The sequence below is a fragment of the Eublepharis macularius genome, chromosome 2, assembly GCF_028583425.1.
Source record: "Eublepharis macularius isolate TG4126 chromosome 2, MPM_Emac_v1.0, whole genome shotgun sequence".
Taxonomy (NCBI): domain Eukaryota; kingdom Metazoa; phylum Chordata; class Lepidosauria; order Squamata; family Eublepharidae; genus Eublepharis; species Eublepharis macularius.
In genome coordinates, this window is record NC_072791.1 from 232,227,990 (window position 1) to 232,516,347 (window position 288,358).

General features: G+C 44.0%; 2 protein-coding genes across 13 annotated transcripts; one reads left to right on the forward strand and one right to left on the reverse strand.

The window, feature by feature from the left end:
* Positions 1-28,996: 28,996 nt before the first annotated feature.
* On the forward strand, positions 28,997-139,072 carry RAPH1 (Ras association (RalGDS/AF-6) and pleckstrin homology domains 1). Of its 4 annotated transcripts, none has more exons than XM_054970864.1 (16): positions 28,997-29,126; positions 67,942-68,061; positions 69,796-69,901; positions 71,207-71,733; positions 83,576-83,656; positions 94,619-94,693; positions 113,199-113,276; positions 113,974-114,133; positions 116,646-116,767; positions 118,063-118,128; positions 118,933-119,076; positions 120,165-120,275; positions 121,025-121,123; positions 126,079-126,199; positions 131,466-131,611; positions 132,751-139,072. In XM_054970864.1, the coding sequence occupies exons 2-16, from the start codon at positions 67,942-67,944 to the stop codon at positions 134,740-134,742; spliced, it is 3,948 nt and encodes a 1,315-aa protein (XP_054826839.1). In that variant the 5' UTR covers positions 28,997-29,126; the 3' UTR covers positions 134,743-139,072. The 4 variants fall into 4 exon arrangements, with proteins under 4 accessions (XP_054826839.1, XP_054826841.1, XP_054826842.1 ...); XM_054970865.1 differs by lacking the exon at positions 28,997-29,126 and adding an exon at positions 66,411-66,493; XM_054970866.1 differs by lacking the exon at positions 83,576-83,656.
* Positions 139,073-142,032: 2,960 nt separating this feature from the next.
* Positions 142,033-239,334, reverse strand: ABI2 (abl interactor 2). 9 transcript variants are annotated; one of them, XM_054972269.1, is made up of 12 exons: positions 239,203-239,334; positions 194,374-194,541; positions 179,519-179,695; positions 177,103-177,120; positions 161,337-161,434; positions 160,316-160,462; positions 159,171-159,292; positions 156,325-156,510; positions 153,896-154,054; positions 149,882-149,968; positions 148,375-148,548; positions 142,033-146,434 (listed from the first exon to the last, which is right to left on the reverse strand). In XM_054972269.1, the coding sequence occupies exons 1-12, from the start codon at positions 239,317-239,319 to the stop codon at positions 146,259-146,261; spliced, it is 1,629 nt and encodes a 542-aa protein (XP_054828244.1). In that variant the 5' UTR covers positions 239,320-239,334; the 3' UTR covers positions 142,033-146,258. The 9 variants fall into 9 exon arrangements, with proteins under 9 accessions (XP_054828244.1, XP_054828243.1, XP_054828245.1 ...); XM_054972268.1 differs by having other exon boundaries at positions 159,171-159,295; XM_054972270.1 differs by lacking the exon at positions 177,103-177,120 and having other exon boundaries at positions 159,171-159,295.
* Between the last annotated feature and the right edge of the window lie 49,024 nt (positions 239,335-288,358).

Below are 288,358 nucleotides of genomic sequence, written 5' to 3' on the forward strand. Positions count from 1 at the left end.
TGTACTAGACTCTAAAGTGAAACGTGGAGAACTGTTCTATCTGATTCAATGGGTTCATTTTGACAAAAGTAATGTGGAGTGGGTCAGGGCTTCTGATGTGCAGTCTCCATGATTAATTCATAAATTTCACCGGAAATACCCTGACAAGCCGGGGGGTGGGTGGGTGCGTGAGTCTTTGGGGGGACAGTATGTCAGATACACCCTGCATATCTGCCACGTCATTGCATTTGCATTTGATTTGTTCTGCTATTGTATCCTGAGTAAGTGCAGAATGAAGCTGGTTTCTAACGTGCTGTGACTAATTGCTTATCCTACAGGAGAGGTGTTTTCATTTCGAGTTCCTGCCACGCTGGGAACTCAACTTTGGAGAAGCTGAACTCCTTTTCACCTCCTCCCTTCTTCCCAGGCCTCCCTCAGGCCTTACCTGCCAAAATTCCCCCTGAACCGTTTCTATGTTGGGGGTGGGGACCTCCTCCTTTAACTGTCTATGCTCTATCACCTTTGGGCATTCCAGCCAATTCCATTGTCTGAAGTGCTTGATACTGGCCTTAATCCTTAATAAACATTTTAACTACTTCACCCAAGTGATGCAGTAAAGTGTTTTGGGGAACCACCTGGCAAGTCCACATGCCTAGGCAAAATGAAGAAGGTGGTGTGTTTGGCTTCCCCAGAATGATTCCATTGCTTCCAGCACAACCATATAGAGTTAGGGGCAAATAAGAGACTGTGCCCTTCTCTATCACAATCACATCCTTTCAAAACTGGATGTCCTGAGTGACCTCCCCCATCTCCCACTGGTTGCCAGCCCCTGCCTGGCATCTCTAGGAGTTGCCCAGTCTCTATTACAAAAGATCCAGAATATTGCTGGCCTGTATAATGTATGGAGCCAGTTCAAGGATGTAGGCTGTACTCTTCAAATTGTGACAGAATGCAACAGAACTGCAGCTTATACAAAGGTCTATAGTGCATCACGTTTGGAAGAAGGGCTCGGTTTTGGGCCCGGTACTTTTCAATATTTTTATCAATGATCTGGATGAAGGAGTGGAAGGGCTGCTCATTAAATTTGCTGATGATACCAAATTGGGAGCGGTAGCAAACACCCAAGAAGATAGAATTAAAATTCAACAAGACCTGAATACTCTGGAGAAGTGGGCAGCTGTGAATAGGATGCAATTCAACAAAGACAAGTGCACAGTATTACATCGGGGCCACAAAAATGAGAAGCACAAATACTGGATGGGGGATACACTTCTGGGCAGTAGTATATGTGAAAGGGATCTTGGGGTAAGAGTGGACTGTAAACTAAATATGAGCAGTCAGTGTGATGTGGTGGCAAAAAAGGCTAATTCAAACCTGGGTTGTATCAAAGGGGCCATAGCGTCGAAATCGCAGGAGGTCATAGCCCCTCTCTATACTGCCTTGGTCAGGCCGCACCTGGAGTACTGTGCGCAGTTCTGGAGGCCTCACTTCGAAAAGGATGTGGCCAAAATCGAGAGGGTGCAGAGGAGAGCGACGAGAATGATCAGGGATCTGGAGACTGAGCCCTACGAGGAAAGGCTGAGGGCCTTGGGAATGTTTAGTTTGGAGAAGAGGAGGTTGAGGGGGGACATGATTGCTCTCTTTAAATATTTGAAAGGCTGTCATTTGGAGGAGGGCAAAGAACTGTTCCAGTTGGCAGCAGAGGGTAGGACGCGAAGCAATGGGCTAAAACTACATGCACAAAGGTACCGGCTGGATATTAGGAAAAACTTTTTCACGGTCAGAGTAGTTCAAAAGTGGAATCAGCTGCCTAGGGAGGTGGTGAGCTCCCCCTCACTGGCAGTTTTCAAGAAGAGGCTGGATGAATACTTGTCAGAGATGCTTTAGGCTGATCCTGCACTGGGCAGGGGGTTGGACTAGATGGTCTGTATGGCCCCTTCCAATTCTATGATTCTATGATCTCATTTCTACAACTGATCCTTGTATGATGGGGTCCACTGAGGCCTAACTTTCTGAAGATTTGAACCAATGTGGCGTCAGTTAAATGGGGGGAGGTATGATTTATCCTGTTTAATGTTCCCCAATTCCATTAAAGTTCAAAAGAATCCTAAATTCAAATCACACCAGAGGAATCACGTATACTTAGGCTATTGCGATCTTCATTTAAGGGCAAATTAAATTTTCTTCCATGTCACTTAAGATGTGAAATAGTAAAGAGTCCAGTAGCACCTATAAGACTCTACTATTTTGTGACCACAGACTAACACGGCTAACTCCTCTGGATCTATGACTGAAGCTATGAATTGCATGGACACTTTAACCTTGGATTGGAAGTCCCCCAGTCCAAAAAGTATAATTCAAGGATCAGATGGATATTTGACCTTCCCTCAACATGAGGACAGCAGCTTGAACAGAACACAGAATTCCGGCCTCCTTGACATCAGCTAAAGGTTCCCAGGGGCCTCTCCAGACAAATTTCTGGGAATTAAGCTCTGAGCACAGAACTCCCAGAGCATATCTGTTAAAAGTATCTGCAGTAGACACATGAAGGATATGACAATTTGGGAATGTGTAAATTAGCCTTGACATTCTAACCATTACACCACACTGGCTCTCCATACTGGGAGAGCCATTTTTCATACGTGGGGAGAAAAGTGGTTACTGGTTACAGTTCTGAAGTCTAGTTCAACTATGAGGAAAAGGGAGACGATAGAGCCCTTCGACGTGATATCATTTCTGTACAGAGGTAACTTTTTGTACCGAGTCAGTCTTATGAAAGCTGTTCTGCACTCTAAAGCAATGCTGTGCAGATACAGGCTTGTGCCTCGAGGAGGAGCCATAGCAAGGTAGGAGGTGGTCTCACTCTTTTGCCCCTCTGGGATTATGGAATGGGATCTCTTTACAGCTGCAGCTGCAGTTCTTTCTGTCTTCTATTTTTGTAAAATTGCACAACATGTTGCCTGTTGCACAACACAGTTGGACTTCAGTCTCACCATAGGAGGGAAAAAAACCCCAGAAGTATCATAATGTTGCGTGTTGCAGTTTGGAAGCAGTATTGTACATTTCTCCTCCTTTAATTAGACTGAGAGTATGTGGTAAGAATGATTAATGCCAGCCACAGAAAATATTTCCTGTTTTCAAATGCTTTCAATAAATAAACACTGATTTTTAAAAAGAAACTGTACCAAAAAGACTTTCCAAGCCTTTGACAGAAGATCTTAACATTCATATGGTTAAAGAAACAAAATCTGTAGCTTTCCAAAGTGTTACGCTGCCATCCCGAGTAGCGAAGTTCTCCTCAGAATCCTGGTCAGGTAATCCCAGCAAATGTCCTAATACACAGTAATTCTCATCCTTTCCTGCCCATAAGCTTTGGCGTTTCAATGGGCTAGTTAAATATTGTCAAGTAATGGTTATATGTTGTCAAAGCATTCACTGTACTCAGGGCTTTTTTTCTGCGAAAAGAGGTGGTGGAACTCAGTGGGTTGCCCTCAGAGAAAAAGGTCACATGGCTGGTGGCCCCACCCCCTGATCTCCAGACAGAGGGGAGTTTAGTGGCGCGGAGGGCAATCTCAACTCCCCTCTGTCTGGAGATCAGGGGGCGGGGCCTCCAGCCATGTGACCATTTTCAAGAGGTTCCGTAACTCCGTTCCCCCGCGTTCCCCCTGAAAAAAAGCCCTGACTGTACTAGAGCAACACATATACTTTAAACATCAACATGTTTGATTTGGAATATGTATCAAACATGTTTATGTTTAAAGTAAAAAAACAAACAAGCAATCTAAGCAGGTCACCTCAGAAGTAAATCCCATTTTAATTCATGGTATTTACTCCTAGGAAGGTGCTGTTAGGATTATAACTCATGTAAGCCCCAAAATATTGTCATGGGAATTAGGGATCGCCACAAGAATAGCGCTGGGCACAATGTAGCGGTCTGCAGAAGGAGAGGAGAAACTGGAAACTGGAAAAAATCTCACTCCTCTTCACGGCCCTTTTTCTGTTGGTCTCCCCACCAACAGAAAAAGATGTCTGAATCCAACCCATTTGATTTATATACCGCCCTTCAGGACAACTTTTGCCCACTCAGAGCAGTTTACAAAGTATATTATTATTATCCCCACAACAAACACTCTGTGAGGTGGGTGGAGCTGAGAGAGCTCTGAGAGAGCTGTGACTGACCCAAGGTCACCCAGCTGGCTTCAAGTGGAGGAGCGGGGAATCAAACTCAGTTCTCCAGATTAGAGTCCCGTGCTCTTAACCACTACACCAAACTGGCTCTCTGTTAGGCTCCTAAAATGTCAAAACAATTTACTAAACGGTTTTTCTCTTTGGCTTTTCCCCCTAGAACGCCAGGGTCAGCTTATAGTTCCAAATTCGCACAGAATGAAAGCAAAGCTCCAACCATCTATGAGAAAGCAATTTTTTAACAATAGCGGGACAAATGGAGGGCAAGTGGAGGGCAAGTGAACAGGGAGGAATACATGTGAGTCTGTTCACTTGCCGTTCAAGTGTCATTCGTCACTTGTAGCTTGGCCCTTAGTAAAACCATTCAACAAGCACTTCTTCATTCTAGTAGTTTTCACACTGCTTACCAGCCACGGAACATTGCGCCGAGTTCCCAGAACAACAGCATCTTCCCGGCACGCTTTTGCGCGACAACAGCAGTTCTCATGTGAAATCGTGCCAGGAAGATGCTGTCATTCCGGGAGCTCGGCGCGATGTTCCGTGGCTGGTAAGCAGTGTGAAAATGGCCTCTGTCTGCACATCATATTCTCATATTCTCTGAAAAACAGAGTGAGCCCCAAGCTTTAGCAGGCTTTCCATGTACTTTTGCAATAAAGTACTTCAAAATTATTTTGGCTTCCCCCAGTTCTCCGTAATTTATAATACCGTTTGCAGAAGTACCTCTTCCCTGGTTCCTGCAGGGAGCATGACGATGGCCCCATGGGTGCTTCTAGGCTCAGGAACACCAACTTGTGCTCCTGCTCCCAACCAGAGATGCCTGCAGTTGTAGCTGATGATAACCAATAAGAGAATTTATTTAAGTAGATCCTATTCAAGTGTCTCAAAGAAGGCTCTGTTTGTGATGGACACTAACCTGGTTAAATATCTCGCTTACGAATTCCCTCCTTCCTCCCCTCCTATGACACAAACAGACAGATGAGGAAACTCTGCAACTATATCCAATTAGTCATAGTTCCTGGATTAATTGGGATTAGGTTCCTTTCCTTCTGTGTAAACAGAATTCTAGGCACCCATATTTGGACAGGATGATTGTCGGAAGAAAGGAAATAGTTCCATCTTCAGTCTTTGTGTTCCACATAAGGGGAGGAGGGAGGGTGCTTGTGAATATCACAACAGTTGTCCAGTTAGTGCCTGTCACAAACTAAAGTTTGTTCCTGGGGTCTGGATATAACTGTAGAAGATATTTAATCCACCTTTCTGCTATGAAGATCACACTCAGGGCTTTTTTTCTGGGAAAAGAGGTGGTGGAACTCAGTGGGTTGCCCTCAGAGAAAATGGTCACATGGCTGGTGGCCCCACCCCCTGATCTCCAGACAGAGGGGAGTTGAGATTGCCGAGCGGCGCGGAGGGCAATCTCAACTCCCCTCTGTCTGGAGATCAGGGGGCGGGGCCACCAGCCATGTGACTATTTTCAAGAGGTTCCGGAACTCCGTTCCACCACGTTCCCCCTGAAAAAAAGCCCTGATCACACTCAAAGTGAAATACAACCTAAAAGTAAATCAGCATGCAATGATGACAATAATGCTTTTTTAGTATTATCAGACCAGAAGAATTATAAAAATAATGGATAGGAATTGCAAACAAAAAAATTAAAAGTGCAAAAAGCAGCCAATAGATAAACTCAGCAGTCAACAATAAAGCCAACAGTGCTGACTGAACAGCAGTATGCATTTTTTTTTAAATGAAAACATCAGATCAAGAACGAGAAATACCAGGTGCCCCTTGAAGTAAGATGGTTTTGACTGATCTCCAGAATGTCCAAAGCAGGGGAGCAGGAGGGCCAGCTTCTCAGGCTAGGAGGTTCCGTAGTCAAAACTGACAAGGCCCTGTCCATATCACACACAGCAGGGTGCCCATAGCCAAGCTTAAATGCTGGGCAGGCAAAGATCAATAGAGGCAGGCCTTCAGACACTCCATTCTTTAGGTGTCCTTAATTGGGCTAGGCACAGATTTGAAACCACAGCGGTGAATACAGCCCTAATGCCATAGGGTGGGCTCCAGCATGAATCCTTGCTGTCATGTTTTAAACCAGTTGTTTCTGGACACTTGTTCAAAAGCAATCCCACACAGAGAACATTACAGTAATCTAATCTGAATGTGACCAAAAGCACGTGTGACTGGGACTAGACTAGCCCTGTCCAGGAATGGCCCCAGCTGGTCAACCAGCTGCTACATTTTGTCTCTGATGGTTGCAAGGTTGGAGGCTAGCCACTCTCATTCCCTCTGGCCCACAAAAAAGTAAGCTGGCACCTTTACGTATTGTAATTCTTGCCTGGGTGGAATCTTTGATATTTTTGACCAGGCAATTGATCAACATGCCAACCTTACTCCCGGCAGTAAGAGCCTGATGATAGCTACAGAGGCCTTTCTTGCAGCATGAGGTGCTGTTGAGACTCGATGGGTTTGCCAAGACTCAACGTGTTTGCCGAGACTCGATATGTTTTGGCTGTGCTGCTTGGGAGGACCTGTATTAATAACCTTCTAATTTCTGGTCCAGTCAAGATACATTCAGAGTGTAATGCAAACAGACAACCAGTTGCTGAGTGTTCACTGTTTAAAAATGTGGCAGCTCTACCCACGTGGGGAACAAAATATCTGAGACCTCCAGACGCTCAATGGAAGCTGCAAAATCACACCGCAAGGCTGGAATCAACAGCCGGCTGCATGAGTCCCCATGGAGCCAGAAGAGACATGAGGGACATTTTTGAAGAAGAGTCATGTAGCAAATGGTCCCACCCAAGAACGAGAGGAATCAATGATGAGTGTGCTTTTGCCCTGCCAGTTAGGTAAGACTTAAGGAGGTCTGCTCGAGCCCTCAGGGTTAATCAATGCAGTGTCCTTCAAGGTATTCATGGTGTCTAATATGGGGGTTAGCCTTTTTGTGTCCTCACAACCATCCTGGAAGGAAGGCTATGCTAAGAGACCATCAGTTGGGTGGGGATTCAAGCACAGGTCTCCCATATCCAACACTCTGAATCCTACACCACAATGGTTCTCACGTTTAAGCCCAGTTCACAAGTTACAGTGAACACACATACATCATTCTCATGCCACGGTCAATGCATGTACAGTGGAACATGTGAGTCAAACCCTACATTTATCCAGGAACTGGTCCCTAGTTTCATAAGTTAACACACGTTGGCTCTTTCTTACAAACAGCTGAACGCATATGCGTAACATGTGAACAGGGCTTCCATCTCCCATTCTCCCATGGGTGATCCTTTTCCATGAAGGTTTTAATCAAAAGGGAAATTCATCTACCGCAATATTCTCCCTAAAACACTTTGGGCCTGGGGCATCCAAGAGCTGTGTAGAAAATAAATAGCACCTCAAACTGTCCCACCAAAGCATCCCAGCCATCATAATGTTCATATTGTGATAAAGAACTAACTTGTATACAGTCGGAGTGTGAATCATTCTCCCCTGCTGTGTAGGAGGAAATGGTTGTGTCTTGTGTGTGTGTGTGTGTGTGTAGATGCAAGTATTTCATTACCTTAGGGGCAAATGAAACCCAAACTGATTTAGTATAGAGGAGGGAAGTGGCAGAAACACACAATGTAATGTACAGAATGCCATTTGTTTTGGTCAAGAGGAGGCCTTGGGGCGTTTACTGCGTCTGGGTGAGCACCCACACATCCCTCTCCCCGTGGCTGTGCCTTTTTCAGTTGCCACCGCCAATCCTCTAACCAGTTTGGAAACTGGTGAGCCTCTGACAATGCCCAATGCCAGCGATGGATGAATGGCTAAACACGGTGGTGAGGGTGCCTTTTGGCACAGCCTTGTTCTTAACCAATAATAATAATATTATAACAACATTCAATTTATATACTGCCCTTCAGGAGAACTTAATGCCCACTCAGAGCGGTTTACAAAGTATGTTATTATCATCCTAACAATAAACACCCTGGGAGGTGGACGGGGCTGAGAGAGCTCTGAGAGAGCTGTGAGTGACCCAAGGTCACCCAGCTGGCTTCAAGTGGAGGAGCGAGGAATCCAACCCAATTCTGCAGATTAGAGTCCCATGCTTTTAACCAATACACCAAACTGGCTCTCAACCAAACTTTCTTAACCAAAGAAAGATCTTTATTGTGCTAAACTAGAGTATAAGATAAACAGCATGCAATGTGCAAAGAAGGTTCTATCGTGACATGGAGGTTAAGCTGCAAAATAGAAAAGGAAAGGAAAAGCCACACTGCTAATGCCTAGCTACATTTGTTAAGAGTCACTTCTGTTACCTCAGCATCCTAAAATGGTTCTTTGACCATTAAAGGTTAGGAAAACACCCATTCCACCATGATAGGTCGAGTTAGAGCAAAAGAGTGGAGACCAGCTGTCCCAGTGGTTTATCCTGGCCGATCAGGAAAGATCTACTAGATATTTCTGGGTCACAGCAGCATCCATAGTAGGGATCCCATTCCCCTAGTGGGGGTGAGGGATTCCCCGCTTTCACCCTCCCCCCCACCTCTAGGGAAGGAAGGGGAACGGGCCTCCCAGGGTGCACTCCTGGACCGGCGTGACGTCATCACTCCTGGGAGTGACATCATCACACCATCCCGAGAGCGCTCCTGTGCTTTGCTTCAGGCTGATTTGGGTTTCAAACAGGGCTTTTGGGGCCCCTTTGAGGCCAAAAGTAGCCCAGATGTGATGCACACGTGCATCCCCACACCTGCCAATGATGTCACTTCCCTGAAGTGACAGCATCATGCGTGCGAGGAGCATCATGGGCCTGCCTGGCAATAAGGCCAGACCTGCGGCCTCCTGTCGAGAGGCTAAGGGGACCTGGGAACCCTAACTCAGAGACAGGATTGGGTTCCAGTGTCGCCGGTTGCTGGCTACTCTGTTGCAGCATAATTTGTATTTTTTATTGTTGTTATTTATTAATTGTTTCTCTACCCCTCCTCCACTACCCCTTGAATGTGTGGGAATTCTCCTCTAGACTTTTTTTAGTGGCAAATAGCGGCCAGTCCCCGTTCTCAGTGCAGAAATGCTCCCCTGTTTTGTCCTTTTTGTTTATACACTCATGCAAAAAATATTTTTTAATGCCCTGCATCCCTTTTCATATCCGTATCTGGACAGATGGACAACGTACATTTAATAACAACAACATTTAATTTATATATCACCCTTCAAGACAATTTAACGCCCACTCAGAGTAATTTACCAAGTATGTTATTATCCGCACAACAATCACCTTGTGAGGTGGGTGGGGCTGAGAGAGCTCTGAGAGAGCTGTGAGTGACCTAAGGTCACCACTGGGTACAAGTGGAGGAGTGGGGAATCAAACCCGGTTCTCCAGGATAGAGTCCCGCTGCTTTTAACCACTACACCTAACTGACTCTCTATTTTATCCATAGCTGGACAGCTGTAACTCAAGGCAAGTTACAAAGTGGAAATCAATACAACAAACTGGATGGGGACATCTCAGAGTTTTCCTTGGTTTCAGATTTCTGCAATCCTAATTCCATAATTTTTCATATTGGATGTTGTTTTTACTCTGTTTTTGTATTTGTATTTTAGCTCTGGTTCTAACGGTTTTAATTATGTGTTTCTTGTTGGTTTTAATGGTTTTTACTATATCGTTTTATTAAGTACATTTTAATTTTTTAGTCACCTGATCCATAAGGGGTAAAAATTTGTAATAAATAACAACAACAACAACAACAACAACAACATTCGATTTATATACCGCCCTTCAGGACAACTTAATGCCCACTCAGAGCGATTTACAAAGTGTTATTATTACCCCACAACAATCACCGTGTGAGTTGGGTGGGGCTGAGAGAGCTCCAGAGAACTGCGACTTGCCCAAGGTCACCCAGCTGGCTTTGTGGAGGAGTGGGGAATCAAACCCGGCTCTCCAGATTAGAGTCCTGCGCTCTTAACCACTACACCAAACTGGCTCTCAAATAGCAAAACATAATGTTGATTCCTTGTTGAAAATGGCTGCCAAATATATGGCTGTTCCCCAAATGGTAATGCTGCAAAGGAAACCTGGTTTCCTTCTTTGATTGAGTGATGAGCTTACTGGATCGTGGGAACTCTGTCGACGTGATTTACCAAGATTTCAGTAAAGCTTTTGATAAGGTCCCCCATGACATTCTAATGGGTAAACTGGAAGACTGCGGACTGGACTATAGGACAGTTTGGTGGATAGGGAACTGGTTAGAGGACCGCACCCAAAGAGTGGTGGTCAATGGCATTTCATCAGATTGGAGGGAGGGGACAATGGGGTGCCGCAGGGCTCGGTTTTGGGCCTGGTACTTTTCAATATTTTTATCAATGATCTGGATGAAGAGGTAAATGGGCTACTCGTTAAATTTGCTGATGATACCAAATTGAAAGGAGTGGCAAACATCCAGGAAGATAGAGTTAAAATTCGACAAGACCTGAATACTCTGGAGAAGTGGGCAGTTGTGAACAGGATACAATTCAACATAGGTAAGTGCACAGTATTACATCGGGGCCACAAAAATGGGAAGCACAAACACAGGATGGGGGATACACTTCTGGGTAGTAGAGTATGCAAAAAAGATCTTGGGGTAAGAGTGGACTGGAAACTAAATATGAGCAGTCAGTGTGATGCTGTGGCAAAAAAGGCAAACTCAGTCTTGGGTTGTATCAAAAGGGCCATTGCATCGAAATCACAGGAGGTCATAGTCCCTCTCTATACTGCCTTGGTCAAGCCGCACCTGGAGTACTGTGTGCAGTTCTGGAGGCCTCACTTCAAAAAGAATATGGACAAAATCGAGAGGGTGCAGAGGAGAGCAACGAGAATGATCAGGGGTCTGGAGACTTAGCCCTACGAGGAAAGGCTGAGGGCCTTGGGAATGTTTAGTTTGGAGAAGAGGAGGTTGAGGGGGGACATGATTGCTCTCTTTAAATATTTGAAAGGCTGTCATTTGGAGGAGGGCAAGGAGCTGTTCCAGTCGGCAGCAGAGGGTAGGACTCGAAGCAAGGGGCTTAAATTACATGCAGAAAGGTACCAGCTGGATATTAGGAAAAACTTTTTTATGTTCACAGTATTTGAAAGGTGGAATCAGCTGCCTAGGGAGGTGGTGAGCTCCCCTTCACTGGCAGTTTTCAAGAAGAGACTGGATGAATATTTGTTAGGGATGTTTTAGGCTCGTCCTGCACTGGGCAGGGGGTTGGACTAGAAGGTCTGTATGGCCCCTTCCAACTCTGTGATTCTGTGATCTTGTGTAACTGACACTAGATCAAAAGGGAAAAAATCGTTGTGAGGGGGGTGGCCTGGATTGGCCCTGAGGCTTCATCCGGTTCCTCATGAGATCATAGCCTGGCACCACGAAGTGGAACTTCCTGAGTTCCTATTTTTTATAACCAGATGTTATTTTACTTTGTTTTGTATTATGCCATGCAGAGAGAAAGTAGTTGTCTTGATTATTTTCACTTGGTAATTTGCAAAAGATATAACAGTAGAAATGATTTTGAAGTAGAGCTTTTAAGTGCCATGGGTGTAATTATCAATTAGTATTTATTATGTCATTAGTTGAAGAAATGCATGGAATAAAGTGAAGGGTGACAGACTGGGAGGGACATGCAGTTGACTGTATAAGAACAGCTAGTATTGTTGACAGAGAAAGCAAACAGATAAGAAAAGGAAAAACTCATGTTGTATGCTAAGTCCAGTAGAAGTTAAGAGAAGCAAGGCTCAAAAAATTAGGGCCATAGGGAATTCTTCCAAAAAGTAACTAAAGAGATGCAGTGGTGGGCAAAGCATGTAAACTCTAGTGGGAACTCTTAAAACTGAGCTTCCCCCCAACTTATCAATAAAATTTATTCTCAATGTAGCCCCATCTGTGGATACATAAAGCCAGAGACTGGGGCTGTGGACAAACAAGACAGATATTTCTACAAATGAGAAATCTTTCTACAAATTAGAAAAGCCCAGGTTTGCAGAAAAATCTGAAATGTTATTTAAAAAACAACAACATTGTGAGGATAAAAAAAAAACCCAAAATGATAAAAGAGAGCCAGTTTGGTGTAGTGGTTAAGAGTGCGGGACTCTAATCTGGAGAGCCAGGTTTGATTCCCCACTCCTCCGCTTGAAGCCAGCTGGGGTGATCTTGGGCTAGTCACAGCTCTCTTGGAGCTCTCTCAGCCCCATCCACCTCACAGGGTGTTTTGTTGGTTAGTCTTTAAGGTGCTACTGGACTCTTGGCTGGTCTTTAAGGTGCTACTGGGGATAATAATGGCATACTTTGTAAACCGCTGGGGATAATAATGGCATACTTTGTAAACCGCTCTGAGTGGGCATTAAGTTTCCTTAAGGGCAGTATATAAACTGAATGTTGTTGTTGTTGTTGTTATAAAAAGAGTATGCGTAGCTTTAAGAAACAGAAGCCCTCAGGGCCATTACTAGGTAACCACAACAGTATTCAAGTTTTGGTTTCTGTCAGGAGAAGGCAGGGGAAGCAAACAGGGCTCGGTCCAGGGCTGTTTGGGCCTTTAAGGGAGAACTTGGTGGGACGAGACCCAATAGTGGCCACTGGGTGACTTTCTACCATGTGGCACAAATGACTCACTCAGGCTGAGATGCTTGTTACTATTCAACAGTAGCCACCCCATCAAAATAGTAAAGAGTCCAGTAGCACCTTAAAGACTAACCAACTTTATTGTAGCATAAGCTATCGAGAATAAATATAGGCAGATAAAAGATAGGTTGACTGGTAGGCGAGGAAAAGAGAAGGAACAAAGGAAAGGTGAGGGTATAGGGGCTGCCAGGAGGAAGAAAAGAGGAAAGGGATTTAGGGGAAACTGAGATGCCCCTCACAAGTTATTTTGGGTTCCTTACCATGCAACTGGGCCTGCCTGGCAGCCAGCACTGCCCAACTCAGCCAGACTTTTCCCAGGTAGAGGCTGCCAGGGGTAGGGAAGGAGGGAAAGCTGAAGACAGGGAGGCAGAGACAGGCAGCTTGGCTGGTATGTGGGAAAGAGAGAAGGAAGCAGAGAAAGTGGAGACGCTATGGAGGCTACCCAGTAAAGGAAAGAGGAAATAGTAGGGGATGGGTTAAATGAGATGCATCCCCCTTCTCACAAGTCCTTGCAGGCCTCCTGCTTGTATATTTCTATTTGCAGAATTACACTGCTATAGAAAAAATAAGCCAAACAGTTTGGTAGAATTATATCTTTTATTTATTTTATTTAAATTATGTATTGTCCACTTTTCTCATTGAGACCCAAGGCGGGTTACATAGTGTAAATCAATACAATCAACTAGACAGGGACATCCTATCTGGCAAATTAGGAATTAGGACTGCAGAAATCTGAAACCAAGCAAAAATCTGAGACAAAGCTGAAACAAAGTGCATGTATGAACATGGCACAATAACCAATACAGAAATTACGCAGTTGGATAGCCAAACAGGATTTCTACAGCTGGATCCTTTGAGTCCAAACAATATTAGGAACAACCAGGCTACAGAAGCTGATGGCCTTGAACATCAGCAAAAAACATTTGCATTGCCCAAAACAATGGGCACTGGAGACGAGTTCCAGTCAACGAAGGATTACCTCTGCCTGCCTTACATCTGCACGGCTCGTAGCCCCTCACACACACATTATGTGGCGCAGCGGCTGCTGGCTTGCTGCTGTAGTGGCCCCCACCTGCCTGCCTCGTGTCGCGTGGGGCCACCGGGTCCCACAAGGCTGCCAGCTTGTAGGTCAGGCAGCAGCTCCCATTCCTGTTGCAGCCGCCGCCGCCAGCTCACTCACTACACACGTGGCTCCCACATAGATAGCTCAAGCGGGTGGCCCCAGGCCATCAGCCCACCAGGATTCTCCCCTTAATGGCCAATTCACCCTTGCCAAGGGGGTGACAAATGCGTATTTAGCAGCAGCCAGCCAGCCAGCCTTAGCTCGTATGTCTGTATGATAAATACAGCAATAAATACATGTGCGTTGTGCAAGCCTGTTACAGTTTTACGCATAAGAAGCTGTGCACATTGAAAATATAAGTCCTTAGATGTCCTCGATCACTAGTTAACAGGAAATCTGAACTAGACAGAGCGATGCTCAGATAATGGCTATCGTACTACAGGTATGCATCTGCAAGATTGTTCGGATTAAAAGAATGAAGGAAAGGAATGTATTGGTTTCCAAATGAGAACTGATTAAACTCCATGCAGTAAAATAATTGGTTGGATCCAAGGAGGAGTTCCAAGTTTTGAGGTCATTTCCTGACAAATGACTTCTATAACTTGAGACAGGATATTGACCATGCTGGTTTTTTGCAAAGCAAGCTGAGAATTTCTTTCTCAGTTTACCATCTTGAAAACAGTGGTGGTTCATCAAGCACTATTCCCATGCAATCTGCCAAGACCAATATGAGAGCAGTTGCTACATTTGCGAGTAAGAATTACTTACCCAAACTGATACATTTGGGAACAATAATCCCTGGAAACAAAATCACAAGGAACTTGAAAGCCACAGGCCCTAATTTCAGTCTAATCTGATGGGCAACATCTGGAAATGCTGAGGATTCAACCTGGGAACTTCCGCTTGCCCTCCTTAGACAGAGCACTCCCTCTCTCTCCTGTTCGCCTTCCATTTATTTATAAAGAGTTGTCTTACCAGTTTCTAGTCTTGGCTTTCTGAACTCATGGTCACAATCCTTTAAATCCACCCTATTAAGAATATTTTAAATTTCGCAGACAACTTTGGTTTCTCTTTGCATCAACCGTGTCTAAATTCTTCTTGTCTGAACATGGCAGATGAAACTGAGACCCAGCAGACCACAAATAGCCAAACTATCTTGTATTGCAGTATCAAGGATTTCCAAGCCTTATTTGGAGAATGTTATCGTTAACAGAATTGCATTTTCCTCCTCCCTAAATCATACTGGTGACACAAAATCATTTTTTTTAATCAGTCGAGAGTCCTAGATCTTCCTCCTTAGATGAGGACGGAGTCCATGCCCTTGGGGACCATAAGATATAAAACACTGCTTATTATTTCCCTAAGGATACAGCTTTGCTCTTTGTACCCGTTCAGTTTAATGCCATTTCAGTTATTCCAGTCCACAAGATGGCCTCTTTCATTCAGTTTAACGTAAATGCCTTATTGTGCTTAATGATGCCTTCTGATAGGGTCACCTTATTTATATCACCAGCTTTTGAATAAAAGGGACTCCACAACTGATCTTGAAAGAATTCTTACTGATTGTCTTTCTTGATCTATTTTTGTGGGTTTTGCTGTCCAGTTACTGTCAACAGAACTATCGCCATAATTTGGTTTAACTGTGCCGCCTGATGGAAGCCAGGGATTGTATGAGGAATTAGTTTTCCTTTAATGGCTGTGGATATTTGTTCAAAGAACAATGCAGTTCCAGGGCTGGGGCCTCAGTCTAGTGTTCTACCGCTGGTGCGTGTGCATGCACGCACATGTGTGAGAAGGAAACATTTGTAGTTTTGACTAGACTGAGGGTCTCTCTACACATTACTAAATACCAAGGGATGCTCAAGTGCAGGATCTTATGTGTGGTCCTCAATTCACGTGCACACTGTCCTTGCTCGGCACATGTCCATGTTGCTTTCCTGGGAGTTCCTTTTGTGTGACTGCATCTGCGAGTGATTCCAGAGGACACAGCCTCTATTCAGCTCCTTTCCCCCCCCCTCTGCGAGAACAAGTACTGTAGGTCCCTTTGACTTGACAATCTGCATTTCCTTAAGGTGCAAGAAAGTATCAAGATCTGCATTTCAATGAATGGATGTGGGGGAAACTCAGATACTTTTAGCAGTTGAGGAGGAACTGATATCGAATGCGTGAATGCAGAGCAAATTGAAGCGCTGCGATCGAGTGCATAGAAAGTTGGAGGGGGGGGGGACACGTGAAATGAGGTTCATTTGAGCATCCCTGAGTACTTTATAATGTGTAGAGAAACTCGGAGATCAAGGAACTAATGGATAAACAAGAGTTTCTAGTTGGTTCATGGGGAAAATGGGTGTACCAAAGACTGTCTGGGGATCTGCTGCCTGCTGTGGGGAGATCTTTTTGTTTCCAGTATGTTAACCGTAATCGTGAGTAGTGGGTAGCGTGTCAGACTAGGATCTGGGAGGCCAGGTTTGAATCCCTGTTCCGCCGCGGACCATTGCTGCTGGGTGACCATGGGCCAGTCACACCCTCTCAGCCCAACCAACCAGGGCCGATTCCAGACGGCCCTCCCCATCCCGAAACGTCGCATGTAAAAAGCGATATTTCGCGTTTTCCGCGCGACGTTTCGGGATGGGGAGGGCCGTCTGGAATCGGCCCTGTTGTGAGGATAAAATGAAGGAGAAGAGAATGATGTGGGTCCCTGTTGGGGAGAAAGGTGGGGTAGAAATGAAGTAAATAAACAAATACTTATGTATTCTTAGCAGGATTTGGGTCCAGTGGCACCTAAGATATCAACAAAATTCTCAGGGTATAAGCTTTCAAGAGCTGATGCTCCCTTCTTAAGACACAATCTGAAATGGAGATCTCTGAGCCTTTACACCCCAGCTAAAAGGAACGGTACAATGCAGCTTGATTAAAGCAGAAATCAGCATCTACAGTGAAATCAATTGAATTTGTGAATAAACTCCATTTCAGCAATCTCATGTTGTAACCTGCCCTTGAAGTTTCTTTGTTTGAGGACAGCCACATTTAGGCCAGCAATGAAATGTCCTAGAAGATTAAAATGTTGTCTCACTGTTTTTTGAGTGTTGTGATTTCTAAAGTCAGATTTATGTCCATTTATTCTTTTGCGTAGGAACTGACCTGTTTGTCTAGTGTAGAGAGCAGAAGGGCATTGCTGACACTTGCTAGCATAGATAACATTGGAAGATGAACAAGTGAATGAGGCTGAGATGGAATAACTGGTGTCGTTAGGTCCAGGGATCATGCTGTCGCAGTAAATATGGGGACAAAGTTGGCATCTTGGTTTTTTTTACAGGCCCTAGTCCATGTCAGTGTTGGAAAGTAATTACGAGCAAAAAGTCGTTTAAGATTAGAGGGCTGTCTGTGTTGGTCAAGAAAAGGTTTGCTTCTTAATGCTTGGGAGAGAAGAGAATCGTTGTCCAGCATAGCTTGCAAGTCTTTGATGATGTGTTGAACTGGCGGGAGTTAAGACTTGTATGTGACCACCAGTGGTGTTCCATTGTGGTTTTGTCTGGGCTCATCTTGTAGCAGGTTATCCCTTGGGCCGTCATGTGACGTCACGCAAAACTCGCACGAGGAAACGCAATATTTCGCATTTTCCCCGCAACGAGGCGCGACATCCCGTGTGAAGGTAAGCAATCTGGAAACGGCCCTGGTATCATTCTGGCTTTGTCAATCTGTTTCCTTACTACATCAGGTGGGTATTGTAATTCCAAAAATTTCTATTGTAGATCCTGCAGGTGAGAGAAATTGGAATAGATGTGGCTGTAACGTAGAGCTTGGCTGGAGAGACAATGGATTTTTTTTGGTGTGTTGAAGATGACCTCGGACCTTGGGTAGACATGCTTGCTGATTGGTAGATTTATGGTATAAGGTGGTTCTTATGCATCCCTTATCTATTTGTACAATGGTGTTTAGAAAATGTACTCCCTGCGTGGATTGATTCATTGTCAGGTTGACGGTGGGGTGGAAGTTGCTTAAGGCCTGGTCTTTGATAGAGATTCTCAACTCAAACCAGAAAGTGAACAGTGCTAGCCTATGAAGAGCTACTCCCATCTAAGCACATTGATTTCAGTGGATTTAGGCTGGAGTAACACTGCATAGGATTGCACTGTAAAACTAATAAGTCTGCCCATGGAACTTTTCACTGCTATGAAGTGGGGATTGCGTAGCAATATCCCTCTCAGCACAAACATTTTGCCGCAGCTTCTAGGAGATCATTTTGCTATCACAATACTTCCTTTGCTGCCACCCCCTCCCCATCCATCTTGCAATGGTGTAAACTACGTTTTTTAAAAAATGATCAGGAATTGTGTGGCATCAGTTCCGGAAAAGTCATTGTTAGTCTTCTTTGTGCAGCTAAAGCACCGTCAGTTAAGTCCTCCTATGAGTTGGATCCAGGTTTTCCACTAATGAAAGATACTTCCACCAGCAGAAGAGAACTTTTCTGCCTCTCCCCTGCCTGATGCAGCCCCTTGGTCTTCCTGGTATGCTGCTCGAGGGGGACAGAGTATCCTCGGGGAGGGAGGCTGGGCAGCAGATATTACACTTTCCCTTATGTTAGCAGCAGGGCTTTTTTTCTGGGAAAAGGGGTGGTGGAACTCAGTGGGTTGCCCTCGGAGAAAATGGTCACATGGCCGGTGGCCCCGCCCCCTGATCTCCAGACAGAGGGGAGTTGAGATTGCCCTCCGCGCCGCTGAGCAGCGCGGAGGGCAATCTCAACTCCCCTCTGGAGATCAGGGGGCGGGGCCACCGGCCATGTGACCATTTTCAAGAGGTTCCGGAACTCCATTCCCCCGCGTTCCTGCTGAAAAAAAGCCCTGGTTAGCAGAAAATTTAGTCTGGATCCAACACACTGTAATGCAGGGGAATTGCATAAGACCGCAGGCAAAAGAACTTCTCAGTGGTTTGTTCTCCACGCATCAGATGTGTCCATCTCCACCTCTCATACAGTGCCATCCTAAACACAGTTAAACTCTGCTAAGTCCAGTAACTTCAATGGATTGCACTGTTAAAAGCCCACGACACTTGCCATCTGCCTTGCTGTGCCATCTGAGACAGCCTTGAAAGTGTCTCTGTGTTTGTTTGTATTGTATCTCAGCTGCTTCACTGAAATCCAGTTGATTCCATCAACAGTATCCCACCGATCCAGTTAGGTTGAAATGGCTTGCTTCTGACTGAGCTGTCCATCATTTCCCACTTGCTATCTCCCCCCGCCCCTTGCAGAATTCCACTTCCCCTCAATACTTATAGCTGCAATTCTTTCACTTGCACAGAAAACATGAATGATTGTTTCATTTGCATTGCAGCTGCTGTGTCCCAAGGCCGGTTTGCCCTGATATATTTCAGCCTGCTGTGTACAGTAGGCAGAATGGAGATGATTTTAAAAAAGAAGAAAATACCTATAAATCTACTCAGAGTATCTGAATAATTTATACTGCTATAAAGAAACAAACTGTGCGAGTTTATTTTAAATACAGCCTCATGTGTTTAGTAGATGTCCTCGCCAAAGAAGCTAGAGGAGAAGTTTGCTGTGCTTGGCCTTTGAGTTTAAAAGTTGCAAATATTGCAAAGGAGAGGGAGTGAACTCTCCTTATCATGTGTTTCAGGGCCTCCCAAAGTGGCAGACGGTACAAATACACAAACTCCTTACACTCCCACCTACATGTATCCATCCAGGCTCCTTATTTTTACACACAACACTTTACGAGCCGGTTCTGCAACACTATCAGTCTGCTGCAGACTCCAGTGTGACTGTTTGCTAAAGAACATCTGGCATGCTGAAGAGTTTGGCCAGTGCAGATATATAAGCTTTTAGACAGAGATGCTTTCTGATATTGTCCCTGGTCTGCCCTTCCCGTGTGCTCCGCTGTATCTCATAATTCATTTATTTAAAACCCTTTGTACCCCGCCTTATCTCTGCAAACTCCAGGTGGCTCACAAACCAGGGGCCTCTGCAGGACACAGACATCACAAGGGCCCGATAAGTTAAAACCAGCACAGAACTATTTTATTTATATAATAATTTTGCTTCATTGATACCTTACTGTTGTCTACTAGGGGGACCCAAAGTGGCTTCCAATATTTTCCCCTTCTCCATTTTGTCCTTACAACAGGGGTAGGCCAGGCTGAAAGTATGTGACTGGCCCAAGGCCGCCCAGCAAGCATCCACGGCAGATTGAGGATTTGAACCTGGGTCTTCCACATCCTAGTTCAAACTCTAACCACTACCCAGCATTGGTTCTTGCACTACAGGATTAAAAATCAGTACACAGATTTAGTACCCTGACCTGGATAGCCCAGGTGGGCCTGATCTCATCAAGATCTCAGAAGCTAAGCAGGGTTGGCCTTGGTTAGGAATTGGATGGGAGACCTCCAAGGGAGACCAGGATGGCAGAGGCAGGCAATGGCAAACCACCTCTTGTTAGTCTCTTGCCATGAAATCCCTGCCAGGGGTCGCCATAAGTCAGCTGTGACTTGAGGGCATTCACCACCACCATACAGATTTAACACAGCCAAAACAGTTTACCCTCCTCCAAATGCTCTCTGGAACAGAGCAGTCTCGCATGCCTTCCTGAATGCACATCTGGGGAAATACCCTCCAAGAGGTATGAGGCTCCCAGGTCACGAAGGGCCTTAAAGGGCAAGAATCAGCACTTTGACACAGTACTGGTGTGATACATTCCTGGCATCGGGTTGCCAGCTCCAGGTTGGAAACCATCTGGAGATTCTGGAGGTGGAGCCTGGAGAGGGCAGGGTTTGGGGAGGGGAGAGAACTCGGTGTAATGCCATAGAGTCCCTCTCAAAGCAGCCATTTTCTTCAGCGGAACTGATCTCTGTGGCCTACAATTCTGGGAGATCTCCAGACACCACCTGGAGGTTGGTAACCTCCAAGCAGCTGACCCCAGCCAGGCGTCTCACTGCCACATTCTGCAGCAAGTGGAGCCTCTGCAATGTCTTCAAAGGCAGCCCTGCATACAATAGACTAATCTGGAAGTTACAGGAGAATGGATCGGTGTGGCCAAGTCAACGCAGGTGCTTATGAGCGAGATGTGTTTAAAAGAAGCTGTTCCTAGTAACAGCACTGACCTGCTTATCTACTGACAAGGCCACATCCAGCAAATCCCTCCATTCCTAAGGACAGTTATTGTTGGTACGCTCATGCCAATGTACCCAGCTGTGCCTGCACAACCACCGTACAACTCTGAAGGCCAGCTTGCCCCACCTGCTACAAAAGCATGTGTTGTGACGGTGCTGTAAACTTTGCATACAAGTTGATGGGCCTTCTTAGTTCATAGGATTGGATTGTGATGAATCTGCTAGTTCGGGGGCGGGGGGAATCTCATTTTAAAAATTTTGAGAAACAAAAAGGCAAATGCAAAAACGTACTTACACAAAAACTCCAATCACCACCCCCGACAGAAAAGAGGCATAATAAAAACATTAGTAGACCGTGCAAGACGGATATGTGAACCGCACTTTCTCAACGAGGAAACTAATCATCTAAACCACGCACTTCAAGTAAATGGCTACTCCAGAAATGAAATCAGAAGAGCAATTAAACCAAGAATAAATCAAACAACTAAGGGAAAATAGTCTCCAACAAGAAAAGTGTTTTTGCCATATATCAAAGGAATCACTGATCAGATGGGAAAGCTTATGAAAACGCACAGCTTACAAACAGTATTCAGACCCACCAGAAAAGTACAACAGATGCTACGATCAGCAAAAGACAGTAGAGACCCCCTCACCTCTGCAGGAGTATACCGCATACCCTGCAGCTGTGGACAAGTTTACATCGGGACCACACAGTGTAGCATCCAGACAAGAATAAAAGAACATGAAAGACACTGCAGACTTGGCCATCCGGAAAAATCAGCAGTGGCTGAACATAGCCTAACTCAAACAGGACACAGTATCCTACTCCAGGACACTAAAATACTGGACAACACTTCCAACTACTTTGTCAGATTGCACAGGGAAGCCATTGAAATTCATAAGCATAAGCACAATTTCAACAGGAAAGAAGAGACTTTAAGAATGAATAGAGCATGGTTTCCAGTCCTGAAAAACACCAGGCTAACAAAATACTCTACACCCTACAATAGCCCTGCAGAGAAGATTAGCATATCAAGCACCAATCCATATGGAAAAGAACCTCCTCAGGATACAGTGAAGCCTCCCTCCATTAGCATTCCACACCCTGGGAAACTTACAGGATGACTCAGCCCAAACCCACCTTCCTGAGTAGATATAAATGACCTACCAACATCTTCTCCACACTGTGACACTGAGAGATCTCTGTCTTTTGGTGCTACACCTCTGAAGATGCTAGTCACAGCTGCTGGAGAAACATCAGGAATTACAATGCCAAGATCATGGCTATACAGACCGGAAAATCCACAACAACCATCATTCTCCGGCCGTGAAAGCCTTCGACAATACAATAAAAATTTGAAAACAAGAAGAAATCCAATACAGGGCTGAAACAATGCTGAAGCAAAACATAAGAAAATTGACATGAAATATTAAACCTTGTGGAGAAACTAGCCAGTAGGCACATACTTACAGCAACAGACAGTACACAGTTGTATAGACTAAAGTCCCAATGCATCTCTCTGTGTCTTCACATCACAACCTTGTTTCTTGGGCAAAAAGCCCTTCTGAACAATTCAAGTTTGCATAATTTGCAGACAGTGAGGACAGTGGGTGCTTTTCTGACCTCTTCAGCAATAAGCCTCTGTGGGGCACCAGAGAGAATGCACATGTACAGGCAGCCATTGTTTCTAAAAGTACAGTGAGAACACAAAGGTTTTGGTTTTTTTTAAGTTTTCAAAGTGAGGTCATAATTTTGATGGCATTGTTTTGATGACCTCATTTGTCTAACATGCATCAGACACTTTTGTCAAGGAATTGTAGATGCATATTTCATTTTTGGTGAAGATAGCCAGCCAGGAAAGCAGATATAAGAGGGGTGGGATGGGGTGGAGAGGGGTCTTTGGTCGAACTTATGCTGAACCAGCTGAAAACTAGGCTTTATTTATTAATCCCATGTTGCTGTTATCATGAAAGAAATAAAACGGAAATCAGAACGAAAGGAAGAAAAAGAACACGCTAAAAAAAAGGACCCCTTTGAGGAAAAAAATTAAAGATGTTGTAAAAGGACATAATCACATAGCCGCCTTTAGGTCATAGTAACCCAGTTCAGCTTATAAACGTCAATATCCCATTCTCAAGGCTTTTTTTCAGGGGGAACGTGGGGGAACAGAGTTCCGGAACCTCTTGAAAATGGTCAAATGGCTGGTGGCCCCGCCCCCTGATCTCCAGGCAGAGGGGAGTTTAGATTGCGGAGGGCAATCTCAACTCCCCTCTGCCTGGAGATCAGGGGGTGGGGCCACCAGCCATTTGACCATTTTCTCCGAGGGCAACCCACTGAGTTCCACCACCTCTTTTCCCAGAAAAAAAGCCCTGTCCCATCACCTGACGATGTTTGAAAATTTCTAGATTAATTCTACTATTTTCATACATTTGGATACTGCCTTTAGAGGTAAAATCAGATTCTTTATAAGCCAATATTCAGTGTTTTTGCAACATATATTAGATTTATACTTAAACTTTCTTCTGGCACTATGAAGAGAAAATATATTAGAGGGAAAGGTTCTGTTTCTTCTAATTGTATAGTGGGAGCACCAAATGGAGAAAACAAAGCCTTTGAGAAAATGTCCCAATTAACACAATGTTTGTATGGGTTCAGAATAGGTTTTGGGGGACGAAATATTGCTGTCATAATGCAGTGCAGGAATGCATACTTAAGATTATGTTCTAATAACCAGACCAGAAACTAGTTAATTGTAATAAATGGCAGCTGTGGAGGTCCCCAGGTGTGTGTGTGAGGGGGGGGTTACTAAGAAAAACCAGGGCAATCCTAAAGAGGTCAAAAAACAATTCAGGGGCAAATTCACATTACTCATTCTAAGTCGCATGTTCCCCGCATTCCCCACGCAATCCTGAGTGCTGGTCACATTACCTCATTAAACAGATGCATTTCATTCGCATTTCTCCTGAATATGTGGTCACAGGTTTTCAACGGGAGTTTCACAGTGGCCATGAACAGGCCAATGCGCAATTTACGTGTTTTTTTTAAAAACCACCCCCCTTCCTATCTCTCCGGCCGTTCCGAGAGTTCCTATTGGCTGATTCAACTTGCAAGTGCTCCGTAGTCTGCAAAAGACTGTTTTTGACTTCATAGCATTGGATTTATTGATTATGCTGTTTCTGAATCAAATCTGGTAGTTTGAAAAATCATTTTGGGGTGAATCCATCCTCAGGACGGACTCGCGAAACTTCCTTTTTAACTGTTTTTTATTTTTTTTATTTTATATTACTGTAATATCGAAATTACGAAATATCGAAATAATGACACTCCAAGGAAGTGAAACTTCAGTAAAATTCAGGCACTGAACTGTCCTGCATAGGAAATGCCCACGAAAGCTTCCCACATGCTTCCAAATTTCCAAAAAAGAAACGGGAGAGAGCCATCAGTGCTGTCAGTGGGGGAAAGAGAGGCATCATTATCTTCAATGATGTTTCTTTATAAGGCAAGATCGAAATAACGGAAAAGTGCGCTCAAAAAAATAAAAAAAAATGGGTGGGAAAAAAAGGTCCCGCCCAAAAGAGCAGTTTTCGAGCGGCCGTGTGACCGGAGGAACGCGCGAGAAAGACAGATTGGAAGCAGGAATGTGAACGAAGAGGAAAAAATCGCGGATTGGAGGCAAACGGAAGATATCTGATAAATATGCGGGTAATGGGTGAATGTGGATTTGACCCAGGTCTATTCAATGGGTCTTCCTTAGTATTATGTTGCTGCTGAATCCCCTTGTTTTTCCCAGGGGGGATATGAAAGCAGAAAGAGTTCAACGCTTGGCCTTCTACACCATGCCAGCTCTCCCTCAAAAATGGACAGAGAATACCAAGAGTTCTGTGGGATAGTTCACTCTAATGGAGCACGCCTAATGGAGAAAGTAAAGAGGTGCAACTTTTAAGAAAAATTATTTCTACAGGTCACCAAATGTTATACAAGCAAACCACCGGCCTCCAGCAAGCGGAATCCAAGAGAGAACAGAAGAGCGAGCAGACAGAGTCCCCGCCCTTGTACAGAATCAAATCAAAGCTCTCCCCACGTTAGTGCGAGAGCCATCTGACTGATGTGAACACCACTTTGGAAAGGAACGAGAGAGCACAAAACAATCCCTGTGGGTGGCATGATCTGAGTGTAGCAGGGAAGTGTATCTTGAACTTGGAAAAGATTTGCACCCATACCCAAGCCCACCTTTATCATTTAGCTCAAGCCTTCATAACTTACTAGGAGTATAACATTAAACTTCTTGTGGTTTTTTTCCTGCCTGGCAGGGACTGCAAAACAAGAGGTCCTACTGTGAAATCCTAAACAGAGTTAGTCTAAGCCCTGGAGTAAGATTTCACTGCTAGAAGAGGAATTTGTATGAATGCAGTAGATGTCAGGCTCCATCAGAACAGAATCCAAATTTGACACGTAGTCGCTGAATTTTTCTATGACTCAAATGTGCAAAAATAGCCGCAACAGGAGAAAAAAATGTTTTTAATTGCCATCAAGTGTTGGTGTAACATCATTTCCATTTTACCATAGAGTTTCTGGCAATTCCTAGAGGAATGTGATGCCACTTCTGGGTTTGCCCCAGAAGTGATGTTAAGCTGTCACCTGATGGTATCCCCCATGTCTCCACCTCCCCAACTCCTGTCAGTTGCTTGCCAATATCCTCTTAACTTTAGCCTTTCTGCCCCCCTCCCCCAAATATGCAGGATTTATTATTTATTTCTATTTATTTACAGTCTACCTTTCTTGCTGAGACTCGAGGCAGATTACAGGCTATTAACAGTGCAATAGTGTAATCAGACAGCATAAGACGCCTGTTTAGAGAGCAGTAAGAACAACAAATTATCTAAGGAAAAGATAAATATAAATATAGAAAAAGGATCAGAAGGTAAAGACAATGCGCTAGAAGCAAGTGAAATTTAAGTAATCATTGTGGTGGACTACAGTAGCAAGGATTACTGAAAAGTTAAACATGAAACCCTCCCAAAGTGTCCTATAAATACAAGTGTTATACTGGATTGCTACGTGTGACAGAAAAACATTCACTCTATTTCTTTTCACACTGTATTGATTATGGCAGGAGGCTGCCATTAGGTGTGTCTTGGTCGAGTGGATTCTTTTTTTCTAGCCCTGGAGGATGTTTATTCTTGCCTGGGCAATGCTCCATGGGTGTGCCGCCTCTTCCCTCACTTGGCCAGCAGGCAAGTGGTTCTGCATGGGTGTGCCCTTGGCTTGGCACCGCCTGATGCCTTGCCTTTGAGCAGGCCAGAACTAGACGTGGATCTGATCCGTGCCACAGTAGCAGGTGGGTCAGGAGGAGTCACAGGGCTCAGGTTTCCAGCCCAAGAGAGCAGAAAAACTGTACTAAAACTTTCCATTCCACTCCACATTTAGCAATATGGAAATTATGGTTAAAATGGTTAGTTTTATTACTAATTCCATTTATGTGTAACCCACTTTCTTCACTGGGTGTAATCTAAAGGGGGTAGTATCCACTATTACATTTTAACCACTGCTGTTGTACACAACGAGTAGTTATAAAGGTGAGTGTGGCCTGATACAAGAAGGATGGCAAAAGGGGGAGGGATAGGTTCAGGGCTTTTTTTCAGCTGGAACGTGGTGGAATGGAGTTCCGGAACCTCTTGAAAATGGTCACATGGTTGGTGGCCCCGCCCCCTGATCTCCAGACAGAGGGGAGTTGAGATGGCGGCGCGGAGGGCCATCTCGACTCCCCTCTGTCTGGAGATCAGGGGGTGGGGCCACCAGCCATGTGACCATTTTCTCTGAGAGTAACCCACTGAGTTCTGCCACCTCTTTTCCCAGAAAAAAAAGCCCTGGATAGGTTTATTTCCCTGTCTGTCATGCGGTCAGGGGTGATACAAGTGATTAAGAACATAGGAAGAGCCCTGACGGATCTAGTCAGTGATCCACCGAGTTCAGCATCCATTTTCACACAGTAGCCAAACAGTTGCAAGGAGGGGAGGAGGGAGGGAATAGCTCTGGGATTTGGGAAGGTGTTTTTTTTTTAAAGGATAGTTCCCTCTCCCCCCCCCCCCAATATCTTTCCATATTTAGTTTATTTATAAAGTGTATATGGCATCCACCTCTCCATAGTCCTGCTCAAGGCTGCTCAGAAAGTTAAAAAGCCATACAATAAAATAACTACAACTTAAGATCGTTTATTTGTTGGATTTATATCTTGCCCTCCCTGCAAGCGGGCTCAGGGCGGGTCACAACATCATAAAACCGCAATTTCAAAAAATACACATGCAATAAATACAATAAATTACAGTTTAGAATCATAAAACAATATCAGTATCAAAACTTGGCCGAGTTTATAGTATATGTATTCTTTATTTTAATACTGAGTAACTCTGATTAAGTTATGTTTTGCATACTCTGTATTTTAATAACTCTTGTAGTGCAAAATCCTACCCGTCCTTTGACCCTGTAACTCCCCCTGTTTTTTCTGTACCCTTTTTATTTTGGAAATATTAAAAAATTTCAAAAAAAAAACCCTTGGCCGAGTTTAAGGTGGCTAGCCATGTTGGTCTGTAGTAGAAGAGCAAGATTTGAATTCAGTAGCTCTTTAAAGACCACCTAGATTTTCGGACTTTCAAGAGTTAGAGTTCCCTTTGTCAGAATGCAGAGCTCTGACTCTGGAAGGCTCATACTGTGGAAATCTAGTTGGTCTTTAAGGTGCTACTGGACCTGAATCTCGCTGTACACATTAAGAATCACCCCGCTATCCAAAAGGCAAGCTGTATTGGAGAGGACTCACTTTTTATCCACGCACGGGCGCATTGCCGACGTCTCTGGCCTTGAGGCTGCTGTGAAGCGCCTGCTTGCTGCTGCGAGGGGGCTTGCTGACGTCCTAAATACTTCGCCCTGTGTCTCCCCCCAGCACCCTCCTGCTCTGGCCTTGAGGCCGCTGCGAAGCACCTGCATGGAGCGCTCAGGCCGTGGATTCGCTGGGCCCTTTCACGGTGGCAAGCAGGTGCTTCGCAGCAGCCCCCAGGCCAGAGCAGGAGGGTGCTGAGGAGGAGGAGAGCAGAATACAAATATGAAAAATGAAAACTAAAAAAATGACCACCAGTTTTCTAGAGCCCATTGTGTTTTTTCACACAGGGAGCTTTGTTGCTAGTCAGTTATAAACAAGCGGCAAACATAAGAAATAGGGTTGCCAGCTCCTGGAGATTGGTGGGGGAGCCTGAAGGCGGCAGAGTTTGGAGAGCATCTTGGCGGAGTTTCATGCCCCAGCCTCACCCGCCAAGGCTGCCATTTTCTCTGAGGCCTGCAGCTCTGTTGTCGCTCTGGGGAGATCTCCAGGAACCCCCCAGGAGGCAGGTTGGCTGCCCTCAAAACAGGCCTCTAGCCAGGGCTTCCAGGCAGGATTTTATTTATTTTATGTATTTCTTTATGGCGTTGTTTATGGAAAAGTCTTTGACACTCTATGGGAACGTCCTTGATAACGATTGTACTTATCTCCCACTATGTAATCTGCCTTGAGTCTCAGTGAGAAAGGCAGACTATAACTGACATAAATAAATAAATAAATAAATAAATTCCCGTGTAAAATTTATGCTGGGATTTTATTGTATGAGAGTGTATTTTCACTGGCACTGTGTAATTCCCCTTGAATCTCAGTGAGAAAGGCCGACGGTTGAATACTAGTAGCAGCAGCAATGACAGCAGCGGGAGGGTCGCCTCCCGCAGCCGCCCCCGGAGCCGCGTCTCCTTCCCGCTCCTCAGCCGCCGGGCGGCCGCGCTCTGCACGCGCTCAGAGGGCCCGCGGCCTTTGGGCGGGCGGCGAGGGCTGGGCCGGGCCGGGCCCCCTGGGCGGGCGGCGGGGCGGCTCCGGCGCGGTGGGCGTGAGCGAGCGGGGCGCCGGCCGGGCCGAGGCCGCTGCCGCAGCGGGAGGCGGCGGGGAGGCGCGGCCGGGCGGGCGAGGCCTGCGCGCCGGAAGTGAGCGCGGTCGGAGCCGCCTGAGGGACGGAGGGAGCCCGGCCGGCGGCAGCGGCGGGGCTGAGGCGAGCGCGGGGACGGCGAGGGGAGCCCTCTGAGGCGCCGGGCCGCGCCAGGGACGGACGGACAGCGGGGGAGAGGAGCCGGAGCCGCCGCCTCGAGAGCCGCCAGCGTGAGCGCCGCTTCTCCCGCCCCCCTTCGCCCCCTTTCCCGGGCGCGCCGCCCTTGGGGGGCTCCGGCCGAGCCGTGGGGGGGGGGGGCGGATTCGCGGCTCCCTCCTCCCCACCCCTCCCTTCCCCTCGCCGCCGCTTTCCCAGGGGCATGAAATGGTGGCCGGTTGCGCGACAAGGTGTGGTGGCTGAGGGAGAACCCGGGGGGGGGCGAGAGAGAGAGAGAGAGAGAGAGAGAGAGAGAGAAGCGCCCCCCCCCAGCTGTGGGGAGCGGGCAGGGAAATCGGGCTTTGCAGCCGCCGCTTCGGAAGGGGGCGGCGTGTCAGGGGCTTTCAGACGGGCGAAAGGCGTGTCTGGGCTGGGGGGGGGGGGGCTGGCTGTGCTTCTGGGTGGGAAAGGGGGGCTCTCCCTGGAGGCTGGCCCTGGAGGAAAGGGCGAGGGGCGGCGGCGACACCCCCCCCCGCAGCCGCGCGGGGAAGGGGGCGGCTTTGCCCCCCCCCCCCGCCCCGAACAGCTGGCGGCCCCAGCCTCCGCCCTGCCTGCTCCTCGGGGCGGTGTGGAAGGAGGGCTCTCCGGCTCTGATGGGCAGCTTCCCCTTTCTTGCCTCCATCCTGACATTCCCGCAGACGCAGAGAGGCTGGAGCATCACCACCGGGAAGCCGCCCCCGCCCAGGTTTCGAAATAAGGTTGCTTCGGGGGGTGGGGTGGGGGCACAGGTGAGGGGTGTGGGGTGCGGCGGCTGGGGAGGGTGTCCCCTCCAGCTGGGACCCCACCCTGTGGGGCTGGAAGCAGCCTGAGTTCCTAATCGTGCGCCTGCAGATGTGGCATCGTTCCGGAGGGGAGACTGTTAAGGTCTGGGAAGTGTGGATTGATTGGTGTGTCTTCACAAAGCTATCCAGAGCATAGCCTGTTGGCATATTGTAGAAAAATCTTAGGGGCTCAGCTTTGATTTCCATTGAAATGGAGAGAGATTTCTAGTACAGGGTGAAAACTATCGGTGGGAAAGGTAGGAGGAGTGTTATGTGTTCAAGAACCTATGTTCTGGTGTTGACGCCTCTCTCATTAATTGTCCTTGGCAATTGCCAAATCGCAATACTTAATGGTGTCCTGTGCAAAAAGAAATACAACTCGCATTTAAATGCAGTTTCGTCAGTTACTACACCAGTTTCTGGATCTTGTGTTGGTGTGACCTAGGAAGATGATGGCGTAATGAGAAAAAGCATAAACCCTGACACTCCTGGAAAGCTAACGAATGTATTTGAAAGTTCTTCTAAAGCTTAGTACTCTCCCTGTTTTTTAAAAACAGCTGAGAGCTATTGTTTTGATGCATAAAATAAATCTAATAATAGACTAGGATGGATTTCATATCTGAAAAGCAATCATTGGCTTGGATATTCTGTGGCCATCGGTTGCTCAGCAGGACATGCCATCCTGTTGAGGCATCTGGAGACAGGAGTGGTCATCAAAGGATGTGCCTTGAACTGGTTTAAATCTTTTCTCATGGAACAGACTCAAAGAGTTGCTGTCGGAGGTCGGCTGTCTTCAGAATGGGAGCTGTCTTGCAGGGTTCTGCCGGGCTCAATCTTATCTCTCATGTTATTCAGCCTCTGCATAAAGCCTTTAAGAGAACTCATTCACAGCTAAGGTGTTGGGTGTCATCAATATGCAGATGACACTCAACTCTATTTCTCAGTAGCCGGGTCTCCTCAGGACGCAGTAGAAGTCTTGGATCACTGCCTGACAGCCGTGGTGAAATGGCTGAAAAATAACAAATTGAAATTGAACCCAGACAAGACTGAAGTGATGCTTGTTAGGAAGGCAGATCCTGAAGGACATCGTACTCCTCACTTTTGATGGAGTTCGTCTGACCCTTGCAGACTTGGTAAAGAGCCTAGGGTTTATACCAGTGCTATTACTAGAAAAACAAGTTAAGGCAGCTGCAAAAAATACTTCCTACAACCTCTCCCTAGCCTGGAAAATGGCTTCTTACCTCGACCTGGCCACCCGAATCCAACTAGGAGACTCCAGTTGATGCAAAACTCTGTGGCTCGACTGTTATCAGGAGCGAGCAGGAGCATGAACATCACCCCCATCCTGCAGTCACTCCATTGGCTGCCCATTAGTTACCGTGCTCAGTTCAAGGTATTGGTTATCACTTACAAAGCTCTTCATGGCCTTGGTCCAGCATACCTACAGGACTGCTTCCCTCCCTATGCTCCTCCACAGCAGCTTCACTCTTCCAAACAGGGTATCCTGCAGGTGCCACCCTGCACATCAACAAAATTGACAGCAGTCCGTACACGGGCTTTCTCTGTGGTGGCCCCCACCCTGTGGAACGGCCTGCCTGAGGAAGTCAGTAGAGCCCCCAGTCTCCTGGCTTTCCACAAACGATGCAAAACTGAATTATTCAAAAAGGCTTTTTACTTAGATAGGAGGGCTGTATTATAGGGAGGGGATCTCAGATGATCCACTAATGAGTTAGGAACCAGAGACCTCACCACTATGTTGCATTGGATTCCTACTAATGCTATGTCTATTTTTCCTATGGCATTGTTCATGGAAATGTTCCTGATATTGACTGCACTCATCTCACACTGTGTAATCTGCCTTGAGTCTCAGTGAGAAAGGCAGACTATAAAGGACAAATAATAAAATAAAAATAAAATATTCTAGTTTTGTCTAGCTGAACTGTAATAAAATGGTTAAATTTAATAAAGCAAATGTCTTAACCCTAGGTAGAAGGAACCCTAGGTAGAAGGAAAAAATGGATGAAATCAAATGTGTGTAGCATCATACTGAGAAGTACCCAGTTTGAATGGCTTTTCTGCTCTGTGTGTGTAGCCTGCTAAATTACAGTCCTTTGCTTGCTTGAAGAAACCTTTGTAAATGATGGGGGAGGAGAAGTTTAAGAATGTGGAAAAATGCTGAATCAGAATCCAGCATCTCAGTATTTTTTTTCCCTCCAGTGACTAAATTTAACAGCATTGGCTGTTAATGTGCCAGTTTAGGCTATGAGTGTGTGTGCAGAATATAGAATGAACGGATTTGCCATGCTTTGGTTAGCATGTAGCCCTTCTCTTGTGTGTCACACTGGCTTCAAAAGCGTATCTGAGAACAACCAACTTCTGTGCAACTGTTGTGGAGAAGTGTTGTATTTGTGGCTATTTTGCCACAATGAGTAGGCAGAGAGACAGGCTGCGATCCTGTGCATACTTACATAGGAGTGAATGCCATTGAAAATGCTCAGACTTGCACCTGAGTAAGCATGAACAGGATCAGCCTGTGACTACAATGTGGCAAATCTTTTTTGTAACTTTTGCATGACATGCCTGTACCTGACCTGTTATAGCTGCTATGTAGTTTGATTAAAATCTTCCAGATTTTCTGGGTGTGTTCTCCATGTGTTTAATGTATATGAAGATGTCTTGTTTCAAGCATTTCTGGTGATGTACTCTTGTACGTTCTAAGCAGCCTTTCAGAATATGCCATTTGGTTCTTGGGACATATTGCTAGTAGGTTTGCCGTGCACAGGATGAGAACTTGGCTGACACATCCAACTTACATTACATATAATGCTCTCTGTACCACTTTTTCATGTGTTGCCAAAACATTTTTGAATTAATCCATATGTTCTTTTTAATATTCTGTATACATTTTCAACAGCAACTCTGTGTGAACTCTGCATCTTTTTATTTTTAATCTGGTACTACCATAACACTTTACAGGTTTATTGTTTCCTTCAGCTATCTTGAGATTTATTATTGTGATGAATCTAAAAGGTTATTCCTCACTGGGGAGCAGGAACATGATCAAATCATTTTTTGGAAACAATATTTAAAGGATTGGCTCTTTCTACACGAGTATAACATCTTCAGAGTGCTGTTCTACACATTTTCCCTTTATGTCATTTCTGTTCCTGTGAAGACCCAGAAAATGTTGTAATGGAGCTCGAGGAACATTTTTAACTCTTTTTGAGTTACAAGAAGTATTTTGGAAATCTTTCTTCTGTTGCAGCCAACTGCATAATTCTTCTTAGAGAACGTTTATCATATTCTTTATTCTGCCATCCATAATGTTTCTTTGTCTACATCTTACTAACCTCCTGCATGTGCTGTAAGTTGGATTAGATGACCCTAGAGGAGGTCTCTTCCAAACCTATGATTCTGCTAAATTAGTTTGATTTTTTTTCCTCTGTGAAGTTGCACCCTCATTGATCATTTGGATAAACGAATGCAGTCACCTTGATTTTCTCTAGTTTTCAGTCATCTTTGTCTTGTCATACAGCTTACTGTTGTCTGAAGAAGGGAGCTCGAGCTCTTGTAAACTTACACCCTGAGAATTTTGTTGGTCTCTTAAGGTGTCACTGGACTTAAATCTACTCAGACCAACACAACTACCCACCCAAAGCTTGCCCCTTTCAAAGGGGTAATACGCACATAGAAGATGAGCAGGTTTGTGGATAACAAAATCTGTCACTCTTGTAGATCGTTTGAACAGACAGTAGCCTTCTTAACCTTTTAAAATTGTTCTTGCTGCTGCCCGCGTCCTGACAGGAATTCCATTCAGGGCACATGTGACTCCAACTCTGCAGCAGCTGCATTGGCTCCCCGTGGAATTCCGGATCAGGTTCAAGGTTCTGGTTCTAACCAATAAAGCCCTAAACGGACTGGGACCAGCATACCTGAGGGACCGCCTCTCCCCATACGTACCTTGGAGAGCTGAAAGATCTGCAAGTAAACACCTACTGGTGGTCCCTGGCCCCAGGGAGGCTCGGCTGGCCTCAACTAGGGCCAGGGCATTTTCTGTCCTGGCCCCAACCTGGTGGAACTCTCTGTCAGAAGACACTCGGGCCCGCCAAGATCTTGTATCTTTTCAGAGGGCCTGTAAGACAGAGATGTTCCGCCAGGCATATGGTTGAGGCCAGCACTGGATCCATCTAATTAGCCTCCCTGCCAGTCTCTTGTCAGGGGTGGGGGAGCATATGGTCCATCTGCCTCCCCATGCTTGAAGAGTTAGAGGTTCACCAACCCACACCTCCACCCTTTTCTTCCCTTGTGTATGGTGGGCAGGGAAAGGGGGAAGGGCGTCCCATTTGGAATGTGGATATCAATGAGATATTATTTTATTGGTTTTAGTTATTCTGTCTTATTTATGGCTGTGACCCTGCCTGAGCCTGCTTGCAGGGAGGGCGGGCTAAAAATCCAATAAATAAATTTTCTTTTGTGCTCCAGGTGGAAATCCATGCTAAATACAGTCATCTCTTCCAAGCTGTTGCTGTTCTGCTTCATCCTTTATTTCGGAGGTCTTCATGTGGAGCAGTGCCTGTATTCAAAGCTCAAAGCTTTTGCCCCTTAATTTTTTTTAACCTTCAGACCATCTTCAGTCAGTTACACAAATATCCTTGTGCAAATGGACTGCGTAGCTAATGCTTATTGACAGAGAACACATCTGCATACAGGGCTGACTCAGACCAGCTGAATGTGACCCCTGAATTTTTTTGAGTGTACAACACCTTTGTAGAAGTTCTTGCTATAACTGCCTTTCACTTTCTGAGCCACATTTTCCCCTCTTTCTTGTTAAAGAGTTGATCCATATTGGGACCACATGTTGGCAATACCACTCAGCCTTCAACATGTGTCTTTCCTTCTTTTTCTTTGATGTATAGCTGAGCTTTAGTAAGAAATTTAGTATGTGTTTCATTGTATGGTATGGGCTCATAGATATATGACCATCACTGGCAGTTATTGCTTCTTTTTTGGTCTTACATTCCATATATGTAAGTTAGGTGAATTATAGCTCCTTCTAAGATAAAGTAGTTGGGCAGCATTTGCAGCAGTGGATAATTAGATGCATCTTTGTGCAGCAGTTAGTAGGCATAAGAGGAGTTGTAACTAGGCACAGTTGATCTTGGATTGGGTACTGTCTACTTACCGTCTATGTAGTTACTTTAGTAACTAGCACTTAATTGCTCTTGTCAAAAATACATACTGCGTATAGAATTTCTGTGTGGATGCTATTCTGTGTCACAGATCTCTGTCAGATATATTGCTGACTTGGGTTGCCATCACCAAGTTGGGAAATTCCTGGAGATTTGGGGGTGGAGCTTGGAGAGGTCAGAGTTTGCGGAGGCAAGGAACCTCACCAGGGTATAATGCCATAAAGTCTCAGTGATTTGAAGTTTGATTTATCTAGCAAGGAGTAATCCTGCATGGTGTATTTTCTCTTTTAGACAAAATACATATGAAGCTGCCTTATACTGAATCAAACCATTGGTCCATCAAGGTCACTATTTTCTACTCAGCAGTGGCACTCCAGGGTCTCAGTCTTTCACATTACCTGTTACCTGATCCTTTTAACTGGAGAATGTGCATTTTCTAGTTGGCAGGGCAATCGGGGATTAGGGTGGAAGCTATTCAAAGGCAGGGGACTTTATCCTGCCGTTCTTCCAAGGATCTCAGGTAGCTGACGTGATGCCTCTCCTCCAATTAAGCCCTCACAATCACTTCAAGGTAGGGTCTGGTGGTCTCCTACAATTACCAGACTACAGATATCAGTTCCCATGGAGAAAATGGCGGCTTAACGGGGGAGTTTTTATGGAATAACATTCCTGTGCTGAACAGCCTCCCAGGCTCCCCAAATCTCCAGGGATTTTCCAAGTCAGAACTGGCAGTCATAGACTGGCCCAGGGTCACCCAGTGAATTTTGTGACATGGGGGGAGGGGGAGTGGAAGCTGAACCACGTCCTAGTAGCCCAACTCTCTAATCACTGTATCACACTGGCTGCCTAAAAGAGGGAGGGATTCTGTGGATGGTTTTAATCGCTGAACCTGGGATCTTTTGCGTGCCTAGCAGATCTACTGCCTCTGGGCCGTGGCCTCTCCTCACAGCCTCTCCCCTTAGCCTGATAGATAATATTCGTCTGCTGGCCAGTTGATTAAATTAGGATTAGGATAGACATGTTCTTGAAATGATCGATAAAAACTGGCTGAGTCACATTTGTTAAATTCTAGATAGGTTTTTAAACTTTAAATCGAGTCTAATAGATGATATACAGACATATACATGCTTTTTTGATTTTAAAAAACAGAAACTTGATGATTGGCGATTAGCCATTTTAAGGATTTTCTCCAGTGACTTCCATCTTGACCACCTGAAAAACAAAAACCACTGAAGATATTGTGCTCTTTGCATGGGAAAAATTCATATTTGCTTCCACCTTATAACATCTCTTTCGGTGCTATCCTAAGCAGAGCTACTCCATTGAAATCAATGGGCTTAGACTGGCATAACTGTGCTTAGGATTGCCCTGTTAGTCTTCAAGGTTTAGTTTTAATCTGCCTTGAGTCTAAGCAAGAAAAGTGCCCTGTAAAAGTAATTAAAATACTCGAAGACAACTTCACTGTTTAGCTGTATGCATCCTAGTTCAATTCAGGGCTTGAGTTTTTTAAGAACAAAGGCGTTCTTTGTGACCAGGGATTCATGTACCTGCAGGTACACCGTCTCTTTCCCAGTATGAACTTTCGGGCCAGCTTAACACTCTTGTGGTCACCCCGCCTCCTAAATCCATTCGCTCTCCCACGCATCAAACCACCTTCTTCAGCCGTGGCTCCTGTTTTCTGGAACAGGCTCCCAGAAGAGGCCAGGGGAGTGCCCATATTGATACTGTTCCAGAGGCCATGAAGTCACTCTGCTTAAAAAGGCCTTTGAGGGCAACCAGTTCTGGGGTGGGCCAAGTGGCTATGGAAGGTCTGTGTACAGGGCTGCTTTTCTGTATTTTGTGATGCCAGCGCCGTAACTTTTTTTTTTTTTACAATTTGTTTGCATTTGCTTTTGTAAGCTGCCTTGAGCCACTGCCGATAGTTGGAAAAGTGGGGTATGAACATTTCAATATTTATGTTAGACTTCATTTTCAAAATCTCATGATTAATTTTTGGGTTGAACTTACTTTGTATTCATACACATCGAAAATTTTTGACATGAGCTCTCTTGAAGATCCATTTGGAAGAGCATGCTGTAAACATTTACGTTTTTGTCCCACCTTTGTTCTGTGGTGCTCCAGATAGCATACACAGAGTGCCCAGGTGGTCTTCCATCCAACCGTAGACCACCTTCCTCAAGCCTGGTAGACTGTCTTATTGTGACATCCTGTTTAGTTTGCCTGCTGTATGTAGATATTGAAAAGAAACATGGGTGAAGAAGACTCTGAATTCCTCGTTGAGACTCAGTGAGAAAGGTGGACCATAAATAAGGCTAATTAATTAATTTTACTCCAATATCCTGTGGTACGCTTTATTTAAAATACTGATTTTGTGGCATCTTAGATGCAAGAATTAGTCTGCAAAACCCCCAGCTTTTCTCAGTGCAGTGGAAATCAAGTCTACACCACAGTCTGTGGCAGAAGGAAATGATCTAAATCAGGCTTTCTATTTGTACTTCATATTTCTGAATGAAATGGTATATGACTTGCTTGACAAGTTGACATAACCATTAAAAAGTTGATTTATAAAGCTGATTGCTTCTACACTTAAAGAGTATACTACATAATTTCTTTTATTAGTGTAGAACATAAGCATCTCCTGGAGCCAGAGGGTGGATCACAATACTTGTGCTGACAAGTTAGCCTGTACTGCTCACCTCCTAGCCTCACAATACTCGTCCATGGTCCTTTGCGCAGAATTTCTTCACGGCTGTTATCCATGGTGAATAAACGGACTCTCCACGTTTAGAGATGGTAGCCCTATAAATATTTAGCCCACTCTGGCTACATTTGTGAATATATCTACTGCATGTGTAAGTCAGGGTACATAATGTCAAACACAGATAGCCGTTTGTGTTTGGCAAGGCTGTCAGAGCTACAGTTAGCCATTTATAATTCTTAATGTATTTGATTCTGTAGAGTATCCTGAGTTGTTTGTGCCTCTTTTGCGGTAGGTCTTGGGCCTCTGGGATTTACCTTAGGCCTTTTTTTGACCTATAATGTCATCAATAACTTCAGCTCTTTGGAACTTCAAATGCATCCTTTGGTGGGTTGCCACACATAAGCAGCTAGAAAGAACATATTTTGATTTAACCATTCAAGCAGCAAAGACTTGCCTAAGTGACCATGTGATTACTTGGTGACCCAGCTCACCCCACCCCATAGCATTGTGAAAGCCTTTTTCCATAGGTATCCCACAGTCAAAATCTGTATATATTTATAAAGTGCTTTTTGGCTTGCCTGTCATTGGCTGGGTTTAATCCAGGTAAACTTTAATTTCAGTACAATATATGTAGATGTGGTGTTCTGTGTTTTTTAAAATCATTACTCTTGACAAAAGGAAGATCAAATAGGTATGTAATAAGGTAAGAAAGAGCTGTTTCTATCAGTTTCTTCAGGAAAGATAAAAGATTAAAACTTTTTTTAGTTCTATCTCTAATAAGGTTAAGTCTAGACTTCTTAAAAGTCAGTTACAAATTTCTCTTGTAAGCAGTAGTAGTTGCTCTGTTTGAGACTGTTGAAAGAGTAACCTGAAATATTGTACCTTGAGCTGAAAAGTACTGCTCTTTCACTCCTAATGCAGTATGATAATTCTTATGAAATCCCAGCATTTGATTACATCTTCTCTTGTCTGTAGTTCAGGACTGCCTCCTTTATAGAACCTTCAAATGATGCACAAAGAGTAGCTAGAGAAACCCTTATTTAACTTCAACTGCATATTAAAAATCTGGGCCAATTTCACAGGGATCGGGTAGGGCGCTACTGGCAAGAAATATCTTGTCAGGCTTACCCTAGACAGAAGAATTTTGCTTGCCTTTAAAGCACTGTGAAAACATTCAGTTCAGTCCTGATGGTTGATAACTCTTTAAAAATAAAAGACGAGATTCCTTTTTAATAGCTTAAGCTCTGATTGAGTGAAGGAGATTGCAGTGGAGAAGGGATTGAAATGTGTTCTGCCCCTCTTAGAACTTGTGTTTTAGAAAAATGCTTCTCAACCACTGAGATGTTTTTTGCCTATATGATGCCTTGACGCTTGTTCTTCTTTACCATTAGAAACAGATGATGAGACACAAAGATCTAATTATCTTGTCCATCCTCCCTCCTTTTCAAAATAGTGCAATAAAAAGTATCAATCTTGCCACCTTCACACCCAAGTTAATTGTTCTAAGCATAATGCAATTGTTTTTCCTTCTCAGACTTTTGTATCTCTTTATATAAATTAGTTAATATGTAAAAGCTTACCTTTTAAAAAAAGTTTGCTTCTACTTAGCAGTTTCCTGCAAGATGCATTTTCCACAGCTTTTTCTTGAGAATGAATGGGTAAAGTATTATGAGCGTTTCACAAGGAAAACTGTTAGGCAGGGATATCCCTTCCAGGAGAACCTCTGTCATCTGGATAGATGCCTATTTTTATTCTTGCTTTATAAAAATCTTCCAGCTGTATTTAAATTAAATTAAAACATGGATATATACTGGTGGTTCTTACATGAAAAAGATTCTGTCAAGATGTGTTTCTTTGTTGGAACATTTCAACTTCTATGCAGAAACAGCTCTGGTTACTATTATCATGGGATGTAATAATACCGTGCCAGTTGTAGCAACACAGCACAGTTTAATAAAGAGAAGCTTCTCTTTATTAAACTATTGGACTATAGGACAGTTTGGTGGGTAGGGAACTGGTTAGAGGACCATACCCAAAGAGTGGTGGTCAGTGGCGTTTCATCAGATTGGAGGGAGGTGTCCAGTGGGGTGCTGCAGGGCTCAGTTTTGGGCCCGGTACTTTTCAATATTTTTATCAATGATCTGGATGAAGGAGTGGAAGGGCTGCTCATTAAATTTGTTGATGATGCCAAATTGGGAGGAGTGGCAAACACCCAAGAAGATAGAGTTAAAATTCGACAAGACCTGAATACTCTGGAGAAGTGGGCAGTTGTGAACAGGATGCAATTCAACATAGATAAGGGCACAGTATTACATCTGGGCCACAAAAATGTGAAGCACAAATACAGGATGGGGGATACACTTCTGGGTCGTAGTGTATGCAAAAGAGATCTTGGAGTAAGTGGACTGTAAACTAAATATGAACAGTCAGTGTGATGCGGTGGCAAAAAGGCAAACTCAGTCTTGGATTGTATCAAAAGGGCCATTGCATCAAAATCGCAGGAGGTCATAGCCCCTCTCTATACTGCCTTGGTCAGGCCGCACCTGGAGTACTGTGTGCAGTACTGGAGGCCTCACTTCAAAAAGGATGTGGACAAAATCGAGAGGGTGCAGAGGAGAGCGACGAGGATGATCAGGGGTCTGGAGACTGAGCCCTATGAGGAAAGGCTGAGGGCCTTGGGAATGTTTAGTTTGGAGAAGAGGAGGTTGAGGGGGGACATGATTGCTCTCTTTAAATATTTGAAAGGCTGTCATTTGGAGGAGGGCAAGAAGCTGTTCCGGTTGGCAGCAGAGGATAGGACTCGAAGCAACGGGCTTAAATTACATGCACAAAGGTACCGGTTGGGTATTAGGAAGAACTTTTTCACGGTCAGAGTAGTTCAAAGGTGGAATCAGCTGCCTAGGGAGGTGCTGAGCTCCCCTTCACTGGCAGTTTTCAAGAAGAGGCTGGATGAATATTTGTCAGGGATGCTTTAGGCTCATCCTGCATTGGGCAGGAGGTTGGATCAGAAGGTCTGTATGGCCCCTTCCAACTCTGTGATTCTCTGTAACATGTATATTGGCAAGTAAATATTTTTCTTGACTGTGCATGGCTGAAAATATTTTAATGTGGAGTATCCACAAAGAGTAATTGAATATGAGTATTTGTTGTATGGGACTCGCACAGTCAGTCTTGGAAATGGCACAGGGAATGTACTTTTTAGTGTTGTGTAGCACACTTTATTTAAAATCAAAATTGTTGTCTTCCCCTCATTGAAGAGGGCTGTACCAATTTTTCTGTTCCTGTTTGCCTGTGTCTTTGGTTGAGTAGTCACTAGTCAATAGGTGAAGCCAGTGTTTCTGGCTATGAACCCTTCTCAAATCAAAATATGTCTCATGTTTTTCAATAGAAACTTAGTTGTCATCTTAGAATACAACACACTTGCTTTGCTAATTTTGAACCTCTGAGTATCAAGTTATTGAGCATATCGTGAGCGTCCTTGGTTGTATCTCAAGGACGATAGTTGGGCCAAGGGAGGCCTTGAAATGCTATTTTCATGTCTTCACAAGAAATCGTAAACTTTGGGTTAACTAGCACTCTGTCCTTGTGAGAGAATAATCCCAGCTATGGCCAGTATCTTTTTGTGGCTGAATGATTAGCCAGGGAAATCATGTGCTTATCGTAGATCTGATTGCTTCCCCATCTTCTTCTATATCAGTAGGCAGCGTTAATGGGAATTGAGCCACCCTGCTGAACTCTAGGTAGGCTGCATGCAGATTTTCTAAATAAATGAAGATAAGACTGATTCAATACTTTACACTCCTTATTCAGACTTATGTGACTGCAGGGAATGCAACGCGGGATTAGAGGGAAGCAACAAATATTTATCTTGCAAATGCTTGCGTATCATGCTATCTGTCACTCACTCATCTGGTTTTTCTTCTGGGGAGAAGCCAGATGCTACGGTAAATGTTGGAAGATCCTACACAATACCTGAATAGTATTTTTAAATATGGCTGGGCAAATATGCAAATATTGTTCCCCCTACTCCGTTCTGGAACACCTTTCAAAACTACGTTGTGAAAGCATACTGTCCTTATAAAAACAGTGATGGTCTGTTTACCTTGCAAAATTTAGAATGAATCGGTGACTTAATTCTTTTCTCATCCAACTCATTAAGACAGACATGTTATGTTATGGTGCATTGAGATTTTAGCTCTTAGGTGAGTGGCAGCGCAGACCCAAGCAGGTATGCACAGAATCTTTCTGGTTTTAGGATTGCACTGTGGGGATTATATTTTTAAATAAGTGTGTTATCCCCATGTAAACTATTCACCTTCTCAAGTATTCATCACAGGCAGAGGCCAATCTGAATGATATCAAAATCGGATGGTGTGAGTTAATTAAATTTCTAATTTTATATGACTCTTGACTTTTTTGTATTCTGTGCCTCTTATATATGCAGACCTCAGCTGTGCTCCTGGAATGGATGGATTCAATGTGAGTGGCTTTAGCTGCAGAGCACTAGTAATAACTAGTATTTTGTAGTGATAAATTGTACTCTTATGAAAATATTAAATTGCAGGCTATACTGTGCCATTGCTACTCCTGTGTGCCTCTTTGGATTAGATTTAAATATCTGTCTTTGTAATTGAGCATGTTTTTGCTGTAACGTGTCTTAGATACAGAAGGAAGGTGCTTACCTGTTCTGTTTCCTTCTAAAAATGTAGGGCTGTATTAGTGTGGTGGTTGCGTTAGGCAATTTCAGGTTTGCAGACGTGGCCAGTAGGATCATTTTGTTGGGATGGAGTCTGGTTGGCATAGTTCCCAGACGATGGTAGTGGAAAGTGTGTGGTCCAGGCAATACTTGCTTTAGGATATGCTGCTAACAACAGTAATACATTCTCATGTCTGGATTAGAGGTATGCGATCTGGGGTTCGTGGTTCTGCTTTACATCTGGATTTATGCCGATCCAGCATCTGACTATAAAGCCAGATCATGCAGGAGAATCCCGGATTGGATCTAGAGAACTGAACTCTCTGGAGGACTGAATTATTCAGCTGGAGGCAGCCATAGCAGAGGCAGGCAGGAGAGCTTAGCAGGCAGGAGGGGAGCAGTGTGAGCAGATCTAGACTAGAGGCATGTGCCAAAAAACAAAAAGGGAGAGCAGGAGGAGAGCGGTGCACGGCTCGGCTCGTGGGCAAGAGAGCTGGCCAGCTGGAGGTGAGCAGTGGGACTGACTTGGCCAGAGGATGCCTTCGCGTGAGGTTTCCATTTGTCTGGAAAGCCTTGGAAATGTTTCCCCTGTAGGAAGCAATGAAGAGTGGCCGGGGCAGCTTGTTCAGGGGCCAGTAGAATCGGACACCAGGATCCAAGCTTCCTGAAACTCGAGGGGGGGTCTTTAGTGAACAAGAAGGAGCAAGTTCCCTGCAAATTTGGCGGGATTTGCTTGAAAAATGACCCCCTCCCAGATAGCTTCCCCCGTTATTCCCCACAGAGAATAGTGTTGTTTGGTTTTTGTTGGGGTTTTTTTTTGTATCCCTGAAACCCAGATATTTTGTTTTGTTTTGTTTTTTGGCACATACCTCTGGTCTTGATCTGAAACCAGTCTTTAAAGCATATTAGTATAAAAGGAAGTAATCTGTGGCTATGATCCAAAGGGGGCATATATACACTAATTTGTTCTGTAGAATTCGCCCCCTCCAACTTGCAGTGGTGATCCTGTAACAACAGGGGACAGCTTCACTTCTGAAAGAGTATTTTTCTCTTTTCATAGCAGGTTTTTTCTGCTAATAGTGCGTTTTTCCACCAGTACAAGGGGAGTTCCCGCCGGTGCACTTGGTACACTGACGAAGGCTCTTTGCAGTGGAAGAAAGAATGGCACTGCAGAGTCCAGCCCCTTGTTTCTGTTATGAAAAACACGTTGATTTACTCAGTTACAACAAGCTCTATAGATACTTTCAAAATTAAAACTAATCTGAATGTCTCTTTTGTCCTAGAATTGGCTCATATAATTCCCACAAGGCACATGTCTTCATACCAAAGAGGATATTTTTGAAGAAAGGAAAATAATTGTTCTTTTGGGATGTTATTCAAACACAGACAAAAAAAAAAATCTGTCGGAAGCATGCCAATTTGTTACACAGCTGTTAAAATGACATAATGTTTTTTTGTTTCACTAAGAGCGTAAATAAGAACTTCCTTCCTGCTCCATTCATACTTGTTTTAACTGTATGTAGAAATGTGATTTAGAGATTTATCATGCAGTTACTGGTAAAACTATCTTACCAACTTTTTTGTGATTCATCATAAGAATTTTTAACTTGTGACACACACACACCAATTAAACACTTAATATATTGTGGATCTTGCATTTGGATCCCTTTTCAAAGTGCAATACATAACCCAGATAACCCAGTACATAATGCAGTACTAAACATTCACACCAAGTATGGTGGTCTTGCATTTTCTTGTTCGAGGATGTGAACAGAGACTTGTTTTTAGCAGGTTGCTGTTCATAACTATCAGAATAGTAAAAGATGCTTTTCTGAAATTGTAAACAATTTGCCTGAATCCCAATACAAAGGTGTGGGTCAGAAAATTGCTTATGCAGCGTGAGCTTTCCTTCTGGTTCCGCTATAGCACTTCCCACTGCCAAAGATAGACATTTTTTCTAAAAGCAGATTATCTTGAACGGCTGAATGAGAAACTGTCGCTTAACTTCATTGCCATGCGTATATAACTTGACATGATCACGGTTCTAGCTTCTCACTATCAACCAAAAGCAGATTTTTGGCTTCTAACCATTTTTGTAATATTACTTGGTATTTGCTATGCATCATCGTACTTGGTGTGAAAGTTTAGTGTTTCATCTGGAGTTACGTTTTGTGCTTTGAAAAGGGATCCAAAGGACCATGCCTGGAGTTCTGAGCATGCCCCCATGCTTGTCAGCCCCCCCCCCCCGCAGTCCTTCTAGTCCCATCAAAGTTGAGAGTCCTTTGGGCATATTATGAGGTGAAAATTAGGTAAGTCCCTAAAGACTTTGATCCCAGTCTTGATCCACAAAGGTGTGAAAAGATGATGTTACATTTTCCATGAATATTAGTGTGCTGGGATATTTAAAACATTATATCAAAAAGATACTTCAAATTTTTATAAGTATCATAACATATTTTTAACTGATTATAATTTATAATAGTATTAGGATTCTGAATTTGTTTGAATAAATGTCACTGCCAGATTTTTTTTAAGCAGTTATTGATTATATGATGTTTTTTGTGTTAAAAAGTAAATCCCTGTGTATTCTTTATTGAAGACATTGGAACTAAGCATCTCCAAAAATGGAAAAGGTATCATTTTTGGTAGTAGCAGAAAATTATTGTGACAGTCTTCTCCTTTGTAAGATATTTATTGCCACATTTCCAAGCCCTGCTTTTCCAGGGAAGGTATCCAGGATGCAAAAAATCCACACACACCCCAAGACAAAAAAACAAATCCAAGTAATGTTTGCATTGTGGCTTACATACTTTTCATTGCTAGTATTCCTCTTCACACCTTCAATGATGTACTTAATTTCTTGCAGATGCAATGATCTAATTTCTTAAATATATGTTTAGATTTTTTTTTAAAAAATGAGTTATTAATGTAATCCAGATTATGATAGTTCTGAATTGCATAGTGTTTAGCACTTAGATGGGCCTTTGGCTCTTCACTAGAATTGTGAGAGTTTCAGCTTTTATTCTGTTAAAATGCGTTTCTGGTTGTGAAAACAAGCTAGGAAGCAGCTCCCTAGTGATTTTGAGCAACTCCAAGTAAAATGTTCCTAATTTTTATGCTTGATTTTGATGCTGTACTTTGAAGAAATGAATTTTGATTTGAAATATATTTCATTCTGCATTGATTATTCTGCCAATAATTCATTCTGGTTTGGTCATATCAGCCTGGCCTTGATACATTCCATACCTGAATAAAGTGGGATTTTTCTGTTACGTTCATGCGAATGATTTTATATATGAGTCAATTTTAAAATATGCAAATCAGATGCAGACCTTAGTTTCAAAACATTTTTCTCGTATGGATTGTTTTGGTGACTTAGCCATTTGTCCTTGAGTTTTAAAAAACACACAAGTACCTGTAAAGGCATGTTTTAAAGGATATTGTTGAAACTGTGCTAGCCAACATGTCTTTATAATTCAAAGCAAAGTAGAAGGACTTGCTTCCTTAAGGCTGCCTTCTTTTATTGAATAAAATGATTCCTTTTGCCTAGAGCAGCAGTTCAATAGTTGCAGCTCTGTTATTGCTTAATAATTACCTTGGTAATTATGCAGGAAGAATGGTTGACTTAGTCTATCGCAGGTGATAATTTAAAATCACAGGTGTCACCTTCTGGGATTTTGGCCTCCATGTTTGTCTGTCAACTCTGCATCATTATTAAGCAGTCAAGCTTTTGGGTCTGCAGATCATATATATGATACCATTTTCCTTTTTGGTAAAATATCTACATGTGTCTCCTATTTAAAAAAAATAGGTTGAGAGAAGAGAGCAAAGGTGATCTAATATCAAGGTTGAAGTGGGGAAAGAGGAGTCACATCACTCACATCTCTTTGTATAGCCCTCTTGTCTCCTCTCCTCTTGAATTGATCATCACTAACCGCCCCCCCCCCCCACACACACACCTGTGCATTTCATGAGCCATATTCTGTACCAGGGCTGAATAAATCCCAGGTGCCGGCTCACCATGGTGCCTAGGAATTTCATTGCTGCATCTAGCATTAGAAAATTAAAATACAAAGTCCTGAAGACTGGAAGGCTTCTTAACATTTGGGGCTGGGTCCTAGAGCCAAAGAAAAATTGTCAAGGGCTGAACTTGGTACATAGTGAATGTTCAGTATGAGCAATAGAAAATATGAAAAAAAACCCTAGAAAATATGAAAAGATACCATTCTTAACTGGGTTGCTGTGAGATGCCTTAGGGGTGTGAACCTAGAAAATGGGGCCAGCCTTTCTAGAGCCTCGTTCTGTCTGCCACACCTGAGCTGCCTGCCTTCAGGGAAGAGCCACTGCCCCCATCTCCTCTGCACCACACCACTGTCCTGATGATGACCAAAAAACTGCCTGGGAGCAGCTGACTGAAAGTCTCAATAAGATCTAGCCTGGATGTAGAAACTGCTGACTCCTGACTGGGCCCTTTAGTCTGTGCTGTGAAGACCGTACTTGCTCTACTGGTGCTGGTTCCTAACTGACCTTTGGCCTTGAACTGCCTTGCGCATTCATGCTGGGTCTGGTTGGGGACCAAGGAGAAGACTGGACATCTAGGCTACGTGGTAGCTGGTATCATTTGTGATTCAGTGTTTTGTTTTTTTGTTGCTGTAAATGATTTGGATGTGTGGTGGTGGGAAGTGCCATCAAGTCATAGCTGACTTATGGTGACCCCTGCTGCGGTTTTCAAGGCAAGAGACTAACAGGTTTGATCCTTCTTGCTTTTGGTTTTCTTTTCCAAAAGGAAATATGTAGTCTCCATGGCTCCGCCCAATGAAGAGCCGGCTTGCTCCGTTTCAAGCCCTTTAGCATTGATTCTCCAAACACTGAATCCTCATTATGACCGTCTGAGGATTCAGTGTTTGGAGAATCAATGCTAAGGAGTCTTGATGAGCAAGAAGGATCAAACCGATTGCAATATTGATTATTTATGGACTTACCTATGATGTCTTTGATGAACTATGTCAGTTTATTATTAATGGTCTTACCTTATGGTGGTTTGAATGAGCCATATCAGGTCCATGTGAATAATGCTGTTTATATGCATTTAACCTCTTACTGCCTGTTTAGGGATTTATTAATATTTATTCACCGAATACTTTAAATTGGCGCTTTAGGAAGAATTGTGGAGGTTGACTACTATGGAAACTTTTGATCTCTTCGATACATATTAATGATCGTATATTTCTGCCTTTGAACTGTGATTTGTGAACTGTGAACAAGATACTGTGTAATCAAGTTTCTTATTGCTTGTAGTTAATCACGGTGGACTTTCCCCCCCTTGTTACCAGTGCATGTTTCCGTGGTTCTCCTTTCTATGTGTAGCTTCTGAGATCTGACAAGATCAAGCTAGCCTGGCCTATCCAGATCATGCCGGAAGGAAGGGCATATACACACAGTTTTTTGAAATACTTCTCTTTTTTAGTGAAAATGTACAATAGCTGTAGCTCAGCAGAAAATAAGCTGTTAGAGTAACAAGAATTCTTAGCCACAAACTTGGATCATATTGAAGCGGAGTTTAACTCACTGATATTGGGCCATAATTTTATATTGTATATGAATATATAAACAATGTATGGGGGAAAGTTGTTTTTATTATAGTGGCTTAGAAGACTGTCCATCTTTATAGAAACAAAAACAAACCACAGTTGAAATGCTGATACTAAGCCCTTGTTGAAAGGAATTTGGCAACTCCTCAAGAGTTTTACTGGATAAGTACCCACATTGTTAGTTTGTACACTGTCTCACATGGCAGGGAATCTAAAAAGTGAGCCCTGGCACAATTGCCACTTAAAGCCTTCCATAAAGAATCCCTTTAGCAAAAATGAAAGAGGGTTTTATTGATGTCTTTTGAGAAAGCTAAGTCTTTATATGGTTCTTTATAAACTAGGACCATATTTGCTAATAAATGTTACATTTTCTAAAATGGTATTCCCCGGATACATCTTTTTTTTGTAGTAATCCAGAATCTTTAATTTTAAACCAGTAGTTCAAAAATAATTTACTTATTATATATACCATTTATGGTGATTAAATATTTGAAAGTGTGTATGAGAGTGCTAGGAATTGAATGAAGGGATGTTGTGTTACCTTTTAGGTGGTTTTACATCAGTTCTGTGGGGGGTTTTTTGCTTTGTGTTGAGGGTATTGATAAGTGTTTACTTTTGCGTGTCTTGAACACTTCAGTGGACTTAAAAGGAACTTTTCAGTGGCTGTAAAACTCTGCTTAGGATTGCTCTCTGCGAGCAGTTAGGCTCTCCACAAACTCACTCAAGAAGAAATTGAGGAGTTTTTGAACTTAGCTGACTGCTAAATTGATGCTCAGTTTCCGATTTTACAAGCAGGGGAGGGGGTAGGTTGGAAGGAGTGAAAATTGCCTTGAGATTCTAGCCCAGATGTCTTCTTTCAAGACCCTGAGTGTTTATAGTATCCTAAATGGAGCAGTTGTCTCCCCTTTCCCCTTTTAACTGGTCCTCAACTGTTCTTGCATCTTGTTGGGCTGTTTCTATAGACAAATTTGGAAAGTCATATATGTCTGCCTACCTGGTGAGGCCCTCTATGCAGAAACCCCTGTCTCATCTTTCGTAGTCCTGTTTTACACTTATACTGTAGGTATACCAAGCATCACTTGTTATTAGAAGGAAATCCGCTCCTCCTACACAAGTTTCCCCCTCCAGGACATTTCCATCTCTTAGTAACTTCAGCAGATGGATTTCCCCATGGGCCTCTGCCTGTTCTTTTCTTTAAATTGACTTTCAACTATTTTCAATAATTGAACAGCAATGAGATGTTCAGTCCCTAATCATGCTGGGTTGGTTTGGGGAGGAGGGGTCTGCTTTTTATGTATAAAGTAATATTTGTCTTCATACATAGAGAATCTCTTAGACGAGATTCTGACGAAGAGAACTGTGATTCTCAAAAGCTTATGCTACAATAAAATTGGTTAGTCTTAAAGGTGCTACTGGACTCTTTTTGATTCTCTTAGAGATATGAAGGCAAACTATTGGGGGGGGGGTCAATTTTTTCTGAGGACTTTTTCAGAAAAAAATGGAAATTTGGGTTAGTACTGAAGAATCTGTCAATTTTCTCTTTTGGAATGAGGGAAATATTTTTTTACAAGGAGGGGTTTCTTTCTCAAAATGCATAGTATGAAGACTTTCACACAAGACAAAGTATACCATTTTATAGTTCCTGTGTATACTAGAAAAATAACATATTTTCAAGGACGTCTTGTTTCACTGTGACAAATTTGTTATAATATGTAGATCTGAAGAATTCAACATTTAACTCAATATCTATCCATGTAACTAGTCCTGTTGTGACTGTATGAGACTGATTCTGATCAATACACTTTCTCTTGTTTACTATGACATTTGTGTTTCTTATTCAGCTTTTATTTTTCCCTGCCTCTCAGATAACTAAGCTATGTAACACAGGTACTCGATTTGCAGTGCTCTCTCTAGTATTGTCTCTTTTTTTAGTTAGGCTAAGGCATTTATTCTTTAAACTTCATAAATATACCAAATACTAGTATTTTATATACTGACTAATTTACATGCATTATATGTTAATGCATTATATTAACCAGTTTGGTGTAGAGGTTAAGAGCGCTGGACTCTAATCTGGAAAGCTGGGTTTGATTCCCCACTTCTCCACTTGAAGCCAGATCAGTGACCTTGGGCTAGTCACGGCTAGGGGTGTGCAGGGGCAGGTTGATTCAGGTTTCCCGCTTTGGTTTTACCCGAAGCAGGGGGGGAAATTGGGAATACCATAATTCCAAAGTGGCAAGATGCTTCGGAATCATGGTATTTTACTCGCTTCAGTATGCTCCGTAAATATTCAGAGCATACTGAAGCAACTCCCCCACCCCCACCTCCCACCCACCCCTGCGGCACCCCCTCCACCCCCACCCACTTACCTTGCGCGAGAGGGGGAGGGGATCAGCTGAGTGGTGGTGGGCTGCTGCGGTGGCATCACTCAGCGTTGTCGTCGCTCAGCAGCGGCGGTGGCATTGCTCGGCGGCAGCGTTGCTTGGCAATGGCGGCGTCGCACAGCGTTGTTGTCGCGTGGCAGCGGTGGTGGCGTCGCGTGGCAGCGGCGGCCTGGAGCCAGCTGGCTCATCTGCTGCCATACCACCTCCTGCCGCACCACCTCCTCCACCCCTCCGCAGTCCCGTGGGCGGCAGGGAGCGCCAGAGTCACCACTGACCACGGGGGCAAGGTAAATGGGGTGGGGGCTGTTTGGATAGTGTTTAAAGGCCCCCGCCACTGCTTGCAAACAGCGGCAGGGCCCTTTAAAGTAAGCCCTGAAGCTTTCTGAGGCATTCCAAATGCTTCGGAAAGCTTTGATTCAGGATTTCCGAATCTGGCCCTGATTAGGAAATTTTTCCCGAATTGGATTTCTGAACCGCACACTCCTAGTCACGGCTCTCTGGAGCTCTCTCAGCCCCACCTACCTCATAGGGTGTTTGTTGTGGGGATAATAATAACATACTTTGTAAACCGCTCTGAGTGGGCATTAAGTTGTCCTGAAGGGCGGTATGTAAATTGAATGTTACTATGTTATTGTTATTATATGGTAAAGAAGTAAAATAGGTTCAGGACTGATAAACAAGTAAGGTTTGCGTGTATTTCAGATTTTCCTCAAATTTCCTTAGTTTTTTTTTATGGATGTATAATTTCCTAGAATTTAACATCTCTAGAGTTGCCCAAGTGTATAGAATATCCTTGTTTTTATTTTCAAGATGGCACCAATAAATCAAATTGTACTGTGATGTCAAAGAAACAGCAATATTAAGTAGTGTTGAGTGCTGTAAGGAACAATCAACAATCGTAGGCAGGTATGCTCAGTGGAGCTTACTCCCAGGAAAGTGTTCTTATGATTGCAGCTATCATTATTTCCTGAGCAAAGAACTTCAGTAACATGGGTTGGGTTTTATTCTTTCTTTATTTAGAGGATGTTTCGGTTATATTAAGCTCAAAATATTTAGATACATACATAAAAATAGTTATCTGTGTGAAACTTGTTTCATCCTGGCTTCCTGATACTAAATTTATGTTCTTTGATGTGTGTCTCATGGATTTCAGCAGGGCTTATTTCCAAGTAGGTGTTCTTAGTATGTTGTAATGATTCTTTGCTTTACAAGGTTTATCCATGCAGCTTCCTTCATGCACTTTCAAGATGAGGACTGTGTGGTTGTTAGATTGGGCTTATAATAAAAGTGTTCCTATTTATGTTTCTGTTGTAGTGAGGAGGCAGTTTGAAGAACTTTTGTACCCAAACCTATAATATAAATTACAAGAAGTTGGAGAACTGGCATTGAAGTTTATTTATTTATTTGCTTCATTTATACCCTACCTTTCTCCCCAATGTGGAGCCAAAGCAGCTTACATCATTCTCCTCTTCTCTCCATTTTATCCTCAACTATTACGTAGGTTATATTGAGTGTGCATGACTAGTCCAAGATCACCCATCAAGCTTCCATGGCAGAGTGCCGAGAGCGTCAACCTCTTACTGCCTGCTTAATTTTAATACCGTACACTTATAAATTCTGAGTTGTCAAATGCCCTAGTCACCTGTCTTAGTGTTCGGTTGAATTCAGACAAGTCAGGTGATGCTGACGGAGCAGCTGCTATACCTGGAAGAGGGCATTTTCCTTTGGGTAGTGGCATTGTGATTTCTCTTTTTGAACAGGTGCAGAACTTTGGAGTGCTTTTGGACTTTTTGATAAGCAGTTGGGTGTGGTGACTATCAGTGAAATCCTAAGCAGAGTTACTCCGGTCTGAGCCCACTGAAATCAATGAACTTAGATCAGCGTAACTCTGCTTAGGATTTCACTGTAAATGTGCTTTTTGCTAACTACATTTCTTATGTAGGCTCGACTCTTTTGTGCAGAATGGATTTTACTGTGCTGATCCAAGCTTTTGGATGTCCATGGCTTAGTCACCATAAAGCTTTCTTTGTGGGCCTGTTTTTTAAGATCACCTGGAAATTTCAGCAAGTGCAAAGTATTGCTGCCTGCCTTCTTCTGAAAATGGGGAGGCAAGAGCATTTTTAGCCTATATTTCTATCTGCCGCCTTGGCTGTTAATGTGCTTCTAGGCCCAGTTAAAAGACATGCACTTTGCACCCTAGAATCCAATCCACATACTGTAGAGATTCCATTCTGTTGGTTCCAGCACCAACTATATTGATCGTTCTAGACCCAACTTCACATTCTGTCAAGGAGTGAGATCTTCTGATGCTAAGAGAAGGATTGTCACACCAATGGTGGAATGAATTTTTCCAGAGATGTAGTTCTTAGGCTGCTTTTAGGAAGTCCCAGAGTGCTCCTGTTCTTTTGCCTCTCTCCTTAGGAGCTCAGCTTGGGCAGGTCATCCATTAAGGCCACTGGGAAGAGTCCTAGGGCGCTGATGGTTTGGTGCAGTCATATTCTGTTTAGATGGGGAAGAGGGGCTGCCTGTACTGCCCCGGTGAACTAAGGATGGATGTAGGTATGTGGGCATCACCCTTAACATTTGCCATCTTTAAAAAATAATTGTAAAGATAATTTTGTGTAGAGAGAAGACATGCACGAGTGACAAAGAAAAAATAAAGACGGCAGTGGTGGAAATGATTGAGAAGAAAAGGGCAACAAGCTCAAATACAATACAGTTTTATTTAGTAGGATATAACTGCTGAGAATGCTTGCTGACTATGTTCACTTTTGGTTGAAGTTTTACCAAGTTAATTAAATTCAGTGTAAACTTGAGTAATTAGTATCTGTCACTTTATAAATTCAGTGGCAAGCAGCACCATTAAATACAAAGAGAAGGCATAGGTGTAAGTTTAAATACGAAAAGAACAGAATAATATAGAATTAACGTCTAGGGGGGTGGGAAGGAGCTGCATAAAAAGCCCCTGTGCCCTTCTTACCTTCTAGTGGGAGGAAAAACAGTTTGGAGGGGATTTCTTATCTCCCTGTTGTAGCTTGTCTGTGCATCCCATTCTGCTCAGCTTTCCCAAAAAGCAGCTGGGCAGAAGAGTAAGACAAGTATTTTCAGATTGTTTCCTCCCAAAATTGGTTGGTTTGAAACTTTTGTCTCACACTCCTGCACTAACACATATCTCTTACAAAACACAAGATCTTGTACATACATTAAATATTGACCAAAGGGAGAAAAAATACAAACTCATTTAATACTTGCATAAACTCACCTGGTAATGAAAGCTTAACAAGTGCGGCACCAGGTGATTAAATAAGGGGAGGTCATTCCATAATCTGGGTGCTGCAACTGAAAAGGCCCTGTATCTTTTTTGTTGCTCATCTCACCTGGATGAGATCCAGATTTGGATGGAAGTAGGTGGGGAAATGTTTAGGCAAAAAAAAAAATGACCAAACCAAAGTTCTGTTTGAACAGTAGCTCTCTGCCTAAGCCTTTTAAAAGCATTTGACACAGTGTGTTTTAGACAGTTTCATGTGTTCAGCCGTTTAGTGTTGTTCTCCATCTTGAACGATATCTGACATTATGTGGGACATACGTATATTCATTTGAAGCATTCACCTTTGTTCCTGAAATCTCCTATCTTTGAGGAAGAAGGATTTTAAAAATTGAACCTGTGTGTATTTATGGATGGAGGTATACCTGCCTGTCATGGGCAGCGTTATGCACAGTGCTGATGTTCCACAAATATTCTTGACAAGTGCTGGTTTGGGAAGTGTGTGAACTAAAATTGATTCATGTTCAAAGTTTGACATACAACATTCTGTTTACAACTATTATAGCAAGAGAGCCTTCAAGATATATTAAAACTTCAGTAGTTCCCATGTAGGGCTCGTTTGCACTGAGAGCAACTTCAAAGCAGTGTGAATAGCAGGAGAGGAGGTGCAGCTTCTCTTACTGCATGCCCACACATCTAAAAGTGAGATTAGTAACTACTTCTGTAGCTGCACATTTCTTTTGTGTAACATGCTTTAGGGTGGATGCATGAAAAGAGGTGTTATGCAGTCCTGTGATGTAACATCTGGAATAACTTGGAATTGCAATTAGGGGTGTGCGCTTTGAGTATCTGATTCGGGTGAAATTGTCAGTTCTATGGATGACAGGCGATGGTAGATAGGTCCCTGTACCCTCACGGCCATGGTCTTGGTTGAAAAGGCTTTATTCAGGAATCAAATCATGTTCATAGCTATGTCCACAGGTTGACTAGAAATTGACAGGAATGGTAAAATTTGTAAAAACGATTGTCATATAGGTCCCAAGCACTCTCCCCTCTCCCAATAGGAAAACATAACTTTTGATGCGAAGCTGTCCTGAGAACTCCCCAAATAGTTTACATGCTTTGTCTAGATATAAGAGAGGCAATAGATTAAGAATGAAATATGGTATTCTTCCCCCTGAGAACTAGCAGGTTTGCAAGGTCAGAGACACAGAGCTTCAAAGCACAAGAGATAAGACACCCTGGATACAGCAGGCCCATGAATACAAGGCAAGTTATGGCATCAGCAATATGATATCAAGGCACAGCACAGAACCGTGGCTCATAGCAATACATCAGCTGAAATTAATGGCATGGAGGGGTGCAGACATGACAAAAATACCCAAATCGGGCTTGATTCGGAAAGCTTCGAGATTTCCAAATCGAAGCCAGCATACTGGCCCCAATTCAGAAATCCCAAATCAAAGCTTCCCGAAGCATTCATAATGCTTTGGGAAGCTTCGGGACCCTGGGGGTTAAGTTTAAAGGGCCCTTTCATAAGCAGCAGGGCAGGTGGGGGGAATTCCTGCAGCTTGCAAGCAGCAGGAAAGGGCCCGTTAAACTTTCCCATTCCCTACCCTTACCCCCTGCCTCCACTTACCTGGCACTGTGCTGGAGGAGGAGGCCCTCCTGCCTCCCCACTGGCCTCCGGCCACAGCAGCCCTCTCTGCCAGCCAGCTGGCCGCACCAGCCATGGCTTCACGACGGCGACGGGGAAAGCTCTCTCTGCTGGCCAGCTGGCTGCGCCGGCTGTGGCTGTGCAGCAGCAGGAAAGGCCTTCTGCCCATGTGAATGTGGTGGCAGACTACGGCAGCGGCGGAGAAAGCCTCCCCTGGCCAGCGTGGCAGTGAAGAAAGCCTTCCGCCTGGCCAGGTAAGTGGGGTGGGGGGTGGAGTTTAAGGGTGAGTGGGAGTTTAAGTGTGGGGATGGGAGTTTAAGTGTGGGGATGGGCCTCCCCCTCTGCATCACTTCAGTATGCTCCGAATCTTTATGGAGCATACCGAAGCGACTTAGCAACCCGCATCCGAAGCGACATGCCGCTTCAGATTTCAGGTTTTTCCGCAGCTTTTTCCTGCTTTGGGTAAACCTGAGGCAGGAAACCTGCATATTTTTCAGCTCCCCCCCCCCCTTAATTGCAATTGCACAAAAGTTCAGTGCATGTTGGTTTATCTAGCAGAGTATCTTCTAAAACAGCCCATTCTGGTTCAGTGTTGAGAACTAGCTGGCCAGAGCGTAGTATATGTGGGGCTGCTTTAAACAACTTGGAAGCTTCATTAGGTTCAAAATGTGGTTGCCTGCTTGTTGACTAGGCATTTACGGGTGCATTCCACCAGTGCTGAAACAACTATATTGTTTGCCAGTCTGCTTCTGGGTTTAATTAAAAGCTGCTTGTTACCTTGAAAGCCCTTAATGATCTGAGGACCCCAGTGAGCAGATTTCCTCTCTTATTTAGAAATATGAGCAGTCTTCCCTCCTAATGCAAACAAGTACTTGTGGAGAACCCCTTTTGAGGTGGTTCGTTCAGGCTTCTCTGTTTGCGTAGAATCTTTGGTTTTCAAGAATGAGGCCACAAGATATTATATAGTATGGACAAATCTTATCTCTCCACCCCTCCTACTGCTGTGTGGGGTCTGTGTGTGTGTGTGTGTGTGTGTCAAATTTTAAAAATTGTGTATGCCTCTTTGTAAAGATCTTATATCCAAAAAGCAGGATAGCAATCTAAACTTTGACTCTTGAAAGCTCGTACCCTGGAAATGTAGTTGGTCTTTAAGGTGCTACTAGAGACCAACACAACTACCCACTTGAAACTAGTGACCATACTATTACTTAGCGGTAGCATCACTTGCAGTATATCATGACGTCTTGTCCCCCGTTGTAGACAGGGCTTGCTACCAAAAGTTGAAAGATTCAGAGCAATTATTAGTGTTAGTCCAAGTGTATGCCTACTTCAGAGTTCACACTTCTTGGTCTAGTAAAAATAATTATTTTGAATAATAACACCCATTGAACAAAAACAAATTGTTTGCTTTGGGAAGAGGGCCATTTGTCAAAGTGCTAGCATATGCTGTAAACTTCTCAACCTATAACACATTGCTAAGCCAGCATTATCTCTAAGATATAAGGCACTACTTGGGCTTATTTCTGTTTTATTTAAGCAGCTTTAGCAAAAGTGAGCTTTCATGGCGAGCCTTAGGCAGGCAGATGGTGCCAAGAAAGATGCGACTGTGGTTTTTTTAGGTCTATGAATTTCAAGTGGGTTTGGAGGCATTCATGATTTCTAGTAGCCATTGGGGGTGGGGGCTTCTCTTTTTGTGCTCCACTGAGGTAGAGTGTGGCTCTTCACTATTTGCTGCCTGGAGAATGGCTTTTATAGAGAATAGCAGCTGGGATACAGGCAGCAGCGCCACAGCCTGGCATCATTTTGAAATCTCTGCTTTCCAGTATTGTAGGCAGCTTATTAAGAGTTTACTGTTCCTGTGGTGGAGTGTGATGTGGAATTTCCCCTGCTGGTTACTAGAATTAAATTTTGACGGTGAATCCCTGACACTGGCAAAACAGAACATGGCTAGAGATTATTAGCCTTGGGACGACTGTCAGTGTTAGCAACAAGCGACAGATTTGAAATCTGCCTAAATGGACCAAAATACTGAATAAAAGTGTGTGTTGTAATATTTCCAGTGAGGAAATCTATAGGGCAGTGATGTAATTCAGCAATTATTTTGGCGGGATAACTTGATTATTGACTACATTTTGATGCAGTGTCCTTCACTTTCATGAACATGACGTTCTCCAAATAAGGAGAAACTACCAGTGGCTTTAGAAATCTTTTCCGAAAGACAATAATGAGGCGCTCCTGACAAGGTAACACCTGTCTCTAGCTTCAAACAAACGAAATCCATGCTGTGCACACATCCTGCCTGAATTTCCTTCTTTATATTCCAGAAATAGCTTAGTGGAAACTATTATTAAAACTGTTAATTTATAGAAGAGGCTTCACTAGGAACTTTTGCCCTAAATTAAAAGTATTGGCATTCAGAAACTTTAATTCAATGGAGTAACTGTGGCTGCTCTAACAACAGTTGTCCAGAAAATCAAGAGAAATTCATAGGTTTGGCAAGCCAGTATATCAGGATTTGGAAGATGCAGGAATAAAGATTTTCATTGTATACATTTTCTGTGGTACAGACTTTTCTGCTGACATTCCAGCAATTTGAGTCTCTATGTTAACAGAAAAAGAAGTGGGTGTTTTCAGATCTTTGGAAATCACTCGTTCCTTTATCTAAACAATATCACGGGAGATAGCTGTTAAGGTCAGCCTTACTTTGAACGATGGCAGATTTAACTGTAATCAGAACATAAACTTCCTCGACTGCCTTGTATGCGTATGCACGTTTGCTCACTCTGCATTCATTTAGAATTCACTTCTCCCCAAAAAATTAGTTCTTGCAGTAGCAGATACTAAAAATGTTCCATGTAGCAAAATTGCTAGGTGTAGCGTTCAAAAGTGCACCTCTAAGAGCCGATCTTGCCTTGAAGTGACTGGTCTGTACAGTGAATACAAGCACATTCAGGTTTCCAGATTCCCTGTGACTGATCAGGATTCTGGAAAGCTTCTGTGCCCTTGTTTCTGCTCATCTGATGGAACGTGCCACAAAGTCAGCAAGTGTTGCTTGCGCTGTATTGAGTAGGCCAAGGAGATAAACTTTTTAAACCACCCATTAAGTGACCATTTGAAACCTGGCCCTTCTGCTTATGTAAATATTAAGACTGGTAAGAACATCCAGCATATGCCGTTCCTTCTCCCAAGGCTTGAGAAGCCAGCTTTAGTAGGGACACAGGATCTATCCACAAGCAGGGCTTTTTTTCTGGGGAAAGAGGTGGTGGAGCTCAGTGGTGGAACTCAGGACCGCACAGTGACATCACTTTGGGTCAACTGGAACAAGGGGGGAGGTTTTTAAAGTTTAAATTGCCCTCGGCAAAAATGGTCCCATGGCCGGTGGCCCCGCCCCCTGATCTCCAGGCAGAGGGGAGATTAGATTGCCCTCCGTGCTGCTTGGAGGTGCGGAGGGCAATCTAAACTCCCCTCTGTCTGGAGATCAGGGGGCGGGGCCACCGGCCATGTGACCATTTTTAAGAGGTGCCGGAACTCCATTCCACCGCGTTCCAGCTGAAAATAAGCCCTGTCCACAGGAATACTTTGTCTTTGAAGTGTGCATGAACTAGGATGCTCAGGCAAAGTGTCCAGTTCATCAAGCTTATTTTACTGGTACTAAAGTATCTAGTACTTTAGAAGTCCATTATTCAGAAACTCGAGAAGAGAAGCTAGGAGCCACTGAAGCATTGTATAAATATGCCATTTCAGGAATCTTCACACTGTTAAGTAGAGTGTACCTCCCCCACCCCCAAGTGCTTTATTTGTAGATGCTGATTGAAGGTACCCCCGCCCTTTTGCCCAAGATGCTGGCTAGAGCAGCTCCTTTTCTTTCAATGTATTTGGTTGCAGGCCCTGATAGTACCTATAGCTTGGAAGTTTCCAGGTAATGCATTCATTAGCTAGTGCGGCTGGGGGGGGGGGCTTCATGTTGTCTCTCCATGTGGTAGATTACTTGCTTGATGGGAACATTATGTCTGCAATGTCATCAAGATCCACCCACATTCAAGAAACATTGCTTCTGGCGTTCCAGGTGGTCATCCAAAGTTGGAAGGGGTTCAGATGGTATAAATGCATTGATGAGTCAAGATGCCGTCCTCCGCAGAGGCGCAAGGCGAGGAGGGTTCACTGACAGAGCCGCCACACTTGGAAGACTGTGTTCTTCTGGCCAGGGAAGAGGTCACGCGTATCTTGGGTGGTGCTGACTCCAGTTAGAGTTCCTGATCATGTAACCAATTGGAGGGAAAACATGCAGTGCTCTCCGGGTTGAGCCCAGATTAAAATTTCCTGCTTCTCAAACAGCAGAAATTAAGAGACTTGTGCTGTTGTAGCACAGGCTGCAGCAGATTGTAACCGTTCTCAAGTATTGAGTCTACTTGCAGTTTTCCTTACAAAATATAAAGACATTTATACTTCTAAATTCCTAAATAGTACAGTTTTATATATTAACTAATAAATGGATTGTCTTATGTTGTTAAATAAGTAAAAATTTAGGTGGGACAGGAAAGCATCACACATACTTCAGTTTCCCCCCCAAGTTTCGGTTTTTTCACCAAAAAAATACTTCAGATTTTTCCGAAATTTTACATCTCTTCTTGTATGTGGCAAACCCTGATGTAAAAAGTTGTGATTGGGTCAGGATAGCAGCCAGTTTATGGTGTGGCTGCTTTGGGAGTGATGCAGGAAAATCTTTCCTTTGGGCCAATTTTATTTAGTCCGCTCCTTCTTCAGGCCCTGGTCCAGGTGAACCTCTTTATTACGATGTCAGGCTGAAAACCAAGGAGAGCTCATTGAAGAAGACTAATATGAGAGCCAAGCTACACGAGATGAATTGCACGCATATGACATGTGAATTCACTTACACGTGTTTCCACATTGCTGTCCTGTTCACTCGCACAATGCGGCTACACTGCACTTGATCCCGTGCTCGGATTGGCACGTGTTTCTTCCCCGTTCCTCCCAGACGAGAGATGGTATCCCATGATGCACTTTCTCTTTGCGTATGCTGAAATCTTCCTCTGCAGCTTTTCTGAGAGGGAGACTTGTTTACTCAATTGGACAGATCAGGAAAAAAAACCACCAGGTTTCGCGGGGGGGGGGGGGAGCTGAAAAAGGGGGTTCCACATCTCTGCTGAGATCTTGTAGCTCAGCATGTCAGGAAGGGGGGCATCTATGCAAAGGGGGGTGGGCACTCCCCATGTCAGAAGCCACGGCAACCTTTCTTGCTGTGAGCCAGAATCAACTCTTTCCTGCCTGTTTGTCCTCAGCCACCTCCAATCTCCATTATTATATATGGGGAAAACTATGGGGGCTATCCAGGGGGATGAGGGTGGCATTTTGCAAAATAAATCTACAAAATTTTCCGGGAACCAACTGCTAACTGTCCTCTAAAGACCCCCCACCCAAGTTTCAGGGAGATTGGAGTTTGGGGAGCCATTTTAGCCCCCCCTTCAAGAAAGTTCCATCTGCCACCCCATTGTTTACTATTGTGAGGAGAAAATGACAGGAACTGGGGAAACCCATCGATCTTGCCTTTCCCGGGGTTCAATCTCCCTGAAATTTGGGGGATCTTTAGAGAACAGTGAGAAGTAGGTCTCCTCCAAATTTGGGGGATTTTGGACCTTGAGGAGGTCATTTTGAAGCCCCTCAAATTAAGTGGATTCAGCTGCCCTGTTTTTTTTACTATTTTGAAGAGAAAATGATAGGAATGGGGGAAACCCATGGATCATGCCTTTCCCAGGGTCGATTCTCCCTGAAACTTGGGGGGTCTTTAGGGGACAGATAGGACTAGCTCCCCTGCACATTTGGTGAGTTTTGCTTGGAAACTGCCACTCCTATCCCCCTAGACAGCTCCCCTAGTTTTCCCCACAGGGGACTAATGGAGGTTGAAGGTGGCTTGTTCAGATGCTTAATTGTGTTGCCACGATCTTTCTTCCCACCTCCTCCTTATCCCGACCGAAGACGCTGCATGAAGAGGAGGAGGAGGAGGAAGTTAAGAGGGAGGGAGGGTGCAGGAAAGAGGAGTAGGGAGGCAGTGGCGTTAACTAGAAAACGGGAGAATTTAAAACTTGCCAGATTTAAAAGCAAAACAGTTTGAGTGTAAGCCGGATCTAAGAGCAAAAAGAGGGGAGAGGGAAGCGGAAGCCGCTCAAAATCGACGCTCTGTAATGGCAATTCGCTGATTATTACTATGGACACTCGTAACTGAGACTACGCCAATCACCTGACACGTGCACGTACTAGGGCTACCTGACACATGTTCATCAGGGGTAAGATGGACACGGGAAAGTAGGAACAGACATGATTCTAGACACTAGCATGGCCTTGTGTAATTCGTCTTGTCTAGTTTGGCTCTGAAACCTGGCCCACAGAGCCGCCTCTATGCAAGAGACTATAGATACCTGAAGTGGTGCCAGACACATGAGGTCTGCCTGGGCTGAGGCCAGTGCCTGCACTGCTGGCTTTGCACTCTTTCTGGCGGTAAGCAGAATTTCTCCTGTGATGTGTTTATAATCGTTCCCAAATGTGGGAGGTGCTGAGAAGGGTGCAGAGGACTCTTTCTGGATTGAAAATGAGGTTGCCACTTGGACATCTGGCAAGGCAATGGCTCTGGTTAGTCAAGATGATGAGAAAATTGTCCAGGTAGCCATCAATATGTATCCTTTGGGTCTTGAAATAAAGCACCCAGAGAGGATATGACTTTTTGTGAACAGCCAGGGTGCTGATGCCAGGCCAAAGGGGAAATTCCCAAGTTAGAAGTGCTTTTCCAGGTGTATAAATCAGAGGTACTTTTAATGTTGATAGTACACGACTCCTCTGGTGTCTCCTGATTGCTGTTTGAAGGCTTCTGGTGTCCTTGTTTTTCCAGTTACAATGAGTTTGAAGAATAAAGAAATCTGGTAGGAGGGGTTTTCAGAGTTCTGTAGAGTACCCGTGTTGAATGGTCCCTGAGACCCCGCAGTCTAAGGAAGTAGTCTTCCTGTCCTTAACCTTCTGCAACATCCCCTTCCTACTCAACTGCCCACATCCTGGCAACATTTTGGGGCCTGACATCCTTGTATCATGTTTCCTCCATACTGGTGCATCTGTTCATTGGAGATGAGCTTGGCCTGTGAAACAATACAGGCGGACACCACGGGGTAGGGAGGGGAGGAAAAGCCTGGGTTTTGGACCCTCTCGCCTAGAGGAGGAAGATGAAAATGGCATCACTGTTTTATCCAGCACCACAAAAAGGGAAAAACCAACCCACAAACACCTGAAAACGAGAGAAATTGAATTTTTTAAATTTGTGTGTGTGTGTGGTGTGTTTGTGTGTACATGTTAAATTATAAGTCCAGTAAATTCTAAACTAAATATCCTTTAATAAATACAGAATAAGTGTAACAAAATAATCAGAGTTTTAGAAGATAAAAGACCTTACATTTCGAGAAAGTTGTTTTTATCCATGCTGAGCTGTACCTTTTTTCCTTAAAAAGTAAGCTGATTTCTGTGTCAAAAATACAATGCAATGTAAAACAAATTATTGTATACCTAGGATATAACCAGGATTAAAACTTCAGTCATATGGATTGTGCGTGTCTCGTTGGAGGCACAGCCTATTCAAACCATTTGTTTGATCCATTTAGAGATCCCTTGGAGCAAGGCCAGTTTTAGTGGCCGAGTGGAGGTGTGGGCTAGAGGGAGCTACGCCAGGCACAGAACTTACTTGCTCTCTCTGGGTTATGTCAAGTCTGACTTCTGTGGCTCACTGGCGAGTGGAAGCTAATTAGAAAGCTGACTAGAGCCCCCTGCAGGTACTGCTCTCACTTTGAGGCAGGAGAAGGAGGAGGGACAACCCATTAAGACAGGAAATGAGAGAAGCTTCTTGCCTTCCGATCCCGATGGAAAGGATCACTGATCAGTCAGAATCCTCTGCTCTTCCTGGGGAGATCTGCTTTGCTTTGAGTTCTTTGGAGTAGGGGCAAGATCAGATTGCAAGGAAATAAATCAGAGGCTACATATTTGACGGGTAGCTTTCAGGGGCATAAACTTCAGGGGGGTAGCAGGGCTCAAGCCCCCTTCAGGATTTCCTGGCGGGTGCAGTGTCTCCCCCCCCCCCCCATGACTGCCAGGTAGCTTCATAAAGCTGCTCAGGCTGTCAAGTTCAGTCCGTGCTGTTGGTCTCTGTAGCAACTTAGCAAGTTCTTAGGCGGCACCACAAGCTGGTTTTGTTTGTCGGTTTTTGCAAAGGTAAGAGAGGGAAGGGACCTTCTGCGAAGAAACAGCAAGAGGGAGAAGCCAGGAGGGGAGGGGAAGATTAATAGAACTGGTGGGATCCATCTAGCAATCAGAAGGCCTCAGTAGTTAGGCTGAAGAGTGAATGTCCCGTAGTCTGCAACACAAACCCTGGTGTAAGTAATGGATCAAGAGAATTATGGTTTGCCTTCAGAGTCGTGTAGAAGGGTAGTAGTAGTTTCAGTATTCCTGTTACCTGATGAGCCCGGCCTTAGACAAAGAAATGGCCCCACGTCCCTTTTATCTTTAACTGTGGGTGACGGGAGAAAAACTGGTTCCCCAAAGGTGGCAAGGTTATTCTACTACCCAGACCCTCCTTTAAATAAAGAAATGCTTCCATCTCCCTATTATATTCAGCCTGGTGTGTTTGGGGGTTGCAAAAACCTGTTGTACAAATATTGGAAAGTGGGCGGTGGAGGGAGCAGAGGCTGGTGGACCAAATGGTGGAAGTTAAGTTGATTTTAGTTTCCTGTGACTTGCTTTAGAGAAAAAGAAATGGGGAAGATGAGAATATTTCTCTTTAGCCATTTTTGTTTGTCTCTGTGCATCTGTACATTGGGCGGAGGGAGAGGTATAAAGCTGTTTCCCCAAATATAGAAAGCAAGGTGAATCTGTTGTCCTGACCCCTACTTGCTGTGCTGGTTCATTTTAAAGAACCTAAGGTCCTGTTTTCAAATGGTGCGTTTCTTTAAAAAAATTTATTGACTTAGCTCACATCACCAACATCCAGCTGTTCAGTAGCCTATTTCTGGGGTGGGTAAGAATAGCCCAGACGAGCCTGATCTTGTCAGTTTTCAGAAGCTAAGCAGGATTGGCCTTAGCAATTGGATGGAAGACCTCCAGCGAAGACCAAGGCTGCAGAGACAGGCGATGACAAACCACCTCTGTTCGTCTCTTGCCTTGAAAACCCCACCAGGGGTTGACATAAGTCCGCTATGACTTGATGGCACTCTCCTCCACCACCAAGAAGTATTTATCCTGTGGCTCAAAGGAGGCACAGCAGCCATTTTAGGACTGAGGAAAAGAAACTGAAGCAACATCTTCAACCACTACCTTTTGGGCTGTTGCTGAGAGAGAAGCGATTGGTTTTCATGGCAGAGTGACAGAGTGCAGGTAGAGAAATGCCTGACCTCTTGGAGACTTACTTGAGTCTGCTGGCCAAGCTTAAGTTTTTGGCAGCCTGTATCTGGTGGTGGTGGAAGTTTTCTTGAGGGTTACTGTAGCCTGAAAGAGGAACAGCAGCCAGAGCAGAGCAGCATAGGGAGATATTAAGGATTGCCCTGAAGTACTACGTTGGTTGCAGCCGCCACCCAAAAAAGAGTGCAGTTAAATTCTGTGCCGCATGACAGCAGCATAGAGGGTAGAGCTTCCCACCCCCCACCCCCCAGAGACTGATAGCATCCAACGGCTGAGCATACACCTTGGCAATCGGGGGGCGGGGGCGAAGCTTACATTTACCTTACGGCCTCTGCAAAAGGTCAGCAAAAACAAATGTGACTGCCTCTTTGGCCTTGTACTAAGGTCAAGATTGCTAAGCATTGTGCTTTCTTTTTTAAAAGTATTATTATATTTATTTATATATTTATGATTTTTAAGCTATTATAAGGGCAAGGTAAAAAAAAAAACCCAAAACTCTTACAAAGACTAAAATCTCTTACACAGAAGGTCTTTGGAACATCTCGAGGGCAGAATTGAAAGCCAGCAGATAGGGCATGAAAGAAGTCAGCCCCTTGCACATACCCCGAGTTGGTGCTCTTCAGCTGTTTACATTTATCATTCTGGACAGTCCCTCTGACATAGATTCGGATTGGTTTTCTCACTACAAAATGTAGTTTCCTCCCCAATTGCTATGCATTGTATTAATATTAAGTAGTTTATTCACTATATTTGTGTTTTAATATTCTACCCAAATGTTTGATCTGTTTTTGGAGTAATCAAGGTCTGTCTGTTTTTTTGTTCCCTTGGATTCTTAAAAGGATAGGCCCGAGTTAGTATGCTACTGTCTTTTCAGGCTATTCTGCGCATGGAATGACATGCAAGGCCTGTAAAGTTTGGGCCAAATAAAACACGCAAGATGCCACAGCAATTTTCTCTGTGTGTTCCTCATTTTTTTGCAGAAATGTCCTGTGACTTGCAGCATGTGGGATTTGTAAGTCACATTTTAGTATTTGTGCTAATTCTCATGATACGCTGATCATGAACTTTTTTCCATTGAGAGACCTGTGGAAAATATTTGGAAAACTTTCAGCGCTTACTGTTTAATAACAAAGCATTTCCTTGGCTATGAGAATAGTACTTCTTGGACTATATAATAATAATACTTAACAGTCCTTCCTGTTGGATAGTTACCATAACTCAGTAAAATCATGAGTGAAAACAGATGGTAAAAATATCTTCTGCTGTAACTGTCTCTGTTTACTCTTAGGCTTTGCTTTTCTATATTCTTGTAAGAGGTTGTGCAGCGTACTGTAGCTGAAGAAATCTGCACAGCATCGAGTATTTAAACTATCTGACAGAATGTTATCAAGGCATTCTCTGTCTCCCCCTTAAGCAGCATTTCTAGAGCACAAGGGTAGTCAACCGTTTGAGAGGATGCATTTCCTGTGGTTTGGGAGACGTTGTGCAACTTGTGATCTGCTTGAATTCCCTGGACTTTTCCAGTGCAAAATGCGTTGCTAAAGGATACAGTCTCGCAAGAGCCATGGTGTATGCTTGAATTCTTTTGCTTATTATTACGAACAACGGCAGGGACATCTCTTTGGAAACACATCTTGGTATTTTTCCAGTAGGAAGCTCTCACTACTACTTCTAGGAAAGTAGGCAGACAAATGTAGGTATTGTCTTCTTTCTAGGCTTCTGAGCTGTATCTTTAGCACTCTGTTGAAACTATTCTAATGCTGCTTTCACACTCCAGCACAGGAATCCTTTTACAGACATTGTTGTGGTTCAGGAGAGCTTTGCACATTCAGTGATTCAGCTGTCCTCTTGATCTGGGCTAGTGCATACTCGTGCATTTAGCCAATTAATTATGCAGAGATCTTCCATACGATTTGTTAAAGGTATTATTTTCAATATGATGTGTTTTATGAAAATGCTGTTTCATATTTTATCTGTGAACAAGTGTTTGCACTGTGCAGGTGCATCCAGTGCTTTTATAAACTCTTTGCACAGTTGTGATTGTGTGGTGAAAAGGATATCTTTTGTAGTACACAGTGTATAGGGCAAACAAAACAGCACAGTAAGCACTTTGCATTGGGACAAATATCCATGAAACAGTGTCTACTTAAAAATTCTAAACTACTGTTCAGGAACTAGCTTTTCAGCTGGGTCTCTTTTTCCACTGAGTGAGGAATGAAGGACTAGCAACATCTCTTCCCACTGATTTACTCCCACAGAAGCTGAGGCACAGGGAAGGGATTCTTTAACACTGTGTAAATAATAGACATTTTGGCAGAGACCTTCTTTTAAGCACTTTTTAGTTACTTGCTGTCATTTTCCTGTGTCTTGGCTTGCATATGGAGCCGAGTTAAGCTGTCTAAATGTGAGGGCTCTCTGCCAAAGCCTCCCAGACTATTTGCCACGCAGGGAAAGGTGTTCAGGAGCCCATTGCCTGCACCTCAGCTTGGAACCGAGGACTGAGCAGTTTGGGACTAAGTGCGTGTGTATTTGGAGGTGGTCAGTGACGCTGTTGGGACTGGAAGTGTTTGAGGGCTGGATTTGATCCCTATGTCTTCAGTTACCTAGCCCTGTTCTAAACCCAAGTTCTTAATGTAACACTAATTTCCCACCATACCAAATAGATGTAACTGGTCCATAAAATTCGGCAGAATTCCTCTTACTAGAGTTACATTTGATACATGCACAATTTTTAGACGTGACCACTTACTGCTCTGGATGTAGTTGGGGTTTTGACAACTTTTGTGTAAAGAAAAGGTGTACATGTGTATATGTAGGTTCTTATCATGAGAAAGGAAGAAATGCTTTTTTTTTTAAGAGAAAAGAATGGAAATTGTGATCTAATCATCAAGCTGAATTTCAGTATTAGGACTTTCTGGGAATAATGTGTCACCAAGACACATTATGAGGCACATTTAATTATGAGGTATTTGAGGTCCACATTATACATTCTACTGAACTAATGATGCCATCTACCAATAACTGTATTGAAGAAGTTGGTTGGGAAAAAAGGATGTTCAGCAGCAACTTAGTAAAGTTTTCTCCATGAAAATGGCACTGTTCCGTTCAAACATTCCAAGGTCTATTTCTTTTGTCTCTTAGATGGAGCAGCTGTCAGATGAAGAACTCGATCATGGTGCAGAGGAAGACAGTGATAAAGAAGATCAAGATCTGGACAAGATGTTTGGGGCTTGGCTTGGAGAGCTGGATAAACTCACACAGGTTGTGCATTTCATAGTAAAATAAGCTTGCCGTTGATGCTTGAGGCTGTGTTTGAGTAATACTGGAGGGATGTGTTATAAAATTGTGGCATAACGGGGCCTTTCCTCCCACTGGTAGACCCCGCTCTGCCGACCCCCCCTTTCCGCCTCTGGCCAGGCACCTGAAGGGGCTGTCTCCCTTTTCTGTCTCCGGGTAGTTGCTGCCACCACTGTCCCTGTATGGCAGGGGTGGGGAACGTCTGGCCTGCGGGCCGTATATGGCCTACAAAGTCATTTGGACTGGCCTGCGGAGAGCGGCGGGCGAACCCTCCCCCCAATCCCACCCTTCCCCCCCACTCCCACTTACCCACTTGGCAGGAGACGTGCTCCCACATCGCGAGAGCAGGCGGCGGTGGCAGTGAAAGCAGGCCGCTCTTACTGCTGCCACTGCCACCTGCTGTTGCCAGTGCCGCCCACTGCCACTGCTGCTGCCGAGAGCGACCCGCAGCACTGGTGAAAGCAGCCTGTGACACCGCGGCGAGAGCAAGCGGCAGCGGCGGCAACAGCGGGGGGGGGGCACTAGTGCTGGCAACAGAGCTGCTGCCGCTGCTGTGAGCAGGCTGCAGTGGTGGCGGCAGAGAGAAAGGGGGCACAAGCACACTTTCTCCCGCCTGTGTAACATCGCTCCCAGAAGTTCATGCACGCTGCATGATGACGTCATTTCCGGGAGCGACACCACGCGCACGGGAGAAAGTGCCCTCCCTGTGCAGGACAACATAAAGTTGGTCCTCGGCGGGAAAAAGGTTCCCCACCCCTGATGTATGGGGTCCTGGTTAGGCGGGACAGCCTCCTAACCTCCCTCCTCTGCTAGTGGGCCCAAGCAGTTGGGGGACTATGTGGAACAGAAGAGCTTTCCTCCGTCATCAATTCCAAAACTCATTTATTTAACTTCTAACTATACACAGGCAAATATACAGTGAACGGAAGGAATAATAAAACCTAAACAGAAACCCCTACTCTGTCTCCCTCATGCCCTGATTAGATGTTGTGTAGGGAAGGCCCGATCCTTTGGTACCTGGGGTTACATTAGATCTACCTCTCCCCTCAGAGCCATCTCTCCCTCCACTCTCCAGCCACCAACTGTCCACTCCCAACTCCCTTCCACCAACTGACTCGCTCTCTCTCCAATCACATTCTACTCCAGAACTGGCCCTTCCCCTCTGCAGCCCATAGAAAGTTAACTCCACAAACAGAATGGCGTTTCTCCACAAAAATATTTTGTCTACTAACCAATACCAAGAGAAGTGCAGTGAGAAGGGTACAGGGCCAGCTGCTACTGTATAATGCACTAATATCACAGAGTGGTTAACTGCTTAGTGCACAAGCTGGATCATACTTGCTGCTCAGATGTTTTATAATAATGGTTGCCTTGCAATGAAGTTTCTTGCGTCTGATAAATGGACAAACTAAGACTACTGTGAAAAAAGAACAATAAAACAATTTTTCAAGTAAAATTGCGGTGGTATTGTTGAGTAGGCTTTATTTATTCCTGCGTATAAAATGGAACATGAGCTTAATCTGTGTGTTTCTTTGGCCTAGTGGGTAGACCCATATTGGTTTTTTTCATTTTGCACTCTATCAGAATGCTGTATGTCTAGAAGAGCTGCTCAATTATGTGCCTATGTTTTGAAACATTCCTTTTATTTTTAATACAAATGAAATTCTAGCTTATGTTCTTCCCAATTCCTTCATTTAGAGTCTGGATACTGACAAACCCATGGAGCCAGTGAAAAGATCCCCTCTTCGCCAGGAGACAAATATTGCCAATTTCTCCTATCGTTTTTCAATGTATAACTTGAATGGTAAGAGGTGTTACTAAAAGCAGTGTTAAATAGCAGCCTTGAGAATATGACTAAATATTTCAAATATTTTTGAAATAATATAGAAAATAATTTGTCGTAGTTCATTTTAATTTTTCACAAACCCCACTTCGGTGAAAATGCAGTATACTATCTTGTTGTGAAGTTATTCAGTTGTTGATCTTGTGTAGAAAATAACATTAAGATATTAATAAATTTTGAGCAATTTTCAGAATCACAAAAATATGCATTAAATAATCCCAATAGTAAACAATGTTTGTGGTAAGAGTGTGTGTATATGGCAAATCATAGGACATACTTTACCATGGAAATCAGATGTTCTCCTAAGGAATCTTGCAGCTTCAGTCCCTGAACGGGCATTTAACTAGCAAGGATTTGAACACAGAGACTAAAACTTGCTTCTAAATTGGGGTGTGGGTGTTTATTAAAGAGAGGATACTGAAGTTAGAGGGCAGAGTACTCTTTAATTATTAAAGTAAAATATAAGATCCACCCCTCTCCCCAAAGTGACTCCAAGAATTATGCAATGACACATTTAACAGCACTATACAAGAAAAATCCAGGAAAAAAATCTTTCTAAATGATTGATATTTTGAATCACAAGATACAGCTGAAAGGCTTACCCAGATATTTAGGAGGTTATGAGGCAGGAGTGTGTAATTAATGGTGCCAATCAAAATTATAACTGTAACAAAACGTAGCTTGCTCTAATAAACTTACTTTGTTGACTTACGGTTCCTCTGTTAATTCTTAAGACCAGTTATTTTTAAACCGTATTCCTGTTAACCCATATTCCTTGGAAGTTTACTGAGAAAATTCATCAGGGGCCATTTTCACACCACTTAACAGCCACGGAACATCACGCCGAGCTCCTGGAACAACAGCGACTTCCTGGAGCGATTTCGCACAAGAACTGGAAGACGCTGTCGTTCCGGGAGCTCGGCGCAATGTTCTGTGGCCGGTAAGCAGTGTGAAAACGGCCAGGGATTCTCCTGTTTCCTGAAAGATGGTTTCCCCATTGTTAAAAAGATAATTCCCCTGCAATGCTCAAACAGAGAAGAAAATTTTATTTGTTCTAGGGTGTGCATGCAGTTCATGTGAACCAGCGGTAAGACCAAATAGGTATCATTTGTGTCTCTGGGTTTCTTATCACAGTTCTCTGAAAGTAGAAAGTCACTGCTTTAGACAGGCAAAGCAAATTAGGCTCCAAAACAATGAAATGTTTAACACAGTGGGACATGCAAATAGAATTCTGACTGTTGATCCTATTCCTGTCGTTCATTGCAGAAGCCCTGAACCAGGGAGAGACTGTAGATCTGGATGCTCTCATGGCAGATCTTTGTTCCATAGAGCAAGAGCTCAGCAGCATTGGGTCACAGTCTGCAAACAGTACATCAATGAAACGCTTTACCACAGAAGGAAAAATGGTCCAGAAACCACCTGGTGGTGGTAGGCTTGCTGCCAAGCACAGTAGTATGAAGGGATTGTCTTCTTCGTCATCTAGTCGGGTAACTAAGCCTTCACACGCTATCTTTTCTCTGGATGACATTACTGCTCAGTTAGAAAAAGCCTCTCTAAGTATGGATGAAGAAGCTCAGCAACCTTTGATGGAAGATAATAAGCCTGTAGTTACTTCTCAGCACAGAAGGACAGCATCGGCAGGCACTGTGAGTGATGCTGAAGTCCGTTCTATCAGTAATTCCTCGCGTTCCAGCATAACCTCTGCAGCCTCAAGTATGGATTCCCTGGACATTGATAAGGTGACAAGACCTCAGGAACTGGATTTGACTCAACAAGCACAACCAATTAGTGAGGTAAAGTAGGACTCATTCTTCACAGTAAGTCTTTAAAATACTGGGTTGGAGCCGGGCGTTCTGCTCAGCTACATGCAAATACTTTCCCTGGAGGAAGAACTGCCCCTTGAGCAGGAAGAATGTTCCACACTGTGTGGGGTGGGGTGGAGTGGAAGGAGCCACCCTATAATTTGAAAGTCCCACTCCTGTACCTTTTGCAAAATATGGCAATTCTGTCTGCATAATGATACTACACTTTAACATTTCTAGAAAAAATGGCTGTCTTCTGTATGCTGAAGAGCTAAAACTGCATTTCATTTGTTTCAATGCTTAAAGGTATAATAGTATAGTGTCAAGGAGACAAAACTAATATGAGATCCCGGGCAGAATTATCCCTTTTATATTGAATAGTAACCTTATTACAACCCGCCCCCCCCTTATATACTTGCACAACCAAAGCCTTGGATAAAACCTTCCACAGGGAACAAGGGCATCCATTCCACTATGATACGGTGTCTCACTGATGCAGAACTTGAGACATCCTCAAACGGCTGAAATTGGGATGTACAAGTTGGGCTCCCATAGAATTTGTCCTGTTTGTTGGGCCGCTGCAGTTGGTTGGCCATTGTATGAACTAGATGAACCGCTGGTCCAATCTAACAGGGCTCTTTGTATGTTCTTTAAAAGTATTACAGTAACCAGGGGAAAGCTAATAATTGGGAAATCTTGCCTATCATGATACTCTGACTTGTTGGGGTCAGAGTATCTACACCCCCTTCTACACTCCCTCCCCACTTAACAGGCAGCTGCCCTTAAAATTCTGAGCCTCTGAGAAACCATGACCTGGTCTATTGGTGGACCTGTTTTACCTTTTGTATTTGACTATGAACTTTGTGTTGTTGAAATATTTTGGTATTGTATCTCTGGAGTATATATATAATCAGTAATAAATATCTCTTAGATACAGATTGTAGTAATGAAGCCTCTTGACACCGGTCGAGGGAGTGGGTTGATATGAAGCATTTCAACTGCTTCATTTTAACCGCCTTAAAGCAAAGAAATTCAGCCTGGTCTCCTGGGAGGAGGTGGACAGGATCCTATGGCTGGTGAGGCCCACTACGTGCTCCCTGTCTCCCTGCCCGTCGTGGCTGGTGAAAGCCAGTGCCGATGGGTTGGTGGCCCAATTGGAGGTCATAATTAATACATCATTGAGCTGCGGGGGTTTTCCCGGGGCGCTAAAGGAAGCCGTAGTGAGGCCTCTTTTGAAAAAACCATCTTTGGTCCCCACTGACCCGTCCAGTTACTGCCCGGTATCGAACCTCCCGTTCTTGGGAAAGGTGATAGAGCGGGCTGTGGCAGATCAGCTACAGGTGTTTCTGGACCCATACCAGTCTGGGTTCTGTACGGGTCATGGGGCAGAAACAGTGTTGGTTGCCCACACGGACGATCTCCGTAGGCACCTGGATCGGGGCGGGGTGGCGCTACTCATCTTGTTAGACCAGCACCGTTCGACACGGTCGACCATGAATTGTTGGCCCACCGCCTCACCGATGTGGGGATTCGTGGGACGGCCTTGCAGTGGCTTGTCTCTTTTCTCCACAGTCGGGGACAGAGGGTGGTGCAGGGGGAGAGACTGTCCGCACACCAACCATTGGAGTGCGGCATCCCACAGGGGGCGATACTTTCTCCCCTGTTGTTCGATCTTTATATGTGCCCCCTCGCCCAGTTGGTGCGGAGTTTTGGACTGGGTTTTCATCAATAGGCAGATGACACCCAGTTGTATCTGTAGATGGGTGGGCAACCTGACTCTGCCCCTGACACCCTGTTGAGAGCTCTGGAGGCCGTATCTGGGTGGGTAGAACAGAGCAGGCTGAAGTTGAATCCCGTGAAAATGGAGGTCCTGTACTTGGGCCATGGACTGTTGGAGGCAGGGATCCTTCTCCCAACCTTTGGGGAGGGGCAGCACTTGTGTCCATACCATCGGTTAGGAGTTTGGGCATGATTCTGGATTCCTCGTCTATGGAGGGCCAGATTGCGGCTGTGGCTCGGGTGGCCTTATTCCACCTTCGGCAGGCCCAGCAACTGGCGCCCTACCTCTCGGTCCTGAACCTAACGACAGTGATCCATGCAACGGTCACCTCCAGGTTAGACTACTGTAACTCGCTCTATGCAGGGCTGCGGGTCCAGAATGCTGCTGCACGTGTCCTAACATTACGCCTATCTTGCAGCAGCTCCACTGGCTCCCTGTAGAGTTCCAGATCCAGTTCAAGGTGTTGGTTTTGACCTATAAAGCCCTGAACGGACTGGGACCAGCATACCTAAGGGACCGGGTTAAAAATAAAATAAATAAATAAATACCAGTATTGACAGTAGTACATGTGAAAAGGATCTTGGGACTGCAGTGTAACAGAACTGGAAAAAAGGCAAAAGTGATTTCAGACTGCGTTTAAGAGAAGCATAGCATTCAAATCACGAGAAGAAATAGTTCGATTCGAGTCTTGTGTTTAATTCTGGGTGCACACGCTGCAGATTCCTGAAAGATTCTCACATGGAAGAGAGCAAATACTTGGTCTCTTCTGTTCCAGAGAGACTCTTAGACTCTTGTCTAAGGGTCTGAGTTACAGGAGAGTAGATCTCGAGTGTACGTTAGGAGAAACTCCCCTAGTGGTGAGAGTAGTTTTGACAGTGGAACCAGTCACCGAGGGGCTGGGCTTGTCCTTATTGGAGGCCTTCAGGCAGATCAGTCAGGTCTGCTGTAACTTGACCTGCGTTGAGCAGGGGCTTGGCATAGGTGGTGTACATGGCCCCTTCCAGCTTTAGGACTCTATTCTGAGAGCAAAACAGCTGGCAGCAACAGTAACAAATCACAGTCTCTATCTTGTGAGAAAAGGGAACTATTTCTTCCGCTGCATTTAAAAGTTTGTCTTGAGGAAGAAGAGGCCCTCGAGGTAGGGAGAGAAACTGTGTGGAGAAGAGGCCATGGGCAGAGGAAGGGGACAGGGCAAGCAGTGCAGTGTAATGAAGTGCCCTGAGGGAAGGGCAGACGGATGGAGAGGGGTGCTTCCTCTAGGCTAGCAACTCAAGAGGGAAGAGCATTGCCAGGTCTGGATCCTGGAAAGCTTCGGGTTTTTAAGAGATGCATAGGAAGGAACTTGATGCTGGCTGTTGCTTCTGCTATGAGTATGATATCAGTGACCTGGCACTCTTGAGCACGATGGCTGAGAGGCTGCTAGACTGGACGGGGTGTTGAATTTCACATACGGATTTGAACTAAGCAGCCAGTTTTCTGGCTGCAGACCTCTGTACATAATTGTTCTTCTGTGTGTTGGGGAAGAAAGCTTTCAGCGCTTATCATCTTCCTTCTATCGAGCTTACATGGGCAGCCTTCTGGGTTAGATACAATGTCGGAACATTCTGCTTCTAATGTGGTTCAGAAAATCTGGGATTGTTTAAACTGCTGAGAACATACATAATATGGGTGACTTCCCTTGTGCTTTAAAAATGTTGATTCATGGAAGTGCAGCCTCAGTTGTCTGATGGTGGTAGTCTTGCACAAATTCTACTCCTTAAATTAGCTGCAAAACCGGATGTATGCAAAATATGTCTCAGTAACTAGTTTTACACGTGATATCACAGCTGGTATTACAATATTCATGTTTTAAAAGATGCTTAATATATATTCATGGTACTTGTATTAGTGAGATGCTCTAACCAGGCATGGCATATCACCTGGGCTGTATCTGTACCCCCCAAAGAAGCCATAGCCAACCAAACCTTCCAAGCACGTGTACAGTATTCCCTGTCGAGTATGCAAACTTTTCATGTACATACATTCTGATGTTGGTATAAATGTTTGTACAACTGAAAAATGTAGTGCCTAGAGCATGCTTGGGTTAATTTCTATACCCTGACAGAGATCTTAGCATGGCTTGTCATGCAAACCTCTTCAGAGTTTTCCAGTCTAAGCTGATTGATTTCAGTGGGTTTAGACTGGAGTGACTGCATAGAGGTGTGTACTTACACGTGTTCTTGAGTTGTCTTTTGAAAGCAGTCCTGCATGAGCAGCCGAAAGACTTCTGTTTACTTTTACAAAATAATAATAACAGTAACAATATTTGATTTATATACTGCCCTTCAGGACAACTTAACATCCACTCAGAGCAGTTTACAAAGTATATTATTATTATCCCCACAACAATCACCCTATGGGGTGTGTGGAGCTGAGAGAGCTCTGGAAGAGCTGTGAGTGACCCAAGGTCACCCAGCTGGCTTCAGGTGGAGGAGTAAAGAATCAAACCGGGTTCTCCAGATTAGAGTCTCCCTGTTCTTAACCACTACACAAACTGGCTGATTACCCTTTGCTAATACACAAGAATGATTACATCTGCTAATACACATAAATGGCAAAAGGTGATCAGGGAATAATTGATTTCCCCAAAATCTCTCCTGAAACATTTAGTTGTTGGTCACAATGCAAGGTGGAATGTTAGATATGATGGCTCGGTCAGACCATGTTTTTTAGTTTCCAGATTTCAGTAACTAAGCTCTTTTATAAATGCTCTATCCACTAACCTTGTAACTTAAGAGATGTTAAGTAAGTCATCTAGACACTTTGACCTTGTTATTGATTGTGACCTGTGGAAGAAAAGGGTGGGCAGTTGAAAAGGGTAATTCAGAATGAATTTTCCCAAACCCATGTCTGTCTACTGGATAGATCCAAAAAACCTCCTGAAATTTTGTGTAAAACGTTCCTCTGGTTCTTGATTCCTATAGGCTGTTTTATCTGTAGCTGTACACTTGGTGAGTTTCATAGCCTAATTGTTCCCCTTTAAAGTTAATTCACATTCCCACGCCTTCCCAAAACTTTGCTATTGGCAGCGTTGCCCAGAATCTAATTTTTCTGACTTTAATACTCCCTGAAAGAGAGCAAATATGCCCAGGCACTATTCCGAGATAAAAGTACTTCTTAAAGGTTTATTGCAGCCATTTGGCACACTGAAGTCTTCAGGCTGCTGAAGGGAATCAGTCCAGATCAAGGCAGCTTGTATTGGACCTGGAGAGGACAGGCTGACCCCAGGTATTGCAGACCAGATCAGTTGGCGGGACTGTTGCCTTACTTACACTCTTTTAGTTTTTCTCCTGTTCTATGGAAACTGGAAAGCTTGGAGATTTTGCAGCTGTTTCTGGATTTCCCATTATGAATGTCTTATCTATACAAAACAGCAAAAGCGAGAGGCATTTCCAAAGCAGTGCTTTCTGTTGCCTTTCTGATATCCAAGACTAAAGAGATGAAATTTTGAAATTGGGGGTTGGGATTAACCAGTTTGGGGAAAAACCAAAATGGATGCAGGATATATTCTCTTACCTAAATGTTCTTATTTTTAAAACACAAAATGCATTATATATAATTTAACAGCAAATTAAACTACTTGGTTTATTTATGAAATTTTAAAACATTGGTTTTATTCAAACAATTGCAATTATACCCCGTGTTAGAAATGGAATCCTAAAGTATCTAAGTACATCTTGGCTTGTTTCAAGGAGGCATGGGGGAAAGTAAGAGGAAAAAATAGAAACCTTCCGCTAACTTTGTAGTAAAGGAATGACTTTTTAAAAACTGAACTTTTAAAAAGCCTCCTTTCCATACAGTTAGAATTACACAGAAGAGATGCAAAAACTTGCAGCACCTGTTTATTAGGGGCAACTGTGAGGCCAGCACAAGTGACAATCCCTCTTTTGGCAGCGCAATCCAGAGGGCCGCAGAGGTGGACAATTGCCAGCGCAAAAACAGTGCCCCTGGTCCATTCCCTAAGGACATTCTGCAGGGGCAAAGGACAACCAACGCCCATCTACAAGGCACAGACAGCGTAGCATGCACGACAACACTGGGAACTCCCACCAGTTAGATAATGGCAGTCAGGAACGCCCCTGTGAGCAGCACACACAGGCACAGCCACTCAATGCCCCCAACCCGCCCCCCCAAGAATTATTTATGCTCTGCTTTAGTATTTCTTCAACTCTATTGGATTCTTGTTAGTTTTAATCTCTGGTCATTTGCATTTATATACCCTGTTCCATTATTCATTGAAATATGTTTGAAATGGGCTCTCCTGATTCACACTGCGTAATCTGCCTTGAGTCTCAGTGAGAAAGGCAAATTATAAATAATGCAAATAAACATGGAGAGCCAGAGGACTGGGAGGGAAGAGAGCGGAACTCCCAACAGAAGCCTATATCCTGAGCGTCCCCTCACCCCAGCCCCTAGGGGACGGGCACGGGCACCTGCGTGTCAGGCAGAACGCCTATCCCTTCACTGGCAAGGGTCTGACTGGCAGCAGAAGTGCTGCCCACATCACTCACCCCTCCTCTGAGCCATATACCCTCTTCCCTGAAAGAGCAGAGGAACAAGGAAAGGCAGAGGCCAGGCATGAATCCACAGCCTCCGCACCTAAGGCGAGCATCCTAAATACTAGGCCAAGGCGGTGGGTTCGGGCACCCCCCTGCAGCCTTGGCATCGTCACCAGCCACGTGGGGCCAGGCGTTGCAAGTAAAAGCCTCAGAGCTGTCATTCCACCCCCGCAAACTGCAGAAGGGGGGGAGGGATGGCCTAGTTGGTGGGCTGCCCCCGAGTTCTGTCATGTCAGCAGGGACACTGCTCCACAACCCCTCGATGCTGCACCCACAGCAGCAGCTTTCTTGCATCCATGCTGGGTCCTCTGCAGCTGCACCACCAACCTGTGTGGCTTATCAGGTGCCAGCAGAGCTTTGAGGGAGTGGGACTCAGAGACCACCCCCACCCTCCCACAAGCCCCCTTAGAACAGCCACCAGGCCTTCCCCCATACACGCTGTATACAGCAGCCAGCATTTGTGTGAAGGGAGTGGGGACCAAGATGACTACTGCCGTGCCCCCCCGTATCTGCCCCCTTCCCACCAGTACAGCGACTTGCCTCAGCATTGCTGTATGATATTTCCATGCTGGCACCTGGCTAGAGTGCAGCAACCAGCAGGATGCTCTGCTGGTGCATCTTGGAGGTACACCAGTGTAGCATCTACCCCCCCCCCCGCCCCCCCGCAACCGCTCTGTGAGACTGCTTCCAAATAACAAAGTAAATCTGGATATTGAGTTTAAATTCTGAACATTGATCTTTCAGTAATATGCTATTACTCATAGTTATAATCTTCCAAATACTACCATCAACTTTCTGCAATTAAAATCAGTTTCTGAAATATCAGTACCTTCAGAGAACTGAAGAATTGCATGGACTTAAATTAGGTTCTTTACTCTTTCACATGATAGCTTATTTCTTCTGATCCTTTCCAAATATAGATCAGAGCCTTTCACGTACTGTGGAAGATGAGGTGACTTGAAGCAGTCAACAATACTTAAGTTCTGTATGACTGCAGTATATAGGAATTGTAATTAGTTAATACTGTAGAATATAATATGTATTGTGTATATGTGTCTTGGTAATTAGCATTGTATTTTCTTCTTACATTTCAGTTTGGTAATATTCATCTGTCAAATTTATTGAAAGAGAATATTCCCTGCTTCATCCATTATTTCCAAATTACTAAATTTAAAATCAAGAGTCTAAGACTACCCCAAAGTAAGTAGATAGAATACTGGCTACGGGTCAGTTTGTGTATCACCTTTTGTCATTCATTTGGAATGTTTTACTTTATAATATACAAAGCAAATTCTTCTACATTATTAGGTACATCAAGTGATACTCTGATCTGCCTATAATTTGTATAACAAAGCAAAAATATTTTGTTGCCTGCACTTTACATTGCAATTTTGTTCATTTGCCTTTCATTCATAAAGATGACAGACAAATGGTAGGCTGAAGAATTACAGATGAAACATATCTTGGGGAAGCTATCAAAAAGCCTAACTTGAGGAATTATTAAAATCGTACATTATTAGAAGAGGGAGAGTCACCGTTTTCCTTGGTCTGTTTGTGTGCTTTTAAAATGAAGTAAGGAAGGAGGAGGAAGCCATGAAGAGGAGGTGGTAGAGTAGAACGTTATTCATGTGGTTTTAGTACATAGTTGCTTGGTAAAAGTTTATTCATAGGCAGTCATGGTTCAATCTCAAACCAACTAAAGGATTTGCAGATTAATTTTTCTTTCTTTTTATTGTTCAGCTTATATGACCAGAGATCTTGAGCATAAAAACGATACATCACAACAAGATAAAACAGCATTACAAAACATGACAAAGCAAGCAAAAGCAAATGGAGAACAATAAAATGGATGTATCTCAAAAGCTTAAATATATTAGATAAAATAAATGAATAAACCTATGCAGTTTCTCAGATAAAGCAGATGAATTTTGAAGGTTTCCATTTAGTCTCTGGCACCTCAAAACGTTTTTCTTACATTACAAATTTATTTAGATGATGTCCTAGTTTGTAGCCTAAGAGGGAGAGAATGACTTTTCTGTGCTGCTTTTCATTATTTGGCTGATATAAAGTTACTTTATTTATTTGATATATTTATGCACCTGACTCTTAATTTAAAATGTACAAAGTGGTTTCCAGCATTGAAAGTGTAAATAAAGTAAATGGAACGTTAAAAAGTAATGTTAAAATAAAGGCCACCAGCCTGAATAAATAGTTAGACTCCCCATACCTAGTAATTAGCAACAGCAGTAATTGACAATAAAACAGCAGGAAATAAACAGTGAGGGGGGGGGAGTGAGGGGAGACCCTACACAGGCCAGCAACAACTAACAATTCAAAAATGCCTGGGCATTTTTAACAGTCTTCCCTTGGCTCTGAAAAGCTTCCCTAGTTTGATGCCAGGTAGAAGGAAAGCGTAATCCTTAGTGACCCCCCCCCATCTTAAGATCTGGAAATGGGCACGGATGGAGCAGGGCCTCCAAAGCAGATCACAGGCATTGGGTAGGCTTGTATGCAATTCAGAGGCCCTTTAGATATCCTGGTCCCTTTAAAGAAAAAGCTCCGTGGACTGAGCCGGCAAATGGATTGGGAGTGAAGCTGTCAAGATGTGTTTGCTATAAGCAGTGCACGTTGGCCTTGTTGCTGCATCTTGAACTGACTGATGTTTCTGGGTGGTCTTCAAAGGCAGTTTTCCATAGAGCGCATTGCAAAAGAAGTGGCTAGTGTATAACTAACTAACTGGATCTTTACTTTCTTGGATTGACAAGGTACCAGCAAAACCTCTATTTAGGGATCATGTTGCTGAATTAATCCTGTGTGAAACATGGGGTCCAAGTGACATTAAATTAAGTACCAACTTAATGAAGTTGACTTTCTCCATTTCACATAAACAAGTTTAAAACTGATGCATGTCGAACACTTTGTAATGGCCACAGTGTCTTTTTGTCATATGTTTATGTAAAAACATTTTTATTAGAACAAAAAAGAGAAAGGAAGTGGAATGGACCTGCAACCCACTCAAATCTGAGAAAAGCAAAAAATGTTAAGGAAAAGGGTATTTGTAAACATATAAAACAGTCCTTATTTCAGAATAGAACATAGGGCCAAATGTGTTTCAACAGTATCTCCATCAGTGGTCCACTATCTCAAGATAATAATACATGGTACTCTTACGTCAGAAAATGTGCAGATGTGTGTATATAATGCACACAGACTGAGAGATCCTATAGACTCAAATCCTGTATTACATTACTAAGAAAAATAAAATTTCAAAAATGCTCATAAACTTGGGCTTGACAAATCCCAGGAACCAGGTCACCATGGCATCTAGAAATTTCATTCTGGAGCCTACTATTATTTGTGGTAGTGCAGTTAGGTAATATGGTCATACATAACCCCGAAGGCAGAAATAGTAGTCTGGCTCCTAAATTTCGGACTTGGCTTCTACCGCTAAAAACATTTGTCAAAGCATATGATTGACCCCCAGCTCCTGGCTGTATAGGGCAGAATGGAAGCTCTCCAGATGGCTAGGAGAGCTGCCAATGAAGGGTAAGTGGGCTATGATTGGGGTTTCCAATGGCAACAAAAGGTCTGAGCCTATTGTTGCCTAGGGAATCAATGGATTGGTGCCAGCCTGTCTGCAATTATGAATCGTTCATAAAGCTAATGAAACAGGCTAAAAAGTTGTGAATTTCATGATAACCATTGGCCCCACAAAACACTGTTTCACGATACACGAAACGGCTTGTTTCGTGACAAATGTGCTTCATATTTTGATTCGTGCCCATTAGCAATGTTAACCACCCCCAAATCCTAGTCAAGATCTTGCAAAGTAGTCTCACAAGAGTCCAGTGTCCATCTCACGATGCATCTGACAAAGAGAGCTGTGGTTCTCAAAAGCTTATGCTGCAATAAAGTTGCTTAGTCTTAAATGTTCTGCTGGACTCTTTACTATTTTGCAGCTACAGACTGAAACAGCTAACTCCTCTGGATCCAGTCTCACAAGGACTCAGCCATTTTTCCTCAGATTTTCTAGTTCTGGGTGGCCCCATTGTGTGGATATTTTTTATCTGCATGGTAGAGACATTGCGTTCATTAGGCAGATGACAATCTGGTCAAAAAGAAGAAAATGGCAGTCACGCAAGGCCAGAATATCAGTGTGTTTTATTGCTGTGTTTGGAAACACGAAGTCAGGATCTCTACATCGATTTTAAGAAGCCTCATTTTTCAAACACGTTCAGAAGCCCGATTTCCACTTTAGAGATTGTCCAGTATGGTGGTTCTTGCAACAATCTTCTTTAGAAGTTACATTTTTACCAACTGTCCGTCATCCTCCTCATATAGAGCCAGTGTGGCGTAGTGGTTAGAGTGTCAGACTAGGATCTGACAGACCCAGGTTTGAATTGCCATTCTGTCATAGAAACTCACTGAGTGACCTTGAGTCAGTCACACCCTCTCAGCCGAACCCACCTCACAGGGTTGTTGTGAGTATTAAATGGAGGCGAGGGGGGAAATGTGCGATATTTTGGGTCGCCATTGGGAAGAAAGGTAGGATATAAATAAAGTAAATGAATAAATAAATAAAATGCACATCAAACTGTTAGGACAATTGATTGCTGAGGATATGCAAGCAGCCATATTCTAGGCATCAAGTAGCACAGTGCTTGTGTGAAACTAACATACTAGATGTGCGGAAAGGGCTTGTTTCTTTATCATTTCCCTCTGCTCATGATTGACAGCAACTCGTACAAAGTATGTCTCTGGGGGTGGGATAGAATGCCTTTTGTTAGGTCAAACTACATCTTGCATCTGCACTGTTCTCTCCCTCCATCTCCATTTCATCATTTTGTAGATAGGTGAGAGCATTTTTTTACTCTTTCGGAATTACTAATTTTGTGGGTTGATGTAGTAAACGTAAGACTGTGGTTGGATTTCATGGAGCTTATGGTTTCACAGCTAACCTGTAAATAAACAGCTTGAAGTAAACTTTTTGCAAAGTAACTGAAACTTCCCAGATTAATATTGAAAAGATGTCCAGCAGACTGCAAGCTCTTCTCTCTCTGACATGTCTAAAAGTCCGACTTCTAACCTTAAATCTATTAGTAAGAACCTGATTTCTAATTCCATTTTCAGTGTTGTATAGTAGAAAGGTTGCTTAAGAGAGAGCACCTGCATGAATAAGACTATAGTTTTCATAAGGATCTGGTTCACCTCACTCTTCAGCATATAATATAAATTTCGTTATCCACAAAGGAGACAACAAAGGAGCCTCTTTTCTCTTAAATTGTCAACTGTATGAAAACAGCTCATTGGGTGTGTAAAGATGCTGCATGTTCCTCTGTAGATTTTCAGTCCTTGCCCCATCCTGCATGATAATTAATGGGCCCTTTCCTCCCCCTGCCTCATTTTACTGCTGTCTCTCTCCTTTCCCCGCCCTCCCCCTCTGAAATTTTCACAGTGTTTTGTTTCTGTGGAACATCCCAGCAAGCACGTCAGGCGCCACATTGACTTTTCTGAAGAAGAGGATGAATTGGCTGCTGTAAGTTGTCGGTTGTATGTGTGATTCTGAATGTTTAGGAGAAGTCTGTGAGGCCAAGTCTCCCCCCCCCCCCCCCGCCCCGTGTGTTTTCAATGAATTGACATGATAGAATTATAGTGGGGCATCACCTTATGTAATCTGCCTTGAGTTTCAGTGAGAAAGGCAGACTCTAAAGAACTTAAACCATCCAGTTTAGACATAGGTGTGCACTCCATGAATCACCTGTATTGGATCCACTTGGGGCAGAAAAATAAATAAATAATTGCAATACTTACTTACCTTTTGGCACACATCTCATCTGTGACAAAATTGCTGAAGAGATGTAGGCATTTGTGGTCTTTGGCTTGGAAATCGTGTTATAATTGCCCGTTTTCAGGCCAAATGTGTGACTTATGATAGTACACCTGTCCTGAAGGGCTGCTGCTGACATTAAGGTCAACTTCAAACAAAAGAGCCTTCAGTCCAAAGGTCTATTCAGCTTTTAAAGAGGGTTCTGCAGCAGGCTGGTTTGTTTTTGACAGTCTGAAACACAGGGCAACCTGTTAATACCAAGAGCTATTACTTGGCCTTTAAAGTAGCTTTACAAGTTCAGGGTGTTGTGTGTATACCTGTTGTATAATGTAGGATTAGATGAAGAAATTGTGTGGTTGCAGTTCATTAAAACTTTCTGTTGCGCAATATTGCCATCTGCTGCCTAAACTAAGCATAAAATTTATCTGATTTAACTTCATCTGAAACTGGCCAGACTCTGTTAAAAATGCTTAGAAAATGCTTGTGTGATACTAAAGTTAAGATATTAAAGAGATTTTTGGATTTAAAAAGCCTTACATTATCAGCAGTATGTGATCAGATGGAAATATTGGGAGCATCACTGTTTGTTTATATGTCCTGCCTCAATTTTGTTCTGAGTTTTGAAACTGGAGAGCTATATCTGCGCTCTCCATCTGTGTTTAAATGCTGCCTTAACCACTTCATTAATTTTGCTGAATTCAAGCCATTTTGAAACTTTTTTTGAAGGATTTTGGCCTTCTGTGATTTTTTTATGGTGGTTTTTTACATAAAGCCGTTCCCCCTGATTGCTTCATCCATTTTCACAACTTCTAAATCTTGGTACATATCTACACTTTCATTTCTTAACAGATTTCAGAAAATCTTTTACATCTAAAAACTCTTTTTGTTTCTCAGGTTATTTCTCTGTGTATTAAAAATCAGTCTATAACATTGATGAGTCCACAGGAAGAAGGAATTCATTGGCAGGTGCCTCTGTGGCATTCAGTGCTGCATGCTACTTGGGTTCTTTCATCTTACTGTGTCGTTTGATCTGTAAACACACAAAATCTATTGGTCTAAGAACACATCTGGGGTCAAGATGTACATTTCAGACTTGGGTTCCTCAGCAGTGGCGCAAAATTGCCTGCCTTGAGAGCAAAAGTTTCCTGCTAGTGAAAAAATGTTTGCAGAAGTAAGGCAATGTTCATTGTCGGTCTTCCTGTGCAGTCCCACATGGGACTGTGCACATGCAGGCCTGCTGATATCGGAGGTTTTTTTAGCCCAATTACCACTAGGGGGCATTCCTGCCTTCCATTGCGCATGCACGATCGCTTTCCCGTCGAAACGGTCCCTATGGGAGGCGGGGCACCCCCTTCTACCCTCATTTTCTCTTTCTCCGCCATGGTGTGAGGTTCTGCTCATGGTTTGTCTTGAGTATCATAGTATTCTGGCTATCGTTTTTCCTTCTCTTGCTGGCTGTAAGTAAAGGGAGAAATGTTGGAGAAAGCATTGTCATCAGCGGATGGTCACTCACTTTGCCTGCTATGCCTTGAGAAGGGCCACAACACCCAGGCGTGTAAACACTGCCAGAGTTTTACAGCGAAAGCCCGTGCAGAGAGATCCAGCAGGCTTAAAGTAGTGCTCTGGTCCAAGGCAATGACAGTGACCAAACCAATGCCAAAAGTAAAAAAGCTGGCACCGGCGAGCGCAACTCCATCGGATCCGAAATCACCGCCCCCAAGATCGACGTTGGATCCGAAACCAAGCCCTTTGGGGTTGAAAACTCCTTGAAGCCAGCCACCCTCAACCCCACCTGGACCATCGGGTGCGACAGAACTGGCTCGGAGCCAAAGGACATCCTCGAACCAAGGCTCCCCAACTCAGTTGGATCCGACTGCAAAAAAGCACAGATCAAAGTCGAGGGAAGAGGACGGCCCCTCGGATCCGACCTCCGAGGACCTGGCACCGAGGGATGCACTACCCTCGGGTGGTGAGCCACCCAGAAAACGGTAAAAAAAGACAAAACACTGTTCGACTAGAGACTCATCGGGCTGATCCTCTGTTGAACATCCCAGGGGGGAGGATGTGATTCTGGTAGAACATCCTAGAACCCGATCAATCAGGTCTCAATCCCCATCGCAGAGTTCGAGATTGAGGTCAGTGAGATCTTCCACAGAGGAGGGAGAGCTTCCTAGAAAGGGTAACTCCTCAGATCATTCCCCTAGAAGGGACCAGCACCATAGGAGAGACTGGTACCTAAGTGATACACCTGAATATGAAGCAGAGTTGGGGAAAATCTATTACACTGACGTTCTCCCCAGGAAACCTTCTCAGTCATCAATGGTGAGACGTTCTCCAGTTCAAGGATGGCATACCAGCTATTGGAACCAGAGGATAGAAGGGATTTCTATTCAGAGAGACATAGTCCCACTCCGCCATCGGCCCCATCTCCAGAGGGGGCGATTGGAGATACGGGAGAGACATCACCCACAGATAACTTTTGCTCATACACAGAGCAGTTGATCCAGATGGCGAAAGTCTCGGAGATGGACATATCTTCAGTGGAACCAAGACTAAAGGACAAAATACTCCAGTATTTGTACTCCGGGTCAACATTTAATATCACCTTCCCCGTCATAGAAGGATTTGTGGCTATGATGACAGCATTGTTCCAGAAGCCAGCATTGGCTACAGCAATAGCAAAAAAGGCGGAGAGCCTCTACAATACAAAAGATTACTCTTGCCCCTTCCTGTCCACACACCCTCCGCCGTCATCGTTAAGTGACAGAGGAACTTCAATCTAAGCAGAGACAAGGGACATACTCAACTCCATCGGACAAGGTGGGAAGAAAGTTGGACTTCTTTGGACGGAAAGTGTATTCATCTTCGGCCCTGAACATAAAAATAGCCAATTATATGGCCATGATGAGTGCATATCAGCTGTGCCTATGGAACAAGATGTCTGCTTTTGCGGACAAATTGCCTGATGACCAGAGGCCTTTAATGAAAGTGCTACAAGAGGAAGCAATCCATCTATCCTGGCATCAAATCAACGTGGGCTGCAATGTGACAGATATTTCTGCCAGAACAATGTTGTCAGCTGTTGTCTTAAGATGCCACACTTGGCTGAGAGCTACAGTACTGCTGATGGAAACTCGTGCTAAGGTGGAAGACCTCCCATTCGAGGGAAAGACACTATTTTCATAGAAAACAGATGAATATTTATTGCAAAAACGCAAGGACAGTCTGACGGCGAGTTATTATGGAGTGTTGTCTGCAACACAACAGAGTGCGAGGTCCCAGCACCGTCAACAAGCTTCTTAGAAGGGTCAGTTGTATTGATACCACCCATATCAAAGTTACGCGTATTCCTGCCTATAGACAGCGGCAGAGCTCGCAAGGCAATTTCCCCAAAAGGAAGCAAGGCCAAAGGCAGAGAAACGGGTCTCAATTTCATCATAGTAAAGACCAGCCTCACGTTGAGAAGCAATTCTGACTGGCCCAGGGGCCGGATCCCATGTTTTGGGAACAGCTCCATAGTTTTGTTTCAGTCTGGCATACTATCACGTCAGATAGTTGGGTGTTAAAAATTGTGTTTCTGGGTTATAAAATTGAGTTTGAAAGTTATCCATGTTTAATGATGCCTACTTTCTCTGACTCCTTGATGAGTCAGGAGTTGGGGGAACAACTCCAGGGTCTGCTTGATAAGGGAGCAGTACAGGAACTGCCAGAGGGAGAGTCGAAGCTTGGCTTTTACTCTAGATTCTTCTGGATAGATAAGAAGGATGGTGGATGTAGACCCATTCGAAATCTTAGAGAGTAGAACAAATGAGTAGCCACATGCAAGTTCCAGATGACCACCATAACCTTGTTACTGCTACATTGCGGTCCTGGATTTAAAGGACACATATTTTCACATATCCATCCACAAGGACATAGAAAGTTCCTCTGGTTCACTTACAACAAAAGAATATATCAGTATAAAGTGTTACTGTTCGGCACCAAGGGTATTCACCAAATGTGTTGCAGTCATTATTGCTTACCTTAGGACACTTGGATGCTGTATTTACCCATACCTGGATGACTGGATAATTTCTGGTCGCTTGGAACAGGATGTTATCAGACAGGTACAACTTAACTTGCGTACATTTCTGGAATTGGGTTTATTCGTAAATCAAAAGAAGTGAAACTTGGTAAAAGGGTACAATTCATAGGCACGATACTGATGGCAGTGTCAACAAGGCCTTTTTACCGGAGGGTAGGAGAAAAATAATGGGACTGATTGAACAGTTTAAATGTCACCGTTTTCAATCAGCATAGAGGATACAAACCCTGTTGGGGTTCATGGTGTCAACCACTTCAGTGGTAAGCCTTGCTAGACTCCAGATGAGGGAATTGCAACTGTGGTTCCTGTCAGCCTTTTGCAGTGATAGGGACTCCCAAGAAAAGAAATTCTCGATTCCTAGGAGGTTGTTAAGATCATTAGACTGGTGGTTAGTATGTACCCATTTGATGTCAGGGGTGCATACGTTTGAGCATACGTCCACAGAGTTGTCAATCACCACAGATGCCTTGAATACAGGGGGTGGGGTGGGGTGGACTCCAGGCGCGGGGTCTGTGGGATGAAAGAGACAGAGAGTCTCACATTAATTTATTAGAGCTGAAAGCAATCCACAACGCCTTGACATCTTTCTCAGATGTGCTAAAAGGAAAATCAGTCCTAATTCTGACAGACAATTCCACAGCAATGTTTTACATCAAAAAGCAAAGGGGCACAACATCAAGGAGTCTGTGCATGGAGGCAATGCAGATATGGTGTTGGGCTGTAGACAACTCAGTATGGTTGAGTATGGTTGAGGGATGGACAATATGGTGAGCAAGATGGAAAGCAATTCCCACAAATGGTCCATAAAGGATGAGTACCTGAACATGGTGTTTCACAGATGGGGCTTCCCAGATATCAATTTGTTTGCTACCAGGGACAGTCGAAAAGTGGACCTCTTTTGCTCTCGGGGAGGCCAAGGCTGAAGATCTCTCGGAGATGCTATCCAGTTATCCTGGTCAGGCAGGTTCCACTATGCATTCCTGATGATTCCACTCCTGGCCGGGGTTATCAGCAATATGCAAGCAGAGGACATGAAAGGGATTCTGATAGCCCCTTACTGGCCGCGACAACCATGGTTCCCCAGCCTCAAGAGGATGACAACCACGACCTTTTGATTCCCCAAAGAACCTGACTTGTTGCTGTGGAAAGGGGTATTTTACCATGATATGGAGAGGCTACAACTGACGGCATGGCTGGTTCTAGAATAGGACAACTGTCGGACAATGTTACACAAGTACTACTAAATACCAGAAAACTGTCTACGAGGCAGTATTATGGGAAAAAATGGAGGAGGTTTAGTTTGTGGACAGAGAGTAAAGGTCTGAGAGCTAAGGACTGCTCACTATCGGATGTCCTTGATTTTTTAAGGGAACTGAAGCAGACAGGCTTATCCAATTTGTCAAAGTGTACTTGGCAGCAATATCGGCTTTCCACGCCCTAGTATTTATTTATTTATTTATTTATTTATTTGATTTATACCCCACCCTCCCCACAGATGGGCTCAGGGTGGCTAACAACATTAAAAAAAAAAGTAGACAGTAAAAGGGTTGCGCCTCAATGGTCACTGCAATTAGTCTTGACGAAGCTAATGTCAAAACCATTCGCGCCTCTAGCATCATGTCACCTCAGGTTTTTGACCATGAAAGTGGCCACACTGTTAGCTGCCACCTCTGCCAGAAGGGTAAGTGAGATGGCAGCACTAAGTGTGGAACCCCCATTCCTAAAAATACATCCAGAAAAGTAGTCCTGAGAACTAAATTAGATTTCCTGCCAAAAGCGGTTTCAAAATTTCACACTTCCCAGGAAATTATACTACCGGTGTTCTTCTGCAAGCAGTCAGATGAGAGGGAGAGAACATTGTACACTCTAGATGTTAGGAGAGCAATACTGTTCTATTTGGATCGTACTATGGAGTTCAGGGTAGATTCTCAGTTGTTCGTGTGTTTTGCTGGACACAACAAAGGGAAAAAAGTGAGTGCGCAGACTATAGCACGGTGGGTGGTGCAGGCCATTAGACTCTGTCATAAAAAAGCTAATGTACCTTGCCCTTTGGACGTGCATGCACACTCTACACGGTCACAGGCATCAGCAGCAGCACTGCTTCGAGGCGTTCTAATCCAGGATATTTGTAGAGCAGCGATGTGGTCATCCGCAGACACATTTCTAAAGCACTATGCGCTGGATGCCCTGGACAGAAAAGAGGCTGCAGTGAGCACAGCGGTACTACAATCAATATTCATGTCATGCAGTAAGAAACCACCACCCGGGTAATCAGCTTGGTAATCTCCCATGTGGGACTGCACAGGAAGACCGACGATGAAAAACAGTGTTGCACCTACCTGTAACTGTTGTTCATTGAGGTCTTCCGTGCAGGCACACATACCCTCCCTCCTTCCCTGCGAAAGCTGTAATTACTATACAGGGCACGGTAGCGAAAGAGGACTGAGGGTAGAAGGGGGTGCCCTGCCTCCCATAGGGGCCATTTCGGTGGGAAAGCGGCCACACTTGCGCAATGGAAGGGAGGGGTGCCCCGTAGTGGTAATTGAGCTAAAAAAACCTCCGATATCAGCAGGCCAGAGCGTGCACGGTAGACCTCAATGAACAACAGTTACAGGTAAGCACAACACTGGGTTTTTGGCTTTTGAAAATGTTCACAGTCCTCACTTCCTCTTGGTGACACTGCTGGTGGTGGAGAGTGCCCTCAAGTCATAGCTGACTTATGACGATCCCTCAAACAACCAACACCTTGCCGGGAATATAGCAATATATATCAATTGTATTAAAGTGCATTAAAGTGCAACTGCAAATACAGTGTAAACAGTGTACAAAAAGCAATAAATATATCATTTACAATACAACTCCGTCTTACTAATTGTGTGTATACTGATCCGGGAGTGTGTTGGACTGGGAGTGATTAATTTCCTGAAGATATATGCCCATGAGGAAGTGTCTTTTTGCCACGAAACGGGATTTGGAACATCAGTGCACATATTTGCCCGTCGGCAATAATGGTTTCATCATGCATGGACTATGACTTTTTATAATTATTTATGAACTACCCTGGATATTTATTCTCCAACTTGAACTCCACCTCCCCTTCCTTGGATCTCCCATTGTGGAATATATATGTAATGTATACGGACATTAACGGAGTTGTATTGTAAATGATATATTTATTGCTTTTTGTACACTGTTTACACTGTATTTGCAGTTGCACTTTAATGCACTTTAATACAATTGATATATATTGCTATATTCCCGGCAAGGTGTTGGTTGTTTGATCCTACTACCCGGGTTGTTTCCCCAATTTTTGTTAAGTTCCTGTCTGGATTTTGGGAGTTATGACGATCCCTGGCAGGGTTTTCGTGGCAAGAGACTAACAGAGATGGTTTGCTATTGCCTTCCAGGTCTTCATTGGAGGTATCCCATCCAATTACCAACGAAGGCCAACCCCACTTAGCTTCTGAGATTTGGTGAGATCAGGCTAACCTGGACCACGTAGATCAGGGCCTTGTGACGTTATTAGACTGCAAAGCCTTATTAGCTGTATAGCAGTCCACCCACTGTGTTATCCATAACTGGGTGGTATCAGCCACATGACCAATCTAGGAAGGCAAAAGCACCAGCCTGAAGGGCCCCTCTTGGAAGCTGTTTGGCTCTGCCTGCAATCAAGGAGGAGCAGGAGTGAGTGACTGTACAGTGTACCTTGGGAGGACGCTGTCAGGCTCTGTTTTCTTCTCATTTTTCTCTCTCTGTCACCAGAGATGTCTGAAGAAGAGAGAGTTGCTCAGGTACCCAGAGCTTGGCTGTGTTTGTCCCTTTGGGCGCCCGCTGACTCAAGCCACTCTCTGCACACTCTTTTTGTGACACCCTTTTCCAGTTCTTCCAGTCTGTGAACCGTGTGGAAGACTATGGCTCAGTGCTCTGTCCAAATCTTATTAGCATATTTTAAAAATCAAGTCAGGTGCATGCAAATATATATAATTCGCTGTAATTAGCTGCATATGCTATGTGTGTGGCATATGTCGCTATTTATAACAATTAAGATGGCACATAGTTGAAAATAACACCCAAAGCTCTGCACTGGATGTTTGAAGACAAATAAGGGAAAACATGGAAAAAGGAAAAAAAAATTACAGTAACCATAAATGAAAGATTAAAGGCCATCCAGTTATCCAAATCTGGCCCTGTATTAGGCTTTTCAGATGACGAGAGTCCTTTGCACATGAAGAACTTGAACACAAGTCCTGAGGTAGAACGGGAGCATTTAAGTCTGCTTATATTCAGTTCCATTTTAGCACAATAAATTTCCCAGAACGGGAAAGATGGGATGCAGGTACTTAACCAAAAAGTAATGTCATTAACTGGGGAGGGGAGGCGCTAGCACCACAAAGTGGGACTGAGTAGCAACAATACAGCAGCAGTTTTCCTTTGGCAATCTATTAACAAGCCTAGTGTTCCGTTGCATTAGTTTTTAAGCTAAGTATCCAGTTACTTTTGCATTCTTCCCACATGGCTAGTCCAGAGAAACCAATCCAAAGTGAAGTTAGCTAAGGGGCAGCCCGAAAAGGGCTCAAAAGTTACACTGGAATACGCAAAAAAGGATTTTTGGAATAAAAGGGGAAGGAATCCTTAGCCTGGTGAGGATGTTGTGGAGAAGGCCAGTTCTTTGTAAAGCTAGCAGGCAAAATCGTGGGGGGGGGGTGGAGCTAAGAGAAGGGGAGTGGGTAGAGGGACATGGAAGATCAATTCAGGAAGGGAATGAGAGGGAGAGAAAGCATCATTCCACTTGTCTTGACAAGGCGGTTCCTGTGGTTTCATGCTTCTGTTGCTGGAAGAAGGTTCTGGGGTAGAACCAACTACCAGATAGAAGGTACATCCCATGATTTCAGCACTGGGAGCTAGGGATGCCAGACCCCCAGTGGGGGTGGGGGATCCCCTGCCCCCCATACCCTGCCCCCACTTACTTGGCCAGCAGGGGGCACGGACACTTCCATGTGCATTCCCCTGTGGTGCTGTGCGCTCCCATGCGCAGCAGCTGCCTGGATTGGGCCCATTTTGGCCCAGATCGGAGCCGCTACGGAGCACAAAAGCTCTCCTGCGCCCCGCAGCGGCCCAAAATGGGCCCATTTCAGTCCCATTTGGGCTCATTTCGGGCCCGTTTTGGCACAGATCGGGCTTGTTTTGGGCTGCTGCAGCACACAAGAGACCTCCTGCGCTCCACAGCAGCCCTGATCCGGGACAAAACAGGCCCGATCCGGGCCAAAATGGGCCCAGAATGAACCTGATTTGGGCCGCTGCGGAGCACAGGAGCACTCCCGCGCTTTGCGGCGGCCCCAATCCAAGCCCCTGTGGAGCATGGGTGCACTCCCAGGGGCTGTGTGCTGAGCACGCACGTGCGCCCCCCACCACGAGAAGTAAGTACAAGGAGCCAGTCCCCCACCAGGAGGTTAAGAGGGACTGGCAACCCTATTGGAGCAGAACCAACCATATAAATGGAGGGCTTTAGGGCATTTGGATTTTCCTGGGCTCCTATGGAGAAACCCTGGCTGGCCAAATTTAGTGCAGAATTAGGATCAGGGATAACGTTGGTCCAAAAGTGCCAGCTCCATCTTCCAACTAGCAATTCGGATTTTTGTAAAAGTAAGAAAGAAGCAGATCTGTACCAGGAGAGATCAACAAGAGTGGTGGGAAGAGCTAGTTGGCAGACCAGATAAGTGTCTTTTAACAGGTTCTACCTGTGTTTATGATTGAATTATCAAGAGAGTTTGCATTGCGATGGAGATTCGGGGGGTGTTGGTTATTGTCCTGAAAAGTTGGGCTACTACTTAGGGCCATGAGCATGAAGAGTTACTTCTGAAGGGTCAATTTTTTGTTCACAAAATTTTTACAGTACTATTCTGCCCTTGCAGGGCCACCCAGGTGGCTAAATTTATCACTAAATAGGAGGTCAGTTTTAAGAATTGAGAAAGATTTCACCTGATCCTAGCAGTGTGGTTTTATAAATCTTAAAACTGAGTGTGTTGGCTTTCTAGTCCACATTGTAAAAATATTTACCATTGTCTTATGCCTTGTTTATGATTAAATTTTGAATTACTGTTTTTGAGATATGCTGTATCATCCACTTGAGAACTGTGGGGCCATTTCCATACAAAATTTTGAAGTGGTTGTAAGTGGAAACTCTCTATTAATCTACACTAACAATTTTAGTTGATTGAAGTCATTTGTTATGACAGGAATAACACAAGATGCAGAAGCTGCTTGCTTACACAGTTGTGCAAAACTTCTGTAGAACTGCCAACTAGTAGCTCACAAAGGAACAAAAAAAATCCCCTGCTTGTTGATTTTTTAAAACATGGGGCTTTAAAAACTTGTTGCACACAAGAAGGAACACAGTGTATCGCTGAATATCCTAATTGCTCGCTTACCTCTTTTCAGCTTGCATCATATCTGGAATTCTTTTTTTAAAAAATGTGCTTCTAATGGAGAAAGAAAAGATTGTCCCTGTCTGCTGCTAATCATACACTATAAAATTACTGTGCTTACTTCCTTTTGACTTATTTTCTTTCTTCTCTTTTCTGCACAAGCACTCCTATTTGGACAGGGAAACTTCCCTTCTTCTGAGAAACATTGCAGGGAAGCCTTCTCATTTGCTGACCAAGGTGAACTATGACTTCTCACCTGCATGTGACTGTTTCTTTGTAGATAGAGTGGTGTTCCCATTTTTAAATGTAAATTTGGACTTTTATTTCCAGTTTCTTGTGCATCTGCAGCAATGACTTTTCCTCTGGTCACAAAGGAGGCAGTATATGTGGATAGAGTATATTTGGAGGCTTCGAAACAATTTTAACCCCTTAATAATTTTGCTGATACTGTTCAGTAGAATTTTAAAGAGAGTTTTTTTAAAAAAAAAATCTGTAAATGGCGTAAATGTTCTCCCTAAAACCCGGCATTGAAAAGAGAGCAAATGCCTGCAGAGTGGTAGGGCATCATGAGAGGTTCACTCCCTGCTTTCAGGTAATACAAGAACCAACTCAGATTTAGAATATGTCACACGCGAATAGAACAATAGAGTCAAATTTCTGCTTTTCATTTCACTCTTTGTTATACAGTCACTGTAATACCCTAGAAAAGAGCATTTCTGGAAACCTCCTTTGGACAGGGCCTGTTCAGAGTCTGTGCCCTCATCCAAAAAAATTAGTCTGTACCAAGATGACTCCTTGTTCGCAAATTATGACAATTGGCACAGCTCAGGAATAATATTTGGCACTTAATTGATTTGTTGGCATATTTCTTTCTGAACCTTGTTTTTGTATGTAGGAATAACTTCAGTGATATGTTTAATTAGCCATAACATAAGGAGGAAGCCATAGCTACCCAGTCTGTACACTCCGGAGACAGCTGCTTACATCTGCTGTCTCCCTTTTTGAAAGCTGTATCCAACATTGTATTGTGATATTGCTTGTGTTAGTATTAAAGTAAAATATAAGACCCCAACCAGGTTCCATTCAAAACTTTCTTATGTAAAGGCAAACTGCCTTCAGACAGTGCCTAAATTAACATTGCTAAGACTTCATTTCAAAACTGCTTCTGTTTGCTTCCCAGCTGCATAAAATTGAATGTAACATCAAGGTATAAATCAAGTAAGCATAGGAAGAAATGACTATAGAGTCACCTGTTTGTTTTCTAAGTAACCTATATATTTGGTGAAAGACCTTTGGATCGTCTGTTTCCCATCAAATCCATTTGATGGGAAAATAGGGGGGGGGGACCCTAACTCTATTAATTTAGTACCTCATTTGACAAGAATTAGGTCTGTTTAAAGTCAGATGAACTACACAGAAAAATAAAAGGTCTAGGATGGGGCTCTATACATTAGTTAAGCAACAAAGAAGAGAAATTATGCTGAATTGCTATTCTAGTGGCCAAACTTACTGAGTATAGTGAATTGTCAACAGTTTTTATTTTTGGAATATGCAGAACTAGACTAGTAGTAAGCATTTTAAGAGAGGACTTGTGTGAAGGGACTTTTTGGTTGATGCCATGTTCCTAGTGATGAACTTTAAGCTGAAATCCAAAATTTCTCTTCCAGTTTTAGAAAGATACTTTCAGATAAATGTATATTTCAAAAGGACAGTGATGTTACACATACTCTTCAAAATACTCTAGTACAAAAAATCATATAAAAAGCATTTAAATGCAAAAAAAATGAGTGGGTAGGCAGTTTGAGGAAATATTTTTTTCTAAAAGGCAAAAGAAAAATAGTAGAAAGTGAGAATTACTGCACTTTGTAAGCATTGTGATCAATTGTTCATAAAACCATTGTAAAACCAATCCAGAAGCAGTATTATCCTTGTCAGCAATTCCACTTCATTATTTTTGTGCAAACAGTTCAATTTCAAAAAATTAACCTACATAAATAGGGTGTTCAAAAGTTTCCTGAATTCCAAGTACAAAGGGTTGCTTGACATGTCACTCTATGCTTATTCCAAAATCTTGGGGCTACTGTAAAGAAAGTCCGGCTCCTTTTTGCCACCATCCAGCGACTCTCTTTGGATGATTGAACTCTAGGTAAGTCCCTACCCATCTGTCTTAACCGGATCGGGGGGACGATAGCTTTTCCCTGAGGTTCAGAAGACTACCAAGACAGGTGGCCATTAGCCTGCAGCAGCTTCCAAAAAGTCTGCAGAAGTAGTTCCACACAGAGCAATCAGTGGTAGAGATTTAAAAAGCATGGGTGATGGTGGCCAGCTCCCTCATGCCTGGGAGATGGCTCAGACAGTGCCTGTGATGTGATTGGTCCTTCTGGCTATGCCCACCACCTTCTTTTCCAGAGCAAAGCTGATTAAGGACAGCCTGAGACCAGCTACAGGCAAGCTGGCATCTCCCAGAAAGCTGGCTATCTACTATCACCAACTCTGGATTCAGCATCAGTCAATTGTAGATGTTTTGGCTATAGGTTTACTTTTTATTTGACAGCACCCTAGAAAGCTGAATCTTTGAACCTGCTATTTTATGCACCGATAAGCTGAACATATAACTAAAAATTTAAATAACTCCATCTAATTGTGCTAAACTGCTCTGTAATGTGTATCTAAAATTAGAAGTGTAAATTATTTAAATTATGACTGAGTTTTTCCCGAGGCATTGAGAACTGCCCACACTAAATAGCATGTCAGCCCTAGAATTTAGACCCGTATAGTAAATTGTTACAGGCGATATTAAATAAATGCAAATAGATTTGACTGGGATTAAATATAGCTGCCACAGTGAAGGAAGATCATAAACGGTGTTTCTTTGCATGTAGAACAGTAGTCCAGAATAAAAGTCATTTTCTGCTGTTCCACAATCTCTGGATTAAAACTATTGTGTTTGGGATGTGTGTAATATAAGAAATAGTGATGTAAATGTAAATCGTTTTAATGTGAATAATTACTGATATCTTTTTAAAAAGTGTAATATGCTTAGATACATGTTTGAATATATGTCTGCAGAGGGGGGGAATCAAGCATCAGTGAAATTACGCGCGGCGTTCATTATGGGTTTTGATGTGGTACTGTTTTTACAAGTATATTCTTTTTTAAATGTTTGCTTTAAAGCACATACGTATTATATCTTTATATATTAGAGGAAAAATCACAACATTATATTATTGTTTTTTAGTGGTGTAACTTTATATTGTGTTTATACTGTTAACATTTATGATAAGGTCTTGTTTGGAAACCTCTTTTAACTATGGAAAGGGGTTGAAGATAGCACTGCGTCCGGGACCCAGGAGGGGGAGGAAAACTTAATTTGAATTTGAATTGTAATTTGCATTATGTAAGGTCGACCACTCCATCAATATTATACAAAGCTTTAGTTTTTAATAATGGCAGTATGAAGGGAAAGCATTCTGTGTAGTGTAGATGTTATATGTTGTTGTTTGGGGTTTTTTTCTCTTTCCTTCCCTTGGTTCCCTTCTTTTCCTTTGTATTGTTAGTTAATGTAGTTAAAAAATAAATAAATAAAAAAAGAAGAAAGGGGTTGAAGATAGCAACAAGTCCATAAGAAAAAAAACCTGAACGCCATATAATAACCTAACGTTAGAACCAACAAAGAAAAAAGACAAAGCATGCAAGCTTTCACATTCTCCAAAATATTTCACAAGCTGGATTTTAAGAAGAGGAGGAAGAAGGTGGGGGAAGGTATCTTAGACCTTGTCTTGTGTACTTCCTCTGTGAAATGCTGAGCAGGTGTGCAGATTTGAAATGGTGCTGGTTTCAGGTTGCACCAGCAAGCTTTTTTTCCCCTCCCCCTCCCCCCTTATTTTTTCATATATATATATTTTTACGTGTGTTTTTTTGGTTGGTCGTAATAAAAGGTATTGCAGGCCTTTGTTTCTGAATTTCACTTTTAACCACACAGCCAAAAGAGTTTCTTATGGAAGGAAGTAGCCTGCAGTGTTACAGCAGTAGTGGTTGGAACAGCAGAATAAAACTTGTTAGTTTATTGCTTAATTAGCCACTTTGCAGTATTGACCTCTTGCTTTGATCAGCCATCAAAAATTAATGACTGGACATGCTCAGAACTTCCATTAGCCATGGAGATTTTTTTAAAAACTGTTTTTCTTTTGGTAAGCTCTGGTTTAGACTATATTGCATGCTGATTTTGAAATTTCTCTATTCGAAAGCAGTTTGCCAGGTGGCATGGAGTTAAGCAAACCAAGGGAATCCGCCCGGATAGTAATTAGCTGCAACCAACAATTCCGGGAATATGTATTAAACTAACAGTTCTTTATCTTCGGTGCAAAGGTGCAAAGTGCAAAGTGCAAATACATAAATATACAAATAAATAAACATACAATAAATACAATGAAAATTACTAATTTTGTGTCCAAGTCGTTATGGAAAAAAATTTTCAATATCAATAAAAGTATCCATAAGATGTATATGATGGAAACTTAGCAGCATGCAAAACTGCAAACAGAGAGTCCCAATGTAGATAATGGGATTATCTACATCTGGACTCTTTAATTATAGGATTTATGCATGTTTATTTGATATTTGATGCTGCTTTTGCTTAATTGGTGTGTCTCTTTAATGTTACTGTTCTGTTGGATTTAGGGTACTGTGTGTAAGTTGGATTGCTTCTTGCGCTGCCCTTTAATTGATGTAATTGTGTTAATTATCCAATTTGTGAAACTGTGATTAAGGGAGCCTTTCCTCTGTATGATTCTTGTCTGTTGTATTATGATTCATGTTCATTATGTATTGAAGTTGGGAAGAGAATGTATAAGCAGCTATATTTGAGTTACCAGTGAATTGGGGACCGGTGAGTAGATGGAGTAAACATATAGAATTGAATCTTCTATGTACGTTATATTAATTTGATTATGTCACACTTTTGTTTACAGTCCACGATTAATTGTGCCCAGGAAGAAGTATGTTTTATACGAAACGGGAATTGTATAACATGCACGCATAATCCCGTCGGCACAGTTGGAACATTTTTCAGTTTGGACTGGAGTCACTCATTATCTACATCGGGACTCTCTGTTTGCAATTTTGCATGCTGCTAAGTTTCCATCATATACATCTTATGGATACTTTTATTGATATAGAAATTTTTTTTTCATAATGATTTGGACACAAAATTAGTAATTTTCATTGTATTTATTGTATGTTTGGACAGAGGAATCAGATACTCTTATTGTATTTATTGTATATTTATTTATTTGTATATTTATGTATTTGCACTTTGCAGCTTTGCACCGAAGATAAAGAACTGTTAGTTTAATACATATTCCCGGAATTGTGGTTGCAGGTGGCATGGACTGTCTGTTTGGATGCTCTTTGCTGTTGAATTGGGTCAAAGTTCAGACCATTCCTCTGTCTTGTTTTTGACAGAATCATAGAATCATAGGGTTGGAAGGGACCTCTAGGATCATCTAGTCCAACCCCCTGCACAATGCAGGAACTTCACAGCTACCCCTCCGAACTGCCACAGTGACTCCTGCTCCATGTCCAAGAAACCCCTATGGACACGAATGCGTTCCTCCCCACCCTTCCCTGCTGTTTGCCACTGTTATGGCTAGTCAGAGGCACACGATCGCTGAACCTAGATTTTTTGTTTGGCACATTTGCAGATCTGAGAAGTGGCCAGAAATGAATAGGTAACTTAAAATATTTTAGTGGTATTATGGGGATAAATACGTAGTTTGATAGAACTTCTCCTGTCTTTCAATATACTTAGATAAGCACTGAAACACGTTCTGTTGAGCTGAATGAACATGAAGCAAATATGTTGCTTCTCAACATCTCTGCTGCACCAGGCTGTGTGTCTGCTTCCTTCCTAAAGAAGAAACAGATCCACCAATCCTATTATTGAAAATGGTAGCCCTTCCAGCAAAAGACTGGATACTAGGTTAACCTGCTAGGCCCTTGATGAGGGCCATAACTGACCAACTGCTGGCTAGGTTGGACCTATTTGTGCTAGCACCATTTTTGGAAGGGCCTTCGGACCAAAACAGATGAAACACTGGGAGTGCTGTGTGCTTGGCTGTGCTATTTTTTTCTTTTTGAAGAGGGTCATGATGAGGAAACGTGACTTTGAACAACTTTGCAAAAGGTTGTGGCCATGACTACATGTCAACATGTGTGATAACTCCTGCAGCAAAATTCATGGCTATGATGTGACCCTCGTGACAAATTTTGTTGATCTGTCACGGAATGACTGAAATGTGCTTTGTTGTAGAGAAGCTGGTCTATAATCATTTTGCTGCTTTAAGTTGTAGATATAAGATGGCATCATAGGCATAATTACCCAAAAATGCAAATCCTCTTAAAATAGTTTCACGCCCTCGGTACTGTAAATGCTGTGTTTTTACCTCCTGGAGCTTAAGAGCAAATATAACTAACTAGCTTTAATGTTCTAGGGATAAACCTTTTGAGACCAAATAAGATTTTACTCCAAAGCTTCAAAACTGTAGAAATATGAACCACGTCCGCGACACTCAATTATGGGATACTTAGTTAAACCTTTTGGGCTTGATTCTCTCTTCCACCACCATTTCATTCTCATCTGCCAATCTAACATCATGGTACTGCATAACATGAGTCCTATGCCTGAAGGCAGAGTCGGGGGGGGGGGGTTCCTCATTTGAGGCAAGCTGCCATTGGTGCACCCACTGTCAATGCTATTCAGTGTTAAGCAGTAGTGAACATATATTAAAGTTTGTGGTAGGGATAAGGAAGGCGTTGTCAGGGCTTGCCGCGGCTGCTGCTGGGCGTGGCACTGGGCGGTCTGCTCCTGACGTCACAGGGGGGCCAGGGACTCTGCAGGACCCTGCTCTGTGGAAGGAGGGGCGGTATACCTCACCCAGACTCCCTCTCAGTCCACTCGCTGGCCTGCTCAACCTGGCCTGCTTACCCTCTGCGTCCTCCTTCATCTCCTCCTTCCAGAACTCTCCTCCAAGCCTCCACCCTTGCATCCTACTGCTCTCACTCCACATCATCACTCCTCACTCACACCCACCACCCCAGAGCTCTTCCCAGCCACCCTTTATAGGGTTTCCTCTCTCTGCCCCGCCCTCCTTCCAGGCTTGTTCCTTCTCCTGACCGGGCCCAGCTGTGCGTCCCACCAGGTGTTTCCCTCCAACCACTAATCCCTCCTGGGCTCCTTTGCTTTGCTGGTAGGGTGGGGTTGAGTGCGAGCCATCCCCAGCTGAGGGCTCCTTGGCCTTGCTCACGAGGAGCTGCCCCAGCCAGCCTCTGTGCTATTGAGCTTGCCTGGCCTTGCTCACGAGGAGCTGCCCCAGCCAGCCTCCGTGCTATTGGGCTTGCCTGGCCTTGCTCATGAGGTGCTGCCTTAGCCAGCTTCTGCGCGGCCAGCTCAGCAATGCTGGGCGGGGCTACCCATCTCCTCCCCCAGAATGCCTGTGGCAGCCCCCCCTGGAGAGGCTTGGCTTCTAGCAACTCCTGAGCCAGGCTGCTGTCTTCTAGCCATGGTGTGGCTCTGGGCTGTAGAGGCTGCTTCCTCTCCCTGCCAGGTAAGGGCTCTGCTTGGGTTGCTGCTGCTGCTGCTGGTCCCACATTCCCCCTGCTGTGGCCCTTTCCCTCTGGCCTGCTTAGCCCCCTTTCTTCCCCCTGGAAGGTGGGACTGGCTGGTCTCTCCTTGCCCCCTCCACCCCTCTGAGGTTCTGGCCTTTTACCCCTTCCCCCTGGAGTAGGTAGGTTTTGGCCCTGGTTGCCGGCTTGGGGGGTGGGGTTGCTGCCACCCTTTTGTCCCCTGCTGTTCCCTCTTGTCAAGTCTGGGGGCTGGGGCTCAGACCCCGGACACACACCCCCTCTTAGCCTGGATGTTGGCTCGGAGGGGCCCGGCTCGAAGAGGCGGGACATGAAATCCGATACCAGGTGGTTGGCCCCCTGGCGGTACACTACGGAGAATTGGAATGGCAGAAGGGAAAGGTACCACCGCAGGATGCGGGGGTTGTGCTCCTTCATCCTGTGCGTCCACTGGAGTGGCACGTGATCCGTCATTAGCGTGAACGGGTTGTTGGCTAGGTAATACCGTAGTGCTCCTATGGCCCATTTGATGGCGAGGGCTTCCCGTTCTACGGTGGCATACTTCTGCTCCGCGGGCTGGAGCTTGCGGCTTATGAACAGGATGGATACCTTTATTCCTTCTTGCTCCTGCATTAGGACTGCCCCAAGGCCTAAGGCTGACGCATCGGTTGCCAATATGAAAGGCTGCTCAAAGTCCGGATTCCACAGCTTTGTTGTGTCGGACAGGGCGGTGCGCAGGTCAGTGAAGGCAGCCACCTGTTCCGGGGTCCCGCTGAGACGATTGGGGCTGCCCTTCTTCAGACAGTCAGTCAGGGGGGCTGAGCGGGCCGCAAAATGTGGGATGAAGCGTCCATAATACCCCATGAGCCCCAGAAACCGCCTGAGCTGCCGCTTGGTTTGTGGTTGGGGCACGTCTGCGATGGAGGCCACCTTTTCAGGTGGTGGCCGGACCTGCCCTCCCCCTATCACAAAGCCCAGGTACCTGAGTTCCTGGAACCCCAAGTGGCTTTTCTTGGGATTGGCCTTCAGACCCGCTTTCTGTAGTGCCTTGAGGACCCTTTCCAGGTGCCGTAGGTGGGTGGGCCAGTCAGGGCTGAAGATGACGATGTCATCGATATAGGCCATTGCGAAGTCCCGACAGTCCTCCAGGACTTGGTCCACCAACCGCTGGAAGGTAGCTGCCGCCCCGTGGAGGCCGAAGGGCATGCGGCGGAACTGGAAGAGGCCCCGGGGGGTGGCAAAGGCGGTTTTCTCCCTATCCTCAGGGCGCACTGGTACCTGCCAATACCCCTTTGTCAGGTCGAGGGCAGACAGGTACCGGGCTGGCCCCAGCTGCCCGACCAGGACGTCCGCCCTGGGCATGGGGTAGGCATCGAACTTGGCCACTTTGTTCAGTTCCCAGTAGTCGATGCAGAAGCGGGTCGTCCCATCCGGCTTCGGCACCAACACTATAGGGCTGCGCCACTCACTCTGGGAGGGTTCAATGACCCCCATGCGCAGCATCTCCTCCGTCTCCTGGTTCACTGCCTCCCACTGCTTCCGGGGAATGGGGCGCCAGGTCGACCGGGCAGACTGCCCCGGCTGGGTTGGGATGGCATGGTGCACTAATTTTGTAACCCCTGGGCGCCTTGAAAAGACCCCGGGCACTCGCTTCCATATGTCCTGCAGCTGGGCCTTTTGGGCAGGGTCGAGCTGAGGGTCCACCTGTAGTTCCTCGAACTCTGGGGCCTCGGCAGTCCATGGCAGCTCACTGTCAGGAAGCTCCGGGGGGCCTTAGCCAGCCGGCACTCCTGGCTGTCCCGCTCATACCACCTCTTCAGCAGGTTCACGTGGAGCGTTTTCCTCTGGCGTCGACGAGGCCCACACTGGACCTCATAGGTGGTGGGCCCTAATACTTTTGTCACCACATAGGGGCCTCGCCAGGGGTCCCCCTCCTCCCTGGGGAAAACTGTGCGGTGGACGAGGACCTTCTCCCCTAGCTGGAAGGTTCTCGGTCGCGTACCCCGGTCATACGCAGCCTTCTGTTGTGTCTGGGCGTGGGCCAGCTGTCGGCCTGCTTCCGCTTGAAACTGCTGCACCCGCTCGCGGAGTTGGCTCACATACTCCTGGACTGGGGGAGCTGGGGGGCTGGCTTGGGGACCCCATTGCTCCACCAGGCGGGAGAGCATTCCCCGTGGCTTCCGCCCGTACAGCAGTTCAAATGGGCTAAAGCCAGTGGAGGCCTGGGGGGGTCTCTCGGAGGGCAAACATCAGGGGATCGATATACAGGTCCCACTGGTGAGGTCTGTCATGCGTCATCTTTTTCAGGGCCTCCTTAACCGTCTGATTCAGGCGCTCTGCCAATCCATCTGTTTGGGGGTGGTAGGCAGAGGTGAACACCTGCCGGATCCCCAAGTTCTGACAGAGCTGACGCATGGCCTTTGCTCGGAAGGGCCCTCCCCGGTCCGTCAAGATTTCGCTGGGCAGCCCCACCATCGCGAACAGCTTGGACAGCGCTTGGACCACCCCCGGGGTCTGCATAGTTTTTAAAGGAATGACCTTTGGGAAACGTGTCCACGATCACCAGGGCAAAACGGTAGCCCCGGGGTGTGCGCGGTAGTGGGCCGATGAAGTCCATTGCTATCCGCTGGAAGGGCACCCCCATCACTGGCAGTGGGGAAAGAGGGGCCTTTGGCGGGCGTCTCGCTGCCACCCTCTGGCAGGTGGGGCAGGAGCGGCAGTGTGCCTTCACGTCTGCGTTCACTGAGGGCCAGAAGAAACGCTCGAGGATCTTCCTCAGGGTCTTGTGGTGCCGCAGATGCCCGGCCCATGCATGCTCATGGGCCGTGCGGAGGACTTCGGCCCGGTAGGCTGCTGGCACCAATAGCTGGCGGACCTCCCCCTGGCCATTTGGGGCGCGAGCTATGCGAACCCAAACCCCTCCTTGCTTCTCGATGCGAGGGAGCCGTTGGGCCCTCCGTTCATCCCGCACCTGCTCCTCCTCCCGAGCTGCTGTCTCTCGTAAGTGCTGCAAGGACTCATCTGCCCCTTGGGCATCGCGGAATGGGCGGTCTGCCGGGGGTCCAGCTGGGTCTTCAGCCCGTGGTTCGGCCCCTGGTCTGACAGAGGGACCCTCGTCTGGGTCGGCGGCCTCCTCCACTTGCAGAACTGGGGCAACTTGTGGGCCTGCCAACCCCCCTGCTGCCTCTCTGAGCAGCCTGTAGAACTCCGGGGCATCTCTTCCCAGCAGCATTGGGTGGGATTGGTGGGCTACCTTGACGACCTCTATGTGGCGGATCGCCACCAGGTATTCCACCATGACCCAGACCGCAGGATACGGCAGGGTGCGGCCCATCACATCCATCACCGGGATCCAGCGGTGCACTGGGGTGGCAGCTGGGACGAGTTGGGTGTGGATCGCCGAGACTGCACTCCCTGAGTCCAACAGGGCCTGCAGGCTCTGCCGGCCTATCCTCACGGTGGCGCACAGACTCTGTACCCTCTTGCCAGCTGGCGGGTTAATTTCCCAAGCCAACGCACATACCACGGGCGAGGAGGCTGTGGGGGCGCAGGCTTGCATCCGCTGCTCCACGGCTTGCATTAGCTCTGCCTGAGCTGTTTGGAAGGCCACCTCCAGCTTCCTCCATATCCTGTCCAAGCGTTCCTCCAGCCACAGTCTGAGGTCTGCTGGGGCTGCGGCGTCAGGATACATCCCTTCGACTGGCGCCTGCGTCGGAACGACTTTCCCCGTACGGGCCACCAACTTGTCAGGGCTTGCCGCGGCTGCCGCTGGGCGTGGCACTGGGCGGTCTGCTCCTGACGTCACAGGGGGGCCAGGGACTCTGCAGGACCCTGCTCTGTGGAAGGAGGGGCGGTATACCTCACCCAGACTCCCTCTCAGTCCACTCGCTGGCCTGCTCAACCTGGCCTACTTACCCTCTGCGTCCTTCATCTCCTCCTTCCAGAACTCTCCTCCAAGCCTCCACCCTTGCATCCTACTGCTCTCACTCCACATCATCACTCCTCACTCACACCCACCACCCCAGAGCTCTTCCCAGCCACCCTTTATAGGGTTTCCTCTCTCTGCCCCGCCCTCCTTCCAGGCTTGTTCCTTCTCCTGACCGGGCCCAGCTGTGCGTCCCACCAGGTGTTTCCCTCCAACCACTAATCCCTCCTGGGCTCCTTTGCTTTGCTGGTAGGGTGGGGTTGAGTGCGAGCCATCCCCAGCTGAGGGCTCCTTGGCCTTGCTCACAAGGAGCTGCCCCAGCCAGCCTCTGTGCTATTGAGCTTGCCTGGCCTTGCTCACGAGGAGCTGCCCCAGCCAGCCTCCGTGCTATTGGGCTTGCCTGGCCTTGCTCATGAGGTGCTGCCTTAGCCAGCTTCTGCGCTGCCAGCTCAGCAATGCTGGGCGGGGCTACCCATCTCCTCCCCCAGAATGCCTGTGGCAGCCCCCCCTGGAGAGGCTTGGCTTCTAGCAACTCCTGAGCCAGGCTGCTGTCTTCTAGCCATGGTGTGGCTCTGGGCTGTAGAGGCTGCTTCCTCTCCCTGCCAGGTAAGGGCTCTGCTTGGGTTGCTGCTGCTGCTGCTGCTGGTCCCACATTCCCCCTGCTGTGGCCCTTTCCCTCTGGCCTGCTTAGCCCCCTTTCTTCCCCCTGGAAGGTGGGACTGGCTGGTCTCTCCTTGCCCCCTCCACCCCTCTGAGGTTCTGGCCTTTTACCCCTTCCCCCTGGAGTAGGTAGGTTCTGGCCCTGGTTGCCGGCTTGGGGGGTGGGGTTGCTGCCACCCTTTTGTCCCCTGCTGTTCCCTCTTGTCAAGTCTGGGGGCTGGGGCTCAGACCCCGGACAGGCGTGGCATAAAGGTGGAGAAAAGAGGGGTTTCTTTCTTTATTTCTCTTCCTCTTGTGTCCACTCTCTCTGCTTCTTCCTCCCCATTTTTCTTCCCCCACATATGCCCTTCCACCCTCTCTTTTTATCCCTTTGTTGTTCCATCCATAGGGTAGCTACTGAAAGTAGTTTCCTTAAAGCTTCTCTTTACCTTTCCACTTGCTAGAGAGCTAGCAAATTAAGCGGAGGGGGCAGTGGAGGGCTTCCTGGCTGAGAGGGGCTTGGGTTGGTCAGGAAGCAGGCAGCTTCCCCATGTTTCCATCCTTCTGTATAAACTCTGCCCAAACATCCTGCTGTTTAATACTGGGGCCATTTGTTGTCTGATTATCAGGACTGTAGGGCATGCTTCTTCTTAGCATCAAGCCTGGCAAATCTCTGGTTTAGATGGACTGACAGCAACATATTGTAAATGTTTAGAAGATATACGAGCAATACCTTTACAATGAGTAATAAATGGAATACAAGAGAGAAAATATATACTACCAACTTGGCAAGAAGCGAATTTAACCTTAATACATAAATAAGGGAATGATTCATTATTACCACAATCATATAGACCAATTTCATTATTAATTGTGGATTATAAAATTTTACAACAATAATGGCACAGAGATTAAGAAAATGAATTCCAGATATAATTCATGAAGATCAAACAGGATTTGTTCCAAAGCAATATATAAGAGATAACACCAGATATCTGCTTAATGCAATTGAGTATTCAAGGAGAAAAGGGGGGAAATGACATTTATATTTTTGAATGCAGAGAAAGCTTTTGATAATGTGTCTTGGCTATTTTTTTAGAAAAGTACTACAAAATATGAACTGTGGGGCCAAATTTTTAAATTAGATGCAAAGTATCTACATAGATCAGCGTGGCAGAATTTTAGTAAATGGTTCCTTAATTGAGAAAGTTATAATAGCAAAAGAAACTCGACAGGAGTGTCCAGTATCACCACTATTGTTTATTTTGGCAATGGATATACTGGCTGTAAAAATTAGACAAATCACCAGAATTGTTGGAATAAAAGAAAGCAGAGAATAATATAAGATGAAAAACTATGTAGATGATGATATTTCAGTAACAACAGTATTTCAGGCTTATGGGGACTGAGGCAGGTGAATCATCCAGTCAGCCCCTCCCAGTGGGGGGGATATGCCCGCCAACCTGTATTTAGTAAATCTCAGCCCCCGTGCCCTAGGAATCTTAAGGATGTCAAAATGTAGGGTGCAAGGTAGGCTGTCTTAATATGTTTTATTGCTGTATTTATATGACGGATACCAGAGTTTTTATTATATATGTTTACATGTTGTTAATCTGCTCTGAGCCCACATGCGGGGAGAGTGGACCACAAATAAAATAAATAAGTAAACAAAACCAAACATTTCTCTGAAATATATATTGGAACAAATAATGAGGTTTGGATTATATTCTGGATATAAATTAAATAAGAAGAAGACTAAGATAATGTTATTAGTGGCAACTAGAACAGAACAGGAAGAGATGGGGGGGTCGGGAAACCAGATTGTATTGTCATCCCAAAACCCATTAAATATTTGGAATGGTACAAAATTATAATTTATATAAAGATAACCATCAAAATGTTTGGACAAGTATTAATGAAGATCTGCAAAGATGGAAAAACTGAAAATTGCGTGGCTAGGAAAAAATCTCTCCTGTTAAAATAAATATATTACCCAAGCTGAACTTTTTGTTTCAATTGTTACCAATCCATATAGATGAAACATTTTTTTAAAGGCAGAAAAAGATAAGCGATTTTTTATGTAATGGGGATTAACCAAGAATAAGATTTAAGATATTAAAAGATAGGGTGGGGAGAACACTGAGACTTAGTGGTACCAAATATTAAATTGTATTGCCAAGCAGCAGCATTCATTTGGATATCAGATTGGATTATAAACCCAAATAGAAGAAACATAAAATTGGAAATAGTTGACAGACACTAAAGAAGGAATTCATAATTATTTATTAATTAAGAAATTATTGAAAACTATTCAAAGACAAGATGGTATTCATATTTTGAGCACACATTTACTTGAAATCATTACAGATGGATTATATGGTTTCAATGTAGAAATAGATTAACAGTGCAATCCTGTGGAGAGTTATTCCAGTCTAAGCCCATTGACTTCAGTGGGTTTAGACTGGAATAACTCTTCATAGGCTTGCATTGCCAGTCTACCAACTTACCCATTGACATCCCCAATTGATGCCTATTGTGACATTACTTTAAGAAATAAAACAGATTATATAACCTATGAATATCTGACAGACAAACAAGCCAAAATAGAAGCATGGCAAGAAGTCCAAGCTGGAGGAAAAAACATCTCATGGTTGTTATATTATCAAATGGTGTCTAAATTTAAAGATCAATTAGTCAAAAAAGATAGTTTTTGAATTAATCATTAGAGATTCAAAATAGCTATGGAAAAGTATATAAATTCTATTGCAATATGATACAGAATCAGAGCAAGTAAAAAATTGCATGATAAAATGGATGCAAAACTTTGGAGAGCCAGGGAAAATTTATGGACCAAAGGAGTCAAATTTACTGAATGCCAAATATTAAGAGAGAATTGGTATGAACTGTTATTTAGATGGTATATTACTCCCAAGAACATTGCAAAAGCTAATAAGGATTACAATGGAAAGTGCTGGAAGTGCCAAAACACAGATGCAGCATTTTATCATCTGTGATGGACATGCAAGTAAGCAAGGAAGTATTGGCTAGAAATACATGAAGAAATGCAAAAGATGTTAAAGTTTACATTTGTGATGAACCCCAAAAAAGTTGTTAAATATTTTATCAAGTAATATTACAAAATACATAGCAAATTATTTAAATATATAGTGACTGCTGCAAGAGTAGTATTTGCAGCAAAATGGAAAGCAGAACTATGTCCAGATCTGACAGAATGGAAGAACAAGCTATATGAATATGCATCAATGGCAAAAATAACATCTTATGTACACAATAGGCCAATCCGAGAATTCCAGAAAAAAATGGAAAATATTTTTGATTATGTAGCTGAAAACTAAGAATAATTAAGAACAACAATTATTAAATTTGAAGTAGCAGATTAGGAATATATATGGGTAAGTTCTATATAGGTATATGTTTTAATGACAATTTAATTTAATTGATAGTAGTTTTTCCATTATATTTCTCTCCTATAGGATTCAGATGTTGTGCTTAGATTCATATAGGATACAGATGATGATTGAAGATTGAAGTCGTAGATGACTGTAGAATATGATTTGGATGATTAAATGATGTAGTTATACTTTGTGTATATGTTTGGGTTTATTATCTGAAATAGACGAAAAACTTTTTTTAAAAGCCTGGCAAATCTCTGAACTAGGTGGAGAACTTTGGTTTTGAGTCTCAGTTCACGAATCTGTATGGTAGTGGTGTGCACCTAAACAACTGCCCAGCTCTACTGAGACTGCTGGTAAATACGTGGCAGCTGCATTTTTAGGTATGGAAGCAAAGAGAGTTTGGTGTGTATATAGGACATGGTTACATTTTATACCAGATCACAAGTATAAAAGGGTGTTCATAAATACTGGTGGAATTCAGTCATGGTTTTCTATGATAAGCTTAATGTACATTCTGAGTTTACTTTTTTTTTAAAAGCAAAGTTAAATGTGTTATCATGGACCAGTGAAAATGCCTGTGGAAGATGCTTACTGATACTGACCTCCTCTCACACCTAAATCAAAATTTATTGCTTCACGTTGGCTCAGGGATATCTGCAATAACCCCAAACCCTCCTGAAATTCCAGGAGTACTGATAATTTATCCCTTGGAATCTGGGGAATGTTTAATGTTTTAGGGGTCACAGAAGTGGGGAAGGAGGAAAGAAGAAAACGGAAGCTTGCCCCAGCTCTCAGGTGTTCCACTCAGAAATGTAAAGGGGGCAATGTTTTGCCAGACATTGCTCTTCTCTTCCCCCTCTCCCCCGTTTGAGTCATTGTTTTCTATCAGGGCAGACCTGGCTATCTCATAGAAAACAATGACCCTTTAAAGTTAAAAGGAGGAATATACTCCTTGAAACAGCTGAGAATTGAAGTACTTGCTCTCCCTCCCTCCCACTCCAGCTGCCTCAGGTGGGCAGGAGGAGGGGAGATACTCCAAATATAATGGTCCTAATCAGGGGTCATTTCGTAGAAAAAGAACTGCAGGAACTCATTAGCATGACTCATTAGCATATGCCACACCCCCTGCCATCGCCAGAAGTGTATCAGAAGGCAACACCCACCCCTCAGGCCCCTTTCCCCAAAAATCTCCAGGTATTTCCTAAAAATAAAGCAGAATGAACTCAACGCAGCTTACCCTTCTCTGGAGAGCCAACCCCAGCAGCCCTGCTTGCACTCTCTCTCTCTCGTCACAAATGAAAGTAAAGCAGATTCAGAATGAACTCAAAGCAGCTTACCCTCCTTTGGAGAGCCAGCGCCAGCAGCCCTCCTTGCACTCGCTCACAAGTCACGAATGAAAATAAAGCAGATTCAGAATGCACAAAAGCAGCTTACCCTGCTTTGGAGAGCCCTCACCACTTGCAGGCCTGGAGGATGGGCCACACAGCAGCCCCCCCCCCCCCCACGCAGCCCACCCCTGCGGCCACACCCACCCCAAGTTCCTACCAGGGAATCCAGGGGGTGGTGATGGGGTGGTGGTGCTGCTGCAGCTACTGCTGCCTCCGCTGCTGCCTGCTGCTAAAGACACGGGCAGCGGGGAGGCAGTGGGGAGGAAAAGGAATCACGTGGGTGGGGCCAAAACCCACGTGACCTCTTTTCAGATGTTCCGGAATGCCATTCCTGCGTGTTCCCCCTCCCAATGAGCCCTGGTCGTAATAATCTGGAATCTGTACTGGAAACAGAATCCCAAACCAGTAACACTCTGAAAAATTCAGAATGATAAAAAAAAATCCCCTTTCGAAAACAAAATCAATACAGAATTTTTAGAAGTGCACCCCTCTACCATGGACAGAATTTCCTGCCGCCCCCCTTCTCCCAGTAACCCCAAGACCTGGTCAGAGGTTGTGGGGTCCACATGAACAACCAGCCATGCTTCAGATGTACTCAGCAAGAAGGGAAAGGAGTGAGAGATTAACTCCACTTTGCTGTTGGCCAGCCGGAAGACGGAGATGGTTTTCGTCTGTCTCGTCGCAGCAACTCCCAGTCTCCCAGTGTGGCTTTTTGTCCACCCCTACTCTGCATCCTCCAGCATCAGCTTTTTGGAAGTCACAAGGTTCCTGGGGAGATCCACAAGTACCCTTATGCTTTGTTAGATCCAACCTATAAGTCTGACAGGAAATTGAGGAATTTAAAAGAAGTCTGTTGAGATGAATTATCAGTGCTTTGAAATGCTTCAGTTTCATGCAGTTAAAACAAAGGGTCTTTCTCGATCACTACCCCAATATTTAATCGCTTGTGTGACATTTTGTATTAGCAAAATTATTAGTCTAGTTTTACTCTTCAAGCTACATGAAACCATCTTCCAGGAAGGATATGAATGGATCCTTACTCACACCAGCTTAATAACATACTTTGTCTGTTGCCTAATTGACTATTCAGATACTGTTTCAGGCCCCATTTATTATTGCTGTGATCAGCTTTCTTATTACTTTTATTGAAGATGATTGTGTTACTGATTAACAAGGCTATTGCTATCAGCAGCTGTGGCTTCGCTACTCGTAGTACAGACTGAACATAATGAGACAGGAAGTAGCAACATGGAACTAGGAGAAAATGCATGTAGGAGAGAGAGAGGCTCTTGGAGGGAATGAGAATAACATCACATGTTCCGCCAGGAGGGAAAATGCCTGTACATTCTATTACATCAGGTACAATTTTGAATTTGAGTGGCAATTTTTTCAACAAAAGGCCTTTCAGTAAATCATGAGATGTGTATTGCTATCTTCTACAGTTTAAACCTAAAAAATATGGGAGGCACTGCTCTTTACATCTGCATTTTCTGGAGGAGTCATTAAATAATTTGGTTAGAAGAGAACGGGATAAGAAAGCAAAGTAGTGACCACAGTGGCAGGTCAGGTGGCGCATTGGAGGAAAGGAGATGGCAAATAGCATCGCTTGTGTTCGCAGGATTCGGTCAAAAGCTTTCCCAACATGGTACTTAGTCCTGTGGTCATTTCCTACTGCAACAAGCAGCATTCAGAAGCTTTGCAGTGATTAACACTTCGCCCATTGCTTGTTTGACCAAGTGTTCTTCTATTCACAGGAGGAACAAGCTGCTAAACTAAAGGCTGAAAAGATCAGGGTAGCTTTAGAGAAGATTAAGGAAGCACAAGTTAAAAAGGTAAGCCATGATTCTATTTTACATAGGTACGAAATTTAGACTTGATGTGTGGATGGTTTGAAATCAACCCCTACATGTTTCATTAATGTCCCCGTCCTTTTACGGGTATTCATGCCACCTGTTTCTTCTTGAATTATACTCCCAGAGTGTTTGCACTTTGCAGGTTTAGTTCAAGTCATGTCAGTGTTGCATTTCCAGGTTTAATCACGAGTCCCTAGTAAAAAATTAAAATGTATGACTTCTTAAAGTGCATCCTATTCTAATTTTAGGTTTAATTAAAAACACTGGAGATCATAAATGATAGCACATACCCAAGTAGTTCATTGTATCTCTCATAATGTTGTCACTGTGCTAATAAACAGAAGTTAAATTGCTTATTCTGATTAATTCTTCATAGAAATGCCATGTGCTGGATGTGAAATATCTGCACACTAAAAGATGTTCATGTCTGAATTTATTTAACATGCTTTTAACTCCTACTGAAATCAGCCGACTAATCCATTGGAGCAGCAGTTTGAGTCAAAATAGTTTTTAAACACCACTTGCATTGCTTCTTAAAATAATTAATGGCAAAGTGGGAATAATAGCAAAAAGTTTCAAGAGAAAGGTGACAGCAAAACCCTTGTCAGATTTCCACTCGAAGATTTTAAGATCCCTCTCTGGCAAGCCGTGAACTCACCATTCTTTCTCCATACAGCTGGTGATACGAGTCCACATGTCTGATGACAGCTCCAAAACAATGATGGTCGATGAGAGACAGACAGTAAGACAAGTGCTGGACAACCTGATGGACAAGTCTCACTGTGGTTTTAGCTTAGACTGGTCCTTGGTAGAAACCATCTCGGAGTTACAAATGGGTTAGTAAAGTAACCTTGCAGAACCGCCTTTTTCCTGGCTGCTTTGTCTCCCCCTCCCCCTGTGCCACACTTAATGCATGAAACCCTAATGTGCAAATCTTTTCAAATTTAGTCAGTGTTCATAATATGTGTTTTTTAACCATCCTCAGTTGCCAAATGTGTCAATAAAATACAATGAAATATATCTTTAAAATATAAGGCTTGTAGGGAGAATCATACGTGGTATGATCTTTTGTTACAAATCCTGAGAACTCATTCAGTTTTTTTAACATGATAGTTCTGTATGAGTAACATTAGAAAACTTTATGACAAAGAGAGGCTAAATAAAAACCCAAACATTGTTTTTCCAACAATGCTTTTAACTCAGCACACAAAGATTTTCAAGAACACTCATCTTGGCTGCTAGTTGTTGAATAAAAAAACACAAATGTAATTTAATATCTGCAAGATTCAGCAAAATGTTACATGGGAAAATTCATAATCCTGATAGACTTTTTTTTTTTTGGTTTGGGGGTTTTCTCTGTGGTTGCTGTAGTATATCAGAAAGTTATTTTGGAATAAATTAGATTTTGGAAAGCATTTGGGTGACAAGTGCATTTTTTGCAATGATTTTGTTTGTTCAAAACACCAGTCTTTTTCTTTATTTAAAAAGATCTACCGAAAAGGAACCCCAAATCCCCCGGGTACACAAATATGAAACCTATATCTTTTAAATTTTTATATACATAATAAAGTGCAAAGTGCTCAATATAAAACTAATCTAATAATACCAAATATATTGCCAAGCTCCAGTAATAACTGTTCCTACATATATAAATATACACTTAACATCATGGACCACAAACAAATATTCATAAATAGCAATAAACAATCAATACATCATTCCATAAATATCATAATAAATATTAATATTATCAGCTGTTGTTAAAGTCTCTATTATTTAATGAAAAAGAAGTCCAAGCTTTTGTTTAGGTCCTGGTAGGTGCTTAGCACTCTCCCATACGGTTGTAAAGTTCCCTTCCTTGTCACCTTAGATGAAATTCAGAAGAAGAAGAAGATCCTTCCACCAGGGCCATGATTGTCAGCAGATGGTATCCACTAGACCCAAAATTTATGGGTCAATGAAACTGACTGTGGGTCGTTCTGACAGGATGCTAGCTGGTTCCTGTTTCGTTTACACTTGCTCACGGAATAATTTAAACCATATCGTGGTCATTCATTCAGTTTCAGTGGCTCCCGTATCCATTTCATGGATATTTTTTTTTGTTGACAACCTGCTTTTGTCTCACAGCACTGCATTCTGAAAGGCCTCTGCTAACCGAGTGTTTAAAAGTTAATAGGGTTCATATTTGTGTACCCGGGATTTTGGGTTCCTTTTTGGTAGGTTTGGTTCCTGCGTAGCTCTCTTTTTCAGTCATTATTTAAAAAGATAGCAAAACGTGTTTCGTGTCTGCAGTACATGAGATTGGGGCAGACCTGAGAGAAGGCAGTTACAGGGAAGATGCCCTTATGACTGGGAAAGCATGAAGCACACAGACCAGAGTTTTTGCGTACACCGGAATGGTCTCGTAGGCCAGTCCGAATGTGTTGCATGAACCTTGGATTAATGTGATGTCTGACCCACAAAGCACATTATACTGGGTCAGACCTTTGGTCAGTCAAGGTGAGTATTGTCTGTTCTGACTCACAGCAGCTATCCAGTTTCTGGGGCAGAGACCTTTCATACAGTCTCCTGCCAGATGCAGCACTCATGCTCCATTGCAGATCTGGGAGACATTTGAAAAGTGTTCCCTGGTAACCACTCTTCTGGGGCTTTTTTTCATGTGGAACAACGTTGGCATTTGTGGGTATTAAAATGGCAAATTTGGTTTTGGCGTCTTTCTGAAAGATACGTTTAAACTTCATAAACTTTTACACTTTATAAACTTTCTCCTATTTATGGATTTTGTTTTCCTCCTTTGATGGCAGTGAAATGATAGACTCAGTTCCCTGCTGAAGTAGTCTCTTCTTTCTAAAGAAAGGTAGCCTTGATCCAGTAATGCAGGCAGAGAGAGAGAGTCGTGCATAGAACGTCTTTCAGTGCTGAACAGCACCCCCTTTGTTCCGTAAAGTCAATTAAAAGATCGTTTGTTTGTGTACAAATCCATCTGTCCATAATGATGCTTTTGGGATCATAACTGTATTTAGTTTACATTTGGAAGCCCTAATGACCACGAGAGAGGCAGTCACTATAAAATGTACCTGCCCCATTTGTTAGTGTTTCTGTTATAAACTCTAGAAAAGAGCAGAAGCTCACACCCTACCACAAATTTGGTTAGTCTTATAGGTGCTACTGGACTCTTGCTTTTTTCTGCTGCTACAGACAGACTAACACGGCCACCCATCTTGTGCTATAAATTGTGTTATAGCACTTCATTAATGTGTATTGTCGTTTGCCACAAAGCCACTAGCGTTGACTGCAAAATTAGGAGGCTTGTTTAGAGTATTTATTATATTCCATTTAATTATGCAGAGAGAATCTTTGAAGATCATGAAAATTTAGTTGAAAATCTCCTCAACTGGACAAGAGACAGTCAAAACAAGCTTATGTTTGTAGAACGTATAGAAAAATATGCACTTTTCAAAAATCCTCAGGTGAGTCTTATATGTTGAAGGTTTGTGTGTGGCTTAACACGTTTTCTGTCATCCCTTTTTCTCATTTTTAATGTATTAAAAACAAAACGGGGGTGGAGGGTATGTGCAAAACAGCTGCTGACTGAGCAGTGAGCAAGCAAGCTAAATGAGTAAGTGACCCAGTGTGACCCTTGGGGGTTGTTTTTCCCATCCCCACCTGAAAACTCCAGCTTTACCTAATCTGTGTTGACATCATTTTCATGATCTAATTATATATATTGTCTGCTAACGGAATGTGAGAGTGGAGCATCCTTTGTATAATTGGTGTTGTTGCGGGAGTGGTGGGGAGGAATAATGTTGTTAAACACATTGGAACTTTTGAGGGGTCTCATGTAGCTAACATCTGAAAATATTGTTGGCTGGGGAGTATGTACTCCCAACAGATAATACGCGGCAACTTGCTCCTAAGACAACAAATCAATTCTGTTGTGTCCAGTATTGTGAGACCTAATTCTTGTGTATTCCTGTAAAAGCATGATTTTGTGACCGAAGATAGCTACAGTTGGCTGCTTACACTATAGCTTCTGGTTGTAAATGGACTATCGTCATCTGTAGATATGTAGGAAATTCTTTCTGTGGAGCACCCCGCATTCTTTTTTTAAAAAAAATCTGTACCCAGCCAGAAGCAGCAGTAATATTAAAAGTTACTTTCCCCAAGTTGCCAGAAATTACATGCAGGATGGCACATCAGTAGACTTACAAAAGCTGACCATAGAGTAAATGGTAATGTTGCCATCCTGAGAATCATAAGACAGGGGACTTTGTTACTTAAACTGATGAACTTTTCTGGAGAATTTTAGAACTTCGCATGCCTCATCAGTATCCCTAAAACTAAAAGGATTCAGAGTTGCACGAGTGTCTTGGTAGCTGCTTTAAAATTCCTATGGGTGGGGACGGGGACGGGGGTGGCTGTAGGACCTAAGGAGATTTTCTGTGGCTGAATAAATATAGACGCAGTTCTATTTATTATTCTCTCTGTGTATTTACATATATTATGGTTGTTTTTAATGTTATATAAAGATTTACTTACCTTACACTTCAAGGTCAGTGACAGTTAGACACTTCTTTAAGAAAAAAATAGTCAAACATTACCTTATTGAGAGAGAGCACGTGCACACACTTTTTTCCTGGAAATCCAGATACATTTTTTTCATAAGCCCTACTGTATTTTCAGCGTGCATGTCAAGGATTAAGGTGACTTGGTTTCATTTCCAAATGCAGATTTTTATTGGAGTCTCTCAATGTGCCTTTTACAGAATTACCTTCTGGGGAAAAGAGAGACCTCTGAGATGGCAGACAGGAACAAGGAAGTACTACTGGAGGTAAGGCTTTCTAGAGCAAGGGCAAGGAAGGGGCCATTTCTCTATTTCTGTCGCTAAAGAGAAGACTGAGCTGGCCAGCATAAAAACGGGAGGCAATTCAGTAAGCATAAAAACGGGAGAAAAAGAAATGGGACAGAGCAGAAATTCATGTGAAGCACTCAAGAGCTTCAAATGCAGGGATTAAGAGCTTGAAAGGAATACAAAAAGCCTCAAGTCAGTATGTGCAAATGTTTATAGGTTGATATGAGTAATAGGAAACAATAGCTGAAACATTTCCAAATGGATGGAAGGGTGACCAGTTAGTCCCAGAGGGAAAATGAACCAGGGCATGTAAAGGTTGGCTCTTCAAGATGATTATTCGTACAAAGTTTCAAAGCTTGGTTAAGGGCATGGCATGTAAGAGAAGAAGGAAGGACTAAGAATATGTGCCTGGAACGTAGGAGAGGTGAAAACATTAGGGATTTCAAGACTGCATCATGCCTTAGGATTTCTTACATACTCTCTGCTGAAGGTGCATTCTGCAATGTAAAATTGGAAATACGGCACACAGCGCATGCACTTTTTTTTCCAGAAAGGATATTGCAACACACAGCTGTCTTGATAAGTTTTAGAATTTCCTTTACTAGGAAATTGTAGCAAAACAGGAATATAGAATTGGACAGACTGTTCTTAAATTTCAAGTACCTTACACTGATAGATGCTGATGGAATGCCTGAGGATCCAAGAAACATAAAACATTTTTCTGTTTGACGAAATCTTCCTGTAATATGTCTTTACATTTGGTCTGACATGTTCCATGTCTAGGAGTGCTTTTGTGGAAGCTCAGTAACAGTTCCAGAAATTGAGGGAGTGTTGTGGCTTAAAGATGATGGCAAAAAGTCTTGGAAGAAACGATACTTTCTTCTGCGAGCATCTGGAATCTACTATGTTCCAAAAGGGAAAGCAAAGGTGAGATTCCTCTTTCCAAAGCCATTAGGTCTGTTCATGTTAAACTGGTTTTCAGGAATTTGGGGGTCTCTGGGTTGGATCCTCCTGATCGTTTCTGTGGGTGGAAGGGAGGGGATTTTTGCTGCTGGCTTCTTCCTGTTAAGACTTCGCTCCTCATGTTGTTCTGGGGGTACCCCTGCCCCCAGGAGTGCATTTAGGGGCATTTCAGGCTGCAGCTGGGTGGGTGAGGCAAAGAAGTCACACTCTGCTGACCGAAATTCGTTCCTTCAGTTGTCAATTTCAGTGGAATCCAGGATGTTTTCTTTGCTGAAGAGTTAATGCTGTTTTCTCAGTGTCATAGTTCCTAGGAGAAATCCAGTAGAAGTTGTAGCCTTCAAGGCTGCCCAATTACTGCTTTATTACAGTTTGTTGTAATGTCTGAATACGGCCACTGTATTAATGATGAGAATGAAATGAAATCCTGCCCTCAAGTCACAGTTGACTTATGGCAATCGTTGACGGGCCTCTCACGGGACTAACAGAGGTGGTTTGCCATTGCCTGGCCCTGCAACCCTGGTCTTCATTGGAGGTCTTCTATCTAATGACTAACCAAGGCCTACTCTGCTTAGCTTCTGAGATCTGATGAGATCCGGCTCTCCCGGGCTAACGGTGAGAGCACCTATAGAATAGCCATTCATAGCAAAATCTTTGTGTCCCCTTTCTGGCAATTCTTCCACTGTTGTGAATTTAGTCTATCCAGAGATGCACCTTTCTAATTTCCAGTGTATTTTATCATCCATGTGTTGAGAGTATTGCAGCAAACTGGTTTTTGTTGTGGAAATTTGTTCCCTCTGCATGTAATTCTTGACACTTGGCTCCAAACCAGGACTTTTTAGCACTTTTATGAGCAGATGACTGTGAGTTTTGATCCCACTGTGCATTTCTGGCAGCAGAACTAGTTGTAGTTTCCCTCCCAGTTTCAGTTCTGGAACTCTTGCGTCCAGGTCCAGCTGGTTGCCTGTTCAAGTGAACTTAAACATGAATGTTGTTAAGATGACTTGTGGTGTGTGTTTGTTTTTTACCATTTCTGTGTGTGGCTGTTGTTTTAGGTCTCACGGGATCTTGTATGCTTTCTTCAACTGGACCATGTGAATGTTTACTATGGGCAAGACTATCGGAACAAGTATAAAGCCCCAACAGACTATTGTCTAGTGCTGAAGGTAACCTCTGAGTAAGCTTTTGAAGGGGGATAAAAGGGTCAAGGGAAAAGGAGATCACAAAATAGATGATGTTGCTATGCTGCAATGTACTGTCTCTTCCTGCCTTTAGCAGACAATCCCACACACATTTGTAATCCATTGCTGATTTTGATCAGTCTGAATGTAGATTCCATATTTGTAAGGGGAAAAGACAGCTTTTTATTGTGCAATCCTATGCAGAGTTACTCTGGCCTGTTGATTTTCTGTGGCCTTTAGACTGGATCAACCCTACCTAGGGTTGCACTTGTAGTCCTGTTTTGAGGCCATTTCCTTCAATAGTAGATGAAGCTTAACATTCAAAAGGATTTCTCTGGCTTTCCTTCCTTGGGTTGTTGGGTTCTTAAACCCTGGGCTTTTTTCCTGTTGGAACATGGTGGAACGGAGTTCCGGAACCTCTTGAAAATGGTCACATGGCTGGTGGCCCTGCCCCCTGACCTCCAGACAGAGGGGAGTTGAGATTGCCCTCCGCGCCGCCAAGCTCTTGGAGGGCAATCTCAACTCCCCTCTGTCTGGAGATCAGGGGACGGGGCCACCGGCCATGTGACCATTTTCTCCAAGGGCAACCCACTGAGTTCCACCACCTCTTTTCCCAGAAAAAAAGCCCTGGTTAAACCTATAAATGAAGTACTGTTGTGGAATACAAGTAATCATTTTGAAAGTGATTATCCTGCTTTAGTTCAAATGGGTCACCTCAAATATTTCTCTCGAAGCATCCCCAGATCCAGAAGAAATCCCAGTATATTAAGTATCTGTGCTGTGATGATGTCAGAACTCTACATCAGTGGATAAATGGAATCCGTATAGCCAAGGTAAATATTTCTTCTTTATTTTGCGCACAAGACCTCATGATTCAGTCTTCCTCCTCTATCAAGTGTTCTGGCACTGATTTTGTCTGATGTGCCAGTTGCCTTGCAAGTAAGGATTCACCCAGCCCAGAGAACACGAGCCGAGGCGTTCCGCTGTATTATGAAGAGGTGAGCATCTCTGTGTGCAAGAGAGATCGTGTTTCTGTGCATATCTCGTGTCTTGGAAGCAAGAATGGCTTATTGTAGGCAAGCAAGGAAGCAGTTATCAAGCTGGCTCAAGCAGATTTTTATTTAGATTTGCCCCCAGGGCACTGGGAAGATAAGCAGCCCAGTAGCACCAACAGAATAATGGGTTGGATCCTGCCAACACACACACTGCATTCAGCCATTGTTTTTAACCAGCATGAAACAGGGACATGAATGAATGTGTCTCGTGGCATGCCCTCTTATGGACCTTTTCACATAGAGATTACCTGTGAAGTATGGGAGAGTGGGTTAACAAGTTAGTTTACCTCTCCTTCAAACAGATATTAAGGGTGGTTTAAAATACCACTTTGCAGAGGAGAAGGAAGCTGAGTCAAATTAACCTGCAGTGCACTTGTATTCATGCATGATGGGTAACTAGAATTACCAGGACTATCCATACAAGGAGGAAAGGAGCAAGACAGGGATACAGGTTGGGCAGTAAACGGGAGTTTGTGTACATCCTGCCTTAATGGCTGGTTGAAAGTGATTAGCACAGCCCCAGCTTCCTTGCAGAAGGCTATGGGGTGGCAGTTTTCAAATTCTCAGTAGCAATGAGTAGGGACTCCGTTGGGCAATAAAAATGGCTTCAGTGAAGTCACTCCATTGCAGCCCAGCATAAAAATGACAAGTTCAGGCTTGTATAAAGGGACAAAATAACCAGCCTATCAGCATCAGGATTTTTCATGAGCCGGGAGACCAGTTCCTGCAGATTGAAAGTTTATCTGGCTTGACTGGAAGAAGGATGCACCAGCTTTTGACTACCTGTCACCATTCTGGACAGGCAAAGAGTATAAGCTTACAAATGGTGTCTCACACAATTCAGAGCAGTCATGGTAAATGACAGTTGATACCCCGAGTTCCATTTGAATACAGATAGTTTTATTTATTTAATCACATTTCTAGACCACCCTCCCCATCAGACAGGCTTTTATTTGCAAAGATTGTTGCAAATTTGTAACGGGAAGAGGGAGGACGAGCCCCACCGGTAGAGATAAACAGCAGCTTGCTGAGCCGTTTGCCCGCCAGAATTAAATCTGCTGTGCAAGGAGCAGTTGCAAAGGAATGGCAGGTACATTGTTTCTATGTCGATGACATTAGCCTCCTGCTTCAAGGTCTCCGTTAACTTTGGGGCGGGGGCTACATAGGTGACAAGGGAGCACACCTGAGAGTCAGTAGCTCAGGGCAATGATTTTCTCAACGGAGCTATCAAGATCAGCAGGAAGGGTTCTGGAGTTCAGCTGCTTCAAGAGTCCTTCAGTGAAGATCACCACAACCACTCGGTTAGCCAGAGGCCTTTCAGAATGCAGTGCTGTGAGACAAAAGCAGGTTGTTCACAAAAGTTGTTCACAAAAAAAATTGGACTAATGAGTGGTTTAGATCAGCCCTTCTTGACAATTAAATTCAAACATACACCCTAATTGGTTGCTGTAGCAATTATACGCCTTTGCAACTAAGCAGAGCCTTTATCCAGGTCAGATGCATACATCTCTGGGCAACCTACATAAATTTCGCACTATAGAATTTATATTTGTGCTTGGGGGCTCTGACACTGCATGAGCTCGGACACTTAAGAAAGACAGTTGATCTGAAGGCTGGCGGCTGGAAGTTCTCTACAGGCAACCATCGATTGCTGCCCAAGCTTTGCTACCCTGCTTGAAGGAGGGGCTGTGGCTCGGTGCTGGGGAAGCTGCTTTTCATACGGAATGCAGCAGATTCAGCCCCCAGCAGGCTTAGTACGTGGGCATGCAGAGGTGGATTCTTTCCTTTTATTATCCCAGTCAGCTTCAGAGCCCTGATAATGCCGTTTAGTTTTTCTGATTTATTTTTCAGCCGATACCTACATAGATTGCAGAAAGGCACATGTGTTTGGAGAACTAGTAGTTAATGTGTTAGACCAATGACTGATTGGAGCTGAAAAATTTGCCATAAGGGGCTAATTATGATCTTACTGCACTTTCCACAAGTTTTGCCAGGTAGTTTGATATTGTTCCACCAGGCAAGCCGCTGTTTCCAATTTTCTTGGCCAAAAACACAATGAAGCTTCCACTACAGTTGATCTTGTAGTCCAAATTCTGTCAAAAGCAAGCCTGCTTCTCTATAAAAGGGGACAGGGACTTGCACAGCTGGAGGGGTGGAGAATGGTCAGTAAAATCAGTAAAAGTCAGTTTTTTCTTCTTGGTCAGTAATTTGTCAGTTTTTTAAAAATTGGCCAGTAAAGTCAGTATTTCTGTTTTTGTGAATGCAATTTGGGGGGGGGGGGTTGTTTTTGTGAAAGCAATTTGTGTTTTTTTGTTTTTGTTACTGCATTTTGGGGAAAACATGATAACTTCCGAGTAAGAAGACATATTTTTTTTCAGCTCAACTGAAATGCTCAAGAAATACTTTCATCATTGGACCACTTTGTTAATACAATAATAATTATGACTAGGTTAGGAAAAATGAGAAAAAGAATGTCTTACCTTGAGTTGAACTCGTGAATGATTATCTTATTTTGACAGAGAGACAGCCTATGGTAGATATTGGCACTTGTAACATTCATGTAGTCCATAATGCGTTCCATAGGGTCATGGCAGAACTGGGAGACAATGCATCAAACTTAATTTTCCTTCATGATTTTTCTGATGGGCCATCACAATGGGAGGATTTCACAAAAATTCAAAGAGATGTAGATATCCCAAATCATCGGTTCTTGAAACATGTTTCTTCTAGATGGTTATCACGAGTGCTGCCGCAAGACTGATTGAACAGTGGCCAGCAGTTACGAAGTACTTTAAAGACGTTGTTTCTAAGAGTGAAAAGTGATTTGGTGAAACCTTCCACAAAGCATAGAAACATAATTAACCTCTTAAAACCTGAGACAATGAAAGCAGAGGCGATGTTCTGTTGCACAAGTGCCCGCTTATTTACAAAGTTCACTGGAGTGTTCCAGAAAGAAGAGCCTTTGGTGCATGTCATGCCCAGTGAACTAAAAACACTCACAAGAACCATAATGAATCGTGTTTGCAAGAGTTCGGCACCATTGTCTCTTAAAGCCTTCGGTGATGAGCACTACATACCTGTGAGAGAAGTAATCAGTGACAGCAGAATCTGCAATGAACTGAAAAAAAATTCTGAAAAGGAACAGCTACTCTTTTTAACAAGAGCAAAAAACATTTCATAGCAGCCTACAAACACCTTTTACTTCGGTCATCTTTGGACAAGCCCATTCTCAGAAATCTTCAATGTTTAGCTCCAGCACAGCAAGTCTAGGAAGGATATAATGAAAGTTGCAGCAGCACTCCCGATGGCTATTCCACTGGATGTGATTGTGGATGAATGGAAACTTCTTATACTGGAAGGTGAAAGTGCCAGTGAAACTTGCTGCATAGATACATACTGGAATCAGTTCTTTGAAAAGACATAACCATCTGGAGATCCAAAATATCCACTGGTTACCAAGGTGGTGAAAGCAGAATTATCATTATCACATGGTAGTGCGGACATAGAAAGAGGGTTTTTAAAGGATGCATTTTGACCGATGAAAAGGCCAGAATGTCAGAGAGAACTTTGAATGCCTACCTGATGATCAAATAAACTTTATATCATGTATATGAAAACAAGCTATACCATGTTAATATCACATAGGAGCTTTTACAGATGACAAGAACAGCTCATGTTCATTACAAGCAATATCGTGATGAAGAACGTGCCATTAAAGAGAAGGAGCAAAAAAGAAAAGAAAGGGAAAAGGCAGAGGAATTAGAAAGGTTTAAGTACTGAAAAGGATAGTGTACAAGAGAAGGAAGCAAAACTGAAAAAGCAGAGACAAGAACAGAACGAGAAGAGGATGATTGCTCGAAAGTTGCTAAGTGGTGCAACCAAACGTGTAAAGGAGGCTGCTGAGAAAAAGGATATGATGGGATTCAACACAGTACAGTTCATGGTAGGAGTGGAGAAAGCAATGGAAGAAGAGGACGGGAAAAAAATGCTGGCAGATGCAGAGCAGAAAACTGTTGAGAAACAAAAGAGTTTGTTAATAACTTCTTTTTTAAGCAAAAAAAAGATAAAGTAAAAGCAAAGACAAATCTTACCTTACAGTAATTATGTTTTGTTCTCATAATGATTATTTTATGTATGATTTTTAATATATTATCCTATTTTATTATCTGCAGTACGCAATTATTTTTAAAAGGAATCTTTTTTCCCTCAAATTTTGTACAATAATAAAACATTGTCTTATCTTCATAAAAATATTTTTTTCAATAAAAAGGTGCACGATGGCTGGCTATGGGGATGGCAGAGGCCAGAGAATAATAATTTTTATTAAATTCTCAGTTTTACTTTTAAAACGCTAATTCATCGATATTCAGAAATTAAAGTATTCAGTAATTGTTCAGTAATTCGTCAGGTTTTTTGGAATTTTGGTCAGTAAAATCAGTAATTTTGACCCTTTGACTAGTTTCCACCCCTGAGCTGGTAAAGGTATATTTATTTATTTATTTATTTATTTATTTATTTATTTATTTATTTATATTCAATATATATTCCGCCCTCCCCACATCAGCAGGCTCAGGGCAGATTACAACCAAGTTTAAAATAATTTTTACAGTATATACAATTTAAAACCATAAAACATCTTAAATACACAGATTAAAATACATTATATATATGTAAACACAGCAGCATATAGTCTTCTTAAGGAGTGTTAACACTTCCCCCGTTTCATTTTTTAGTATGGGAAACAATTATATGTGAATTATCAAGAAGCTCTGAAAAGGACGGAATCAGCATACGATTGGACATCGCTGTCTAGCTCTAGTATTAAGTCAGGATCTAGTTCATCTAGTTTACCAGGTGAGTCCCCGTTAGCCTTGAAACATTGAAAAAGAGAGAAATTGTGCGTGAGGCCTTGCAAGTGGTTTTGCTGTTAGTGCCAGCAGTATATTATTCTCTTTACAATCTGATTTCTGACAGCAAGTGTTTGGGCGCCTCTAAACAGAAAACCCCTTTACAATGCTCATTACTTTGTACCTGTTGTTCTTTGAGAAGTTTGCTTCAGGTAAGAGATTACAGTATATGCATTTACAATTCTTTGGTAACACAAACATCATTATCTACATACTCATTCACAATTAAGCTACTATCGCAAATTAAACTCCTTTTGAAATAGATCCAGAGAAGTTAGTTGTGTTAGTCTGTAGTTGCAAAATAGTAAAGAGTCCAGTAGCACCTTTAAGACTAACCAGCTTTATTGTAGCATAAGCTTTCGAAAACCACAGTTGCATCTGACGAAGAGAACTGTGGTTCTTGAAAGCTTATGCTACAATAAAGTTGGGTAGTCTTAAAGGTGCTACTGGACTCTTTACTATTTTGAAATAGAAAGTGTATTGAAACATTTGTCTAGAAAAATTAATCAGAACATTTCCAAAAAGATAAAGGAGCCTGGGTAGCACTGTCAGTTTTACAACTGTTTTTCTTTAGATATTTGTCATAAAATCTCTTTTAGACAAATCCTTTTCCAATCCAGGCCTAGTCTGTTTTACATAGTTGTATAAAATCTGCAGTGATAACCAAATATCTAAATAATAAATAAGCAAGAGAGATAAATCAAATACAGCCAGTTTGGAGTAGTGGTTAAGAGCAAGGGACTCTAATATGGAGAACCGGGTTTGAGTTCCCAGTCCTCCATCTGAAGCCAGCTGGGTGACCTTGGGTCAGTCACAGCTTCCAGGAGTTCTCTCAGCCCCACCCACTTCACATGGTGTTTGTTGTGGGGATAATAATGGCTTACTTTGTAAACCTCCTTGAGTGGACATTAAGTTGTCCTAAAGGGCGGTATATAAATCAAATGTTGTTGTTACTCTGATTTCATGCTTTCTTTGTATATCCAGATTCAATTCTAATAGCTCCATTTTCCCTTTGTTGGCACAATACCTTGATAATATGCATTCAGCTGTGAATCCAGAGTCCAGAAGTCTGAGATTCATATCTAAACATATCCAGTATGATCAAACTGCATTTATAAGGCAGAAAACTATAGCAGATGGGACAAGACAAAAAAGAGTACAAAGCAAAAAGGCTACAATCATCTTAAAGTTTACTGATGCAGAAAAAGCATTCGATGGGGTGGAGTGACCTATCACTTTGACTCCAGGCTTTAAACATCTTTTTAAAGAAAAATTAATTATATAAACAATGATACACACCAAAGGGAACCATAAAACCATAAGATACAGAGAGGAAAAAATCATCAAATTAAACCATGGAAAGCAGTAAGAGAAAATATACTTCACAATCTTTTACAAACCCAAGAATCACAATGGACAGGCTTTAAACATCTATGGTAATTTTATTTTATTTTATTAAAACAAAAAAGGGAATACAGAAAAGAAGGGGAGAAAAAAGGGACAAGCAGGACAAATATATAACTGTGTGCTACAAGGATTATTAAAATATAGAGTACAAAAATCATAACCTGTATAAATATTAAAATAGTGATTAGAATAATAATTAAGCCTGTTTAGTATATATTTTTCCAATTGAACCACACATTCAGAATTCAAACCTATTTCTACTCATTGTATTATAATAAAAGAGGAAAAAGATAATTATTAACAATAACAGTGCTAATTACTTAATGTAGCTGGCTGTCATACCCTTTAAGAGTATTAAGATAAGTACTACTGAAAATTCTAACCTATTTCTACTCCTTAGAAAATGAAAAAAATCTTATTTCCCTTCTACTTTCCCTTCTACCTTTTACTTATACTTTACTTAACAATAACAGTATTGACTTTTTACCAATATTTCACTATTATATAGTTTATTCTACCAATTATCTTTATCCTATCATCAAATTATAAAATACATCAATATTCAATCATTTTCAAATTTACAGAACTGAGATATCTTATAGTTTCTCCGTTATAAGCAAAATATTTTGCCCTTTTCTGTTCAAATTCTTTAATTGGCCTTCTATTTATGTAATTCGTCAGTTTTGCCATCACTGCACATTCTGACGTTTTGTCCTTCCAAATTTCTCTGGTTGGCCATTCTCCTTCTTAACATTTTCTCGCCATTACCACTCTTGCTGCTGTCAGCAAATACTGAAATCATGTAGTGTTCTATCAACATTATCTGGAATTGTTCCCAACAACAGTGTGGGATTTCATGGCAAAATTAATTTTCAAAATCTTCTGAATCTCCGCATGTATATCTTTCCAATTTTTTTTACTTTTTTTACATGTCCACCACATATGAAAGAACCATCTACTTCCTTACACTTTCAACATGACCCAACACAGTTCTTATCTATTTTTTCAGTATCTTTTGGCGTAATGTACCATCTAAAAAACGTCTTGTACCAATAAGTGTTTGACTTGCTATAAATTTTATGCCCTTAGTCCATAAATTTTCCCACTGTTGGGATATTATTTCTTCTCCAAAATTTTGTATCCATTTTATCTTGCAAGTTTTGACTTGTTCTGTTTCTGTATCATATTGAAGTAATAGTTTATACATTTGGCCCAGAATATGATTCTTTCTTTGCATGATTATCTTCTCAAAATCAGTAAGATCCTTCAGTTGGCCTCGGTAGTCCTTGAGAGAGTCCTTTAATCTGGAGATCACGGAGGTATATAAGCCATTGTATTTTCTTTCCTTTGTCACGAATTTCTTGCCATGATTTTATCTTTCTTTCAGAGTTTATCATATCTTGATAAGTTATAAAGTCATTATCTTTTCTCTGATTCTTATCACAAAAGGCATCAATTGGTGACAGTATAGGTGATATCAGAGGGCTTATCTTCATTCTTACCGAATCCCAAATTTGAATCAAGCTGTCTCTTATCACATGACTTTTATGTTGTGTCCTTGCTCTTCTCTTCATCCAAAGGTAATTATGTAGCCCTTTAGGCAAATCAGCCGCTTCTATACATATTAATCTGTCCTTTGGATTTTTAATCCAATCTGTAACTCCAAACCAGGCTGGCTGCCTTATAATATAACTTGATGTTTGGCACCACCAATCCTCCTTTTTTCATCTTGTAGTACCTTAAATCTTACTCTCAGTTTTTTGCCATTCTGGATAAATTGATTTATCTGTCTTTGCCAGCTTTGGCGTGTCTTATCTTTTATACTGATTAGGAACATCTGAAATAAAAAGTTAATTTTTGGTAAAATACTCATTTTGATTGCAGAAATTCTTCCTATCCAAGACAATTTTAACATTGATCACCTTTCAAGATCTTTTTGAATCCTCCTCCATAGTACTTCATAGTTAGCTTTAAAGAGTGTTGTTTCCTTTTGTCCTGTTATATTTATGCCCAAATATTTCACTGGATTTACTGTAATTTCACATCCCAACAGTTCCTCAATTTTTTCTTCTTGCCAACTTGGGGATTATTTTAGTTTTTTTCCTATTGACTTTAAATCACGAAAAATTTCCAAAACTCACAAGATGTTCCATAACATGTTTTAGTATCTCATGTAGGTTCAAATTCAAAATCGTCAACAAAACATCATCTGCATAAGAAAGCGACCTGGTTTATTTGCATACTCAGAATGTTTCTGCTTCGTGAAACTTAATTTCTTCTGCATTTCTTCAACTTGAGCCTGCAAAAGCGGGGAGGGCGGAATATAAATATAATAAATTAAATTAACTTGTAGTAGGTTCCATTGATTTCTCAATTGCTTAATCTCAGCTAATATTGTCTTCTTAAGAGATTTTTTGTGCTGTTCTTCCAAGAGTTGAATTTTGGCTGTGATTTCATTCATCTGTTTTGCTTTCTCCTTCCTTTTTTTTTTGAAGTCAAAGCTATCAGGTTCCTTCTCATAAAATCTTTACTTGCTTCCCAAATTATGGTGAAGAATGTGCCATTGGTGCAGTTCAGTTTGAAGAACTCTTCTAAATCTTTCTTGCACTTCTTTAGAATATCATCTTGCAATAAAATATTATTGTTCAGTCTACATCTTCTTTCCTTAAATCCACCTTCTTGCCATTCTATCAGTAAGGGATTATCATCTGCGTAAATTTTCAGTTGTATCTCGACCTTCTTTAAATTCATTAATGCACTTTTTGACATATCTATCATGGAATATGATTGATGCCTATCTGAGAAGAAGGTATATATTCTTTAGATTTTGGATTTATAGATCTCCAGGCATCCACTAGAAGGTCCATATAGTAGAAAACATTCTTGGGTAACCTATGGTAATTTTTTCAATATGGTGAAAGCTATATATAAACAGCCAAGATCCTTGCTAGTAATTAATAAAACAAACTTTATTTCATTTGCCTTTTCACAGAGACATTCTGCAATTTTTTTTGGCATCAGTACTGCACCTTTAGCAGACATGGCGAGATCAAAAGGGAAAGGAGATAATTAAGAGTTAAAGATCGGTCTTTATGCTGATGATAGATTATTGACCCTTTTGGATCTGAAAAAAGTTCTGTTTTAGCAGTAATACAGCCATTTAGAATTGTGAAACTTTTTTTGGAAATGTATATAGTTAGTTATACAGATGTTTTGGTTGTAAAATGTTGTTTTATGAACCCTGGACAGATAGAACATAGTATTTTGTGGTTTCCCTCATATGTCTAGTTGAGAGTTGTTTGGATTTGTTGTTTCAATTTTAAATACAACAAATTTTTAAAACCAGCTATGTTCATGCGGGGCTATCGCTGTCAGGACGGAGTTTCCCCTCAAAAGCATGTGCTGCTCTCTCCTTCTCCACATCGCTCAGCCGCCCGTGTCTTGATTTTTGGTCACAGTTGCCCAGGGTTAGTCCGGGGTTCTCACATCAGCAGCGTATCAGATTTAAAAGTGCACTGCTGGATGCAATGTCCTTTAATCCATTTTCCAGATACTGATCTTGAATTATCATCTTGCCTTGGCAGGCAACACCTATTTTTAAGTGGCAGTACATGGTGTTGGATTTTTGACATTCCTGTTGAATCTTTTACATCTTCACCATATAGGCTTACTGAAATATATATTCTGTGCTCTTTTACGCCATAAAAGCCAGTCTATACGGGACTTCAATTTGTAGGTTGCATACTCGATCTAATACAAAAGGAAAGAGAGAGACATGTATTTTTCCCCTACATTTTTTTCAACAGAATCTCAGTCCAATCATTCCAATCAATCTGATAGTGGGGTTTCAGACACCCAAACCGGACATGTTCGTTCTCAAAGTATTGTCAGCTCCATCTTCTCAGAGGCCTGGAAACGGGGCACTCAGCTAGAAGAGTCCAGCAAGATTAGCGTAAGTACATAAGATCACAGGTGATCATTGCCAGATTTGGAAGTCACTATCAGCTTTGCTTATGTCTCGATGCCAGTGCCGACAAGAAGCCAGAATTTATCTGGGCTGTAATTCATTACAAAGTTCAATAGGAAACAGCATAGCTTCCATTTGTAGTAATGGTTGCTTCCTGTCAGCGCTTGCTTGCCTTTTCTGATCTGTCCCCTGTGTTTTTATGCTGTTTTTGTTTTTTCCTGTTGCCTCGCAGTCTCGTGTTGCAAATGCAAAACCTGGATCAGCTCAGAGCTCCACCGCAGTGATGACTTAAGCAGGGGTAGAGTTCAGGTCAGGGGCCTTGTTTGAACTATTAACCTGGGTGAATGATACTAGAATCATACAGACTGACTCCCCCCTCCCCCGAGATCTAATCTTTAAATACCCTGATTATCTCACAAGTGCCTGAACCCTTTTTCAGTGCCCCAGTTTGATAATGCTAATTCACTATTAACCTATCACAGTTCTGCTTTAGCATAGGTCATGGTTGACAGAATGACAACTTTGGAACAGCGCTGCTCCATTGAGTTTCAGACACTTAAGTTGGTGTAGTGATAAGCTCCGGAATCCACAGTTTTAAAGTTTTTTCTGCTAAGTCCGTATGGTTTGATTGTTGGCTGAAAGAATCACGTAGGGCAAGGCATTCTTTAAACTAGAATTGGTCATTTTATGCTTTGTGATTCAGTAACTGATCCCTATACTTTTGTTCCTTTGCTTGTTTTTTCTGTTAGGCCTCTTAATTCTTCCCTGTCCACTCCACCATGTAATGATTCATGCATGCCTTGGCTGCTCTTTCTGTCTTTCGATATGGTTTTCACTTTTTTTTTGTTAGAAAACCCCTTTTCAGTTATATCCAGCGCCTCTGCAGTTGTGAGGGCTTATGCTGTAAAAAGCAACAGGGAGAGCAAGTAAACCTAGTGGTCTGTGACCACGCAGACTTCAGGAGCCCACGCATATCTTCAGCACGTTTCTCTTACCTGTTGGTTCACGTTTGCTTTCAGTCTTCTGGAATAAATTTCTAGCTATTTGTTTTGTTATGTTGGGAAGGTTTATTAATCTGCCATAAACACATTTTGAATTTTCTCCCCCCACCCCTTCTCTTGTAGGCCAGAATGGATTCAATACACCGACCTTTAACTTCACTTGCCCCTCCGTTGTCACCACAGACAAAGACAGCCGCCCCATATACAGCAGCATCACAGCCATCCCCTCCCCTCCCGCCTCCTCCACCACCACCTCCACCGCCTCCTCCACCTCCACCCCCACCACCTCCCCCTCTGCCTAGCCAATCGCTGCCATCTGGTGGCGGCTCAGCAACAGTGTTTGTAAAGTACAGCACCATCACCAGACTGCAGAATGCCTCTCAGCATGGGGGGCTGCTCTTCAAACCACCCCTCATGGCACAACAGCCACCACTCCTCCCACCACCAGGAAAACCTCTGACCCCCCTGCCCCCAAATGGCGTGGTCCCTCCACCCCCTCCACCCCCACCACCCCCTACCCCAGGCTCAGCTATGGCACAGCTCATGAAGCCAGTGCCCTCCAACCCATCAGTACCACAATTCACCCCACCGCCCCCTCCTCCGCCTCCTCTCAAAATCCACCAGGTTCATCAGAATGTTCCTCAGCTGCCACCGGTCGCTACACCGCCCCCACCTCCCCCCATGCCCGCACCCCCACCTCCACAAGCCCCGCCTAAGCCGATCATGACTTTGCCTACACAAAACAGTGCAAAAGTGGCCTCACCTGTAGTGATGCATCCCACACCACCTGCAGCTGCACCCTCACCTGCTCCTGTTCCTTCTGCAATAAAGAAGCAGCCGAGCTTTACCACTCCACATACTCCGTTATCTCCTGCCCCATTAGGCCCTACTCCCCCACCCACATTACCCAAACAGCAGAGCTACACCAGTAAGCTTCCTCCTTCTCCCCAGTCTCCCATGCCATCAGTTGTGAAGCAAATAGCCAGTCAGTTTCCTCCTCCCCCTCCCCCTCCCCCTCCTCCCTTGCCAGTGACAGAGCTCCAACCTTTAAAGCCCGCTCCTCTGAATGTCCCTCCCCAGTCCCCTCCTGCAGTGAAAGCCAAGCCAAAATGGCAACCCTCCTCAGTCCCTTCACCCGACTTCCCCCCACCTCCACCCGAGAGCAGCCTAGCATTCCCTCCTCCGCCATCCCCAGTTCCGTCAGCAGTGTCTCCCACTCCAGATAAGTCAAGCGGCTCTCCAGTCAAAAAGGCTAGTAAGACCTCCAGTCCTGGGGGCAAGAAACCACCCCCTACCCCTCAGCGCAACTCAAGCATCAAATCTAACAGCTCAGCAGAATACCATGAATCTAAGAGACCTTCTGTGGACGTCTTGGTCAGCAAATTTGCACACCCACCAGAGCCTTCAGGGTCTCCTTCCAAGGAGACTGCAACCCCGCCTGCTGCTCCTCCCAAGCCCGGAAAGCTCAATCTGCCTATTGTTCTTCAGCAAGCAGGAATTTCAGCCAAAGCACCGGCCGTAGGAGCCTCTGGGAAGGGTGCTGTGGAAGAGTTTCCTTCTCCTCCGTCAGATTCAGACTTCCCCCCTCCACCCCCTGAAATAGAGCTTCCTCTGCCACCAATAGAGATTCCTGCTGTGTTTTCAGGCAATACCTCTCCAAAAGTTGCTGTTGTCAATCCTCAGCCTCAGCTGTGGTCTAAACCATCGGGGAAGAAAGCTCCCCCTCCAACACGCCCCAAACGCAATGACAGCACCCGACTCTCGCAGGCCGAAATTGCAGAATCACAGGTTGCCGCCAGTTCGCAAGTGCCCACTTCCCCCAAGTCTGGCCTTAATGTTCAGCCTGGCTTCCTGGCTGACCTGAACAGGACTCTTCAGCGTAAGTCCATCAGTCGGCATGGTTCCCTCTCCTCTGCTCGGATCTCCAGGGCAGAGCCAACCACTACAATGGATGATATGGCCTTGCCCCCACCTCCCCCAGAACTCCTCACAGAAAAGCAGAAGACTAGCAACTTTGGAGGCAGTCATATATCAGGCTATGCAACGTTACGGAGGGGCCCACCCCCAGCGCCTCCGAAAAGGGATCAGAACACCAAGCTGTCTCGAGACTGGTGATGGGGTAGGAACTGTAATGGTGTGGGTTGCCTGCAAAGCACGTCACATGACATACATAATACATTTGTATTCAGTCTTGTCCAATAGCTGTGGTTTTTTTAAAAATGTACTGTAATGATTGCTATGGACAATGAATACATTCCCTTTCACAATCAGTTCTGAAGATTTATTGTTAGAGATGGAAAGGTGGGCTGTTCTGAATTTTAAAATCCTTCAAATGGGTTGGACCAAAACCTTTATTAACATTTTTTCCTGCAGTTCAGGAAAGCAATTGTTGTCTGTCCATGTGAGACATGTTGGTGCATGTATTATAAATGTACTTATATAATATATTGTGAAATATTTCATTGCAATTATAGAGGCTAACCAGAATGTTTTGTACATCTGTATTTATTGTTTCAGTCAACTGAAATATATATTACCAGAAATTGGATTGCTGTGTTAATCAGTAAAGTCTTTTACTTTTTAAAAATGAAGATATTAGGGGGCACTTTAAATCAGAAAACTTTTCTCAGTTGGCGAAGGGTATACAACGCTGGCAGGTTGTATCAGTATCTACATTGTCAATTGATTGAAAAAAATACAGACACAACTTACCAAAACATTCTGGTCCTTACTTGAGAACCCTGTGCTGTACAGTGGGGTGGACTGAAATATTCAGAATAAAGGCATTCTCTGAAAACTATTAAGGAAAGGACTGATAGATTTAAAATTTTCCAAAGTTCACTGCTTTTTGTTAGTGTACTACAGGCTGCAGTTGAATCCTCACTTTCCTGGGAGTAAGGCCTGTTGAACACACTGGGACTTATTTCTGAGTAAAGGTACAAACACTCAGACTGGAAAGCTGCAATCCTCATCACATGGCAGAGTAAGTCATACTGAACCTAGTGGGTTTACTTTAGAGTGGAGATGTTGCATGTAGCTTGTGTGTGTGTGTGTGCGCGCTATTCCAGACTGATTTTTTTTTGTAACTTACTGGTCAGTTTTGCATTTGCATAGAAACGGCGCGTCTCCCATCCCCAGTCATGAGCATTCTGGATATACTGAGCACAGAGTCCGTTAAATTTGTTAGGTACCTCCAACATGGCAATATATGGCCAATGCACATAAATCTCTTACTACAGAGAAAAGCTTCATTCAAGCATACAGTTGCACGTGTGAACATTGCATTCCCTTCCAGGGGGAAGTATTGCTTAAGCATTAATCAGGAGCTAGCTGGAAGGTATGCTAGGTAAGAGAGCACGGCAGGTGTTCCATAAGGGAACATGGAGAATGTCTGGGCAGCTGGAAGATGGCTGCAGCAACAGGGAAAGCTCTTTTCTTGTAGACTAGCTGTGGTGGTGATGGTGTGAACTCCAGTACTAAAGCAGAAAGGAGACAAGATGGCCTCTGGTTTTGCCATCTGTGGTTGCCTGGCTTGGCTGAAACGTAAACGGCTCCTCATACAAAGCATGTGTAAGGGGAGAGGAGTGCTACAATCAGAAATATCTTTTATCAAAAATGTTATTGCATAAGGCACCCCGGCATCCCAAATTCTGATGCAAGTATTGTGTATGCAGTACAAAAGATAATGGAATACCTGTTGATATTGGCTGTTGTAATAGATTAGAATATTCTAAGTACTTTTAAGTTTCATATCATGAGTGCAGAACATATTTGCTCTGTGCTTTCAAAATACTTTTTGTTTTAAGGGAACTCTGTTAAAGCTAATTTGTCTAACAACTCCCCACCCGCCGTTACATAGTGTCTTCACATAAGATAGAGAAGGGTGACAGAATTTAGACGCGAGACTCAATGACTTACAAAACTGGTCTATCCTGAACCCTATTTGTATTATGAAGAAAAGTTTCCAAATAAGGGTCATTTTGAAGGTTAAAAGGAACTGTTTTTCCTTAGAAACCAGAGGAAAAGTTCGCCTGTGTGCAGTTTAGACTGAGGAATCCTCAATATAGAACATGAATGGTTGTCTGATTGTTGAATCCGCTTATATTTCTCCCCTTCCCAGGTGTAATTTTCCTATTTTACATCGTTTACTTGAGCAATAAGAACATACCAATGTGTGCATTTTTAAAGCTCTGCTGTTGGAAGGCTTTTTTGTATCTTTCAAGACATTCAGAGTTTGGTTTCTTTTATCTTTGTGCTTATAAAGTGTCCTTAAAACCATTTGCATTACTGCATTTTGGCATACTCGGTATATCTGACTTGCATCTTACAATGTACTTCTAAAGCATTGGTGCTCAAACTTGATTGTTCCTGCTGCTGCTTGGATCACTTCCTGGCCATTAGAATGAGCACATCACTGGGGAGGCAGGAGGCATCAGATGTGTTGTGTGTCCAAGTGTCACCTGCCACCCAGCTCTGTAGCTCGGGTCATGGAAATGCTACTGAGGCTGTTTTTGGTTAGCACGATTAGTTTATTCACCCACGTCCCCTGCACACTTGTTCAGTTGGAACAGGTGCTTTAAGCAGCCTGGACAAGTGACAGTCATGACTTCTGGGGACCATGTATTTCTTTGCACCAGTGGATGTTGCCAAGTCATCGCCATCAGCAGGGCCAAAAAGATGACCCATTTTGCTGATGCTAGCAAAAAAAAGCTAGGATGTCCTAAATTAAGCTGGCAAGTTGTAGCTCCCTGCCCATCCGGGTTTTAACTAATCCTGCCAGTGCTGCTGTTACCAACTGCCATGTTCGCTCCTCTCTTGGCCTTCATAAAGGACCACTAACTGCCTCTGATGCTCTTTCTGCGAGGAGCACTGAAACCCACCAGGGCAGCCAAGTTAGCTTAATTTTGAATGGAGCAGGCGTTGAATTTTCTGTATAGGTGTTGCCCATAGATGTGTTTGTGCATTCCTTTTTCAATTAGTAACAGCAGCTGCAATGATAGCTGCTTAAACATCAATGAGCAGAAATGCAAATGTTTTCTTTGATGTATGTTTTAATTGGGGACAGCAGCAACTGCTAAAGCTATGTTGCTTTAGAATACTTTGGTTGAAAAACTATTCTTTAGACATAAATCATTCAGTTTTGATACTGCCATTCTTCAGAGAGCTATTCTGGTTATTTGTATATATTAACAAGCATCCTTGCGTTCTAGGAAGTTAAAGTAGCAACTTGTTCATATAGACTTTTCCCCCCTCTAGTCTAAGTGGTGTCCTGTATTTTCTTGGATGGTTCACCTAGCTGGAACTACAAGTGGCTTTCCTTGGTGCTGAAAATGTTTGTGACGGAAGCTGAATTGTCTTTCACCAAACACCCGGCCTCTCTAATTAGCATCCATAAAATAAATAGTAAGCCTCTGCCACTGTGGACCATAAATTCCAGGGCTGAAAACTGGATACTTCAGTAAGACTGGAAAAGACTGTGTAATACTAATGTAAGAGCAAAAATGGTGGGGGGGGAGGGTTTACCTTCCACCTATAGTTTTGGGCCATGCATCAAGAATACCCAGCCCTTCCTACAGATGAAGCCTGTCCTAATAGCTGCGTGGAGAAAGGAGCCAAGTCAGCCATACCCCAGCCAGGGGCCCTGCAAGCCAGAATGCTTTCTTCCTCTCCTACCCCCATTAGAGGAATTGCCGATACAGGGCCCGTGGATTTTGTGGTGTGGAGTGTTATATGATGGTCTTCTGTGATACCGGGGCTATTCTGTATAGGTGAACCTTGAGCAAGCACAGCGTGGCTTCACCAGAAAGAAGCTGATTCTCCTTGCCTTGCATCCACAGTTGGCTTTTTGAAGCATGAAGAAGTTGACTTTTTGATGTGACCCTGGAATCCTCCTCTTTCTAGTCTAGCAACTTCTTCAGCTAGTGAAGGAAAATCAGAAAAATGTTTCAGAAACTTAACAGCTGAACCTTTCACACCTAATGTGTGTCATGCCCTGGTCTGTATGTCCTATTACTGGTGCAGTGGCAGAAATGGTGTACTTTATATACTTTTTCCATTTTAACTGTGGGAAGGAACTGAGCTTTGTTTTTCAGATGTTAGTAATCAGGCTGTGGTGATGACGCCTCACAGAAATGATTATGCACATTTTAACACACCATTGTTGCAACCATGGTTTATGTCTGTGCAGCAGATCTGTGCAAAGTGCTGTAAATACATTCATGTTTACTGCTTTACAGGAAAAAAAATTGCACATTTTCTCTTTTAAGTAGGACTGCCTCCCTTGTCCTTCCTCTTTAAAGAAAGAATATATAAAATATTCTATAAATATGTATAAATATACTTTTTTAAGCATGGGAGAAGAAACACAACATAAAATCATGACAAAGTACCTAATAGAAATCATTATACTGTGGAATATGCACAAGTCAATAAAGATGCAGATAAATTTGCCTGGTTTTTGTTCTCACCTGCGTGCCTCCTGCAGAAAGCAACTAATACATCTGTTTTATGATCGGCTCCATTTGTCTCCCCCTTCCTCATGTATATCACTTTGAACCCTGCCGTAGTACTGATTGGCATTAAGTAGGGTATGTGAATACTCAGTTTAATGTTAAACTCATGTTTAAACTAATTTTAAACTTGAGTCCTACAACAGGCTTTGATTGGAGGAGGGACTCCTGAATGCAGCCCAACTCTTTCTACCCAAGTTGAGGGAATCGTGGCAGCAGCTCTAGAACCACCTGTGTGTGTGTGAGACGGCTCATGCTGCTCACGCAGGAGCAGGAAATGTGTCCACTTGGACCAGTTCACATCTTAGGTCATTGCGAGTCCTTCATTCATGGGACCTGCTTAACCAAGCTGGGTAATCCCTGTGGGTGTCACAACTGGTTCAGTAAAGAGTCAGTTTTTCCTCTTCTGAAGCCTATTTTGCTATGTAGCTTGTTTATGAACAGGTAATTCCTCTTGGGACTCTGTAGGAGGGCTTCTGTGGCTCAGGAAGGACATCAATACGGGGTGAGAGTATTTTTATAATCTTTAAAGTGAATTGTGTGGAAAAGAGATTACTAAATCAATCACTTAGCTACACACATTTCAGCAGGCACTGAATTTCTATCTTGTTTCCCAGAAAGGAAGACTTACCTGTAGAATAGTAAAAATCAGTTGACCGCAGGAAATCAAAAATTGTATGATACAGAAGACAACACCAGACATGTAACTGCAGTACTCTCAAAAGTAGTCCAACCCACTGAACTGGCCTTTGGGGGGGGGGGGGGGTTGAGCTACTCCCAGGCTCCTTTATGCCCTTATTATAAAGATAATGGCTGATATATACATACACATACACACCATTTGATCTAGGCGGGGGGGGGGGGCGTTTATAGGTTGTCACCTACTCTGCAGCAGCTACTACAGTTGATGCCAATAAAGCATCAGTGTTGGTCCCTAACACTGGAAGTAAGGACACAAAAACCTTTACCTTTTATCTATCCTCTGCTTTAGAAGCCCCATGGCGCAGAATGGTAAGCCGCAGTACTGCAGCCCAAGCTCTGCTCATGACCTGAGTTCGATCCTAGGTTTAGGTAGCCGGCTCAAGGTTGACTCAGCGTTCCATCCTTCCAAGGTCAGTAAAATGAGTACCCGGTTTCCTGGGGGTAAAGTGTAGATGACTGGGGAAGGCCATGGCAAACCACCCCGGAACAAGTCTGCCAAGAGAACGTCGTGATGCGACGTCCTCCCCATGGGTCACTAATGACTCTGCTATTCCTGATACTGATTTCACCTGGCTTCAATCTACATCAGTTCCCTCCTCCTTCCCCTCTGCATTTAAAGTTGTCAGCTTCCTTCTCCATGTCTGAAACTGCTCTTTTTGTTACAGAACTTTACTGATTAATCTCTTTCTGTTACAGTCATACTTAATAAAAATATTGGCAGCAGAAAAAATGCAAAGCTCAGGCATGGAACAACCTCGACAAGAGGAAGTTATGGGTGGTGTGCTTTGTTTTGTTTTTTATTATTTAGGACTTGTAACAAGAGGGTTTTTAGTACACAGCAACAGTTAATTCCAAATACAATTTAAAAACCTTTTAAAAATTTATGTTCCTCCCATTCACTGGAAGGTGGTTTCATGGCACACACAATAAAACAATACCTGCAGCCCAGCCTCCTCCCGCCCCCCCCCCAGCCCCCCCACCAGTATCCTGCACAGTTCTCACAATTTATTGGGTCATAGCATGGGGCTTAGAGTGCACAATAGCAGCAGAACCGTTAATTATAAACCAGGTTTAAAGGGTTGGTTTCTTTGATGACAACTCCAGAGATGAGATTTCAGAGAACTGACAGCAACCCACCTACATAAGCAACAAAAATTTCAGCCTTGGCAGCCAGGCCCTAAAGGAAACCAATTTGTGCTTGTCCCCATTTGTCAGGATCTGGAGAACACGAGGAATAAATGCTCTGCACAAGCATCTGCCTCTTAACCATATTTTATCCGCCTGTTCAGCATAAGGCCAGTCTTAAAATTCACTGCGATCATGGAATGCTGTTTTGCTGTCATTAGCAGCTCGCACTGAAAGAGACGGCAACACCCCTTCTGTAATGCGCTTGCTTTTGCTCCGCAAAGGAAGATCAAGTCAATATATGCACATCTCACTAGCTGCAGATGGTGAATCCAACATCCATTTCGGGTAAAAACAGCCGTCATTCAGAGTTCCTTGCAGACTACATCTGTATAGTTCTTCCCAAATGTAGCAGAAAAGATCAAACTTTTTAAAAATGCACCACACTCAAGACCCACAATGTGGCAAGTTTCACTTCACATTTAAATACTGCAGCAGAATGTATCATCATTCAGAAAAAGTGACTAATACTGCATGATAGAGAAAAAACATCTCTTATTGATGAAATATATGTTAGAAAATACACCCCACCCACCCCAAGTTTATACCACCTGGGCACAGGTGCATATGCTTTATAACGGACCTTGCATCCTGGTCCCCGAATACTAGACATGCATCACCTCAAAATGGCCAAATGCAATCGTCACTGAGAAGTCACCCAATGATGCCACCATGCCTTAAATCCATTTCCCCCCCTCCTTGGAGACATGGTCCCTACTGCTATGGAGAGCGCCTACCCCATGAAATCTACAGTGGAAGACTTGTTACTGCCACTCTTGGCAGACCCTCCCTGCTCCCTTACCCTGACCACTGAGGCTTCACAAACCACACCCAAAACCTAGCCAGGCATGTGGAAGAACTGAACAGGGGCTCCCCACCAGGGTGCACCCAAAGTCCCGTGTAGCAGAAACTCCTTTTGTTTCCCTTTAATTCCAATTCCCTATGGGAAAATCCTCAAACTTTCGTTTTCACACTTCTCACATCTGAGCCAAAAGCAAAACCCATAAAGGCTAGAAACATTTGATCTAGAAAGCTCTCCTGGTTGGCAGTGCCTCTCCCCAAACTGAATGGCTGTTCTCTGCAATAAAGGAGGCCTAGGTAAGAAGTTGCTCTGTTAAAGATGAGTAATTATTTTCTCTGCTTCTTTAACAGAAGGCCTAAGATGGAACACAGCAAACTGTTTCTTACCATATACTAAAACAAGCTAACGGGCAACCTTTGAGCACCTATCCTCAGACTATGCTGAATTAACCAGTAGATCTGCATTTGTCCAATGCTCGCATGCAAGAGAGATTAGCTGCAAGACAAAGGAACTCAAGATGTGATTCAAAGCTGGGAACAAAATGCACATTTAAGAGCAGGCAACTGTGTCCCTATCAGCACTTGCCCCACACACCACAATGAATCCTTAGAAGTACAAACTCTCTCTTCACGGAGTTGTCTTCCCCCACCTTCAAATGCCGCAGAATGTAAAAAGAACAAATGTGCCAGTGACTCTTTTATACTGAGAAAATCTTTGTGCCCCAGTGAAGCGAAGCAGAAACACACAGAGCCTGTGGCACCAGGGGGTCAGCAGGAGCGTTAGAATCGGCAAACGTTGCTGGACCGACTGAAAACCAGACCAAGCAGCAGCAGTTAAGCCTTACATGGCCTGTGGAATATGCTGTTGGGCCCTTGAAATGGTGTGTGCAAGTTATGAGATGGGGGGAAAGTGGGGAAATGGCAGCAACTTATTCAAGAGTAGGGCAAAAACAGCTCTTAGAAATCATAGTAGGTAGCACACAGGCCTGAAGCAAAGAAGGCACCAGAAACCACCTTCCTACTCTAGACTGACAGCTCTTTTGGCAGATTTCGGAGGAAAGACTTCTGCTCTTCTACAGCAGCTGGGAGGGGAGGGGATTAACAGTGGTGAATTTGTAATAGGGCCAAAAGTAATTAAAGTGGTTTGATGAAGGAACAATCACTTAATAATTTTGATGTTAGGCCATAAATTAAGTTCTTGTACTTCTCCTACAAGATACAATCAAAATATTTCCATACGACAGCAGGAGAGAATCCTCCTTCATTTCCAGCCTCCCAGCCCCTCCCTTTCCTCCCCCACCCCATCCCTACCCCGTCTGAAAAAAGTAAACGTTAAATTAAAAAGGTGGACTTGGGTGAAATTACAACTGAGAGAATAACAGCCGCACTGACTTGAAACAGCATGCAGTTTAAGTGGCATTACATACACACAGCCAGATTACTTGGGGCCTTGTACATAGATAGCATCGTCCCTAAAAACATTCTACAGAATTGAAATTGTACAAATTTTTAAAAAAGCATAAAACTCAAACGAGTTTTTTTTTTAAACATTAGTACTCTAAAATAAAAGAAGAATGCCAGCGGGCAGCCACCAATCGTAAAATGCCCTTTGCCTGTGATGTGCACGGCAAGTGGCTACAGAAACCGCACTGCAAGGCATCGAGGCCAACTGCCCCGTGCTCCCCCCTCCTTGTAGTGTGTAGTCTTCAGAGTTCCCTCCCCCAATTAAAGGAAAGGTTCCCATTTTAACGAGTGTAAACAAGCTCATTATAATGCAATTCTGTAGTTGGTAAGACTTTATACAAATGCTGATGCAATCTTAGAGGCCTCTTCGAACCATCTGCTTGTGTGAAGAGGCTGTCAGCATTCAGCTTCTTCTGCTCCACAGAATCCTGGCTTAACACGTCTCTTGCACAGCACGTGCTTGCACTCAGGATGAAAACGAGGCGGGCGGGGGGGGGGGGGCTTGCAAAGAGCCAGACAGAGTATGACTGTTATTCATCTTCAGAGGCTAAAACATCAGAGAAGCTTTTTAATCGGTCATAACCGATTAACCGATAACCGAACATAACTGAATAGACTGAGTCTTACTAGACTTCAGACCTGAAAAACCCAAAGCTAAGGCAACCTGTTTGGGGTGGGGGGGGGAAGAGATGGCAACTGAAAAAGCCATCGTCATGAAAAGTCAATGGTAGAAGGCCGAGCCCAGCACCAGACGTAAAGTGCCAAAATAAAAAGAACAGGGAAGTCAGACCGGGGCGGAGGGCTCGTCTCCCCAGAGCAGCAGGAGCCCATGTTTAGCCTGTCCGTTGCAGTGCCTTTCCATTGTGCAGCAGGCGTCTCTCTCGGAGAGGATCCACAGCCGTAAGAACCCTTCCCAACACAGCCACTGCCCTGCGTGTATACCGGACATACGCAGGAGATGGGAGGACAGAAGAGGACCGCTGCCATCTCTCACCCTCTGGTTTTTCCCTCCCTTCTGAACCAGTGCTCTCACAGGCACTGGCAGGGGGGGCCACGGCATTCTGACTTGCTATCATTGGTGGTCTTCCCTGGCTTTTCTTTTCCACAAATAAGACTTCTGCAGATGCCACAGAACTATGGGGAGGAAACGGCATGTGTGTGTCTCATATCGTGCTATGAACTGAAGCGCAAGCCCTTCAGACCCCTCTGCCTGCTTCAAAGCTCAGAGCAACAGGAGAAACTTCCACTCCCCACCTCAGAAGAGGGATGCCAAATTATGCTCAGCATTGGAACAGGAATCTATCTACTCTCCCTCTAGTAAGTAAGTTCCTCACACTGGTAAAGAGTCTGTCAGCATGTCCACACAACACCCAACCTGTCATGGATAACATGGATGCAGATACCTAACCACGTCCATCCACTCATCCATTCTTGTGGCAGATAAACTACATACAGATGTCTGTATGTAGGCATTTCTTGGGCATTCTATGCACCCTGTGCATAACTGCTTAAGCTGGGCTCAGTGCACTCTGCCACATTCAGAACCATGGTGTGAACCAGTTCTTAAGAGAGGGCCCCGCCACACACGACCAAGACTCTTCCAGACACTCTGCACAGTTTAGTCAAGGGAGCAGCAGCACAGTGAGCCGTTACGTGTTTTCATCTGTAACCTTTGGGGGCACTTTGACCAACCTGACAAAAGCAGAGAGCTGTAATCTACTCAGATAATGACTTTTGGTACTACCGCAAAGTTTGTTCATAGCTCAAGAAAAAAAGGTAAGAAGATTCTCTTTAACACATCCAGCCACAAAGGCCAAACTAAGCCAATACACAGTCTGCCCTCCTCCTAAAGGCATATTTCCACAAAACTATTGCTGGTAACTTTGGCCTGCAGCCAGTGTTAAAATAAAGTCTGGCTAACAAAAATCTGCTGTTCCAGGTGCATCTCTTTTCAAACACTACCAGTGCTTTAATAAGACATCATCGGAGTGTGCATTCAACAGGTCAGGGCCTAACTAAAATGTATGAAGTCATTCGGGCAGGTTTCCGCCTAATGCACGCAAGAGACTCAACGGCTTTGCTGATGGAGAAAAGGCAGCTTAAGCTCACCTCGGTTTCAGATTAGCCTTCCAAGAAAAGGAAGCCTGGCAAATGGCAGCCCTTAGGATTCCTAACAAGAACAGCCAGCAAGCCTGGGAAACGTGACTCTGCCTGCACCAGCACTTCGTGATATGCAGTAAAATCTGGAAATTGAATTAAAAACCAATCTGCACCATCAAAAACATTGCCCCATGAGAAAACTCTAGCTTGTGGTATTCAGGGATTTATACAGCGAGAGGTCATCTTTGATGCTACACCTTCCTACATCAGTGATTCAAAATCAGCCCATACCTGGATCAGGCACTCACCGAGCAGCTGCAGAAGTGTTTGGGTTAGAGATGCAAGGAACCCGTCTGAGACCCAGCTGCAACATGAACCCAGAATGTTTGCGCTATGATAGTACTCTTTCACAGAGAATAGCAGAACAGGAAGAGGGAAACTGGGAAGAGCAGACGGCCTATCAAAGCCCATCCTTCAGCACTGGCATCCAGGATGTCCCAATACCAGGGCCTAGATTATTCCTGAGAAAAATCCCATGTCTTGACGGAATGGGTCACAATTTGAGCAATGGATCAATTCATTGGCAAGTTCATTACATCTCCTGTTTCTACACCTGAATCAGTCAGCTTTTGGAAATACATCATTCAGCAGAGCTGTGGCTGGCAAATGGAAGAGTTATTTTTTCAAACAACTCAAATCACTATTTTATAAAAATGGGAGGGGGGACAAAAATAAGAGTGGTTTTATTACAATGATCCTTCCTTCCTTCAGTTCCCTTGCCCAGATCCCCTAGGTGCTGGTGGAGATCTCTGGAGACCAACAACCCCCCTGCCAACTGAAGTGCCATTCTGCCCTTCAAGATGGTGGTCTTCACTCCGAGTAGTGCATGATGGACTCCACGTAGTTCCCTGGAAAGAGTCCCGTCACTCCATTCATGACGCCCTCATACCACCCATCATCGTTCTTCTTTATGACGTAGATGATGGCCCCTTCCTGAAAGGAGAGCTCATCTTCCTTGTCTTTAGAGTAGTCATAGATTGCCACAACTAGGAGCAAACAGAAGAAATGAAAAGATCAAAGGAAGTAACACTTTCCCAGACTTCAGTCATTTCCAGTAGCAAACAGGTTTCAGTTGGGCATTCTCTCTCTTCAGCGGAAATGTCTCTAATGATTACTAGCCATTTTCTCGCTTTCTGCACAATTAGACAGCTTCCCACTCCAACACTGAGGAACCATTTTAGACATTTCAAACACATTGAGAGACATTCTGTGCTACTGTTCCCATAACAGCCACAGCAAACATTACATAAACAGTAACCAAGCAATTGCAGCTGCTAGGGAAAGAGGAAACCTGCCTAAGACTTCACAAAAGACCAACTTACACAACTGTTGTGTGCCCGTCATTATCGGGATTTTTACCCTCCATTTTCACTTGACAGAAGGGGTAAAACTGAAGGCACTGTGTGTCAAAAGAAAAATTCGCTATTGTTTTCTTAAATGCAGTGGAAGACATACAAAGCATTCCAGCCTGGAAAGACTCAGTCACCAAATGATGGAGTAAGGAGAATAGTCTTTCTATATACAAAAAGAAGGCAGGCACTGCCTCCCAAACGAAACAAACAGATCCTCAGTACAACTCCTTGCTAACCACAGGCTCCCTCCCGCTACTCATTCCAGGACAGGAGCTGCCAACATGTTTTGGGAAATCTTGGACAGCTGCTGAGAGAATTATCCTGCCGACTGCCTTACAGAACGTGTTTCTCAGCTATGCTGCATCCAGTCACTCAAATGAATCGTGTGGTCATTTAGCCATGCTCTTTCACGAAGACACACAACTTCATTTCTGCCCTGCTCTGAAGAGATCTCCCCAGTTACTTATATAATGTGACCATGGAGAGGAAGAACACCAATGGATTTAATAAGAATCCCGGTGTTTCTCCATGCTGCTGTCTGACACAAGCAAATAATACAGGTTTTACTACTAACCAATTCCCAGGATTAACAGTAGCTCTAGCATTTCAGATTCAGTTTTGGAAGGGTTGTTAATGGGTACAGGGATCAATGGTTTTTAATGGGTAGACACCAACAGCCAAATTTACCTTGCTGCTGCAACTGATGTGTGGTAACCACCTTTCTCTTATAATAATATATAACAACAACAACACCATTTGATTTATATACCGCCCTTCAGGATGACTTAACACCCACTCAGAGCAGTTTACAAAGTATGTCATTATTATCCCCACAACAAAATAACCTGTGAGGTGGGTGGGGCTGCGAGAGCTCTGAGAAGCCGTGACTAACCCAAGGTCACCCAGTTGGCTTCAAGCGGAGGAGTGAGGAATCAAACCCGGCTCTCCAGATTAGACGCCTGGGGCTGCGAGAGCTCTGAGAAGCTGTGACTAACCCAAGGTCACCCAGTTGGCTTCAAGCAAAGGAGTGAGGAATCAAACCTGGTTCTCCAGATTAGACGCCTGGGGCTGTGAGAGCTCTGAGAAGCTGTGACTAACCCAAGGTCACCCAGTTGGCTTCAAGCAAAGGAGTGAGGAATCAAACCTGGTTCTCCAGATTAGACGCCTGCGCTCTTAACCTCTACACCAAACTGGCTCTAGCAGGATGACACAAGGATCCAACTTATTCTATACAATTACAGTATGCCAGCAAAAAAAAAAAAAGGGGGGGGTCATCTTACATTCACAAACAAATTATTGGTACCAATAGTAATTTTTTATTGTGTGTATACAATTTTTATAGGGACCTCCTTATACTCGGGGTTGTCTTCCTTTTGAGTAAATACAATACACACAAGAAAAGCGGAAACAATGACTTACTCTCTTCTCTTGCTGGCAAAATCTTGCCACATCCAAAAGATCTCAAAGATATATCACCATCAGTAAAATGTATTCGGGTGGACTGCTGCTGAAGGGCCACAACAGGCTTTCACTTCTCTGTCTCAATTCTCCACTGAAATTCCCCTGAGGCCTACCTTTCTCCAAATAGCTCCTTGGGGCCCAGGGTGGGTCTTCCTCAGCATAGGGGTCACTGTATTCCACTACAGCCGCTTCCTCCTCTTCGTAATCTTCCGGGGGTGGGGGTGGGGGTGGGGATTCATCAAACACCGGCTCATCTGCAGGAGGTGGGGGAGGAGGAGTATCTGAAACTAAAAGAAGAGCAAAAATCCACATGAAGGCTTTAGAGGCCACTTTCAGATGTCTAACTTTACTCCCAAGAGAATCAAAAGGCACACAAGACCCGCATTTGCTATGCCTGTCCCCTCCTGCCCTCCTTTCTCATACAGCACAATGAAGGAATGGTGATTTGAGACTAACTCTAGTGACATACAAATGCGGGTGTGTAGCTTAACAAAATTGTGTTTTCCTTCTATTAACTGGGCTCTTGAGCTGGAATTAAACCCAAGTTTATAGGGCGAGAAAACCCTTTCCATTAAGCTGCATGCCTGCATCCAATACGTCATGAGCGACCGGCATATTTCTTAAGCGTTCTTTCCTCAGTACCAAAAGGAGGAGGAGAAGCCCAACACAAGTGGAATTCTAGCACATTTTTCAGTAGTTAAACTTGGTGCCTGAATGCAGTCAGAGTTAACATTTTCTGTCAAGGGTCCCCAACCTTTCTGAGCCTGTGGGCACACCTGGAATCCTGACACAGTGCTGTGGGTGCAGTCATAAAATGGCTGCTACAGCTTACCTTCAGCCGCACAGCGAAGATCCTTGTGCTGTGGAAACAGCTTCAGCCAAAGGAGCGTTTTTAAAAATCTGCACAGCCAATCAAATCTCCAATGGTCAGTCAGAAGCCATGCTTGGCAAAAGCCCCACCTGGCTCCACCCACTTTCTTTAAAAAACCCTAGGTGGGCACCAAGAAAGGTATCAGCGGGCACAAAAGTACCCGCAGGAGAGGCATGTATGAATGAGACAAAGTTGCCAGTGAGTAGTCTGCAGGTGAATTCAAGTCTTCCTAGATCTCCTAGGGCCTTGTGCTTCTATATGTGGACACGAGCTATTTCTGCAATGCTCCCTTTAGAGATTTATACCCCATGTAAGCGGCTTCCAGCCCTGCCCCCCTCAGAGTGAATGAAAAGTCCTGGCTTTCCCCTTCAGTTGTTTTGTGGAAGACACAACCTCTACTCCTCAAATTTGATAAATGAGAAATCTGAAGGAGACGGTGCTCCAGAAGGGAATGTGGCCTACGAAAAATGATTCCCACCCCCCTCTTCTGCTGATCCGTGGCAGCAACATTACAAACTGCGCTGCTCATTTGGTCTGAAACCAGGCACAATTTACGTAAGCAGTTTATGGACAATATAGATAAACATGGAGCCTATGCGAATTTGCTGTGAGAAAAGAAACCAAAATATTTGTGCTCCAAGGACATTTGGTTGCTCGCACCTGGTATATGCTGAGAGCGTTGAAGCTCAAAGATCTGAAACCTTAAGTGGCTCTACATAAATCACAACATAATGAAAAGACACACTCACTGTTTTCCTGAACTCTGGCCACAAATCCCATGAGTGGTAACTGAGGAGTTACCTGGAGGATGGAGGGCGGTGGTGGCGCGAGAGAGACTGCAGCAGAGGAGCAAGAGGTAGAAAACATCCGATTAGGAACTAGTAGGGCAGGAAGGAGCAGAAAAAGCACTGGTTCAGGCACCGGAGCTTCCTGCCAAAGAAAACCCTGGACGCTGCCGCTGAGAAGCTGTCATAACCAGGCAAAAGCTCTGACACACGCGGGCTTGTTTCAGTGGCAGAAAAGTGATTTGCATTTAAGTGACATCTTCTGTGGTTCCCACAGAAAGGTAGTATTGAAAACGCTTCATCACTTTGGTTATCATGGAAAAGATACTGGAACTGTTTCCAAATAGATGCTGCCTTTTCTGTGCTCCATTTTTGTATTATCTATGTTAGCTGCTAGATAGGAAATGTTGCCTTACAACATTTGATATTGAGAAATAAAAAAGGAAACAAGGTGCAGACACCACCACTCCATTTCCTAGCCCAAGCCAGGGACAAAAATTTTGAGTAACTTGACTCAAGTTGTCTCTGAGTATGTACAAAGCTATGAACAGAAGGCTCTAACAAACTGAATGATCTCAGGGTTTCACTGAGAATTCAGAGGAGTGCTTGTGTGATTAAGCCCACTTCTGTGAGGGCTTAGAGCAAAACTATACAGATTTAAAAACCTCAAGAGTCCCTACTGTCCCTACTTTCTCCTAGAGAGGTCAATGGGAGCCTTAAACAGCTGGACAAAGCTTCGCTGTCTACCACAGAAGTGCATGGATGCCACTCGTTTCTGTGACAGCACTCAAAGGCCCCTTTTTAGAAGCCAAGCCACCAAAGCACTGCATCCTAGCCATGGGCTACTCATGTCAACGCAAACCAAAATTCCAGTATCCACGCCCAAACTCTCTTGATCTTTTTCTTGCCTCACGTGCAGCTGTAATGGAAGAATAGCTGAACAAAGCCTGAAATGCAGTACATGTGGTGGGAAGCCATCAGTGTATACCCTCCAAGAACTACAGGTGCCTTTTCAAACATCTCATATAACAATGAACAAGGAGACAAGCCTCCTATCACTTCTGGCCCCCACAAGCCCAGAGACATTTTGCTTCCAATGCTCCCTGTCTGTAAAATTAACAAGCAGGTTTTGTTTTGCTGTTCAAAAAGATGCATCTTGCTCCCCCGTCCTGCCAATTCTTCCTTTCCTGGTACAACAGAGATCTGGGAGTCCCACAGCAGGTCGCTGTTAGGAGCCCTGTTCCTTCTACACGGGTAGAAGTCCAAGTCCATGGATCCAATTTAACCCTGCATTCCTCTAAGCAACTCAAATTCAACATTTATAAACCTCTCCTTATTTCTTGCTTTGCCACGGGGAAGTTATTCTCTTTGTCATTTACTGTTCATGCAAATAACTCTTTAATACAGTATTTTCTTCTTGACTAAACAGACTGAATTAGACTTATGTAACTTATTTACAAGCATCTTCCCAGAGAAACAGTAACTGGTAACGAGCCATCCATTTACATACCCACACAAAAGGATCCCACAAAAAATGCTGAGTATGGGGGGGGGGGCGGCATTTTGCACAGAGAAGAGGAGCCTGGAAGGTCAGTCTTTTTAAATGGCCTCTCCTCCGGCCTTCACGAATATTTACTGGCAACAACTTGTCACACCTAAAAATGTTACATTTTAGGGGCAAGAAATGCAGACAGTATGTGCCAATACATGCCTCTTTACAATTGTGGGCATCTTTCAGGCACATGGATAGGGAGACTGTGACAAGGACATCATTGCCACGCTGTGAAGTATTAGGGAGCACAATCTCGGTGGCTGGGAGGGTGGCTGGGAGGCAGGGCCCAGAAGCCCTCTTGGTAAGTTGCTCTGAGCCTCACCTTGCCTCTCGATTCAAAGGACTGCCAGAAAGATGAGGTCAGAAATGTTAGGCACACTGTGCACGGAGTAAACCATTCCGATGTATCATGATTTCCCCATAAACACAGCACTGCTGCAGACAGACAGCCAGAGCCCCCCTCCCAACATCAAGTTTTCCTTGATTGGGAAGGGGTTTTTGTACCGAAGGAAGCGTGTGACATCATCCAAACAGTGTTGTTCAGGCACACAAGAAAACAAGGCCTGCAATGTACTGTCCATATACTGGTCTGAACAAAGTTAGCCACCTTTTTGAGACTCTGCTATTTGCCTTACTTGGCTATATTAAGCATGCAAGACATCCTTCTCTATGCCAGATGCTTCTAGGATACGGACCTGAAGTGAAACCATTTATTTCCCTACAAAAACGTACGCTGCCTTTGCAATGGTCATGCCCCGCCCCCTTCTTGAAGCTCACAACTGCAATATTAGATCCATTTTAAAAAAACATGCAAGGAAACAAACCAAGTATCTTCTCAAAGCTGTGCAGAATTAATTACATGTTAGGGGAGACATAAAGCTACAGCCAATCTGTTTTTTAAAACGTATGCCATAATATCATGGTTGGTATTTTCTTTCCCTGTTCCAAATTCTGGGCTGATTATCTCCAAGGAGCAGAGGAACAGTAAAGGTGGTATCATGTGATGTATTTTAAACCAAACATTCTCAAGGAGCAGCCACTGAACTGGTGCTTAGAATCAGCAACAGACTGGATGAGGGTGAACATGCTCCAACTGTATCCTGACAAGACAGATGGTCTCTGTTTTAGCAGAAAGACAGACCAGGAACTTGGGATCTCTTCTGTTCTGGATGTGGTTATATTTCCCTTGAAAAGTCAGTTTGCAGCTTGAGAGTACAGCTCAACACAGCAGTCACCCTGGAAAACCAGGGGGCTGCACTGGTTCACAGTGCTTTTGGCTGGTGTGTCAGCTGCATTCATTCCTGTTCTAGCCACAGTGATTCATACTTCAGTTACATCTAAACTGGACTGCTGCAATGTGTTCTACTTGGGGCTATCCTTGAAGAGTGTTCAGAAGCTGCAGCTAGAGTGCTGGTTGCACCAGCTATCGTGATCATGTGGCCCTGACATCACAGCATTTATGTTGTTGTTTGTTTGTTTGTTTGTTTAATTTATAGCCAGCCCATCCCCCACAAGCAGGCTCAGGGCAGGTTACAGCAGCAGATAAAATGCAATGATAAAAACAGTAACATCACCAATCTCACAGACACAACATTTCAGTAAATCAAAACATGACAGACATAAATTCCAGTATCTCAAGATGGGCCCCCCTTCATTCTTCCCTGTGCACCATATATAAAAAAGGGTGAGTTGGTATCCTGTAACTACTCATGCATGGGGGGCAGATGGCCGTGCACCCCCCCCCACACACACACACACTGGTAGGAGACCAGCAGGGACCCTTATTTGGTGGATTTAGTGCTGGCCTCAACCATGTGCCTGGTGGAACACCTCCTGGCTACTAATCTGCTCCCAAGCCCAATTCAAGATGTTGGCTTTGACCTTTAAAGCCTTACATGGCTTGGTACTGGAGGATATAAAAACGGTCTCCTCCTGTCTGTTCCTGCCCAGGAATTAAGATTACGAGGAGAGGGTCCTCCGGACTGTCCCATCAGCTGAAGAGGCTCATCTGGTGGGTGCCCAAACGAGGGTCTTTTGGTGGGCGGTCCCACAGTTACGGAACAGCATCCCCAATAAAGTGTGCCTGGTCCCTTCACTATCGATCTTCAGGAGGCAGCTGAGGATGTTTTATTTAGGACTGCTTTTAATCCGCCCTGAGCCTGCTCGCGGGGAGGGCGGAATACAAATACGATAAAATAAATAAATAAATAATCTTGTTTTTATGTTATTGGCAGTCTTGCTGAGTTGTTTTCAAACTTTGTTTTTAATCTAAGATTTTTTGTGCTTATATTATAAATAGGGGTTTACAACAAAAAAAAGATTCCGGTTTCCCGCCTTGGAAAAAGAGTTAGAAATAAGCAATTTCATAGCACCAGTAGATTCGCAGGCGCACCAGAGTACCAAATTCTCTCCACTAGCCATCTCACCTGGGTTCTGGCTATAAAACGGTCCTCCGTTCACCTGGTTCTGAAGGCTGTTCTGTGACGTGATGGAGGGAGGACGCCTGTATGGCAAAGACCCCCCTATGGTTGGAGGGGTGTGCCGAGCTGCAGGTCTGTTCATGCTGTAGAACTGAACAGGGTGACCTGCTAGGGAAGAAGAAAGACATATGAAACTGAAGCTGGAATCTCATCATGTGTGCGACAGGCTAAGCAGTTCTTCTAAAAACAATGTTATCTGTCAGCATTTGAGCCAATTCAGACAGTTTGCTGGCTAAACACTAATACAAAACCGATAATTCTAAACGGTTTAAAAAGAAGTAATTTCACTCATACAGAATGTATGTTAAAGTAATTTAATGGTAATTTTTAGAAGGGAACATGCTTTACAGTGTTAACGTAAGTCATTATTATGAAATGGAATTATACATGCAGGTGATGGGTACAGTTCTACCCGGAAGAGTGCACACAAAAAAGGAGCACTCTGGATGAAATCTAGGAGCTCTGAAAGCAGCTACCCAAACAAGCGTGGAGCTGGTACAGAATCCAACGTGTTCTGCCAGATGTTTAGGAACAAACTGATATCCGGGGCCAGTTCAAAAACAGCCCTTCCGCATGACTAGCAACCAGTGCTGCTGACGCTGCCAGACCGGTGTGAACAGACTAGCACCAGACAAAGGTCCGTATGGCCCCAAACAACTCACAACATTGCAGTCCAGCAAATGCAGCATAATCAAGTGAGGCAGTGTGAACCATCTGGACTTCAGAGAATTCGGAATTACTCATGGCGACTGGCAAACCTCAGCTTCTACTGCCTACTATTTTGTGACAGGATGGATTTCCCTCCCTGCTCTAAACCCCAAAGCAGAGATGCCTCAGTGCTTTCAGAGAATACTGAAAATCTCAGAAACCCACCCACCCACCCCCGTTCCTGGGGGTCCCTGTCACCCAAAGCATTTAATAACAACAACAACATTCAATTTATATACCACCCTTCAGGACAACTTAACGCCCTCTCAGAGCAGTTTACAAAGTATGTTATTATTATTCCCACAACATTAATCACCCTGTGAGGTGGGTGGGGCTGAGAGAGCTCCTAGAAGCTGTGACTGTCCCAAGGTCTCCCAACTGGCTTCAAGTGGAGGAGTGGGGAATCAAACCCAGTTCTCCCAATTAGAGTCCCACGCTCTTAACCACTACACCAAACTAGCTCTCAGCAAAGAAACTCTTTATTATGGAATAGTCAATTTCCTCCTTTAAATATTTAGCTATCATCACTAACGCTTTGTCACCAAAATTCAAAGTTTTCCAGAACTGGGATGTGAATTTGAAGCATGAGAAATAGATTTCACAGACTGAAAAATTACTCGATTTAGATCTTTGGAAATCGAAGTCTTAAGGAAGAATTGCTAGAGTAAGTCATTTAGAGAGAATCCCAACAGCAAAGACACTATGATGCATTTAAGGCAGGGTGTTCCAACAGACAGCTGAGAAGCTTCCAGGAACCCACCAACAGCTGCAGAGCAGCTCAGGCACCCCAGGGAAGATCCAGGAAAAAATAACAAAGATCTGCTCTAGGTTTTTTTAAAAAAATTATTTCACAGGATTTTTTCTCTGTACTGTGTAGCAGACAGCTTCATTTCTGGTGTTTTTCCTAGGATATAAAACTTGGCAATGTGCTGGCGGGGGGGGGGGGGGGTGGCTTGGGATGTTTTCCTTTAATCAGAAGTAGGTCTCATTAATGAAAAGGTTGGTAAGCCATGATATAACAGTTGGTGTGGTTAGCAGTTACAGAGTCATACTAAGATCTGGGAGACCCAGGTTCAAATCCCCGCTCTGCCATGGAAAATTGCTGGGTGGTCTTAGGCCAGTAATATACTCTCAAGCCTAACCAACCTCACAGGGTTGTTATGAGGATAAAATAGGTCCCCAATGGAAAATACAGACCAGCCAATACCACCAGCAATGTTGTCAGCAGCCCCAAAAGAAAGCAACAGAAAACTATTGTTTACGTTTCTAAAGATGGTGCTAAAGTACAGGCATTTCACATCTATCTGCAGAATTAATTTGGTTTATTTCAATACTAGTGTAACAGAAGCTCAAACAAAAATGAAAGTATTGTTATTTCAACAACTCAAGGAAAGCAAACGGTACTTGTCCAATATACATCATGTTGGATCTTGGTTTGTCACACACAGGATTTTGCCAGTCCCACAGTCTGACTATCTGAAACACTGGAATGATTAAACCATTAGAAATGGTTGTTTTTAAGACTCAACTCCAGTCTTGCTGAGAAACAAAGAACCATTCCAATGAAAACAGGAGGGGGACGACCATCTGTCTAAACTGCTGACCAGCCCTAACACAAGTAATCACATCCTTGGTTCAGCTGCCTTCAGGGGAAAAAACACACTCACCTGCGGAAGGCGCGGCAGAGGCAGCAGGGGGAGTTGGAGAAGTGAAACCGTCGGCAAGGGGCTGAGCCCCTGCAGCAGCGGCAGCATCTGGGGCAGCGGAGGACGGGGCAGTAGCAGGAGGGAGAGGGGTGGGAGCAGGGGCAGAGGCGGCAGGAAGGGGAGAAGAGCCAGCGGAGCCGGCGGGGGCTATGTGAAGAGAGGAGGAAGAGGAGGAGTTAATCAGGAGTCTGGGTTAGCAAGGTTCAGAAAAGCTGTTTTGAGTATCTGGTGTTAGAATGTCCCACAAAAGCATCATGTTCTAGTAAAAAAAAAAAGTGATGGGGGAAGAGAATGTGGTCTATGTTGAGAAAGGGAAACCCCCTGATGAACGCAGCAAGAAAAATAAAAAGGAGCCACTGGGGAAAGCCAAGAAAAGAACGCAACCTCCGCTTCACTTGTCCACCCCACGATGGTTTGTCCCTCCCCAAGGAAACAGCTTCTTAATCTACCCAGCCCCTCTTCCACTTGGCATATGCCACTTTAGTTCATTCAAGTGAATTACAGACATCACACAAAAGTTAACTGCAATCTAGTCTTATTTTTGGCACAAGTAACAAATGCTTCTTTTCTCCCTAAATGCCAACCTTGCTGATTTTGCTGCAAGTGCCAAGGAAGAGGCGCACTTATATCGCCTTAAAGGGGGACAGGACAAACTATCACCATCTCTGTAAATCCTCTGTGCGAGTGGACATAACGGGAGCACAAAAAACCCTGCACTATTTTCCCTATTCTTAGCTCTAGATAAGTTTTGCAGCTTCTCAAAGAGGTACAAAAATATAGACCATGGCATTCATCATATATCCCCATGAAAATAGATTTACAAATCCCAGAGCATCCTGTTAAAACATTCTTTCCAAGCAGAAAGTAGCACTAAAAATGTCTTGGGATAAGATCTCAAATCTAAACGGCACATGAATATGAGGCATCTTCAGTCTTTCCAAATTGTGACCATCTTTATGTTTTAAATGGTACACAGACTATAATTTGCAAAAAGAATCATTCCATTTCCACATCAGTTAGGGGTGTCAGGGAAGGATTCTCATTTTGGCATCACTGTCATTTGATGCTGATGTAGCAGTAAGGATTTACTGACGGTCTTTCCATACCATTTCTCTTACTTGCTTTGGGTTTTATGAACCAACTGGTGATCAGTCTAGGCAGCAATTATACTTCGCAGTCTCACAATCTAACAGTTAAATTATATTAAAGATAAAATGAAATTGGCTGACTGGAAAGAATACTAGTTGTAAACAGACTTTGAAATAACAGCTATGACCCATATCACCTGGCTTTCTCTTCCTGCTGATAACTTTAATGAGCAGAATGCTGTCTGTACTATGGGAAAACAAGACGCCAAATATTCTGCCTGTGCACTGAGAGCACATCCACCTGTTAAACGTAGTTTGATGATTAGTATAAAAGAAGCCTTCTCGTCCACACAACATTGCTGGAAATGCTTAAAAAGCTCTCATACCTTTCAACACCAAAAATCTTTCTCAATAAACACACCACCCCCAAGAAACTTTTATAGTACAGATACCAGACAGTTTCCGCCAGCAGGGCTAAGTATGGCCTGGATGACATTTTTAGTGGGAAAACAGCAGGGGAAAAACAAGTTAGAATTCCCGCCCCCCCCCCGCCCCCCCCCCCAAAAGTACCCTAGCAGCCACATTTGGAAAAGAAAGAAAATCTCTTAAAATAAGAACACAGAATGTAAAGAGTGTGTGTTGTGTGGTGCCCTCAAGTCACAGCTGACTTATGGCCACCCCTGGTGGGGGTTTTATGGCAAGAGACTAACTAAGGCCGATCCTGCTTAGCTTCGGAGATCTGACGAGATCAGGTTCACCTGGGTTATTCAAGTCAAGGCGACTCCTTTGTTAAGAGTAACGTATTTTATATTAAAAGGAGTCAAAAGCACAAGATGTTTTTAAGCCCTGCCCCTCCTCACACTCACAGCGTCCTCACCAGCTGCCCAAAAGTTTGGCATTAAACTCAAGTGCCTGCTGCCAAAAAGCAAGAGATTGGTGTGCACATGTGAGCTCACGCATGGTATGGAAGCACCTGGAGACTGTAGCCTAACTGCATTATACACTGTTTGGTGCCCCCCTTTCTGGGGCAAATATCTGATCGCCTAGCACTCCAGTTACCTACCTCTGCTGAAATTAACTGATCAATGTGAATGATCAACAAGAGATGGCTTTAGGGGGTTTTAGCCAAAGCAGAACTAAAACAAATTAAACCGTTACAAGATTTCTGTCTGCACAGTTGCCACTCCAGTCTAGCACCAGTAAACCATTAGCATTAAAAGGTACTGAACTACAGCCCACAGCCACAGAGGCACACAATGGCCCAAGCAGCACAGAGGTGGGTAGCACAGATCCTAACTGGAGGATGGGACAACAAATGGATGGATGTGTTTTTAGAAATCCCAGCATGCAACCCAACACTCAATATTGTGGAGCCTGGATATGTGAATAGTTTTTCCTTAAAAAAAAAACAACACTTGAAAGGGTGTTTGACAGATGCACACAGACCCCACAGGTTTTCATCTTTGCTAGCTTGAAACAAACCTATTTCTCATCCCAAGGACACACACAAGAAGAGTGAAAACAAGGCGTTTAAAACAAGTGTTGGGGGACAGCCTAAAAGTAATACACAAAACACCCATTTGTCTTTTTCTGTGTAAACACAGAAGACGCAGAAAAAGACAAATGGGTCACAATTCCAGAGAAATTCCTAATTACTCTTATAAATTAAGCAAGCGTGCCAAGAAAGAGGGGGAGGAGAGGGGACAGAGTTCCACTTACCTGGGTACACACTGGGAGGGGAGGGAGTAGGGACCGCAATCGGCACGCCCACGCTCCCACTGCCGCTGTTCTCTCGACTGCTGCTCCGGCTGCTGGGGTGGCTCCCACCACTGCTCCCGCTGCTGCTAAAGAAATCAAACACCACCGAGGGATCTATAGCCCATTTCACCATGAACAGAACAGCCTTACAACAGGAACTGGCCCATTTTCAACTTCAGGGACAAAGAAACAAGCAACACATTTTTAAAGTATCTGCTGATGCCTTCAGCTCAAGTTAAGATGCACAAGCCATGAACAAGAGCTCCCTGCTAAGTTATCAGAAATGGCATCCGGGAGAATGCCCATGGGCCCCCGGGCGTTACGATCCACTGACAAACAAAAGGCCTGCATTTGTAACAATCTGGTTTCATCTGAATTGCTTACATCATTGAAGGACACACTGCGAGGCAGGCAGTAAAACAGTTTTCAAATGCAAAAGGTTCCACTGACACTACTACGTTTTTGCCACCTGGGGCACTTTTACCCTTTCATGCAAATCAACTTCTACAGCTCAGACAAAGGCATTTTGCAGCTATGATATGCCTTAGAGAAGCCCACAGGAAAAAATGAAATCACCCATGCTTCTTGTGGTTTACTGAACAATCTATTCCAAGAGACCCAACATTTTCACCAGCATCAAACTCTTAGAACTGTTTGGTCAGTGTAAGATCTCTAGGCTTTATAACTTTTATTGGAAAGTAACTATAAATTTCAGTTGTCTTGTTCTTATTAATAGGCACAACATTTTTGTGCATTGCCTCTGGCATCTTGTGGCCAAAAGGCAATTGAATAAAAATTATAAGCCAAAAAACTGGTCAGATACAGTAGCATTCAGACGTCATTTGTTCTATTGTATAATTCAGCAAACAGATTGTGTACTGTAGCTGAATAAACTCTTGAGAGGTAAGAAGAACTGCACATCATGCAACTTGGGAGGAAAAGGCATCATGGTTTCCCTTTAACTCCCAATGGATTTCACAGGAAATCACATGAATTTATGAAGGTCTAAATTAAGGGGTGGGGTGGGTTTTAAAAGTAGAATGCTATAAGCTGCTTGGTTATGTCTTAATTATTGTTAATATTTTGTGCAGGAGCAGACCGAATACCTGTAAGTGCGATTCCTCTGATTCACAGAAGCTGTTCTAACAGGGCTCTGTTGCGAGGGAGCCATATTACGGGTAGGGCTAGGTACATAGTCATTTGGTACCACTGGAGGACGCACTGGCTCCAGTGTGCGATAGGGAGAGTGACGCCTACACAAGAAAAACATACGCATGGAAGCAATTTCAGACAATGAAATACACCAAAGATCTTTGGGCAAGGCACCAAAGAACTCCTGCTCACTGTTCAACTGGAGAGGAAGTACACAGCATGATCCAGTCCACCATGGGCCCGGCAGCCACAGAGAACTGCCATAGGCTTAGCAGAGTCCTCCCCCCCCTCCCCCTTAGTGCATGTCCAGTCTGCACAATGGGTGGTCAGGAGGAACGGAATGTTTGTGCATGCCTCTCATGTGCCCACCTAACCTTTTTATCTTGATACAACTTTTTTGAGTTCCAGAGAAACATCTACACTGGGGGTGGGGGGACAGCAAGAGATGCATGGAGATATGGAAAACCATGCACTAACCTTCCATGCTCCCTAAGAGCCCGTTGTGCTACCTACACACACTTATTTTAGCTTGAGGGACAGGAAAAGCAGGGCTCTGTCAAGCACATGGGAATCCTTCATGCACTGGCGCTGTGCCCACCGTAGACTGGATGTGTCCACCAATTCTTTCTATTTAGAAACTACAGGACATTCAGGATAGTCCATTATTTGTTCCAGGTAAACAGCAGAAAACAGAACACAGCAATTCTATAAACCAAAGTCAACTAAAAGCCCAAGAGACTCCTGAAGAAAGGAGATATTTAACAAACATTTCCAATGGCTTAGTCATTGCCTCCTGGCTATGCTATGGATGCATCTGCCTGAGCAGGAGGGGAAACACCTCCAAATTCCAGCTTCTGGTGTTTTCCAATCAGCAATTTCATGAAGCAACAGTAAACCCAAGAGGTCCCCCCCGCCCCAGATAATACCTTTACATCCTCCCCATTCCCCTTTTGGAGCACACCAAATTGTACTCACCCAATGGTTCCTTTCCCTGACATTGGAGGGCTGGGTGGTTTCTGGGTGGGTGGCGTAGTACGAGGCAGGCCACCCATTTTCATATTCTGTGTACTAACCTGCATGAAAAGGAATGGGAAGAAAAACCACCTTCAATAAACTCCTCAGGTAAAAAAACAACTAAATAATATTCCTCTGAAAATTCCTTTGCAACATTATAGAGGTGGGGAAGTGTGCAGATAATTCAGGGGAAAAATGGTGACCGTATACTTCATAGGGAATCTATTCCTTTGCTTAAGGTCATTAGTTGCATCAAAGGACTTGTAACTGCTTGCTGTGCACAACAGTAGCTCCCAAAACATCCACCTTTGCTCCACTGCGTTTAACTCTGAGCCAATGGACACAGCATACCTGTCTCACGGAGAACTGCTTACTAGGCTCAGCAGGTAACTTCACACATTATTTCCTATGTACCCTTTAATGCATTTTACCTGTACATCCAGGAGCACAACACGTGCGCGCACAAGACAGGCCCAAGTTTTCAGCTGCATGTGTCATACAGATATACATGCCAGGGAGGTGGGATTGGCAAATGCACATTTGTCACAATATAGTGAGTGAAGCGTCTCTCAAAGCAGTTGGGATGCTTGTTGCAGAAAGCCTGGTTGCTCATCTTTTTTGGTGCAATTTCATAATGTGTACTTGAAATAGAGAATGAGGTCTTAACACATAAAATCCCTAAAATAAATCTTTGCAAAACATCAGGAACAAAGAAGAATCCTGTCTCCAATTCTTAGAAGGAATGCCATGGCAGAGTCTCAATTCTACTGAAAAGTGGAACTGCTATAAAGCCAGGAAGTTGCTGCTACACAGCTACTAGACATTAGCATTTTTACAGAAGTCTAAATGTTTCTATGCCCCCTTCTAACTATGCTCAATATGGTTCACAAATCACTACCCTGTGCCTCCCTAATTGCACTGCAGCTCTGGAAGCGTCTACTAGTCTTAGCCTTTGCCACATTCCAGTGGGCTCCTCACCGCCCTCTCCCACCAGAGTGGCTGGTGTCGATCCTCACTGGCTAGAACGCCCAGGGGTTGGCGGCTGCCTGGCAAGGAAGGGAGAAGGAACTGCATGCTCTGAACTTTAGAGTAACACCAAAAAGATAAATCTACTGGAAGTATCATTTATCTTGAAGCTTTTCATCCTTAGCAGTTTTTGTAGATGCGTGTTTAGCTTATGTAGCTTTACCTGCAAACTAAATGTGAAAATAGTCAGGCATACCAATGAGACGATCCTCCTCATATTACTGGCCTTAAAAGAATGGTAGTATCACCACAGCAATTTCTCACGTCTGTCATTTTGAGGAACGGGTGTTCCATTTTATTGCTTCATTTGATGACAGATTACATCAGTATATAATATTAATGTCTCATGCTCGTCATCATCTATGCAGATTGTATCTATGAAATAAACATCAAGACTTATTTCCACATAAATCAAACGAAATGAGAAGACTGCAATAGTTTGTACTTACCTATGGAAATAGCTTACTAGATGAACAAAATAGCAAAAAGTCCAGTAGCACCTTTAAGACTAACCAACTTTACTGTGGCATAAGCTTTCGAGAACCACAGCTCTCTTCATCAGGTGCGCCTGATGAAGAGAGCTGTGGTTCTCAAAAGCTTATGTCTCAATAAAGTTAGTTAGTTGCTACTGGACTTTTTGCTATTTTGCAACTACAGACTAACATGGCTAACTTGTCTGGATAGATGAACAAAATAAGCTACTGCAGAATGAGCTAACCTGGGCTCAAATGTGTGACCTTGGGAAACTACTTTACTTTACTTTACTTTAATTGAATTTTTATACCGCCCATCTCCCGAAGGACTCAGGGCGGTGTACAGCAAAAGTAAAACATACAAATATAAAACACTAAGAATATAAAATAAACATATTAAATAATTTAACTCAAAACAGGACAGTTCAGTTAAAACACATTTAGGCCAGCCCCGCTTGTTGGAATAATAACATCTTAAGGGCATGGCGAAAGGTGTGTAGGTCAGGGACCATACGTATCTCCGGGGGCAATTCACTCCAGAGGGCAGGTGCCCCGGCAGAGAAGGCTCTCCCCCTGGGGGTCACCAGCTGACATTGTCTGACCGACGGCATCCTGAGGAGGCCCTCTCTGTGGGAGCGTACTGGCCTGTGGGAGGCTATCGGTAGCAGCAAGCGATCTCGCAAATACCTAGGCCCTAAGCCATGGAACGCTCTGAAGATGGTAACCAGCACCTTGAAGTGCACCCGGAAGACCACCAGAAGCCAGTGTAGCTCGCGCAGGAGAGGTGTTACATGGGCACGCCGTGTCGCTCCCATAATCACCCGCGCGGCCGCATTCTGCACTAATTGCAGCCTCCGGGAGGTCCTCAGGGGGAGCCCCATATAGAGAGCATTACAGTAGTCCAGACGGGAGGAAAAGAGGGCATGGGTGACTGTGCACAAGGCGTCCCGATCCAGAAAAGGACGCAACTGGTGAACCACGCGAACCTGATAAAAAGCCCCCCTGGCCACGGCCGACACATGATCTTCTAACGACAGCCGTGCATCCAGGAGGACACCCAAGTTGCGAACCCTCTCTGTGGGGGCCAAAATCTCGCCCCCAATAGACAGCGATGGAACCAGCTGGCTATAACGGGGCACCGGAAACCACAGCCACTCGGTCTTGGAAGGGTTGAGTCTGAGCCTGCTTCTCCCCATCCAGATCCGCACGGCCTCCAGGCACTGGGACATCACGTTAAGGGCATCATTGGGGTGATCCAGGGTAGAGATGTACAACTGAGTATCATCAGCATACTGATGGTACTTTACCCCAAAACCACGGATGATCTCACCCAGCGGCTTCACATAGATGTTAAACAGAAGGGGCGAGAGGACCGACCCCTGCGGCACCCCACAAGTGAGGTGCCTCCGGGTCGACCTCTGCCCCCCTGTCTACCCTTCCTCACCTACATAATATACTATACCCTGCATCTAAAACTGATTTTTGTAGAAGTGTTTTATATTAAGTGCATTTTTGTACAAGTTTTTTTTTAAAAAAAATACAGTATCTGAAGATCATTTCCTTGAAACCCAAGTAGTATTTACGATCACTGCTACTTATCAAGTCCTCCTTTGACTTCTGTCACAACTGCTCAAAACAAAGTCCATGATCAAGTAGCCTGAGGCATGGCATAATGCAGAAAGCCTGTTCCATTGAGGAACTCTACCAACTATGTTTCACCAAGCTCAAGAATAATCGGGTCATAAGATCAGTCACTGCTTTTCAAACCATGAGGAAAACGTAGTCCTTTTTCAGTCTTAGTAGGTAACTGCTGGACTAGTAAGGAAGGCACAAACTTCTCAGTTACTGAACCCGGCTCACCTCAAAGTTTCAAGATGGCTATATAAATGCCGCCTAACTATGCCCTTTTCTTCCTCCAAGTATATTTTGGAGCAAACAACTCTTGTGTTCTCTGCACTTAACATCCAAGAATTCACTGCCAAACACAGGGGAATATTTATCCAGGTCTAGCATAAAAATATACAAGTCTAACATGATTTGTTCAATAGTTTTCTTGCGGTATAATTTCTCCGGCTACAAACAAAAACCTAATGATCACGCTGGCCCTACATTTTGTTGCTTCAACATTTAAAAATAAAATAATAAATAATCTGAAGATAAACACTCAGCTTTTATTATTGCTATTTAGATAATGAAATTAAAATATACTGCTGAATTCCAACTTTATTTGCTTATTCTATTTCAGAACAAATATGTACAAGGCCTTGGTGCAAGTTTTAAAAAGCAATTTGTGGTAAACATTTTGTTATAAATGTTGCAATTTATAAGGCCAATAAAGATGATAAGACCATTTAAACAAGTTTATTTTGAAACAATATAGACTAACTTTTTAAAGTCAACTTGAACAACGTGAAATATTAAGTTACTTTAACCAAAATGCAAGATAAACGATATCAATTGGAGGAGGGGGGGTTACATACTAAGAACGTTGTAAAGGAGACATTTTGTTCTTTGCAATCAACACTGCTGACAACTGTCTGCTACAGAAATTATATCTTCCCACCAAGATGGCACTTTCGCCCCTATTATGCCTAACTTGTCAAACATTTATTTAAATCTCTTTGAGTAGATTTAATTTGTTCTGGTTTCCAAAATGAACCGGGGGATTTTGGAATTCCTAAGGTATTCTCTACTGAGGCTGCAGTGAGAGCATGGAACATGAAGCTCCTTGAAGCCACTGACAAGATTGCTCCTCATTGACCTCTTCCACTCTTGGGGTGGAAGCCAACCCCATGGTTTTCCTCGGAGCTGGGTCACCTAAAAAGGGCTGGAAGATGTCTAGAAAAACACTGGTGGAAAACTCAAACAGAATCTGATACAACATATTATAGAGCCCACTGGAAGACCTACAAAGCAACAGTGATAGAGGCAATGAAACATTGTTTCTCTACTGCAATTGCATCAGCTGTTTCATGACCATCCCAATTATTTAAGGTATCTCAGCATCTTCTAACTCCTAAATCTGAATCTTTTCTAGCTCAGGAACACAAAATTAGATGTGAGACCTTTGCAAAAAAAATTGCTTGCAAAATACCATGAATTTACTCTGACCTGGACACCACCTTTAATACAGCTGAGACGGAAGAAATAAACCATCTGGTCCTCTTATGGACCATTTAGACCCAGTGACAGTGATGGATATTGACAGTATCTGCCCTTTCTTAGCAAAGTGATTGAGAGACCAGGAGCAGACCAAACACAGGTCTTCTAGGATAACTCTGGTGCTCTGGAGCCTCTTCAGTCTGGTTGCAGGCCAAGCTATGGGACTGAGACAGCTCTGGTGGCAGAAGTAGATGACCTCTGAATGCAAACGAAGGCCACACTTCTTGGTTACTCCTCCTGGATGTATCTGCAGCCTTTGATACAGTAGCTCATGCCATCCTCTTGAAGCACTTGGAGGCAGAAGTAGGCATCAGGAGATGCGTCTTGGACTGGCTTAAAATCACTCCTCATGGAATGGACTCCAGGGCTGCTGTGGGAGACCAGCAATCTTCAGTGTGGGAACTATCTTGTGGGGTTCCATAGGATGCAATGTTATTCCCCATGTTATTTAACTTCCATGAAAAGCCTTTAAGAGAAATCATTCATAGCTTTGGAATTGAATGACATCAATATGCAGACGACATCCAGATCTGCATCTCACTCATCTCATCTCAAATCCTCTGGTGATGCAGTAGAGGCTTTAAACCACTGCCCGAGATTGAAAAGGTTCCAGAGCACAAGAGTTCTCAAAGAAGGCCTGGAGCTGGTTAGCTACTGCTCTCTCTATCACTGCCCAGGAAGGGGAGGTTAGAGAGTGGGCAATAATTGTCTACATCACTGTTGTCTAGGGATGGGTTTTTAAGTAGTTGCTGCGTGACCACCCACCCCTTTGAGTGGGCAGGAGAAGGTGCGTTGGGCTAGTTCCTGATTTATAAGACATCAAGGGCTCATTTGTGGTCTTTACAAGATTTTAGTAGCCAGATGGGCAAGGATATTAAAGGACATTACACTACTCACTTTTGACAAGGTTCAGTTGACCCTTGTAGACTTGGTTAACAGTCTAGTTGTTATACTGAATCCAGCATTGCTGCTAAAGAAACAAGTTAATGCAGCTGCAAAAAATTACCTTCTCCAAACTCAGTTTTGCCCAGAAGATGGCCCCCTTCCTTGACACAATTGATCTGACCCATCTGGATCCATACTACAGTAACATTAAGACTTGACTACTGCAATGCGCTCTAAATAGGTCACTACTGTTTAAGTAGCAGTACTAATCACACATGAACTAGCATTAATAAACAAATGCATATCACTAGGCAATGTCAAATAATGCATTGTTTCACCACTAACGCTACCTATTCAAGATATTTTACGCTAAAATCAATACAAAATATAAGGATAAACTTTTAATACAAAGCTACTTAATCAAAATCACAGGAGAAAACAAAGACAGACGCTGCTCTAGCAGTTTATGGTGGTCCAAACAAAATGGACCCGTTGGCTTTCTGTCTTGCATATACAACTGTTCTTACGAAATACCCCTTCCCAAGCGAACATGATAATCCTTTATTAGTGTCAGAAGTGATTTTTACAGTGCAAACAAACAACTTTGAGGAAATAAACTGGTATGAGAGGTGCTTCACATATGCAATTTAAGTAGGGACAGTCTTTTCTGAAGTTAATACGCCATCTATCCCATCACATGTATGAGCAGCAATGTCTGGCACAGATCAGCAGCCCATATAGACCCAGAGAAGGTACTCATCTGGCCACCATAAATATGACTGCATACAGTGTCACATGAAGCAACCCTAAAACTCTCCATTAAGTTTTGTGGCATTTAAACAATGTTAGAGATGCATCATTTCAGTGTGCTTATACTAAACAATGAAAGTCACAACAGCACGATTTAATTTCAACTCCATAGCCACAATTCAGACAACTGGCATTTTCATGTGTCAAGCAGTGTTTTGGACTTTGATTTCCCTGACCAGTAAGACACCTAAACCCCCCTCCCCGTAAAAATATAGCAACGTGCTCTTAAAACTTAGGGGACTTTCAAAAATAGTTTTTAATATACCATGGAGTCATTTCAAAGAAAATAAGATAAGACGATCAAGCCCTTGCATGGCTGAAAAAACTCTCAGGACTGAAGTTCATTTGCCCAACATTGAGAGAAAGAAAACAACTAAAATGTTACATGGCTATTTTGGAAAGCAAACATTGTTCCAAAAAAAAAATTAGCCACTATAATTAGACAGGTTTGACTTAACAACTTCGAGTTTGCCAGAAAGGTTGAAGCAAACAAAAAAAGAAAAACAGGGTTTCTCACCTGTAACTGTTGATCGTCGAGTCTCTTCTGTGCAGACACACATTGGGACTGCGCAGGCGCAGGCCAGCCGCGGAGAAGATTCTTTTAGCTTCTAGAAATGTGACGGGGACGTTCGGGCCCACCGCGCATGCGCGTCGGTGTTCCCGCCAATTTTGAAGTACAAGTACCCGAACGTCCCCGGCATTCCCTCAGTTCACCTGAGCCGCCGGAGAAACAATGGAGTAAACCAAGCACTCACAGCGGGGCAGGCGGGAGGGAATGTGTGTCTGCACAGAAGAGACTCGACGATCAACAGTTACAGGTGAGAAACCCTGTTTATCGTCGTCGTCCTTCTGTGCAGCCCCACATTGGGAGAATAGCTAGCATCTCACCAATGGGGGCGGGTGTGAGTGTCTATGTGAACAAAGAATGCAGAACAGCCGTGCCAACAGCGGATTCACGGCGTGCATTCACGTCTACAGAATAATGTTTAATGAAAGTGTCAGCGGTAGACCACGTTGCAGCTTGGCAGACGTCCTGGAGTGGCACTCCTCGCAGGAAGGCAGCAGAGGCAGCTTGTGCTCGAGTAGAATGAGCAGTAATCAACAACGGGCACCGGACTCCAGCTTGCTGATAACAAAGTTTAATTGCAGACACAATCCAGCGAGAGATGGACTGGGCAGAAGCTGGCGAGCCCTTGCGAGGGCCAGAGTAACACAAGAACAGGGCAGGAGACTTCCTGAAACACTTGGTGCGATGTAAATAAAACAATAAAGCACGTTTCACATCCAATGTGTGTAGAGTACGTTCCTCTGGGGAAGAGGGTGTAGGAAAAAAGGAAGGAAGGACCACCTTTTGACGCAGGTGAAATTTGGAAACCACCTTGGGCAGGAACTGCATACTAGTGTGGAGCATGACCGTACCGGGGAAGAACTGCAGGAAGGGGGGGTCACACCTTAGAGCAGACAACTCCCCAACCCGCCTGGAGGAAGTGACTGCAACCAAAAAGGCCACCTTCTGCGTGAGCAGAGGCAAGGGACAGGTAGACAGGGGCTCAAAAGGGGAGAGCATCAGACGGGAGAGCACCAGGGTCAGGCTCCACTGAGGAATAGGATGGGCCCTAGGAGGAAAGGACTTTAGTAGGCCCTTCAGGAACTGTTTGGACAGCCAATGTGCAAACACAGTCCTCCCATCAATCTGCTCATGGAAGGCAGAGATAGCAGCCATGTGCACCTTAACACTGGAGAACGCCAAGCCTTGGGAGCACAGGTCCAGGAGGTAGTCCAGAATGACAGGCAGCGGGCAAGTGAAAGGGGAAACCCCTTTGGGGGCTAACCACCTAGAGAAACGTGACCACTTCCTCTGGTAGGACAACCTGGTAGACGGTTTTCGGGCATTCAAGATCACGTTAAGCACCCTAGCAGAGAGGCCTAGTCTGGGGCGCAGAGGAGCCAGGCAGTCAGATTTAGCACTGCCACATCGTGATGCCACACCCCGTCCCTGAGTAGCAGGTCTGGGGCGTGTGGAAGCGGGAGACACCGCCCCTGTGACAGGGAGAGTAAAAGGGGGAACCAATCCTGGCGAGGCCACCGAGGGGCAATCAGGATACAATGGGTCCGGAAGGCTCTGATCCTGGACAGGACCTTGTGAAGGAGTGGGAAGGGCGGGAAGGCATAAAAGAGCCCTGGAGACCAGGGTATCTGGAAGGCATCCCCCAGTGAACGATGGCCAATCCCGGCCCGGGAGCAGAACAGGGGAACCTGTGTGTTGTGGGCTGTGGCGAAGAGGTCGATGAGCGGGGTGCCCCACATGCGGAAAACCACATGGAGGTAAGCCCTGTTGAGGGACCACTCGTGTTGGGGCAAAAACACTCTGCTCAGCGCGTCTGCTGCTGTGTTGCTCTCCCCCGCAATATGAACGGCCTTGGGCAGGACGTTGTTGGTAATAGCCCAGTTCCAGAGCGTAGTCGCTTCCCTGCAGAGCTTGAGCGAGACCGTTCCTCCCTGCTTGTTGAGATAGTAACAGGCTGTGGTATTGTCCGACAGGACCTGCACCCTCTTGTTCCGAATGACATCTGCAAAAGAAGCAAGGGAGTAACGGATCGCTCTAAGCTCTAAGAGGTTAATGTGCATGTTTACCTCAAGGGAGGACCAAACACCCTGAGCAGACAGGCGCCCACAACGCCCTCCCCAGCCTAGATTGGAAGCGTCCGTAAAGACGGTGACCTCCGGCAGGAAGGGACCAAAAGGACAACCCTTGGACAAATTCTCAGGGACAGTCCACCACACCAAGGACCGCTGTATCACCCTCGGGATGGAAAACCCACGGTGTTGACTCATAGCGAGAGGGTTGAAAACCCGAACAAACCAGTTTTGCAGAGGCCGCATGTGCAGGCGAGCAAAACACACCACCCCTGTGGAGGAGGCCATGAGGCCCAACAAGGTTTGAATCAGGAGGGCAGTTTGGAACCGGTTATGCACGAAGTGGCGGGCCAGGCAGGACAGCCTGCTCAAGCGGTCCGGGGGTAGATAAGCCCGGCCCAGCAGAGAGTCAAAGTGGACCCCGAGGAACCTAATGCTCGTACCTGGGGACAACACAGACTTCCCCAAATTGACCACTAGCCCCAGGCCGTCTAGCACGGACAAGGTGAGGGCGATAGAGGCCCGGAGGGAATCAGAGGAGGGACCCACCAGGAGCCAATCATCCAAATATGGATGGACAAAACAGCCACTAGACCGTAAATGTGCCACCACGGTGGCCATACATTTAGTGAACACCCTGGGCGCCGAGGCCAGGCCAAAGGGCAAGGCTGTGTACTCATAGACAGCGCCTCCACAGGTAAAACGGAGATATTTTCTGTGGCCCTCAAAGATGGAAATGTGGAAGTAGGCGTCTTTGAGATCCAAAATGGCCATCCAGACGCCTGACTCCAAGAGTTCCAATACTCGTGACAGAGTAAGCATCCTAAACTTTTCCACCCTCAAGTAAGTATTAAGGGCCCGAAGGTCCAAAATGGGACGAGACCCCCCATCTTTCTTATCCACAAGAAAGTATCTTGAATAAAATCCCCAAGGGGAAGCAGAGACATCGACCACCCGGACAGCACCTTTGTTAACCAACTCCAAAACATTATTTTGTAACACAACATTACAACAAGAAGCACAACGAGGGGGGTGCGAAAGAGGGGGTGCAGTGGTAAACGATAACTTATAACCACGGGCCACAATAGAGAGGACCCAGCTATCAGTAGTAATGAGTCGCCAATGGGGCAAGAAAGGCCGTAGCCTGTCCAAGAACAAGATATTAACAGTGTCCTTGCAGGCCAACTGGGAAGCGTCCTGGTCTAGTCAAAAGACCGTGGGCTTTTGCGCCGAAGTCGAGGGCTTGGGCGAGGGAGGCTGCTGTCGTCCCTTGGACCGGCCGGAGCGTCTCGAAGAGTGGCGCTGCTGGCCAGAGTAGGAACGGTGGCCATAGGATTGACCGGAGGAGAACCTTCCTTGGCGCTGTTGGAACTGCTGGTAGGGTGACTGATAGGACCGGAACCTGCCGTACCGATATCTCGGACCCGTCTGCGGAACCGAAGGCGCAACCCCGAGGGACTTGGCCGTCTGCTGGTTCTTCTTCATGAGGGAAAGGGACTCATCCGTTTTCTCTGAGAAGAGCTGGGGACCCTCAAACGGGAAATCCTCGACCTTGGCCTTCTTCTCGGGGGGCAGGGCCGTAGATCGAAGCCAGGCGTGCCGACGCAAGAGCACGGAGGATGCCATCGCACGTGCAGCAGAGTCGGCGGCGTCCTTGCCAGCTGTCATCTGTTGCTTTGACAACCGGAAAGCCTCAGCCTGGAGAGCCTTGACCAAGGCACGGCGATCGTCGGGAAGGTCAGAGAGGTAGGAGGATAGTCGCTTCCACAAGAAGAGATTGTAGGAGCCCATTATCACTTGGAAATTGGCGATACGGAACCCCAGGGAAGCCGAAGAATACACCTTCCGACCGATGCCATCTAGCTTTCTGCCCTCCCGATCCGACGGAGCCGAAGAGGAACCGCGTCGGAACCGAGCTTGACCCTCCTCGGCCACGATGGAAGAGGGTTTCGGATGGGTGAAGAGGTAAGGGCAATCCTCCTGCTTGAGCCGATAATATTTCTCGACCTTCTTGGCCGTAGGCGGAACGGAAGCAGGGGTCTGCCAGAGCGCGAGGGCATTGTCGACGAGATCCTCGACAGGGGGGAACGCCACCGAGGCAGGAGAGCCAGAGTACAGCGGCTCCAGCAGCTTGCTCTTGGGCTTTGAGGTGGAAGAGGCGACATCCAGCTCCAGTGCCGCGGCCATCCGGACCAGCTGCTCCGCGAACACTCTGTAGTCGTCATTAGGAGACGACGAACGGAGCTCCCCCACAGCATCATCAGGGGAAGGGTCGGAAGCCGCGTCCGAGGAGTACTCTGATGGAGACGCCAGGCCCTCTTCATCCTCGGAGTCGGAGAAAACCGCCGGGGTCTGCGTCGGAACCGAAGGGCGCTCCGTCGGAACCGAGGTACAAGGCTCGGGAGCCGAAAGATGGCGATGCGGCCGAGCAGCAGGCGGAGCAAGTGGCAGAGTCGACGGCGCCGGAACCGAGGTCAAGGGCGCCGATGGGCCAGGCAGGAAGGGGGCGGACTGCTGGATCCAAGCCACGAAATCTTGCCAGGAGGCCACGTTCCCAAAGCCCGGGACAGGCTGCCAAGGAGGTAGAGCAGCAGGCACTGGAACGGATCGGTGAAACGGCGCCGGAACCGACAAGACTGGCTGCGCCGGAACGGAGGCCTCCGACGGGACCGGAGCAGATGGCAGGGAGCGTTCAAACTCCTGGAACGGTTCCGAAAAACAAGGGAACGATTCATAGTCGTCCGGAACCACCGGAGGAGGCGTACGAGGAGGCGAAGGGGTGTGCAGGAGACTCCTGACGTCCTCAGCAGGAGGGGCCGATCTGGGAGGCGAACCAGCCAACGATGTCGGGGCCGGCGATAAAGCACGGCTCTTGGCTTTCGACTTGGCCTTTGCCTTTTTTGGCGGGGGCTCCGAAGAAGCCGCAGTGGCCAAAGGCTTGGAAGAAGGCTTCGACGAAGCGCGTTTCTTCGCCTTCCGACTGGACGGAACACTCACGGAACCGGAGGTAGTCGAGCCCTCCGGAACGGGCGGCCCCGTCGGATCCGAGGGGAGCGGTTCCGGCGACTTACGCGGAGCCGGCGAGGGAGCGACAGAGCTGGGCTTGCTCCCGGACGATCCAGACGGTTTGGGCGGCAGAAGGTTGGCGTCCCAAAGGAAGGCTCGGAGCCTGGCCTTGCGGTCGTTCCGCGCCTTCGGGGTGAAGGCCATGCAGAACTTACAGCGCTCCACGACGTGCCCCTCGCCCAAACAGATAAGGCACAGGTCATGACCGTCTGAGTGGGTCATTTTAGTGCCACATTGCTGGCATTTTTTAAATAGAGAGGAATGGGACATGGTGGAGGCGTGTCCCAGAAAATGAAGCGATAACTCACAAGCGACGAACAGTCCGAAGACACGAGCGACAGCTAAAGAACCTTTTCGAACGGCGGCGAAAAAGGAACTGAGGGAATGCCGGGGACGTTCGGGTACTTGTACTTCAAAATTGGCGGGAACACCGACGCGCATGCGCGGTGGGCCCGAACGTCCCCGTCACATTTCTAGAAGCTAAAAGAATCTTCTCCGCGGCTGGCCTGCGCCTGCGCAGTCCCAATGTGGGGCTGCACAGAAGGACGACGACGATCAGTATTTCTACAAATGCCTAATAAAAACTGACTGAACCCTGCAGTTTTTACAACTCATGCAAGATGCAAAGAAGTTCAGATCTTATAAAAGATACACATCCTCTGATGCATACCATTAACTACTTCCTCTCGTCTACAGTAATGCTTCATCCAGTAAATTAAGAACATCCAGACAAGCAACAAGCATTGCAGGGGGCGGGGGGGGGGGAGACACTTAACATTGTTTGGGATTACTGCTCCCTAATTTATTTTAAAATTGGACTATGAACTGAACTAAAACAAACCCCCAAACCTGGAAAAAAGAGATCAAAGTAGCCTGCATTAACCAGCAACACAGTATGGTTCTCTCCCCTCTCTTCCTGCTCTTCTTTTATGTCATCAGATCCCCTCAAATACTAACTTCCTTTGTTCCATTCGGTCACATTCTTTCTTCAAACCTAGTATTGTTGACAACCTTTAACACTCTGCAATCTTCTCTTCTCTGTAACTTCCCAAAGTGCGTAAGTTATACCTTCTCGATTTATTCAAAGCACCATCTCTCTTCTTCCCTCCACATTTAGGTCAGAACTGTACAGGTAATCTTACATTTCTTGTATGCCATCCAAAACTCTTATTCTTGCCTACCAAAATACTTACACAATAGGAAAGAACTGCAGAAACACCTTAAGTGACATGTCCTAACTAAAAGGGTCTACTGTGGCAGACAATAGCTTATAGTGCATGGGACTTCTTAAAAAAAATGTTTTGGGAGGGACAATGGAGCATCTAACTTTTATAACAAAGGCTGTATTTAATCATTCTCAAAAAACACCTCATTTATGCTAAGCCACTAAAATTAAGTTAGGCTATAAAGCCATTGGGTCTCTATATGTCACCCCCGCTGGTGGGAGCCCATTTGAAAATGGCCAGTTCGACTCCTTCAACGGCTGCATCCATTCCACATTGGTTTCCAAAGACTGGGCATTCCTGATTTTGCAGTCTCCTCTGTCTGTCACCTATCTTCTGAGTAAACATGCTTAAACTGCGGTGTAGATCTTAATGATGACTATGTTTTGAAGTGAGACATTTTTAGTGTCCAAAATGGCCAAATCCAGATAGTCCAATTAGTAAAATATTTGAGCTTATAAATGTCATTAAAGAAGAAACTTCCAACAGAGATGACCTATGATTATACATGATGAACACGGAGGAGTGACAGCAGGTACTTTCTGTGCATTAACAACGCTCATGCATCAGCTAGAAAATGAAAACTGTGTGGACCTTTATCACGTAGCTAAGATGATAAACTTGATGAGGCCTGGAATCTTGACAGACACTGACCAGTACCAGTTTCTGTACAAAACTATCCTCAATCTTGTAAGTTCAAGGCAAGAAGAAAATCCTTCAGTATTCATAGACTGTAATGGCTCTGCTTTACCCAATGGCAATGCAGCGGAGAGCTTGGAATCTTTAGTTTGACTACAGCCAATGTCCAGAATTCAGCAGAGCTGGATTTTTCAGTATCGCTGCTTACCCTTATTAAAAATTATGTAGGAGGGAGGGGGGAATTATCCAGCTATTCATTTATCTTTTTGATATTTTCCCCTGTTGGGAAAAACCACAATTGTTGCATATGACTTTATTGCTGAACTTATATATTAACAATGTGTGCCTTTTTGAAAAAGATCTTGTAATGCCTTTTGTTATGTTTGCACTAATTTGACTGAACTTCAGTGTGTTTCTATGACTGAAATTGTGGTCTCTCTCTTTACAGTATTAGCTTTCCACTTCTCTGGCTTTATTTTAACTTAAATTTTACAGTAACAATAGCCTCTAGCGGTTCCAAGCAAAAAACAAGGGTTTTTTTTTTTAGTATCCACCTTGTTGTTATTTAAAGCATTTCTTATGTTTGCTAGAAATGTAACGTTTTATATGATAGACTGTAAATATAATACTGTTATTTGTAATATTCAATTAAAAATATCAAGCCATTATAATTAATTCTTAAACTCAGATCTAAATTAGGAAGAGTAATTTGATTTCCTAAGCCATGGTTTAATTTGTCTCACGTGTTTGTTTCTCAAATTCTATTGAAAGAATTGCTCCATATTTCCAAGCTTCAAACACATTATGTTAACCTATAATATATTAATTAACTGTACAATTAAACATGGTGAGCAATTAATTCATCTCATTCCAATTAATCTAGATCTTGATTTCATGTTTTTTGGTATTTTTTCAACGAACTACAATCCTGAAAGTCATGCAATCAGCTCCATGTAGTCATGGCTATCTGGACCTTCTATTTCCCAAATAGCCAACAACTCAAGTTTTAAGGCAAACCACTCTGGAGAAGGCAGGGAACAGCATACAGCAGTGCTGTTGCAAGCGGGGGGGGGGGGGACCCTCCGAATCCTCCAGATGCTGCAAGCTTTGAGGCACACTGCAAATTCCAAAAGAGTTAGGCATGCCTATTTTAACAAAGTTAAAGAATTAGATTGGACTGATGTCAACTGGGATGCAAGCAAGCCTTCCCCCCTTCACAGAATAACATCATTGACAGCAAACATCTTAACAAGAATGAGTATATTCAACACAACACTGACAACAATACAACAGCAATATTAACACTACAGAGTCTGAGGAAAGTGCGTGTGCACGCACGCATGTACACGTGTGCACATGCATAAATTTTCATTAAGGTGCAAAGCATAATGACCTGCAAAATTATCCTAACATGACTGTTTATTTTCTAACATATTTCAGGGGAAAAACAGAGAGAAACAAACATGCCCCATGTTACATTTTGATTTTGCAAACTCAGCAAGCTTGCAAATTCAAGTACTGTTCACAAACATGGTCATATCAGATTATTACACAGGGGGAGGTCATCAACGAATTAACTGGAGGACAGCTTCATCTTTGTCTCATGCTAACTATAGATTTCCCAAGGCCCTATTAATTATCTCGATCTTTAGTCATCCTTTAACCGGAAGGCCTTAAAAAGCTTGGAGCTGTAAGCACCACGGTGCTATGTACTCCCTCTTCCAATCCCCAAGGTCCCCAACACACTCCCCATTTGTAATAGTCCACCACAGTATAAGAATGAAATCCAGCCCTGCCGTTTCTTACCTTAAATCTAAGCAACCACTTAATGCATAAATGAAGCAAATAAAAGAGGTAAGGAAGAAAAGCATTGAAAGGTTAGTTGAAACTTCAGGATATGAAGAGAGACGGGGAAAAAAGAAAAAAGTTAAGCATTTTGCATCAACAAAATAATGTATCAGTAGATCACAGAAAGAGCGATTAAGCAGAATGGGTTATGGACAAAGGGTTCTCCAAGATGAAACTCCATTAAAAGACATGAACAAACAGCACTGTCTTAAGATAGCATTAGCTGCTAAGTGTGCCACTCAGTGTTTCCAGCACTATTCATGAGAACACAAGAGAACTGCCTGTAAGAATCCCAAAGGCAAGTTTCTAGCAGAAAACAAGCCAGCTGGTTTTTAAGTAGACTAACCTCCAGGATGTATTTAAAGTCAACTGCAACAAATATTACAGCGATTAAGCATAACAGGTTTCAATACATGGATTTTTTAAAAATGAACGGCTATGATTATGTTCTTATTCTTAATTCTGTTTTGTATATTTTAGTTCTCATGGAATGCCAGAGACAATGAGCATGGCAGAATCCATTACAGACAGTTATCTCACAAGCCATTAACTGCTTAACCTACAGCCATTAAATTACATTTTCGTGGAATTGCATGCATTACAGTTCTACTGATCCACTATACACAATTATAAAGACCTTCATTGGTTAAATTTAAATATAGTATATAAGTTTTGCAACCAACTTTGCATGATAAGAAACAAGACACAGGGCCAGCTTACAAGCTATAAATCCACTGTTCACGTCATGGTTTTAGGCTTCACCTTGCAAAACTGAGAACGGTATGGTGTTTCTTTCTAAACCAAACAGCTACAGATGCAGATGTTAAAAATTAGATTGTGAATAAAATGATTTCCCCATATTGATTTCTACAGGAAACTAAAGCTCAATACTGAAAACCTAACTCTATAGCTCTTACTTATTTGGTCACGTAAGTCATCCTGGTACTAGGTTTACCACCATCTTCAGAAATATTACACACATGGCATAGCACTGTCAGTACTGGTAATGTATTTCTTTTCTCTCAAACTAAGTCTGGTGTCCAAACATACCCTTTCTAGATAATATGGCATGCTTGAAGATTCAGAGCTACTTGGCTTCTTGATGTCCATGTTGAAGAAAACAGACATGAGAATGAAATCCCATACATCAAAAGGAAATGCAAGTACTATTTATTGCATTGCAAAGAGTAGCTTCTTCTCACTATCTGCTGCTTGACTTTAGGAAACTCACCAATACTGTAAACCGTATGTGCCATATTAACAGTGTTCTCATATACATGCCTTTTAATAAGGCACTAAAATGGGTTTTTAATTCGGGCTTGGGGGGTAATATTTACTGTGTGTTTTGAAGACTTCTGTAGAATGCAGCAAAGAATGTTCAGGAAGAAATGCAGAATATATTTTTATCATGCAAAGAGTTAAAGTTGGCTTAATATTTAATTGAGGTAGCGTTGTTAAGAACATCTTGCGTTGGAGTCAACCAACCTCAAATGAAATCTACAGAAAGAATTTCTGGCCTACAATCTTCGGGCGCTGTGTAGAAGAACAGCACTGGAAACTGGCAGGCCCTCCCCCTGGCCACGCAAGCTCCTCTCCATTCGTGGAAGAGCTGGAGCCATTACCCTGATGTAGCTTTGGCAGGAGCTGTGGGCCTTGTAAATCATTCCTATTCACAGCATCTGTTCCTTTTCAAAGGCTGGCAGCCTCATATCAACTGAATGACTTGTTTCAGGAATGCTTTAGGAAAAGATATGCAAAAAAGTGAACTAAAATTGTATCTGCACGGAACAAGAAAGCAGCTGTATGTCTGATTCAATTTCCAATTCAACAGTTAAGTTAGCCTGTACCATAAGTGCTGGCCAAATTGCACATATAGCAAAACTTGAGCATTTTCCTATTCATCCTGGTTATGCACTTTAAAAATTCTTAACATACACATCGCTTGGTTTTGCTTATCACACAAGTCTGGATAGCGTTCGTTTCTTCTGGGAGGAGCCTAATACCACAATGCAAACATGTTCCTCCTGCACTTTTGGGTCAAGTAAACAAAAGAGACAGAAGGCATAGCTTGCGGGCAGGCAGATATTGCTTGACAACCAAATCAAAGGACAGGAATAGCACCAAATATTTTCCAAGTTGAAAGCCTTCCACCAATTTCTTAAAATACAGTTATCAAGCAGCCAGAAAAGCAGGATTAACACGAGAGAGACAGACAGAGATACAAAAGGAATAATAAGGGGTGAATAAAGATTATCATCAGATAGGAGGATCCATGCTGGTATTTGGAGGAGAAAGGGAAGGGGATCCAACACACACAGATCTTGGCATTCTGAATATATACAGGCAAACATGAAAATTCCACATCACTACTTACCTTCACTCCATGCCCAATATCATCTAGAATTGTATAATCAATAGGTTTTCTAATATAGCGAACTGGTCGCTCCAGGTTGGCTGGTGCAATGATTTTGTGAGTTCTTGAGGTGTTTTTGTTTGTTGTCAAGATGCCAATTTCTCTTCTAGCCACTTTTTCTTTATGTATGTCAACTGTCTGCAAAACCAAGGAATTGACAATTAATGTTGATTGACCAAAAGTGTTCTACTAATGATTAACAGTTATCAGATCTTCCACATCAATATGCCACCAGTTAGGGGATGCTCACTACATTCTTTTTGCACAGTGTCAAGCTCAGAGGACCTTTACTGGCTAGGGGGACTGAAAAGAGAGAGGTGGTCCTTCAGGAAAGAACCAGAACCTTGACCTCAGCCATGAAACAGACAAGCCCTTAAACTGTTTCTAAGTTGGTGTCATGGACACCCAATGGCCAATACTAACATGCAGCTGCCTGTTGTACTCATTTTTCTGGAATTCCTTCTATGGCAGTCCCATGGGTGGTATATTACAGGTTACAGAAGCATGTATCCGAGTGGCTCGGTCAGCTGAGGGTAGAGGGTTTGGGGAACCTACAAACCAAGTGCAAATGATAAAAAGCACTCTGAGTCCTGCCTACTAACAATCTGCTCTTGAGAGCAATCCTCTCAACTGAATGGATGGTATCCAAACTGTTATGTCTTTAAGCAGCAGTTTGTTCATACTGACTGAATTACGAGGAATCAGAGCACAAGTATCAGGGCTATACCATACTTAAAACAATCCAATTTTTCTTGCATCATTTGTATTCTACGTTTTTACAAGTGATGTAGTACCACCACAAATTATGCAGCACAATTTGAAACAGGGAAGGAACTGGAATAATTCTCTCTTCTGTTATCCAGTTTTTAACCATGCATGAAGTGCCTTGCTGGACTCCAGACCACTGGTTCAATCTTGTCCAACATCCCATCTCACACAATGGCCAACCAGTTGCACCTGGAGGCCAACAAGCAGGGCACAGAAATCAAGGCTTTCCCCTTGGCATTGCCTCATAGCTCTGATATTCAGAGATTTACTACCTCTGAGAGAAGAAATTCTCTTTAGCCACCAGGGCTGGTAGCCATTGATGGACCTCTCCATGAATCTGTCTAATCCCCCTTCAAAGCTAGAAGTTATCACTGTATCTTCTGTTCGTGCATTCCACCACTTAATTACTCAGCGAGTGAAAGGGGGTTTCGTCCATCCTGAATCCTTGGCCTGTCAAATTCAATGGGTGCCCCCAAGACTTAGTATTATGGGAGAAGGAAAAAAACCCAGTGTTGCACTTACCTGTAACTGTTGTTCATCGAGGTCTTCCGTACAGGCACACATGGGACTGTGCATGTGCAGGCTTGTCAATTTGGAGACTTTTCTAGATGATAAGCCACTAGGGGGCATCCTTGCCTCTATCTGCGCAGGCGTGGCCACTTTCCCGTCGAAACGGCCCCTACAGAGGTGGGGTGCCCCCCAGCTACCCTCAGTCCTCTTTCACCGCCATACCCTAAAGATAAAAAGAGTCCAAGCGGGGAAGGAGGGAGGGTATGTGTGCCTGCACGGAAGACCTCGATGAACAACAGTTACGGGTAAGTGCAACACTTTTTCATCGCTGGTCTTCCAGTGCAGTCCCACATGGGAGATTAACAAGCTAATTACCTGGGTGGAGGAACAGCTTGTCTTCATGAGAAAATTGATTGGAGGACTGATGTACCAACTGCCGTTTCTTTTCTGTCCAGGACGTCCAGGGCGTAGTGTTTGATGAAACTGTCTGAGGACGCCCACATCGCAGCCTTCCAGATGTCCTGGAAGGGGACGCCCTTCGTCAGCGCAGCAGAGGAGGCCTGTGACCTCCTGGTGGAATGAGCGGGGACCTCCAAAGGGCATGGTAAGTTAGCACCAGGGCTTTTTTTCTGGGAAAAGAGATGGTGGAACTCAGTGGCGGAACTCAGGACCGCACAATGACATCGCTTTGGGTCAGCTAGAACAAGGGGGGAGTTTTTAAAAGTTTAAATCGCCCTTGGCAAAACATGGGTCACATGGCCAGTGGCCCCACCCCCTGACCTCCAGACAGAGGGGAGTTTAGATTGCTCTCCGTGCCAATGGCGCGGAGGGCAATCTAAACTCCTCTCTGTCTGGAAATCAGGGGGCGAGATCACCAGCCATGTGACCATTTTCAAGCAGTGCCGGAACTCTGTTCCACCACGTTCCCGGTGAAAAAAAGCCCGGGTTAGCACTATTATAACATAAGCATATAGCCTGAACCACCCACCTAGCTATGGTTTGTGAGCTAGCCTTCTTCCCCTTCTTGGGGCCAGAAAAACAGATAAAAAGCTGGGAATCTGACCTAAAGGGTTTCGTGCGGTCTAATCAGAAAAGAAGCACCCTCCTAACATCTAGGGTGTGAAGGGCTCTCTCAGCTTCAGAGGTTTGTCTGGTAACACAATTTCCTGGGAAACATGAAATGTAGAGACAATCTTGGGCAAGAACTCTACCTTCGTACGCAATACCACTTTTTCTGAGTGAATTTTTAAGAAAGGTGGTTCCATGCTCAGAGCAGCTAACTCACTGACTCGCCGGGCCGAAGTAACAGCCACTAAAAGGGCAACCTTAAGGGAAAGCATACCATTGGCGACGTTGCTAATGGTTCAAAGGGTTTGGACATTAGCCTGGTCAAGACCAAGGGCAACGACCACTGGGGTACCACTGCGGTCACAGGGGGGAATAAATTATTCAAACCCTTTAGGAACATTTTCGATGTGTAGTGGGAAAAAACAGTTTTCCTATCAATGGGGGGATGAAAGGCAGAAATGACTGCTAGATAAACCTTCACAGAGGAATTAGACAAGCTCTTATGTTTAAGATCTAAAAAGAATTCCAGAATAACAGGTAAGGAGCAGTTTACAGGATCAACCCCTTTGGTTAGCGACCAAGCTCTAAGTTTTTCCCACTTCAAGGCATAAGGTTACCTTGTAGACAATCGCCTAGCATTCAGGATAATGTTAGCAACTCCCTCTGAGATCCTCCTGGATCACCAACCAGGCTGTTAGTCTGAGTCTGAGAACATCATGATGAAGGACCTCCCCTCCGGGATAAGAGGTCCAGCTCTCCTGGCAGAGGGCGAAATTGGGTCTGGAGCCGCATCAGCCCATGAAACGAGGGTTGTCTGTACCAAAAGGGGGCAATGACTATCCCCGTCATATTGTCCAGTTGTAATTTGCTCACCACCCTGGGCAGTAACGGAATGGGCGGGAACAGATAGTAGAAACAGCCAGACCAATGGAACTGAAAGGCATCTCCTAAGGATTCTAGGCCCATGAGAGCAGAAAAGTTTGGTCTTGTGATTCTCTTCTGTTGTGAACAAGCCTACATCTGGATGACCCCAGTCTGCAATGATGGGTGTCAAATAGCAGTCCCTGATGGTCCAGTCTGCCGAAGTGATCTGCAAGTATGTTCTCCACCCTGGGGATATGAACAGCAAGAAGCCAAGCTGCATGGTCTACAGCCCAAGTCCAGATTTCCATTGCCTTTTTGCACAGAGTCACAGACGCTGTGCCCCCTTGTTTGTTGATATAATACTTTGTGGCGGAATTTTCCATGAGAATCAAGATGGACTTTTCTGTCTCTGCATCTGAAAATGAAATCAGGGCATAAAGCGCTGCCTTCAGTTCTAGGCTATTAATATGGTATGTTCTCTCTTCAACCCCCCAAGTACCGTGGGCATAGGAACCGTTACATTGGCAATGAAGGTCCTCCCGGTGTCAATCTCATACAGTGAAGAGCCTTCCCTGCACCAGCGCTCCTCATCGTGGCAGTAGTAAAGATCCCTCTTGGAAGAGGAATGCGTACGTTTCCCCTTACTAGTTATCTCCCCTTCTTTCTCAGAGGACTGAATGGTGAATGACTTGGAACCAGCTGAATGCGAGTGGGAATGGCCCGTGGGTGTAAGCGGGTGGTCCAATATAACTACATCCTCCTCAATCCACTCCTGTCTCGGCGTCCAAGACAGAACTGAAGAGGTGCTTCGTCTTGCAGAACTTTTTTCTAGGGGGCTCATCACCAGAGACCGAACCTGCACTGGGTAAGTGAGATGAAGAGGATCTCAGATCCAAGGTCGAGCATTTTTATCCGGTCGGTTCTGACGCCGAAGTAGGATGACTCCAAGGAGTCTTGGAACCAGGCTGATCGGAGATTCGAGGAGAAGGCAAATCGGGTGCAGTTGAAGGCGCTCAACTCTGAGGAGTCTTCGAGCCCGATGGGGTCAGTTCCGAGAGTGATCCTTTGGGTGCGAGTCCCTTCACAACAGTTGTTTCTGAGGTGAGAGGATCCAACTTAGCCGCCTGGTCGGTTCCAACCAGTGAGGAACAGCTCTGAGGGGTTTTCTGGCCCATAGAAGAGCAAGGTGTCGATGATGGCCTCGGGGTCGAAGCAGTCTTCGGGTTGGATGCATCACCTGCACTGGTCAAGGCAGATTTCGGTGCCTTTGCTGGGTCATTGGTTACCGTCATGGCCTTCTGCCAAAGAGAGGCCTTCACCCTGCCTGATATCTCCGATCTGGCCTTTGGTGTAAACTTTTGGCAATGTTTGCAAGACTGGGTGATGTGTGCCTCACTCACGCAAAGAAGGCACAAAGGATAACCATTGGAACGAGTTATTTTGGCATTGCAAGAAGAGCAGCGTTTAAACAAAGCCTTCTCAGACATGATCTCCAAGAACAGTAGACAAACAAAGAAGAGGAGCTATTTAGCTCGAGAAGAGTCTATGCTAGAACCTCCTGCACCAGCGGCGAAAGATGAACTGAGGGTAGCCTCTATAGGGGCCGTTTGGGCAGGGAAGCGGCTGTGCCTGCGCAGATAGAGGTGAGGACGCCCTCTAGCGGCTTATCAGCTAGAAAAAATCTCCAAATCGGCAGGCCTGCACTGTGGGACTGCACTGGAAGACCGATGATGAACAGTTCCCTCCAGCCACTGTCTCTGTCCTGTGCATAATTTTATCAACCTCCATCATGATAGTAATATCAGAAAGCCTTCAAAATAATCAAGTTCTTTTGAATATACTGCTCCCTTATACAGCCCCTGGACAATCTAAATAAGCATCAAAAACAAGAGCCACACATCACTATCGACTTTTCAAGCTTATTTAATCTTTTTTTATTGTATTACTGAAAAGCAGTAGGAGGGAATGACTATCTCTCCCCATACTCACCAACATAGCTCTACTGAACAGATGTTGCTGACTGTATCATGTCTCTAAGAAATCAAAGAGGGCCAAAATGTACCATTGAAGTACCAACCCTCTAGTTATCTTCCAAAGGAAGTTGACAGCCAGTCATCTTTTATATTGTTACAAGGGATGCAAAACATTCTTTTTAAAACTGGCTTCTAATTTAATTCCCTTTATTCTGCTGAAAGATTTCCTGGACTGATGTTATTTTCTTGGATACTGTGAATTTGTATTGTTGGATTTTATATACTGTTTTAGTGATTTTTCTTGCTGCATTCAGATGTCACAACAAGCAGCAATTCAACTTTAACCAAGTGCCAACACAGCTACTTCTGTGCTCACATCCACCCCTTGCTGCTCTCCCCTTTTCATTTCATCACATTCAAATTCACTGTGATATCTGAATTCAGGTGGCTCACTGAACAGGATCTTTTTTTTTTTAATAAATTTTTATTTTTTACTAAAAGATAAGGGGTACAGAATATAGGGGATGGGGAAAAAATCATATTATATATCGCTAATACATTGCACCGTACAATCTAATATATTTCTTCAATGTGTTCTGCAGATCAGCCACTTATTTGCAAATTTTTCCATTCATTTTAAATAATGTCCATAAAAGTCTTCATCCTAACTAAAAGCTAGGTTTCTTCAGATTTCCTCTATCCAGCTATAAAATGGGTCCCAAATGTCATTATATATTGTATTGTCCATCTCTTTCAATAAACTCAACAATTTATTCTTTTCAGCTGTCTCAAGAATTCTTTCAATCAGATTTTCTTGTGTTGGGATGACTGTCATTTTCCAAAGTTTCACATATAGTATCCTGGCTGTTGTGATTATATTCAAAATCAAATGTTTTTGGTTGTTATTAACTGGAACCAACATGTGGTTTAATAAAAAGAGTTCTGGTTTCAAAGGCAATGAAATCTTAAGTATCTGTTGAGTCATTTTGTGGACTCTCTTCCACAAGTCTGCTGCTTTTTTACATGTCCACCACATATGATAATATGAACCCAGGTTACTCTCACATTTCCAATATTTATTTGACATATTTAAAGACATTTTGGCTATCCTAATAGGAGTTAGATGCCATCTATAAAACATTTTGTAAATATTTTCTTTCAAAGAGGCTGCTTTTGTCATCCTTAAATTGCCCTTCCACATTTGCGACCATTGCTCTAAGCCAATTGTGTGTCCCATGTTCTCTGCCCATTTTATCATAGCTTCTTTAACTTCCTCCCCCTGTAATTTTGCGTTTAAAAGCATACTATATAATTTCTTTATTGTTTTAACATTGGCACCACACGTTATCATGTCAATATTCTCATCCTTTTCGTAGAAGCCCATTACGTAGAAGTCATTTCTTTTGGGTTTTTTAATAGACCACCTGGTTTCAGCAGTACCTTGTAGGTAGGGGCTTTCCCCTCTTTTTTCAAGTTAGATTGTGTAAATGCTTCGATTGGGGAGACCCACAAAGGGATTTTCTCATAAAAAATGAGACTTATTCTTTCCCAAACCATCACTAATGCCTTCCTTATCCAATGATTTTTGAAGTATTTATGGTATTCCCATTTTTTATACCAGAGAAATGCATGCCAGCCCATCAATAAGTCAAGTCCTTCCAGATTTAAAAGTCTTTCGTTTTCAACGAACCAAGTGCGTTGACTTGGTTCTCTCAACCAAGTCAACGCACAGGCCTTATAGTATAACCCCCAATCCAGTACGGCAAAACCTGCTTTTTCCTGTGTGTCTTGTAATGCTTTCAGTTTAATTCGTGGTCTTTTATTCTGCCAAATAAAAGACTGTACAGCCAGGTTAAGTTCCTTGAAAAAAGCTTGGGGTACCCCTACTGGTATGCTTTGGAACAAGAATAGAACTCTTGGTAGAACATTCATTTTTATCACCGCAATTCTTCCCAGCAATAATATTTGCAGGTCTTTCCATCTTTCTAAATTGCTTTTATTAATGTCATATAATTATCGTCATACAGAGAACTACATCTATTAGTCATCTAGATTCCTAGGTATTTTATCCTCTTTTCAATTACAAGTTGTGATTTTTGGGTTAGTTCTTCCATTTGCTGTTTCTGCATGTTTTTTGTAATGAGCTTTGTCTTTTGAGTGTTTATTTTTAGGCCTGCCAAGGCACCATATTCCTTAATTTCTTGCAGGAGCTCCTGGATTGATGTTAAAGGTTCTTCTAAAATGAAGACTAGGTCATCTGCAAACGCTTGTACTTTATACTCTTGCTTCTTAATTCTAACTCCTCTAATTTCATATCTTATCCATAAGTGTTTCCAATGTTGTTATGAACAGAAGAGGTGATAGTGGACAGCCTTGTCTCGTTCCTTTTCCATTTTTATTGGTTCTGTTAACTGGCCATTCACCAAGATTCTGGTTTTTTGTTTATCATAGATTTTTTGGATTATTCTAACAAAATTTTCTCCACATTGCATCTCTCCTAATTGTTTAAACATAAATTGCCACTTAAGATTGTCAAAAGCTTTCTCCGCATCAAGAAACATTAGAGCGAACTGTTTTTCTGGGTGGAACTTGATTCTTGAAAGCTTATGCTACAATAAAATTGGTTAGTCTTAAAGGTGCTACTGGACTCTTTTTGATAATATTCCAAGATATTTATTATTTTTCTTATGTTGTGGCTAGTCTGTCCTTCCTGTTAGAAAACCCGCTTGGTCTTGATGGATCATCTGGCCCAGTATTTTCTTCACTTTCCATGAGAGTATAGTTGCAAAGATTTTATAGTCTACATTTAACTGAACTGGATCTTGTTCACTCCACACAAACTAGGATTCTAAGTAGCATTAAGTTGAGGATTAAAATATCAGCCTGTGAGGAGTAAATGAACTCCAATTTAATATTTTAAACTGTCTCAAACATAGGAAAGACAGTATAAAATTAAAACAAACTACATACATTAGAGAAGTTGTAATCACTCTTAACAAACAACAAAAACTTGTTTGGGACAATGCAAGAAAATCTTGCCCATGTGACCTGTTGCCCCCATCCACCTTCACTGACAACTGGGATGAAGATCTAAAAATACAGCACAGTGCCTAGGGGCAGAAAGGTAGGCATAAAGTTAGGCATAGAGTTATGCACCACTAGACTGCATTTCTGAGCTGGCCATTTGCACAGCTCCTTCTGTCTCATGGGCCATCAAAGCTTACCTCTCCCAGCACCATCAGTCATGGGTATTCAGGAGCTTTCTAGTCCGCATATGGTAGCAGCACGACACCATCCCTATATTCAGCTGTTCCTAGAGAGGGTGAGAGTGTGTGTGTAGAGCCAGTTTGGTGTAGTGGTTAAGAGTGGCAGGACTAATACAGAGAACTGAGTTTGACTGCTCACTCCTCCACTTGAAGCCAGCTGAGTGACCTTGGGCTAGTCACGTCTCTCTCAGAGCTCTCTCAGCCCCACCCATCTCACAGGGTAATTGTTGTGGGGATAACAATAACATATTTTGTAAACCGCTCTAAGTGGGCATTAAGTTGTCCTGAAGGGCAGTATATCTGTTGTTGTTGTTTGTTATATACATACACAACCCAAGAGCAAACCACCATCACTGCATTTCTTGATCTGGCAGCAAGAGGTTAGACTTGTCCAGGCTTGCTGCGTATGCCGTTGGCACAGGAGCACTCTTCTGAGTCAGCTTTTATAGGGTTTCCTTTAGCTGCCTCCGCCCTTCCTTCGAAGCACCTTCCCTCTCCTGATGCTGACCAGCTGTGTATGCTCTCAGGTGTTCCTGCCCTTTCCCTAATTCCCCCTGGCCTTCCTTGCCTCTCTAGCAGGGTGGGGCTGAATGCGAATGTGTCCCAGCTGAGGCTTCCTCCAGGTGTGCCTCCTTTCCTTCCTTCCCCCTTCTCCTTCAGTCTTTCCTGCAGGACCGGGCTGGCAGGACCTTTTATAGAATCACAGAGTTGGAAGGGGCCATACAGACCATCTAGTCCAACCCTCTACCCAGTGCAGGATCAGCCTAAAGCATCTCTGACAAATATTCATCCAGCCTCTTCTTGAAAACTGCCAGTGAGGGGGAGCTCACCACCTCTCTAGGCAGCTGATTCCACTTTTGAACTATTCTGACCGTGAAAAAGTTTTTCCTAATATCCAGCCGGTACCTTTATGCATGTAATTTAAGCCCATTGCTTCGAGTCCTACCCTCTGCTGCCAACTGGAACAGCTCCTTGCCCTCCTCCAAATGACAGCCTTTCAAATATTTAAAGAGCAATCATGTCCCCCCTCAACCTCCTCTTCTCCAAACTAAACATTCCCAAGGCCCTTAGCCTTTCCTCGTAGGGCTCAGTCTCCAGACCCCTGATCATTCTTGTCGCTCTCCTCTGCACCCTCTCGATTTTGTCCACATCCTTTTTGAAGTGAGGCCTCCAGAACTGCACACAATACTCCAGATGCAGCCTGACCAAGGCAGTATAGAGAAGGACTATGACCTCCTGCAATTTAAACGCTCTTGCCCCTTTGATACAACCCAAGATTGAATTAACCTTTTTTGCCATTGCATCACACTGACTGCTCATATTTAGTTTACAGTCCACTCTTACCCCAAGATCCCTTTCACATATACTACTGCCCAGAAGTGTATCCCCCATCCAGTATTTGTGCTTCCCATTTCTGTGGCCCAGATGTAATACTGTGCACTTGTCTTTGTTGAATTGCATCCTATTCACAGCTGCCCACTTCTCCAGAGTATTCAGGTCTTGTTGAATTTTAATCTTCTTGGGTGTTTGCTACTCCTCTCAATTTGGTATCATCAGCGAATTTAATGAGCAGCCCTTCCACTCCTTCATCCAGATCATTGATAAAAATATTGGAAAGTATCAGGCCCAAAACCGAGCCCCGCAGCACCCCACTGGACACCTCCCTTCAATCTGATGAAACGCCGTTGACCACCACTCTTTGGGTGCGGTCCTCTAACCAGTGCCCTATCCACCGAACTGTCCTATAGTCCAGTCCACAGTCTTCCAGTTTGCTCATCAGAATGTCATGGGGGACCTTATCAAAAACTTTCCAGGTGATGCGCCTTGGCCATCTCTGCCTTTGCTCCTGAGGTGCCACCCCAGCTGGCATCTGGGCTGCCTGTCTACTGGGGCTGGGCGTGGCTGCGCTTCCCTGGCCTTGCTCCTGAGATGCCAGCATCTGGGCTGCCTGTCCAATGATGCTGGGCGTGGCTGTCCTTCCCTGGCTGGCTTCCCCCTCTGGCTCTTCCCCTCCCGCGCTTGCTACTGGCTGTGTTGCCTTCTCTGGAGCCTCTGGGCCCCCTGACTCTATTACTGGTGTCCTGTGACCGTTCCACCCTGGACAACTGTCTGTTGAGGCAGCTGGGCGGTTGTCTCCCGGGGGTCTCCCGTCCTTTTCTCCAGGTAAGTCCGGGGGCTGGGCTGTGGACCCCGGACAAGACTTACTTGTAATACTAACTGCCATACAGTTAAGCAACCAAAGCAAAGTTTCAATACTAACTGCTGGTGCTTCTGACAACTGTATGGCCATATACATTTTATACGCTTTCCCTACATTGCATGTATCACTATTTGTCAGGAGAAATGTCCTAAGAAACTGAAACATGATTTCATGGGACAAGGTGAATGGGGCCAGGCTGAAAAGTTTACTTCTTTTGCTTTTACTGCCTATTTATCTATCATCCAGGTTGCTCTTCTCTGCACTAATTCCAATTTGTCCACATCCTTTTTGAAGTGAGGCCTCCACAACGGCACACAATACTCAAGGTGAGGCCTGAGCAATGCAGTATATAGTGAGACAATGACATCCTGCAATTTAGATGTTATGCCTTCGTTAATACACTCCAAGATTATGTTCGCCTTTTTGCTGCTACATCACACTGACTGCTCATATTTAGTTGCCCATCCACTCATATCCCAAGATCTTGTTCACATACACTGCTACTCAGAAGTACATCCCTCATCCAGTATGCATGCTTTGCATTTTTGTTACCCAGGTGGAGAACACTTATGTAATAATAATAATAACAACACTCGATTTATATACTGCCCTTCAGGACGACTTAACACCCACTCAGAGCAGTTTACAAAGTATGTCATTATTATCCCCACAACAACAATGCCCTGTGAGGTGGGTGGGGCTGCAAGAGCTCCTAGAGCTGTGACTGACCCAAGGTCACCCAGCTGGCTTCAAGGGGAGGAGTGGGGAATCAAACCGTTTTTCCAGATTAGAGTCCCGTGCTCTTAACCACTACACCAAACTGGCTCTCTCCATGTTAAATCGTATCTTATTCAAATCTGCCCACTTTTCCAGCATGTTCAGATCTCGTTGAATTCTATTCCTAACTTCAAGGGTGTTTGCTACTCATCCCAATTTGGTGTCATCTACAAATTTAATGAGTAATCCCCTCACACCCTTGTACAGATCATTTATATATTGAAAAGCACTGGCCCCAGAACCGAGCCCTGTGGCACTCCACTGGACACCTCCCTTCAATCAGACCTGATACCACTGACAACTACTCTTTGGGTGTAGTTATCCAGCCAGTTGTTTCAGTTGTTTAGAACATGAAAGTCTGGCTCCCAATTAGTTTATGAGGCTAACAGGATTTGTTAATATCTATTATTGCTACCTTTAGCTATTTATGTACAACAGCAAGTTTATGAATATAACTCTCCTTAATGAAGACAAAGAATCCTCTGTATTTGGTAAATCTTTGCGGAGATTAATGATTTAAACAGTCAAGATTTTTTTTGTTTAATTTCTCAGAGGAGTTAGGAAATAAGTTCCTCACTGTGGAAACGAAGTTTTGAACATAGCTTTTTTCTACTACATATATATTTATTTATTTTTTAAAACAGCTTAAGCAACAGTGCATGTATACCAAGAAAAAAAACTTTACTTTTTCCAACAAATGCCTGACCCTCTCCCCAACCATGTCTAGAAGACACTTGGAAATTAGCAATCTTCTGGAGGAAGGAAATTCATTATTTGGGAACCAAGAATACATCTCTCCAGATTTCCTAATTTATCTTTTAGATTATGATATTACATGGGGCTCAACTCCATGAATAGGATGGACTCAAGTCTTTTAACCCTCTTCATGCCCTTTTAATCAAGAAGTTTCACAAGCACCTTGCTAAACTGGGCGGGATGTTTAAGGGAGAGCAGGACCGTGCATTTTACAGATGGATAAATTGTAAATGCCTTTTAAGATCATATGGGAAAGCCTGATAAAGTCAAAACATGTATCTTCACCCCAAAGCCCATGGAATGTCTGGCATAGCAAAGGAAAGTAGGAGGCATTAGGGACTATGAAGGTATTTCTAGTTCACCATGGAGGACCAGCTGAGGTCTGAGGGCTCAGCTTTTAACAGGTCACTTCATCTTCAAGTTCAGCTTCAAAATACTCCCCAAGCTTGAAAAGGGCATATTGCCCCAGCCCACATTATCACTGCATACAGCAATGTTTTATACAGCTGTATTTAAAACAAAACTGTAACAGCTACTTCTTTAAAAAAGCTTCTTTATCACAAAGAATGCATCCTGTAATCTCAAGCAATGCCATTGAAGGTCAGCTTACAGACTGACCATGGATCCTGGAGGTGTTCTGCCTTCCTCTGGACACTGATCAGGGGTCACTAGGAAAGTGAGGAGGCAGCCAAGAATTTCCCACATTGTGCAGGGGGTTGACTAGATGACCCTTGGTATATCTAGCAGCTCTATGTTTTTTATTAATCTTCCCTCTGGTCTACTGGCTGGGTTTATATTTGGGAGCCTGTTGGGCTATCAGGAGTCTGTGCCATTCTGGATTCCCACCTCTCCCCACCCCCCACAAATCAGTTGTTGTGTTTAATGTCAAATGTTCACCCATGAGTCAGATCTCCGTTTTGTATTCCTGGCAGTTTTGCACGTTTGTGGTGTATGTTGGTTTCAGGGTTCTTGCCTGCTTTAGCTTTGTCAGAACTTCTGGAAGGGTGGTTTTGGTACTGGGCCCATGAGCCCAGTTTCCCCATACTTGGGGATCTGCTTAAGAGATCTTGCGGGTGAGGCACTTCCAGGCCAAATACAGTTCGAGGGTTGTTGGGGCATGTTCACTAAGAGGTGACAGGAGCGTCCAAGCCGAGGTTTCTGCACATGTGGAATCCCACATCTTGCCATCCTACTGTCCTCCCCTCAGCAGACGGGCAGAGGTTGTGTGGTCATCAGTAGGCAGGCAGGTCAGCAGATACTTGAATCCATGCCCTATGCTGCACCAAGGCTCCATAAGCTGTAAAGCAATAAAGTTTTGGCCTTTCTATTTTCCCAGGACTAACACAAAAGGAAGTGTACCAAAGGAGGACACAATCTCAAAAATTAATACATATATTAATTGTGAATAAACAAAGTCATAAATTGTAATTAATATATCAACCAATTAAGCAGAAAGTGATTACACATAATAATGAAAGGTTCGTGATTGAAGAGAGAGATTAATTCTTCAGATACAACCAGAATAAGTCCCATAAATTTCTGGCGTTCGTAAAGTTGTGGCAAGTCGCAGCCATAAATAATTCAGCTGTAAAGGCGTCAAGATGAGACGACGAAGCGAAGCAACCGCGAAGAGCATATTGTCTCTTGAAGCGTGGAACGATTTAGACTGTTTGAATTTGAAATATATTGTGGCCTGAAGAAGGATTATACTGGATCTGAAACGAGCGAAGAGGGAATTGGCCGGCATGTGCTTGTTGCCCCTCTACCCACCTCAACCAGCGCTGTCTCATATCTATCTTGACTTCGCGGTTGCTTCGCTTCGTCGTCTCATCTTGACGGCTTTACAGCTGAATTATTTACGGCTGCAACTTGCCACAACTTTACGAACGCCAGAAATTTATGGGACTTATTCTGGTTGTATCTGAAGAATTAATCTCTCTCTTCAATCACGAACCTTCCATTATTATGTGTAATCACTTTCTGCTAAATTGGTTGATATATTAATTACACTTTATGACTTTGTTTATTCACAATCAATATATGTATTAATTTTTGAGATTGTGACTTTCTATTTTCCAACAATTCTGTCTTTGGGTCTTGTTTTGTTACCCTGCCCTCCTACTCACCACCACTTTACTGCTGGGCCTGCAACCCAGCTTGTTTGTGAACAAAAGCACAAGTCATAACATTTGATAAAAATATGTCACACCAAAGTACTATAATGATCTTGAAAAGGGAAGGGGAACTATCTGAAATGGAAAAAAAATAACCAGAACACATTATTTCCTAAGAAAATAGAAAGATCTGTCTCCTCCTGCATTAGTACTGCACACCAAAAAAGCAAGATTTATAACTGAACGTTCTCAGAAATAAAAGAGAAAAGGACGCCATTAAGATGAAAAATCAAGCCAAGAAAAGATGATTAAATATCTAGGAACAAAATTTTAAGCATCCAAATACAGAAGTTTTTTCCAATCAATTCACAGAATATTTAAATTATAAATCCAGCCAAACAGTTTAACTGATAAGAACAATTATTTCAAAGTTCTGCCTGTGGGAACACAATAATATTGATCTACTGAGTTCAACACAATGGCTCTATGGTATATGTTTAGCAAAAGCAAGTTCTCTCACTTGTGAAATGTGGTTGATTGAAGATTCCATGCGCCTAAGCTGGGATGCCTGGATATCGAGCATTTGTAGAACATTGTTGGCCAAGGTGTTGATCAAATAGGCTACACTTGCTAAAGACTGAGTTGTGTAAGCTTTGGTTTCTTCTAGGGCCCGCTGTTTATCTGTTGACTAAACAAGGAAAAAAATTAGATACACATTTGTTACATTAACTACTTTCAGAAAAGTAACAAATAATATCTCTCCTTTGAAACTGCACACTTCAGGCTCATGCATAGAGAGTACAGTTTCTAGTAGCAATTGTCTCTCTATGACAGAACATTTTGAGCTGGCAGCTCACCATATAGATTGAACAACTCTCTACACCATCAAACAGAACAGACTCTAGAGGGAAAATGTCTGAGATACATAGCAAGCCAGATTTCTCAGCATGCAATGACAGGCCCCATGCAGAACTGTATTCTGTATAAAGATCAATTGCTTTCTCTAGCATGACTTGCTTACACTCTACGTCTATTTAGGAAATTCAAAATGCTCTGCAAAACATGGCAGTGAACCTGCTCATGGCATATTTTTGTGAGCTCAGATATGGCTCGCATTTTTATTCCCATTCATACACTTACAAATGGGATCCTATGAATGGAAGTAGGAAACTTTCCTCCGGTTCACCCTTCCTGCAGCATACCTCCAGCCCCCTCTCATTTCTTTTCTGGGAATCCTGTCTCCTGGAACAGCGCTTTGGAAGGAAATTTAGTGCTGTCACGCAAACAAGTGGATGTGGAAAAGTCATGCTTCACAGATGGAAATCCCTTCTGTCAACAGAAACTTTGATAGATCCAAGTCTTCGATAGAAGCAAATGAAAACCCGGGAGAAATGTATGGCTGTCATAAATCTTGAGCCTTGGAAGTCAAGTGGGCCCCAATATGAACTATGAAGTTTCTCAGATGCAATCCACCCTGAAATATTTCAGAGAGCCACTGCTCAGTGACTAGACTGTTGGCTGTAGGAATCTCTAGGTCAAAGTCCTGCTCTGCAGTTAAGCTCCCTGCATGGTTTGTGGAATAATATTCTCTCTAGACCTAAATCTATCCCTCATGCAACAAAGATAAAATCATGCAGCTTCACATACATCCTTAACTCATTGGAAAGAAGGATGGTATGAAATCTGAAAAAATGAATCATAAATAGTGGATTTGATCAGAAAGCAGACCAGTACCATAAAAAAAATAGATGCTGTTCTAGATTAAATAAAGTCTATGAAGCTACCTTGTAGAAAACCAATATTCCTTTCTATTTTCTTGGCACGTTCTACATACTGCTGTTAAGTATCTGATAATCAGTTCCTCTCTCTTCTTAGGAAACCTTAGGAAAAACAGGGTTGCACTTACCTGTAACTGTTGTTCAGCTGAGGTCTCCTGTGCAGGCACACATGGGACTGCGTACGAGCAGGCCTGCCAATTTGGAGGTTTTAAAGATAAATTTCCACCAGGGGGCGCTTTCACCCCCTGCAGCACATGTGCGGCTGCTTCCCACCAAAAACAACCCCTTGGGAGGCGGGGCAACCCTGCTACCCTCAGTCCTCTTTCACCACCGTACTCTCCAGGTAAGTAGAAGAGCCTTAGCAAGGAAGGAGGGAGGGTATTTGTGCCTGCACAGAAGATCTCAATGAACAACAGTTGCAGGTAAGTGCAACCCTGTTTTTCATTTTTGGTCTTCTGTGCAGTCACACATGGGAGATTAATAAGCTATTTACCTGGGCAGTGGAGCTTGCTTCTTTTCACAGGAAGATCAATTGAAGTACTGCTGCATCCACTACTGCCTCCTTTCTATCAATTCCCTTGGCAACATAGGCAGGGATTGTCTGAATTCTGTCTAAACTCCTGCTGTTGCCCTGGAAACCCCAATCTAAGTCCAATTTAGCTTGATAGGCAGGTCTTCCTTCCAAGTGTGGAGCTCCAAATTTGTTACAAGAGAGCAAAGAGCAGGGGGGAGGGGAGGGCTCCCAGCTCTGGCTAGTCTTTACAGACAGTAGAGAGGGAGAGAGCTGCTGTTGGCATTTTGATAGAGAGGCAGGCAGAGTGAATTGGAGCTTGAAATTTCTTTGTGTGTGGTGGGATACGGATCTACCCCTTCAAGTTCCAGGGCTGCTGCCAGGCTCTGGGGCCAAGCTATTATTTACTCTTGGTACCTTTCCTGCTGCCTGCTCAGGTAGGGTGTCTGGGAGTGGTGCGGTAGGGATCTACTCACCCTCAGGTTTCAGGGCTGCTGCCAGGCTCTGGGGCCAAGCTATTATTTATTATTAGTACCTTTCCTGGTGCCTGCTCAGGTCACGTTTCTGGGAGTGGTGCAGTAGGGATCTTGACCAAACTTGGATGATGGCTAGAGGAGAGCCTGCTGGCCCCTACAAACAGCCAACCACAAACATGTTCATGAACAGGGTCATGTTCATGGTCGTTCGTGAGTCCCTGTTTGCAGATGGCAACGAACATCATGTTCGGTTTTTTTTCTGTTCGTGCCCATCTCTACTTTTAGGGTGCAAGGTAAGTTAGCATTTTTGTAACAGTCTTATTGCCTGTACTACCCACCTTGCAATGGTCTGTGCGCTCGCATTCTTTCCTTTATTCGGTCCAGAAAAACAAAGAAATGTGTCTATTCTAAATGATTTGGTGCAATCCATATAAAACAGGATCACTCTCTTGACATCCAAGGTATGCAAGGCCCCCTCTGCCTCATTTCACTGGTTTTGAAAAAAGATAGGCAACACTATTTCCTGAGACATGCGAACTTCAAAACTATTTTTGGTAAAAAAAATCCAATTTCATTCTCAAACACTACCTTTTCTTGGTGAACCTTCATAAAAGACAGTTCGACATATAGGGCTGCTAATTTGCTCACCCTTCTTGCTGATGCAATAGCCACCAGTAATGCAACCTTCACTGACAACAGTCTTAGGTGGCACGTTGCCAATGGCTCAAAGGGCTTTGCCAGTAGTTTTGACCACACCAGCTGTAGAGACCATTGTGGTACTACCCTTTTTGCGGATGGAAACCTTGTGCAGCCCTTTCAAAAACATCTTAGATGTATTGTGGAAGAAGACTGTCTTATCAATTGGGGCATGGAATGCCAAAATTGCTGCTAAATACATTTTAACTGACGAGTTTGATAATCCTTTTTGTTTGAGTTCTAGTAAGAATTCTAAGATGGTAGCTAGATCACTGTCAGTGGCACTTAAATTTCTCCCTTCTATGGGATTCGGTTTCGTTTTCTCAGCCATGCCGGACGCTCCTCTCGGCTGGTCCGGGAGGAAACGACCGGGCACCCTGACCGGGCGGCTGATCCGCAAGGATTAGCCCCCAGGACTCCCAGGGAGGGAGCCAGGGTCCGGGACGCGGCGGGAAGAACTCCCCGAAATCAATGCGGGGGGGGAATTGCCCGTTTGTCCCTATGGAGGCCGGCAGATGTGCGCGGCGCCTCGAGTGCTGCCGGGCAACGAGAAACGGCAAGTAAAAGAAACAGGCGGAAGCCTGTAAACAAGCGAATCCCTTCTGTTCTACAAGCGTTTGTGAAGGAGAGGTTGATCTGAAGAAGACTCGCTCTTCCCCTTCGTGGAGTTCCAGAATTTTGTTGGCGCCCCCCCCCCCCAAAATGGCAGCAAAGAAGCAAAGTCCCGCTCTCGGTAAGTCAATCTCGGCTACCTTGCAGAAGGGGGAGTCGCTCGAAGAGTTGGTGCGCAGGGCGGTGGTGGAAGCCATAAAACCCTTTGTTGACAAGCTGAACGAAACTGATCAAAGGGTGGGCTTAATTGAAAGCGAGGTGAAAACCATTAAGGCAGCAGCGGGGGGGGGGGGGCAGAAAAGTCTGCTCTGGAAAGTGCGTCACTTGTGAAGGCTACAAAAAAGGAGCTGAAGTTGGTGGAGAACCAGCTGATCGGGCTACAGGTGGAACGAACGCAGACAATTTTGCGTCTCCAAAACGTGAAAGAGGAGGAAAATGAGGATCTGTGGGATTTGGTCTCGGAACTACTGGCGACACCCGCGAGGACAACTAAAGAAGAGGTTAAAAGCGCCATTTTGGAGGTCCGTCGGGCTTCTTCAAAATATGCAACAAAGCGACAGTTGCCTCGTGAGATCATTATTGACTTTTCATCTAAAAAGATTCGGGACACCATCCTATATAACTCATACAATGCGGATTTGGACTTTATGGGTTTGAAAGTCAAGATTTTGAAGGACGTTCCATTTCTAGTCCGGAAACGGCGTTTTAAATATAAAAAGTTTGCAGCTCTTCTGAGGGACCATGGAATAAAGTACAAATGGTTATTCCCGGAAGGAATATGGTTCAGATATAAAGATCAGGCCTATAAGATATTATCAGAAGATCAACTAAAGGATTTTGAGAATAAAAACCCAGAACTCTGCTGCACCAAGAACGAAGAAAAGGAGGAGCCGGAGGGGGGGGAGGAGGAGGAGAGCATCGCAACAGCAGTTGCACAGAGAGAATTGCGTCCGGGACCTAGAAGGGGGAGGAAAGTTTAATCAGAATTTGAAATGTTTATTTTCTGTATGATTAACCACTCCATCATTATTCTATGGAGCTATTTTTGTATTATGACAGTATGAAGGGAAACATTGAAGTGTAGTGTTTAGTGTTTGTAGTTCATTCCCCCCCCCCTTTTCTTTTTCCACCCCCCTTTGTCCCTTCCCTCTCCCCTTTCCTTGTGATAGTCTGGTGTAGTGTTTTGTAGTTATGAAAAATAAAAAAAAATTATAAAAAAAAAAAAAAAATTCTCCCTTCTATCTATGTTCTGAATTTTTCTCATTTTAGCCCATACAATTGTCTGGTGGACAACCTATGCTACACTCTCAGTGAATGTTCATCTGGCGTTATCAGTCATGCTGTCAGTCTGAGTTTCAGTATGTCGTGATGAAAGATTCCCCTCCAAGACAGGAGATCCGGTTCATTGGGTAAGTGAAAGTACTTGTTACAATTGCTCTCAAATCGTCTGACTGAAGTTTGCTTATGACCTTGGCTAGTAACGGATGGGCAGGAATGCATAGATGAAACGACCTGACCAATGCAGCTGGAAAGCATCTCCTAGCGAGTCTCGCTTTTGGTCACCCCTTGAGCAAAACAGGTTGGCCTTCCAATTTTCCCATGTTGCAAATAAATCAATGTCCAGAAATCCCCAACTATGAAAAACTAGGTTTATGTAAGAGTCTTTGATAGACCATTCGTGAGGACTGTAACCTAATCTGCTGAGGCAATCTGGCATGGTATTGTCTATCCTCATCAAAGGCTCCTAAGTAAGCTCAGTAGCTATGGGATAAAGGGCCAAGTCCTCTTGTGGATCAAAAACTGGCTAATTAATAGGAAACAGAGAGTGAGTATAAACGGGCACTTCTCACAGTGGAGGGTGGTGAGCAGTGGGGTGCCACAGGGGTCGGTATTGGGTCCAATGCTTTTTAACTTGTTTATTAATGATTTGGAATTGGGATTAAGCAGTGAAGTGGCTAAATTTGCAGATGACACGAAATTGTTCAGGGTGGTGAAAGCCAGAGAGGATTGTGAGGCACTCCAAAGGGATCTGTCGAGGCTAGAAGAGTGGGCATCCATGTGGCAAATGAGGTTCAATGTAGCCAAGTGCAAAGTAATGCACATTGGAACCAAAAATCCAAAATATAAATACAAGTTGATGGGGTCTGAACTGGCGGAGACTGACCAAGAGAGAGATCTTGGAGTCATGATAGATAACTCACTAAAAACGTCAGCACAGTGTGCGACTGCCATTAAAAAAGCTAATGCTATGCTAGGGGTTATTAGGAAAGGGATTGAAAACAAATCAGCCGGTATCATAATGCCTCTGTATAAATCGATGGTGAGGCCTCATTTGGAGTACTGTGTACAGTTCTGGTCGCCACACCTTAAAAAAGATATCATAGCACTGGAAAAAGTACAGAGAAGGGCAACTAAAATGATTAAAGGGTTGGAACACTTTCCCTATGAGGAAAGATTGAGGCGCTTGGGGCTCTTTAGCCTGGAGAAAAGACGACTGAGGGGAGACATGATAGAGGTTTACAAGATAATGCACGGGTTAGAGAAGGTAGAGAAAGATGTGTTTTTCTCCCTTTCTCACAATACAAGAACTCGTGGGCACTCTATGAAATTATTGAGCAGTCGGGTTAGAACAGATAGAAGAAAATACTACTTTACACAAAGGGTGATAAACACATGGAATTTGTTGCCACAGGAGGTGGTGGCAGCTACAAGCATTGCCAGCTTCAAGAGGGGACTGGACAAATATATGGAGCAGAGGTCCATCAGTGGCTATTAGCCACAGGAGATAGATGGTATTCTCTTTGTGGGGAGGTGGTGCTCTGTTGTCTTGGTGCTGGAAGGAAGGCAGTGGGAGGGCTTCTGGTGTCCTGGCCTCACTGACAGTCCTTTAGATGGCACTGGATTTCTAGCCACTGTGTGTGACAGAATGTTGGACTGGATGGGCCACTGGCCTGATCCAACATGGCTTTGCTTATGTTCTTATGTTATCCCTGGTATGCTTGCCACATTTAGGTGCACTCCATGATCCACTGCTCAATTCCAAATTGATATGGCTTCCTTGCACAGAGTCTTGGATCTGGTGCCCCCCTGCTAGTTGATATAAATAATAGCAGTAGAATTGTCGGTGAGGATCAGTACTGATCTGTTTTTCACCACATTTGAGAATGACATTAAAGCATAATGGATTGCTTTTAATTTGAAAAGATTAATGTGCAATTCCCTCTCATATTTAACCCATGTTCCATGGGTGTAAAGGTCTCCGCAACGTGCCCCCCAACCTGAGCTGGAAGCATCTGTGGTAATGGACACCTCTGAGACTGTGTCCAAAAGGGACCCCTTCTGATAAATGTGTATCCACTAGCTACCATTGTAATGATGCTATGACTCATCTAGGGATATTAAATCTACAAATCCCTCTCATTGTGGAACACCAAAATGAACCATAGTTGTAATTCTCACATTCTGAGTTTAGCAAAAGGAACCACTGCAATGGTCGATGCCATGAAATCCAGAAGGATTTGAATCTTGCTGTCTGAAAACAATACCTTTGAAAAATCCTCACCAAACCCTCTATCCTTTGTATCCTTTCTACAGGCAAGAAAGCCTTGTTTGAGACACCGTCCAGACGGCTCCTATAAATTGTACCTTCCTTGCTGGGGTTAATTTGGATTTCTTCTGATTAACAAATAACCCCAGTTGCAAGCAGGTATATAGAATTAATTGAACCTGCCTGCATACCTCCTCCTCCAACTGGCCTGTGGGGAGCCAGTCATCAAGATAAGGATAGATACAGCAATTTTATGTCCTCAAATGGGCAATGACCACTGCCACACACAGTGAAAACACGGGGTGCCCAAAGGGTAGGATGCAATGCTGATATGCCTTCCCTTCATAGGTAAATCTTAAGAATTTCCTATGTGTCTTATGGATAGAGACATGGAAGTACACATCCTTTAAATCTAGTACAGCAAACCAACAATTTGGTGTTATCAATGACATGACTGTATGCAATGTGGTCATATGAAATTTGCAGGTAATAATAAATTTGTTCAGGTTCCTGAGATCTAATATTGGCCTATGTCCCCCATCTTTTTTGTCTACCATGAATCTGGAGTAAAAACCTAAGTTTGACTCCCCCTCGGGCAGTTGCTGCACTGCACCCATGTCCAGCAGAGCACTGAGTTCTACCACCAATTCAGGGCATTTCTGAGAACCTGAGAAAGTAGGGAGACTCAGACGTGGAGAACTTTTAAACTCAATTTTATAACCGGTGTTTACGATCTTAAGAACCCAAACATTTGTGGTAATGCCACACCAAACAGAATAATAAACCTGCAGCCTCTGCCCAAAGGTAGGGTTTTGCCCTTGTTCCAGTCAGAACTACTTCGGAGTCTGGACCTGCTCCTTAGAGTGATGGGAGTGCAACCCTTGTCTCGACCTGTCGGCTTGCTTCCTCCTTCCAAAGGTGCCCTGAGTACCTTGGCATGGGTGTTGAGTAGGATGCGAGTATTGCTGATAGGGCTGAAAGCGATAGAGGACTTTCCCCTATACTGTGACTGTTGCCTGAACTGGCTTTTTCCTTGTCCCTGTTGGGTTGGAGGGATGATGCCATATGCGAGCCATTAATCAGTCTTCCCATTTATGGGACAGATATTCATCTGTCTTTTCAGAGAATAAAGTCTTCCCTTCAAAGGGAAGGTCCTTCATTTTATTTCTTGTCTCCATAGGCAGTGCTGTAGCTCTCAGTCACACATGTCATCTCAACACCACCGCACAGGCCATTGTTCTCACAGAGGTGTCTGCCACGTTCCTGCCTACGTTTATCTGATGCCTTGCCAACCTCACGGCCTCCTTTTGGATGATTTTTATCAGCGGAATTTGGTCCTCAGGCAATTTGTCGTAGAAAGCTGCGGCCTTGTTCCACAAGAACAACTGGTACGCCCCCATCATCGCAGCGTAATTTGCTATTTTAATATTCAGCACAGCTTATGAATAATTTTTTCTCCCCAGTGTCTCTAGCTTCTTTCCTTCTTTATCAGAGAGTGCTGAGTGTGGGCCCTGTCTCTGCCTGGATTGCTTTTCCTCCATGATCAATGAAGAAGTGGGAGGGTGTGTTGATAGATATGGACATGATTCATCCTTGGTCTTACAAAGGCTCTGCCTTCTTGGAAGTAGCTGTAGCAGATGCCAGCTTTTGGTATAATGCACCCATCATGCCCACAAAACCCTCATTCACAGGAAATGCTATGCTGAAAGGGGAGACCAAGTACAGATGTTGCAGCATTTTATCTTTTGGTTTGGGCTCTGCCGATGAGATGTCTATCTCCAGTGCTCTCGACATCTGCTCTGTATAATAGTCTGTGGGTGATGTCTCTCCTGACTCCCCTACCACTTCATCTGGAGATGGATCTGACGGTGTTCTGGGACAATCCGTCTTGATATGGGTCTGTCTCAAGGTCAGGTTCAGATAGTTCAAAAGCCATTCTGGAGCTTGAGAGAGAATGTTGCCTTCTCATGGGTACAGGTGATAGTTCTCTGGACATTACATCAGTGTAATATGACCCCCCCATATCCACTCCATAGCGGGGGTGGCCTTGATGGTACCACACATCCTCTCTATAGGAATAATAACATTCTCCCTGTGGGGAGCGACGTGACAGCTGTTTTCTGTGAGGAATTTCTCATTCCTCCTCTGAGGAATGGACAGACAATGACCTGGAGCATACCGACGGAGACTTTGAACGAAGCAATGGAGCGGGGGGTGGTTCAAATACCAACACCTCTGGCACAATCCTGTCCCCTCCTGGAGATGCTCTGGGAGGCTCTTTTTTTGATAGGTGCTTCATCTTCTTTGTTCTCTTCTTGGGCAGCTCTCCTGACGTCTCCCTTCTGCTTGGATCCAACTAAATAAGTTAGGGTTTGGGGTTATGATCGACTCCTTTGACTTCGATCGTTGGATCCTAGCGGTCAGATCCGACCATGTAGGAGATCTTGACTCCAAAGCATTTGGTCGGGTTCGCATTGGATCCAGAAGGCTCAACACCTCGAGTGAAACAGATGGCATTCAGCTCCAAGGTGCCTTCGACCATGATAGCAATGCAACTACTTATCTCAAACATGATCAGCTAAAACCTCTTCTAACAGCCACAAATGAGGAACTGATGGTAGCAGGGGGCACCCCACCTCCTAAGGGGCTGTTTTCGGTGAGAAACAGCCGTGCATGTGCTGTGGGAGGCAAGGGTGCCCCCTGGTGGAAATTTAGCTTAAAAACCTCCAAATTGGCAGGCCTGCGTGTGCGCAGTCCCATGTGGAACTGCACAGAAGACTGAAAATGAAACATAGTTCTGTGAAGAGACTATAGATCTAATATAATTCAGCAGCAACAGTGAACTATAATTCCCAGGATTCTCCTTGAGGAAAGTTGGCAGTTGACACTGGCATAAAAATGGACAAAAACAGACGTAGACAAAGGCCATGCCTCGTTATTGCTCCTCCTGTATCTATCTGCAGCCTTTGACACAGTAGACGATGCCATTCTGTTGAGGAGTCTAGAAAAAAAGTGGGCATCAAAGGATGCGCCTTGGACTGGTTTAAATCATTTTTCATGGAACGGACTCAAAGAGTTGCTGCTGGAGATCAGCTATCTCCAGAATGGGAGCTATCTTGTGGGGTTCCACAGGGTGCAATCTTATCTCCTATTTTATTCAACCTCTACATAAAGCCTTTAGGAGAACTCATTCGCAGGCTTTGCACCCATAAAAGCTACAATTCTGCTTTACAAGCTGTGAGAAACTCTAGTGAACAAACAAGGATGCAGGTGGCCCCCATAAAACATTCAAAATCAAAAACCAATAATAATCACAGCTACCACAGCAAATGTTTACATAATAATTCAGTGTATGATTAATACCTTTCTAGCCAAAGCAGGATTACAGTTTAACATAAAGACGACAAAAGTAATTACTGAGGAATTAGACAATTTTAAATTTGGCAATGAAGAAAATGAAATTGTTCCAGATTTTCTATTCCTTGGCTGATTCATCAACCAAAAGGGAGACTGCAATGAGGGAATCAGAAGAAGATTGAGACTTGGAAGAGCAGCTGTGAGGGAGCTAGAGAAGATCCTAAAAAATAAAGATGTCTCTCTGGGGACAAAGATTAAAATAATCAAAGCTATAGTATTCCCCATTGCCATGTATGGATGTGAAAGCTGGACAGTGAAGAAAGCTGACAGGAAGAAAATGGATTCATCTGAAATGTGGTGCTGGAGGAGAGTTTTGCAGGTACCATGGACAGCCAAAAGACCAATAAGCGGGTACTAGATCAAATCAGCCTGAATTCTGCCTAGAAGCTAAATGACAAGACTAAGGTTATCATACTTTGGTCACATCTTGAGAAGACAAGATTCTCTGGAAAAGTTAATAATGCTAGGGAAAGTGAAAGGCAGTAGGAAAAGAGGAAGACCTAAAATGAGATGGCTTGACTCAATGAAAGAAGCTACATCCTCCAGTTTGCAGGACCTGAGCAAGTCTGTTAATGATAGGACCTTTTGGAGGTCTTTCATTCATAGGGTCGCCATGGGTTGGAGGTGACTTGACGACACATAACACACACACACAGCTGTCCTATAGCTGAAGATGCCTCAATTCTCATGTAAAAGATACAAAAGATAACCAGTTTCCAGAGGTGACCATGTTAATACAAAAAAGCATTTAAACATGAACTTTAAATTATAGACATAAAATGGGGAAATAAATATAACAGCAATGCAAAATATTTTATTTTATTCTGAGATATTTTGTCATCATTTAAAGAGAACCTGCTAACAAAATAAGCACATCAAATTTACCCAAGAAGCAATAGGTACCCCAGGTAGTGCAAGCTAGGGTTCAACAAATGCCAGGCACCTAGTATTTCCAGTAATGATTTCATTGCAGAGTCTCTTGGTAATCATCAGTGGAAGTACAAAGCTTATTTATCATATCACATCATGTTAGTTTTCACCATTCTGTGATGACTGTTGAATTCATTTGACCAGTTATTTCTGTACTAGCTCAGATATTCAAACACAACTTTTTAAAACAATAGTGAAATTATTAGAAATTGGAGAGAGGTTAGGGTGTCAGGTCTTGCCAGATATTTTCCCCAAGCACTTCACTGCATCACTCAGGTGTATGAGTTAAAGATACTTCATTAAAGAATACCAGTATCAAGATGGTCAGACAGGATCACTGGCTGAAGTGACTCAAGGCAGCAAAGCAAGGTTAATTATAGGACAAAGTCCACGCCCCCCAGTGGGAAAGAAAGTCCATTAGGATTTTGGTGCGCTGAGCCAGGGAGCCAGGGAAGAGAGGAGGAGGGAAAGGATGAGCTCTGCTCAGTCTCCTAGGGGGTTGGTGCCGTCTCGACTGGAACTTCAAGGCCATGTTCACAGGCTGGCCAGGAAATGGCAACCAAAGCACCTGCAAGATAAGCAGCTAGCAACTAGTCAGCAAAACAGGTTCCCTCTGCATGTTCTCAGAAGTCCACTACACACTGCAGCAAGAAATCCATAACCCATGACAGGTATGCTGGAGGCGAATCTGACATGCAGTCTGTCACAACAATGACCATGATTACCTCATATTGGCTTGCATACTGCAGCGCTTTTGTCATAGCTTGAATAAAATTACAAGAGCTTATAATCAGGTTTTGTGGTAGTAATAGTTAAGCTGTGAAGAGCTTATGATCAGTTTTGTGGTAGTAATAGTTAGAAATTACAGTCATTTAAATACAAAAGGATGAAAAATAAGTCTGGATCCAAAATTTGGGGGCTGATTCCTAGAACCAAAGAATGCTTGTCAAGGCATGGGATAAGCTACAGCTACCATCGTAATTTCTTCACCATTTGAGAAGTACATTTCACCCTTTATTACAAAGTACGCCCCCTGCAGTTATTTCATTTGCACTTGCAGATCTTATTCTAAAATGACACTGTTCTTACATGAGCTCCTTCCAATGAGCATTCCATGTCATTAATTTCAATAGATAGCAAAATTCTGAAACATTCATGTAGCACAGGCTCCATTATTCAAATGCACATGTAGAGAATTGGGTCTGAGAATATACTGAAGTGCCACTGTAGTTGTAGCTGTACACAAAATGTCAGACCACAGAGTACCTATACAGCTCACATGGCAGTTTTGCATTTAACATTATTTCATTTAGATTTTATTTCTGCTTGCCATTGTGGGGTTTTGACCACTCGTTACAGTGGGTTTAAATCCAGGTCTCTGAGAAAAGAAGGTAAGCTGGATGGGTGAGCAGAGTGTAATCTGACTGGCCAGTAGCTGCACCCTAGCGGGCAGAATAAACTAGTTTATATCAGAGAGCAGAGGGAAGTTTTCAGTCAACATGTGTATATCTCAGGGAGAGAGAGAGAGATCTTCTAGCTGAGTCTGGCAAGCTGTGTGAGAAAGCTCAAGTGACTCTATGTCTGTGTGGATGAGAAGAGGGTTTATTAGTGAAGATCTGTCTGAAAGATCGGTCTGTGTGACAGAGTCAGTGAATATACCTTCAAAAAGATAATTATTTCTGAAACCACCAAGTTTAAAAACTAGGGTTCTCAGGTCCCTATACCCTCCTGTGGGGAGGGGTGAGGACCCAGGACTGACTTGGAGTAGATTCCCCCTCACACGCAAAGCACACGCTCCCAGTAAGGTGCAGTGACATAATTTCCAGGAACTGCCACCATCGTACCAGCAATGGGTATGCTTCTGGGCCAATTCAGCCCATTTGGAGCCAAAATTGGCCTCAGTGAAGTGCACCCACAGCCAGCGTGATGATGTCATTTTGGGAAGTGATATCATCGTACCCCACCAGGAGCATGCCTGGTGCATGCTTTCCTGGGTTGCCTGCCAGTGGCAGACAATCACTGGAGGGATTGCCACCTCCTGCCGATCGCCAGCGATCTGCAGGCAACGGAGCAAACCTCCAGGAGATTGTTCACCACCAGTGGGCAACTGGGAAGCCTATTAAGAACTATTCCAAAACCAATAAGTATATCAAAACTCTACAACCATCACACTTATATAATTATAAATTCTGCTTTTGTTTAAGAAAAAAAGTCCCTTTTTTTACCTCACAGCCACTCTCACACGGTAACCATTCTGTCAACTCCCATCTATAACAAGCCTTCCTATATTACCAGTTAAACTGGAGGTCCAGGGCAGAAAGCCTTTGCCGGCAGAGAAATCCTTTTGAGGGAGTCAGAGAGACAGCAATATACAGGTCACACAAAAGGGAAAGTGTTCTTGAAATAAAAGCTTGGGTAAAGTAGAGAAAACCTGAAACTCTGTGTGAGTGAAAATAAAGACTATTGGTTGTGACCAGAGCCCCCTTGAAGTATAAGTTTAAGGTAACATAAGGAGGAACTGAACTGAAAGTCCAAAGGCAAAGCTTATAAAGAATTATTATTACAACATGCAATTTCCATGGTTATTACAAAATGATTTCACTTTAAGTGCCTTAAAACTTCAGCTTATGTTAGAACACAATTCCCTTGGTGTCCACCAATTTGGCACCTGCTCACTGCTCCACTTCCTGATGCTTCCACTTTCCCACCTTATCTCTTTTTAAGTTCCCTTTGTCTTCCTTTGTCCCATCCATACGCTCTCCACATATTTCTGTCTGAAGGCTCTCAATCCATAAGCCCTATCCCCATGTCATTTCTTCTACCTGCTCAGAGGTGATCTAAAGGTGAAGAGGCTGTAATGGTGGCAAGTTCTGGCCAAGTTTGTAAGTTTGGGTAACCGCTGTAGCTTGAAGAGTAACAATGCAGAGTATGACAAAGAGGAAGAAATACTTCTACAGCATTTACAGGACAGGCCAATACAGTTATGAGAGAAAAAGATGGGTGTAAGGACTGTTTTCCTGTATAAACAGATGAAAAATGCCCACAAACTTGAGCTTTGGACATTCTCAAAGATTAGAAAAAAGCTATGCAAGACAGACCAAACATCAGCAATCAAGCCAACATGTTCATTGTGTTGAGGTACGTATCACATAATGTTCTATGATGCAGAGAAGTTAGCCATGTTAGTCTGTGGTAGCAAAATCAAAAAGAAGATTGCCTCTTCCCTCTGCTTTTCTGTGTTTGACCAGTCTCTGTATCAGGCATCTGACGAAGAGAACTTGATTCTCGAAAGCTTATGCTAAAATAAAATTGGTTAGTCTTAAAGGTGCTACTGGACTCTTTTTGATTTGACATAATGTTCTATAGATTTCCAAATCAATCTTTTAACTGCTCTAAACCAACCTGACTTTTCCTTGCTTTTGAAAGAACACTTATAAATGAAAAATTCTATAAAAACTTGCGCCAATTAGCTTTCCTTTAATAAATGTTAGTGGATCAACTAACTGCTCAGGTATAAACCCTATTTGAGACTAACATACCGAAAAGACCACTTGCACCCGAACACTGTGGTCGTCTTCCCGTCCCCTGCTGCACATGCGCCCACCTTTCGAGACTAGGAGGGTGGCAGCCTGGGAGAGGGCCTTCTCAGGTGTTGCACCAAAACCCTGGAACTCTCTTCCCGGGGAGATTTGCTTGTCCCCTTACCTGGTACCTGGGGTGCCTATTTGAATGCTAACTGATTTGCCATATTTGGGCTACATTTTTAATCTGGCAAAAAAAAGCAGTCTATTGCTTCACCACGCTGAAATGACACTCTCAAGCTACTGAACAGTCAGCCACTGTGTTCTGCTCCTGAAATACGCTCAAGCCTGAGCCGCGCTGGCCAGCACCACAGGCACTTTGCTACCTGCTTTTCAACATTACAGTCCAGTGTGATTTCTGGAGGAAAATACGAGATAAAACTTGGAGCACAAGAGACAGCTGGTTAGTATGATGTCAGGTATGTAAATAACTCACTCTTCACTCACACTACCTAATTATACAAAATGAATTTGAGACTAGATAACACAGGTCTGTGATTTTTTTAAGGGGGGAATTCTCAACACTATACAAATAGCTCCATACACCCACATTGTAGGATAGGGATGTTCAACCATTTCCTCCCATCCCTCTTCCTATTTTAAACTGGCCCCTCCCTGAAGCAGTAGGGGGAATGCAGCATCTATGGAATCATACTGGTATTAGCCCCTCCCAAGCTAACTGCAGGTTCCAGTAAAGGGGAAGAAACTACAAAAGGCCCAGAATGGCTCAGCGTCACTTTCTCTATCTTCAAAGCAGCAACATGAAGCTATAGATGAGATGAAGCTATAGATGAGCTTAAGAAGCAGGAGAAATCTTAGTAACAAGCCTCCTGCATAACATCTACTCAAGCATGGCTATCATGGGGTTTGGGGGCTATGGCTTTGGGGTTTGGGGGCTTCTTTATGAAACCAGGATTCAGATGTTCAGACCTGACCTACACCTTTCCTTCCCCCACATGCAAAGACCTGGTTGGTATCCTGGCCTATATTGTAGTGCCTAGCTAACAGGGTGGATAAAAATCAATGGTTTTTTTAAAAAAAAATTTAAAAAATCGGATTTTTTAAATTTAAATCGGATTTATTTAAATTGGATTTTTTTAAATAAAATGCTTTTTGAGGAAAATATATTACCATCCAAAGGTTATTCCATCATGAAATAAAGATTAGTTTTTAATTATGTAGAATAGGGCTGTATATGTTTAATTTTTTTGGTACATAAATTCCATTAATCCATTCACAATGTCATGCTCTTCCAGAGGTTTTTGTAAGATTATTGGGCAGTTTCTCTGCCTACAAGATATTATCACAGATGCTTGGTTTTGCAGTTCTCAAAACTGAATTTGTGTCAGCTCAGCAGAGATCACATGCCTCTTCTTCACAGCAAAAATGTTATAACATGAACAGAGTTGAGAAAAAGACCTTAATCCTATTGTTCTACAAACCTATGAAGACAGAATCAACCCCTCCAGTGCTAAGTTTCAAGAAGTTCAGTGAATAGAAACAGTATTTTTCTGATTGTTTGGAGTGGAATAGATCTGCACAAGAAGAAACTAAGTGTGAGGAGGGAGGGGCAAGCAGTACAAAATGAAAGTGAAACTTTTTGAGCACAATACTGCACAAGTCTTTGGATCTTTTGTGTGTATGACCTGAGGTTTATCACATTCTTTCCTTGGAGGAAAAAACCTATAATGGCAGCAGGCCGTAAAAGAGACCCAGTTTGGGAATACTTTAATGAGGCATCTACTTGCATATTAAAGTTATACCAGCAAGAATTAGTCTTTATGTAGAAAACTATGATTTAAATCAAGCGTTAATGACTAGTGATTTAAATCGTGATTTAAATCAGTTTGATTTAAATCAAATCCACCCTGCTAGCTAATGACAAAGCTAGCCTGGGAACATCACCAACTCCTTCAGTATTTGCTGGCAGCACTGTGCAGGTGGGAACCTGAATGCCTGCCTCCTTAAGAAACTTCAACTGATCTTGGCATGGCACACAGAAATGGATGCAAGCCCCTTCCTCAGGCACTCAGGAAGGAAGCTACCTGACTTTCCACATGAATCCTTCCCCCCTGCACCACATCCAACCAAACCAGCCACCCACTGCCAACTACCTCATAAAAATGCCAACTACCTCATAAAATTGCCAAGCCATTCAGTATACTCAATCATTTATAAACCATCAACAAACAGAAGGTGTCTGCACCAGGCCCAGAATACAGAAGTCTGACCATGCACAGGAAGTAACCACATCACAGGGGAATGTGTGAATCAGATCTCAATCAACCAACCAACCAACCCGGTAATTAAAGGAGTCTATACAATAGTACACACTGTGTGGCTTACAGAGCCACATACACAGTCACCATCAACAGAAAAAGCTTCTTGCATACTACCCCACCAAACATACACACATATTAAAAGATAACCAAATAATTTTTTGCTTCAAAAATAAACTCTACTAACTTACTTGTTGCATGCAGTTACCCTGTCAGAGATGCAAAGCAAACCTCCAGAAACTGAAATCAGAAGAACAGCTGGAGGTGACAGATTAAAGAACCACATGTGGTTCTTGAGCCACAGAGGGAGGACCACTGGGTACACAGCATCTACAAGCAGCTTAAGTGTTGGGTGTCTACTGCGGTCCAAGAGAAAAGAGTTTTAAAAGTAGTATCCAAGCTAGGCCATAACAAACACCAAAATGCAGTGGGTTTCTTCATCTGTTTTTGCTGTCAATTTACAACCCAACTTATTGGCAACCCCTGCTGGGGTTTTTCAAGACAAGGGATGTTCAAAGGTGATTTGCCACGGCCTGCCTCTGAACTACCTTGGTAGTCTCCTACCCAGGTACCATTTATTTAGTTACTTCTCCAATGAGAAAAAGATGGCTTACATAATTCTCCTCTCCTCAACCTGTAAGGTAGGTTAGGCTGAGAATATGTGACTGGCCTAAGGTCACCCAGTGAGCTTGCATGGCCGAGTAGGGGGGATTCAAATCTCGTTCTCCCAGATCCTGGTCCAACACTTTAACCACTACACCAGACTAGCTCTAACCAGGGCTGGTATTAACCAGGGCTGCCCCTGCTTAGCTTCTGAGCTCTATCAAGATCAGGCTAGCCGGGGCTATCCAGGTAAGGGAACCAAAATGTTAAGCAACCTTAATTAATGAACGGTGATTACATGATATATATAAAGTGCATGACAAAAATGTACATCGTGTGTTAGAAACAATAATAAAAACATTAGCACATTTCAAAGTTTTAATTTATAGAGCATATTTATAGAGTGCAAAATTTTCCGGTTTTGCAGTTACACTTTATCAAGTAACCCAAGCAAAAGTGTTTTAGGAATTCAAATTTTAAACCATGATTGAATTCTTGCTTTGCTCTGCTTTAAGCCTCAGAGAAAAAGGAAACAGACAAATATAGCAGTCAGCCATTCAAAAGAGAATATGAGGAAGCAGCACCATAGAAAAATGTAATGTTCAAACTTTGCAAAGGTTATACTTTTCCTTTTCCAATCTACCATAGCAACTAATGCCAAGAAAATCCATTTAATAAGCCAACACCAGGACATATTTAGTGAGAACAGCATTTTTAAGTCAGCTACAAGCCAATATGGTCATCTTTAGTCATTGGCTTTTTAAAGTAACCAGTGAAATCACTGTTGGCAATGGAAGACCATTTTACTTCAGAGTGAAACAGTCAGTACATTTTAATAAAAGCAAAAAAGCTGACCATCTGGTCGTCTGTGCCTCAAGCACTAACTTCATCAAATGCAACAAAGTGTTATTCTGGCAGAGTATTTATGACAGTTTTTTTAAAATGAGAGGCTACTGCCTATCTTACTTCTTGCTTCATACTTGTCAAAGGGCAAATACAATTCTTTGTCCCTCTCTGTTCTCATATTTTACGTTTATACAAGATCTGTAACAACAGTTGCCATCAGTTTTCTGTAAATCAGTGATACTCAGTGGCTAGGGAGCAACCTGGGGCTCTTCTGAGCACCATTCCTCAATATGACAGACATCCTATGTTCCCAGAAAGGGAGCAAGGTCAGTGCCCTGTAGGGCCTGTGGTTGGCAAGTGGTTTCCACTTTGAAACCACCATTACCACCACAGGGACTGGAGAACAGGGAAGCTGTGGGCCGCAGGCCTCTTGCCGGAGATGAAAATAAAGGGTCCACCCTCTCCAACACCCCCCTCTTCTCTGCCGCCCGTACACTTTCATCCCAGCACTCAGGCAGCTGCCAAGAGAAGAGCAAGCTGGCACCATGAAGAGAGGGTACCATCACCACCATCACAGAAGTCACCCAGGAAAAGAGCAAGTTGTCCACAGTGGGGTAATGCTAGTTTTACTCCCCTTTCTCAATGGGCAGCTCATCCTCCTCTTGGAGCCTTGCCAATCTCCCAGTCTCACCTGAGCTGCCATTCCTCAGGCTGGAGGGTCAGTGAGAAGGTCAAGAGGGAGGCCCTTCCCCTCACTCCAGATATGCAAGGGTTGGCTAAGTTTGACTGTGGTGGGGAGAGACAACCCTGCATGCTCAGAAGTAATCTGGTAATTGTGTCTTAGATTTGGGGAGGTACATGGGACATACGGTAGTCATGTGGCTCTTTTCACTGGGAGCGATTACAAATATGGCTCTCCATGAACTGTGGAGTATGTACGACTGTTCTAAAGCACTGATCCATCTCAGATTGTTTGTACACTTTTAACTGGCCATTTATACACCAACATACATGGCACTTAAATGCAAGAGACACTCTTTACTTTACTTTATTTGGTATTTAGCCCGCCCTCCCCACAAGCAGGCTCAGGACAGGGTACAGCATTCATAAAACACATAATTATATAAATACAATTAAAATCATGTCATAAAATCATAACTCAGATGGCCTATTGCACATTCCTGCCCTCAAATACAAAGAGGGAGACACCTGGACGGACGGGATGTCATTGGATAGGAGAAGGCGACGGGAGGCTCAATGATGGTCCTAATACTGGCCTCAACCATATGCCCGGCAGAAGATCTCCATCTTGCAGGCCTGCCGAAATACCAGATCTTGGCAAGCCCGAGTGTCTTCAGACAGAGAGTTCTACCAGGTTGGGGCCAGGAACGAAAAAGCCCTGGCCCTGGCTGAGGCCAAACAAGCCTCCCTGGGGCCAGGGATCACCAGAAAGTTCTTATATGCTGAACAAAGCACTCTCCGACGTACATAAGTGGAGAGACGGTCCCTCAGGTATGCATACCATTTAGGGCTTCAAAGGTCAACACCAACACCTTGAAACGGACCCAGAGCTCCATGGGAAGCCAGTGAAGCTGCTGCAAAACTGGTGTAATATGTGACCTGAATGGAATGTCCATCAGGACCCAAGCAGCAGCATTCTGGACCCGCTGTAGTTTCCGGGTCAGACCCAAGGGTAGCCCTGCGTAGAGGGAATTACAGTAATCTAGCCTAGAGGTGACAGTTGTATGGATCCCTGTGGTTAGGTCCTGGACTGAAAGATACAATCAGAGTCATATAATATAAGAATATGAAGCAGCATTGCTAGCCAGAGATTATTTTTGCCAAGTTAGGGATGACTTCACCTTTGTAGAATGCTCACATTATAGGAGGGGAGGTAACAGAAGATGCCATCAGCCAACAAGAACCATAGTCAAAGAAAGTATGTGTAAGGATCTGCCAGGTGAATCTCAATAACTTCACTGCAAGAGTCCAAGGCTGCATGAGTTAAAGATTTATTGATGCTCCCCAGTTCAGCATCCCAAAACATTCTTTGTTAGGAATAAAGTCTGGTTCTCAATACTCAGCAAATATAGTCATTTAAGCACAGCCCCATTCCCCCCTTCTATCTACAGCGAATCTACCTACAGCAAATAGGAAGGAATTTAGCTACAGTAAGTATCTACAGGAATGCGAGCTAAGAGAATGTTTTTATAAAGTCAAGGTTATGTATCTATGGCAACGGCTCTTTTCTTGCTAAAAGTTCAACATAGATAACATAGTCTCTGCTGTGTCAGCTAACAGGATCTTTTACACACCAGATTTTACACGGCATGTCAACGAATATCAAGCCCCAGCACAACAGTTAACATGAAGTCCCTGAAGTATGGCAGGGGCTGCTAGACCATGGAGCTTGTAAAGTACAGCTTATGGCAGGGGCCATGACCCTGACAGTATGTCACATATCTGCCACCAAAGCACTAAGTCTACTCAAGTCCTTACCTCTAAGTAGCAAAACAACTGAAACAAGTTTAAACCAATTTTATGATACTCTTTGGACTTTTCTTCCACTCTGGAGAGTTTTTCTTGAGGGAGGGCACTAAGCTGGTATTAAAAGTAGGACAGAAACAGCCTTGGAAATAGGAATAACTCAAAAAGGTAGGCAGCAGTTACGTGAAGCTGCCACTAACCTGAGGCAATTATGTTTTATCCCGGGGACAGAGCTAATGGCATGGCTGTTACAAGAAATATCCAGGACTTACATGAGAATAAGTGATCTGCACCTGCTGGTTGCCACCTATGAAGTTTCAGAGAAACTTCTTCTTTATAAAAATAATATACCATGTCAATGCTCAATAGCTTATCTAGCTACTATCCAACATGAAATAAAAACAAGCCGCTGCTAGTCATGGCTTCTCATATATAAAGTCGACACGTGCATGATCTTCACCCATGGCCATTTGGAAAAAGGGATAGACAAATAAGGAAGAGGGGAGCAGTAGCATTATATATAAAAGAGATATATACTTATGAGGAAATACATGTATCTGAGCATGGAAATTCAGTTGAGAGTCTCTGGGTAAAAATAAAAGGAGTTAGAAATAATAGTGATAATATGGTGGGGGTCTGCTATAGATCACCAAGCCAGGCAGAGGACTTGGATAAGGAACTCCTAGAACAAATTACAATTTCACAAAGAGGCGGGACACAGTGATCATGGGAGATTTCAATTACCTGGATATCTGTTGGAAGTCTAACTCTGCTAAAAATGAAAGGCCAAATAAATTCCTGACTTGTCTTACAGACAACTTCATTCTTCAGAAAGTAGAGAGGGAAACAAGGGGTTCTTCTATCTTGGACTTGATACTCACCAACAGGGAAGAACTGGTTGACGAGGTGAAAGTAGTGGGCACCTTGGGTAGCAGTGACCATGTAATTTTGGAATTTACAGTCCTGGGGAAGGGAAAAGCTGTACATAGTCAGACATATAGGGTGGACTTCAGGAAAGCAAATTTTAACAAACAAAGCTTGAAATACTTAAGGAGAAGGGAGTTCAAGAGGGGTAGGAATTTCTTAAAAGCAAAATACTGAAGGCACAATCACAAATGATTCCTATGAGAAGAAAAAACGGGAAAAGACTAAACAAGCCAAGTTGGCTCCATAAATAGCTTTCTAATGAGTTGAAAAATAAAAATGACTCATTTAGGAAATGGAAGGAGGACCTTACAACCAAAGATGAAAATAAACAAATAAGCAATGCTTGTATGGAGAGCATTAGAAAAGCTAAAGCTCAGTATGAGCTTCGGCTAGGAAGAGATGCTAAAAACAACAAAAAAGGGTTCTTTGCTTATGTTCAAAGTAAGAAAAACAGCAAGGACACGGTAGGCCCATTGCCAGGATAGGAGAATGAAATTCTAACAGATGACGAAGAGAGGGCAGAATTGCTCAATTTCTACTTTTCCTCAGTCTTCTCCTTCAAGTGAAATGGTCCTCAACATGACAACAACAGAACACATGATGGGGGAAGGGAGTTACAACCCAGGATAGACATAGGGGCAGTACATAAACACCTAGTTTCTTTAAATGAAACTAAGTCCTCAGGGCCAGATGAATTGCATCCAAGGGTACTAAAAGAACTTGCAGATGTAATTTCCTGAGCCTCTGTCCCTTATTTTTGAGAATTCTTGGAGAACAGGCAAGGTGCCAGAAGACCGGAGGAGGGCAAATATTGTCCCTATCTTTAAGAAGGGGGAAAAGGAGGATCCAGGTAACTACTGACCCATCAACTTGAAATCTAAACTTGGAAAAGTTTTAGAACAAATCATCAGTCAGTCCATAAGCATTTAGGAAGGATGGCTGTGATTACTAAGAACCAGCACGGGCTTCTCAAGAACAAGTCATGTCAGACTAACCTTATCTCTTTTTTTGAGAAAACTGCTACCTTGCTGGATCAGGGGAATGCTGTAGATGTAGTTTATCTCAATTTCAGTAAGGTTTTTGATAAGGTTCCACATAATATCCTTGTTGACAAACTGGTAAAATGTGGTTTGGATCCTATTACTGTTAGGTGGATCTGTAATTGGCTGACGGATTGCACCCAAAGAGTGCTTGTTAATGGTCCCCCATCCTCTTGGAGAAGAGTGACAAGGGGAGTGCCCCAGGGATCGGTCCTGGGACTTGTTCTGTTCAACATTTTTATAAATTATTTGGATGAAGGAATAGAGGGAATCCGTATTAAATTTGCAGATGCTACTAAATTGGGAGGGGAAGCAAATACAGTCAAAGACAGAGTAAAAATACAGGATGATCTTGACAGGCTGGAAAACTGGGCTAAAACAAATAAAATTAATTTCAACAGAGAAAAATGCAAAAATTCTGCATTCAGGAAGGAAAAATCAAGTGCATAATTATAGGATGGGTGACACTTGTCTTGGCAGTAGTATGTGTGAAAAGGATCTAGGGGTCTTAGTAGACCATACACAGAACATGAGTCAGCACTCAGCAGTGTGATGCAGTAGCAAAAAGGCAAATGCAATTTTGGGCTGTATCAACAGAAGCATAGTATCCAGATCACACGAAGTGATGGTATTGCGCTACTCTACTCTGGTTAGATCTCACCTAGAGTATTGTATTCAGTTTGGGCTGCTACAATTTAACAAGAATATAGAAAAGCTGGAATGAATCCAGAGGAGGGCAACAAAGATGGTGAGGGGTCTGGAGACCAAGTTCTATGAGGAAAGGTTGAAGGAACTCGGAATGTTTAGCCTGGAGAGGAAATGACTGAGAGGTGATACAATAACCATCTTCAAGTACCCGAAGGACTGCCATATAAATGATCGTGCGAAGTTATTTTCTGCTGCCCCCAGAGCATCAGACCAGAACCAATGGGTTGAAATTAAATCAAAAGAGTTTTTGGTTAAACATTAGGAACGGCCCCTTGGATACTCACCGTGAAGGACAGGAGGACATCTTGGGTGTTTCCCACCATCCAATCGGGGAGGCAGGAAGTAGAAACTTTCTTCCTCTTCCTTTGGTGCGTGGGACCACCCTCTCTTTCCTCAGTTCGGGTGACTCCCCTCAGCAGTATATTTTGCTCACTATTTCTATACATCTATCGTAAACTGTAAACTGGGAATGGAAGAAAGAACAACATGCCACACAACCAAGAAAAAACACATAACAAACCCCGGCTTTAATAACAATTTCACAGCTGGAACAGATAAAGTGACATGAAGAACAATCCAGGACACACAAAAAGAAATACGGACGAAGCTCCAGGGAGGGCAAGATGTCCTCCTGTCCTCAGAGGAGAAGGACCTTTCACGGTGAGTATCCAAGGGGCCGTTCTCCCTCTGAGGCGGAGGACATCTTGGGTACTCCCAAAGCAGTGTACTAAGTCCTGGGCGGGACGGAGTCTTCATCCTCGATCACATGTTGAAGAACTCTGCGTCCGAAGGCTGCATCTGCCGAAGCATAAGTGTGTATATGATAGTGCCTGATAAAGGTAGAAGATGAAGACCAGGTAGCCGCTTTGCATATGTCTTCTATAGAGGCATTCCTCCTGAGAGCTGCATTTGTAGTTGCGCTCCTTGCTGAATGTGCTGTGATTCCCGACGGAACTTCTAATTTCATGACCTTATAAGCTTCTTGTATGCACGACTTAATGCTGTACGCAATGGCAGTAGATGACATGTGTTGCCCCAGTTTGGGGTGTGAGATGTTGACGAAAAGTGAATCCGATTGACGGATCGATTCAGTCCTTATCATATATGCCTTAAGGGCTCTCCTTACGTCGAGGTTGTGCCACTCCCTTTCCTACCAACATTGGAGGTTCGAATGGAGGTTTTGTTAACGCCGAGAGAACCACGCTCAAATGCCAAGTTGGAAACCTGTGCACCGTCGGAGGCTTTAGTAAGGTAGCACCCCTCAGGAACCTTCGAACGTGATGGTGAGAGGCTAGTGGTACTCCATCTATTGTTGGTAGAACTGTGCCAATGGCTGCAACCTGTTTCCTTAACGATGCTGGACGTAAGCCTCTGTCTAAACCCTCCTGTAAGAAGGCCAGTATAGAAGCCTTGGTGGGCTGAGTAGGATCAATTTGTTTGCGCCTACACCAGCGGTGAAAAGCTTTCCAGGCCGCGTTATAAATTCTGACTGTGGACGCCTTTCTGGACGCCAGCAAGGTGGCTATTATATCTGGAGGGTAACCCTCTAGTTGGAAATGGTTCTCCTTAATTTCTCACCTGTCAGAGCCCACCACTCTGGACGGGGATGCCATATGGGCCCCTGCAGTAGTAGATCTGGGTGACTTGGAAGTCTGAGAGGAGGAGCTACTGACATCCGGTGCAGAGTTGCGAACCATTGTCTTCTTGGCCACCAGGGGGCGACCAGGATTATCATCGCTCGCTGTTCTTTTATTTTCCTCAGAAGTCTGGAAATCGTTGGTAGAGGAGGGAATGCGTACAGGAGGCCCCTTGGCCACTGTGCATGAAGGGCGTCCGTCCCCTCTGCTCGTGGATGGAAATACCGGGATAGGAATCTCGGGAGTTGGTTGTTCATGTGAGATGCGAACAGATCTACCTTCGGACTCCCGAAGTGTCCTGACAACATCTGGAAGATCTCTCTCTTCAGGGCCCACTCCCGCGGGTGCAGGGACTCTCTGCTCAGCCAATCTGCTTGGATATTGAGCACTCCTCTGATGTGTTCTGCCTGGAGAGACTTGAGGTTGTGTTCTGCCCAGCTGATGATCTTGTTGGCTTCTCGTTGCAAGCGGGACGATTTTGTTCCCCCTTGTTTGTTTATATAGGACTTTGCTGCAATGTTGTCCGTTTGTATCAGGACGTGCTCAAGAGTCACTCGGCTGCTGAAGAATTTCAGAGCTAGCAGGATTGCCCGCATCTCCAATACATTGATTGGAAGTCTCCTTTCTCTCGTGGACCATTCTCCCTGCGTCGGAAAGCACTCTAGAGTCGCTCCCCAACCTTTCAGGCTGGCATTGGTGAATATTTGAGTGAGACGAGGCGTGAGGAAGCTCTTGCCCTGAAGCAAGTTGGATTCGACAGTCCACCAACGCAGGCTGTCCTTGATCGGAAGTGAAACTTGTATTTTGAGGGTCGTTTTGCGGAAGATCTGAAACTGGAACAGACGTAGAAAGCCCTGCAGGGGCCGGAGATGGAATCTGCCCCAGTAAATTGCCTCTGAGTGTGCCACTAACAGCCCCATGAATTTGGACAGGTCCATTAGCAATTATGATGGTTGTTTGATTATATTTGATGCCAAGTGGATGAGTTTTGCTCTCTTCTCCCTCGGAAGGAACATACAACCTTCCTTGGTGTCTATCGTAAGACCCAGGTGTTCCAGGCGTTGTGTCAGCTGAAGGGAACTTTTGGATCGGTTGATAAGGAAACCATGGTTCTCCAAGACCCGAATGACATCTGCTGTTTCCGTGGTTGAAGCTTCCAGGGAGGCGGATCTTATTAAGATATCGTCCAAGTAGGGATGTAACTGGAATCCCATCTCTCTGAGTCTGACCACGGGTACCACTAACAGCTTTGTAAATACTCTGGGTGCCGTCGCCAGGCCAAAAGGCATCGCTCTGAATTGAAGGTGCATGTCGTGTACGCAGAATCTCAGGAATTTCCGGTGAGCGGGGGCAATGGGCACGTGGAGATATGCTTCGGTAAGATCTATCGAGGTTAAAAACTCCCCTTGCTGTAGGGCCTCTGCGAAAGATCGAAGAGTTTCCATCCGGAATCGCTTCAGCTTGATGAATTTGTGTACATACTTTAGGTCCAGGATGGATCTCCAGTCCCCGTTCCTTTTGGGGACTGTGAAAAATATTGAATACACCCCCTGACCCTTTTCCTCTGCAGGGACTGGTTCGACTGCCCCTATCTGTAATAGGTGTTGCTTGGCTTGAATGGTGATGCATCTCTTGTGTGGGTCTTTTTTGAGGGGTGAGATTATGAATTGCTCCGGTGGAAAGGTACGAAATTCTATTGCATAGCCCTTTGATACAATCTCTAATGCCCAGGCATCCACCTTGGACTCCGCCCATGCTTGTCGAAACATGAGCAGCCTTCCCCCCACTGGAGTGTTTTGAGAGTCAGGGCTTCTGGCCTTTATCCTCGGAGTCGTGCCTGTTGCCGCGGAGGCCTTGTTGCCTGTTGAATTTGGCGTGGAACGGGCCCCTCCGAGATTGGGATCTGGTCGCGGTCCAATTGCGTTTGTGATCTTGACGATTCCTAGGTAGGGTGTGATGCGATCTGAACGTTTGTATCCGAAAGATCATCTCTCTGGTCTCCTCAAGGATCTTGGAAGTGCCTTTTTCTTATCCTTAGTTTCCACTAGGATTTTTTCTAGCTGATCCCAAAAGAGTTTGTCACCCTGGAAGGGGTAAGCCATCAAAATGAGCTTGGCCTGGAGGTCCGCTTGCCAGGCACGGAGCCATAGTAGATGTCTGGCTGTTGAGGAGGATGCCATTGCTCGAGAGGACATGGTCAGAGCGTCTAACGTGGCATCAGCGGTGAAGGTGCAGGCCTTCAGTATTCTGATGGCTCCTTCCAAGAGCCTTCTGTTATTTTCCGGGAGTAGCTGAATCAGTCTCCTGGTCCATACTACCGCAGCTCTTGACACCATGGAGGCTATGGAAGATGCCTTGATAGACATAGCCAAGGCCTCATGAGCTCTTTTTAGCACCGCTTCGCCTTTTTTGTCTAGACCATCCTTTATCATCCCTTGGCCATATTCCGAGAGAAGTCCCTGGGACTGGAGAGCAGCCACTGGCGCGTCAATCACAGGTACCTGCAGGAACTGATGAGTAAAGTTAGGTAACACATATAACTTTTTCATCACATTGGGAACCTGTTTATTGGCTGCTGGTGTCAACCATTCTGCCTTAAGCTGTCGCTCAAAATACTCAGGAAAAGGGAAAACTCTGGGATTGTTCTCTGATCTAGGGAAGAACTCTCTATTCCCTTTTGGTCTGCATTGTGATCCCTGAGCGGAAGTCTCCTCCTCCTCCCCCCCCCTTTCCTGACTCGTTCAGATCCAGGGCTGAAAGAGTTTTTGACAGTAAGTAAGTAAGTATAATCCTCCATTTGGAACAGCCTATTGGACTGTTCTGGGGTGGTAATGCTTGTTTCATGTTCCTCCTCTGAAAGGAACTCTCCCTCATCAGAGACCTCGCTAAGTGAGTGGTCCTCCTCCACCCATCTTGTTTTGCTTTGTTGCTTTCTAGCTGCTTTTGTTGGCCAGGATGCAGACATGCTGCTTTGAGCCTGAGATGTTCCTGGAGTCTCAGCTGAGAAAGAGGAACCGGGCCCCGGGCCTTCTGTTTGACAAAGGGATCTTAGTTCTTCTCTAAGAGACCTTCAAATGGCCGCTAAAATCTCGGGGGACACATAGGAAGCACTTACGTTGTCTTCTAGAGTGCTGTGGCTGGGGCTCTGCACCGGAATTGATGAAAATTGCCTCGACTCCCCCGCCAGGAGGTTGGCAACCTCGGCAATGCGGCTTGGCAGGAAATCGTCCGCAGCGGCTTTTCCCGTCGAAACAGGGCCTCTTGCAGCCGCGCTCACTTCTGGAGTCTGTTGATGCGCGGCTTTTTCTGGCTCCTTCTGCAACAGACGGGGCTGTTTCTTGGTGGGCTGTCCTCCGTCGGTGTGCACTCTTCTGCCGGGAGGCCGATCAAGCCTCTTAGGCGAGTCGGACCCGGCCGGGCCTGTTCCCACCGTCGGAAGGACGGCTCCTGGGGAACAGCCCTCAGCCCTTTCCAAAAAGGATTATTCCGAGTCCGATGACTCATCTTCCCTCATCTGTTGGTCCATGTTCTCTCTTGGCACAAGAGAGAAAAGGCTTCCCTCTCTCTTTTCCCGCCTTTTTTTTTTTAAAGAAAGTAGGATGAAAAGAGGGGAAGACCAACAAAGTACCAGAAGAGTGGAAGGAAAGAGTGGACCGACGAGGTAGGTATAGAAGTAAAGAGACAACTAGTAAACACTAAGACAAAGTTAGGATCAAAAGGTAGCAGAGCTAACCTATTGAGAACTGCTCTCCCGAGGCAGGAAAAGAACTGAGGAAAGAGAGGGTGGTCCCATGCACCAAAAGAAGAGGAAGAAAGTTTCTACTTTCTGCCTCCCCAATTGGATGGTGGGAAACACCCAAGATGTCCTCCGCCTCAGAGGGAGAAGAACTTCATGACAGAGCAGTCCCTCAGTGGAACAGGCTTCCTTGGGAGGTGGTGGGCTCTCCTTCTTTGGAGGTTTTTAAGCAGAGGCTAGATGGCCTTCTGACAGCAATGCTTAATCTGTTAACCTAGGAAGATCATGAGAAGGAGGGCAGGAAGGATTACATCAGTGCTTGGTTCTCGTGGCCCCTTCTTACATGCCCAGGATAAGGCCGGTCGCCACCCTGGGGTCAGATAGTAATTTTCCCCAGACCAGTTTGGCTAGGGATCCTGACAGTGTTTTTGCCATATTCTGGGAACAGAGTAAGAGAACACTGGGTGTGGGGAGGGGTTATGAATTTACTGCATTGTGCAGGGGGTTGGACTAGATAACCCTGGAGACCCCTTCCAACCCTATGATTCTACTTTCTTCTTAACATCGGTACAAAAAAAATACATATGAAGGAACTGAACAGAAGAAATCCTGAATATATACGTACATTTTTCACAATCCTACTCCAGCACTGAAATTAATTGGGAAACCTGAGTGTAAGGCTTTTCCCAGCTAAACTGACCTTTGTAATCCCTCAAAGAAGTTTAATTACTTGCAAAAATCCAATCCTCACACTAAACACCACATAGCAGCTATATAAGGAAGTTGTCCTAAGATTTAAGCTTGAACTGGAAAAAAACCCAAAGCAATGGATCCTTTGAGAAAAACTGGTATTTTGTAGTTATTCTTGTTACATCAGCCAAGAAAACAACTCAAACACAGAGTTTAAACCAAGCAGAGCACGCTATAGTTTCAGACAAGCGCTGTTTTCAAGACAATCTTTCATGCTTATAATTTTATTTGTTCTCCAACTGTCTACTAAGATATTACAAATCGACTGCAACTTAAACAAAGATAGCTTTTAACAACCTAACTCAATGAGATCTCTTCACAATTAGCTCTTTTGTTTAAATGGGGAATTTTTTTTTTTACCAATAACACCATCACTTGGTTTGTAACTCTAGACAAGGATGCTAGAGCCTAAACCATATGAAACATCATGGGACATTCAAGCTAGAATCATCTTCTCACACAATGTTTCTCAAACATGGTTTTGTGGAATGCTGGGGTTCCACAGGACATTTTCATGGGTTTTGCAAGAAATCGCGGAATTAAAAAAAAATTGAAATACTGTGAAAAATTCCAAATATCCTCCAAATTGCATGGTTATCAAGGTTTCACTTTTTTCCTTACAATGTAAACTGACAGATCAATAGACAGACAGATGCTCTTCACAAATAAAATCTCTTAATAATTTAGCAGTAGTTGAATTGCACTCCCCGCATCAACTTTTTATGGCTTGTAAACATTTTCATAGGTATGGGTTCCTCAAGATTTGAAAAATTTAGACGTTGCTCCATGGAGAAAAGTTTGGGAGACTGCTCTAACAAAACACTGCCAGTAAGATTACAGAGGATGCTTGTCGATCCCCCACTGTACTCACAGACTTAAACCTCAATCCCACTTCTCTTCTACTCCAGGCGTCTTTCAAGGCAGGCAGGAAGAGGGATGAGTTGCCATTATTCTTCTCGCTCTCTCCCCACATGAGAGAAGTGGGGCCAGATGTCCAAGCATTCCAATACAGCTGCGTTCTCTAGCACTCCACTATGGATACCCAATTAAATTATGAGGAAAAAATGTACCCAAACCCAGCTCACTCAAGGCTTGAACATGAACCTCTTGCTTCTTCCTCTTCCCCAACTCATGTGCAGCATGAGAAAGAAATAGCTATTCCAGTCACATTTGATATACAGAGATGTGAGATTTATTGACATACTAATTTCAATAGACCCAAAGAACTATGCTATTATATACCCTGTGCATCACTGTCCATTCATCTATTTCAACAGAATTTAACCTTCTTCAGCGGAGGTCACTGGGGCACCATAGTTTCACTGTCACTCTCCATAGTTTCAATTTCATTTAGAAAAGCAAAGGCCTTGAAAAATTCAGGGGGGGGGAATCCCTCAATGACCTCCCTCCAGCTTTTCTAACAGAAAAACTGGGAATGTTGGGCAACACTGAAAAAAATTCTTACATTTTCTCTTGTATTATGAGTGATGTGCTTTTTAAGAAAAGGTTTTAGACACAGAGAATATATAACATACAGATTTATATGGAAGACAACCTATATTAGATGATCCCCGTGTATATTGTAGACATACACAATATATTTTCAAATATATATTTATTATCTGTCCTGACCTGGATAGCTCAGGCAAGCCCAGTATCATCAGATCTTGGGAGTTTAGCAGGGTCGGCCCTGGTTAGTAATTGGATGGGAGACCTCTCCAAGAAAGTCCAGGGTCACTATCAGGGGCAGGCAACAGCAAACCACCTCTGTTAGTCTTTTGCCTTGAAAACCCTACAGGGTCACCGTAAGTCAGCTATGACTTGATGGTATTTCCCATCACCACCATTTATTATCTAAAGATGACTGATTTTAAGATTTATTATAATACAGTGATGGAATTGATAGCTGAGGAAACCACAGTGCACAATCTCCAAAATGAAGGGTTAACTCAATGCAATATTTTGAAAGCGACACTCAGGACTTGTCGCTTTTCCTCTTCCTAGGGAAAGGGAAAGAGAGAACAGCATAATGTTTAACTGAATTTGAAATATTAATTAATCCAGTGCTACTGGTTCAGGATTGGTGTAAAATGCATAAAATGTCATACCCCAATGAGGAGACAGGCTGCTGCATTCCGTGCAAGCTAAAGTTTTTAGCTACCTTCAAGGGCAGTCTGTCTAAAGTGTACTGAAATAGCTCAACCTGGGTATTATGGAACCATCATGTGGTGCTGACTGGCTCCTTGAAATCTTGCTACTACCAAGGGGTTGCAATGTTCTCCACCTTTTCAAATATAAGATCAATTGATGTCTTAGCACCACAGTTCTATAAATAACACACTTGTGGCAGAGATAGTAAATCAGTGAACTTTCAGCATGGAAATACAGTAAAGACACTCACAGGGTCCTTGCAGTAACTTAAAATTTAAGAACTCAAGTCTACTTGGTCACCACTGTCCACTGAACTATACTTGCTCTTCAGGAAAATTCGTAATTGTTTTTAATTTGCTTTATTTATAGCTTGCCTTTTCCACTGATGCTCAAGGCAGGTTGCAGGATAAAAATAATGTACAGAATAAGACATCCAATGAACAACATAATTAAATTAAATCTAATTAACAGAATCAAAGGACAATGCAAACAACAAACTTCCTAAGGCAAGATTTGTCACCTAGCCATAGGCACAGACTGTTTCTGATCATACACCACATTGGTGTACCACTTCCTGCCTCGAAACCAAAAAGCGTTAAGCCACAGATATTAATGCTCTCAAAAGCAAAACCCCTGAAACAAGAGAAACTGAATGTAATGCAGAGTACAAACAATCCAAAAAAATAAATTATCTTACCTGAAACAGGTAATTGTTGTAATTGGGGGGGGGGGGGCATTACTCAGCAGTTCCAGAGAGAAATTACTGATGCAACACAAGTATATGTTCAATTTCCAGCAGCATCTAAAATACTAAACAAGTTTGGGCCCAATCTGGGCTGCAGTGGAGAGCGGGAGCACTGCGGCACTCTGCAACAGCCCGATCTGGGCTGATTCAGCCCGGATCAGGCCACTGCGGACCAGGAGTCACTCCCACGCCCCGCAGCCTCCCAATTCAGCCCCAATTGGAGGAGGCTCTCCGAGATCTTTTTTTCAATTTTTCCAACAGAAAAACTGGGAAATTTGAGGGGGGCACTGAAAAAAAATTGCTATGAAATACTGCTTCTTTTCCAATGAGTAATGCAAGTTTTTCACATTCAAAATACATAGCATGAAAAAATTTGAGGACTTCTTCAATTTTTCCAATGAAAAATTTGGGCAATTTGGGGTAAGAATATTCCGATGGAACTTTTTTTTCAGTGAAAAAACCTTGTATCACAAAACATTTCACTTATTCTAAATGTACAGTATGAAAATGTCTGAAGCCTTTCTCAAGTTTTTACAAAGTTTTTGTTTAGATTTAATAATTTTGGCAACAATATGCTACAATGTGTATAATGATAATACTTTATTAAAGAGTTCAGTGTTTTGAGTGTTATAAAATTTATTTTAATAGCCAAACATGCTAGCAGTCTTACCTATTTTGACTCTATGAGAGAGTTTCTGTCTTAATAATATACTTTTTTGGTTTACTACAGAATTTGTTTTCCATTTTCAACTTCTTTTTTTCCTACCTCTCAGATGGCAAAAATTTAAGAGACATGCTATCATAGGATAGGGTAGCCTGCAACTCCTTCTCAAGTACTGGAATATATTGGCAATTTTTCATACAAAAAACCAAGATACGTATACTTTTAAATTCCATAAATAGACCCAACAATACAATTTTGTATGATAGCTAAGTTATAAATAATGTCATGCTATTAAATCAGTAAAAGACAATTCAGTTCAATGGGAAAGTAAATATTGCATATATTTCAATTTTTCCCAAAATGTGTACTTATTTCCAGGGGGAAAAATGGAAATGTTTTTCCCCTCACAGCTTCAAAATTTCCAGAAATTTTACATCTATACTTCATGTTGCTTAATCCTTATAACATGACAAAATGTTATTTGAATCTAGGACTGCTCAAAAACTGAGGAGCCAGACTCCTGTTTCATCCACCCCAAGACCTCAGACCCTTCCTCTAACATTACTAAAGCATACCTAGTACTGGGTGATGAACGATGTTTCTGGAAATGCTGAGATCCGCAAGTCGTTCATTTTCAGACCTTCCTCCAACCTAAGCAGATGAGATTGTGGCCAGCATACATTCCTCCAACCACTACGCATACCAACCACCCAATTAGTTATCCCTCTCAACTTTCTATTTAATTTCTTTTCTAGACATAATATGAAATGTCACTAATAAAAGGATGCAGTCTGCTTGAGAACTGTCTGGACATAGTTACTCCCAAGTAAACAAGTATTTGACTGATTGGGAAAGTAAAAAAAAGACTGAGGAAAGGGGAATCTTTTCTGACAGCACAATTCTGTGTAGTTACTTGAGACCAGGGATCATGTTGTAGAAAAAGAGCTGCAGAAACTCATTAGCGTAACTCATTAGCATATGCCACACCCCTTGATATGGCCAAAATGGCCGAGATTTGGCTGCTGCCAGACAGGGGAGTATTCTCCCACCTGGCAGTGGCCCGATCAGGGCCCTTTTGGCACCAATCCAGGACGAAACAGGCCCAAAATGGCTCAAAAAGGCCATTTTGGGCACATTTTGGCCTGGATTGGGCCCAAAACGGCCCAGATCAGGTCAGTGTTGGGCAGGGGAGGGGTCCCCCGCCAGGCACCGACCCAATCCTGGTGGTTTTGGTCCTGATCCCGGCCGAAACGGGCCCCAAATGGCCAAAAATGGCCATTTGGGCCCCGTTTGGGCCCAGATCAGGGACAACACAGCCAGGACCAAGTAAGTGCTGGGCGGGGGAATTCTCACCCGGCACCGACACAATCCTGGCTGTTCCTGCCCCAATTCCAGCGGGGATGGAGCCAAAATGGCAGAAAACGGCCATTTTGGGACCGTTTTGGACCAGATCAGGGCTGAAATGGCCAGGACTGGGTTGGTGCCGGGAGGAGGAAGCTTCCCCCACCCGGCACCAACCCAATCCTGGCCATTTCAGCCCCAATCCCAGCAGAAAATGGCCAAAAGTGGCCAATTTGGGCCTTTCAGGCCCAGATCAGGGCCGAAACAGCCCAGATCATGTCTGAGACAGGCGGGGGAACCCTCCCCTGCCCAGCACTCCCCCGGTCTGGGCTGTTTTGGCCCTGATCCAGGCCCAAAAGGGCCCCAAAGGGCCAAAAATGGCCCTTTGGGGCCCTTTTGGGCCAGGATCGGGGCCAAAATGACTGGGGCCGGGTCGCTGCCGGGCGTGGGAGGCTTCCCCTGCCTGGTACTGATCCAATCTGGGCACTTTGGGCCCCAATCGTGGCCATTTCAGCCCCTTAGATTGGAGCAACTCTGCACAGGGGTGCACTCTAAGGCTCCTACATCTTCTGCCAATGTCCTAAGCAAAGAAATTAGCTTTCACACAAAAACTTTGTAGATAGTTTATTTTTGTGCACATTACCCCTGCTTTTATATTTGCTTGTACGTCACAGGCAGATGAAGCATTTTTATTACTTGCATCATAAATGTACATAGTGCTTTGCTCCATAAAAGACAGAAGCTTAGTAAGATTTCTGTCCCCCAAAAGCTTAAAATCTAAATTTCAACAATGGAGAGAGAGCAAAGGGGTGGGGAAGGAAAGCTGGAATAAACAGACATTTATTCAGAAAATAGCCCTCAAAATCTGAGCAACATCATGGTTCTATGAATATCTGGGGGTTTAGATTAGCTGGTTTTTCTTGAAACTCGACTCCTTTTCATGGGCTTCCTGAGTTGCAGTTTAACTGCTGCCAAATATTGCATTACAACGAAGGGTGAAAGACATCTTCAGAAATATGGGGTCTTGAAGTGAAACAAAAGGAGACCATGGAAAAGAAACTTTCGATTTCAGGATTCACATGAAAGAATAACACTGAATAATACTATATTAATAATAAATACTAAATAACGCATCACAGCATGCAAGTTTTACGCTCTTTATGAAGAACTCTGTATCAGGCTGGATTTTAAAAAGCAAAGAGAAAGGGGGGGGGGGTGTCTCCCAGGCCCTGATCCTAAGGCTTCTTTCTCAGAATCCAGCGCAGAATGCCATGCTGACTTAATGCCTGACTTTCCCAGTGCAGTTTTTAATTACTTCTATTCTCACCTGCACTTGGGTTTCCTCTCTGTGTGTAGTTCTGTCTCCTGTAGCTATTATTTTGTGGTTGGCCCTGCCTCTTGCGGCAGCCATTTTGTAGTTGCACCCACCACCATGTGTCAACATTCCAAAGATGCCCACAGCTTCCAGTTGAAGGTTGAAGACCCCTGTGATAGTGAGTCACACATATCCCGCACTAAAGCCAGAGCAGCAACTTATCACAGAATGTGTTAGAACTCAAGCATTGGGACAGTCAATCTTTCAGAAAATAAATTATCTGAGGAAGACCTGGCTCTCCAGATGAAAACTGTTTTCCTTCTGCCACCACATTCTGCCTTCCAAGTGTAGACTACACCTTGGAAACTGACTTCACAGTTCTGAGAAACCTTCTCTCAGCAGAGTGTATCTCGGTATCCATATGGCTAAACATAAGACCATCCAGGTTTGAATGGAGAAATGGGGCTTGAGATAGTATGTCTCCAGGCAAGTCTCAAGACAACTGTTGAGTCTCAAGAGGACTGAACAGATATAGAGTAGAGCATTGAGAATGAAACGCCTCTGGGGACAAGAAGTGATACATATATGCTTTGCTCTCCCTTATCTGAATTTGTTCAGAACCCTTGCCAATGACACCAATGACAGAAAGCTGTATAATAGGCAGGAAGTTATAGACCTGTTCTGTCTCACTTGTGGGAACAGGAAACAGGAGCTCATCAGTTTGGCACTCTCTGGAGACGTCTATAATGGTAATGCCAAAATGGAGGGACAGCTCTTGGAACAGATGGGGACCACTGAACCATTCTCTTGGGTCCAACTTACTGCAACTGAGTCAATTTGCATGAAAGCATTCTACCCTCAAGGAGGGTAGAGAAATGGCGGAGAAATGTCCTCCGCCATTTCTCTTTTAATTTACTGTGGTACCTTAGGTCAAGCAGGAAGTTCGAATGTTGGACTTACCACAGTAAGAATGTTGGACTTACCATTGAGAATAGTGCAGGACATTCTGGATTCTTACAAAGGAACAAAGTTAAAGACAATAAAGGAGGGAAAAACCGAAAGGAAGTAAACAGCCTGTGCACCCTGGAGGAAAGATCTTTTAGAGCTCTCCTAGCATACTCCTTACAAAGGAGAGAAGACAAATTGAAGATGGGTAGGTACTCTCTCCCTGACGGAAAGATCAGCCTACCTCCAGGGACTGTGGTAAGAGAGTGGCCGAAATTCCAGAATGTCTTCTTCTTCTCAAGTGAAAATGAACTTCTTTTGCATAGTACAATTTTAGATTTGGCATTTTCATGATGTTTAAAAGTACAGATAGCTTTGTTTTGTTTTAAAACATTGGAAATATATTTAATATGGAAAAAGAAAAATGTAAACCACTACACCCAACACTATATAAGCACTTTATTTTTCGCCATTTGAAAATCTAGAAAAACTTTGGGGGGGAAATAAGTAAACTAAAAAGGGTATATGATTTGGGCTTATGAACAGTCTGTATGTAGTCACAGTATTAAGGACAGTCATCGGACCTAGATACTGAGTGAACTCTAAAAACAATAACCTCTCTAATAGTGTATTATCATGCATATGCAAAGTATTTACTAATTGCAGACAAAATTACTCATATTTAAACAATCCTAGAAAATATTTCTACAGTATACAGAGGAATGATCATGACTCAATGCTGTAAGTTGTCTTACACAAAATCTCCATTTTATACAGGTCTTAGAAAGCATTTTGAGCAAGGAAAACCTTGTCTTAAAATGCAGGCCACTTATTCCAAAAGATAAGCATCCCTAAGAGATGGGCAACATCTTACTATCTATGTAAGGAAGATGCAGAGCTTTCACCCTTACTATAGCTCCTTTTGACCTTCAGGAAAATTATTTTTGGTGGCCGCAGGATCAGTACAAAATAAACACCATGTAGATCAGCGGGCTAGAGTGAGGTGGGACAAAGGGCTGAAATTGCCTCCTTCCTTCAGTGCAGCTGCACATGCAGAACAGGAAGGAGGAGCAAATTCAACTCCTCATGGTCTCCTCACTCCAAGCCCACCAACCCACACAGCTGTTCCCTGGCATAGATTCGGAGACTCCAGAAACAATCTGCCAAGAAGTCAAAAGAAACTTCAGCAGTGGAGCAAGAAATCGATGCCTTCTGCACACAATAGTAGGATATTACCTTGGTATTTTTCAGTGTTTCCCAAAATAGGACAGAGGGGGAAGAAATCCTTGGAAGAGAATGCTTGGTTTGCAGACACTGTTTGTTTATAATGAAATGGAGCAAGGTGTCATGGTCCAATCCCCTTTCAGGACACGATTGAAGACTTTTTGGTTCAGTGCAGCTAGTTCTTCACCAGGAAAGCACCAATCTCAGGGATTCTAGTCTAGCCACTATACCTCCAGATCATGAATTTAGGCACTAGAGCATCTCAGTCATCATTATGTCCATATTCTACCATTAAAATCTGAGGCAAGAGCTATCATGTTCAGAGATGAATTCTTGGAAGAGAATGTTTCTCCCAAAACATGCCATCTTGTCTGGTTAACCTCCATTCCAGAACCTCCAACAGTTCTCCAGCTTGAATTATTGTTAAGTAACAAGAGAAAGGTGTTAACATGGATCAGACACTGAATTATCATTTAAAGTGCTAGGAATGCCGAACCTCATTTCACACATTAGGTGCTTGCAAGAGCTACCAACAGTAGCGGACTGTGAGGTCTACAATTTGCAGCCACTGATAGAACTACCGTATGACTAGGATTCGTATTAGATTAGAAGGCAACTTCCAGTCCTGTTCAAAGGGTTATGAAGCAGGTTTGATTACTGGTCTCTTTTTAAATTGTATACAAACAGCATAGTATACAAGTTAAAGGAACTCTTTTCTCTAAGCTGTTTAGCAGACAAGACTTGTATATACAGCAAAATAGCATTTACATTTCTCTACATTAATGCAATGGAGCTGCATCTAGTCCACTTCATTTTTTAGTTTGCAACTAGATCCATATAAGGGTGCAATCTGCACGTGGTGAACCTTCCATACTCTAAACTGTCTATCCCTGACTCCCAATTTCTGTGTGCCTTCTTCTGACTTACCTCCCTTCCACATACCATTTTTATCTTTCTGGCATCTTTAGGCCTCACCAAAATGTTCCACATTTTGTTCAATCACATTTCAAAATCAGAAATTAAACAAACACAATTTATACAACATGCTTATTTTTACATAATTTAATCTGTAGACTAAATTTAGTATTTCTTGGAAAAGGTGAAATTATTTTAAAGACAGTTCACACAACTCTACATAACATATTCTATTCTAACTGCTATACTGGCTCTAAACCCAACACTACAGCAAGTTTCAATCCTTTGATCTGGCCATTTTGTTTTTGTTTTTTAACTGGAAAAATGTTTCTACTAATCATCATAATCGATTTATATACTGCCCTTTAGGACAGCATAACACCCAGTCAGAGCAGTTTACAAAGCGTGTTATTAGTATCCCCACAACCACCTTGTGAGGTGGGTGGGCTGAGAGAGGTCTGGAAGAGCTGTGACTGACCCAAGGCCACCCAAGCTGGCTTCAAGTGGAGGAGTGGGGCAAGTCTACCCTAATCACCAACCAGGAGTTATTTATCGGAAAAAGTACATTACCACCAGGTAAAACCATATTGTTACCATTATGCTGAGAAAAACTAGCCTGTCAATCCAGTGTAAAGCATTGAAATTACTTTAAAACAGTGTCCAATGTAGAGGATTACAATTGGTTTCTGTTAGTCACATATTCAAAAAGGAATGAAATAGAGCCAGAAATGTATTAGGCAGAAATTTCAGCACGCCTGGTTCAGTACTGAACACTCAACACCATCCTGTATGCCTTTACATAATGACATAAAAATAAGAAACTTTTGTTTTTAACATGATGTGTACAAAACAAGATTCATCTCTAGAGTCTGAACACCTGAATTCATTTCAGGACCTGCCAATATGCTTAGCAAAAGTCATCAACAGTTCTGGCCTCTCCCGGCCTCTTGCAGAATGTTTCCTCATCCAGCCTGCCTTCCTATGCATTTCTCCTCCATTCATTACTGACAGGCCGTTGCTTTGTGACAGTTTGTAAAAATACACACAAGTCACATAAATCCATATCCAAACCACTGGCTTTTTTCTTTGCAACACTGCTAAGTAAGAAGCAAAAAAGGATGGGGGTATGGTTATGTATTACACAGATTAAGGCACCCAACCACAATATTCATGAAAAAGCAGCACTTAGGTTTATCTCATATACATTCTAAAAAAAAGGTCTACGAAACAGAGTAAGTCTCTTTCACCTATATCTGATTTTACTCATAATATTTACAAGGCTGCAATCAAATGCCTACTTATCAAAGAGCAAGCCCCCTGCCCCAAATACTTTGAGATTTATTGAGTAAATATACAAAGGACTAGGATGCATATTCAGTTGATGGAGTTATACTCCACCCAGCCAGACCAAATAAACTACAATGCAAAATGTTTAATTCAAATCAAATCTGAAATTTAATTTTCACATCTGTTAATTCCCCTAGTTTATTTCCTTAACTTGTACATTTAGACCCTGAGAGTCATCAAGGCTATACTGATTTATTGAACAATTTGTATTCCCACCCCTCAGCCTGAAGGTTTCCAAGCACCTTACCACATAAATTTTAAAAAGCAATAAAAGGCAAAATAAAACAGAAATCCAGTGACACCATAAAGAATAACATTTATTCCAGCATGATATTTTGTGAGTCAGAGTTCAATTCCTCAGATAAAAGGGAAAGAAAATAATATTCCTCATTTATCAGGTAAGTTACAGGAGGGGAGGGGAGAAAGGAAGGAACTGGGCACAGAGAAACAGAACTGGCTTTTTCTTAATTGGATCTGAGGAAGTTATCTCTCACTCACAAAAGCTCTAATAAATGCTGTTAATCTCTGGACTTCTGTTATATTCTGCTACAATACACTAATACAGCTGCCCCTCTAAAATAAAATGCAAAACAAAATAAAAATATCAGAAACATAACTCCATTCACTCTCCAAAAGCCTAACATGTTTTCATTTCAATTATTTATTTACATTCTACCTTTCTCACTGAGATTCAAGTTGGATCATCAACTAAAACAGCCAAATAAAAATTTTGATTTCTGCTGACATTTATATGATTTCTGCTGACATGTATATCAAAAATTTACAAAACCCAAAGCCCAAGCAGATAACACAGTCAACAAAAAGCCCAGGGAAAGAAAAACATCTTCACCTGACACCAGAAGATAGTCAAATCTGGCACCACACACACAGCTGGTAGAAGGACATTCTGAAGTTAGGGTGCCACAATCAAGAACTCCCCTCTTTTAGCTGTCAGTTTTGCATTTGCTGCTGCCATAAGATGAAGCAGGGCTTGCAGTCCAGATCTTAATTGCCAGACAGGAAACAAGGGGAGCAGACAATCTTTCAGGTATCCTAACCATTTAGGGATTTAAAGGCCAAAAGGAGCGCCTCAAACTGGGCCTGAATGCAAATCAAAAGCCACTGCAGCTGTTTCACAACAGGCACAATATTTTTGACTGGCAATCTAGCTGCTGCATTCTGCACTCACTGCAGCTTCCAAATCATCTTCATGGGCAGCCCCAAGCGAAGCATATTACAGCAGTCCAGCCAGGGATCCCATTATTGCATGAATAGCCAAATCTCACCCCTCAATGTTAGGCTACATAGTGCACCACATGAAGCTGATAAAAGGTACTACGTAGGTATAAACTGAATAGAACACTCCCAAGTTGCAAGTATCCTTTTAGTTATGCTAACTTAATTCAAAAGAAGAGGGCCACAGAGCTGCAAAACTGTAAACCGTTTTGGTAATTGTGATTAGAACATGAATAAAGCAGCTTTCATTGTAAAACCAAGTGAAGCCAGCAATTGCCTGTAGCTTGTTGTCCTTAGCAAATTAACAACTCAAAACAAATTTTATGAGGACACTTGGTGCATTTTCTGTCAGCTGTTAGCTTCACTGTATTTAGGGTTACCTTTTCTATCCTGACCCATGTAAGATATTTACATGGCATAAATCAGTAAGGATTAGGCAGAAAAACACACACTGACCTATACTCAAATAGTCTAACCTATTTGGACAAAAACCTTAATCTGCATAGCTTGGGGTTTAGACTACTTTCCCTAAAAAATAATACTTTACTCACTTTCAGCAACACTCAGTAAAATTTTCCAAGGCTTTTGGAAGTAATGACATCAGCTTTGTCACCATTTCACACAATCACTACAGCAAAGCCTGATCAGAAATTCAATCATCGTTAGGTCAAAATGCCAGAATACATTTTCAGTCATTTTGATTAAAAGCAAAAATTCTCCCAGGCCTACCAGCTCTTACAAAGCACAGCAAGACAGCAAAAAAAAAAAAAGCCTTTTTATTCTCTGTTACAAAGAGAATCCTTCAGTTCAGCTGGATCATAAAGACACATATAGGCACTCAAATACCGTGGTGAATGCATGGGACATACACAAAGGCAGATCACCTACCGAATTGTCTCCGAACACACTCAGTTCCATTTGATATCAGTAGCCACTTGATAAGGTTAGTCATCCAGTGATGTGAATGGAACAGAGTACACCCTCCCATTATAGTGTTTTAACTGTTCAATCCTTTCTGCATCCTTTTTGTGCTATAACCACCATCTTTAAATTGCCATAACTGCTCTCACCATGCATATGCTCTCAAAAAAACACCCACTTGCTGTAAGAGAGACAGAAACTGGAATCTTATACATTTGTTTTACTGTTCCTAAGGCTCCCCATGAAAACATGCTGTATTATTTTACACTGCAAATATATCCAGAAAGCAACAGACTCAGACATTTCAGAATTCTTATATTTAGTACAGCCCTAGTTGATCTCCAAGTCAGAAACACATGCAATATAACTGACTTGCTGGAAAGTCAGATGACAACCAATATCATCACACTGGAAAACTTTCCCATGTATTCCCCCCACTATTCCCTCACATCAAGTCCAGAAAATTCAGCTTAACACATGTTGGAATAAACTCTAGGGCTATACAAGATATTTGTAACTTACATTTACGAAGTATAGTAATAAAATATCTAGGATATGTATAAATTTAATGTTACTCCAATGAAACAAAATTATTTGTACGAATTTCATCTTATTTGCTGCTTTGCTACCATAAAAGACAGTAAAACCCATAATAATGTCACTATGTCAAGTCTACCACTATTTGCCTGGTTTTTTCTCTGACATTTGGCAGCTGACATTCTAACTGGTCACATTAGATTCATCAAAAGAAATCTCAAGCACACAAAACATCAGTCAGCAAACATGAAGTTATCTAGCTGTATCACCATGTGGAATAGCAGACTGCATACCAGAACAACACATCCAAGATTAACCTCATCACCTACAGTCAACCCATGATAAAGAACAGCTGGGGTAAGAACATACAATCTCAAACATAGATCCAGTATGGACTACAGGGGAGAGGGAAAGCAGCATGGTACAGCCCAGTCTTGTCAGATCTCCGAAGCTAAGCAGGGTCAGTACTTGGATGGGCAACCACCAAGGAAGACTCTGCAGAGGAGGGCAATGGCAAACCACCTCTGCTTCTCACCTGCCTTGAAAGCCCCTTGCTGGGGTTGCCATAAGTTGACTGTGACTTGGCAGCACATACACACACACACACACACACACACACACAGAGACGAGGATAAGTTGCAAAAGATCGCTTCTAGGTGTCTGTATACTTAAATAACAACATGCTTTCCCAGAACACAGGGGTTCCCCCCCACCCGCCTTACTGTAGAAACACAAGGGTGCTGCTAACCACCCACCCAGTCAGCACACGCATTAGCACATCGTGGAAGGAGCACGGGAGCCGCCTCACTTGACAACATCAACTGACAGTTCCGAGATCAGAACTGCAAAGACGGACAGAATCTAGCGGCCAGGCCATTTGAATGAAGGGATCTACCAATACCCTCGTATCGGTGACCGACTGTAGCCCCCATACCTGGAGGAGGAACACGCCAGATCAGCCGGGGGCTTTCAGACAGAGGGCCGGCCCATCTCTTCCCTAAAGCAATCGCTGCCCGCGAAAGCAGCAGCCCCAGGCTGGAGTGGCCCTGCGTGGGATTGCACGGCGACGCCTCCTCCGCCCACCTCAGCCGACGATCCCCTTTTACGCGCGGGCAGCCCTCGGGGGGGCTTCGCAGGAAAGCCAAGCCGGGGGGGGAGGAGGGAGGGGGGTCCCGCGGTCCCCCCGCCCCCCCCCCCCGGCTGTGATCCTCTCCGGGCCCAGGAGAGGCTGCCCCGACGCCGCTCTCCGCTCCCCCCCCCCCCGCCCCAATTCGGGAAACTAGAAAGCGAGCCCTCCGCCCCCCCCCCGGCCGCCCTGGCAAGCTCCATCCGGGCCTCCCGAGGCAGGTGAGGCGGTTTCTGAGGGGAGAGGAGCCGCGGGGGGCTCCCTCCGGCCGAGAGGCGGGGCCGCGGCCGGGCGCTGCTGCTGCCGCCGCAGCCGCCGCACCTGGATGTAGTTGGTCTCGCAGTACTCGGCGACCCGCTCGAGGTTGGTGTAGCTGTCGAACAGGGCCCGGCGCCCCCCCGGGATCTCCTCCTCCAGCAGCATCTGCAGCTCCGCCATCTTCACATCCTCGCGCGCGCCCGCTCCGCCCCGCCTCTCTCCGGCGCGCGCCCGCCCCGCCCGCGTGCAGCCAACCGCCGCCCCCCGCGCAGCCTGCTCCCCCCGCCCGCGGCCCGCTCCTTCCCCTCCCGCCCACAGGCCCCGCCCGCCAACTGCCCCAACGGTCCCTGAGCGGGGGCGCGGCGCCACCGACCAACGGCCGCCGCCCGACTGCGCAGGCGCCGAGCCCTTCCACGAGGCCGGCCGCTCCTCGGCCCCTCAGCTCCGGGGGCGCCTGTTTTACAGGGCTGCCAACTCCGTTTCGGGAAATTCCTGGAGATCTAGAGAGGGGGATGCAGCCTGGGCAGGGCTTGGGAAGGGACTTCGGTGGGGGGGGTATATAATGCACACAGTGGTTGCCAGCCTCCAGGTGGTGGCTGGATAGCTCCCTAGGGTTGCCAGCCTCCAGGTAGTGGCTGGAGATCTCCCGGAATTAGAATTGGTCTCCAGGCCACAAAGATCAGTTCACCTGGAAAAAATGGCTACTCTGATGGGTGGACTCTATGGAATTATGCCATGCCAAGGTCCTTTCCCTCTCCAAACCCCACTTTCTCCAGGTTTCACTCCCCAGATCTCCAGGAATTTCCCAACTTGGAGCTGGCAACCCTAGATCTCCCAGAACAACAACTGCTCTCCAGCCAATAGAGGTCAATTCCTCTGGAGAAATGGCTACTTTTTTCTACGGCTTTATACCCAGCTGAGGCCCCTTCTCTCCCCAAAGCCCATCCTCTCCAGTCTCCACCCCCCAAATCTCCAGGAATTTCCCAACCCAACCTGGCCAAAAAAAAGCCCTTCCCCGAAGCAGCCATTTCCTCCAGGGGAGCTGAGCTGGGTGAGCTGGAAACAGTTGCCAACCTCCAGGTGGTGGCTGGAGATCTCCCAGAATTGTAACTGATGTCCAGGTGACAAAGATTCGTTCCCCTGGAGAAAATGGCTACTTGGAAGCAGCCTGGGCAGGGCAGGGTATAGCATTATACCCAGTACAGTACAGTAAGTTTTATTACAATCAAGCTTATGAAACAAAAAATTACCTGGTATGCAATATATACATTAAAAGAAATTTCAGTTAAAAATATACAAGTATCAGGATACCTAGTTAAAATTATATCATAGAATTAAAACAGAGTATAAAAAATATAAAATAGCGTTCTGGATAACCATTTTAAAATTTGAATCCATGGACGTAAAAACAATATAGTAACCTCCTAATGTGATCTGAATCAGGACTCAAGTGAACATGACTGAAATTTATTTATTATACCCAGCTGAGGCCCCTCCCCTTTCCAAACCACACCCTCCCCAGGCTCCACCCCCCAAATCTCCCGGAATTTCCTTACCCTGAAATGGTAACCCTAGCTGGAGATCTCCCAGGATTATGACCCTTCCCCAGACTATAGAGATCAGTTCTGGAGAAAAAATGGCAGCTTTGGGGGGGTGGACTTATTCCTAAACCCCACTCTCTGCAGGCTCCACCCGCAGAATCTCCAGGAATTTCCCGACTTGGAGCTGGCAACTCTATGACTGGAGATCAGTTGTAATTCCAGGATATCTCTAAGCCCCACTGGGGGGCTGGCAACCCCACATCATGTGAGAGCATACACGTGATGGAAGAGACCCCACTCTGAGGTGCGGTGAATGTGTTTGGGGGGTGTAGAATAGAAGAATACACCTTGGGGAGGTGGTAAAGGCACTGGGTAGTCCATTTGTCACTGTTTCACATCACTTCCCCCCCACACACACACACACGTGTGCACACCCCTTTCCGAAACAGCCTCTCCAGACTTAGCCTGAGCAAATGTTTGCATTCCATGCAGCTCGCACATATTCAGAAAGAAGTCCCATAGCGATCCATGGAGCTTGCTCTCCGGTAAGTGTGGGTAAGATTGCAGGTTGCATTCTTGTGCCGCTGGGACTGAGCTTCATTCAGCCCCGTGGGGCTAACTTGTGAGCAGATGTGAGGTGCAAGTCTCACGACCAACCTTATGAAGTGGGGGCTAGTCCCAGTGGTCTTCAACATGTGGCTCGGGACCCTGGGACGGATCAGAGAGCTCTTCGGGCTGGACTGGCAGGCCCCGCACTGCTGCCACTTTTTTATCTGCTGCCTTTGGAAAGGGCTTGCTGGGTGGATAGCAAGAGTTCCAGTCCTCCTGCCTCTCTCTACACACATACTAAAAATAGTAGAGGTAATTCGTGAGTGGGGAGAAGTCAGAACCCTTCCATGGTTCTGACTCACAGCTTCTTTCTCACTACTGTATACCGCCCACTGCTTGGCTTGGATGTCCTCTATCCTTAGGTCCTTTACCTCCTGCCTATGGTTCTGACCAGTGCCTTCATAAGTCTAGCCCCTTCTTCCGTCATCTACTTGCAGTTCAGTAGGTCCTGGGTCTGGAAAGGATGAAGACCACTACTCTAATCTGTCATAGCTGAAGATCCAAGACTGGTTCTTAAAAGTGTCAAAAGACACATTTTTGATGCACCCAAGCTGACATAGCTACTGCTCCGGGAAGTATAGCCTATCGGGGAATCCGGCAGTCTTGTCATTAGTCATTAGATGTAATGGGCTCTAGTCCACAAATACTTAACCCACAATAAAACTGTCACTAAGATTATGCAAAACTTACTTCCATCAACAAGCTAACATGGATATCTCTAGAATCTAATTTGAGGGATTTCCTCACAACAATTGACATTTATTAATCACCAACAGTGTGCCAGGTGCTTCACAATAGAGTGAGCAGAACTGGCCCCTGGCCAATTTTTTTTAGTGCGGGGATTCTAGCAATTCTGCGGGAGTTCCACACATCGTTGGTAATCAGTCTCCTGGATTTTCCTGGCCTCTCTTGTCCTGTCTTGCGCCATACATTTAAAATGTATCTATCGGTTAACCTTGAAGTTTTTAGTTTAAAAAGTAGACCACACAAGACAGAAGTCAACCCAGCTCTACTACTACACACACACACACCAAAAAAAAAAAGATCTCAGGCTCCTAAAAAAATTACATGATTCCTTGGGGAATAGGAATGTCTGGGATGTCTTTTACTATTCTATTTGAAAGACTGGTTTTCTACGCTGCCGTGAAAGGGCTTTAGGACCTTTTGAGATCCACGTTTGAAAATCAGTTTGACCTAAAAGGCATTAAAACTTATTTGAGACAGTTGTGGGTAAAGTTGCAATAGAAATAGCAAAATGCCTATGATAGTTACAAAAACAGAAGACATTTTGGGACCCTCATACCATTCATAAAAATGCATCCTTAAAGACAAATTTTCCTGTTCACTAATTCATCTCCCATTATATATTAGGCTTATTGGTTGATAACATTCAAATACTTAGAAACACTGAAAATGTCAGTAACTCACAAAAACATGCACATTCAGCAGTTTAGAGAGAGAATTCCTCCCTAAGCAGAGTGGCTCCATTCTAAGCCTTGAACTTCAATGGAGTTAGGAGGGAACTGCTTTTCCTAAGCATATGTTTTAAACAACGCAATTCTATGCAGAGTTATGCCAGCCTGTCTACTGATAGGATAACTCCTTTGAGGATTGCAGTAGGTGTTCCTTAATATTAAATACCTTTCAAGATGTTTTCTATATTGTCTATATCCGCCATGAGCAATACTTTAATAGATAAGTTTAACGTCCCTTCAGATCTAGAATATATTTCTTTAAACGATCAGAAAATAAATTTCCTTGAAAGAGAGAGGATAATTAATCAAAATTTATCTGAAACAGAAAATCTTAGGTAAGTTAAATTTGTGCATCTAGTGGATTGCTATGTTATCTGGTTTAAAATATGCATAGCTGCTAAATTCAGCATGTTTTGGAGAGAGAAATGAGATTCTATTTTTGATTTCTTAACTTTCTTGTTGGTAAAGATTAATCATTCATTTTCACAAGAGGAATGCAGCTTTATCATGCAGTCCTACACAGAGCTATGCCCTTCTAAGCCTGTTGACTTCAGTGGACAGAGGGTGGTTGCTTAGGATCGTGCTGTAAGTATGAAAGGCTGTGCAAAGGCACACAGGGAAAAATTGGGTATCATTGTTCAGTGTTGATGCCGTAACCCCACAGCTGTCAAAGCTATGTGTTACGACCCTTTCTTTCTCTTGGGTGGATTTGGTCTTTAACCCTTTTATTCTTGCCTTAACCCTTTTGGTAGATTGCTGCTACCAGGAATTAAATCCCAGAATAACTTAAATTTCTCCTTGCCCAAGGGCCAGGCTTTTTCGTGGTACTACGTGGCCCTGAGGAAAGGAATGGGATATAGGAATGACAGATACTCTGGGATATAAAAAAAAAACAAAGTAAACTTTTATTTTTATAGGAAGCGTATCGGTTTCATATTATTTCTAAAATGTGATGGTTTCCAAAGAGTAGTTCTCAGTTCTTAAAGTTACTTTGCTTAAACCCAGTCACACAGATCTTCTCTCAGGCTTCACACACAGCTTGCCTGCTTTTGATATTAATTTCTCTCTCAATTACAAGTAAGACCTTTTCTCAGGTGCGCGCACACAGTTTGCCTGCTCCCTCCTGACTGGATGGTCTTTCATAGACACACAGTTCAGGCTTCCCCACAGGTCATATTTCTCTCAGAACTGCCTAGAAATCCTCAGGCTGCCCACAGCTGGCCTCTCATGCCCTGACTGAATCTTGTAGCCAAGCTACAAGTGACGCCTGACACAGGTTGGACACTTGTCATCTTCCCTCAAGTTTTGATGGGAAATGTAGGCATCCTGGTCTTGCAGCTGTAATGGAGAGCCAAGCTGTAAAACCAGGACGCCTACATTTCTCATCAAAACTTGAGGGAAGATGACAAGTGTCCAACTGGTGCAGTCTAAATGCAGTCTAAAACTGCATTCACTCCGCCCACATTCTCAGGGCCAAGCTAGAAGTAACGAATTACACTTGAATGGCAATTGAACAGACTCACATGTATTCCTCCCTGTTCAATTGTGCTCCACTTGCGCTCCACTCGATCATGATCGAGTGGAGCACAATTGAACATTCAGTGTATTGACTTACACTGTGAAATGTGCCTTGAGTCTCAGTGAGAAAGGCTGACTATAAAAAGTGCAAACAAAATAAATAGCAACTGTGCAAGGTTTTTAAGGCAAGAGGTGTACAGAGGTGGTTTGCCATTGCCTGCCTCTGCAAAACAACCCTGAAGGGATCACCTACTTAGCTTCTGAGATCTACGATCAGGCTAGCCTGGGTTGTCCTGGTCTGGGCTCAGGTGGTATACTGCCCCTATACATGGACTATCCAGGTAACTCTTATGCTAAATAACTGTGAATAGACCTTTCATCCAGACATTTCTCTAATCATTTTTAAAGTACCTAATACCCTCTAGCAGTAGCTACATCATGTGGTAATGAATTCTATATATTACAGATGCACTCTTTAATATCCAGAGGAGTTAGCCATGTTAGTCTGTAGTTGCAAAATAGTAAAAAGTCCAGTAGCACCTTTAAGACTAACCAACTTGATTGATGTATACGTTTTCAAGAACTGCATACATAAGTGGGTATCATCAACATATGGATGGCACCCAATACCAATGCCTCAGACAATCTAATTCAAAAGTCTTTTAATCAAATTGATTCTGGTTTTGGAAAAGGTGTGCTCAAAACTTGCAAGCTGCTGCTCACAAAGTAGATTTCTGGCTCACAACAATGCACCGCTTAGATGGAACATTGCTGCCAGGTAAAGGGTGGGGAGGTGAACGGGCCCGAATCACAAGAGCGCTCCCAGTGGGGAAGTGATGTCATTGCGGGGTCCTAGGAGCGCGAGTGTGTGTGGTGCCAGGGGCACCACCTCCTGCCAGGAGTTTCCCCAGGTGCTGGCAACCCACACTACACCACTGAATTCCACCACCTCTTTTCCCAGAAAAAAAGCCCTGATAAAAATAAGCAAATAACTGACTGTAGGAAGCAATTCTAGGCAGGTATGCTCAGTCAGAAGCAAGTATGATTGTATTCAGTGGGGTGGACTTTCAGGAAACTGTTTTAGGATTGCAGCCAGAGCTTTCCCCAAAGAGTCCTAGGAATTATTGGCTACTAAGGTCCTGAGAATCCTCTGTTATTTTAAGGCACCTCTGCAAAACTTCAGCTGTTAACAGGGCAATCCTAAAAAGAACTCTACCCTTTGAAGTCCATTGCAGAAAATGGGCTTATAAAGGTGCAACTCTCTTCAAGTTCCTTTGAAATAAAAAATTACAGCTGTTAATGGTGTGATTTTATGTATTCTATCCCAAACCCTTTTATTTTGATGGACTTAGACTGAAATAATTCTGTGTAGAAATGCACTGTTAAACCAGTTCAAGTCTGAAGTGTAGATATGCCTCACTATGTCTCAAAACAACCCAATTGGTTGGAAACTGGTAACTTAGCAGCCAGAACCTCCAAGCTGGAAGGCATGAGCTCTGTTCACTAGTTACAGTGAACCAACTTACAATCTGTGTACAGGGTGCCCTTGATTTTTCTATATAGGTTCAGGGTTTTTTTGCTGTGGAAAGAGGTGGGGGAACACTCACCTGGGGAACTCCCCGCAGGAGGTGGGATCCCTATCATAATATGTGCACAGGCTTTGCACATGCGTGCTCCCAGGATCGTGCGATGACGTCACTTCTGGGAATCCACAGGATTCCCCTGCATCAGCTGGCATTTAAAGGGACCTTTCCCTGCCTTCAGTTGGCAAGCAGGGAGATGGGATCTCCTCATGGGCCAGCTAACATTTAAAGGGACCTTTCCCTGCCTTCAGTTGGCTCACATCGGGTGAAGACTGGTATTCCGATGCGATCACATTGGGTAAAGAAGCGAGGCATTCAGTCTCAAACTGAACACCTCGCCGCTGTCATTCACCCAATGCGATTGGGTGTAAAAGCCCCGCCGCTTCCATTTGGCCACTGCAGAAGAGGCCAGGGGATTCCCTGGCCCCCTCTGCAGCAGGCGAACGGAGCATTCGGCGGCAAGATTGCAGGCTTAAGCCTAACCCTGCTTCTTTTTGCCCGCTGCGGAAGGGGCAGGGGATTCCCTGGCCCCTCCTGCGGCGGGCCAAGTGGGAGGGGGTAAGTTTAAACCTACACTTTTCTAGCTGCTTGCAAGCAGCTCCTCCCCTTCACCAGGTGGGAGGGGAAGGAGGGAACCCCCTCCTCCCCCTCCCATCAGGTCAAATAACCGGTGGAACTGGAAGTTTAAATGCTATTTTCTCCAGGGGACCTGATCTCTGTCTGGAGATCAGGGGGCAGGGCCACAGGGCATGTGACTGTTTTCAGGGGCTGCCAGTTGAAAAAAAGCCCTGTATAGGTTCATTGAATAATTCTCCTGTTATGTTCAATGCATGTACAGTTGAAGGTATGATTTAAACCCTGCATTCAGCCAGGTCCTGGTCCCCCAGTTTCGTTTGTAAAATTTGCTCTTTCTTGCAAACAGGCGTACGCAAGTATATGCAGGCTGTACATGCTGTCACTGTGATGTGAACAGCATTATGTTGTCTCCCTGCTCTGGTCTTGCCAGGGGAGGCAGGCTGGCATTCTATAAAATCAGGCGCAGGTGAAGGGCGCAGGGGCTGCAATTTATTACTGGTGGTGTCCAGATCTTTCACCCTTGCTCTTAGAGCACTCTGCGGTGGCGTTTCTCCCCATCACATTTTGATCAGCCCATTTCAGCATGCTGTGCCAGCATTAATGTGGTGCATGAGGACTCCCCGATCTGTTCAATAATGTTATTGTGTATAATAACGGGGAAAATCTGAATTGTGTTGGTGCAATGCCACTTAAAATTCCCAGTTTAGAGATGTGGAGTGGCTTGCCAGAGATGACTGAGGAAAATCCTTTCTTTTCTTTTTTTTCTGGATCTTGTTGGTTGTCTGATTTTTAAACTCATTTGCTGCTTGAATAAAGCTCAATTATTTTAATGGGGCTTTTGTCAACGCAGCACTTTGAAAACTTGATTATTTCAGATTTCAGTTCCCCTCCCCCCTCAGGTTATCATTTAAGTGTATTAATTAACCCCGACATACACACACATGTGCATGCACACACCAAGAAACATTTTCTTATTAACTTATTTTCTACATTTTTGGCAGATAGCTGCCTTTTTACTTTCACAAAATTATTTAAGGTCATAAACCACAAGCTATGAATCTGTTACTTTGGAATAACTTAATCAATTTTGCAGCTTTAAATTATAAAAATGCGAGTGTTATACCGAAATACACTTCCTGGCAAGAGTTGACCCTGCTTCCACTGACGGTAACATTTTGCTTAAAAAGTTACAACCTATGCAGGGGAGGAGGCGGTTAAAGGCATGTTTATTCATCTGGCTAACATAAGAGGGTCGTAATATTTTATGCCAATATAACTGAAAGCAGCGTTTACTTGGAGAAAGCATTGGAGAGAAATGGCACCTCTAGTCCTTAACCTATCGTCAGAGGTTTAGATTAGAAGTGTTGGGGGAAGCCATGTTTGTTTATTCCAATTCGTCGGTCTCATCAGGGGAGCCAGAATCCTAATTTTTACGAGGTGCCTGTGACTGAGGGGAGCCGCAGCTTCCCTTTCCCCTCACTCCCTTGGTTCAGCCATCATTTCTCCCTTGCCTGGCTGGCTTCCATTACTGGAACTGGAAGCAAAGTATCTGCAGTGACAGAGAGAAAAGATGAGACAGGAACACTAGTTCAGTTCCCTTCAGCTACACGCCTCCTTTGCGTTGTAAAAATTAAACCCACTACTCACTTATACATGAATGGGACAAAAAGACCCCGTGGTGGACTGCCTCACCGACTGAAGGGACTGCTCTGTCCCGCCCTCAGAGGCCCCTGGGCACCAACAGTTGTCCAGGGCCGTTTCCAGATGGCTTACCTGGCTCCGGAACGTTGCGCCATCTTGCGGGGAAAACGCGAAATATCGCATTTTCTCGCACGAGTTTTGCGCGACGTCATGTGACGTCGCACAAAACTCGTGCGAGAAAACGCGATATTTCACGTTTTCCCCGCAAGATGGCGCAACGTTCCGGAGCCAGGTAAGCCATCTGGAAACGGCCCAAGTCTCAGCCTGGCAACATGCTGCTTGCTAAGCTTCCCATGACCCTCAGAGGGGTTTTCATTCCCTCTTCGGTATACGACTGCCAGCACTTGGCATGTGTAGGAATTACCCGCTGACGGGACCAGGCAGGGCCTCTGAGAGGAATTTTATGAGGCGGTGCAAAAAAATTTCAGGGCCCCTTTCCTGCTCCATTAGCCGTCTTTTTTATCCATAATGGTTTTAATCATAAGGTCAAAAAGAGTTAAAAAATAGGCTTTGTATTTACTTACAAATGAGCTTTCCTTGCCTTTTTTAATGAAAAATTTCTAATGATAGTATCAAAATTGATTGTTCTGGCCATGTTTGATTCAATACTCAACCTGCCCAAATCCACAAGACGTTCTTGAGACACTGTAGACCTTAAAATTTTTTTAATCAGCTTGAGTTTGCTAAATTATGTCTCTGCAGAAGTTGCTGTTGCTGGAATTGTTAAAAGAATTGGTAAACTGACACAAACATTTGGAAACAGGTCACCACCAAGTCTGTGTTATGTTAATATGTTCAACAGATCCAGTGGTTTTAACTGTGCATTTCCAAAATTTGCCTTATGTACTGAAGGTAAATGCTGCATTTCTGTAAAAAAATCCTTATAATTAAGGTAATTGGGATATTGTTTTGTTAAAAATAAAGCTTTTTCTTTCTAGTCACTTTAAGACATGGTGAGGTATTTCTGTAAGAAATTGAACTTTTCAGCCAACTGCTTCAGCATTGAATCTTGCATGTTAATCCTGCTATAACACTGTCTACCAAAACATGAAACACAGACTTTCTGAAGTAGGCTTCTTCTGGTGAATCATCTGTGTCATTCATTTCCAGCAAGTTAGCATCAGGTCTGTTATCATGCAGCCTCGCCCTCTTGTGCGTAACTCCACCACACCCATGAGAGAATTTTATTTCTATCTTTAGGGTAGATGCAACAATTTTGACTTCATTCCACATGCATTTCCAGTCATTTCGAAGAAAAGACAAAATATCTATCTATTGAAAGAATCCCCAAATCCTATAGCAATACATTTCTGTAGTTTTGAAAGTGCTACAATTTCTTCTCCAGGCATTAGCTAGTTGGTCACCCCTTTGAAACTGGACCACACCATTTTAGGTACCAAAAAAATGGAGAGCATGAACATGTACAGAGTGCACATTTCTTGCCAATGTTCTCTCCAGGCTGCACACAGGGCAAAAGGAAACCCCACCCCCCAGTCCTGTTCATGCAGATGGGGGTTTTCATTGCTTCAGAAAGACAGTACTCAATTTGAGGAATTGTCCTTTTCTGCCATAGATACCACTTCTCCATTTAAAAATGGAATAGAAATTGAAAGAGGCATTTAGGAGTGGCTGAAGCAGCCCCCCCCCCATACCCACACACTACCATGAAAAAGCTAACTGTTCTTCCATACACAGCAAAAAGCAACCCCTCAGAAAACAGAAAACAGCAGCAGCAACACACAAACAAACAAAGCTGTTTCAACAAGGAAACACAGGGCCTACCCTTTCCCAGTTTTCCGTTTCCAAAATACAATGTAATGATAACGTAACTGAAAAGTAAAATAAAATAGAGACTTGCTTTTTCCCTATTAAAAGGAACAGAAACTGTTCCTTAACAGAGTAGCATTGATTGCAGAGAAAACGTGATGATGGGTGGTTGGAGCGTGCTGGCTGGTGTGAGTGTGAAAGTTTTAGAAAAGTTTTCATTTTAGAAAACTAAATTATTTAAATTATAAATTCTTAATAAACACACAAATACATATGAGCAAAAGACAGGAACAAAGCCCCAAAGAATCAGGGAAATTGTAACATGATACAACAGGAGGGGTGGACAGTCCTGTGCTTCATCTGCCATTGTAACTAAGTCCCTCATGTGAGCTTGTCACTGCTTGCCCCCCATGGCCAAATCTGAGGGGCCTTGAGCCCCTCAGCCCCCACGTAGTTCACTGGTTGACTGGGGGGCTCAGCCCCCCCAGCTAAATCTGGGGGGAGGCTCAAGCCCCTCAGCCCCCACCCCCGTAGTTTACACCTACGTACACCAACACATCCACTACAACAATGGCCACTGGCCTAAACATTCTGTCTGCCTGGCTGGAGAGTGGAGAGTCACGTGATCTTCTGACTGGCACATGCTGCCTCTAGTGGAATGTAAAGGATAAAACTATGCTATGTAGGTAAACAACATAAGATATATATTCCAGTCTTCATATGCAAACTGCAGGAAACTCTTGGGCCACCTTTGGGCCTCTCTGTGCCCCCTCTGGGCCCATGGGCCCTGGTGCGATGCACCTGCTGACTCCCCCCCCCCCATAGGGCCTGGGACCAGGGCTCACAGCTCCCCTTCTCCAGTGACCATTTGATGACCCTGTGTCTCCTGCTACCCAGCGTCTGGTTACCATGGGATTTACTTACTGCACTTGCACACCACTAGGGAATTAACAATTTGCCAACAGACTACCCTCTTCTCCTGTCACCCATTTAAATAGCATGTTTGAGTGATGGAAATCATCTCTCACACACACAGTCAGTGTCAGAACTGTGGCTAGATAATGTCCTTACTCCAGACTACCTTCTGCAATCAGACAAAAGCCCGTTGTTTTCAAAAGTTTACTGAAGAAAGAATGCATTATAGTCCACGAGCCTGAATACAATATTCAGGATGGTACATGTGAATTGTTACCAATGACAGGCAAAGCATGAGGCACAAAGTAACAGATCCCAGCAGGCCTAACCTCCCCCCATAGTTCTCATAACAATCCCTTTGAAGCTCGGAAAGCGAAAGTCCTTCGAGGCTGGAACAGCGGTAGCCAAAACATTCCTCCTCTGGGAGATAGCTGCCTGGGAACATCCTGGCACATGTGAAAAAAGCACTCATAATACTGAAAGGATTAAAATGGAGTCTCTTTGGCACTAGCATACCTGAAAGTATTCTGAACATGACATTCTGCCCCCTCTAAGATGCTCCCCCCCCCAGGTTTATGGGGATAGCGCTTATGGAATGCCCTGACTAGCCTAGGAGCATGTACGTGCACAGAATTCACCCACTCATCAAACCCAGAGTCAAAGTCCTTCCACCTGATGAGGTAAAAGAGCTGATTTCGTTTTAATTTAGAGTCCAAAATTTGCTGTACTTCGTAATGGGTCTGATCATCAATTAGAGTTGGTATAGGAGGAGCACGGGTGTGCCATTGGTCTGCTGGAGGAGCTCGTTTCAGCAAGCTGACATGAAAAGTATCATGAACGTAGCGTAAATTCTTTGGTAAATCTAGGGCAACAGTCACTTTGTTAATTACGAACAGGAAAAGGTCCTAGGAATTTCAGAGCCAGTTTGCGGCTGGTCTGGGTTACTTTCAAATTCTTTGTGGAAAGATAGACCAGATCACCGGGTTGTAAATCCCACTCAGCCGCACGGTGGCGGTCGGCATACTTTTTGTAATCCTGTTTGGCTTTGTCGAGGTGTTTTCTAATTTGAGTCCATTGTTGAGCCGCTTCCCCCCACCATTCTGTGACGTCTTGGGATGCTGAAGTAGGAGGAGGGAGCGCATCAAACGGGAAGGGTTTGAAGTGGAAGCCATAAACTACTTTGAAAGGAGTCTCTCCTGTGGAGGCGTGCACACTGTTATTGTAGGAGAATTCTGCCATTGGGAGCAAATCGACCCAGTTGTCTTGCTGGAAATTGATATAACAGCGGAGGAATTGTTCTAATATTTGATTAGTTTTTTCTGATTATCCGTTGGTTTGAGGATGATGGCTTGAACTTAAACCTTGTTCAATACCCAGCATTTGTAAAAGCTCCTGCCAGAAGTTGGCAACGAATTGTCCACCGCGATCCGAAATCACCTTTGACGGAAAAGAATGTATTTTTACAATGTGCTTTAGAAAGATATCAGCTAGTTTTCGAGCGGAAGGTATAGTGGTGCAAGGTATAAAATGAGCTTGCTTGGAGAATAAATCCACTACGACTAAAATACAGTTGTGCCCCTTGGAGGGGGGTAAATCAGTAATAAAGTCCATAGATATTACTTCCCACGGTCTGCTTGGCGTTTCTAAAGGTTGCAATAGTCCTGGTGGTTTGCCTTTGCGGGATTTGGCACTGAGGCAAACGGGGCAGGACGCTACATATTGGGAAATGTCTTTGCGCATGCCTGGCCACCAAAATTGACGTTGCACTAAATGAAGTGTTTTTAAGTACCCATAGTGTCCTGCCGTAGGGGCATCGTGACAGCGTTGTAAAACTTCCTTTCTTAAACTTTTGGGTACATAGAAGCGGTCTCCCCAAAGCCATTCCCCTTGTTCGGATTGTTGCAGTTTGTCTTTGGGCACGTTCCCCCCTTCCTTTTCCACTTCAGCTTTCAGTTTTTGTCTCCACCCCTGATCGGGTTGAGGGGATTGGGTTGTGCGGCTGCGAGTGGTCACCACACCCCCTAATTGCGTAGGCGAAAAGATGGTGTCTACTGTCTCCTCCCTTTTGCTTTTGTGCTGGGGCATGCGTGATAGAGCATCGGCCAGAAAGTTAGTCTTGCCCGGTAGAAAGTTCAACGTGAAATTGAATTTAGAAAAGTACTCCGCCCACCGCAGCTGCTTGGCATTTAGTCTTCGGGGGCTGCGTAGGGCCTCTAAATTCTTATGGTCCGTCCAAACCTCGAAAGGATGACGGGCTCCTTCTAACCAATGTCTCCAGGTAGTGAGAGCTGCTTTTACAGCAAAAGCCTCCTTTCCCCAAACATTCCAATTTCTTTCTGCTTCAGAAAATTTTCGGGATAAGAAGGCACAGGGCTTGAGTTTCCCATCCTCCCCCCTTTGCAAAAGTACGCCTCCAATTGCGGTGTCGCTGGCGTCGACCTGCACCACAAAGGGGCGATTTTCATCGGGGTGTTGCAGAACGGGTTCTGAAACGAACTGTGTTTTAAGGTGGTTGAATGCTGCTTGGCATTCTGGTGTCCAAGGCAATTTGGCACTCGGTTTTTTGGCTTGGTCCCCCTGTCTTTGGTTTTTAACAGTTCGGTTAGAGGGAGTGTAATTTGAGCAAAGTTCGCAATGAATTCTCTATAGAAGTTGGCAAAGCCCAAAAAGGATTGTAGTTCTTTGCGGGTAGCGGGGGTTTGCCAATTTTGTACTGCCTGTACTTTGCCCGGGTCCATTTTCAAGCCATCTTTGGAGATGCAGTAGCCTAAATAAGTGAGTTCTGTTTTGTGGAACTCACATTTAGATAGCTTGATGGGCAGTTTGTTACACATTAGAGTGGTCAAGACCTTTTTTACAAGTGCTACGTGTTCCTCTTCAGTCTCCGAATAAATTAAAACATCATCTAGGTACACCACAACGCCTTTGTATAAGAATTCATGCAGTACTTCATTGATCATGGACATGAAAACCGAGGGGGCCCCGGCCAGGCCAAATGGCATAACTAAATATTCATACTGGCCGAGGGGCGTGTTAAAAGCGGTTTTCCATTCGTCCCCTGCTCTGATACGAACATGGAAGTAAGCGTCTTTCAAATCCAATTTCGTAAAGATCTTACCTTGAGCCACGACGTTGAGTAGATCTCTGATGAGCGGGATGGGATAGGCGTTGCTGGAAGAGACAGCGTTAAGTCCCCGAAAATCCGTGCACAGTCTTAAGCCCCCATCCTTCTTTTTAATGAAGAGCACTGGTGCAGCATGTGGGCTGTTAGCAGGTCGAATGAATCCTCTTTGAAGATTGGTGTCAATGAACTTGCGGAGTTCTTCCCTTTTGTTAGGGCTCATGGGATATAGGTGGCCCTTGGGCAGCGAGGCGCCCGGTAAAATTTCCACGGCACAGTCCGTCCTCCTATGAGGAGGTAAGGCATTAGCTTCTTCCTCTGTGAAGGCTTGGGTGTAAGCTCTGTATTGCTTGGGTATTTGGTTGATTTCTTCCTGGGTGAGGAGAGCAGGCTCAGTGAGGGTAGGATTGTTACCCCAATTTTGATTCCAACGATGACTTTTGCAAGCATCATGGGTGAATGTGATGCTTCCCTCTGCCCAGTTGATGTAGGGGTTGTGATCGCACAACCATCGGCTTCCCAGAATCAAGGGGTATTTGGCAGTGGCGCTAATAACGAATGATCTTACTTCCCAATGTTGTCCCATGCCGGTTATGACCGGACTGGTTTCAGTAGTGACTGGATTCATGTTAGTGCCATCCATTTGCTCGAAAATGACAGGCGTTTCCAATTCTTTAATAGGAAGTACTAATCCATTCACTAGGGCTGGTGCAATAATGTCTCTAGAGCAGCCCGAGTCTATTAGAGCTTGCACACGGATGTGCATTTTTCTGTCTGGGTTCACTAAGGTTACCGGTATGAAGAGTATGGACCCTTGGGGTCTGTTCGAAATAGGAACTGACTGAGGTTTGATCTGCCGTTTGGGTCCTTTTACGACAGATCCATTTCGTTTCCCGAGGTGGGACTCTCTGGATTCTCCTCCCCGGTTAGAGCTGTTGGATCATATTCCATAACTTCTTCCAGCTCTAACCCTCTTTCGGGAGAGTTTCTCCGAGGAGCTCCTCTGCCTCTCGCTGTTCTAGGAGCTGGTGTTGGGCGCGGTGGCGCCGGGTAGGCTGTGGGGGCTGGACGTCTTAGTTGGAGCGGAGGCCTTTGCACAGGCCGGTACGGACATTGCGCCGCAAAATGACCACTTTGGCCACACTGCAGGCACAACTCTTGTTGCCATCTAGCATCTCTCGCTCCGCGAGTAGCATATCCAGCACCTCTGCCTCCTCTGACAAGAACTGAGGAGCGCCTTTGTCCTGTATGTTGCTGTTGTTCCACTAACCGGACTTCTAGCATTCGGTTTTCAACTTCACAAGTTAATTGGATCCATCCTAGTAGAGTGGGAGGATTATCTTGCATAAGGGCTCTATCCAACAGCTTGGGATTTAAGCCCTGTTTGAACAAAATTATTTTGGTCGATTCTTCACACCTTGGGCATATAGCGGCTAGTTGTCGGAATTTCGTAACATAGTCTCTAGCCGACATACTGCCTTGCCTAATAGACTGCAATTCAGTCCGGGCTCTAGTTTCTTCTAAAGGGTCTTCATATTGGGCTCGGAGTGCGTCCACAAGCCCTTGAAGAGTATTTAATTCGGGGGCACCAATATCATAAAGTCCTACATACCAGTCTGCAGCTTTGCCTTGGAGTCTCGATCCAAGGTGTTCGATCTGACTGGCCTCACTTCCGAAAAGATGCCCCCATCGATTAAAGAATTGCACCGCTTGCACTAGAAAGAATCCCAACATGGATGGATCTCCATCAAAGGTAGCTTCCAACTTCACCCAGCCCATGGGAAGTTCTTGTCTGGGAGCTGGTGCTGGCATCGGGTAAACGTCGAGCGGGGCGAGTTGTAACGGAGGTTGTCGCGGTGTTGGCGGGGATAGCAACGGAGGTTGCTGAGGCGGAGGTTGCCTTGGAGGAGGCCCCCCCCCGGGATCGGCTGGGGAGGCCCTCTAGGCACGGGTTGTAGCGGCACTGGCCGGAAAGGTGCTGGCTTGACTGGCGGAGTGCCACGGGGCGCCGGCAATCTGGGCGCTGGTAACAGAGGAGCGGGAAGCGGTCCTTGGGGTGCCGGTCGTAACGGGGATGGGTGAGGAGAAATAGGCTGAAGAGGTACCAGAGTTCCTCCTGGGATTGGCCCTCTCGGCCCCGGCGTTTGGTGTGGCCGGGGAGTGGTGCCTCTTCCCGTCTCGCTCGTCCCCGGGATAATTCGTGGCATGCCCCCTCTCGGTAGAACTGGTGGCTCACTCTTGGGTCGTGGGTGGTGGTGCTATAGGGGAAGCGGGCCCCGTAGGACATTCTGGTTCCCCACCTCCTCCGCCGGCTCCATCGTCATCTGGCACGACCGGATCTTCAGGACAGGGGTCTTCAGGGCAGGGGTCTTCTGGGCAAGGGTCTTCCGGGCAGGGGTCTTCTGGACAGGGTCCTACCCCGGTATCCGGCTCCGAATTTCCAGTTTCATCTGGCTGTTGCGGCCACAGCTGAATTGGGCCCTCAGGATGGGGCACCAGGCTTTGTAAGGTAGACAAACTTTGACTGATGTCTGGTAGACCAGCTGGCGGTTCTTGCCCACCGTCCCCTACCACCAGTACAGACAGAAGGTGAACGGCGTGGGCTAAACTTTCTTCCATGCTGGCTAGTCTGGTCTCCAAAGCTTGCACTCTGTTGGGATTTTCCCCCTCCTGTTCCGTGTATCCAGTAGCCTGCGAGGTCGGCACATATTCGGCATGTGGTCTCGTGGCTTTCGTCTGTTGCCAAGGCAAAGTTTCTTCCATGCCTTGTTCTTCTTGTGAACTTGCAGCTAAGATCCCTTTCGCCAAACCAGTGACCGCTGAAATGCCAGAGTCAATGGCAATAGTTCTGCTTTGAAGCTGCATCCAATGGTGCTCACTTACATCCGGTTGCCCCTGACCACGGGGTAATCTCTGAATAATCCCAGCTTAGGACACCGCGGCGGGACGTCTCCCACTCTGTTTGCTCGGTTGTCCTATTCCAGTAGAGCCACGGTTGGCTGCTGGCATGCTCGGGTATCGACCCTAAACTTCGCAGACTGTCCATCTGTGATTGCATGAACACCGTACTAGCCCTTCGTTCCCTCGTCTCCCTTGGTCTCGCGCCCCACTGCATCGGGGTGGGTACGGAAAACAGTGGTTCGGCTGTAGCTCTAGGCCGGGTATCTGCACTGCTAGGAGCGAGGGTGTAGAGCGTAGTATCCGAGGAGCCATTGCCACTTGGTACGGGTCCTTGAGGTTCCAATCCTTGAGAGCCGGGGGAGGCATACGGATCAAACAAAGGGTCCCTGACTGGAACTGCTTTGGAGTCCGTCTGATCCGGCTTCGGCATTGGAAAGGGATTGGTAACAAAATGTCAGAACTGTGGCTAGATAATGTCCTTACTCCAGACTACCTTCTGCAATCAGACAAAAGCCCGTTGTTTTCAAAAGTTTACTGAAGAAAGAATGCATTATAGTCCACGAGCCTGAATACAATATTCAGGGTGGTACATGTGAATTGTTACCAATGACAGGCAAAGCATGAGACACAAAGTAACAGATCCCAGCAGGCCCAACCTCCCCCCATAGTTCTCATAACAATCCCTTTGAAGCTCGGAAAGCGAAAGTCCTTCGAGGCTGGAACAGCAGTAGCCAAAACATTCCTCCTCTGGGAGATAGCTGCCTGGGAACATCCTGGCACCTGTGAAGAAAGCACTCATAATACTGAAAGGATTAAAATGGAGTCTCTTTGGCACTAGCATACCTGCAAGTATTCTGAACATGACAGTCAGCACAGCAATGAATTAAGCAAGGAATACAAAAAAAAGGTGTAAACAGTCGATTCCCCTGTCCCTCACTCAGCACATGCCCTAGCTGATCTTATTCTAAGACAGGCTCTTCCACTGAGAAGTTATGGATTTCTAAAAGCTCCCCATTACTTTGAGGTCTTTTTTCTGGGCTGCGGGTCTCCATGTGGCAATGGCTGCCACGGAGGGCTGCCGGGGGGACCTGGTACTCACCACCAGGAGGTTCTCGCACTCCTGGTGGGTGCAGCAACATCACTTCCGGGAGTGACATCATCACAATGGCCATGGGAGTGCTTCTTTGAGAACTGGAAACAAAAAATGAAGGCTATCCCCACAAATTGTACCAACAGAAAAGAGAGAGAAATTTCTCGTGGGAATCAAACCAAGAATTAATATACTTTTTATATGATATTATAAGGTAATTTCAAAGGCAATTGCAAGAAAATTATACAAACTGTTTATATACAGCCAATAAAGATGTCCAGAGAGTCTATCATCTGTGTGTATTCCTTAATGTGTATTCCTTATATCACGGTGTGCAGATGAGTCTTCACAAAGTCTTCTCATATAAATTCAGCTAAACAGTTTCTCATATGCATTCAGCTTGGAATATAATCACAAAAGTCTTCTCATATAAATTCAGCTAAACAGCTTATCATATACATTGCCACGCCCAATCTGGGGCCGGCTACAAACAGATTTCGTCCCCTTCTTCAGGGGCGTGGTTTATAGCTGTAAAAAACAACATTCTTACTTTAATATACAATAACCAACATTTAAGTATTATTGCAATCCCCCAAGCGGAACTGACCTGTTGTATTCATACAGCATAGGGTATTTGAATCAATAATTATAGTGGAAACGTGTGTCTCCAGTATCACAGTCACAGCAGCTGTATCTTCTCCTGCTTGTGGCCAAACCCTTCAACTGCGGTTTAAATCACATACTCATTATCCAATCTCAAAACTTTAAAGCAACATAACTGATTATAAAAAACAATTCAATGATAGTTCCGTATTGAGGCCGTGCGGTCTGATCGTCTGCAGAAAGACAATCCAAAATGCTTCCCTCCTCAGTAGCTTAATTTGATTTGCATGTCCCTTAGTTACAACCTCCAGTACCGCTACTTTAAAGGAATTTTCTTCATGACGATGCTCGATAAAATGTTGTACCAGGGGTGCTTCCATTACTCTGTGTCTAATTCTAGACATATGTTCAAAGATCCTAGTTTTCAATGGTCTTATCGTACAACCCACATAAAAAAGAGCGCAGGGACATTCAAGTAAGTATATCACACCCGATGTGTAACATGATGCAAAGTGTTTAACTGTCAGTTTCCGTTCCTTAACAAAAATCTCCTTCCCCTCTAACATAAATTTACACAAAGTACATCGGCCACATTTAAAATTTCCCACAGGTAATGATGTTTCCTGAAGTTGAGTGCGCATCATAGCATGAACTAAATCATCCCTTAGGCTCCTGGATCTTCGTAAACCACATAACGGTGGTTGTTCACATCCCGCAATCTCCTCAATAAGGGGCCAATGGCGAGCTACGATTCTTTTAATTTTATATGCTAAGGGTGTGTAGTCCAATGCCCATCTAATTCTTTGATCTGGTAGGGCTTCCCGAGTCTGAAATAGTACAGATCTATCTATAGCTCTAGCCTTAGAAAAGGCTTGAGATATAATTTTAGATGGGTAACCTCTATTAGTAAACATTCGTTCCATCTGCCTACCATCCCTGTCGAAATCAGTTATTGTGGTGGAATTCCGTCTGATACGCAAAAATTGGCCATATGGTATATTTTGTCTAAGGTGCCGGGGATGGAAGGAACCAAATTCCAAATATGAATTCCGATCTGTCTCTTTACTGTAGGTTCTGACCTGTATCTTTTGGAAGGCATCCCGATATGTAACTACATCCAAAAAATTAATTTGGTTGGGGTCTGACCGCCAGGTGAATTTAACATTCGCATCCCGTTCATTAAGCCATTTACAAAAATCCGGTATCTGGGCAGCTCCCTGAAATAAAAAATATAAATCATCCAGATATCTACAAAAGAAAACAATATTACCCCTGAAAGGGTTGATGTCTTGTAAAATGTGAAATCTCTCCCAACGGGCCATAAATAAATTTGCGATGCTGGGTGCCACCGGGGACCCCATAGCAACGCCTTTTTTCTGGAAGAAAAATTGATCATCAAAACAAAAATACTTGTGCTTCGTTGGGGCTCAGATCCCTGCTGCTATGCCATCAGCAGGAGCCCATATGTGAGCTCCTTTTTATTTTTATTTTTTTACTTTAGAGTTTTATTCTGCCCTCCTCACAAAGCAGGCCCAGGGCAGATTACATCAGGTAAAAACATTCATATAATTTATATCAAAACAATTTAAAATGACAACAGCATAACAGTACAGTATAAAATATGAATATAAAACAGTTGACAGCAAAAATAGCAGCATTCAGGGCTCATTTTGAGGGGGAACACACCACAGTTCCCCCAAGTCAGGTGGCCCTGCCCACCTGACTTTACGATGTTTTGGCCCCATTTCAGCCTGGATTGGGGCCAAAACGGCCAGGATCAGGGCAGTGCCAGGTGGAAGAACCCTTCGCTGCCTGGCACTGACCCGATCCCGGCTGTTTCAGCCCTGATCCAGGATGAAATGGCCCCAAAATGGCCATTTTCAGCCATTTTGGGCTTATTTTGGCCTGGATTGGGGCTGAAACCACTGGGATCAGGTCGGTGCTAGAAGGGAGAAGCCTTCCGCACTCAGCACTGACCCAGTCCCTGCTATTTAGGCCCCAATCCTGGCCTAAACCGGCCCAAAATGGCCATTTTCTGTCCTTTGGGGCCCTTTTGGGCCCAGATCAGGGCCAAAACAGCCTGGACCAGGTCAGCGCCAGGCAGAGGAGGGATCCCTCGCCCAGCTCTGACCCAATCTGGGCCATTTCGGCCCTGATCCAGGCCCAAAAGGCCCAAAATGGCCATTTTCAGCCATTTTGGCCCCTTTTCTGCTGGGATCAGGGCCAGAATGGCTGGGATCGGATCTGTGCCAGGTGGGGGAAACCTCACCAACCTGGTCCAGGCTATTTCGGATCTGTTCCAGGCCCAAATGGCCATTTATGGCCATTTGGGGCCCATTTTGGCCAGGATCAGGGCCAAAACTGCCAGGATTGGGTCAGTGCCTGGCGGGGGACCCCTCCCCTGCCTGGCACCAACCTGATCTGGGCCATTTTGGGCCTGATCCAGGCCAAAACGTGCCTGAAATGGTCAATTTGAGCCATTTGGGGCCTGTTTCAGCCTGGATTGGGGCCAAAACGGCCCTGATTGGGCCACTGCCAGGTGGAGGAACATGCCCCTGTCTGGCAGCAGCTGAATCCCAGCCATTTCAGCCCGATCAAGGGGCATGGCATATGCTAATGTGTTATGCTAATGAGTTCCTGCCGCTCTTTTTCTACAAAATGACCCCTGGCAGCAGTCAATTCACTAATCAGATTAGCTAATTGGAGGCAGTCGAATTCTGAAGCGAATTCAGCCAAAGAAACCCTCCCGCTGTATGCCAAGAAATTTTATTACCTCTGTTTGCCTGTTCCCTGTCCTGAAGTCAGTGAGAAGAGCTTTTCTAGCATGACAACCTCCCACATCTCTCTTCCCTGCTAGGTGTCTGTCATTGTCTCTGGCTATTTCATTGTCTTCGGGCCAGAAGGCCATTTGCATCTTAAAAACCTGTCTGGGTGTGGCTGGAGCACCTTCAGCTCCCTCCCTCATCGGTTCTCAACTAAGACAGAGGAAAACTTTTTAAAATTACAGGTGAAGGTTTTGGAACTGGCCCGATCCCCCAATTAGAATGCATTTCTCCGCAGCCCACATGAAGTCAAATTTGACTCTCAGTGAGGTAATCGGCTTATGTCTGGGCTTAGATTATAGCTGGTGACTTAGATATTCCTCTTTTCATACATAAATCTAGAGAGGAGGGAGAAATATTCTAATTTTCTACAGGCAAGGATTTTTTTTAAAATAAAGGACATCTGAGTCATCATCTGTATACTGAAGAACCCAACAAAGTTTACTACCTCAGTGAGAGTAGAACTACACATTAGAGTTAGAGGTAGGGGTGTGCACCCAAGAAATATTTGGGTTTCCCGCTTCGGGTTTACCCGAAGTGGGAAAAGGGTTAGGAAAAACGCTCGAAATTTGGGATTCCAAGTTGCTTCAGTATGCTCCGGAAAGATTCAGAACATACTGAAGTGATGGGGGGAGGGGGAGGGGAGGGGGAGGCCCACCCCCACCCTTAAAATCCCACTCCACCTTAAAACCCCACCCCCACCCCACTTACCTTGTCAGACGGCATGCTGGCCCCAATTCGGAAATCCCGAAGCTTTCCGGATCGGGCCTGATTCGGGTATTTTACCCGAATTGGATTCCAGAAGCGCACACCCCTAGTTAGAGGCTGCCTTTTGCCAGGGGGACTTTGCCATCTAGGCTGAGCTTTCCAACCTGCTCATCCCCACCCCACAATAGCTGATGACTTTAAAAGCAACTGTGACATAGAGGTGTTGCCTTTTTCTTATGGAGATTTTGCCAGTTGATAATTTGACATATTGTTATGGGACTTCTTATTTGTATTATTATAGAATGTTATGTTTCTATTTTATGTTTGTTAGGATTTGATGTTTGTTAGCCACTTTGAGTGTTCTTTTGAACAGAAAGGCAGGATATAAATAAATAAAATAATAATAATACACAGCATGATCATTTTAGAAGACTGGGTGGTTGTTTTTCCTTTAATACATTGCCGCTGCTGGGACTGAGATTTCCGTGGGAAGGGTGATGGGGAAGGGGCTTTTAAAGTTTTTTTTTTTAAATCAAGCTGTTTTTCCCAATGAAAACTGCCCTCTCCACATGGCTTTTACCCTCCTGAGGAAAATGCATAGGCTATCGCTTGAGAATTGGACTTCCAATGTAATTAGGACAGCCAAACTTGAAAAAAGTTAGAGTTTAGAATATCCAAAACCAGGCATTTTGACAGGTTTTATTTCTTATTGGTACCTCTGCTGACAGGAGGGAGGTGTTCATAATATTTCATGATCTATTGTCTCTTTCTGGTCACTTTTGAATAATGTGACAGGTTTAGTATTTCCGTTAACTGTACTGCTATATACACAAGAGGTTCCAGGATGATCACTTGTATGAACCTCACAAACTGCCATGCTAGCGATGGTGTGGTCATGTTCAGTCCACCTGTGGGTGCTGCATCCTGCCAGAGGTTTCACTCAAATGTATTCCAAAACAAACGTGCAAGTATTAAAAAGCACCTTGCAGGTTACTATTGGCTACTGAATGCTAGATTTGATAGATCATCGTCTGATCTCCCAAGGCAATTCTTGCTATGTGTGATTAGCACTGACTGCTTTTGTTTATTTATTTGAACATTTATCCCTTGCTTTTCTCCCCAATGGGGACTCAAAATAGCCTCCTTCCATTTTTATCTTCACAACAACCCTAATGAAGTAGGTTATGCTGAGAGTGTATAACTGGCCCAAAGTTACCCAGCATGCTTCCATGGTCCCCCAGATCCTAGTGCAACACCACACCACACTTGCATGTAATGAATGGAGCATGGAGTGTCTCTTGTTTTGAAACAATTCTGGATCACGTATATTTGTAAAAGAAACCATATAGACAAAGCTGCCTTCTACCAAGTCAGATCTCTGGATTTCTCTCATTTGCAGCACATTTCAAATCTTTCACATCACTTCCTCCCTGGTCTTTTTAATTGGAGAGACCAGAAACTGAACGGGGGACTTTCTGGATGCCGGTGCCATGGTCCTTCTCTATAGCACAAAGTACAAGGACTGCTACATAGACACACTCGGCCTCCTATGGAAATCCCTGGATTATGTCAGTCCTAAAGAATGAACCGTTTGTGGGTCATTCCCCCAGATGCTGGACAACCCTCAGTCTTGTTCAGATCCAGAAAAAAACAATTCAAAACAAATGTTTGCAAAGGATAACTTGTAGAAAAAGACTATCCATATTTGTGAGTTTTTCCTCTCCAAGTTTCTCAATGATTATTCATAGAATCATAGAGTTGGAAGGGGCCATACAGACCATCTAGTCCAGCCCCCTGCCCAGTGCAGGATCAGCCTAAAGCATCTCTGACAAATATTCATCCAGCCTCTTCTTGAAAACTGCCAGTGAGGGGGAGCTCACCACCTCCCTAGGCAGCTGATTCCACTTCTGAACTACTCTGACGGTGAAAAAGTTTTTCCTAATATCCAGCCGGTACCTTTGTGCATGTAATTTAAGCCCATTATTTTGGGTCCTACACTCTATTGCCAACTTGAACAGCTCCCTGCCCTCCTCCAAATGACAGCCTTTCAAATACTTAAAGAGAGCAATCATGTCCCCCCTCAATCTCATCTCCTTCAAACTAAACATTCCCAAGGCCCTCAGCCTTTCCTCCTGGGCTCAGTCTCCAGACCCCTGATCATCCTTGTCGCTCTCCTCTGCACCCTCTCGATTTTGTCCACATCCTTTTTGAAGTGAGGCCTCCAGAACTGCACACAATACTCCAGGTGCAGCCTGACCAAGGCAGTATAGAGAGGGACTATGACCTCCTGCGATTTCGACGCTATGGCCCCTTAGATACAACACAGGATTGAATTGGCCTTTTTTGCCACTGCATCACACTGACTGCTCATATTTATTTTACAGTCCACTCTTACCCCAAGATCTCTCACATATACTACTGCCCAGAAGTGTATCCCCCATCCAGTATTTGTGCTTCCCATTTTTGGTATCATCAGCAAATTTAATGAGCAGTCCTTCCACTCCTTCATCCAGATCATTGATAAAAATATTGAAAAGTACCGGGCCCAAAACCGAGCCCTGCGGCACCCCACTGGACACCTCCCTCCAATCTGATGAAATGCCGTTGACCACCACTCTTTGGGTGCGGTCCTCTAACCAGTTCCCTATCCACCGAACTGTCCTATAGTCCAGTCCACAGTCTTCCAGTTTGCCCATCAGAATGTCATGGGGGACCTTATCAAAAGCTTTACTGAAATCCAGATAAATCACGTCAACAGAGTTCCCCCGATCCAGTAAGCTGGTCACTCGATCAAAGAAGGTAACCAGGTTGGTTTGGCAAGATCTGTTAGGAACAAAACCATGCTGACTTCCCCGGGTCACTGAGCGGTCCTTCAGATGCTTACAGATTGATCCCTTTAAAATCTGTTCTAATATCTTCCCGGCAACAGAAGTCAGACTGACCGGCCTGTAGTTTCCTGGGTCATCCTTCTTCCCTTTCTTAAAGATTGGGATAACATTTGCTCTTCTCCAATCTTGTGGCACATCCCCAGTCCTCCAGGAAGCCTTGAAGATGATGGACACAGGCTTTGCAAGTTCTCTGGGAAGTTCTTTCAGCACTCTTGGGTGCACCCCATCCGGCCCAGGAGATTTGTATTCATCCAGTGCAGCCAGGTGCCTCTCCACTACCTCTCTGTCAATGTCAACTAACCACTCAGGTGTCCTGTCACATTTTCTACTATCTCTAGATGTGCCTGAGTTCTTCAGGGAGAAAACAGAGGCAAAAAAGTCATTAAATCATTTGGTATCCTAAATGTTAGAATAAAACAGGATATATCTGTGGTCCAAGCTGCTTGCTAATGCTGTTTAATTTTATTTTTTGACAGAGTTATGACTCCAGAAATCTAAGGTATAGTTTACAAGCAACTGTATTCTAGCCAGGGAAGAAGAGTTAACTAATGTATATCTGACAAGTGATACAAACCTTTACATTTAGCAAGCACAACTGCTAACCATTCAACATGTTTCATCAAGTCTCCTCCAACAGTGTTCTGTTGATCTGAATTCAAATCAAAGAATTCCAATTGTCAAATTCAAATAAAAGAATTCCAAAGAATTGTCCAATTTTCCAATTGATTATAGGAGGCTGTGGCCCCCTATAATCAATTCCCGAACTACTCACAGCAATGAAAATATATCACTTGAATCAAGAAGGCTATAATGGAATTCAGTTTAATTTCACGAATTCCTACAAATTAGTCCCCATCTGTCAAATTAAATGATGTGCTAAAGTGGATAAAATTTTACTCTCTCCGTCTTCTTTATAATAATAAACACCTTTCTTTCTCTCTCCCTCCTTCTATGTAAGAACATTTATCTATTATTAGAATATTATCTGCATAATATAGACACAAGATCAAGAAGAATAAACATGTCATTTAAAAATAACCTTAGAATGACTAATTAAAAATCAAGGTGTGTATCAACAGCTGATAAAGAATAACATTATGTATGTATGTGCCATCAAGTTGCAACTGAATTATGATGACCCCAACGAGGGGCTTTCAAGGCAAGCAAGAAGCAGAGGTGGAAGAATAACATTAGTCATTCTTAATTATATATATTTTCAAACAAAGAGTACATGATAGATTAATGGGTTCATTCTGCACTTCCCTCTGTGAAGCAAGTTAATGGTGTGGTCTCAAGTACAAAGCGCATTTTTCCTTACTGCCTCAGCTCCAGCATCTTTTTCTTTCTCTTACTGTTTTTCTGCCATGAGTGCATTGATCAAATGGGTTCCAGAGGTGTACAAGGATGGGGGGTACAAGGGGTGAGTCACTATTTGCAGGGCTTTCTCACCCTGCTGTTGACAACGGCAGTGGCCTCTCACCCTTATGGGGGTGCTTTTTCACTAATTTTGTGAAAAGCTGAGCTTTGGTGTGATTTCATCTATGAACCATGATCGTGTCTTAATAAAGGTTGGAGCTCATTCTTTGATACATGCCTGGCAAACTAGGCATGTGGAATCTGAAGCTTTACACTTTACATGCCTGCAAGTTAGTTAATTTGTGCAGCTGTTATCTTGATGTCTGAGCACATACCAAATTATGGCTTCTCCTGTCTCACAGAAGTCCTTGTTTATTTGATCCAGAGGAGTTAGCTGTGTTAGTCTGTAGTTGCAAAATAGTAGAGTCCAGTAACACCTTTAAGACTAACCAATTTTATTGTAGCATAAGCCTTTGAGAACCACAGCTCTCTTTGTCAAATGCATCTGATGAAGAGAGCTGTGGTTCTCAAAAGCTTATGCTACAATAAAGTTGGTTAGTCTTAAAGGTGCTACTGGACTCTTTACTGTTTTGTTTATTTGAGTTGATGCTTGATGGGGACCTCCCAGTTTTAAGGAGCCATGTCTACAATAGTGTTTTATGTCTTCTGAAGATGAGAAGATCTGGCAAATTTCTGCCTGGGATGTGATTGTGTAAATCGGTCCCTCACAGTAGAGATGCAATAGAATTAATGAACTTGATTAGGAGGAGGCCCATTTGAAGCATGCCGTTTAATTCATCTCTTGGGACTCACCCCACTTTTGCTCTTTTCCAAGCAGATGAGGTGGCCTAGGGTCATCCCGCCAACGGGCATGTGCGTAGGCTCTGCAAGATCTCTTCACATGCACTTTAAACTCGCTGAGCGACACCCCTTTGCCTGTGGCTAAATGTATTTGCCGTGTTATCCATTAAGCCCCGCCCTCTATTCCTAGTGTCATATATAAGCACCTCTAGGTTGTGGTCAAGGCTCAGCCCCTCTTTTCCCATTCCTTTAAAACACGTTATTGGTTAGAACTGGGGTTGCCAGGTCCCCTTACCCTCTGGCAGGAGACCTGGCACTCACCTTTTTAGTTGTCCTCGTGCACACACAAAAGTGCGTGTGCGCACTCCCAGGCTGCGTGATGACATCATTTCCAGGAAGTGATGTCATCACGAAGGCCTCGTGTCGTCCGGGGGAGCGTTCCTGCGCTCCACAGTGGGCTGATTTTGGCCCCAAATGGGCCCAATTCAGCCCACTGTGGAGCACAGGAACGCTGCTGGGAGGGCCCTGGGAAGCTCCTGTGCGTCACAGTGGCCAATTTGGGCTCCAAACGCATGATTCAGCCCCTGCCTTTCCCCTGCTGGCCAGGTAAGCAAGATCGGGGGTGGGGTGGGGGGAGTGGGTGTAAAGATCTGCCAAGTGACTTTCCAAAAGACTCCACTGTGGTTAGTAAAGCTTTATTGAAAAGTTGCTAGTATCATGATCTTACTGGATTCTTTGTCAGGAATGAGGTATAAGCAAGTGTCAAGAACATATATCAGCCACAGGCTAGCATTCCCCCCTCCCCCTTCCCTAGAGGCTGGCTAATTCTGCTGGAAAACATCTACGCAAGGGCAAACACACAGGGTTTCAAGATTACGTGGGCTCCTGTCTCGGAGGCTAGGAGCAAGCATAGTCTAGGAGAGAAACATTCAGGAACAAACAGATTCATACCCCGTGAAAGTGAAGAAACAGCTTACAGCACAACTTAATGGTACAAATGGTCATATAACATCCAGCCCCCAGCCCTCAAACCTGAGTATGGCAGATGCTGCTGGCATTTGACAGTGGGGGGTCCCCCGCCCCCAGCTTGGTGGAACTCTCTGTCTGTTACAACTAAGGCCCAGCAGGATTCACTGTCATTCCGCCAGGCCTGCATGACGGAGATGGCGTGTTTAGTGTAGTAGTCAAGAGCAGTGGGACTCTAATCCGGAGAACTGGGTTTGATTCCTCTATTTAGAACCCTTTTATATATTTTAACTAATTTATCTGATGACATATACCACCAATACATCATTTTATAGAAGTTTACTTTCAAACGAGAACTTAATGTGAATTGAACTTAAGACCCTTCAGTCACATTTTCCCATTGTTCAATTTGTATATTATAGCCAAAGTTTCTTGCCCATTTAATCATACATTTTTTCACCTGTTCTTCCCTCATCTCCAATTTCAACAAAAATGTATACATTTTAACAATAATATGGTCATACGCTGTACCTTTGATGACTGTCAGAAACTTCAGTTAGTTCAAAACTAATCTGACAGCCTGTTGACACGTACAAATTACTGGGGAACATATCTTTCTACTACCAAAAAACTGATTATGTATTCAGGCATAATTCAGAGTGCATTATTTATTTATTATTTAAAGCCTTAACTTGTTTGAGGCCAGGAAACTGACAGAGCAAGCCTATATAGAGTTATTTCAGTCCAAGCCTATCCCATTTCAGTGATGCTAAATTGGAGTAACTCTGCGTGCCCCTCAAAAGGACCACTTCCTTCCATATATATATATATATATACGTCTTCTGTAGATGACCTGCCTTCTTCATACACTTTCCAAAGAAAGAGCTTTTTGGGGGGACGGTAGTTGTTTCGTTTTCAGGCAAAAAGTCTGAAAGATTTTATTTACCTGTGTATTGAGGCTGAATTTGCTGAGTTGTTGATGTGATTGTTTTACACGCCTCCCCGCACACATACACATTTCACTGTAGCCAATGTTATTGTTTTACTGGTTTTAATTGTTGTTTTCGCATGGTGTTCAGTATATTTCTTTCTACATTTTGTGATTTGGTGATGCTTTATATTGATGCTATTTTATCCTGCTGTTAGCCAGCCCAGGACTCTCCGCAATTGGATGCAGTCAGCATATAGGAAATTCCATAAATAAATAAATATCATGCAGGTAGTTAGCAGTCCAGATTTATCTAATCAGAAATCTTCTCACAGTCCAATGCCCCCAGGAACCTTAACACAATCCCTTGTAATTGGTTGGAGTTTTAAAATATCCTGTTTAGAAAAGTGATCTCTTTAGCAACAGTATGCTCATTAATTTTTCAATGAGGCCTCTTGTATTAGTCTGGACAGAAATACTTTCTATGTACAGTATGCTAGCCATAACAGTCTCTACTCAGCTTCCTTTGAATTTTGCAAGCCGTGCTGGCAGATCTTCTTTCTTCTCTGACCTGCAGCGTCCTCCTTCCCTCCCCATTGTCACTTATCTTTGGCATCAGGGGCATGAAAATATTAAGGTTCATCACTGGAGAGAACAGTTCTCTCTAACATTGTAAATCTGAATCCCTATATGTTAACTATCAAAAATCAAAGCTGTTTTTTCTAAGGCCAGATTTGTGCACCCCAAGATTATTGTTGTAGTTATTGTTATTGTTATTAATGTCATTTATAGTCTGCCTTTCTCACTGAGACTCAAGGCGGATTACACAGTATAGGATTAGTACAATCAGTATCAAGGACATTTCCATAAACAATACCATAGGGTAAATAGATACAAGTTTAAAAAGACATAGCATTAGCAAGAATCCAATACAAAGTAGAAGAAATACTGAAGCAGAACATAATTAATTCTAGGACTGACGTTAGACAACATAAAGCATAAAGCACAGGTAGTACACAGGAGTACATATTCAAAGCAACAGATAATATGCAAGGCAACATAGTGGTGAAGTCTATGGTCCCTAACGCATTAGCAAAGCTTCTGAGACCCCATCCCTACAATACAGCCCTCCCATTTGAGTAAAAAGTCTTTTTGAATGATTTGCTTTTGCATGGTTTGCAGAAAGCCAGAAGAGTGGGCACTCTCCTGACCTCCTCAGGCAGGTCATTCCATAGGGTAGGGGCCACCACAGAGAAAGCCCGTGTACGGGCTGCTGTTGATTTTGCCCATATGCAGGCTGGCACCTGCAGGAGACCCTGTCCAGACATAGCATTATTAAGAATCCAATGCAGAGTTGAAGAAATGCTGAAACAGAACATAAGCAATTTTAGGACTGATATTAGACTACATGAAGCACATGTAGCTTTATGAGACTGCTTGAACAAGTTTGCTCATTCAGTTATCTGGACTTCCATTTTCATTCATCTTTCTTGGATCCCATATTGCAAGCAAGCTTTGGCCGGTACCAGAATAAATCCTGCAGCTATAATAACATTCAAAAATAACATTCGATTTATATACCACCCTTCAGGACAACTTAACGCCCACTCAGAGCGGTTTACAAAGTATATTGTTATTATCCCCACAACAAACACCCTGTGAGGTGGGTGGGGCTGATAGAGCTCCTAGAAGCTGATCCAGAGGAGTTAGCCGTGTTAGTCTGTAGTAGCAAAATCAAAAAGAGTCCAGTAGCACCTTTAAGACTAACCAATTTTGTTGTAGCATAAGCTTTCGAGAATCAAGTTCTCTTCGTCAGATGCATGGTACAGAAACTGGTCAAATATAGAAGAGGAGGGGGGAGGAGGGGAGGAGAGAGAAGATGCAATTAGGGGGGGAGAGGGAGGGTGCAACCAAAACATTCCTTTGCTAGTAAATGTAAACATCTCCTTTTGGTGTGGGGGTCAGTTGGCTTGGGTGAGGCTTCAAAGGAGTTTGCCATGTTAGTTTGCAGCAGTAAAACAGCTAGACCATCCAATTCCTATGTAGTATAAGCCTTCGATAACCACAGCTCTCCCCGTCAGATGCATCTGACAAAGAGAACTGTGGTCCCCAAAAGCCCACGCCAGGTGCCACTGGGCTCCCCCAGACCCCGCCTCTGTAAAGGAAATCTGTTACCTGTGATAATGTGATAACCATTCATAGTCCCTATTCAGTCCCAGCTTGACAGAGTCAAATTTGCATATGAATTCCAATTCAGCAGCCTCCCGTTGGATTTTGTTTTTGAAAGGTTTCTGTTGAACTACAGCGACCTTTAAGTCTTTGATGGAATGTCCTGGTAGATTGAAGTGTTCTCCCACTGGTTTCTGGACGTTTCCATTTCTAATGTCAGATTTGTGTCCATTTATTCTTTTGCGTAGTAGAGGTTGGCTGGTTTATCCAATGTACAGAGCAGAAGGACATTGTTGGCACATGAGGGCATATATCAGATTGGAGGATGAGCAGCTGTAAGAGCCAGAGACAGTGTAGTTGATGCCATTGGATCCTGTAATTGTATTCCCTGGGTAGATATAGGGGCAGAGCTGGCATCTGGGTCTGTTGCAGGGCCTGGTACCTGTGCTGGTGACTCTGCTGGCCGATTCATGATTGTAAGTGAGAAGTCGTTTAAGGTTGGGGGGCTGTCTGTAGGCAAGGAAAGGTCTTCCACCCAGGGCTTCTGAGAGAGAGGCATCGTTTTCCAGGATGGGTTGTAGATCACTGATGATACGTTGGATGGGTTTGAGCTGGGAGCTATAGGTGACAACCAGTGGTGTTCTGTTGTTAGTTCCTTTATGTTTGTCCTGGAGCAGGCTGTTTCTGGGTACTAGTCTGGCCCTGTTGATTTGTTTCTTCACTTCATTTGGTGGGTACTGTAGTCTCAAAAATGCTTGTTGTAAATCTCTTAAGTGTGAGTCTCGGTTGAGAGTATTGGAGCAGATACGGTTGTAACGTAAAGCTTGGCTGTAGACAATAGACCGAGTGGTATGTTTAGGGTGGTAGCTGGAGGCATGTAGATATGAGTATCGGTCTGTTGGTTTCCGGTATAAGGTGGTATTTATTCGCCCATTATGTAGTTGTACAGTGGTGTCCAGGAAGTGTACCTGTTGTGTAGAGTGGTCCAGGCTTAGATTGATAGTAGGGTGAAAGTTATTGAAGTCCTGATGAAATCTCTCAAGGGCTTCCTTCCCATGGGTCCATATGATGAAGATGTCATCCAGGAATCTTAAGTATAGTAGTGGTTCCAGTGGATGGGAGCTGAGGAAGTGTTGCTCCAAGTCTGCCATGAATATGTTAGTATATTGTGGTGCCATGCGTGTGCCCATGGCTGTGCCATTAATCTGTAGATATAAGTTGTCACCACTTCAATCTACCAGGACATTCCATCAAAGACTTAAAGGTTGCTGTAGTTCAACAGAAACCTTTCAAAAACAAAATCCAACGGGAGGCTGCTGAATTGGAATTCATATGCAAATTTGACTCTGTCAAGCTGGGACTAAATAGGGACTATGAATGGTTATCACATTATCACAGGTAACAGATTTCCTTTACAGAGGCGGGGTCTGGGGGAGCCCAGTGGCGCCTGGCGTGGGCTTTCGGGGACCACAGTTCTCTTTGTCAGATGCATCTGATGGGGAGAGCTGTGGTTATCGAAGGCTTATACTACATAGGAATTGGATGGTCTAGCTGTTTTACTGCTGCAAACTAACACAGCAAACTCCTTTGAAGCCTCACCCAAGCCAACTGACCCCCACACCAAAAGGAGATGTTTACATTTACTCGCAAAGGAATGTTTTGGTTGCACCCTCCCTCTCCCCCCCTAATTGCATCTTCTCTCTCCTCCCCTCCTCCCCCCTCCTCTTCTATATTTGACCAGTTTCTGTACCATGCATCTGACGAAGAGAACTTGATTCTCGAAAGCTTCTGCTACAATAAAATTGGTTAGTCTTAAAGGTGCTACTGGACTCTTTTTGATTTTCCTAGAAGCTGAGACTCCCCCGAAGGTTCTGTTTTTCCCTTGGTGGGGATTACATTCTCTCAGCCTTATGAGTGTGTAAAGTAAAAGTTGTGACTCAGCTGTTACACAGAGACCCAATTTGGATTTGAGCTTTTAAACCTTCTGCTGAACACATCCAAACCATTTTCCTGCATGCTCTTTTTGAAGTGCCCGTGTGTTTAGCCTCATTGGTATGAAGCAAATTTCAACCATAGCTTGGTCTGCAGCAAATTTGTTCTTTGTTTATATGTCTATAGGTTTTCTTGTATTTATATATACACTTTAAGTGTTATTTTAATGTTTTCTGTGTTTTACTGTATGTTGTTCACTCTGTTTGGGTGGAGGAGGCCTATACATTTTTAAATAAATACATGAATTAATACATAAGGTTTAGGCTGCCTCTTATCATATCTGACTCCCTTCCTACGATGTTGAGCTGGCTTCAGTCTGACTCCCATTCCAGCTCTTGGGGCCAGAGGAATGTTGCCGATCTGGTCTCTCTCTAACTTTTTACGGATGCTGGGGTTAAACAGAGCGTCTGCAGTAGCAATAAAAAGGCTCGAGGAGCTGGACTAGCAAGTGTTAACAGCTGATTCTAAGCAGGCCTGCTTGCCTATTGATCTGGGTTTTGTTCCTTCATTTCCCTTTGCTTACAACAAATACTTATTCTGTCTCACGGCCCCTGTTTCTCATCGGCTGTTCTCCTTAGCCCGTTTTGAGGTGCCCCCTTTAGCAGAGCAAACTGGAAGATTCAAAGGATTCCACGGTGAGCAGAGGTTACACCCTCATGGAGCTCAGGCTGTTGAATCCACCACACATTTTCTGTTTTACTGTAAGATGTGTGCTCAACAAAGAGCTAATACGTTCGCTCCACTTATGGCTACCTTTCCAGCCCAGTGTGTGGATTACCATCCCTTAAATCGCCTTTTGGGGTCTGACAAGAGGACTATGGAAACTGTGGCCAAATTTATCTTAAGGGCACTAAAACACTGAGACCAAGTCCTGAAACTATCTCAACTGATGGAGTTCTGAGGACCTCGATCTAACTCTTATAACAGGCATATTGATATTGGAGCTGTTAAAATGTACTATTTTTTAAAAAAAATATTGTATGAACCTTTTGATTTTGAATTGTGTTTCTATGTGTGCGTTTGTATCAGACCCAGCTTCAGTTAGTCCAACAAGCCATTGTGCTTAATGAACTATTTTATTGAGAATAAACTTGATTGGAAGTCATCTTAACAAACAGTAACTTGTGAAAGCTGGATCCTTAGAATCAGTTAGCATGACAAAATAAAAAAGAGTCCAGTAGCACCTTTAAGACTAACCAATTTTATTATAGCATAAGCTTTGGTTAGTCTTAAAGGTGCTACTGGACTCTTTTTGATTTTGCTACTACAGACTAACACGGCTAACTCCTCTGGATCTATGACAAAATAAGACATTGGTTTTCTGCATGACACATTCAGAGTTCATAACAGGTTCTGTATGATGACGCAGTTGTCTGATGGGTGTGTGAAAAAAATCACTCAGCAATTTGGCCACCAGAGATCACATTATGGAAACCTCACCCACCCCCTCTTTGTGTGCTATAGTGATTTGTCAGGCTCAGCAATATCAGTTTACCAAACAAGGGCCATTTTCACACTGCTTACCGGCCCCGGAACATTGTGCCAAGCTCCCGGAACGATAGCGTCTCCCTGGCGCAATTTCATGCGAGAACAGCAGTTCTGGGGCCAGCAAGCAGTGTGAAAACAGCCACTGTCTACACAATTAAGTGGGTCTAGCAGGTAGACATGTCAAAGGCACAAATCCACTTGCTAAAAAACGAGACCAAGAATGACTGGCCTGCATTGACAATGCTGCCATTGTCTGAACAAAATAGCCAAGAGTCCAGTAGCACCTTTAAGTCTAACCAACTTTATTGTAGCATAAGCTTTCGAGAGCCACAGCTCTCTTTGTCAGATGCGTCTGACAAAAAGTGCTGTGGCTCTCGAAAGCTTATGCTACAATAAAGTTGGTTAGTCTTAAAGGCGCTACTGGAGTCTTTGCTATTTTGCTACTGCAGACTAACACGGTTAACTCCTCTGGATCTATTGTCTGAGCATTGTTTTTTTCAGGCCAATATAAGCATGTACTACACCAATACCACACTGGCACCACAATCTCTCCTACCATGCATACAATCTCATCTGCCATTAATATTTTTTTTGTTTTAAGTTTGAAATTACTGTTACATATTCTACATCTCTGAAAAATGTCAGCCTTTACGCCTAGCAAGAGAGTCCTGAAAATACACCAACTATTGTGTAACTTTTTAGTCATTCATTATCCTATCAATGGCTCATTTTTTAGTATTCTAACGGACCAACCTAGCTGCAAACATTAGACCAATTAATTTTAAAACTTTATTTTTCTGCCCTTTTTCATTGCAAAATCATAAATTATCCTCCCAAAGTCAATTTCTCATGGAAATTCATATTCAATAGACAAGAAAGCTAGAATGCTTACCCATTCTTGCCCCGTTGCAAAATGCCTGCAGTTTTTGATGAGGGCTAGCTTGCTGAAACTTCTTTCAGCTTCTGTGCAAAAAATCTGTAGGGTGATGCACATTTCACTCTTGTTTCTTGTAAGTTTCATTTACAAGGAATTTGTAGTTCATATTCTTTTCCAAAAGTAGACGTGAAGATTTTTTTCAGGTGCTGTCATACAGAGCTATTAGGGTTTTTTTGCCAGCATACTGTGTTGTTTATACCTCCCTTCAGAAAACAGCCAACATGGAAAACAATACAATCCTTGGTTGGAAGCACTCCAAACAAGCCAGTCTCATGGTATCTTCTCTCTCTCTCACTGGAAGTCTTACATTTCAAAAGAAATTCAGGAAAATTATGCCCATCAACATCTTTAGCCTTTGACCTTGCTACCTTCCATAGTTCTTCAGAAGTTAGGCATCCGCTAGAACAATTTTTTGATGGATACAATCTATAATGTTTTCAGGCCAAAAGCCTGGTTGAAAACAAAAGGATCAGATCATGTAGGACTACTCTTTCCTGCTTCTTATAAATGTGGCGCTAGAGGTACTCCCAGCAGGTGCTGTTGCATCAATATAGATAAAAGCACATGACAATAATCAATACTGAGCAATACTAGGCCAAGCTCTTGTATTCTCTAGATGAATTTTCAGACTTTGCATGAACCGTCTGTGTGTTTTTTTCTGTGTGTTAGGTAATTCTAACAGGTGTGCTTTAATCTTTTGACAATTAAAATAGTGGACTCTATCGAGATTAATGTTCCTCTGTCAGAGATTCAACCAATGGTGATCTCTCAACTTAACTTTTTCTGAAACTTCTCAGAGATTTATAGTTTTGTTTTGTAAGTCTGAGTATAACGTAATTTTTTACTAATTGGAAGGTTATACAATAGAAACTATGAATATTCAACGAAGCATCAGACCAATCATCGTTTGTTTGTGCTATCATGTGAATAGACCTTAAATATTAGCATATGATGATGTATAAAATTGCAAACTCAGATAGAATGGCAGAGCTCTGATGGAAGAAATCTCTTGAGAGAATTTAGGTGAGAACTTATTTTTACCCATGCATTTCATAGAAACTTTGATTATGTTAAACTTGGAATTTATTAAGAAATGTTAGCAAACTTATTTCTTATTGCCTTTCTGTGTTCTGTTTTTATAGGATTTATATTAATAACCATTTATATTTTGATTACTTGCTTCATTAAAAAACTAGGGTGTATTTTCAATAAAGTGAAATAAACTCTAGACAGGTGTCTGTGTGTTTGATGAAGAGTTGCAAAGCAATACTGAACCCTATATAAATAAATGTACTGATAAACAGGTGGTTCAAAGAACTTATCTGTTTGACAGGTCTGAGAACTAATTGCTGAAAGCTTTCCAGGAGAAAGATACATCTTTCTTTTGGCTAGCAGAAGCTTAGTTTCAGACACAGGCAATAGCTCGTTACAGTGCGGTGACATCACTTCTGGAAGTGACGTCATTGCACCCCGCAGCAGGCATGCTCCACCCTTCACAGGGGCCAATTTGGGCCTCTATAAAGTGTGAGAGCATGCCTGCTGCCAGGTGCAATGACGTCACTTGAGGCAGTGACATCATTGCACCCATGAGGAACACGCCCGCTGCGCTCTAGCCAAGTATGCCAAGGAAAGAATGAAGTGTTGGCTTTCAAAGCAATCTTTCTCCTGAACAAAAAGTGTGATTTCTAGATGTAGTTCCATAACCTGATTGAGCATGTGACCACGTGAAAGCCAATGTATTTTAGTGTGGTACGATGAGATATCTTGTTCTGAACCCGATTCCCACCAGAAAAGCTTGAAGAGGCAGTGATTCACGGCTTGAGACCTGATGAAGTTGACAGCTCTCACTACAACTGTAAATTTGGGGCCAGGACATGCTGATGCAAATAATAATAATAATAATAATGGCAGGGTCTCTTGTGTTGCGAGGCAAATCCAGATTTCTTTCCTAGCACTGAAGGTGCACCATCAGTGCAAACTGACCCCAGTTTAGTTATCCAGGCCAGTTGATATTGTCCAAAACACTCAATGACCAGGTTGAACACATCCAAAGCCTTTGAGGTAGCTTTCAAAGGCTCACAAAATAAAATTTCCTCTTTGATTGAAGAATCTCTGACATAACAGATGAAAACCTGAAGGTAACTGAATTGAGCCTCATATATGGTTTCATCGATAGGCCAGGCAATGGGAAAGCCAGTAGTTCTTAGTTCCTCTGCTGCGTACCTTAAAATGTCAGCTGACATGTCAATAATTCGAGAGCGAATGACGTCATTTGATCGTGGAATCTCTGCAACAAGTTTTCTCTCCTGCTTTCCACAAACCAATTCAACCAGTTCAGATTGCTGCTGAATAACTCAGTCCACAACATGGTTTCAACAGAAGCAGCTTTACTGGAATAACTATATACAGAACACACAAGCAACAGAACTGAACAAGTCTTCAAGTCCCAGGCAGAAAACAATCTTGTAACAACTAGTTACCAGAGCAACTCCTGCCTGGGTCTGTTTACTAGACAACTAGAGGCCCAAGCAGGGGTTGCCCCTAGGGTTGCCAGGGGCCCCCAGGGGCGGGGCAAGGGGCTGGGTGGGGCAGGGGACAGCAGAGTCCCCCAATTCCTGTGCTTGTGCATGATGGCAGTTTTCACAATGCTTGGTTTCAGTGTGTCAAGTCTTGCAAGGTATCCCAGGGTACTTCACTGCATCACGCATGGTGTATGAGTCAAAGTTACTTTATTGATGAGCATACCATTATCAAGTTAGCTGTACAAAGTCATTGGCTGGAATGAGGCTAGTAACTAAAGTTACGGGGATTATAGATCAAACCCCCACCCCCAATAGTGTAGGAAAGTCTGTTAGAGTTTGAGCCCGCAAAGTGTGAGAACACAGGGAGGAAAACATAAACATTCCGCAGTCTTTAAGTCTTTCAGACACTTGGTGCAGTCTTAGCTAGACTTCAAGGTCACTCGAGACTTCAAGATCACTCTTCCCAGCGTCTGGGGGACTGTTACTAAAACATTTGCAAGGTAAGCAAGTAAGTGTTCTCTCCCAGCTCAGGGAGAGAACCTTTGTATACTCTCAGAGGATCAGATATACATTATACAGAAAGACAATCATGGCAGATATGCTGGGGTTTATCTGACACAGTGCGTACCACAATTCATCCATCACCAGTGCAATGTGGGAGCATGGGAGCTTGTTCAGGGGCTCCTCCCCACCCCTGTGCCTCCCCAACCCCACTGGCCAGGTGAGTGGGGCCAGGGGGCGGCAGGTGAAGGCAGGTGTTCTGCCCGGGCGGGGAGTGGCAGGCCTAGTTAGCCCAGTAACCAATTGTTACAAGTCTAGTTTAACTAAATGAACACTAGTTCTCTCAAGTTTAGGTCAGTTTTAATATTAAAAAAAATAAATTTTCAACAAGTCCCAATACCTTCTCAGTCACTCCCCTGAACTCCCCTTCAGTCACCCCCTGGGGGTGAAATCACCCCGGTTAAGAATAGAGATGGGCACGAACCAGAAAAAACCCAAACCATGTGGTTCGTCAGATTTCATGAACTACAAACTTTCACGAACCTGCCCCTGGTTCCCGAACTGGATCGTTTGGTTTGTGAAAACATCACATCCAGGTCAGAAAATCATCACTTCCGGGTCAGCAGAAGGTCACTTCCGGGCCAGCAAAAGTTCACTTCTGGGTCAGCAGAAGGTCTGCAGGAAGTCCATCCTCTGTTGCCTAGGAAACTATCTGTAGTGACGAATCAAAAAATGAACCAAATGAACCAGCCTAAAAGTTCATGGCGGCTCGTCCGAAATGGGATCTGACAAAACCATGGTTCGCGAACCTCGAACTGGCCTGGTTCGTTTTTCGGTTCGTACCCATCTCTAGTTAAGAACCTATGATTTACAGTTTATCTTCTTCACTCTTTGTTCCTTATGGTGATGGGGAATGCAGCCTGGCCGAGCGCCTATGGACCTTTGGGCCCCAGTAAAGTGTAGCCTTCCCCTATGGTCATGGTAACATGATCAGTCATGATCAGTATAAAAATAAACTCTTGGGACTTCAGGGCTTTAGTCAGGAAGTTCATGCATTAGACTAAGACAATGACCTCCAACTTGGTGCTCAGGGGTGCCAGGTGACCACTGCAGTGTTTTCTGGTGCCCAGTTCCATCTTCCCCAAATCAAAAAGCCAATCCAGACATTCCTACACCTCACTGGAGCAGAAGGTGCTTCAGAACAACAACAACAACAATGATCATGATAATAATAACAACATTCAATTTCTATACTGCCCTTCGGGACAACTTAATGCCCACTCAGAGCGGTTTACAAAGTATGTTATGATTATCCCCACAACAAAAGGTGGGTGGGTGGGAAAGCTCTGAGAGAACTGTGACTGGCCCAAGGTCACCCCACTGGCTTCAAGTGGAGGAGTGGGGAATCAAACCCAGCTCTCCAGATTAGAGTCCTGCACGCTTAACCACTACACCAAACTGGCTCTCTCCCAAGGAGGCTGGTTTAAGGAACTCAGATTCTAGGTCTGAATTTGAATATAGCAGCTTAAAGTCCCAGTCTTGCCCTGTGACAACATATATTTCTCCTTTCATTTAAAGTTTACATCGTACTCGCTGCTTTTGTGAAATTTACAGTCCAGTCCTAAGCAGAATTGCACCCTTCCATTGACCTTTAACGTCAATGGTCTTAGAAGGGTATAACTTTGTTTACAATTGCATGGTTAATCTTAACCCAGGAGTAAGACTTTCTTCCACCACCACTCCAGATGAAAACTGTTTTGATTCTCACACACTGAAATGAGAAATGGTGCACATCTCCCTTCTGACCAGATGGCTTCTTGCCCATGCAGGCCTCAGTTGTAACATTCACTGGACATCAAAAAACTGATGGATTTGTGATCTTCCCCCCACACACACACTTTTACCCTAAACTCTTCAATCCTCAATTATTTCTTTTATGAACTCTACCTTTGGCTTTACTGGCTTTACTCCAGTTGGACTGAAGTTTTGTTTCACTGTTAGTGCTATAATTTGGTTGGTTTGTCTTGTCCTTTCTGCAGAGACAAGCTATAAATCTTTTCTGATTAGAAAAAATCAACGTACTTAATCCCATTAGCCTGGGCTCTGAGGAATCTCTTTTTCTCTATTTTTCCCCAGTGTGACTGCAGAGTCTTCCCTGGTACGGAAGCGGAAGTGTCTTGACACTGAGCTCTTTACATACATCAGAATACAAAGTGCCTAAGAAGCTTTGGCTGGAAAACACGCTAATAAAAAGGGGACTCTGATCTTGGTTATGTAGGTGTGGTTGAACACACCACGTGCACATTTTCTGTTCACGTATTTTACAGTTGCAGTAGGACCAGTTATATTCCTTACTTCCTTCATGATACCTGTTTTATAATTGGAGCAGTTCCTCTAATTACAAGGCAGCCAAACTATGACAGAGAGTGAATTGGCACTTAGGGTAGCATTTTTAGGGCAATGTTAAAGGTAGGGTTGCTGGTGCCCAGCTGAGACCTGCATTTCTGATCTCCAGACTATGGAGATCAGAAATGAATAGGTGATGTGTGCTCTGATTCCTTTCAGTATCTTTTATGCAGGAGATCTTCCCTGTGCCTTGTTCTTCTTATTAGTGTACGTGAGGGTTTGGATATTTCACTGCAGAAGCCAAATTGTCTTGGGTTGATTTAGGCTACAACAGTGGTCTTATGTTCATGTAGGACATTGGATTAAAATTCAGGATTAAAATTTGGATGATTTTGGGGGGGTGGGGTTTGGTGCTCTGGGACCATTACTTTCAATAGATAATCTATTGGAGGGTCTGGGACAGCTGTTTATAAAGATAGTGGCTTGCACACAACTTAGTCCTCCCTCTAATCTAAAGCCCCCTCACCAAGGCTGTTTTCACACTGCTTACCGGCCATGGAACATCATGCCAAGCGATTCGCAGTTCTCGTGCAAAATCACGCCAGGAAGACGCTGTCATTCCAGGAGCTTGACACCATGTTCTGTGGCCGGTAAGCAGTGTGAAAACACTGAAGTAGATGCCTCTCAGCACAAGCAAAGTTCTCTCCACTAATTCCTATCAGAGGGGAATTACACTGGCCACCAGCATTTTAAAACAAAAACTGTCTGCATTCATTTCATTTTCCTACTCTTACAGTGACTGGCTGACCATTTAAAAACTTACCTTTCTACTGAAAATTTTGTGTTTGCCATCCTTCCTTCTTGTGGTCTGTTGTTTGTTTCACAAAGGGAGGAAGGGGGAGTTTCAAATGCATTTTATTATTTATTATTTATTATTTTATTTATATCGTATTTGTATTCTGCCCTCCCCACAAGCGGGCTCAGGGCAGATAACAACCTTAAAATCATTTAAATATGTTCCATATTAAAACATTCAAACATCATATAAAAATAGCAGCACTCTTTGCCTGGTGGCAGCAATACAACTATTAACGAACAATACAGCAGTCCAACTAGATATCGCAGCACTGGAACAGCAGCTGAAAAACAAACCGTGGTGGGCAGCTTTCACAGGGAGGGGGGTAGATGTTGCATCCTCCAGCCAGCAGAGGCCCAACCTCAGCTGTGAGCCTGGTGGAACAACTCTTACAGGCCTTACAGGCCTGGCGGAAAGATAGCATTGGACCAAGGACCCCAGTTCTACGGACCGCTGAACAGGGGTCCCCAGCCACTACTTGCAGAGAAACAAGGGCTCTGTCCCCACAAAGGAGAGGGCAAAGGAGAATGGCAGCTCTCTGTAGCTTTGTCATGCGCTCCCCTAATTGTGGCCCAGCAGGTGAGGCTACCTGAGGGTTCTTATGCTTGGGCGGAAGACTGCAGGGCCACGACATGGTGTTATTTTGCTCCAAAGCTTCAAAGTTCACCCATCATCACCACCAATTCCTTTGCTGCTTCTGTTAATTTGAATACATATATATGTCGGTATAGGTGTATGCCTGTGTTTGTATCTGAACCCGTTTCACATGAATGAAAATCACAGCCCTACCATTCTTCTCCTTTCCTGTCCATTAATGCTTTGCTAAATTGTCTCAATACTGTGACAGCTGCTTTTTCCCTTACAGGCCGACATCTTGAGGCTTTGGGGGGGGGGCGGGGTGGAAATGGTTCCAGGAACAAATTCCTCCCTCCCCACCCCCAGCTCCATTGCTTCCTCTCCTGAGAAAGAAGCCATTAATTATTTTAGTTCCTTTACGGGGAACTACCTCCTTTAACTAACTCAGTTTTTGGTGTCATTTAAACCACTGTGAAATCCTCATGAGCACACAGCTTCGGGTTTTCATTTCTAATCTCTATTTACTAATCTATCATTTGTACATTTATTTTTATTTATTTAAAATATTATATGCTCTCCTTTTCTTTGGACCGGGTCAGGACCGAAGGCAAATTAGAGTGAAATAAAATACAATAAAACTGTACAGGATCACAGAATTAAAAATATTTTAAAACTACCCTGTTTAGGGTTGCCAGCAAGGGGACGGGAAATGCCTGGAGATTTGGGGGTGCAGCCTGGGGAAAGCAGGGAGTAATGCCACACAGTCCACCTTCCAAAGCAGCCGTTTTCTCCACGAAAACTATCCTGTAGTCCTCAAGATAGGTGGTAATGCCAGGAGATCTCTAGGTCCCACCTGGAGATTGGCAACCTATTACTGTTGCAATGTTCCTTTAGGCCCAGCCTCAGATTGTCCTAAACGCCATGTAGAATAGTTCTGTTTTATAGCCTTACCAGAAAACCAGACGTTACCCTGACCTCCACAGACAGGCAGGGGGTAGCCACTGAAAAAGCCCGAACGTGAGCTGTTTCAGGGGGGCCCACAGATCGAGGGGCCCCCAGCCAGTAGGGCTGATAGGAAAAGCAAAGCTGCTGTACAGGATCAGGCAATGACAAGCCATCCTTCAGGTCTGTGGACTCCATATCACGAAAGACTTTAAAGGTAAGCATCCGCAGCCGCTTACATTGAACCCAGAAGAGAACAAGCAGCTACTGAAGGGACTTTAGGACTTGAGTAAAATAGTAGAGAGTCCAGTAGCACCTTTAAGAATAACCAACTTATTTGTAGCATAAGCTTTTGAGAACCACAGCTTTCTTTTTCAGATGCATCTGACGAAGAGAGCTGTGGTTCTCAAAAGCTTATGCTTATGCCTGATAAATGCATTTAGCCCTAGCAGAAGTTTCTGATTGTCTTCAAGGGCAGTCCCCTATGCAGAGAGTTATGGTAATCTAGCCACAACAGCATGGTTTAATAATAACTGTGCTTATATTCTGCTCTTCTAGACAGATTAATGCCTCAGTCAGAGCAGTGAATGAAGTTAGTGTTAATATTATTCCCACAATATAGCTAGGAACTGGGGCTGAGCGGAGTGGCTTACCCAAGGCCACCTGCTGAGCTCATGGCAGTAGTGGGAGTCAAACCAGCAGAGTGCTGATTCACAGCCCAACCACTTAAACACTATGCTCCCGGAGCTCTCAGGTGTCTGCAAATAGTAAGCCAGTTTGCTAATTAAATGAAGCTGGAAGGAAGCATTATTCACTGTCACAGTGACCTGGTTCTCCAGCAGGAGAGCAGGATTCGAAGAGACTCGCAGGCTCTTAACAGAGGAGTGGCTGTGACTCATCGGCAGAGCATCTGCTTGGTATGCCGAACGTCCCAGGTTGTATCCCCGGCGTCTCCAGTTAAAAAGGTCAGGTGGTGGGTGTCGCGGAAGAGCCGTGCCTGAGATGCTGGAGAGATGCTGCTCTCGTGATCAGTAGGACAGGAAGAACCCAAACCCTCTTGGCACTGCCCTGCTCAGACCCACCTCATGCTAAAGGTGTCTCTGCGGTAGGGCAGGATCCGTCTGTCAAAGGGAGCCAAAAGATCTAAAAGAGGAGGTGCATTCCCTTTACCCATGCCTGCATTATATGCTAGCATAAAGACCTGTCAATGCTGCAGCTCACTCAAAGTACATTGAGGCTACCATACCTTCAGTGTGATACAAATTCCAGTGGGATAGCCATATTACAGGAAAAACAAAAAGGAACCTAACGGCACAACAAAGGCTGTCCTTTGAGTGATTGGGGCATAAGCATTTGTGGATTGCAGCCTGCTTCATCAAACAGTTCTTTTTTAGCATTAAAGGTGCTAAGATAGAAGCGTTGTTTCTTGTCTGATGCACTTCATCCCTCATTCCCTCCTATTGTCTCTAGGAAAGGGTTTTGCAACGGTTCGTAATATTTCAAAAAGCCTCCAAAGCCATTTTGACAAGGCACAATAGTAGCACAAAAGCAATGATTGGGTATACACTCCCAGCAACAATGCCTCTGTCATGCAAAATACAATTAGAGTTGTTTTATAAACGTCAGCTGTTTCAGTTTTGCCAGGAACTTAAGTAAATGAGAGAAGTGTAGTGCTGGGAGACAATGAGGTAAAAGAATGGTGGCTGGCTGTTGGTGTGAAACTTGTATACTAGGAGTTCCCAATTTTGTTGAACCTGTGAAAAGATTGCCAGGTTGGGGGCAGGGACAAGGGGCACGTGTGTGGTGTCAGTAAAACCATCGAGTTTCCAGTGATTCCTAGAGCTACCCTTTGTTACTTCTGCCTTGCACTCAGAAGTGACATGGTGATGTCAGATTTTGTTTCATTTTTCTCCCACTGCCACTCTGAGCAGCACTGGGCAACGAGGCTTGCCAGCCTGTGTACACTTTTGGGTTTTGAAAATGGGCTGTGGGCACCACCACAATATGGCTGCCAGCCATGAGGTGCAGCCAACCATAAAATGGCTGTCATAAGGCCATTCACAGAATATATTACCCAAATAGGAGGTCTCATTAATTAGTTGGGGGCATTAATGAGGCAAGTGAGAGGGGATTACTAGGAATCTCCATTCTCCACCAATGTTTACAGGGATCGGTCCCTTAGAAGATGCTCAAATCAATCCGGTGGGTGTTCAGCTTGGAAAGGTTCTTTTTAATAAAGGGAAATAAAGGCAAACATACAGAAAATCACACACAGCATCATACAAGGCTAACTAGGAAAAACAGGGAGGAAAGTGAGAGGAAGTAGTTCAGGGAGGGCGACAATTACTAGTCTTGAGGATAGGAGGGGTCTGTGGAGGCATTTTTCAGTGAGAAGAGGAAAAGCCCAAACAACGTTGGAGGTTGGAGGAGATCCAAAGCGCACACACAGAGCACATGGCAGGGAAGGCCAGCTATAGGACAAAACGTACCCTGGGGCAAAACGGGCATCTTGCTCCCAAAAGCCATAACTTAATGTTTGTCCAGAGGTAAAACAATGAGTTGGTAGAAGCTTGATGTGATTATCTGGGATGGACTATAGGTGAAAATAATGCTTGATGGCCTGCTAAGAACCTGCCGGGAGGGCTATCCGGTGTGGCGAATAGCTTTGATTAGGGTAAATGGGTGAGGGGAAATAAAGGAAGGCGTTAATAAGATTAGGCAGGGAGTTTTCTCAGGAAGCCTCTTTATCTCTGCATCTCTGTGGAGTGTGGAGGGATAGTCAGTCACCTATCTATGACTATGTCCTGGTAACTTTCCAGTCCTCCTGCCCAGCTGGCATCCCCTCTGGGTCAGTCAGTGCCCTGGACTTATGGCATATGAGGAAGGGGTTTATGATGTTCCATTCATAAACTGCCCTGTCAGCATGGAGAGGGGAGTCTAAGCTAAGGTTCCAAGCTAAGCGTCCTCTTATGATGAATGCAGAGATAAAGATGACTCCTTCAGCCTTCTGAAGCTGAGATGGAGGAAAGCCAGGATTGGCTCTTTGGTTTGGAGAACTTTGCTTTGGGAAAGAAGGACATATATTGGTAGGTGCCATATTGCCCATAGGCTCCACATTTGGGATCACCGCTGAACACAGACATCCTATCCTACCTGCCTACATCCTCTCTTTGGTCAGAGAGGGGCTGTGGCTCAGGGGAAAGACTATTTGCTTTGCATGCAGAAGGTCCCAGGTTCAATCCCTGGTACCAACAGTTGCCGGTCAGAGTAGACAATACAGATCTTGGCTGCCTCCTCACATTGTTGGATATTGTCCTATCATTCTGGCATAGCAATAATTTGCCAATTCAGTTGGAAATGATTGCTATTGGTTAATCACAGCACAATATCCAGCCATGTATGGATGTGATCCTTGACAGACTCCGTGAAAGGCAGTTTCATGAGTTCTCAAGTAGTACTACTAACTGCCAATGATTTCCAAATGGTCTAGTTCACTGGGTTGAATCTGTGATGGTTGCCAGCTCCAGGTTGGGAAAATCCTGGACGTTTTGTGGGTGGAGCTTGGAGAGGGTGGGTTTGGGGCAGGAAGGTACTTCAACAGCATATAATGCTCCACTTTCCTAAGTAGCCATTTTCTCTAGGAGAAATTATCTCCATGTCCTTGAATTCAGTTGTAATTCCAGGAGATCTCCAGCCACCCCCTGGAGGTTGGCCAGCCTTTTCCCTCAGGCTCATCTAATTCCTCTCCTTTCCACAGCCCCACCCCACATGGCTTTTGTCTATTCAGGTCCCATGATGATCTCCAGCACAGCCTTTTCAATATTCAGAGCTGAACCCTCTTCCCTTTTTCGGCAGTCTAAAAGCTGGTTGAATCCATGCCTATATTTTAACCGACATGAAGGCTAGACGTTTTATTACCTTTTGAAGGTGAGATTCTCAAGGTGGAGAAAACCCACCAGACTCTGTGCTAGAGATCCAGGTTCTTTAATTTGCACTATGGAGATTTTGAAAAACTTACGTATCAGGGTTGCCAACTCTGGTGTGGGACATTTCTGGAGCTCTGGGGTGGAGCCTGAGGAGGGTGGGGCTTAAGGAGGGGTGGAATCCCATTGGTGCCTCTGAAGCTGCGAATTTCGCCAAGGAAACTGATCGCTGGAGATCAGTTTTGATTCCAGGACATCTCCAGGCCCCTCTTGGAGGCTGGCAAATCTATTGCATGTTCTCATTCTTCTTACATGAGGTTGCTGTAATTAATTCTAAATAACTCAGAACAGTTCCTTTGGAATTTAAACGTTAATTATATTAGCTGACCTGCAGCATGTGCACAATCTCAAAGGCCCATTTGTTTATTTCTTACCAATCTGTTTCTTTGTCAGTATTTACAGCTTTTAAAAGAAAAGATTAATTGGGGCACTTGCTAGCTGTTTGTCTCCATTCAGGAGAATGACAACTAATTGAGGACAGTTATCTAATTTGGTTATACTTAAGAGAGAAAGATTATTTAGAAGTTTTGCTGATAATATAGAAAAGCTACCCCTCCAACATATAGCTGCAAAGAGAATCTAAAAGCAGATGCACTTATAATATGCATATATACCCTGTAATTGCTGATCCTAATTCCTCAGTCAAAAAGAGTCCAGTAGCACCTTTAAGACTAACCAATTTTATTGTAGCATAAGCTTTCGAGAATCAAGTTCTCCTCGTCAGATGCATGGTACAGAAACTGGTCAAATATAGAAGAGGAGGGGGGAGGAGGGGAGGAGAGAGAAGATGCAATTAGGGGGGGAGAGGGAGGGTGCAACCAAAACATTCCTTTGCTAGTAAATGTAAACATCTCCTTTTGGTGTGGGGATCAGTTGGCTTGTGTGCATCTGACAAAGAGAACTGTGGTCCCCGAAAGCCCATGCCAGGCGCCACTGGGCTCCCCCAGACCCTGCCTCTGTAAAGGAAATCTGTTACCTGTGATAATGTGATAACCATTCATAGTCCCTATTCAGTCCCAGCTTGACAGAGTCAAATTT

What these genes read in the sequence shown, in the direction of transcription:
- RAPH1 (XM_054970864.1), top strand. Translation starts at nt 67,942, where the DNA reads ATGGAGCAGCTGTCAGATGAAGAACTCGATCATGGTGCAGAGGAAGAC. An exon ending in AAGAGGATGAATTGGCTGCT is followed by an intron (nt 83,657 to 94,618) that starts GTAAGTTGTCGG and finishes TTTCTGCACAAG; the next exon opens with CACTCCTATTTGGACAGGGA. An exon ending in ACAAGGAAGTACTACTGGAG is followed by an intron (nt 118,129 to 118,932) that starts GTAAGGCTTTCT and finishes TTCCATGTCTAG; the next exon opens with GAGTGCTTTTGTGGAAGCTC.
- ABI2 (XM_054972268.1), bottom strand. Translation starts at nt 239,319, where the DNA reads ATGGCGGAGCTGCAGATGCTGCTGGAGGAGGAGATCCCGGGGGGGCGC. An exon ending in CAGAGGAATCGCACTTACAG is followed by an intron (nt 159,296 to 160,315) that starts GTATTCGGTCTG and finishes TGATTTCTTTAG; the next exon opens with CAGCAGCGGGAGCAGTGGTG. An exon ending in GGCCAGAGTTCAGGAAAACA is followed by an intron (nt 148,549 to 149,881) that starts GTGAGTGTGTCT and finishes CTCTTCTTTTAG; the next exon opens with TTTCAGATACTCCTCCTCCC.